This window comes from Schistocerca nitens, chromosome 9, assembly GCF_023898315.1.
Source record: "Schistocerca nitens isolate TAMUIC-IGC-003100 chromosome 9, iqSchNite1.1, whole genome shotgun sequence".
Lineage (NCBI taxonomy): Eukaryota > Metazoa > Arthropoda > Insecta > Orthoptera > Acrididae > Schistocerca > Schistocerca nitens.
The window spans coordinates 377,046,639-377,334,996 of record NC_064622.1 but is presented as its reverse complement, the minus strand read 5'-3'; positions in this window follow the sequence as shown (position 1 = coordinate 377,334,996).

Below are 288,358 nucleotides of genomic sequence, written 5' to 3'. Positions count from 1 at the left end.
TTTTCATAATTTGTAATAGCTTTCCAAATTTCACGTGTACATTATTGTACTTCGTAGATCTAAGTTCTCTAACGAAAACATAAATCAAGAATTTCACAGTTTATAACAGCTTCTTGAGCTATGTGTGCAAAATTCTTGCACTTTCTATGTCTAGGTTCTTCGACCATAACCTACGTGTTCGAATGTAAACACAGTGTACATCACGAGTTCACGACACAGTAGTGAAATATGCAGCTAAATTTAGAAAAAAATGAAACATGGACGTGAAAATGGTTACACATTGGCTATTGAGTGAAGAACTGTAACCACAGCATAATTATAATAATACTTCATCTCTTTGTAAGTACAGATATATTTTCGACAAATGCTGCCTTGCCATTTACAACTGCTCCACTCGTATCTATTCAGTCAGCAATAATTAAATTTATTTGTATTCGAACAGTGATCTCCATCAGTATAAACATCTACACGAATGTATTAATACCTGAGGATGGACACAAGCCCGAGACCGGTCGTGTAATGAACAAATAATCTTTCATTGTGGTGACTGGAGTTACACAGTATCCACTTCGGATAAAATGCACTGCATAATCTGTCTAATTTGTTCAAAAGCAGAAATTGGTGTAACTCTTGAGTTTCTTTCTCGGTGTGCTTCGAATTGAGGAACTCGAGACACTGGCTTACTGCAGCATTCTTGCCAAGAACCACATATATTGCACGACCTGATGCACTCCTTTTCGTTTTAAAATAAAAGTAATATTAAAGTTGTATAAAATTTATGTTCGAATTACCGAGTGCCGGCTATAAGCTTGAGCCTATTCCATCAGTCGTCTTTCCACAGCGGTGACTGTAATTTCATAAATGAAAAGAAGCAGTTGACTTTTCTGATTGCGCTGGAGTGTCCACTTAATCTGTACCAATAACATCTTATTGTGCCTTACAGTTGAACTCTATATCTTTAACAGATGGATAATAAGCTGCATTTATAAAAAGAAGGTGTTTCACAATTCCTACTAGGGGCTTATAAGGATTGTAGAGGGGACTTAGTGGATATATTTTTGATAAGGATATGAAGTCCGTAAATGTACCTTCGGTACGTAAACTGTTTGAAGGTCTGATTACTTTCACGTCTCCAACTTGCAGCAGGAACAACAAACTCTGAGATATGTTCTCTACGGGAGATACACTGTACGGTAGCCCTGATGTTCGTTGTACAAGGTGTACCTCGGACGCGTGCTTTTATACAGACGGTCTACAAACCCTGGTGTGTGCTGAACCATTTCTGCTGCCATCACGACTACTGCACTGGGATGTTCTTTCGACTCTACAAATGTCTCCTGCACATGACTCTTTATATCGTACACAAGAAAAAGTCAACAGGAGTTACACATTACGATCACGGTGGCCGCGGAGTAGATTCACCTTGACATATCCACCTTTTAGCCTATGTTCGAATGAGATATTCGCAGACGCCACGTTCACGAGGTGCGTGTGTTATGGACTGAAGTGATCCGGAAAAATTTCTCGACAGATACGTTATGGAATTCTATCACGAAGTTCAGCAATACAGTAAAGTTTCAACATCTCTGTGTACCCCTCACATATGTCTTCCACAATTATCTAACCTATCTGTCGTTCTTACTGCTCGACGATGGAGTGAGTAGAACGTTAATGCAGTGATTGTAAACAGAGGGTACGGTACGTCAGGGAACAGAAGGCGGCACAGACTTCTCGGCGTGCGTACTGCGAGAAAAAAAATTTAAATTGATCCAATCTTCAGACTTCTATTGTATCCAAACGGCACAGTTCCATGTGTGGGTTACTTATCTACTAAGTCCCCTTTACAACCCCTAGAAGCCGGCAACAGGAATTGTAAAAAGCCCACAGTAAGTGCAACCAAGAGCAGTTACTAGCGTCTTTCGTGTGAAGTTATTGCAACTGGAATCCACGTGCGCATTCGTTAAGTAGATGTGTAAGAATACTTATGAAAAGTTGTAAAGGAATTTAATTATTATTATTATGAAGTAGTAATTCTGTGTGTGAAACCTTACGTTCCTTTTAAAATTCTATTTGCTAAACTAGAGTGACTCAACAAGATACTAAATGCTTCTTGCACATATGACTGAATCAGAGCACCACCGCAGGTATTTCACAAGATTAGAGACAAGATTGAAGAATGTGTTTAAAATTTATTTTGTGGCTGTGCTTAGGTATCAGATCTTGTTTCCTGTAGCGGCTGCTAAATGTTCAAGTTTATGAACATGCTAGTATAGATTCATTAGAAAAATTTGATTCAAAAATACTTCCTCTGGAATCTCATCAGGCCATCCTTTTCATAAAGTAATAATCGCAAAGTTTGAGTTAGGTAATCCTAGTGGTATTAAAATTATCTGTCAGTATTTTAAGTATAAGGTATCTTTGTTGACTGTAGAATCGGATGTTATTGCAGAGAGACCGATTGACATAATCTGAATTGCAATTACGAATATGCAGAGAAGCTGAAGACAGTACTATAGAGGTGGGAGAGGATACAGGAGAAGATGAGGTGGGTTCGAGACGACGTTGACACGGCGCAGACCCAACTCGGAAGAGAGCCCGTGAAATATACAACATTCTCTCAGAATTGTTGACATCCTTGGAAAAATGTACCATGACAAAATTATTCTGTGTAGCATGCAACGTATAAGAGACAGCTGAAGTACTTCATGACTCGTGCCCGCCCGGCTATCCACGCGGTCTAACGCGCTGCTTCCCGAGCACGCTGCTTCCCGGCACGAATCCACCCGGCGGATTAGTGTCGAGATCCTGTGTGCCGACCAGCCTGTGGATGGTTTGTAAGGCGGTTTTCCATCTATCTCGGTGAATGTGGACTAGTTCCCCTTATTCCGCCTCAGTCACACTATGTCGGCGATTGATGCGGAAACACTGTCTCCGCGTTCGCGTACACCATCATTACTCTGCCACACAAACATTTGGGGTTATAATCGTCTGGTGTGAGACGATCCCCGTGGGGGTCCACTGGAGGCCGAACCGCACAATAACCCTGGGTTCAATGTGGGGCGGCGGTGGGGTGGGTGGACTGATGTGGCCTCTTGTGGGGTTGTGAAACACGGCTACGGTGAGGCGAAGCCTCTCCGTCGTTTCTAGGTCCTCGGTTTAATACACACACAATACACACACCACGTGACTCAAAGGACTATGTAGTAATTCCGAAAGGTAAGTGCCAACAGGTGCATGTATTATTGTTACAAAATGCTGTCACGAATTGTATACAGAATAATGAACAAGCTGGTCGAGCCCAAAATGGTGAGTGATCAGTTCCTCCCGTCAAGGGATGCAGGGCATTGGAGACGATACTGACTCTACAGCTTAAGGTAGATATTTGACTGAAGACCAAAAAAATAAGAAAAAAATAATGAAGGTAACTTTTACAGCAGTTACAGCATTAGAGCAAGCTTTTTACAGTACTCAGTGGAATACACTCTCAAATTCTGAAAGGAGCAGAGGCAAATTAAAAACAGCGAAAAATTGCCTAAAACTTGAACAGAAACCAGACTACAGTTGTAAGAATCGAAGGAAATGAAAGATAAGCAGTAGTTAAAGGGCGTAATAAAGGTTCGAAGCTTGTTCCCGATGTTACGTTGATCAAGTAGTAAGAGAAGCTAAGCAGAATTAGGAAAGGGAATTATAGTTTAGGGATTAGAAACGGCAGACTTTGACGTTTGCTGGTAAGACTGTAATTCTGCCACAGACGGCGAAGGACTTCCTGTATTACTAGAACATAATGAATAGCTTCTTCAAAAGAGATAACGAGATGAATACCAATAAAAGTAAAATAATCGGAATGGAATATAATTTAAATAGCTCAGACCGTGCTGATGAATTTACAGATGCAAATAAGACACTAAATGCGGCAGATTAGTTTTGCTGTTTGGATAAGAAAATAAATCGGTGAGGTCCGAAGTGGAGACGATATAAAATTCATACTAACTATGGTAAGAAAAGTATTTCTGAAACAAAGTTTTTAACATCGAGTATAAACTTCTCAGTGGGTGTTAATCTGGAGTGTAGGTTTGTATATAAATTAAATGTGGACGATATCCATTTCCAACAAGGGGAGAATAAAAACATTTGAAATTTATTGCTGTAGATGATAAGTGAGTATTGGAATTCTGGATCTTGTAACATAAGAGGAGACACATAATGTATTTTGAGAGAAATTTATGACCAAGTTTGATTAAAAGAGGGGTAAGTTTTATAGAACGCATCCATGCATGAATAATCAATTTGGTAATGGAGGGAAAATGTTGAGCTATCTTAGGAGTCGGCTGAATCTTCACTACAGTAAGCAAGTTAAAATAGCTGTAGATGGGAGTAGTTATGCAGAAGTGAAGACGCTTGCATACCATAGGCTTGAGTTTGAGCTGCACCGAAATAGTCTTTAGACAGAAGTCAATAGCAACAACAACGATAAGGGAAGCTGCAGGCACGCTGTAAGTGGCAAATTAAAGACTGAAGATGTATGCAGATAATTTCAATTAAGGAAATGCATCAGTGTACTTGTCAGAGCCGGCGAAAACAAAAAAAGGCAGGTACAGCAAGCGCTACGGCTTCGTGGTTTCCTTGCGATGCGCCCACACCGTCCCCGTGTTCTGCACTCCTGGCTCAGATCGTGGGCGGCTTTGTCCTTTGCTGGCTTTGCCGCAGCGTCTTGTGGATTGTGTACAGTTGCTTAAGCGCCTGGCGTGCTAAGCCGGGCTTTGTCGACGCAGCGGCGGACACGATTGCTTACACCGAGACGGCGTTCCACCCCCGCAGCGCCGAGCGGCCCCGCAGGAGATGTAAGGTTATCAACGGGAGACAGCTCAAACCACCAAGACGGGACGCTAAGCGCAGAAAGCTTACTTCTGCTTCCGAGAAAGCTGTAAGATGTTCAAGACTCACGTTGAGACGAGTACTTATATTTGAAAGCAGCTAAATGCAGTGAAGTTCATCAAGATGACATTCGAACATAAAAAAATTCCATTTCTATACCATAGGATGCTTCGTCTTGATATTGAAACTAGTTGCTTCAAAATTCTTTATTAAAACTCTTAGTTTTTCCTTTACCTGAACCGTTTTCTTCTGATGGCATTTCGTGTGTTATATCAGCTCGGTGGCATCGTTGCAGTGGTTAAATAGATAGTTCCTTACTTACGTACTACGTATTTCGTCATTTTATCCGTCATTCCATAGTTGCTTCAAAATTCATAGAACTGTATTCCATCTCTGCAACTAAATGAAATACAATAATTTTTTTACCATACACGTTCTCTTCTCGTATTTGCGTTCTACATTACTTACAGAAATATTACTACATTAAATTATCCCTTGTTATTCTTTTTTTTTTACAGTTTAGAAGCAACTTTTGCAACTCATAGAACTGTATTCCATCTCTGCAACTAAATGAAATACAATAATTTTTTTACCATACACGTTCTCTTCTCGTATTGGCGTTCTACATTACTTACAGAAATATTACTACATTAAATTATCCCTTGTTATTCTTTTTTTTTTTTTTTACAGTTTAGAAGCAACTTTTGCAACAAAGGTTTCGTGAGGTCAAATTTTCGTTGGGAGTTACTTACAATTAGTTACGTTGACATTTCACGCAATTACGGATTGGAAGTAGCGATATGTATTAGTTGAAATACTGAAACATGTCACCAGCAATAAGTAGTGCTGAATGCGATGTTGGGTATCAAAATTGTTTACTAATTTCTTTTGTTGTTAATCCATTCGTGTCGTCCTGCTGATATATTTACATACACCACACGGCCGGCTTTCGATATTTTTGCGACCACATTTACCTCTGCATTTCTTCTTGGTGTAGCAATTTAAATTGCCAGTAGTGTAGAATAACAAGAGAATAACTAGAAAAACGCAATGTAGTGACATATTTGTAGCTACTCTATAACGTATTTTTATGTACATGAAACAAACAGGTATTATAAGTCGCTGAAGGTCTTACAAATAGAAGAACTGAAACGTGTGTGGAAGAAAACTATCTTTCATTTAGTTGCAAAGACGGAATAAACCTCCATGAATTATGTGATTCCTGAAGTTGTAGGTGCAGAACATTGAAATGAACCATTAATATGAAGTACCTGTAAGCACCTACCATGAAATGAGCCTTCTGTGACTAGAAAGCTTGCTGGTTGAAAGGAAGCGTGATTTGGCTGAATGGGAACAAACTGAAGGAAACCATACCTGAAAGGGAAAGGAGCACAAAGGGTCACATGTACATAAGGTCCGAAACGTATTCCAAGGGAGGTACACCCCGTTCGAGACGGAGGCAAACGATATTTTTATAGTATACGTTTCAATGATTCAAAACATACATGACAACACACAGAGAAGTGGAAATGTTCTGCCTCTACTAGTGTTTAAGCTCCACACTCAAGAGGGCGGTGAGCTAGAGCACCATCCTGTAGTAGTCACATCACACTTAGTTCCACCACAACAAGGCACGTCTTCCAGCAGGGGAGGTAGAAAGTGCTGACATATTCCGCCTATAAGGCGTCATGGAAGGATTAGCGAACCCATGAGGCGATCGCTAACAATCTCTGCCCATACATTGAGGCTGAAACGCTGCTTATGGTTTGCTGTCACGGTAGCATAGGAATTCTCCGCAGCCCACAGGAGGTGTTTCGCAGATTGACGATACCGCCCTATGTGAAGTTAGCCTCGTGTGTACAAAACTCCCAGCACCGTGGTGGCCTGTCCGATGAACAAGGGGTAGAAACGACGTTGAGGAGGTAAGCCTGCGTTTTAAGTGATACTGACATTAGTAGTTGTCAGGGAGAACGCCGGCGGGTAACCTGCCTGGTACTGATCCCGGGACCAATTACGTCTCTAGAACTAGGTATACCTTCTTCGCAACGAATTCACATACATATGTCCAAAGAACGATTTTGCTCCTTACTCTCTCAGGAAACGTCTCCTGTGGTTTGTTCTCATTTAGCCAAATCACTATCTAATTGTAGGTTTAAATGTCAATACAACGCAAGCGATATGTTAACCTCTGACGTGGTTTCAAAGCTCATAATGGACGAGAGAAAATTCCTCCTCACTGTACACTTGTTGGTGAACGAAACGCCTCAATTGACACTTGCAAAACATTTAAGACATTTTCAAGATGAAGGTGATTTTAGAGTGTTATAGCGGGGAGTAAAGCGTTTCTGAATGTTAAGCAACGATACCTAGGAACGAGGCAAGTTTGCAAAGAGTGGGCAAAGCAAGGAATACATCAGAAACCCATTGTTACTGGCGAATAAAACTTTCTTAGTCCAAAGAACTCTTCTGGAAGATACTGATATTTCACGTCCGAAACAATAAGAAATGTGAAATGTGAGCTGGTTTGACACATGAAGTATGAATTGAGAAAGTGCTAAAAATGAACCAGTGGGATAACAAGTCTGCTGAATTACCAGACGATCCTGCCAGTTAGTGGGAGATGCCAGTGAGGAATAGCGAACTAGCGACTGAAGGATCACTGGAGGAGTCATCAACGAGGAAAACGTATTATGGAGGGTAGAGTACTTTGCACGTAATAATAGTCAACATTGATATTGAAAGATTCGCGGCAAGATCGGAAGAGGTGGAAACAATTTCGGAACATAGAATGAAGGCTTTCACGACCGGATGACATAGCTCCTGGGAAACCTTTCGGGCGTGAGTTCGTGGTCCAAGAAACTCTTCAGTTCCTACAGTATTTATTATTTTCCTCTCGGACGTGTGACCGGTCAGTCGGTAAGACTCAGCGGAGGAACGTCTCTGACGATGTCCAGTGCAGTCCTGGACGAAACGTCAGGAACAGAAGAGATTCTTGGACCACGGCCTCACATCCCGAAAGGTTTACCAGCAGCAATATCCAACCTGATGAAAGACAAAGAGGTAAAATATAAATATGAAGTAAGCTTTTCATACATGAAGAAAATACGGACAGTACTACGAAGAGAGATTATTCGATATCAAACAGTAAATTAACTACCTCTGCGGTGAAGATTTATCAAAAATTTGAAAGGACATTCCGATGTCTAGGAAGTAATTTAAACTGGAAAACAATACATCTAGGAATGTGTCAAAAAATTGCGGGTCGAGCTAGAGGCAGTTGGAGGCTGTGGTTTCTGACAAACCAGCCACACTGAAATACAGCAACGAATTAACATCATGCTTTCATACGAATTTGGGAACACAGTTGTGGGTATGCTTACAATATACGAATTTGGGAACACAGTTGTGGGTATGCTTACAATGTTCATTTATGTGCAAAAAGCGAAGTCGTGAATAGAAAACGACTCCAACGCCAAAAAGGTGGAAATGAAGTGAAGTCAGATTTCCAACACACAGGGAGCTCCTCAGTATGCGTAGCTTAAAAAAGAAAACAAGCGGAATTAACTATTAACGCCGTCGACCACCAGCTCATTAAAGACGAGCACATGCACATGCTGGAGGAGGTTAAGGAAGAAAATAGGCAGCGCCGTATTGAGGAACGATTCTCCTACATGTGGATCGCCGAGCTCTCCGAGACTTCGACTGAAGGAATGGTTGACTGCTAAGCGGTATATTAACGCAGTAATTCACAAATCCTTGGATAAACATGCTCCCCATTCGCAGTTTAAGCCAACGGATAGATTGGTAGGCACACGATAACGTGGATGGGATCGCCTGTGAACATGATACATCTACTCTCTAAGGCTTGTTACTAGTAATTAGGTCTGAAGTAGGGGTGGCAACCGTACCTCCGCAGTACGCCTGTTTCTTGTTGTGTGCAGTATTTTACGTACGTCGGAAGTTGTGCGACAGCAATAATTCTACATACACCAAAGAATTAATCCAAATCGTCCTTGAAGCTTCATAACAGTTGTCAGAAATGGTTTGCGGGCAATTCATACCACTATTCATGTAAACAAAGGTTTTCTGTTTGTATTCTTTCTTCATACTTTGTATGAAAGTATTTTACAATTTATTATCAGTAGTAAATTTAAGATATTGTGTACGATTGCCTTCAGTAGACTGAAGGATATCGGTTATTCTGAGTTCGTACACTTTTTTATGTTCTGTTTGATGTCAGCGAATACAGAACAAAAGTTACACAACTAGTTCATTCAGTTAGTCACTTCGACTTCATTACATAAAGTTTCATACTTGCAAGTTGTAGCAAATGGAATGTAATCTTTACATAGTAGTAATAGATACACAGCACCAAACTTCCGTCAGAATCTATTTTCAGTGCTCTTTCTTCGTGGAGGCAGAGAATACTCTTAGAATTCTTATCCGGAGAAAAGTGGCAAACAGTTTATTGGTGATAAGTTTTGACTACTGCTGACTACCATCACTCAATGCGTAACAAAAGAAGTAAAAAGAGAAATGGAAATGGCCTAGAGTGCTTGTAATTAAGGAAATAAAATATTCAGATGTAAGTTCCACGTCTATTTGAAAGCGAAAGCTTGAAGTCTTTCATTACTGCTGGTTTTAAGACATGAAACTGAGGCATGGATGTGGTAACTAATCAAACCTGAGCTACAGAGTGATGTATGTTGGGAATTACTGGGTCAAACAAAGAAAATTAATGGCTCAAATACAAGACGAGAGTGGAACGGGTAATCATAACTGCAATGTAGATGAAAATGATTTAGGTGGACGATTAGAAATGTGAATGAATGGTAGGTGTATCGTGAAAGATCATTGCTGAAATACAGGACACAGGGAAAGAGCAGGATGATGTAATAGAAGCTGGAAGATGACGTAAGACTTTAATACTTCACCCATACAGATGAATATCGTAATTGATGAAAAAGTCCTGAGGACAACTTTACGTAATACTGAATGCGATATAGTTGTGATGATTATGAGGATGACGCTCACTCCGTCTTCAGGCCACAAGTGGCCTACCGGGACCATTCGACCGCCGTGTCATTCTCAGTGGAGGATGCGGATAGGAGAGCCGTGGGGTCAGCATTCCGCTCTCCCGGTCGTTATGAAGGTATTCTTGACTGAAGCCGCTACTGTTGTGTCGAGTAGCTCCTCAATTGGCATCACGAGGCTGAGTGAACACCGAAAAATGGCAACAGCGCATGGTGGCCTGGATGGTCACTCATCCAAGTGCAGACCACGCCCGACAGCGCTTAACTTCGGTGATCTCACGGGAACCGGTGTATCCACTGCGCCATGGCCGTGATTATGAGGATGACGATATAATAAATTTCAGAGTAATAGATTAGTGAATATATCACTCTGTATATTAAAAAAATTTGACAAAGGAATTTTTTATTCCTTAGATTATCTAGTCTTCTGCTGCTTCCATGTGGCCCACCACGAATTTCTCTGTTGTGCCACTCCCTTCCTCTCAGAGAAGCACTTCAATCCTTTTTTCTTTATTATTAATTGAATGTATTCCCTGTAGTACAGTGGAGGATATTCCCAGATGTCTTAACACATGTCCTACCATCCTGGCCCTTCTCCTTGTTAGCGTGGTCTATATGCCTCTTTCTTCGCCGATTCTGAGGAGAACATCCTCATTCCTTATCTACCCACATTATTTTCAATATCCTATCACAGCACCACAAGACAAAGCCTTCAATTCTCTCCTTTCTTGGTTTTCCCATTGTGCATTATTCACTACAATAAAATGATGTGCTCAGAACGTACATTCTCTGAAATTTCTTTCGCAGGCTAAGGTGTATGTTGGACTCTAGCAGACTTCTCTTGCACAGAGCTCTCTGTCAGTGCTAATTGCCTTTTTAATTTCTCTTTACTACGTCGACATGTGTTATTTTGCTTTCAAGGAAGCAGAATAACTTAACTTCGCCGAGCTTGTGGTTCCCAGTTATGATGTTAGGTCTATCGCTAATCTCATTTCTCCTACTTCTCATACTTTCACGTTTTCTCGATTTACTGTCAATTCATATTTTGTAAATATTAGACGGATCATCACATTCTACTCGTCTTGTAATTCCTCTCCACTTTCACTGCTGATAACTATGTCTTCGGTGAATCTTATCATCGATATCCATCCACTCCGTATTGTAATCGCACTCTTGAGTAATTTTTTTTCCGTCGCGGCTTCTTCGATATACTGATCGAACAATAGGTGGGAAACACACCAATCCTGTCTTTTCCTCTTTTTAATTCGAGAATCACGGTCTTGATCTTCGACTATTATTGTTCTGTCTTGGTTCTGGCCGTAGTGGATATTACCTTTCTCTCCCTGTACCCTACTCCTATTTTTCTCAGAATTTCGGACAACTAGCTTCATCTTACGTTGTTTCACGTTTTTTACAGGTCCATGAATACTAAAAAAATGCCTTGAATTTCCTTTAGTCACTCGAAAAGTAAGAACTGCGTTTCGGGTGTCCTTAACTTTCCGAAAGCCAAATTGGTTGTCATTTATCATATCCTCAAATTTATTTTCCATCATATGCACAGGATGACGGTTAATGAACAATAAGAAAAAATTAGTAACAAACTACAGCGTACACACACTTTATTCAACATGTAAACCTCATTACAGGTATTCAGATTTAGGTTATGACATGTTCGATACGCCTGCCATCATATGGCGATGATGTGGCGCTGACGAGTAACTAAATTCAGCATGACCGTATGAAGTGTCTGAACATCGATACTGTCGACGATCTCCTGACTGGCTGTTTTCAGCTCCCCAATGGTTTTGGGGTATTGGTGTACACCTTGTCTTTAATATAGTCCCACAAAGGAGTTGCGAGTGTTGAGATCTGGAGAATATGGGGGCCAATTGAGACCCATGCTTGTGGCCACTGGGTACCCCATGGCCAGAATGCGGCCCCTAAAGGCTCTTCCAGGACCAGGACATCACTAATGCTTCGATGGAGTCGAGCTCCGTTTTGAATGAACCACACCTTGTCGAAATCAGCGTAACTTATGATAAGAGGGGCTGAAATCGTCTTCCAAAACATTCACTTACCATTTCGTAGTCACCGAGCCATCAACGAATATCGGACAGATTATTCGAGTGGACATTGGATACCACATAGTCACCCGTTGAGGGTGAAGAGACTTCTCGATCGCGGAATGCAGATTCTCTGTCCCCCAAATTAGCTGGTTTCTCTTGTTGACGAACCAATCCAAATGAAAGTGTCTTGGTTCTGGCCGTAGTGGATATTACGCCGTTGCTCTCAGTCGTTAAGTGCAGACCATCGGCCGCGGTGAGAGTTAAAACCTACAATTTGCTATTCTCGGCACACTCTTGACACGAGACCCGGAAAAGTGAACTTTCTAACGATTTCCAAAATGGAATGTTCCATGAGCCTACTTCCAACTGACATGCCACATTCAGAGTCTTAATAGCCGACGTTCGGCCATAATCATGTCGGAAATCTCTCAAAATGAATAACGGAGTACAAATAACGTATTCGCCAAACCAGTGCCCTTCTATGTCTTGTTTAGCCAATCCTGCCGCCATCAATGTGTGTGCATTCGCTATCCTATGACTTGTCACCTTACTGTCTCTTGAGGATGAATGCTTGACCGTCGAAACATGGAGATTCTAGTTTTTTTTTACACTGTAAACAAATGATTGGCCGCCGTTTTAACATTGTGCCAGTTTACTTCTACCCATGTGTGTACACCACAGAAAATGGCTGTATCCTCCCACCCCCTTACCCGTCCCCCGCCCCCAGCCAACCCACCACCCCCACAGAAAGTCTATTTCATTACTAATGAGAACAGAATTTGAAAAATTGTGCTCTTGGCTCCAATAGCTTAGAAATTTTCGTACCGTTAGTAGTTCCCAGAAACAAGGCTAGCACCTTCTGTACGCAACAATGGTCGGTATGTGTCTTTGCATAATTCATGCAATAGACATTTATAACATTCATGACGTGCTTGGAAATATAATGCATAGTTTTGAGGCTTTAGAAGCTCCGTCTTCTGCAAAACAAGGTCTTCTTGCTTTCTTCATTCTGTAGCTGCACATGTTTCGATGCCTATGTGGCATCTTGAATGGAGATCGTTTCCGTTTTTGTGAAATACAACAGAAAACTTTTGGATGGGTTTCTATTTGAGTTTAATAAGCTGCAACATGTGTAATTTTGAAATTTTTTTTTGTGTTTGCTCACTCGCAACTATTTTGGTTTTAAAGGTGGTTTTCTACGGATTGGTCTGCTTTAATGCATCTTAAGCTGCAATTTTGAGAAGTTAGTGCGAAATTTTGTGGTGCAGTAGGTGTAGGAAAACACGTATAACACGAATGATACTCTCCTCTCTCCTCTCTCTCTCTCTCTTTCTCTCTCTCTGTCTGTTTCCCTCTGTGTGTGTGTGTGTGTGTGTGTGTGTGTGTGTGTGCGCGCGCGCTTTTGTGCGTGTGTGCGTGTGTGCGTCAGGAGGAGGGAGGGAGGGAGGTAGGGAGAGAGGGAGACTGGACTCGGGGATACCATGAGCAAGGGAGAAACGACAGTAACATTAATACCTCTCAATGAAGATAACAGACACTCGCTGCGAGTAGACATTGATTTGAATAATTGGGGCAAGATGAAATTTTGAGCTGAGCCGGGACCTTAGGCCGGATATCCCGTTTATTTCGCGCATGCTCCCACCTCTAAGCTATCCAGGCACAGTCGCGATCACAACTGCACAGTCTATCGTGGCAAAATTCCCGCCAGAACCGAATTCTCAACTTATCCACACATTACTAATGTAGTGCTCGTTGCCCATTATCCTCACTGCTAGCGGCATTTCGCCGATTCCTGTAACAGTTCGAGCCTGCTCTGCATCCGCAGTGGCAAGAGCATTGGCTGTCGTAGCCTTGATAATACTAATATTATTAATGGGAAAGTAACTGTCGGTTACGCAGTCACAAATAAACCACTGAACGGAGTTACATAAAATTTGGTATGGAGATACCTTTAACGCTGAGAACAACGAAGGCTACTTTTTAATGTGTACAGAGCAACGTATTTATTGACTTGAATAATATAACATGAAATATGGGACAATAATAGCTCTTTGAAATACCAATTTACTCTTTGACTTTTGAACTTTATCATATTTGTATAAATGCTTTTATTGTTTGATGTGATCTTCATGACACGATGCACCATAATGAATACAATGTTAATATAATTCTCTAGGCGTTTAATCCATACGTCCATACTAATGTCAGTCAAAAACTCGTCACACTTCAGACGCTGAATGTCGTGCGTCTCTTGCCATTTCTTTGGTTCGTTACAACTTCCGTGAGCAGCTCGTAGTCGTGCGGTTAGTGGTGCCCATTCAGAATCAAGCATTCCCAAGATCGATGTCATCCTAGGTTGGTTCCTTTTCTGCTCGCATTTGATATGTGCGTTGTACTCACCTTCATGTTATTATTATCGACGAGCAGGTCATCGAAGTGGCGTCAGATAGAAAGACTTGCACCAAGCTCCCGAATATCTCAAGTGGAGCCTTCCGGCCAACCAAGCCGTAATTATGTCATTTCGTTTCATAGTACTGAAACGCGAGCACAACCAAGGATAACACCTTCAATACAATGCTTCCACAATCTTCATCGTGTTTAATTCATGCCAATCGATACTTGCATAGTAATATTGTAAATGAGGTAATAACCGTCTTATGTTTCCACGACTAAAGCGCTGAAGCTATATCCATGAAATCTGGTCTAACGTAGCTTGAACCCTGCTGAAGAACATAGGACAATTCCCAAAGTGGTTGGTACAGGATATTTATTGATTTGAGGAGTGCTATGCAAATTAAGGAAAAATATTGACTCCAGGAAAAAGATATTTACTCTTTCGGTTTTTAACTTCATCATGTTCGTGATTCGCTTTTATTTATTGATATATTCTACAAAATATGAGTCAACGTAAACAATTCAATACTTATTTTACTCTCAACTTGTTTGATCCATATTTCCATGCTAATACCAGATTATTAATTGCTAAATTAACTCTTATATTTTCACAGTTCTATCCCTGAACCGATTCTGACGATAAAGACAATAGACTGCTTTAGAAAACTGTAACTCTTTGATTATTATTAACATTTTTAAACATCGTATACGTGAGTGGCATGCAGATGACGCTGGCACGAGGTCGGCGACTCTTAGTGTTGATAGACTAGTGCATGAGGGTGCGAATCCTATGTTACTGTGTCCGTGGATTGTAATATTGAGTTTCCGAACCGCCCGGCAGAGCTGGAGAGTTTTGATGGAGATAAGAAATCAGACAATAATCCCGAGAAACCTATTTTATATATTACTAGAAGCGTCAAAATGTAAGTAGTTCTAACAGCGTTCAGCCTGTGGAAGTTACTTGAATCAAACAAACCTCAGATCAATCTCACGTCAACAGGAACTTCGATGCAGAACGTTAGGCGGCAGAGATATTACAACAGTCATAAGCCCGTCGCATTTAGACCCTAAGTGTGACGCGTCTTTTACTGTTTCCAAGACGCTTGAGGACTCTCAGCGATGGCGTCATCTAAAGGCCATACGGTAAACAGAGTCCTATTTGTACATGTGAAACGTGTGAGGTATATGGTTGGTTGGTTGAAGGGACCAAACAGCAAGGTCATCAGTCCCTTGTTTCAAATGTGCTCCATTCAGACAGTTTGATATCTCAAAAGTCAGAACGATAAAATGGAAATGGTAAAAAACGTAAAAGTGCAGTTGTGTCGTCAATGGTAAAAACAAGTTGAGGGAAGTCAGCAAGAAAGCAACCCCCAAGGCAATGCTAGAGGCAGGAAATATCCCACATCTGAAGCAGTAGAGGAAAGACCACCCGCTATTTAAAAATGTTCAACCACTAGAATGTAGAAGTGCGTATGGAAAGAGGAGACTAACCAGTTCAAAAAAGAGATAAAAACAGAGTAAAAGGGAAAGAAAAGAGGATTTTGGCCACAGAGGGGAGTCGGGAATCTCCAAACACAGCTTACAGTGGGAGACACCCCAACCCTCACCGACCTGTCTCAACACCAGAGTGAGATTGAAAACATTAAAACAGAGAATAAAAACCACTTTCCCCGAGGAAACTGAGAACCAGTTCTACTATCCGGGAATCGTCAGCCAACATAAAGGTAAAATGCGGGGAAGTCTGTACTTAGTACGCAGAGCCAAAAGAAGGGGGCATTCCACCAAAATGTTGGCTACTGACTGGAAGGCTCCACAAACACAAAGTCGGCGTGGCTCATTACGCAAAAGAAAACCATGGGTCAGCCTGGTATGGCCGATGCGGAGACGACATAGGGTGGTTGAGGCCTTTCGAGAGAGGCGGAAGGAAGAACTCCACGGGAATGGTGTCACTTTAATCGCACAAAATTTATTGGACAGGGAGGTAGCCACCCAAGAATTGGTCCTTGATTGTGCGAAGTGGAATTTGATGTGAAGCCGTAAATCCACTGCAGGAGGGGTTACAGAGAACGGGGGACAAGTGACCGCTCCCCCTACCAAACGATCAGCAAGCTCATTACCTGGGATACCCAAATGGCCAGGGACCCAAAGGAAGTCAACAGAAACAGCAGCACGCTGAAGATCAGCGAGATGGTCATGGATGGCCGAGACCAAGGGCTGGCGGGAAAAACACCGGTCAATAGCCAGAAGGCCACTCATTGTGTCCGTATATAAAAAACGCGATTGTGTTGGGACTGATGTATATGGTGACGCTGCATTTTACAGATCTATGAAATTTCCATGTTAATCATAGTTATCATAGGGGAACGTATCAAACATGAGGCACGATGTTGTTGTTGTTGTTGTTGTGGTCTTCAGTCCTGAGACTGGTTTGATGCAGCTCTCCATGCTACTCTATCCTGTGCAAGCTTCTTCATCTCCCAGTACCTACTGCAACCTACATCCTTCTGAATCTGCTTAGTGTATGCATCTCTTGGTCTCCCCCTACGATTTTTACCCTCCACGCTGCCCTCCAATACTAAATTGGTGATCCCTTGATGCCTCAGAACATGTCCTACCAACCGATCCCTTCTTCTGGTCAAGTTGTGCCACAAACTCCTCTTCTCCCCAATCCGATTCAGTACCTCCTCATTAGTTATGTGATCTACCCATCTAATCTTCAGCATTCTTCTGTAGCACCACATTTCGAAAGCTTCTATTCTCTTCTTGTCCAAACTATTTATCGTCCATGTTTCACTTCCATACATGGCTACACTCCATACAAATACTTTCAGAAAAGACTTCCTGACACTTAAATCTATACTCGATGTTAACAAATTTCTCTTCTTCAGAAACGCTTTCCTTGCCATTGCCAGTCTACATTTTATATCCTCTCTACTTCGACCATCATCGGTTATTTTGCTCCCCAAATAGCAAAACTCCTTTACTACTTTAAGTGTCTCATTTCCTAATCTAATACCCTCAACATCACCCGACTTACTTCGACTACATTCCATTATCCTCGTTTTGCTTTTGTTGATGTTCATCTTATATCCTCCCTTCAAGACACCATCCATTCCGTTCAACTGCTCTTCCAAGTCCTTTGCTGTCTCTGACAGAATTACAATGTCATCGGCGAACCTCAAAGTTTTTATTTCTTCTCCATGGATTTTAATACCTACTCCGAATTTTTCTTTTGTTTCCTTCACTGCTTGCTCAATATACAGATTGAATAACATCGGGGAGAGGCTACAACCCTGTCTTACTCCCTTCCCAACCACTGCTTCCCTTTCGTGTCCCTCGACTCTTATAACTGCCATCTGGTTTCTGTACAAATTGTAAATAGGCACGATAACGCATTACAATGGAAGGGAGAAACAACTGGTATGTCTTGCACTTGTGCCAGAACTTCATATCCAATAGCATGTGAGCGAGAGAAACCCCTAAAAGCTCTGCTTCTGCACGAATGTAATGTATCAAGGCATTTCTTAAAAATATAATTAGAAAATATGATGCATACTTTCACATTCGAAATACAAGAAAATAAACACTTTCATTATGTACCTACATACCAGCACTGTAAAAATATTTTATACATACGTCTCTAGACGATTATATACACAGATGTCTCGAAAAATTATTAGCCTACTTCCTCAGAATCACTCATCGGAACAAAACTACTGATATGTGAGGCAAGGAGTCGTTAACAGCCAGGTCTGTTCTTTCGGACACGTCCGGAAAAAGAGACACTAAGCCTGGAAACGGCAGTATTCCTGAATTGGTTTTCGAGTATGGATACTTGTTGATACCGGCTGAAATGCGAAAGGTGTAGGAATATGAGTGCAATTACAGCCAACGAGGAAACAACAAAATGTACAGTACAACCGAAAACTTAATTAAGATACATCTAATGCCGTAAACCCGTCGGGCTCATTTGCAGACGACATATAACGTACAGAATCAGGCCAAACACTCAAACACACTTTTTTAAAAAATTAACACAGTTGAGCAATCACAACAGATTAACAAGGATGCTAGAGTTATGCCGTTTAGGATTAATCTCGAAAAATCAGCCGGGTGTTTTGTATAGTAGTTTACAGAAATAGAGCGAGTCTCACTAAAGTATCTCTTCAGTATCGAAAAGTGATTGGATGAGAAACAAAGAAAAGGAAAAGCATTGTGTTTTTCAGAAAGCAGGGCTTTAGAAGCACAAATTTAAGTCGCAAACACTAGGAAGTGGGAACAGGAGCTTCTAGTCCGAGCAAGACGATCATAGTCCATTGCTATATATCGCCACACATTTTGGCAATGAAACTCTAGTAGTTATCGTCACCGTACCCCTACTGCTAAATAAACAAATGTATCGTACTCCGTAAAATATTTACGGTCCTCAATATGTTTTCCAGGTTGGAAACCATTCAGGTTACGTTTGTATTCCAACTTTTGGTCTTCCACCCGCAAAACCCCAAGTCAGAAGCACTGTCGTGTGTGCAGCATTTGTGTAACCTGCCATGGAATTAAGACTGCAAATTGTTCTGTTAGGAGTTAATGCCGTAAACTGAACATACGCCTCATCTTATGCCTTGAGGCATCCGCCGCTCATTCCGCTTATGACTCAAACGTAACGTGACTCACACGGAACAAGTCGACAGTGTCGGCAATCTGTATTCCCGAGGTTCTTGTTCAGCGTCACAGAATCCAAGACGAGATGAGTTTCTTCAAAGTACCGCAGCGTAGGCGCCAATCAGGATATTGCCATATTTCCTTAGGCCTAACGCGTCTCCTTAGTTACTTTTTATGTCCCCGTATTTGATTATTTCCTCTCTTTACTTCCTAAATAACACGTCCACGAGAAACAAAGCACTGAGAGACTCTAGTTCACTGTAAAAGTGGGCATAAAATAATTCTCATTCCCAGATTTCCTCATTTACGAAACACACTCAATTAGGTACACACTTAAATTTGGTATATTCAACACTATAATCTGCTTTAGTACATACACCGCTATACGTATCCTAGAAAACATGCTTTTATAAATTCGCACTGAATCCGAATGTAATTTTGTTTCGAAAGCAAACCTTACTTCTAATTTTTTTGTGCAGTTCCATTTCTGTTGAAATTCCTTTCTGTGATATGACATGAATAGAGATTAATAAAATTCCCCTTCGTTTGGCATGTAACATCAAATTTATTGCAATGTGTTGTACTATCATCAGATAATACTCACGGAATGTGTCGTAAATTGATCGTACGGTTGACATCGAGTAAACCGGAGTGATTTCACTGCAATCATCCGCGTGAGCTCTAGAGTTGAAGATCATACAAACTGCGCAAAAGGAATGGTCCTGCTAAGATCCATTGCGTGCACTGTTGCAATCACAAAGTGTAGCAGACAGTGGCTGAAGCTGAACTTCACATCCAATATGCATGTTTTCTTAACTGTAAATAATTCAGTCTGCGAGGAGTCTTTTTTCGCCCATTTAGTTATTCAGTCTACAGCTACTAACACTTTGGTATACGTTTTATCTAATGGCAGTGAAGAAATTTTTGTGATACTCAGGTAGAGCTGCCCTTTAGTTCAAACAACGTACTGTTAATATTAAATGAGAACAGTTCAGGAAAGTTATAGATATTCGGTGATGAAACGCCTTTTTTGGCGATCTCCAGGTGACAACGAATTTCGCAACAATATAGAAACGACATGCGACATAAACAAATGTTATTTGTATAGTAGATACAAAAATTAAGCGTAGTGTTTACAAATGCGAACATTACACTTTTGTCATTTGGAAGTAATTACATTAATTGAAACAGGGGGAAAATACGTTTAATAACTTATGAAAAGCAGGATGAATTATGTAAATCTAACATTTGTAACGAGAACGTAATTTAACGAAAAGGGTAAAAGAAGATAGTCTGATCGCTTAGTACCATGATGGCATTCTGTGTCGCGGGTTCGTTGATTTCCAGTGGTTCCACAGGATCATATTCCTGGTTTTCTTAACAGAATGTAAAACTTAACATCCTGCAGCATATGAACTGTTTTATGTTAAAAAAGTAATCAGTAAAAGACGAACCCTTAAATTAGTACGTTAAAGAAGCTTAAGAAGAAAATATTCTCAAAGAATGTCATCGCTGACAAATGAAATAGTTTAGTTTGTTCGAACAAAGGTGATTGCGGAATCAAAATTAACGAAGTCTTTGATGGTTCTGACTTTCAACATCAACAAAAACAGCTGACTAAAGGTTTCAATGAACTTTGGCTCAGAAGGTAAATTATGCTGCCACAAAAGTCTTTGGTCACTTACCTAATAGCACCAAAAGTCTGACATATAGCCATATAGCATTTAAAAGGAAATTAAAAGAATTTCTTAATAGCAACTCCTACTCATTAGATGAATTTTTGGATATAGTAAGTGGGTAATTTCCCCAACCCCAACAAAAAAATTAAAAATATTAAGTGTCATGTAATATTTTGTGTAATGTAATATCTTTTATGGTTACCTTTTATTAACCTGACACGTTCCACATCATTACGAAGCGTCTAATTCATGATCTATGGAACAAGTACTAATCTAATCTAATCATACAAAACCCAACCATCACATCATGTAGAAGTGTTATATCGGAACCCAACAGCTATTAGCTGATTAACATGAATCCAATGGCGTCTATATTATAAGGCTTACCTATATTAAATGTAGTATTCCAGTGTGCCTAACAGTATCGCAGTTTTAACCTTCTTATTAGCCACTAGCGAATAAGCTAAATTATATCGTTATTAAGAAAGAAACTTGTTTTAAACTTCAGTTTTGGATAAAAAATCTATGGTTCCTATTGATAAACTTAAAGATATGCCACTCCAACAAATTTCTGTATTAGTATCATTTGATGTCACTAGCGTATTTACAAATCTTTCTACTCATTACCCTATAAACGTGTTAAGTGATACGTTGCTAGCAGGTCTCAATGCTGCAGGAAGTAAAAGGACCAGAAAGACCAGGTCCACACAGGCTTACCACCAAAAAAATTATATACCAGGCTTTGAAACAACCAATACTCGTAACAGCACAGAGGTACAATGACATTACAACTTACTATTTGTTCCAACAACACAAAATAAAAAATTAAGAAAACTCTGGCAAAGTAACAATTGTAACGTTGAAGAATACTTATTTTAATTTAATACAGAAGGCAGTGACTTCCTTGAACAAAAGAATTTTTTTTTCTAAACTTGGAACTTATGCTTTGGCATGTGACAAAACTTAATTGCAAAATATTGTATTTAAAAAGCAACGAGAATTTTAAGAAACCGCTTTAGACGTATTCTACTTGTTCAATTAAAATATTTCAGACAAAATCATTTGACAGAGGACTACGAAGCCTGGCAACTGCGAAATTTTCTTTTGAATAGTTGAAGCACCAAAAACATTTAACAACTACAGTTTTAAGCCGGAAAAAAAATTATTGAAAGTAGAATACATTGATCAGTTACAGCAATCCTCAACACTGCAGTCTTTTGCAGTCGTAGACCCACTTTGTTCTACGGATCACAAGGCAACGCGTGAAGCGCAGCCCAGTTCCTTCTATCACACACCAAACCATCCATTAGAACATGTCCCATTTTACGCCAGCTGTGAAGCGAGCCAACTTTTGTGTACAAGATGCTAAATCGGATATTAACTTACAGTCTTGTAAACAGTGAATAAGCCCGAAGTTCTTAAAGTCAATTGCAGTACTTTAAACCACGTAAAACATTTTCATTGCAATTTCAACCATCAAATGATTTGTGTAGGACGCTTACTACAATACTCCAGCATAGCGCAAAGCAGTAAAAGCGTAACTCATTATAGGCTAAGATAAAATTGCACCTTTAAAATTACCGCTAAAACAACATTGTAAAATATGAGCTACTTGCTCACACCGTTGACCAGAGGTAACCAGGATGTGATCAAGTACTGCAAGAGCCGCCGTTACCAGTGATCATGCTGACTCACAACTAAGGCTACACACATGCTACTATTCAATGCAACCTACTTCAAACAACATAACTGCCTTTACCACAGTTGCGCTTATAGAACTTGCTACGGACTGGGCTTTAAACAAACAGGGATTACTCTAGCAAAATTTCCGGGACGCCAACTCTAACAGTTTGAACAATTTGTACCACTTTCGTATGTCAGACCCAGTAAATTGCACAATAGACATGGGTGGTACTTGTAGGCGAATTGGCACCTACAAGGCGAGGAAGTCCCACACACTAAACACAATAGCACATTTGAGGTACCACACCTCAAGGCGAAAATCGGGAAGGACCAACCCAACAAAATCGTGCAAGAGCGATGCTAGATGAGAAAACAGCCTACCCACCACAGTTAACAAAGCTGAATATGTCGCAATTCTACAGGATTTAGTTGGGATCTGTGTTAAAGTTTTGTTAATGAGCCGTGAATTATCTCTGGAGTGATTAGTGTATCGGTCCTTTCTTAAGCCCGCACTTTGCTACGGTGCGATTGGTCGCGAGCGCCTATTTATGCGCGCCTGGAAACTAGACCAACGACCACCTCTTGCGTCCTGCCTAGTTTGTATTTAAGCTGAAGGTGGCAGCGGCATATAGAATTCTTGGCGCGATAATAGTATGCAGACGGTTGTATTCACGCCTTTGCACGGCTCCACGGTCCTCCAGGTGTAGCAAGGTCCCGGTTCCGGCATTAGCGAGAAGTGTCACGCCCCGTCGTCCACTCGCGAGCGTTGGCTCAGGCAGGATCTGCTTTCATTGCTGAACACCATGGCGCTCCATTCTATCTTGAAGTGATCATGTGATAGCACCCTCAAACTGTGCTGCGGCGTGGGTGGAAGAAGGGTATGAGGTGTGCGTGCCCGCAGTCCCGCCCCTAATAACCGGTGTGCAACAGTTTGAGTTGACACTTCTGGATTCACAAGCCCTCTTTCCCGTGCTGATGTAGCGGTACGATCTACCGCTGTTGCACTTACAGTACGACGATCCTGGCGGGTGTCTGTGGTTCGTGGACGTATAAAAACTCGTCTATGTGTGTGAGAATGTTCACGTGACTGTTGATACCAGCATCGTCGCACAAGTGACGCAGCACATCCAACTTGTGAGATAATTCTCCGAACGAAGAGGCCACAATTTAACCCCTTAGAACTCGTTGAGCTAATTACAGGAAACACTATTTCCTCTCGGTGGCGTGGTCTTCTGTTTGTTTCACACGTGTGCAGCATCCCAAGCCTTCCGGCTGTTAGCTTTCCCTATTAAAGGGTAGACACAGAAGGCGCTCTGATAGCTGTGCCAATGCGATAACCGCTGGCAGGCGACGTTGAAACCACTATCAGTACATTTGTTAACCTCCATCTGTTATTCCCAAAATCGACGTCGACATTCCAGCTGTATTATTTTTTTCGGAGAATATAGATATTAGCACAAGAAGATATTTAATTAGCATAGATATAAGAAAAAAAGAGCTACAGATAACGTAATCCCCGCAAGCTTCCAGCATCCACACAGTCACAAATATGGCTCTCTTTGTTCAATTCTGCGTCACGTGATGGCTATTCTTTTACATGAATCATCCTCTCTGATACAACTACAGACCATCAGACATATCTTTTCCAGCAATGGCCGTAGCACTACCGTGACTGATTATATATCCAAAAAAAGAAAATGCGTAACATTACACCACTTTTGTTTTCTGGCCGACAGCAGTTCGTCAGCAGTTACAAAACCTGGTGCTATATCCCACATATTACCAACATTTCGGATGACCGTGTAAAAAGTTAAAATATCGCAACTGCAGGCTAGCATTTTATGATACCAATAGCATATTAAAATTTTTATTCATCAGTAAAGACAAACTGCAACCCAAGGGGCAGAGGGGAGTGTATAACATTATATATCAAAGGTGTAAAAAACCTATATATTCATCATTCAGCAGAGCTGTTGGGGTATCTTTATATAACGTACATTTTGTGACGTTTCAAATTCTGTTAGCTAAAGCGGAAAGATGGTCGTACTTAATGTATTGAAAATCAACAATTATAAGACAGACAATGTCAGATAATTGTTAAATGATGATACTCAGATTTCTTCATCCCTTTCGTTAAATTATGTTCTCGTTGCAAGCACTAGAATCAGATTGTGAAATCAACTTGTTCCCAGTCGTTTGTTAGATGTTAGTCAAACTTTTTATTTAATATATTTATTCGTGTGTAACAAAAGTGTAATGTTTTTGCTGTGTGGACACTGTACATCATTTTTGTGACTTCTGCGAAAACAATATTTGTTGCAATTCATTTTTATCCATATATGCAACATTCAGTTGTCATCTGAAGATAGCCTAAGAAGACGAAAGCGGTTTCGTGACCTGTTAAATGTAATTTTACAGATGATTCAAATGGCTCTGAGCACTATGGGACTTAACATCGGAGGTCATCAGTCCCCTACAACTTAGAACTACTTAAACCTAACTAAACTAAGGACGTCACACACATCTATGTCCGAGGCTGTATTTTACAGAACCATAGGGAGTGGTTTCCTATTTAATATTATAATCACCGACGGAAAATTCAGTTAATGTTAAGATACTCTTAGGTAAGAGTGTCCACAGCAATTTCATATAGCAGTAATACGATGATGTTGAACATACATGGCAGGAACCCAGAAAGAAGTGTTTCCATCTGCTCTCAACAAATCTTAGACATCGTAAAACGAAGTAAAATGGAATTGGTTCGTATTATATGTCGTTCATGATTGCCATTTCAGTGTCGAGAAATTCTTCATTCATTCACTTTGCTTGCTCCCACGACGTTCCATCATTAACTCCAATCCTTTTGTTATACTGATCTCCATCCATATTGTACATACCCCATACCTCATCACTGTACACTGCCAGCTTATGATGTCTCGAACCTACTGGACTCCACTTTCACAAATGTCATAGAAGACAGTTGTGTGTTATAAACCATTTTCTTTCTAAATCTGGCCTATATCACGTTCAGTGGTTCTTTTAGAGAATATTTTCAATACTAGACTCAACCTTGTGCGTTAGCCATGCGCTTCAGGTATTTTAGTCTCTATTTCTCTTTCGGAAGTGTTCTATTCATCCTAACTGTCTCAGTCCTTACCTGATTTTTCTATATATGACCACACACTCTTTTTTTTTTTTACTTTAGGACTCAGTGTCCCAAACTATCTCAAGTTTTACTTTTATATGTTTCCCTTCTTCAAACAACGGACATAAGCTGTTTATGCTGTGGTACAACCGTTATGCTTGCAGTCGACTACAATGTGCAAGTTATCAGTAGTTCAGATAATTTTTTCTTCGTAATATACTAAATGAATTCGAAATGGTGCTATTTTAACTAATCAGTACACTAAGTTTAATGGTACTTGCGTGCCTCAGCGATACAGATGGCCGTATCATAGGTGCTACCACAACGGAGGGGTACCTGTTGAGAGGCCAGACAAACGTGTGGTTCCTGAAGAGGGGCAGCAGCCTTTTCAGTAGTTGCAAGGGCGTCTGCATGATTGACAGATCTGGCCCTGTAACACTAACGGCCTTTGGTACTGCGAACGACTGAAAGCAAGGGGAAACTACAGCCGTAATTTTTCCTGAGGGCATGCAGCTTTACTATATGATTAAATGATGCTGGTGTCCTCTTGGGTACAATATTCCGGAGGTAAAATAGTCCCCCATTCGAATCTCCAGGCGGGGACTACTCAAGAGAAAACTGGCGTTCTACGGATCTGAGCGTGGAATATCCGATCCCTTAATCTGGCAGGTAGGCTAGAAAATTTAAAAAGGGAAATGGATAGGTTAAAATTAAATATAGTGGGAATTAGTGAAGTTCGGTGGCAGGAGGAGCAAGACTTTTGGTCAGGTGAAGACAGGGTTGTTGTTGTTGTGGTTGTTGTGGTCTTCAGTACAGAGACTGGTTTATATGCAGCTCTCAATGCTACCCTATCCTGTGCAAGTTTCTTCATCTCCCAGTACCTAGTGCAACCTACATCATTCCGAATCTGCTTAGTGTATTCATCCCTCTACGATTTTTACCCTCCACGCTGACCTCCAATGCTAAATTTGTGATCCCTTGATGCCTCGGAACATGTCCTACCAACCGGTCCCTTCTTCTTGTCAAGTTGTGCCACAAACTCCTCCACAATTCTATTCAATACCTCCTCATTAGTTATGTGATCTACCCATCTAATCTTCAGCATTCTTCTGTAGCACCACATTTCGGAAACTTCTATTCTCTTCCTGTCCTAACTATTTATCGTCCAAGTTTCACTTCCATACATGGCTACACTCCATACAAATACTTTCAGAAACGACTTACTGACATTTAAATCTATACTCGATGTTAACAAATTTCTCTTCTTCAGAAACGCTTTCCTTGCCATTGACAGTCTACATTTTATATCTTCTCTACTTTAAGTGTCTCATTTCCTCATATAATTCCCTCAGCATCACCCGACTTAATTAGAATACATTCCATTATCCTCGTTTTGCTTTTGTTGATGTTCATTTTATATCCTCCTTTCACGACACTGTCCATTCCTTTCAACTGCTCTTCCAAGTCCTTTGCTGTCTCTGACAGAATTACAATGCCATCCGCGAACCTCAAAGTTTCTATTTCTTCTCCATGGATTTTAGTACCTACTCCGAATTTTTCTTTTGTTTCCTTTACTGCTTGCTGAATATACAGATTGAATAACATTGGGAAGTAGCTACAACCTAGTCTCACTCACTTCCCAACCACTGCTTCCCTTTCATGCCCCTCGACTCTTATAACTGCCATCTGGCTTCTGTACAAATTGTAAATAGCCTTTCGCTCCCTGTATTTTACCACTGCCACCTTTAGAATTTGAAAGCGAGTGTTCCAGTCAACATTGTCAAATGCTTTCTCTAAGTCTACAAATGCTAGGAACGTAGGTTTTACTATACTTAATTTTTCTTCAAAGATAAGTCGTAAGGTCAGTATTGCCTCACGTGTTCCAGTATTTCTACGGAATCCAAACTGATCTTCCCCGATGTCGGCTTCTACCTGTTTTTCCATTCGTCTGTTAAGAATTCGAGTTAGTATTTTGCAGCTGTAACTTATTAAACTGATAGTTCAGTAATTTTCACATGTGTCAACACATGCTTTCTTTGGGATTGTAATTATATTCTTCTTGAAGTCTGAGGGTACTTCGTCTGTCTCATACATCTTGCTCACCAGATGGTAGAGTTTTGTCAGGACTGGCTCTCCCAAGGCCGTCAGTAGTTGTAATGGAATGTTGTCTAGTCCTGGGGCCTTGTTTCGGCTCAGGTCTTTCAGTGCTCTGTCACACTCTTCACGCAGTATCGTATCTCCCATTTCCGCTTCATCTACATTCTCTTCCATTTCTATAATATTGTCCTCAAGTACACCGCCCTTGTATAGACCCTCTATATACTCCTACCATCTTTCTGCTTTCGCTTCTTCGGTTAGAACTGGGTTTCCATCTGAGCTATTGATATTCATACAAGTGGTTCTCTTTTCTCCAAAGGTCTCTTTAATTTTCCTATAGGCAGTATCTATCTTACCCCTAGTGAGATAAGCCTCTACATCCTTACATTTCTCCTCTACCCATCCCTGCTTAGCCATTTTGCACTTCCTGTCGATCTCATTTTTGAGACGTTTGTATTCCTTCCTGCCCGCTTCATTTACTGAATGTTACACAAGGATTTCTACAAGTTCGTACTTGATCCTCTGCTGCCTTCACTACCTCATCCCTCAGAGCTACCTATTCTTCTTCTACTGTACTTCTTTCCCCCACTGCTGTCAATTGTTCCCTTATGCTCTGCCTGAAACTCTGTACAACCTCTGGTTTAGTCAGTTTATCCAGGTCCCATCTCCTTAAATTCCCACCTTTTTGCAGTTTCTTCGATTTTAATCTGCAGTTCATAACCAATTGATTGTGGTCAGAGTCCACATCTGACCCTGGAAATGTCTTACAGTTTAAAATCTGGTTCCTAAATGTCTGTCTTACCATTATATAATCTGTCTGATACCTTTTAGTATCTCCGGGATTCTTCCATGTATACAACCTTCTTTTATGATTCTTGAACCAAGTGTTAGCTATGATTAAGTTATGCTCTGTGCAAAATTCTACCAGACGGCTTCCTCTTTCATTTCATACCACCAATCCATATTCCCCTACTATATTTCCTTCTCTCCCTTTTCCTACACTCGAATTCTAGTCACCAATGACTATAAAATTTTCTTCTCCCTTTACTATCTGAATAATTTCTTTTATCTCATCATACATTTCATTAGTTTCTTCATCATCTGCAGAGCTAGTTGGCATATGAACTTGAACTACTGTAGTAGGCGTGGGCTTCGTGTCCGTCTTGGCCACAATAATGCGTTCACTATGCTGTTTGTAGTAGCTTACCCGCACGCCTATTTTGTTTATTCATTATTAAACCTACTCCTGCATTACCTCTATTTGATTTTCTATTTATAACCCTGTATTCACCTGACCAAAAGTCTTGTTCCGCCTGCCACCGAACATCACTAATTCCCACTATAACTTTAACATATCCATTTCCTTTTATAAATTTTCTAACCTACCTGCTCGATTAAGGGATGTGACATTCTACGCTCCGATCCGTAGAACGCCAGTTTTCTTTCTCCTGATAACAACGTCCTCTTGAGTACTCCCCGCCCGGAGATCCGAATGGGGGACTATTTTACCTCCCTAATGTCTTACCCAAGAGGACGCCATCATCATTTAACCATAGAGTAAAGCTGGATGCCCTCGGGAAAAATTACGGCTGTAGTTTCCCCTTGCATTCAGCCGTTCGCAGTACCAGCACAGTAAGGCCGTTTTGGTTATTGTTACAAGGCCAGATCGGTCAATCATGCAGACTGTTGCCCCTGCAACTACTGAAAAGGCTGCTGCCCCTCTTCAGGAACCACACGTTTGTCTGGCTCCTCAACAGATACCCTCCGTTGTGATTGCACCTACCGTACGGCATCTGTATCACTGAGGCACGCAAGCCTCCCCACCAACGGCAAGGTCCATGCTTTATTGGGGAGAAGGGGGGCGGGGGAATACAGGGTTATAAATACAAAATCAAATAGGGGTAACGCAGGAGTAGCTTTAATAAAGAATAAAAAAATAGGAATGCGGGTAAGCTGCTACAAACAGCATAGTGGAAGCATTATTGTGGCAAGGATAGACTCGAAGCCCACGCCTACTACAGAAGTTTATATGTCAACTAGCTCTGCAGATGATGAAGAAATTGACGAAATGTATGATGATATAAAAGAAATTATTCAGATAGTAAAGGGAGAAGAAAATTTTATAGTCATTGGTGACTGGAATTCGAGTGTAGTAAAAGGGAGAGAAGGAAACATGGATTGGGGTAAGAAATGAAAGAGGAAGCCGCCTAGTAGAATTTTGCACAGAGCATAACTTAATCATAGCTAACACTTGGTTTAAGAATCATGATAGAAGGTTGTATACATGGAAGAACCCTGGAGATACTAAAAGGTATCAGATAGATTATATAATGGTAAGACAGAGACTTAGGAACCAGGTTTTAAATTGCAAGACATTTCGAGGAGCAGATGTGGACTCTGACCTCAATCAATTGGTTGTGAACTGTAGATAAAATAATGAAGAAACTGCAAAGAGGTGGGATTTTAAGGAGATGGGACCTGGATAAACTGAAAGAACCAGAGGTTGTACAGAGTTTCAGGGAGAGCATAAGGGAACAATTGACAGGAATGGGGGAAAGAAATACAGTAGAAGAAGAATGGGTAGCTTTTAGGGATGAAGTAGTGAAGGCAGCAGAGGATCAAGTAGGTAAAAAGACGAGGTCTAGTAGAAATCCTTGGGTAACAGAAGAAATATTGAATTTAATTGATGAAAGGAGAAAATATAAAAATGCAGTAAATGAAGCAGGCAAAAAGGAATACAAACGTCTCAAAAATGAGATCGACAGGAAGTGCAAAATGGCTAAGCAGGGATGGCTAGAGGACAAATGTAAGGATGTAGAAGCTTATCTCACTAGGGGTAAGATAGATACGGCCTACAGGAAAATTAAAGTGAGCTTTGGAGAAAAGAGAACCACTTGTATGAATATCAAGAGCTCAGATGGAAACCCAGTTCAAAGCAAAGAAGAGAGAGCAAGAAGGTGGAAGGAGTATATAGAGGGTGTATACAAGGGCGATGTACTTGAGGTCAATATTGTGGAAATGGAAGAGAATGTAGATGAAGATGAAATGGGAGATACGATACTGCGTGAAGAGATTTGCAGAGCACTGAAAGACCGGAGTCGAAACAAGGGCCCGGGTGTAGACAACATTCCATTACAACTACTGACGGCCTTGGAAGAGCCGGTCCTGACTGCTATCTGGTTAGTAAGATGTATGAGACAGGCGAAATAACCTCAGACCTCAAGAAGAATATAATAATTCCAATCCCAAAGAAAGCAGGTAATGACAGATGTGAAAATTACCGAACTATCAGTTTAATACGTCACAGCTGCAAAATACTAACACAAATTCATTACAGACGAATGGAAAAGCTGGTTGAAGCCGACCCCTGGGACGATCAGTTTGGATTCCGTAGAAATATTGGAACACGTGAGGCAATACTGACCCTACGACTTATCTTTGAAGAAAGATTAAGGAAAGACTAACCTACGTTTCTAGCATCTGTAGACCCAGAGAAAGCTTTTACAGTGTTGATTGGAATACTCTCTTTCAAATTCTAAATGTGGCAGGGGTAAAATTCAGAGAGTGAAAGGCTGTTTACAATTTGTACAGGAACCATATGGCAGTTATAAGAGCCGAGGGGCATGAAAGGGAAGCAGTGGTTGGGAAGGAAGTGAGACAGGGTTGTAGCCACTCCCCGATGTTATTCAATCTGTATATTGAGCAAGCGGTAAAGGAAACAAAAGAAAAATTCGGAGTAGGTATTAAAATCCATGGCGAAGAAATAAAAACTTTGAGGTTCGCGGATGATATTGTAATTCTGTCACAGACAGCAAAGGACTTGGAAGAGCAGTTGAACGGAATGGACAGTGTCTTGAAAGGAGGATATAAGATGAACATCAACAAAAGCAAAACGAGGATAATGGAGTGTATTCGAATTAAGTCGGGTGATGCTGAGGGAATTATAGTAGGAAATGAGACACTTAAAGTAGTAAAGGAGTTTTGATACTTGGGTAGCAAAATAACTGATGATGGTCGAAGTAGAGAGGATATAAAATGTAGACTGGCAGTGGCAAGGAAAGCGCATCTGAAGAAGAGAAATTTGTTAACATCGAGTATAGATTTAAATGTTAGTAAGTCGTTTCTGAAAGCATTTGTATGGAGTGTAGCCATGTATGGAAGTGAAAAGTGGACGATAAATAGTTTGAACAAGAATAGAATAGAAGCCTTCGAAATGTGGTGCTACAGAAGAATGCTGAAGATTAGATGGGTAGGTCACATAACTAATGAGGAGGTATTGAATAGAATTCGGGAGAAGAGGAGTTTGTGGTATAACTTGACAAGAAGAAGGGACCGTTTGGTAGGACATGTTATGAGGCATCAAGGGATCACCGATTTAGTATTGTAGGGCAGCGTGGAGGGTAAAAATCGTATAGATGGAGACCAAGAGATGAATACACTAAGCAGATTCGGAATGATGTAGGTTGCAGTAAGTACTGGGAGATGAAGTAGCTTGCACAGGATAGGGTATCATGGAGAGCTGCATCAAACCAGTGTCAGGACTGAAGACCACAACAACAACAACAAGTTTAATGGTACAAAACTTGAACATCGTATTTTCAAAACGCATCTCTGTGATAAGCGTTGTCCCAAACCAGTATCAACCGTTTTGTTATTTTGAAGTAATAACATATGTTTTGTATTGATTACTACATAACAACTGAAATCTACTGAGACAGTAATTTTACTGCGCGACACTCTTGCGTTACCACGACTGTACAGACTATAACTCCGGAATAATAGTGCGGTAGGAGTTATCTTTTGATGAATAAACATAAATGACAACTAATTTATGGTAATAATTTACTTTTTGATTTACACATGTTCATCGAAATGACTATTTACAACTTTTCTTGTCTTCTGTATTCGGATTCTCCGGTATGTTCATAGGTCGTCACAGAGAAATGAAATTCAGATTCAAGGGTACATTTATTCTCAATATATCTGGTATTTTATCTTATATCTTGTAGGTATCGTTGGTAGCTTAGCTTTAACTTTACTCTCCTTCCTATAATATACGTTTTCATTAAATTTCATTATGATGTAGGTATTTATTATGGTGCAATCAACTACGCATTTTCCCACTTGGACTACGAATTGAAGAGCATAACTGGTTAGAAGATACGAAGACGTTAGGCTTGATGGGACGCAATCAATATAGAAGAAGATTCTAATTACTTCCGCTAATAATTTAGTGTTTTCCATTATACAAAGTGCTACGTTCCACTCTAAACAGAAAGCAAATATTTTGCTAACAGATAATAACGAAAGTCTACCACAATCATGTCTTTAGAAGTAAATGGGTCTCCTCTGTTAACAAACCAAATGTTCGTACTCACTGCAATAGAACAACGGCGGAAAGTACACAGATATTTCGCATGTGTCGTTGGTTTGCATTCTTAAGAAATCTGTGTATTAAAACCCTTTGAAACATTTCCTGGAATAGCTGAACTAAAGTAATACTGCGGCAGTTCAAACAGACACTTTCTGCAAATGGTAACCTAAAATGTGCCGTCAGCCATTAAAACTAAGCGACGAAGCTGTTATTTCAGTGAAAAGGAAAAGGGAGAAGACAAGACATTTATGAGCTCCACAGTTACTCATCGGATTGCTGTGTTGTAAGACAGAACTGCAACGAGGTGTGATTACATCAATTTATATTAAGTGAGCTGCTTCTTTTGTCCTACGTCCATTTATTAATTTTCGCTCTTGAATTTTCTGTAAATTCTTCACTTTTCTCTTTGCAAGGTGATCATGTCATTTTGATTTTTGTCTGTCATCGATATGCACGTCAGAGAGAGAGAGAGAGAGAGAGAGAGAGAGAGAGAGAGAGAGAGAGAGAGCATGTTACGTCAGTGTTAAACCACCTATGCTCATGTCGTGGTATAGTCTTCGGCTCGGCGGAGTCTGATTCATTGTTAGTTGAAATGTGGTAGGTAGGAGACGTATTCCGTAGTGCTGTGTTGACTTGTGATGGTATCTGTTAGACTGTTTGTAAGGGACAGCAAGAATAGGAAAAATGAAGACATTGGAAAGCGAAGAGAATGTATGCTTTGAATAATGTTATTAATTTTGAAGAGAAGAAGTTTGAGGAAAGACTGTAGTACTGCGTAGCTAGTATTAATTATTGTCAGCTGGTTAACTTGCTCAGAGTTGTAAGAAAGACCACGGCACTTCCCTGAGTCATGCATCAACATTTTAACTGATTAAGCTGTTTTATGTTACGAAATTATTTGTTTACACTGTACCCTTTTTCAATTACTGTGCCCTTTGTTAATCATAGTGTAGATCAGAGCCATGTTATGTGTGAAGATGACGTAAAGTTCAAGTCTATATTTACGAATGTGTAATTCGTTGTAAAAGCGTTGTCTTGGCACACCATTTCATAGGAATAATTTCTCTCCCCACTCCAGTGCTTGTCATTACGCATTACCACATGCAACAGCTCGAATATGTGTTTAGAAATAGAAATCTAGGTTATCCGCTGCCTGATTGCTGTTTGCTGTTGTACTTTAGAGAAATCTGCTACAATGTTGTCAGGACGATGTCAAATCACATTACGTTCCTCGGTGTAGCTCGATATTAGTTACAGCAAGGAGAACTAATGCAACACTATATTAACATAATTTTATCTTCGGGTCTTGGGTCGATTACGCATGCCGAAGCGTCAATTTTAAGTAAAAGATGTGAGTAAACTACTAACATTCTTTTATTTTCGTTTGTATCTGCGTGAATAATGGATTCCAATGACAACAATATAAAGGGTGGTTCATCGATAGTGACCGGGCCAAATATCTCACGAAATAAGCATCAAACGAAAAAACTACAAAGAACAAAACTCGTCTAGCTTGAAGGGGAAAACCAGATGGCGCTATGGTTGGCCCGCTAGATGGCGCTGCCATAGGTCAAACGCATATGGACTGCGTTTTTTTTGTTTTTTGTTTTTTTTAATGGGAACACCCATTATATTACATATTCGTGTAGTATGTAAAGCAATATGAATGTTTTAGTTGGACCACTTTTTTCGCTTTGTGATAGATAGCGCTATAATAGTCACAAACGTATAAGTACGTGGTATCACGTAACATTCCGCCAGTGCGGACGATATTTGCTTCGTGATACGTTACCCGTGTTAAAATGTACTGTTTACCAATTGCGGAAAAGGTCGATATCGTGTTGATGTATGGCTATTGTGATCAAAATGCCCAACGGGTGTGTGCTACGTATGCTGCTCGGTGTCCTGGACGACATCATCCAAGTGTCCGGACCGTTCACCGCATACTTACGTTATTTAAGGAAACAGAAAGTGTTCAGCCATATGTGAAACGTCAGACACGACCTACAACAAGTGATGATCCCCAAGTAGGTGTTTTAGCTGCCGTCGTGGCTAATCTGCACATCAGTAGCAGACAAATAGCGCGAGAATCAGGAATCTCAAAAACGTCGGTGTTGAGAATGCTACATCAACATCGATTGCACCCGTACCATATTTCTATGTACCAGGAATTGTATGGCGTCAACTTTGTACGTCGTGTACAGTTCTGCCACTGGGCACAAGAGAAATTACGGGATGTCGACAGATTTTTTGCACGCGTTCTATTTAGCGACGAAGCGTCTTTCACCAGCAGCGGTAACGTAAACCGGCATAACATGCGCTATTGGGGAACGGGAAATCCACGATGACTGCGAGAAGTGGAACATCAGCGACCTTGGCGGGTTAATGTATGGTGCGGCATTATGGGAGGAAGGATAATTGGTCCCCATTTTATCGATGGCAATCTAAATGGTGCAATGTATGCTGATTTCCTACGTAATATTCTACCGATGTTATTACAAGATGTTTCACCTCATGACAGAATGTCGATGTACTTCCAACATGATGGATGTCCGGCACATAGCTCGCGTGAGCTTGAAGCGGTATTGAATAGCATATTTCCTGACAGGTGGATTGGTCGTCGAAGCACCGTACCATGGCCCGCAGGTTCGCCGTATCTGACGTCCCTGGATTTCTTTCAGTGGGGAAAGTTGAAGGATATTTGCTATCGTCATCCACCGACAACGCCTGACAACATGCGTCAGCGCATTGTCAATGCATGTGCGAACATTACGGAAGGCGAACTACTCGCTGTTGAGAGGAATGTCGTTACACGTATTGCCAAATGCATTGACGTTGACGGACATAATTTTGAGCATTTATTGCATCAATGTGGTATTTACAGGCAATCACGCATTAACAGCATCCGTTCTCAGAAATGATAAGTGCACAAAGGTACATGCATCACATTGGAACAACCGAAATAAAATGATCAAACATACCTACGTTCTGTATTTTAATTTAAGAAACCTACCTGTCACCAACTGTTCGTCTAAAATTGTGAGTCATATTGTTTGTGACTATTACAGCGCCATCTATCACAAAGCGAAAAAAGTGGTCGAACTAAAACATTCATATTTCTTTAGGAACTACACGAATATGTAATAAAAAATGGGGGTTCGTAATTTAAAAAACGCAGTTGATATCCGTTTGACCTATGGCAGCGCCATCTAGCGGGCCAACCATAGCGCCATCTGTTTCTCCCCTTCAAGCTAGGCAAGTTTCGTTCTTTGTAGTTTTTTTCGTTTGACGGTTATTTCGTGAGATATTTGGCCCAGTCACGATCAACTGACCACCCTGAATATAAACATTTCCAGCATAGGCAGATGACTTTAAAAAAAACAGGTAAATAATACACATGGTCGTAGATTTGTAATCGTTAGTAGCCTTTAACGTCTTTGTATTTGTGATCTATTAATACAGTTCGCTCCGAAATTTCCAGTGCTGTCTTAGAACATAGAATGTAATCCAGGAACATGCTGTGGTCAAAACTTAGAGGATTCCATATTACAAGGACAACAAAAATATGAACCCACACAAAAATAGGACTGTATGAGGTTTCTCTCAGAGATGAATCTAATTTTACAAAACTATTTCTATTACATGAAGAGAAATAGATCTGGGATGATCTTTAACTCACGAATAATACAACAAATACTTCATTTACGAAATAATTATTATATTTTAGTAAATGTATCTTGTGCATGCTTGTACATACAATTTTGTGGAGCTGAATTCAATAACGTTTAGGGTCATAGTTGTCATTTACCATTCACAGACGTACAGTGTGCCCTCCAGTGGACGTACAATACACATTAAGGCGACTGAAAAATTTCTACCATGCCCCTGCGAGTTTGTCTAGTGTCACTGCTGTTGATACTGAAAGACAAAATTTACCCAAAGGTATAGAACAGGAAGGCACATTAACGAAGACTTGAACAAATTCCGCCGGCCGCAGTGGCCGTGCGGTTCTGGCGCTGCAGTCCGGAACCGCGGGACTGCTACGGTCGCAGGTTCGAATCCTGCCTCGGGCATGGATGTGTGTGATGTCCTTAGGTTAGTTAGGTTTAAGTAGTTCGAAGTTCTCGGGGACTTATGATCTAAGATGTTGAGTCCCATAGTGCTCAGAGCCATTTGAACCATTTGAACTTGAACAAATTCCGACGAAAACATCTTATAACGTGAATTCAGTAGACGTTAGAGACCCATGAAGCAATCCGTCGTTGAGGCAACTCTTTCTTAAGAAATAATGCAGCACAGTTTTAACCTAATTGCAGTTGTTGGACCGGAAAACATACCAATTACTTCTGTATTTTTTCCTCTCCACTTGACGCATTTTGTATGATGTATATCTGAGAGAGGAAGCAAGCAAGCTAGCGGCAGCAGCGGGACCTTTATCCACTGCCTCTTTAAACGACAACTTACAATTAGAATCAAAGTAACTGCTTTTCGATGTGAAAGTTTACCGAATGGCAATACATTCATTTAAGTAAAAGAAGATACAGTGTCATGAAATCTAGTAACTCCTGCTGAACCATCCTCTACTTTTTAGTAGCTTTGACCATCTGCATGATAAACTTCTGAGTAGAATGTCCATAGACAATGCTAGCCAACATACACTACTGGCCATTAAAATTGCTACACCACAAAGATGACGTGCTACAGACGAGAAATTTAACCGACAGAGAGAAGATGCTGTGATATGCAAATGTTTAGCTTTTCAGAGCGTTCACACAAGGTTGGCGCCCTTGGAGACACCTACAACGTGCTGATATGGGGAAAGTTTCCAACCGATTTCTCATACACAAACAGCAGCTGACCTGCGTTGCCTGGTGAAACGTTGTTGTGATGCCTCTTGTAAGGAAGAGAAATGCGTACCATCACGTTTCCCACTTTGATAAAGGTCGGATTGTAGCCTATCGCGATTGCGGTTTATCGTATCGCGACATTGCTGCTCGGGTTGGTCGAGATCCGTTGACTGTTAGCCGACTATGGAATCGATGGGTGCCGGAGGTTAATACGGAACGGCGTGCTGGATCCCAACGGCCTCGTTTCACTAACAGTCGAGATTACAGGCATCTTATCCGCATGGCTGTAACGGATAGTGCAGCCACGTCTCGATCCCTGAGTCAACAGATGGGGACGTTTGCAAGACAACAACCATCTGCACGAACAGTTCGACGACGTTTGCAGCAGCATGGACTATCAGTTCGGAGGCCATGGCTGCGGTTACCCTTGACGCTGCATCACAGACAGGAGCGCCTGCGATGGTGTACTGAACGACGAACCTGGGTGCATGAATGGCAAAACGTCATTTTTTCGGATAAATGCAGGTTCTGTTTACTGCATCATGATGGTCGCATCCGTGTTTGGCGACATCACGGTGAGCGCACATTGCAAGCGTGTGTTCGTCATCGCCATACTCGCGTATCTCCCGGCGTGATGGGTTGGGGTGCCATTGTTTACCCGTCTCGGTCACCTCTTGTTCGCATTGACGGCACTCTGAACAGTGGACGTTACATTTCAGATGTGTTATGACCCGTGGCTCTACCCTTCATTCGATCCCTGCGAAACCCTACATTTCAGCAGGATAATGCACGACCGCATGTTGCAGGTCCTGTAAGGGCCTTTCTGGATACAGAAAATGTTCGACTGCTGCCCTGCCCAGCACATTCTCCAGAACTCTCACCAACTGAAAATGTCTGGTCAATGGTGGCCGAGCAACTGGCTCGTCACAATACTCTTGTTGACACTACTCTTGTTGAACTGTGGTATCGTGTTGAAGGTGCATGAGCAGCTGTACCTGTACACGCCATCCAAGCTCTGTCCGTCTCAATGCCCAGGCGTATCAAGGCCTTTATTATGGCCAGAAGTGGATGTCCTGGGTACTGATTTCTCAGGTTCTATGCACCCTAATTGCGTGAAATTTAATAACATGTCAGTTCTAGTGTAATATATTTGTCCAATGAATAGCCGTTTATCATTAGCATTTCTTCTTGGTGTAGCAATTGTAATGGCCAGTAGTGCACATACATTTTATTAGATTTGTAGGGACCGGAGGTAAGTGGGCAGACCGGCTGGCCTATAGTACCCACTAGCATATTGTTGGGGAGGAATAATTTTTATTAATCTTCAATAAAACATTTCGTCGTTGTCAGTGCGAGGCCGACTCGCCCCAATATGGCGCTGCGAGCCAACGACAGTCAGAAGACAGCTGGCTTATGCCCCAGCGGAGTGAAACTCGAGTATATGCTCCGCGTTGCTGACACTAGGCAGGATAGTGGGGGCCAATCCATCAGCAGGCCAAGGCCCCGACATCAGTGCCACGTTGCTGCTTCTAGCGCCTTCTTCCCTCTGCTGTTGAACGCCTACACCCAGGTGACTCAGCCACAGCTCGTGTTCTCTGCGGTGACGAGTTTAGACTGCCGTGCATGGGACACGATCGGCTCTCCCCTGGCAGGAGTCTGGTGGTGGCAGACGCAGGCACCATGTCTGCTGCACTGAGGCACCAAGTCCCACACAGTGCACTTTGCACACGAGGCACTAGCCCCGCTCTTTTTTTGAACCCGTGCCTGCTGTTGGTGTCATCCATCCATCTTGTCATCTACAATAGCGCTGGCATCGCGATAGTGCTATTTGGATCCGAATGAGTCTGTCTCCAAATTTACAGTTATTTATACCGATATGGTGCAAATATTGTTGCTCTGTTATCGCCCACCCACTCATTTATCTAACAACATGGTTCTTGCAAACCCTGTGTGGTGATACAGTCCTTTCCACTCCACCTCTAACCGATATAGTGCAGATTTCACAGAGCATGTCTAGCCTGTCTTGTAGTCATTTGGTACATATTTCTATTACAAATATATCGCCACACTGTGGTAGCTAGCGCAGTGCGCCATGGTAGTTTTCTTGTGGATTCTTATAACTTTCACTTAAAACTAGCTACCGACTCTCCAGATCCGTTGCACTTCTGCTTTCGAAGAATATTGTTCTTGATAACACTGGGCCAAAAATTTTACATGTTGGTTAACTGTTTTTGTGCGTATGGGGTCCATTCTGATTTCCTTCGGTCAACAGAGACAGAGAATAGTACAGACTTCATTCACTTCCATTGTGATTTACTCGGCTGTCCTGGACTTCAACGTCGCAATCATATGATATATCACAGCTTAGATATCTAAGAGACACTGATTTTTCCGCCATTGACGATCTATACTTTTATACGATGTTTCCTACTAAATGCCTTTAACTTGATCTTCCTGAGGAGATCTTCAAATTCTGTTTAATGGATATTTGGACAGTTGGGACATGCAGTTTATCTTCTGTTTTCGCAAGGATTACTTAGTCGTCCACAAAAAGAACAGCACTTATACTTTTCTCATCTCTGACTTTAAGGCGACTTCACTGCACAATCTGTACTCGATGCAACAACAAATACCAGAAGGCCGGACAATAAGAAACGTAATTTCGTTTCCTAAAAAGGGAGGTACAACATTTTCGAACAACAGAAGTGTCTCTGTTTGAAAATAGACCATAAATTCTGTGTAGAATTGATAAATCAAAGAATGAAATTAATTACGGATACGTTACTGCTTGAAAAGTTATGTGTTTTTAGGTCAAGCTGCTCATATGCACTGATAATATATTATAATGATTCAAATAATTGAGAAGCGTTGATAATTCAGCATAGAAACGCATCTGGCATTTACATATTACAAAAAGAGTTTTGACCGTGGGAGGAGGAGGGATTTATGTATGATTCTGAATAAGGTTATCTACCTCAGGCAGGTAATTAATCTTCATTAAAGCCTGTGTTTACACGAAGAAAAATATTTCGCAATGTACAGTTCTTAGTCGAAAATCCAATCGATCGTCCATAAGTTACAATAAAACAATCCCACAAGAATCCGCTCACTAGCTTTTCACTACCCAGAAGGGGTATGACAAAATAAAGATTAACACAAAGATAAACAAACGCTGCGACATGGACTCGCAAAAGCGATACACCTTTTTCCTGACATCACCAGAAATAGAAACAATATATTCTTAAATGAGTAAGATACAATTTCTCAATAAATATTCCGTAAACATAAGGAGATTCAAATGGGTATTACAATAGGACGCGGCTCCAGACATACACCTTTCGGTGATAAGGTGAAGGAGATACAGTGTATAGAAATTCTTGCGCTTGTCAACATGTACGTACAGTAATTCAGTACATGATTGTTTATACCATTAAGACGATGAACGATACCGATGTATCATACACAGGCGCTAAACAACTGCTTAAAACACCATAAGATTTTGTAAGGAAGTAATTTCACATCAGCGTTTCCAAAAGTTTGAAGTAGAAGTATTCGCAGAAATATCTTCTTCATATCGGTATAGAATAGCGTTTTAAATCTCTGAAGTGCGTCGAAGGATCATGGTATCTTCCTGTTAGGTTAGTTTGGATTTTCTTCAGTGTTACTCCTAGACTCTATGACGACACGTGACTGACATATCTGTGACGAGTGCAGTACCTAAAACTAAAAGTTACTTCCTTTCCAACCTTCGAATTCTAGATATTGCCATGTTCGTTAAGGGCCATCAAATGTAAACATATTTGAACAAGACCGTATGAAAATGGATGCCAGTACGAAACTAGTCACGGCAACATCGAGGACAAAATGTGGATTGTCTTAGATGCTTCGGTCGATACTAGCTACTCGCCTGAACTTCAAATAGCCAGTGAGCTGGCCTTCCCCTCAATTTTAGTTATGGGAAGCGCACAGATTAATAGAAATGTGGTGACAATCGAAGAGTATCGCACTTATGGCTTCTTGGATAGTACTTTATAAGTGCCGGATTGTTAGTTGCTGAAAACGACCTTTCAGTCAGGGTGTGGTTGAGATATCTAGCATAGCTAACTGTAGTTATCAAAAATAAACCCGACCAATTTTGCTAACGATTGATGTAATGGTGACTAGCAGATAGTGGTACGTTTTGAGAGACAGTTAACAACTTTTTTTTCAGCTAATGCCTTCTTCTGTGTGAAATATGCGAGCACAATTACCTTGAATTTTATTTGTGGGTCAGCAGTGGTCTTCGGCACAAAAAAAGTTTAATTCTTAAATAGGCACAACGAGTTCAGCTGCATCGTAAATGCGTCTCGCCCATTTGCAGGTTACACATTACCTGTCACTATGCGGCACTGATTTAAGCGCAGAACATATGGTCTGCGCCTATTGTCAGTTAATTCCTAACTCAATGTTCCTATCGGTCAAGATGAATATACCTCTGTGGGTACAGCTAAATGTAAACATTTGCCTGTATGAATAGTATGACAGGTACCGAACTAGAGCAGAAATTAAATAATAAAGCGAGGAATTCATTGAGGGTCATTACTTTCTGGTTCACAGAAAATGAGTCAACGCATCTGCAGTAAACTTCATGGCATTCAGCTCCGTATCTCGTGAGATACAGACATTTACGACTCCCAACTGAGGTTCTGAGTGACTGCCGTAACATACAGAACTTTGTCCATTATTTGCACATGTGATGCAGGCAAGCACGCTCTTGCATTCGTGATGACCAGTTTAGATCGTATCTCAGACAAGAAGAATATTTCTTGTTTTTTGTTTGTAATCAGCTGTGTCTCTAAAACCAATAAGTAATAGACAAATGTTAGGTGGACTGTTTAATACGTGTTAGTAATATTACAGTGACGTATCCGTTCCCAGAAAATGGAATTAACAGAAAGTATTCGAATATTCGGATGAATTAAATCGGCCAGTTAGTGCAATGATATTCACATCTATTATCTTCTGGTGACTAAAAATCATTGAATTTAATACCTCCGAAATTTCGCTCTTAATTGACAGCTCCACTCAACCCTTCCTGAAGAGAGTTCCCTAACGGATCTTTCTGAAATAACGCGTAACACACAACCAAGAAAACATGATTGTATAAACCTATATTCTAAAACACGATGGTATTGAGACGACAGATTTGGAGGTAATGCGGTTTAACATATCCCTATCGTCTTGATCACCAAAGAGAGTATTTTTGGGCGAGATGGCACCATAAGTTGGAGTATAACTTGCTACTAAGGCCTACCCAGAAGCAACTGATGTCACTGATTGTCTACACCGACTTCTAAACTGTGTGTGGTGTAGCTTTCCACCTGACTGGTTTATGTGTGCATCAGGACCACTCAGTAGACCGGTGTAACTGACACTGCTCCATAAAATGTCGCTGGAGCTAACGGAAAGCGTAAACTTTTGTCATTCAACACATGTAGTCAAATAATTAGATTAGATTTAGCCATGGGCCGTTAGGCTTGGTCGACCACAAAAACTTGTGTTTCTTGAAGCATTTGAGTTAGCCTCTATGTGCACACTTGGTATCCCCTGTGGCGGAGCTGTTGACACTCTAGTATTATGAGTAAAGAAGATATATACAGTCAAACCTCAATATAACGAATTTCATGGGACCATGAAAATTAAATTCTTGAACGAAGTCATTGTTATAGTGAGGTTTTTCATCGTGACACAAAGCAGGAAGCCATGTTTTCGTGGCTGAGAAGTACATTACTGTAGTTCTTTTCTAGTTGGAAAATAACATTAAAAGACAAATAAAGAAACACATTTGGTTCACTTTATTTACTAATACTGTACCTTTAGAATATCTACCTTTTGTGTACAGAAAAGTTTACTTATTTTCCTCTCATTATTTTTTCTTACGGATTCTCTTGTGCATGTTGTCTTTATCTCCTCTACTGCAATCAACTGCTGCGCTGAAACAATTGGGACTGGAGATGCTACTTGCTGAATGGTTTCCAACTGCCCTGTTAGCTCCGTCAGAGGAGGGTGATTAGCACTTATCACATCACTGTCATCGTCAGAATCTTCAACAGGTGAATCACCGGATAACTCCTCGAGGATAGATACGTCGGTATCCCTTCAAACCCCAACGCCTCATCATCCACTGACAAGTACTCAGCTACTGAAGCGTCTATGGTTTTGTCCGCAGCTCGTGGTCGTGCGGTAGCGTTCTCGCTTCCCACGCCCGGGTTCCCGGGTTCGATTCCCGGCGGGGTCAGGGATTTTCTCTGCCTCGTGATGACTGGGTGTTGTGTGCTGTCCTTAGGTTAGTTAGGTTTAAGTAGTTCTAAGTTCTAGGGGACTGATGACCATAGATGTTAAGTCCCATAGTGCTCAGAGCCATTTTTTTCGTCTATGGTTTTACCAGTATCTGCTGAATAAATCTCCAGATTGCTTTGAATACCACCCTGCGTTATTTCATGCACCACAACATTCTCACCAACATCTTCATTTTCTTAACTTCTTGCATTTATCGAGCACTTCACAATCACATTCTGCTGTACACTGTTCCAAGAACTAACAATCATGTCTCAAGCCTGGTTCACATTGAGACTCTAGGGATTGCTCACCTTTCTTTCAGTGTATGCGATAACGTTTTGAACTAAACGTGAACGGTATTTTGTCTTAAAGTTCTTAATCATCCACATATCTAGTGGCTGAAGAATCGAAGTACAGTTCAGAGGTCAGTAGCATAGATAAACGTTCTTCAACACAGACATGTGGTTATGAGCACTACAATTATCCACCAGAAATGAAATTTTCTTATCCTTCATTGACATCTCTTTATCAAGCGACAGCAGCCACTCACTATAAATAGTAGACGTCACCCATGCGATTTTCCTCGTAATTGACTGCAATAAAAGAAATCACGTTTACAATACGACTGTAGCAAAGCATTACAGCTCAGGCTATACTGTACTGAACTAACTTATAAATTAAAGGAAGGTCAAATGAAAACATGTACCCTCTTACCTGGTATGTTTCTTACATTTTTGAAGCACCACGGGTTTGTTGATTGTCCAGTCACCAGTGCTGTCAATTTATGTGTCCCTGACGCGTTGCTGCAGAGAAGAGCAGTTAGGCTTACTTTAGACTGCTTCCCTCCTTTACACTTTTTTCCTCTAAAGGCCATATTCTTTTCTGGTATCAGTTGATAAAACAATCCTGTCTGCATTGTACAAGTTTCCAGTACGGTATTTTTCTAACAGTTTACAGATTGTGTTTTTCCTCCAAAATTCTGCATCACCTAAATGTGCTGATTTTTCTTACCCTGAAGTCACTTTAGAAATGATCCCATGCCTGTCCTGAAAAGTTTGCAGCCATCCGTTACTTGCCTTAAAATTAGAAACGCCAAGCCAGTTTGCGAAATCTAAGGCTTTTTGACAGCGGACCATTAATTGGTACGTTCCGGGCACGCATCTCATTAAACCACCACAGTGTAGCATTGTCCACATCATCAGCAGCAGCCGTCTTCATTATTTTCCTTGAAGGGCTAAATTTGCCACCTGCAAAACTTTCTTCAATTTCTTTTCGTTTATTTAGGAATGCAGCTAACGTTGATTGTGTAAGTCCATACTTCCTCGCCACGTCTACTTGTTTCATTCCGTTATCAATGTCTTCTAAAACCTCCATTTTTGTCTGTAACTTTATTTGTTTCCGAGTTCCAAATATTGTCCAAATTTTAGCGAAGTCCAAAGCGTTTACATCAACTAAATACATTCACAGATTGCAAAAATCACGGAGATAAGCTGCGTATGAGCCTAACAAAGCACTTCTGTTTGCTGCTGAAGCTCAGCAATGGACACACTAAGCACTCGTTCAAACAAAGAAACTCTATGATGTTTGCCGCTAAGCACAACTCGCTCGCGGCTGTACGCTATTCTGTTTACCTCTAGAACAAATACAGTACTGTAGTATGAAGCGAAGTTTCTGCAAACAAAGCGATGAAAGTCTAGTGGCTAAATAAACAGTACCTACCACTATAGTGAGCTTCCTAGAAGTAGGAAATACTAAATTCCTCGACGTTTTATCTTCGTTATAACAGAGTGTCGTCAAATTTACTTCAGCGTTATAATGAGGCGCAATTAACATGGCACATATAGGAAATCAGCCGGGGCTATATGAAATTATCGCTGTAGCCGGATTTATCGTTGTATTGGTAATCGTTATATGGAGATTTGACTGTATCATATTAGCGCCAAATAAAAGTCTCACCTCCTGTTCCCTTGCTAATAGGAGTGAAAAGCCTCTGGTCTGAGGCTAGCTTCCTATGTTGTAGTCATTTTTCGTAGCAGTCTTTTGAATCTATGCAGAGAGTAGTGTAAGCTTTGTAAATAATAAATAGAGGTGGCTACAGCCTGGCGTGACAACTGTCGTCGTAGGAAAGCTGGACAAAAGTAGCATTCATTATTGAACAAGACAGCAGCAACAATGATTAATGCACAAGTCACACAGCAAACAGAACTTGTATTTCTCGAAATGAATGAAGATTCACTAGAAATGATGCAACAGGAAAGACAATCCTGCTATCAACGTCACAAAGAAGATGCATGGACGGAGGTATGGTATAGTGGCTCCAAGTGCAAGAGGGTGAGTGGCTGCCCTCCACTGTCCTATACTGCAGTGATGTAAGGTGCTCGTAGTACAGAGCTGATCGAGGTGTGGCTCAGTGGACACACACCGTTGGATCCACCTGGTCGCGAGAGACCGCTATTGGCGTCAGATGTAAACTTGCCATTCCATTACAGACTTCGATACACCAAGGCTGGTGATGATATGTGATACCACACGAAGTATTCAAGGAGAAATAATACATATTTAAGAAGAAAATAATATAGATTTATTCCAGTGAAACATTGTGTATAACATACATGAGCCTGTCAAGTGATAAAGCTACTTCACACACAGTCTAAGGATCGGTGTAGACAATCAGTGAAATCAGTTACTTGTGGATAGGCGTTAGTCACAAATTTTACTACAACGTATTATGCCATGTCGCCCAAAAAAACTCTCTTTGGTGATCAAAACGGTAGGAATACGCTACACCGCACTATCTCCAACTCTGTTACAGAGATAACGGTTTTACAATGTAACCCAAACAAATAATAACAGAAGCTGATTTTCCATAAATCTCTGACTTTAGTGCACTTTCGGATTCTATTAACAACACCACATGTTACTCCTCTGTGGTCGTCTAGTCGTTCTTTTATGAGGATGACGCTATTTAGAATGCGAACAACAAATTTTTTACATATACTTCGCCTTTCAATCATCCCTTCTGGCAAAAATGCAAATATCTGTAGGGACAGGATCAGGTGAGCCTGGTGGCAAGAAATGTGATATTATTATCGCTGATACATCTTCCAGGAAATGCTAAGTTTGAAACATTAGGATTATGACATGGAGTGACCTGTCATGCTGGGAGAACATACCTATCCTCGTAACCTCTTACAACAATGGTGGAAGTTTGATTAAAAAAAAAGTCGACATAGCGCAGCCATGTAACACGGTACGGTAACACAACAGAAGCAATCTTCTAATCATTTATTACACCACATTCTCAGTCTTGGAAACATGCCCCCACAAAGACATGTAAGTTTTCGTTGGGTCCTGGTGTAAGTAACGTGTGGTATCGATACCGTCATGAATGAAAGTGGTTTAATTAGTTGAGAGTGTTAGTGGGATTACCTATCCTGTTTCAATTAGCCAACAACAAAATAGCAATCTTCTTCCCTCACGTCCTTCTAGAGAGTACAGAATCCACTGTAAATGTAAATGTTGTGTAATTAGGGACTCCTGTCGGGTAGACCTTTCGCCGGGTGGAAGTCCTTCGATTTGACGCCACTTTGGGAATGAAATGAAGAAGGTTAGGACAACACAAGTTCCTGAGCAGAGAAAATCTCCGACCCAGCCGGGAATCGAACCCGCGCTGACCACTCAGCTACCGGGGGCGCACAGAGTCAACTGTAAACAATAAGGATAGAGGAGGTGAATATTCTTCTACCTGGTTCACCGACACATGTATATTTTCTGCGTTTGTCTGTCGAAGGACTCCATTCTACCTACTTAATGCCTTATGTGTCACCCACACTCTGTTCATTTCCAGAGTCAGATAAAATATCATTGTTTGCAACAGTATCATTCAGTGTAGTGAAAACACGCAAACACTCTCTAATCCACACTCTATGGCTAGAAAATTGTCTAACGGATTCTCTACAAGCAACAGCAGCAGCGGTTCCATAAAAAGAACCGCACACTACTAGCAGGCCAACAAAATCAGAATTTGTGAAAACGTGCTGCATGCATAAGTAAGTCATTGGCAAAACTCATTAGATTACAATCACTATCGCAGCTTAGAATTCAACTGTGTAACTCAAGAATTCTCATAAAAAAAGGACACCCGATAGTTCGACAAATAAACCTACAGCAATAGGAGTACCAATGCGTGCAAGGAAAACTTCTCTCTATAGCCAATACAGAGTGACAGCATGTTACATGGAAAGCTTAATCGAATTAATCCGCATTGTCACCCTCCAAAAAACACTCGTAGAGAAAAAAAGAGGCGCACCACGACGGAATTACGCGAAGTGGACGTTCAAAAATGGTTCAAATGGCTCTGAGCACTATGGGACTCAACTGCTGAGGTCATTAGTCCCCTAGAACTTAGAACTAGTTAAACCTAACTAACCTAAGGACATCACAAACATCCATGTCCGAGGCAGGATTCGAACCTGCGACCGTAGCGGTCTTGCGGTTCCAGACTGCAGCGCCTTTAACCGCACGGCCACTTCGGCCGGCGAAGTGGACGTAAATCGGTACATTTGATATATATGTACAGACAAATAAATGAGTACAATTTCAGAATAAAATAGGAAATTTGTAGTAAGGTCTTGTGGGACGACACTGCTGAGGTCATCTGTCCCTAAGAATTCAACTGTGTAAACTCTAGAATTCTCATATTCTAACTTAAACTAACTTATGCTAAGGATAACTCACACACCCATGCCCAGGTAGGACTCTAGCCTCCGACGGGGTCAGCCACAAGGACCGTGACAAGGCGCCCCTGACCTCGCGGAACAGTTTCAGAAAAACTTAATGGTTTATTCAGTAGCTTCAGAAACTGAGCTGTAATGTGTAAGGGTAAGATTTTATATACAATAGTAACGGTATCGATACGTATCGTTACAAGATTTGGAGCACTAGCCTTAATAATAATTAGTTTGTCGGTTCTCCAAATCTAAATACACTGATGGTCTCAGAAGAAACTGCAAGATGAAAGCGTACAACTCTTTAGTCACTCTGGCCTACGAGTAACAAATTGAGTGCTTAGGTGGCAGAAAAAACTTCTGTTTAAATTGTGCAGCGATGTGAAATGAACTCACTAGTGCGTGTATTAGTGCTGCTGCCATATCCATACTGACTAGTACACATTTCACAGCACAAAGTTAGCAACGCTGCTGCGGTAGTTGTAGAGAAGAGTAGAGGAGGCATCCAGGTGTGAAGGAGTACAAGTTTCACCGTCGGCGGACAGCCCCGCGCACGGCCGCAGAACTGGGCCTGACAGCGCAGCGAGCGGCGAGTCGCGGTCGTCCGTTACGTGCGGCCACTTGTCGAGATTAACGCTCGTCAAACGGCCTGGCCGCGTCAGACAGGTGTGCGGTTGGAACATCAGCGCCAGGCTCCGCAATCCTCTCTGCTCAGCGTCCGCTGCCAGTGCTGCCCCTACCCCTGCTGTGTAGGCAACTCCGCGTAGCAAACAGATCGAGGGCAGCGTATTGCGTCATGCTACCTTTTCCTGTACTTTTCTCCATTACGTTTGTGTATCCCCATACCCCCGTGACCGTACACTATGAGAGATTTCACGAAGAAAACGTTCTGTGATATGGTGAATAACTTTTCTTCACTTTCAGGTTCACTACAGTTTGTCAGCTTCAACAGACACTTCTCGTTTTCATTTGTAAATCACCTTCAGTTGCTGTTCCGGTAACATGTTACAGGCAATTTCAGTATTCATTCGTAAAAACAGTTTTTATTTGTAAATTTGCCGTACAATATCCTTATGGTGTTTTTGCCCATAGTTTGTATGTTTACAAGCCCGGTGTTTAGCTTTCGCTGTTAGGGGAGTCTTTAGTGTACAACAACTCGTTAGCCCCTCCACCGTTCTCATTTTTTTCATCCTTTAAAAACACGCTTTTCCTTGTGTAGCGTTTGTGTTCTCTTTGTACGTTGCTTCACTTTGTCGAAATTCATGAAAGGAATAGTGCTACAATTTCAACTTCTTAATTTACCAACAGCCGTATGTATTGTAGAAATTTATTTTATTTTATGAACTTCTATGTGCTACCAGTTTCGTCATTATATTGATGCCATCTTCAGTCCCCACTCGTCATAGTTGTAAAATCGGTACACACAGAAGGAGCCATATAACTGGATCCGTGAATCAATCGTCCTGCAACAGCTCTTGGTGGTTCTACAATACATACGGCTGTTGGTAAATTATTGCATCAAGAATTTCATGCCAGACGTCGTCCCATGATCATAATAGCAAAGAAGATAATTTCAACTATTCCACAGTCAGCATTTTTTCTTTTAATTTTGCTGTTGCCCATGTAGGTTGTGAGTATTTTCGACCTTGTGAATTTCTTTTTGAAGTCGACAGAGGTAAACGGAACTACAAAATAAATACATAAATAAATATAAAAATAAGTAAATGCACAGCAAGAAAAAAGCGTGATCACAAAATCCTAAAGACTGTGAAACGTCAATGTGCAACCACATTTTCTTTTGTCTTCAACTTCCTCTAACAACATGCAGCAATGCGTCTCTCCAACCCGTCACACACGTGCTCGACGCGAATTAGTTGGTGCAGTCGGCAAGCCAGTCCTTCGCTGAATTTCCTATCGTTCCAAGAGCTCCATCTGCGTCATTTGATATGGTCGCTAATAGTCATCCATAAAAATGAAACCAGGCCTTAATGCACCCTAGAACAGACGCGCTTGGGAAAGGAGTACAGCGTCACAGGTTGACTGTGAAGTGTACCGTGTTCACAACTTTAGAGATCAGTACGCCCACTCAGTATTATACCTCTCCATGCCGTAACACCTGGACCACCGAAAGGATCATGTTCGGCAGTGTTCCCACCTCTCTCCATATGAGGGTACATAATGCATCCAGAAACAATATCTGACATGATCGACTTAGTAGTCTTGATGCTATGTTCAACCCGGTTCACACTCCAGTCAACATTATTTTAACACTGCATTCCTTCCCAAACTGCGTCTATTCTGGGGTGCATGCAACACTCTTACTTCATTTTGTGGATGTCTTTGTGGGACCGCATCGAAAGGCGTAGATGGAAGAGTTCTAGGATCTGTAGGATATTCGGAACATAAATCCCATCGAGCACGTGTGAGATGGGTTCGAGAGACGAAATGCAGCACGATTGCCTGCGCAAACGACCATTCAGCAGTTTTCCACCGCGTTGATCTAAGAATGGAACGTCCTAATGCGAGAACGCCCTACCAACCTTGTGGTCAGGATGGCAGCAAGTTGAAAAGCTTGTATTGCCGGCCTTGATGAAGAAACATCATATTAAGAAAAATTTACCATTATTTGTAATGTCTAGGGGACCACCTTTAATCACATGACTATTGTGTTATTACTCTATTTGAATGAAAGTGCCATTTCTGCTCCACTCATGGCATATTTCTTTCAGTTATCTTCTGTAGTACACTTTAGTACTTCTTTCTGTGTCTTATCAAAGTTTCATCGAGCTACACACATCAAAAAAGTATTGATCATCTCGGTTCCACAACCTGTACAGAAAATTGGAGTAAAGGTCAACATAAACATCACTTCCACCCATTTATTGCTCTTGAAAACCACGTATTGCATTTTGTACCACGATACAGAGAGACCTACAGAGGTGATGGTCCAGAATGTTGTACACACCGCTACCTCTTAATATCTAGTAGGACGTTTTCTTGCATTGATGCATGCCTGTATTCGTCTTGGCATACTATCCACAAGTTCATCATGGTACATTTGGTTCACATTGTACCACTCGTAATCGGCGATACGGCGTAGATCACTCAGAGTGGTTGGTGGGTCACGTCGTCCATAAACAGCTTTTTTCAAACTATCCCAGGCATTTTCGATAGGGTTCATGTCTGTAGAGCAAGCTGGCCACTCTAGTCGAGCGATGTCGTTGTCCTGAAGGAAGCCATTCACAAGATGTGGACGTTGGGGGCACAAATTGTCGTCCATGAAGACGAATGCCTCGCAAACATGTTGCCGATATGGTTGATCAATCGGAGGATGGCATTCACGTAGCGTACAGCCGTTATGGCGCCTTCCATGACCACCGGCGGCATACGTCGGCCCCACGTAATGCCACACCAAAACAGCAGTGAATCTCCAACTTGCTGCAGTCGCTGGACAGTGTGGCTAAGGTGTTCATCCTGACAGGGTTGCCTCCAAACACCTCTCCGACGATTGTCTGGTTGAAGGCATATACGACACTCATCGATGAAGAGAATGTGATGCCAATCCTGAGCGGTCCATTCGGCGTGTTGTTGGGCCCATCTGTACTGCTCTACATAGGGTCGTGGTTGCATAGATGGACCTCGCCATGTACGTCGGAAGAAAAGTTGCGCAGCATGCAGCCTATTGCGCATAGTTTGAGACGAAACACGACGTCCTGTGGCTGCACGAAAAGCATTATTCAACACGGTGGCGTTGCTGTCAAGCTTCCTCCGAGCCATAATCCGTAGGTAGCGGTCATCCACTGCAGTAGTAGCCCTTGGGCGCCCTTAGCGAGTCATGTCATCGACATTTTCTGTGTATCTCTTCCATGTCCACTTTGGTTCACTCCAAGACGCCTGGACACTTCCCTTGTTTAGAGCCCTTCCTGGCACAAAGTAACAATGCGGAGGCGATCGAACCGCGCTATTGACCGTCTGGGCATTTTGAATTACAGACAACACGAGCCGTGTACCTCCTTCGTGTTGAAATGACTGTAAGTGATCGGCTGTCGGACTCCCTCTGTCTAGTAGGAGCTGGTCATGAATGGTTGTTTATATCTTTGGGTGGATTTAGTGACATCACTTAATAGTCAAAGGCCCTGCGTCTGTGTTACAATATCCACAGTCAACGTCTATCTTCAGGAGCTCTGGGAGCCGGGGTGACGCAAAACTTTTTCCGATGTGTGTATGCTACTTGGCTCTGCTTTTGTCTTGATTTGCAACAAGCGTAAATCGTTAATCATCAGTTTCTCCAAAACGCTTGAGGATCGTGTCCTACTACTGCCGGATTAATTGCAGCTAAGAATGAATTACAGTCGTACGGTAGATAAACCCAATCAATAGCCCATTTCAATGCGCTTCCCTTAATAGGTGAAACTATTTTCTTGTGACCCTACTTAAGAAGACAGTTCTATAGGGTGAGCTACGATATTTATCCACAGGTACTTGACAGCAAGTTAAAGTCTAGGAAATATACACCAGCTTTCTATTCTAAGGAAACTTCAGAACAAAGTAGAATTTTTTGTGTTTCCAGGATTTTGTGTGACAAAGTACATGTAAATCGAACAGGTGGGGCTGTAACTACTAGACTTAACAAGAAAGGAGATAGAAATTGAAAAAGAAAGTTTCTTCTTTTGTCGAACATGCTCTAAGTGAATATCATTCTTATAGTATGAAATATAATTTCCACCATAGAACAACCCAATATTAGCAGAAATTCTGAGTACCGATATATATCAGGCACAAAATCGTAGCTCAATCCTTAATGAACAAATACGGCTGCTGAAGTAGCAGAAGCTACGTCTATTTTCTTCTGTGTAAGATAACATATTTGTTGTATATACTATTACTTTTTCCCACTCAGATTCCACTAACAGCTTCCACCCTCAGCTCCCATCACTCATCGATTGTTCATTAACTTCATCCGTTACTTTATCTATATAACGTAGCAGTTTGTATCAGTACTCATTTGTCCATTGTTTTACGAGGTGCATTCAAGTTCTACGGCCTCCGATTTTTTTTCTCCGGACTGGAAAGAGATAGAAACATGCGCATTGTTTCAAAATGAGGCCGCGTTCATTGTCAATACGTCCCAGAGATGGCAGCACCGTATGGCACATGGAATTTTATCGCCAGCGGCGAGAATGAGAACTGTTTTAAATACTTAAAATGGCGACGTTTTCCTTACTTGAACAGCGTGCAATCATTCGTTTTCTGAATTTGCGTGGTGAGAAACCAATTGAAATTCATCGACAGTTGAAGGAGACATATGGTGATGGAGTTATGGATGTGTCGAAAGTGCGTTCGTGGGTGTGACAGTTTAATGAAGGCAGAACATCGTGTGACAACAAACCGAAACAACCTTGGGCTCGCACAAGCCGGTCTGACGACATAATCGAGAAAGTGGAGAGAATTGTTTTGGGGGATCGCCGAATGACTGTTGAACAGATCGCCTCCAGAGTTGGCATTTCTGTGGGTTCTGTGCACACAATCCTGCATGACGACCTGAAAATGCGAAAAGTGTCATCCAGGTGGGTGCCACGAATGCTGACGGACGACCACACGGCTGCCCGTGTGGCATGTTGCCAAGCAATGTTGACGCGCAACGACAACATAAATGGGACTTTCTTTTCGTCGGTTGTGACAATGGATGAGACGTGGATGCCATTTTTCAATCCAGAAACAAAGCGCCAGTCAGCTAAATGGAAGCACACAGATTCACCGCCCCCAAAAACATTTCGGGTAACCGCCAGAGCTGAAAAAATGATGGTGTCCACGTTCTGGGACAGCGAGGGTGTAATCCTTAGCCATTGCGTTCCAAAGGACACTGCGGTAACAGGTGCATCCTACGAAAATGTTTTGAAGAACAAATTCCTTCCTGCACTGCAACAAAAACGTCCGGGAAGGGCTGCGCGTGTGCTGTTTCACCAAGACAACGCACCCGCACATCGAGCTAACGTTACGCAACAGTTTCTTCGTGATAACAACTTTGAAGTGATTCCTCATGCTCCCTACTCACCTGACCTGGCTCCTAGTGACTTTTGGCTTTTTCCAACAATGAAAGACACTCTCCGTGGCCGCACATTCACCAGCTGTGCTGCTATTGCCTCAGCGATTTTCCAGTGGTCAAAACAGACTCCTAAAGAAGCCTTCGCCGCTGCCATGGAATCATGGCGTCAGCGTTGTGAAAAATGTATACGTCTGCAGGGCGATTACGTCGAAAAGTAACGCCAGTTTCGTCGATTTCGGGTGAGTAGTTAATTAGAAAAAAAATCGGAGGCCTTAGAACTTGAATGCACCTCGTAGCTGTACATTGTTCTACTTTTAGTCTTTGAGTGGAGGGTAACATAATGTTTATTTATTCATAGACTACTTGCGATTTTCGTAAGGACCCTTAGCAGATCAATGTGACATATCTCTGGGAAAACAAAACTTCTACTGCTATTAACTGTTACTGGTATTGCGTGTGCTGTGTGTTCCGTCTTAAGTTTTCTGGGAATTATATAAAAAGTCGAAAGCCAGGTAACAACTACCTATAAAATAAATATTGCTGTGGAACATCAGTACCGTGTATTCATTTCCACTCTGCGTTTTTATTGTATGACATATACATTCTTGATGATCTCTCTTACTATGAACCTTTTGAATGGCGATTGTACCTGCCGGCAAAGATGGCATATTTCAAGTGAGGTCACTAACAGCCATTGAGGTTGCCTTGAAAGACGTGGCGCCACATCGTGTGATACAGAGGCCATTATAAGTTAAAAGCTTGTCTGAAACATTTCTACGCACACAGGAAGCGCCGCCCCGTAGGTCAGGAACACGTCAGAATCGGTTGTACCCCTTGTAGACCCAGCGGTGGGTAGCTACATAAATGGTTACGACACGTCCCACCACAAAGGCCTGCAGCGGACTGCTCGTTCAGATGTCCACAGTAGTGTATCCGTCTTGCGATCTGAACTTGAGTGCTCACCCGTTGGCTGAATATTAAACGTGACCATTACATATGACGCAGTCCAACGATACGAAAAACTCTTTCGAAGATATTTTTTTTTTCGAAATCTCGGACCTTCGCAGCCAATCGGTTTAAGGTAATAACCCTTACAAACAGTGACATGACCTACTTGTTTGTAAGTTTACTTCAAGCGAAGAAACATGCATTTGTCGATGTATTTCATAGAAATAACAATGGAAAAAATAGTAACACCAAGAATAAATGCTGCGATATTAACGAAGGTTGGTGCGCTTGTTTCCATATCTGAAAGATGTTATGTGTTCAGATTTCACGCCAGTCCCATAATAATTTCCCTCGTAGCGTCACTATGAGGATGCAAATCATATTTGCTTTAAATACACGCTGTATAGGTAATGAGACTGGACGTGGTGAGTCAAAGATAGTCAAGAATGGCTTAATACGACAAAGATGGCAATATCAACACCTCACTGAGTTTCCAAGAACTTGTGTAATAGGGCTACGAGAAGGCGGATGCTCCTTCTGCGATATTGCAGAAAGACTTGGGAAGAATGTAGCCACTGTACTTGATTTCTGGCAGCGGACCTCACCAGAATGCACGGTCGCAAGAAGACCGTTGTCCGGACGGCCACATGACCTTACTGTAAGGGAAGACCATCGTGTTCGGCGTCTGGCGTTGGATTATTGTACTACATATGTAATAGCAATTTACGCAGCAGTTGGCACCACAGTGACACAGCGAACTGTTACAAAAAGTTTACATCAAGCCAGACGCTCTGTAGCGTGCACTCCAGTGGCCCCAAACCACCGGCATTTGCGACTTCTGTGGTTTCAAGTGAGAGCTTAACGGAGAGCAGGGTGCAGTCGTGTTGTATTTTCTGACGAAAGCTGGTTCTACATCCGTGCCATTGATGTCAGTGCGTTGATTAGGAAGAGAGCAGTTGACGATCCTCAACCAACCTCTCTACATGCTAACATACTGTACCTACATCTGGAATTATGGTCTAGGTAGCGATGTCGTATGAAAGCAGGAGCACTCTCCTGGTTGTCCCATGCGCATTGACTCTAAAATTGTACGTCCATCTGATGATTCGACCTGTTGTGCTGCCATTCATGGACAGCATTCCGGGGTATGTTTCCAACAGGATAAAGCTCACCCACATACCGCTGTTGTAACACAACATACTCTACAGAGTGTCGAAATGCGGCCTTGGCCTTTTCGATCATCAGACACGTCTTCAACCGAAAACATAACCAACGAACGATAACTCAAGAGCCATAAATAGCTACCATTCAGAGTCCCAGTGTCGACCAACATGTGTAACAGGCATGAAGCTCCATCCCACAAACTGACATGTGACACCTGTACCACACAATGTACGCACGTTTGCATACTTGCATTCAACTCTCTGGTGGTCACACAAGCCGGCCGAAGTGGCCGTGCGGTTACAGGCGCTGCAGTCTGGAACCGCAAGACCGCTACGGTCGCAGGTTCGAATCCTGCCTCGGGCATGGATGTTTGTGGTGCCCTTAGGTTAGTTAGGTTTAACTAGTTCTAAGTTCTAGGGGACTAATGACCTCAGCAGTTGAGTCCCATAGTGCTCAGAGCCATTTGAACCATTTTTTGGTCACACAAGTTATTAATGTTCCAGCATTTCACAATTCCACGTTTCCAGTGGCATTTCATCCTTACATTAACCTGTGATCTTGCGCTGTCAGTAACTTAACTATGTTACCAAGACACCTGCATCTACATCTGCAGTGAGCCGTGGCAAAATAAATAAATAAAAAAAAAGAAGGAGTGCTGTTTTGAAGAGAGCGCCGCAGCGCGTTGTGTGAAGCAGTTGCCCTCCGTTTCTGGCGGTGGCGCCACTGTGGTAATCGCAACTTTGGTGTCTCCCTCTGGTGGGAAAGCGGGAAGGTAGCCTGTTCACGTGCATTTAAGTGGCACTATGAGCTCTGTAGAGGAGAGTCGGTCAGTCGAGGCGAGTCTAGTCAGTTGGTCAGCCGGTTCAGTGTGGGGCAGTCAGTGTCTGTATGTCGTCGGAGTGCGAGTATCTCTGTCGTTTCGATCAAACTTTAAGTCAGAAAATGAGAGTCTTGCCACTCCGCCAGTAGCAGAACTAGGCGCGTTAGGCCGCCAGTCTGCTCGAGTTGATCGGGCAACGGTCATTGGCGTTTGGATTAGTCTGTTGGTTGGTCGCGCACTGAGACACGAGTTGACTTGTCCGCCGTGAGCGTCGGCGCATGTGAGGTCCCCACGTGAGTCCAGTGGGCAGCCCCGTATGTAAAGGGGTAGTGGCTTCGCGGTTCACACGAGAGCAACAGGAGCGGAACCACGACATCGGGCTGGCCGTGGCTTCAACGACGTGCGACGGGAGATCTGCGCGCCTTCCTGCGTCCGCTGAAGCGGCTGGCAGCGGACGGTTCGGGACAGCGTTTCGGGTGCTGCGCCAGGTCTTCGCCAGCAATCGCAGTTTATTAGAAGTTAAGTGATCGGAGATATGTTGTTTCATTTACTTGTTAAATTCTACGTGTTTTCTTGGTGAGGTCACCAGCCGCTTTTGTTTTGGGGTCGTCCCACCATTCTTCTCCGTTTGCCCCCCGTTTTTCCCATACGTTTCTAGCTGCCTCTGTCATGTTTGTCGGATTCGGTGTTAACGAATTTATAGAATTAAGGTAAGGGCCGAATTCCTGAAATATGTTCTTATCTTGCCTATCATCTTGCGAGGCGGTGTATGTGTAATGTAGAGCATGTTGTACATTTTATGTAAGTCTGAATTTCATGGGTTTTATTTAAATAGTTATTTTTATAAATTTGCTACCCTTCCACCGTAAGAGTCCTTTTAAAAGCAAATTGCATTTTAGGTGAAAAATATGTTCTTAGTGTTTGTACCATTTCCATCCCTCTTACGGGGTGCTTAGTTAATGTGTTTATCTGAATTGTTAAAAATTTTAGTTTAAAGTAATCAAGTGTGTTGCAGATTTCACCAGTGTAGATTTCAGAGGTCGTTGTGAGCGGTCGTGACTACGGCCGTGTTGAAAGGGAGCGGAGGATTCTCTGAGCAAAGGCTCCGACTGGAAAAAAACAAAAAAATAAAAATAAATATATATATTCTGCCTCTGAATAATTGTAACTTGATATTTCGAGGGTGCTTTTCTGCCTATAATTTTAAAACTGTTTTTTTTTAAAGCTTTAGGAATAAAATTCACATTTCTTAAATTGTAACTTGATATTTCGAAGGGTGCTTTTCTGCTTATAAATTTTAAATCTGTTTTGAAAAGGCTTTTATGAATAAAATTTCCATTTGTTGAAATTTAATTTGTTTAAATCAGTTACTCCTTGGCAACTACTTCCACGCTCACATAGTGTGTTAATGTTCTTGATGAATCGCTAGTACGCCGGCTGCTGGTGGCCGAGCGGTTCTGGCGCTACAGTCTGGAACCGCGCGACCGCTACGGTCGCAGGTTCGAATACGGCCTGGGGCATGGATGTGTGTGTTGTCCTTAGGTTAGTTAGGTTTAAGTAGTTCTAAGTTCTAGGGGACTTATGACCTCAGCAGTTGAGTCCCATAGTGCTCAGAGCCATTTGAACCAATTTTTTTCAATCGCTAGTAAATAAAGTAAATTCTTTGAGAAAAGATTTTGAAAGTAAATTTTCACGTTTCATGCAGCAACATGATTACCCTGCAATGTTGGCATGCGTGTCCGGAGGAACATGGCGCAATAATCCCGAATAACACAGGCACTGCAGTATCGTATTTATCCGCCGACACCGGCAAGCGATTTTCAAGTAAATGTACCACCTGAACAGGAATATAGATAATGGATGTACGAGTACAGGTTGTAGACGCAGCGTTCACGACATATGGAAGTTTGCGTCGGCCCCTTAGTTGCGCATGTATAGACAAATGGTAACGCGACCGCTCACGAGAAGCCGGAGATCTGGTTTCGAATCCCGGTCCGGCACAAATTTTCATAGTCGTCATTCTGCAGCTAACGTTTCTCCATATTCGCAATTGCGAATAAGTTTATTTTATTTCACAACGGTTTTTGTCATCGTAGTGCCTGTTCCTTAGGACATGCATACATATCGAAAAGTTAAATGTCTAACCTTTACGGGAATATACGTAATGGATGGACGAATACAGGTTCTATACACATGATTGAGGACAAATGAAAGTTTGGGGCTGCCCGTAAGTCGCGCACGATAGCCAAATTCTAAGGCGACTGCTTGTGATAGGCGTAAATTCCGGGGTCGAGTGACAGTCCGGCACCAGTTTTCATACTCGTCCATCCATTCTAAAGCTGATGATCATGCATATTCGCAATTGCGAATACATTTAATGTGCTATACAATCAATATCATTCGCATACAAAATTTCCGTCAATCTGACTTTATAAGGCTCACCGGCCATTTGACCATCATCTTCTTCTATGTGGATGCACAAACTGTGCCCGAAATCTTACGGGAATCGGCAAAACGCCGCGAGTAATGAGTATAATGGGCAGGGGCACTATGAATATAGTGAGGGACAATAAGTTGGGAATGTGGTTCTCACGGGAGGAGTGCCAGAGATAAGCCCCTGCAATCACATTTATCTCTGTGTTCTCGGTGGCTCAGACGGATAGAGCGTGTGGCATGTAAGCATGACATCTTGGGTTCGAGTACCAGTCGGAACACACATTTTCAACTCTCGTCGTTATATCAACGCCTGTATGCAGCTAGAGGTATTCATTTTATTGTAATCTGACTTTAATTTGTTGTCTTTGAATATTTTATAACAAATTCTGTATCACAGTTCTTGCTATACTTTTGAATAATGTACTAGTACATACTGATAACAATGATACAGCTCCTAGTTGGTTCCGTATGGTCTTCATAAAATTTTTCAGTGTCTTTTGGATGATGAAAACTACATTTTCCCTACTCCTGATAGAAAAGAAATTTATGCAGGCAGGAACTTGACAGTGACGTTAATTGCTAGTTTTATCTAGACAGAACTGGGATGGAGTAAGAACTGGTCGTCGCCGTTGTTCCATATTTTGCTGCATACCAAGCATACTTGACCAAAATCGTCAACTGTGATGATACAAACTGACAATGCAGAAATGACTGAAGTTTGCCAATATTGTTCCGCTGATTCATCCGAAATGACAGACCGAATGGAAATTATATTCCCTGAGAAGTTTTGAAAAACGCTTTAGACCGTCGAAATTTTTTTATCAGTTTTTACTGTTAGTTCCAGGCGAAATCCTAATTATATTAAGGCTTTTCGTCATCCTAAGGACAGAGGTGTCGTTATGTGCAGACCAAGATTCCAACAAATGCAATTAGTTTCTGTAGATATAAGAAGGAGTTTTGGATGTAACATTGAAAAATATTTTGTTCCATTTTTCCAGATTTTGCTACATCGATTGCAAGAGTTTTTAAAGCAAACAGTTCTTTTTTTAATTTTCAGTCCTAATTTGCTTTGACGATCCTGAAGACAATTATAAAGTTGTGGAAATAGTAATCCAGTAACACTTACCACCGACATTGTTGTATACGAGTGTGTCATGGCAATCATCAACTGCACAAGCGACTCTGTGTTTCTTTCACTCCAAATAATAAATGCTATTTGCACTACAAATGATGATTAGTTGTATACGCAGCGTTTTAGTCGAGAGCAAGAAGCCTCGTCTTCACATTAGCTACAGATTTCTCTGTAGTATTACGTATTAATGGCAGCTCTTCACGTTTACACGACGTAAACTTCGTAATTTGGTGGCTTATTTTTCTGTATAATTTCTTGCATCTGTTCACCCAGATCGAAGAAGCGTTAAAATCGCTGATATTAATCTCCCATGCGCCACTCAGAACACCCATTCTTGTAAATCCTCCTTGGTGACGGTGCATTGACTGTCATGAGGAATTCCAAATCGTTCGAATAGATTTTCTTCACACATGAAATTTTCATTTTGGCGCATATTTCATACTTCATGTAAATCATTCTTCCATTTCTATGGCTCATGTTCAGATAATACGAAACAAAACCGGCTTTGCACACTGCTAATGTAAAAACATTTTCTCCCTCCTTCGATTAACAAAGAATCTTTAGCCTCTACTTTCTCACTGAAAACTATTACTGTGTATCTTTTCTTTAGGCTTCGAAATTACTCTGTTTTTGTCCTGTGCTTTAATACGTACAACGATCATTGTTTGAACCATAATTCACGGAATCGTCCGAATTGTTTCCATTTGCTATAAAGTTTCCACAGTTCCTAAAAAAAGGTTGGCGTCATTCGAATGAGTGTCCAAGAAATTAACTAATGAATAACACATATGTAGGTCTTCAGGAGAAGTAGGTAGTTTCGATTGTATACCACGTTTTTCATACTTGATCTCTGCAAGACTGAAAACATTGATTGCATTCTATATTATTGTGAAACTCTGGAACCAGAACGAAAACAGATGCTATTAGCATGCATACACGAAGAATTCACCAAAAAAATTTTATTCAATTTTGTCTCCATTGTCAACACTTAGGGGTCATCAAAGGCAGCTGGTACTCATTATCAATATTAAATGCGTTGCAAATTAGCGCGAACAGTAACTGTGAATAATTGTCAGACATACTCTCAACGGAACACAAAATTCGTTTTACAAATTACCATCGCGTTGAGAAGTGTTTTTTGTCAGCCAATATGCCATCAACCGAGGATATAGGCCTGCGGTGTTGAGCATATTCGGCCCGCTACAGTTCCGCAACGTATGGGTGTTCAGTTCTCCAGCCGTCTGGTGAGCTACGACTTTGACAAACTTGAACTAAAAAAAAAAAATAATTCTTGAAGTGAGCCTTTGCAGTTACAATTTTGACGTGTTTCTTTCAATGGATTTTCCGTATACTAAAAATTTCAGGGCAGGTTTCGACATGTCTCATTGGTCAGTTCCCTTGTCAGTCATCGTGACAACCGTCATAAATGTGACAATCATCGAGTAAGCTTTGTGATCAGAACTGATATTTTTCCCTGATTCTGTACAGAATGCTTTTGCCTTGTTTGTTGGTCATTTGATATATTTTCCAGACAAAGCCTAGGAATTTTTAGGCTATCTGTCGATGCGAGTTTGGAATCTGAAATCTCATTTACGTGCCAGATACGGACAGTCTGTGCACAGTTATGTCTGCGTGTGATTGTTGAGAATAGTCAAGAACAGAAAATAACGATGAAGAGTAAGCAACACTATCACCTGTTGAAACAAGATGTTCGTGAGATCATACGATGTTTTATTGAAATTAGGCTTGAAATATAGACTCTTTTGCTAGTAGAAAGGAGAGTGCAAAAGAGATAAAACATTTTTAGTGCAAATGTGTTTTTCCTGTATTTTCTGTATTAGAGAACGAAAATGTTACCTATTGCATCTCATGTCCAATTTATTACGCATAGAGTTCAATTAAAAGACATTGGCCAAATCACTTTCATTTGGAAATAATTTGAACAAGTCGTTATACAATTACCGTAAATATCATATCAATCCTGTATTATAATAAAACCGAAATTCTTATTTTCGGATAAAACTTATACTTTGAGCCAACTGCTGCAACTCTGCTGTTCCTGTGAGTTACTTCAAAACCGGCCCAAACAATATACCAACGTAGCATAGAGAAAATGTTCCGAATGAAGAACTGAGAATCGATGTACGTTGTTCGTCGCAATAGTCTGCCTTGCTATTATTATTATTATTACTATTATTATTATTATTACGTAAATTATAATTATAAATAAATTTTAAGGTGTCTGATAGTGGTTAAGATACGCATCAACTTTTCTAAACTATTGCAGTTCATGGTATTTCAGTAAAATGAGGTATGTAAAGCAAGATGGCACGTCTTGACCACAGCTGTGTTGTCAGTAATCATCACCAGAGTGATGGAGCACGAAAAGTCGAGGTTACAGAGCTGTATCTGGAATCTGACGCTCACGTACTGTAGGGGATGTGAGATACTGGCGCCGCCATGAGGTCTCTGACAAGGGAAGTTGCTGTGATGGTTGCTGTTTTCGAGTACTTACGGCAAGGTGACGCTCCTGCGGTAGGGCTGTACCATACGTTCAGTTTCGCCCCTACCTTCGTTGACATGGCGACATTCAGGCCCTGACCAATGGAAGATTCTAGCAGCCAGATACAGCTCAAAATGTTTGCCTAGAGTGGACATACTCGTTTCCTGCCTAGTGACAGCAATACCTGTTGGTTGATACGTCCTCTTAATACAGATATTTCACGAATGCTCAAAATCATGTGATGTGTAAGGACACTTGTTAATTTGTTTATGTATTTTGCAGAGGGGGTGACGTCTATCTGTCCTCCATTGTTCGAACTACTCACCGTCGTGTATGATAGTAGGGTCTAAGGAAAACAAGTCTTTAGAGAAACTCCAAATGAGAGGTGTATTTCCTACAAATAACGTACAAAAATGAAACCGATATATTTATGTTTTGGAAGAACTGCTTGACAGGAAAACGCCAGTTTAAGACGTCAGTCATGTCCGTAGGCACAGGTTGGAATTTATTTACTCACGCTAGAAGAAGTTACAACGTCTTGAACTGCCTTGAAATGAATTCCCATTTTTTTAAATTTTTTTCGACTGATGATTGAGTAAAACTTTTATATGTACCAGGTAATAGGTAAGAGCGCCTAGTAAGCCTTAAAAGGCAATTCCTGTAGTGGAGACGATTTAAAGCTGATGAAAAGCATCATTCCATTAAACGTCTCTAACACAGTATGAAATAAGCTTTGATAAGTGTCTCAATTCGGCGAGGAAGGGCCTCACAAGATTCTGCAGGTACTCCATATAGAGATCTGTGATCGGGTTATATAGCGGCCCATTCAAGATGTGTGTCAAACCAGGATCGTACGAATGCAGTCCTGTAATCATAGCAATTGTCTTGGGAGACTGTAGTAATCACGGCACACTCACAGCGAAGATGCAGAAGTTATGAAGAAATGGTAACCGAGATTACTGAAATAAACGTCATGGTCCATGTTCTTACCGGGAGATCATAAATAAAGTGCAGATGCTCCCGGAGATCCAGTGTGTTCTGTAACTATCGTATCGCAGGGAGACTTGGTACATACACTAATGTGATAATGCGACACAGATTTATGATGTAAATATTGAACACCTGGTAAAAATCTGCAACTGCACAGCATTTCTTCGACGTCTCCGGTACTCATATTGAACAGATTGTGTTATCTGCGGCTAATAGTAAAATCAACTTTATGATTTTCTCCTTGTTTGTCCTTTTTTATTCACGTCCCTTTCCCTAATCTGTTACATATCTTTTCACTCTCAGTGCCATATTTGCACCTGGCGGCTAAAACAGGAACTTTTTTTCAGGTTAAATCGTTTCCACTTTAACGCAAACTTTAACCCAAACTGGTACCCATAGGACCACATCACATGCCTCCAATCCACCACTGTCCAGTTTCTGTGTTGTTGCCCCATTAGCGACCTACACCTTCATGTCCTTTTGCGAGGTAGCCGACTCCATGCAGTTCCCTCCGTAAAGATCGATTGGAGATGTTTGAGATGGACCTTGAAATTCCTGACTGGTGCTATTCCTGTCGCGTTTGAAGTCCATTGTCACTGTAAAGGCATTATACTCCATCGCGGTACTTGATGGTTAGGATCGGTTTCCGACCACTGTAAATTCTCCGTGTGACACGCCAGCGGGTGGTATACGACATTGCCTACAGTCCCTTTGGAAATTCCGCGTCGACACAACGGAAGAGAAGGCAGCTTTAATCAAGGGATGTTGAGATCCTCTCTACCATTATGTTACGTCTACATGTTATCCATCTTACTGCGCTGATTCCGATCTGACTGGCACGTGCAGACCACTTCACGGGCATGGATTACGTCAGCAGTTGAGATACGTGGGGTGTGGAACTACTATCAACACTTAGTGCTCCGTCTACCACCGCCCTTCTGTAGGTGGGTTATAACGATAACATAAATATTCTCGCGGCAAATGAATAGAAAATATTGTCAGTTTTGACAATAACTAATAATTTCACTGGAAAAGACAACAAAAGAAATGAAAATAATTAGTGCCGTTTTCTGATTTACGTATTAGGCAATTTCGGTGTCTCTTTTGTCACAAGATGTCCATACAGTAAATAGCAGAAATTATTACTTTTAACATTACTTTACAGCTTAAAAGAAAAAAATCGTCCAGTAAAATTTATACATTAATGACCTCTACCAAACCACTTTTATTGTGAGGAAAATATTAAACCTATAGTAAAACTGAAACAGGAGATAATATAAAGAACATCCCTGAGGAGCCTTCCCTTTACAACTAAAGTATGTTATACGGCAGAAGTTACATGATTTGGTAACAAACGAGAACAACACTAGTGTAAGTGGTTTTGTGTTAATAGTTCAAAAGCGAAGCATTAATTTGTATGATAAATAAAATATTCAAGGACTTTCTTAAAGAATACACTCAATAATAGCATTTACCATGAAAGAAGCACATGTATGTTAGAGAATTATTTATTTTTTCCTTTTTACCCATAGATAACATTCGTAAATCATTAAGCTTTCTTTGCTCCTAGGAATAGTAACAGAGTACTGTCTCTCAAGAGGGCGAGTGATTTCATACCGCCTTAAGAACAGCTGACGTACGATTTAATATGATTTGTGTACAGTAGCTGCAGTGAGCTGTCATTATCATTATTACTTGTCACCAATTGAGAACACACAAAAAATTCTCTGTCAGCATGAGTGTGAATCTTAAACCCTCCTTGAAATGACTGGCGACGCGCATTTTAATATACGATTACACATTTTTGGTCTCGATAGCCAAGAATGGACATCGCTACAAAACCACAGTGTCGCATGGAATTACTGTGCTGTCCAATATGAAGCTCTGACTCGGAGGGCAGAAAGTATAGAAACTTGCTCATTAGCAAGTGCAGATTAACTTTCTTCTTGCAAAGTATGCGTAGTTAGCAGAGAAAGGACGTTTAATGCAGAATATTCTTTATCAACATTTAAAGTAGTGCGGGTGTGAGAGTGATTATTCCCGAGCAGTGTTCTTTTGCTATCGTTTCCTCAGCTATTCCTCTATATATAGTTCTAATAACAATCTGCACACCAGCGAATAAGTGCGCTTAGTTAATTTCATGTTCCATGGCTCATTCTCACGCTAGATTGTAATGGTGAGGAATGAGACATTTTACGAGGTGTTTGAGAAAAGTAATGAGCCTCATTTCTTACCTACCAATTTTTTTATTTCTTTCAGACAACAATGTTGTCCTTTTCGAAGTAGTTCCCTTCAATAGCTATAAGCCGGTCGAGTCGTTGTTCCCAGTTTTGGTAGCAGCATAGAAAGGCTTCACTGGAACGCCCCTTAACATGTCGGTCACATTCTATTAAATCTTTTCCAAATTCCCAAAATGACGTCATTTAAAGAAATTTTTCAATTTTGTGAAAAGAATAAAGTAAAAAAAAGACTCACACCAGGAGCATATGGGGACTCTGGCACAACAGGAATGCCTTTCGAGGTCAAAAATTTCGTGAAGAAAGAGGCCGTGTAACATCGGGCCTTGTCATGAGCAGCGTCCACTTGTCTGCAATGTCCAGTCTCACACAATTCTCCCTACCCCTGACCATTTCTAGGATACCTTTGTAGGCCACTTCGTTTGCAGTTTGTCCTAGAGGAACAATCTCCCAAAAGCATGCACACTTTCGATATGTTCGTCTCGCTGAGGAAAGTTCTTCTGCAACGTGTTGCCGGCCTTCCGAAAATGATGTACTAGCGAAAAACTTGTGCTTTTGATGAGGAATTTTCTCCATAGGCCTGTTTCAACTTTTCAGAGTTGACACTCACACATTCCCCAAGTTTAAGAAGAACCTTGACGGCATAACTGTGCTCTAAATTTGGCTGTGTCGTTTTCGTAACACGCTACAAAAATCTAGCTTCACTGGAGGCACTTTCAAAAATAACGTGATGGCGTACAGAACTGAAACTCTGACTGAGCACCCGGAATGGATAAACACGCTGGTCTACACAGGCAGGAAAATGCAGCTTTGCCACATCTCTCACAGTGTTTTCAGTCTCGTGATTTTTTCACACTTGTCGTACATTCAGATGTGAGTTAGTAATTCCTACATACCAACTTCCACACGTTACATAAAAACGTAATTCGTCTTCTAAATTGGAGTTCCAAGTGAAAACGTTTCCATTTTGTTTCCAAATTTTACTTTGTTGTCTTTCAGACATGTTACATCACTGAGTAACTTAACATTACTTTTACTTGCAGCACTTTGCACCCCTCTTTGTGCCAAAGCAGCTTTATGTGGAGCAACAAACGTTATTTAGTAACGAACGTTATTTTTCATTGTGGTGCTATAATTAGATGTATCAATATTCCTTTTTTAACTGCAGTGGCTTGTTTACAACAGATTTCATGAATTAATAAATATATACTTGAAGAAATAGTCACAAACAGCAACTCATCAGATATCTACAACATGATCCTGGGTGAGCATCACGTATTATTTTTACAACACGTCTCTGAACAATGAAGACTTTGTAATTAAGGACGGGTAGCCCAGAACATTATTCCATATGGTATTATTGAATGGAAATATGCAAACTACGTGAAACTTATTAATGTAGAGTAGGTTCGATCTTGATTCTTATTATCATTAATTTTGGTAATAAGTAACAGTATAATTTATGAAGAAGTCGTTAGTATGGCACTCTAGTTTGCTTTAATCCGTAGTATTCTTACAGGTTCATTCCTAATGTTCGGTGGCTTAGTTTTTTACAGTTCTTAGTGTTAGGTAGCGACACACAGGTAATATCCGAGGAAGTAAACCCAAAGTCTTCATCGGCACCATTCACGATACAGTTCATATCCTGTGTATTACGTCCCCTGATACAATGTTATAGTGAACTGTAAGAAACCACGAGGAGTCTTCAGTGGTTTTGTCCGGCAGGTCAGCGGAACTTCAGGCTTAGCATTGATTCCAGTTGACGAGACGCAGCGGAAATACCGTTATAGTCGCAGCTGCGAGAAATATAAATTTTTAACTCAAACGTATTACAAAGTACAAGAAGAAACATACGATAATGACAAGCATGAATTTGTTACACTACCTACTGATCAAATATTTCAGTAAGGCCATTAACTATCCATTTTCTTTGCAATTCACTGGCGGTATGCACTAGCAAACAAAGTGCTGATAATTGTTAATAATACTAATCAATCGTGACTCATACAGCAGGATATCTTTGATTAAGATTTACGATTGTCACAACACGGATTAACACGTAAAAATCTAAAATGTAGCGTGGAGCACGGAAAAATATCACACCATCTTCATTCGCTCCAGGCATGTTAACCGCAGTTAGAATAAACCCAAAACGAGCTGTTACTAAAACCGTAGTCTACATTCGAAACTGTCAACCTCATTCACACTTATATCACAGCATACATCTATCTCCGGCCAGCTGTCTCGCCCTTCTTATCTCCCATAGCCTGTCTGAAATGTTCCCCTATTAACTCACAGGCTAATAAATAATGGCTTAATGAAACGTTGCTACAACGAAGAAGTAAGGCAGATTATTTTCTTAACATACAGGCTTAATAAGCACATTTAGTTTTTGTTGCCATCCACCATTTCTGAATTATAGTACTCATTCATATCATAAAAATGTAATAGAGTGAAATGCACTTTAAATAACATTGTAATGCTGAAATACCCTTATCCTATCACAAGCTGACGCTTATTTAAATGATAAAGCAGTGGCTGCGAAGAGTGTGTGTGAGAAATTGTTTATATCAATTAGGTCTAGCGTTTCTCGAGACTGCTTGTTAACGTGCACAGCACAGGCACTGCAGTGAAATAGACATACACATCAAAGGCTTTCACTGAAGGCCATGTTGCTGTGGTACTTTTGTATAAAATGGTGTAAATTAACGATGAATCACAAATTTATCTACCTTATGTGCTCCTAGGGTTCAAAGTACAACCATTACAGAGGTCGCCTCTATGTAACATGGTTCGTCTTTAAAACCGTTTTAAGAGGAGTTTTTGCTTTTTTACTTCGACGAGTCCTTCTTGTGAAGACCTGTCAAACTCTGTCATTGGGTCTGCCAGAAGTTATTTTATCCGAGTATTAAATTACATTGTGAATTGCTAAGTCAGAAAAGCAGATGAGTGTGATTAAAGCAGATAATTAAAGACAAATTATAAAGTTTCTACACATGATGTCAGTATTCACTTTACCTAGAATACCAAAGATATAATTAGAGCTGGTGATTACATTTATTCTGAAATCGTAATTAAAATACTATTAAATGTTCTCAAAACATAACACAGGAAAGCGGCTTAACATTATTTTCTGAACCGTCGTTATATTGCCTCCAGAGAAATTACGTCATGGTACAAATATACGATAGAGGCTTCGTCTTTTGCTGCTGTTGGTCGTGCAGTATCAAATCGGATTTCTAGCAAACAGTTTCAATCCTTACGGAACAGTCATTGACAATGTCTTGCTTCATAATAATAATCATGATTGCATGGCACAGTTAAACGCGAACGATTCACTCTCCCTTGCTGGTGGCGGCAGTTGCAGCGGTTCGCGTAGGGAAAACGTATGAAGAATCATTTAACAAACTTCTTCCGAAAACATCGAGAAGAAAGCCAAACAATGGGCAGGAGAACCTCTGCTCCATCAAAAGCATATCTCGAGTTCATAATATTTGAGTAAAAATATGAAATAATTAACCGATAAATTCGAATATAATCTATTATTTATAATTTACAGTTAATATATGTGATAAGGAAAGTCGTTACATCATCAGAGTCAGTATTTCGATTCTTAAGTCGAGTTAAACATTCAAATTCCTTAGGCTTTCGTGCGGTCTTATTTTGTTAAAGTTATGTCACAAATAAACATTAGACCTAGTTACTTCACATGAAATTTGTAAATAACCAATAGAACAGTGAAAAAGAATCCAAAATTATGTGTCTAAGACCACAATCTGTTGATTAAGATATATCAAGATAGAAAATTCTTTGGACGAAAATATCACGGTACTTTGTACATATTTGTGATGTAGAATTTGCACTGGATCTCCTGTATGACTCTTCGGCACCTACCGGTGGTCAGACCCCTATTTCAGATGGCTTCGAAAGTAAAATCAACATAGCACAGGTGAGCGATTAAAGAATTATAGTTTAGTTGCTGCTAACATAAGTAACTAGAATACATCAAAAAGTTCGTTTAGGTAACAAACTTTCCTTAAAAACTGACGTCGGAAATCTTGTCGAAACAAATGTAGTTCGACTTCTACACTATGAGTATTTGATCACTGAAGAACCATAGTTTCATTTTTGGCGTCTGAGAACGATTTAGCTTCAGAGATTTCCATTATAGTACATAAAACGCGATAGCGGAATTTGTAAAGTAAATTGAAAACTGAAACCCATTTTATGGATCGCTAGTGTTATTCCACAAATATTTTAAAATAATGACGTCTGTGGTATGACTGTTGTCGGTTACGAAAGTGCAAAGACTCGACAGCTATCGTTACATTAATAAGATTGGATTTGGATTGTTTGGGGGAAGAGACCAACAGCGAGTTCATCGGTCTCATAGGATTAGGGAAGGATGGGGAAGGAAGTCAGCCGTGCCCTTTCAAAGGAACCATCCCAGCATTTGCCTGGAGCGATTTAGGGAAATCACGGAATACCTAAATCATGATGGCCGGACGCGGGATTGAACCGTCGTCCTCCCGAATGCGAATCCAGTGTGCTACCACTGCGCAACCTCGCTCGGTCGTTACATTTATAAGATATGAGCGCCAGTAACATACTTCACCGTAAAGTTCATAGCAGCAACACAATGCCACAGTTTTATTTACTGGTGTTTATAAGTGAATGGCTACCAAATAACTGAGGCGCATAATGACTACCTTATTAAACTCATTTATTGAGGTGGAAATGAAAATGAAGAGGTCTCCAAAGATAAATTCTGTTATTAGAATGTGCTAGTAGCGAGGAAGAGGCAATAAAATGAGTTTGTACTCAAAAAAAGTTTCTCTTTGACCATGCTGCTAAATAGTACGGTTTGTGTCCCCCTCATTCATTCATACTATGAACATAATATCTGTTATATTGCAAAAATGTTAAGGCTTTCGTTACCACTTGTTGTCAAATTGCCTGTTGCTGCGGCTGACATTTATTTGATGCTTGTCCTGAAGTTTCACCAGCACGAGTGGCTGGTAGTGTCGAATCTTCGCCCTCCGCCAGCAATGGAGGGTGAAGTTTTGACGCTGCCAGACACTGGTGCTGGTGAAACGTCAGAAAAAGCATGAAACTAACATCGACAGAAGTACCCGAGGCAGACGCCCAAAAACACTTTCCCAACTGTTACATTGTCTTCATAAACGTAAGTCACCGTAAGTGGCAGACGAGCCTGAAAAAATGACTTACGAGATGCGGTCCCTGCACAACGGTGACGCCAGAGCCCCATGCTGGAGGGACGACTGGAGGCGGCTGCGGCTGCTCTGGAGGCGGTAGAGTCTGCTGCGGGTTCGGCATGGGTCCGGAGCTGTCGGCTTGCACGTGCACCATGGTTCAGACCACACTCACTGTAGGCTCAATGTGTGTGTTGCTCGTGGAGTCACGAAGCTACTGTTCCAATGGTAGTGGAAAGGGCCAGGAACACTGGGTTAGGATAATTTCAGCACACGCCAATAAGCTAACTGTTTATCACGTCCTATCTGCAGACTGTAAGTTACTGCAGCTACTTAGTGCTTATCTTCTAAATGAGTACGCTATACTATTGGCCGTAAGTACCAGTAACTACTTTGACTACCCCTTACAATAAACGAACAATTAGGTTCTCCTATCTTAAATTTTTAATCGATTTTATATTAGTTATAGCTATTAGTGTCCGACTTTTGCTATCTACAACTAAGACGCTACACCTCTAATAAATTGTCTGACCTAACCTATCAACACCAACAGTGCTCTGTCTATGCTACTGTGCTATTGAAACTACGAATATACCACTTTACTTACATTTCTGACACATACAAGCACTCAAAGATATAAAAAATCTATGGGAAACCTATTAAATAAGGAATAACGTTTTCAAGATCTATGGCAGAAACGTAGAGTGCCTGATGACTACAGGAATGAGAGTGCCGAAGACAGAACCAGTAAGGTACTGATAAATAGTATTAAGTAAGAGAAAATGACCACCAAAAATACCGCGAAGTAGAATACGTCAGGTGGTGAGTACAAAGTGCAGGTGTAGGATTCCCCGCAAGCGTAGGGAAGTGGCAGCGTGCCGATGGGTGAGTCTGGGAATGGAAATGCGTGGAAAAAGTATCTGTGAGCAGAGGCAAGGGGTTGGCGAGGAAGCGACGGATTCAAAGTGCAGACGATTAGAAGCGCGCTGCGAGCGAACCCACGCGGACCGCGGCGACCAACACGGGAAGACTCCGGCGGTCGCGGCTGCGTGGAGAGCGAGCGGCGAGTGAGGGCCAGAGCCGCGTGCGCCGGGCGCGCGCCTCGCTCGGCAAAAGCCGGTCGCGGTCGGATGCAGTCGGCAAGTCTCGAGCCGCGCCACGCCGCGCCGTCTCGCGCCTGAATTGTGCCGGGCTACAGCCACCCACGCAAAACCCTCCGGAAGCGCGACGTGACCGCTTCCGTATTTCGCGCCTGCCTTTTGTCTGCCTGCTTCTTTCTCTTCTCCAGGATACCAGTTCTCGCCACGGGTGTCAACGATCGGCTCAAGCGTATAGGCGAACTAGCCAGATGCCTACGACGCCGCAAATCTGAGGGACCGGAACTCTGGGAGGAAATCGAAATTTTTATGGATCAGTTATACATATATATTCATGTTGACAGTAGTTTTGCCTCTTGGTAGCTATATATGTGAACCTTTATGCTCGTCACACATAGCCGCAGTGATCCGACGATGACGAAACAAACGCAGTAACACAAGAAGGAGGCGGTGTAGATTAGTGTTGAAGGACACGTCGACAGCGAGATCATTAGAGATGGATTACACGCTCGGAGTAGGCACGTATTGGCAGGGAAATCGGCCGTGACTCTTCGAAGGAACCATCCTGGTGTTTACTTAAAACAGTTCATGGAAATAGCGGAAAACTTCAATGTGGATGATCGGACGCGGGTTTGAACCGTAGTCCATCTCCTCGAATGCTTAGAACGGCACACAAATGTGCTTAGAAAATAAATCACTGGGCTCGAAAACAGTTATACTAGCCATTCGCATGCATAATTGTGCACCTTACCACAAGAGACTTAGGAATGATCACCTATTCAGAGTCTAAGAAGAGAGTTTTCGTTGCACGAAGATACAAAATATCGATTATAATATGACCAAAGTCACATCGAACGCTCCAAGTAGTGCCAACATCTTAAATTTTCCTTCTTCGCAAAAATCGTTTTGTTTTTAAGACTGCAGTGCAAAAATTCACGAGTAAAATTAAATCACTAAATAGCATTATGGACTTGCATTCGGGATACCACTGTTCGAACCCGCTAATTTATGTTTTCTGCGATTTCCCCAATCACTTCAGGCAAATGCCAGGATCGTTCCTTAGAAAGGGCATGTCCGACTTTTTTTATTCCCCATCCTTGCCTAATCCGATGGGAACGATGACATCGCTGTTTGGTCCCCTCCCCAAAATCAACCAACCAATCAATTGTCAGCAGATTACACTTTGTTTCGTACGGACAACTTCACCAAAGAACAATCATGTGTTTTGACATTGGCATACCAATACCTTTGTTTCAAAATGTAATCAGCATGGTGTTTGATATCTTCCATCTACATACATATCCCACAAGTAAGCGTGTGGTGCATGATGGAGAGAGCCTTTTACCACTACTTATCTTTTCCTTTTCTGTTCTATTCGTTAACAGAGCGAGAGAGACTTTTGCCTATATTCCTCTTTACGAGCTCTCATTTCTCTTATCGTATCTTCGTTTACCTTATAGAAATGTACGTTCCCGGCAGTATAACTGTTGCGCTGTCAGCTTCAAATGCCGATTCCCTAAATTTTCTTAATAGTCTGCTAAATGAACGTCGTCAAACATCCACGGATTCCCAAATATCTTCACAAATCTTTTCTGTAATGTAACTTCCTGGCAGATTAAATCTATGCGTCAGACCGACACTCGAACTCGAGACCTCTGTCTCCCATGGGCAAATACCCTCCACTGGCAAGTGATGCCTCGAGTCTAGGTCTGGCACATAGTTTTCAAAATGGCTCTGAGCACTATGGGACGTAACATCTGTGGTCATCAGTCCCCTAGAACTTAGAACTACTTAAACCTAACTAACCTAAGGACATCACACACATCCATGCCTGAGGCAGGATTCGAACCTGCGACCGCAGCGGTCACGCGGTTCCAGACTGAAGCGCCTAGAACCGGCACATTGTTTTAATATGCCAGGAAGTTTCATAACACCACACACTCCTCTCATTCATTTTCCTAATACTCGCATGTTGATGGGACCTGTCGGCAACAAACCTAACACCCGCCTCTGAAATGCTTCGATAACCTTCGTTAATCCGACACAGTGTGGCTCCCAAACATGCAAGCAATAATCACGAACGGGTTGCACTAGTGTTCTATACGCGCTCTTCACTGCAGATAAAGCACACCTTCCTAAAAATCCTCCAATTTAAGCGAATTCCACAATTCCACCTCCCTACTGCAATCTTTAGACGCTTGCTCCATTTCATTTCGCTCTACAACTTTACACCTAGATGCTTAAGAGACATTATTGTGTCAAACACCACACTAACAATGCTGTATTCGAACATTACGGGATTGTTTTCGTTGTATTCAGATGAAGCTATTTTCGTCTGGCTACACTGTGAATTCTTTGATTGCTTTGGGAGAAGGCTCATCGAGCTAGAACACATGTGGTATCTGGTCACTTTATTACGTAAATGAATACAAGACTTACTTAACTTCCACACACTTCTTTGGCACAGGATTCTTGTATAACTGGTATCTTTCTTGCATTACTTGATGCACTAAGTAGTTAACATTTACAATAGCAGAAGTTCATCTGAAACTTTAAGGACTCGTTGGTCCTAGACTACGATGCTGACTCCTTCAGATGAGGTCACAAATTGGGGTGAGCTCTTCCTCTTATACTGACCCCAGCATGAGGGCGCTGCTACAGTGAGAGGAAGACGTGGTCTTCTGGAGTACCTCCCACGGTTTTTGCAGATTACAGGGAGCTCACCCGTGGTATCCGTCAGCGGTGCGACTTTGGTGTGGCACCGCTGTATGTTTGTGATACTACAGTTTTCCCTGCTAATCTGCATTAATTTAAATTTTCCTTCTTTGTAACTGCCTGCCAACCCTGCCACTGACGGAACCAACTACAAATTTTATCTAAGTCATCTTGTAGCCTCCTACAGTCACTCAACGACGACATCTTCCTGTACATCGTAACATCATCAGCAAACAGCCTCGGATTGACGCTCACTCTGACCGTCAGTTTATTTATGCATATGGAGAATAGCAGCTGTCTTATCTCACTTCCCTGGGGCGATCCTGACGATATCATTGCCTGTGATGCACACTTGCCGTGGAGCACAACGTTTTGGGGTATACTACTTACAACGTCTTCAAGGCACTCACATGTCAGCGAACCTATTCCATATGATCGTAACTCCGTTAACAGTCTGCAGGAGGGACCTTGTCAAACGATCCCGGAAATATGCAATCTGCCTATGGCCCTTTACCCATGGCTCTCATAGTATCTAGTGACAGAAGAGCAAGCTGAGATTCGTACTAGTGATGCTTCCTAAATCTGTGGTAATTTGTGTACAGAAACTCTTCCCTATCAAGGAGGTTTATTATATTTTTGAACTGATAATACGTTCAAGAATTTTTCAGCCGACCGATGTTAAAGATATTGGTCCGTAATTTTGCGGGTATGTGCATTTACCATTCGTTATATAGGAGACACCTACGGGTTTTGATGTCGCTTGTGTTAAATGCAGCCTAATTTATGAGCCAATACTGTAGTGTAAAAAGCAATTGTGATTCAATCCGGACATTGAGCCTTATTAGTTTTCATTAAACTGCTTCTGTACGTAGTGATTCTCGTTGCCGTGTCCTCCAAGCGGGAGTCTCTCAGAGGGTCAAAGGACAGTACGTTCGTACATCCTTCAGCCTGATTGATTTTGCTCGAATGAAGATTCTCCTGCTGCGTTTTCTATGGTAAGTGTTTCATCACACACCACGCAGCCCGGACGTGATTCCCTGTGATGTTCACGTCAGCTCACATGAAGTATTGATTATTATGACGGCATTTTGGCATAGATAAGAAGCTGAAGACGACTGCAGAGAATTGGCAGAAAACACTGGTGGCTGCCTTCTATGATGACAGTATTGGAAAGTTGGTGCAACGGTACGACAAATGAGGAAGTCTGAGCGGTGACTATGTGCAGAAATAGCTGGAAGTAGTAGCCAGCTGTCGTAAATAACACTATCATGATTTTTCGCTTGGTTTCCATTTACTGAGCGAACGGAACTTACTTTCTGGACAGTCTTCGTAGCCCCATTGTTTTATCTAACTTCACATTTCTATTCAGTAAAATATCGGAATGAAAATCTTCATTTAATACGAAGTATGTGTAGATAAAGACTAACGAAAATTTACCTCACAAGGACTCATAAGTACTCTTTCATAAAAAGCGCATTATAATATTGCCAAAAATTAATTTCGTTTATTTCTAGTTCAGTTACAGTTAAAACACGGAACGTTTGTTGTGACATTCCTAGAATTCCGGAAAGGCACTTCGGAGCTGTAAATGTAACTAGTAAAAGTACCTGTAATGTGGATGTTCTGTGTTCAAACGTGTATTCCATGTATACTCTTCTCTCTCCTTGCCAACAACCACAACTTTGTAGCCAACTAGCAGCTGCGACTGACGTCAGACGCTGCAGAGAGCATGGTTTTCGTTTTACACCGCTGCCAGTAATGCACTGAGCTAGCGATGTGCTCAGCTGTTAGGTAAACTCTCGCACCAAGCAGAATCACACCAGCAGTGCACAGTGATGTATCAATAGAGCGGGTGCAGTGTAAATACACGCTGAACTACACCGGCCACCCACAAAGAGATCTAACATGCCGGAGACTCACTGCAATCACTTCTTTATTTTGTATCGGACTGTTAACGCTATGCCCATGTCCTGAATTCTATTTATGGTACTGGAAACCTCACGTCCTTCGCTGCTTTTTGATACCAGCTCTTAGAGTGATTTACATCTCGTCATAGCAGTGTTCCGTCCAACGTGAGTTTATTTATACTGGACGTCTCGGAATGGAGCCGAACGGGACCGCAAACATTCAGCAGTGCATTTAAAATCATGGTATTCAGACAGACAGTCAACGGAAAATGATTGAACAGGACGTTAAAGCCAAAATTTTCGGAAAAGAAAACTCACATTGGATATGTAGAGGCGGCAATTGCGTCATCTGCAAACATCGGAAGTTCTCCTACTCGCGCCGTGCTCACTCGTGTTAAAATTGTGGATTTTGTTTCGTCTTAAACTCTATTTCATTAATTCGTTTGATTTCGTTATTTTTGCGATGATTTCATGCAGAATTCTATGTTTATCCTGTGAGATTTCTTCTTCAAAAGAGACAAATATCTGAAAGATTAAAATTTCATAGGTTTTACAAATCATGAGCTAAAGGAAAACCTGCATCCAGCCCTCATAAGATGAACAAATAAAATACCTTACAAAATCTTCCATAACGGGGAAAATTTAGTTACGTTACAGGAGAAAAATTCGACAACATCCTTGGTGCCACCCACTCGATTTTGTTGAGCACGTTAGAAATGTACCTGTCAGAAACTTAAAGGTTGAACAGTAAATGGTAAATGCCAAACCCTAAAAGCTAAATGTTAAACATCTAATGGTAAATGCTAAATGCTCGACGGTGAATGGTAAATGGTACATGCTAAACGCTTAATGGTAAAAGCCAAACGGTTAAGACTAAGCGCGTAACAGTAAACACTAAATGGTGAAAGTTAAACGGTAAAATCTAAAAGTCAAATGGTAAACGTTAAATGCTAAATACTAAACGGTACACCCTAAACGGTAAATGCTAAATGGTAAACGCTAAACACTTAACACTACACAATAATCTGAATGTAGACTGCTTAATGTAAACGCTAATACGTAGCCGGTATTGAGTAGTTAGGTGGCTAAAACTAGGTTGTTGAGAGCACGGCATACTCCATTTCATATCTATGATCACTAGACAACGCAGGTGTGTACAGTATACTTAGTGTAAGAAATACCAAGTTACCTGTGCACATAAATGATACATATCTTTGAACTTCGAATCAGTTCTTAATATTATGCTAGAAGTATGTCGACACACACAATTATCTTTGAGTCTGACAGAAGTAATTTATCTTGACACCCATTTTTATACGTCACAAATATTTGTAGATACGTGTAACTATTTTTGCATATTGCAACGGCATTTAGCGTTCAATATTTACCATATTCCATGTAGTGTTCAGAGCAGAGCTTATCATCTACCGTTTACCATTTAGCATTTACCATTTAAGGTTTAGTGTTTACCATACAGCATTTATCGATTAGTAGTTACTATTTAGCATTTACTTTTTTGCATTTAACTTTTACCGTCTAACATTTACTAGAAGAAGGGTGTGGTGTATCAAACATACAGTTGGCTTATTTCCATCAACTTGGATTTTTAATACTGTGCTGGAAAGAGGAGTCGACTGGGATTAAAATGCACGCAATAGGATTTTACAAAAATAATACAACCTGACACCATTAGTACACTACAGTATGATTGGTTCGAAAAACAGAGAAGCGATATTGCGTACAAAGCACACAGCTGATCTACTTCCATCAGCTCTAACTTATAATACTGCACCATGTGACTGGTTGCAACGAATAGATGACGGTGGTTATATAGCACAAAAATCGTTTATATGTAAGTACTATGACTTGACATTGTGGTTGCCTGGTATGACTACGCGAGACGGTATGAAGCACACAAAACAATGAGGCAACAAAAATCATGGGAAGGCGATACACACACACACACACACACACACACACACACACACACACACACACACACACAAAGATCGTGGTAGTATTGCTTCCCAAGGTATTTCAGTGCATTGTTTGTGCAATCTTTTGTACTCAAGTGGTTCACGTGATAATATTCCCAACATAATTATGACCCCACGAAGGAAATTGGCAGACTTAGAACTTGGAATGGTAGTTGAAGCTAAAGGCACAGGATATTCCGTTATGGAATTCAGTATTCCACAGTGCCAAGAGCGTGCAGAGGATACCAGCTTTCAAGCAACAGCTTTCACCATGGATAAGGCAGTGGCCGACAGCCTTCACCTAACGACCGAGATCAGTGGCGTTTGCGTAAAGTTGTCAGTCCTAACAAACCAGCACCACTGTATGAACAAACTTCAGAAATCAATGTCAAACGTATGACGAACTTATCGATTCGCACAGTACGTCAAAATTTGACATTAATGATTCGTGTCTGTAACGGTTGGACCATAGACGACTGGAAAACCGTGGCCTGGTCAGATGACTCCCAATTCCAGTTGTAAGCCCTAATGGTAGCTTCGAGTGTGGAGCAGACCTCTCGAAGCCATGGACACAAGTTGTCCCACAAGGTGCTGCGCAAACTGGTGGTGGCTCCATAATGGCGTGAGCTATGTTTACGTGGAATGGCCTGGGTGTCCTGGTTCAAATGAGCCTACCATTGATTGGAAATGGTTATGTTTTCTACTTGGATATTACTTGCAGCCAGTCATCGACATCATGTTACCAAACAACGATGTTATTTTTAAGGATGACAACGAGCCGCATCAGAACATCTTGGACAATTCGAGCGAATGGTGTGGTCATCGAGATCAGCTGACTTTAATCCCGTAGAGCATTTATGGGATATCATCAAGAGATCAGTTTGTGCACAAAATCCTGCATCAGAAACACTTTCGCGGTTATGGACAACTATAGCGACAGCATTACTGATTATTTCGGCCGGGGACTTCCAATAGCTTGTTGAGTCCCTGCCACGTCGAGCTGCTGCACTACGCTAAGCAAAAGGAGTTCCGACACGATATTGGGTTGTATCCCATGAGTTTGGTCACTTGAGCGTCAGTCTGTAAGTAAGTAATGTACCTTCACACAATCTTTGCTCTACGCTCTGATGAACTGAAGACAGAGCCGGTGTGCGTGGTATAAAGTACACAAATGGTCTGTTTACATCATCTTGGGCTTCTAATAATGTGCTACCGTTGGTTGGAGATGTGGAGTGGGAAGGGTGAATAGTACAGATGCTTTTAAATTTCTAGTTAACACGATTGGGATTCTTCTGCCACGGTGGATATTTGATAAAACACTATGGTAAGCTGGAGTTCAGGAAGGGTTGGCTTCCAAGTGATATGAATGATGGCATCATTCATGATGTCATGAATTAAAGGTCACATGACAGTTATGCAATCTTAAGGTTAATTAGAGGACTCTAATGATTCTACTTCAATGCTATTTGTCCGCAGCTCGTGGTCGTGCGGTAGCGTTCTTGCTTCCCACGCCCGGGTTCTCGGGTTCGATTCCCGGCGGGGTCAGGGATTTTCTCTGCCTCGTCATGACTGGGTGTTGTGTGATGTCCTTAGGTTGGTTAGGTTTAAGTAGTTCTAAGTTCTAGGGGACTGATGACCATAGATGTTAATTCACATAGTGCTCAGAGCCATTTGAACCATCCATGCTATTTCTGATACAGAACGAATATGTACTCCTTCTGGCGTGGAATAATTTTCTGGGCAGGGATACTTAATTAATTTATCGTATAAGAAAACAATTTTGCTCCTGGTACATATGAAACTATTTTATCATGTCAGTCTTGTGGTATTTACAAAGTTCCAGTTCACGTACATATATACAAAGATTAACCTATTTACTCCCCAGTCTATAACCTAATGTAACGAAATGAATTAATCTACATGTTTTTGGGGTGAAATCTTTCTCCCTTATGGAAAGATGAATTAAACTAACTACCCAGTTTTCCACCACAGATGTAATTGAGCTAACAGTAATTCCGTTTTGTCAGTTGAATTTAGTAGAGATTGCGTCTCCAAACACGAATGGGACAATGTGACTTCTGTACACTTTCTAGTATTTGAAGACACTTCGAAACGTCGTTTCAAGCTTAGTTCGTGTGAACATTTCCGTGCTATGACATGAACTGCTGTTGTTAGCGCGGGCATTCGTCATCTAAACTGACGTAAACCGTGGCTAAGTCGTTTGAGGATCCAGGTGCTATTGCGAGACACCATCTACTGAAGGTCTGGCTCATGCTGGTTACCTTCAGTCAATAAAATCTGATAACCATATCCAACAAGTTATGGCTATAGGCGCCCTAAGGACAACCTTACAGCACTGGCATTGCTTTATTTGAACGCAAGTGTGAGGTCTGCGTCGTCCCTCACAATACGTGATATTCTTCACAAAACTTATTTCGATTTGAAGTCTCGATTACGAACAGCAGTGTAAAATCCCCAATATCTTGGTCCGGGAAGAAGTTGGGCTACGGAGCACCTATAATGTAATGAGGGTTAGTGGCGTTAGTTTCTGTTCTCCGATGACTGCAGAATGTTTCTGACGTGTCATGTTTGTCTCCCAAGAGCAAGGATGCGGAAGAGTACCATGACACGTCTCAGTCATAAATTCATGCTCTGAAGGACAAATTTTCTAATTTCTTTCCCTTCATCCACGTATCACGTTTGCACTACCTAGTTTAGGGCCCATTGCTTCTATCACGTTGACTGCAAAGATACTTTTGTTTTTCTTGAATAGAATTTTTACGTTCTTCATAAATTGCAACGTCTCCTAAATTTTAACGCTAATTAAGACCATTGAGGCATAGCCTTTTTCGAATGCGCTTCTCACCAAAAACAATTCTTCTTCCATTACTTTCAGTGCTTCCAGTATTTCTTCATTCTTTCACTGTGTGCTATCCGCTTTTCATCTTTGCATGTAGTGGCGTGCTTTCTGAGCGCTCCCTTAAGACCCCCAATTTCATAAAGTTTTTTTTTTAAAAGATGACCTGTCTACAATTTCTGCCTTGTAAGTTAATTTCGTCTTAGTCCTTTTCCACTTCCCAGAACCAACAGATTCTCGTTTCTAAATATTTGTCGAAATGGGAACATATTTCTTAGGCAGTCTTTATGTCACCTATAAATAAAATTCTCATTTTACTGAGAGCATTAGATAATTTTTTTCAGTTTGGATGTAGATTTCTTCTTTACTTCTTTTCAACCACGTACACCCAACTTTTCTCGGGCAAAGTATTTTCTGTAGTATCTTCTTTTCCCTTTGCTTCACTTCTTCAATTCTTCCGCTTTTGTTGACGATTAAACATGCTGCTGCGGAAGTGCATTCTTTTATGACAGTGTTTTAGTGTGGGACTGTTTGGTTTCACTGAGAGAGATTCGCTATTGAAAATGTCCTTTCATAAATGACTTCCATTTTCTGTCCTTAGTTTTTGTTTGTTTCCTTATATAGACCGATTTACTCTTTTATTTTCTAGAAGGACTAAAAATAATTAACACTGTTGATTCTACAGTATCTTGTGCTTAGGAATTAACGAGCATTTTAATCTCCGTAGTGGAACATGGTGAAAAGGAATTTATAATCCTGCCTATTCCATGGTTTCTTCCAACAGGTGGATTTACTTACTTGCTGTATCAGTATTACAGTATTGTTTTTTGTGTCTCACAGTTAAGTTATTTATTTAAGTTGTCTCATTCCTTGCTGCATTTGATTCTAAATGTCTATTACTGCCGGAATTTGTGAGGTTTGTTTTGTATCCCACCTGGAAGGCGAAGCGTGGCTTTGCTCCTGAGATCTGTAAAATAGGCCGAATGAAGGAAACGAATAGGAGCAGGTGAGGTAGAGCAATTCGGTACTGCAAGTAAAGTTAAAGCACCTTTACTGGTGTATAAACATATACACTCCTGGAAATTGAAATAAGAACACCGTGAATTCATTGTCCCAGGAAGGGGAAACTTTATTGACACATTCCTGGGGTCAGAGACATCACATGATCACACTGACAGAACCACAGGCACATAGACACAGGCAACAGAGCATGCACAATGTCGGCACTAGTACAGTGTATATCCACCTTTCGCAGCAATGCAGGCTGCTATTCTCCCATGGAGACGATCGTAGAGATTCTGGATGTAGTCCTGTGGAACGGCTTGCCATGCCATTTCCACCTGGCGCCTCAGTTGGACCAGCGTTCGTGCTGGACGTGCAGACCGCGTGAGACGACGCTTCATCCAGTCCCAAACATGCTCAATGGGGGACAGATCCGGAGATCTTGCTGGCCAGGGTAGTTGACTTACACCTTCTAGAGCACGTTGGGTGGCACAGGATACATGCGGACGTGCATTGTCCTGTTGGAACAGCAAGTTCCCTTGCCGGTCTAGGAATGGTAGAACGATGGGTTCGATGACGGTTTGGATGTACCGTGCACTATTCAGTGTCCCCTCGACGATCACCAGTGGTGTACGGCCAGTGTAGGAGATCGCTCCCCACACCATGATGCCGGGTGTTGGCCCTGTGTGCCTCGGTCGTATGCAGTCCTGATTGTGGCGCTCACCTGCACGGCACCAAACATGCATACGACCATCATTGGCACCAAGGCAGAAGCGACTCTCATCGCTGAAGATGACACGTCTCCATTCGTCCCTCCATTCACGCCTGTCGCGACATCACTGGAGGCGGGCTGCACAATGTTGGGGCGTGAGCGGAAGACGGCCTAACGGTGTGCGGGACCGTAGCCCAGCTTCATGGAGACGGTTGCGAATGGTCCTCGCCGATACCCCAGGAGCAACAGTGTCCCTAATTTGCTGGGAAGTGGCGGTGCGGTCCCCTACGGCACTGCGTAGGATCCTACGGTCTTGGCGTGCATCCGTGCGTCGCTGCGGTCCGGTCCCAGGTCGACGGGCACGTGCACCTTCCGCCGACCACTGGCGACAACATCGATGTACTGTGGAAACCTCACGCCCCACGTGTTGAGCAATTCGGCGGTACGTCCACCCGGCCTCCCGCATGCCCACTATACGCCCTCGCTCAAAGTCCGTCAACTGCACATACGGTTCACGTCCACGCTGTCGCGGCATGCTACCAGTGTTAAAGACTGCGATGGAGCTCCGTATGCCACGGCAAACTGGCTGACACTGACGGCGGCGGTGCACAAATGCTGCGCAGCTAGCGCCATTCGACGGCCAACACCGCGGTTCCTGGTGTGTCCGCTGTGCCGTGCGTGTGATCAATGCTTGTACAGCCCTCTCGCAGTGTCCGGAGCAAGTATGGTGGGTCTGACACACCGGTGTCAATGTGTTCTTTTTTACATTTCCAGGAGTGTAGAAACACATTAGTTAACTTTTGGTACAGATGAGCACATAGGTGCGAAGCCGTTCATGTATCAAAGCTAACAGTTACTAGAAGTTACAAAGTCTATAATGACTAGCCCTCCTGCAAGTAGAAGCTAACGTGCTTGGTCGTGTGCTCTTGATAAACTCTGCCGAAAGCATAGCGGCGTTCGTTGAGCTCCACAGCGTCGGCTAGAGGGCGCTGTGATAGTAGTAGTTTGTCCGCTCTCGTAGTCCCAACCTACGAGCGTGCAACTACACTGTGGCATCGGAACTATCGATTGGGGGCCAGCAGCTAACGCTGAGACAAATAATGAAAATATATAGAGAAATGACGCGTGTGTGGTGCGTGTGAGTTTGCGTGTGCGCGAGTGTGTGTGTGTGTGTGTGTGTGTGTGTGTGGAGGGGGGGGAGTGTGTGAGAGGGGGGGGAGAGGGGGAGAGAGAGAGGGGGGGGAGGGAGAGAGAGGGAGAGAGGGAGAGAGGATGAGGGAGAGAGATGGGTAAGATGCGAGCACGTGCGGGGAAGGGATTTGTATTCTGCTCAGATGACAGAATTTGAATTGGCGTATCAGCCAGCATACGGATAATCTGTGCGCTGCAGAACTTCACCAGACATCGAGATTTCTGTATTCCCCATGTTCAGCAGAACTCAGCACCTTTCATGCGTTGAAAAAGACGGTCAAAGACGTTAGTGTATGGGAACGGACAACTACTGAAAGAGACTGCCAATAATATATTTCTATTTGCTTTTTAATATACAGGGCGAGACTCATATGGCGATCATTACTGTCTGATGTTTCATTTGGTAGCACGATCCCCTATTTTACGAAAGGCTGTCTACACAGATTATGGATTAATTTGTTTAGTTTCAATTTTTTCGCTGTTACGTTTGCGGCGCTGCTGAACGATATTATCTGCAAAAATGTAATAAGTAGTTCGTGGTGTCACGTTTGTACAGAAATAGTTACAAATGTCTAATTGTGTTGACATCTGTATTAAATGCTCTGTTGTCTATTTACCTCTCCACTCCTCTACCATCCCGCCCCCTAGCCTCCATCTCGAACCGCGATGACGATACACCACCACGTAGAAAGTAATATGATAACTACTAATGATGAACAAAAAATGATACACTGCAGTACAATAAAAGACAGTAGAAAACGTTTATTCTTTGTACGGACCACCAGAAGCATCTAACCACGAGAAATGATACACAACACGACCTAGGTGCGTGTTAATGGCTCAAAAATCCCAGAATATTGGCGTTCACTGTCTTTCCTACCAACGGGTCCATGCATACGACCTTCGAGGTGATCAGTTGCCTTCGTCTGTTTACCGTGATGGCCAGAGAACGGGATCACTACGTTGAGTCCATTGCTTTCAAAGTCTTACATCGCTTAGGATTGTAGCATCGAGTGCATAATGTGCAGGTACATCGTCACTTTGAATTCACATAAGTAGACGTATGGCCACTGGCTCTACTCCTAATGTCTACGGGAAGAAATGCGATTAGCAATATCTGACAGGCAAATCCTCTCGGTCAGCCGAGAAATCCACCAAATAACTGTTATAAATAACTGCTCGCTTATTCACAGACTAGACTCACTCTACTTTTTACCTCTATATGATATTATGATGACTGCACCACCGATATTCAGCTGGGTGGGATGGCAGAGCCTGATTTTCGTAACTAATAATGCGATGAACTGCTCTTTAAGCTTTCTACATTAATCAAAGCAACAGCTGAGCACTAATTAATGGAAAATTTGGGGACTTATCATCGAATTTAGAATTTGCTATGATAACAGTAAATGATTTGTTTGAAATTAAGGCGTAGTTCCTATTTATGTATACATTGTTGACTTTCACTGTAGCCCATACCATTATGCCCACCAGTTTAATAACATGGTGATCCACCTTTGGTACGCAATACACCTTAAGTGTGGTAGGTTTTGCGGAAATGTCAGCTCATAGTTCACAAATTTCCTCTAAATTACATGCTGTGGTTTGTGGCGCGGAGCCGACGTCCAATTGCGGTCCAGATTTGTTCCCACGCGTTCAGATCGGGCGAATTTGGTGGTCAAAATATCCTGGTCCTCTGACGTCGGTATTTATCGTGCTGGAAGATTCCAAAGCAATCGAGGAAGACATCATTTATGATGTGATGCAGTGGTCATCAATAATTTTCAAGTACTCCACAGCGGCCATTGTGCCTTCGATTACTATTACAGGTTCAATGGGATCTGAGGGAATGTCCTCCGTAGCAGAATACTACCCTGCCAGAATGCGTCCGTGGTGCGAAGCATCTACCGAACAGGCATTAACTGACCATGCAACGCATTTCCATTGGATCTAATCCCATGTCGATGATCCAGGGCCCATAGTTGTCATTGTTGACGATGTGGTTGGATCATCTTGAGAACACGAAAGGGCTTTCCACTGTGGAGCCACATGTTCAACAATGTGCACCTGACTTTGTTCCCCGAAACACTCTTTCGTTATATTTGCTACAGATAGGCAAGTATCCAGCCTAACAAAACAGGCAAGACTTCTACCTCCATGCTATGTGATAAGACATGGAAGTACGTCTACTTGTTATCAATGCATGTATTTATCGTCGATTAACCATTTTCCACAGGCGCTAACGACAGTAGGATGCGAACGGGTGACCACCTTCACCGGTTCTGGGATGTTAGATCCGAAGTAACAGGCGATAAGCAACTTCCTCATCGTCAAATTAAAATGATTCGTGTTTTTGTAATATTAGTATTTACTACGTAATAATATCAATCGCAGCCGGCCGGGGTGGCCGAGCGGGTCTAGGCGCTACAGTTTGGAACCGCACGACCGTTACAGTCGCAGGTTAAAATCCTGCCTCGGTATGGATGTGTGTGGTGTCCTTAGATTAGTTAGGTTTAAGTTGTTCTAAGTTGTAGGGGACTGTTGAGTTCATAAGTTAAGTCCCATAGTGTTCAGAGCCATTTGAACCAATATCAATCGCAAACTAACCTGGACTGTCAAATAGCTCTTCTCATTTTTTTCAGGTAATAGTGTCGTTTTTTCTTCAAATGAACAACGTGAAAAACCACATCATTGTCTTAAATCTAAATTTTAGCACAACAACATCACCTCATAAAAGTAGACAATATTACCTGTGCATGTCACTATACCTCTAGACGCGAACTCTTAGGCCCGTGGGTATTACATGGTATGGTATCCTTCCATCCCCATCCTTGAAGAATTTTTTTTTTTTTTTTTTTTTTTTGTGGAACTGAAGGGGCTGAGTTCGAAACTTCAAGTGTCAAAAGTGGGCGTCACACTAACGAACTTCTAATGGGAAGTCGGTAAAGCAGCTGAAACTTTTGTGCTGAAGTGTTTGAGACCAGCCAGAATGTTTCTTCTGAAATTTAGAGGATGTTTCAGAAGCTTACAATACTTTCCAGGATGTCTGAGAACTTTCTAGAAATTTCTAGAATGTTCTTGAATGTTACAGGTAGTTGGAGAATGCTCTTAAACATTTCATTATCCGTCTGCGTTGCAGATACGTGCCAACCCATAAGAGTATATACAGGGTGTTACAAAAAGGTACGGCTAAACTTTCAGGAAACATTCCTCACACACAAATAAAGGAAAGATGTTAGGTGTACAAGTGTTTGGAAACGCTTAATTTCCATATTAGAGCTCATTTTAGTTGCGTCGGTATGTACTGTACTTCCTCGATTCACCGCCATGATTTCATACGGGATACTCTACCTGTGCTGCTAGAACATGGGCCTTTACAAGTACGACACAACATGTGGTTCATACACGATGGAGCTCCTGCACATTTCAGTCGAAGTGTTCGTACGCTTCTCAACAACAGATTAGGTGACCGATGGATTGGTAGAGGCGGACCAATTCCATGGCTTCTACGCTCTCCTGACCTCAACCCTCTAGACTTTCATTTATGAGGGCATTTGAAAGCTCTTGTCTACGTAACCCCGGTACGAAATGTAGAGACTCTTCGTGCTCGTATTGTGGACGGCTGTGATACAATACGCCACTCTCCAGGGCTGCATCAGCGCATCAGGGATTCCATGCGACGGAGGGTGTATGCATGTATCCTCGCTAACGGAGGACATTTTGAACATTTCCTGTAACAAAGTGTTTGAAGTCACGCTGGTACGTTCTGTTGCTGTGCTTTTCCATTCCATGATTAATGTGATTTGAAGAGAAGTAATAAAATGAGCTCTAACATGGAAAGTAAGCGTTTCCGGACACATGTCCACATAACATATTTTCTTTCTTTGTGTGTGAGGTATGTTTCCTGAAAGTTTGGCCGTACGTTTTCGTAACACCCTGTATTGGCGATGCCTAGACATATTATCAGTATACTTTTGGAAATCATTTAAAGCGCGCAAACAAAGAGTGAAAGTGATATAAAATAAACAATATGTAAGTGAAAGTTGATTGCGTAAGACAGTGGAACACTGTATTAAGTGGAATTTTAATGTGCCAAGTATCATGAACATTCAACTGGATGCCGAAGCGTAAAAGCAGTGGGTATTTTTTTTATATACGATTACCGGTTTCGGTCTGTTTTAGACCATCTTCAGACCAAAACCATGTTGTAGATGGTGGCTGCGAACGGAGCAGGCGCTACGCCTCTACGAAAGCTAAAACTAAAAAAAAAGTTTAATGCGGCTGTGAACGTTCATATTCAATATTAAATGATAAATACATCGCTGTTCTCCAGACAGTCATGTTCTCAAAAATTACTGAGAGCTAGGGAAACCGCTGAAGGCACAAAATTACGATATGAACTTAATAGAGCTACAAAGAGTGAAATTCGTGAAAGATAACGATCACAAGCGAATGAATAAAACATTAGTGTACGAAAAGTGCACAGCAGAAGTCGAGTTTACAGTTTGGCACATGAAGAGTTCCGTTATGATCCCACTGATGAGTTTTGCAAAATGGATTAGGCGTATCAGTTCTTCGGTACAAAGAAATGCAGTAAGGAACAAACTAGGAATGCGTTGCATGAGTTGAAAAATTCACGTGACTGTAGAAACTCCGAAATCAAAACATTTTCTACAAAATAGGAAAGGTTACAATGCTCACTTTCAAACAGCATCATTTAGTACTACATTCATTGGCATACGGACCAAGCGAAGTAGGCTTTTTCACCTACTATGTGAACAAAATTATATGTTCATACGAACCAAATCATAGTGTAACACTCGGTCACCATATATTGTCGTACTTTAAAGAATTTTATTCGTCCACAATTAGTGAATGTGGTCTTTTGCTTTCAGTAGTTAACAAATGGTGGTCTAAATCGAAGAATTCTAAGGATATCTTGAACATGATCCATGTGAACAATGATTAACGCTGCTAATAAATATGGCTCTGAGCACTATGGGACTCAACTGCTGAGGTCATAAGTCCCCTAGAACTTAGAACTACTTAAACCTAACTAACCTAAGGACAACACACACATCCATGCCCGAGGCAGGATTCGAACCTGCGACCGTAGCAGTCGCGCGGTTCCAGACTGTAGCGCCAGAACCGCTCGGCCACCAGCGGCCGGCGCTGCTAATAAATATTGGAATCTCGAGATACTGCACAGTACACTCAACTTTGGAAAATAAAATTATAATAAATATCTGAGGGCACTTACACTTCACAAGAAAGAGCACAGTATATCTTTTATAGAGACTTGACGATGAGAAAGTTCTGTTCACAATGGTCACCACGTTTATTGTGTAATGACTGAAAACGAAGTTGCTGTTAGTGTTTCAGAATTAATCCAACAGATTTCTTGAGCCCATAGCACAATTCTCCCGGTGCATAAAACTATTTGAAACCGTAGAATATCATCAAAGTAGTAGGGTAACGTCGGCGAAGCTCTGCTAATAAACGTGATGTCGATTTGATTGGTTTTCGGAAGTGTTAAACGGATTATTCTTACTGATTGCTTTGGAAGGATAAAATAATAACTGTAGAATACTACGCAAATCTTCTTCATACGTACGTGGAAAAGAAGTTTAAGAATATACCTCATTTTGAAAAGAAATTAATCATCTTTGAATGGGAAACAACGGGTCTACTTAAGGACTTGTATTTGGAAAAGGTTCTGAGTCTAACGAAGTGGTTACGGTAGTTGCACGTGACTGTTCTGCACGTCTTACAGATAACATTTCAGGATAGAGTATGCTAACAGCAACAACACGTTTACCGAAGTACGTAGACCGTATAGGAATACTGCACGTCTTTCGGAATGAGCCTCAGGGTGGAATCAACCAAAAAAGGAGAAATACATTGATTAAAGTACCTTGGCCTGGCTGAGTGTTAATTCTTACCCCATAAATCTCATAGTCAAGAGCAGTTATTCTTATTTTTCATTCGTACATTCTGCACTCGTTGTCGAGGCTGCAGTGGCCGAGCGTTTCTAGGCGTTTCAGTCCTAAGTCCGAATCCTGCCTCGGGCATGGATGTGTGTGATGTCCTTAGGTTAGTTAGGTTTAAGTCGTTCTAAGTTCTAGGGGACTGATGACCTCAGATGTTAAGTCCCATAGTGCTCAGAGCTATTTGAACCATTTGTACCGTCCTCACATTTTTGCTATCTGTTTTTCGACTGAATAGAGCGTCTTTTGTAAACAATTATCGGTTTGCTAATGCACTCCATTCGCTTGCCTAGTTAAACCAGACAATCCCTCTTTGTCTGTAAAATAAAAGGTGAAATCCATTCACAAATGGCAACGATTATCTGCAATGCGTTAAACGCAGAATTAAATAATAATAGCACCTAGCTGACGTAACGCCGTCCCATTGAAAACCGGTGACCGTTTGACCTTTTTCAGAGAGAATTAACATTTTAGTTTTAAACACGGCATGTCCAATAATTTCCTGCTGTCATTACTTGAGGCTGTAGAAGATATTTCAGCACCATTAATACTTTCATTGTCATTAACAAACAGATGACGAGGTAACTAAGACAGGACTCCTGAATCAGGAAATACATGGAGGTGCGGTCTTCAGTTAGTTGTAGTGGACAGTATTGGAAGCTTTATGAAACTACCCAGGTAATTTTCATAGCCTATAGTTGGCGAACTATAATAGTATTTTTCAAAAACGTGGAACTACATACTTCCCACTGTGGCATTAGTATAAGTCTCTGAATAGGGCTTATGTGCAAAATGTAAGCAAAGGCCGGCCGAAGTGGCCGTGCGGTTAAAGGCGCTGCAGTCTGGAACCGCAAGACCGCTACGGTCGCAGGTTCGAATCCTGCCTCGGGCATGGATGTTTGTGATGTGCTTAGGTTAGTTAGGTTTAACTAGTTCTAAGTTCTAGGGGACTAATGACCTCAGCAGTTGAGTCCCATAGTGCTCAGAGCCATTTGCACCACTTTTTTTTGTAAGCAAAGATGTTATTAAATAAATGGGATTACTAGGGAACACTGGCGCCTTTTCTTATTTTTCTCCGTCCATGGTGGCCGAGCGGTTCTAGGCGCTTCAGTCCGGAACAGCGCGACTGCTACGGTTGCAGGTTCGAATCCTGCCTCGGGCATGGATGTGAGTGATGTCCTTAGGTTAGTTAGGTTTAAGTAGTTCTAAGTTCTAGGGGACTGATGACCTCAGATGTTAAGTCCCATAGTGCTCAGAGCCATTTGAACCATTTTCTTATTTTTCGCTTGACATTTAAATAGTTATATGTACGTACTGTTTCCAACGAATGGTTGTTAACTGCTTCACAATTTTTGTCGAGCAGTTTGTTTTGCAAGTCCGTTACCATAAGCAGAACTCATCCATATTGAAGCTTTATTATAACTGATTCATTTTATTTTATTTTTCATACATTATATTCATGCAACATGAAGTGCATGACTAAACATTCAACTACAAAAAGAAAGAGTATTAAATTGATGGTACAATGTACGATGCATGTCGTGTGCGTAAGAAAAAATTGTTGGAAATATTATATATGACATCAATTTAATATGACCAATAACGGCAGAGGAAACGGTAAGTGTGTACAACTTCCTTCCGCTACACTCGTACCAGCATTCTCTTTGCAGTGATTTGGAAAACAATTGGGAAATCATGACGCCTGTACGAAGCATCAATCGCGCGTTTTTATTAAAAATAGTAATTCCTAAATTTAAAATATTTTTCAGCTTTTGACTGTCAAGTTCCTCGATCTCCAAACCACAATAAATGCGCAGTGCTATAACGACATTTTGCAGAAATTGAGACGCGCAACATATTGAAAAGCCCAAGGATGTTGTGGGACGGAATCATTCTACTGACGATATCGCCTGTTCCCACACTGTCACGCTTCAGTGATTTCGTTGGAAAACACTGCACTGCCCAGAGATTTTCTTTAGTAACCTGAAGGAAGTCATGCTAGGACGTCTCTTTCAGTGGAACGAGGAAGTGCAAGAGTTTGTGCTGTTGTGGATCCGTCAGTGGCCAACCGCATTCTACACAACAGGAATTGATTGTCTCCTCTGCTAGTGATAGAAATGACTTAACCCGTGTAGTGACTAAAGAGACCGCTTACACCACGCTTGTTCGCCCTATTCTGCAGTATTGCTGTGCGGTGTGGGATCCACATCAGGTTAGACTGACGGATGACATCGAAAAAGTACGAAGAAGGGCAGCTGGTTTTGTATTATCGCGAAACGGACATAATACGTGAATTGGAGTGGCAATCATTAAAAGAAAGGCGTTTTTCGTTGCGACGAGATCTTCTCATGAAATTTCAGTCACCAGTTTTCTCCTCAGACTGCGAAAACATTCTGTTAGCACCCGCCTACATAGGGATAAATGATCATCGCGATAAAATAAGACAAATCAGGGCTTTATCCCGCGCACCGTTCGAGAGTGGAACGGCAGAGAGATAGCTTGAACGTGTTTCAATGAACCCTCTACCAGGCAATTTATTGTGAATAGCACAGTAATCGAGTAGATGTAGATATAGATCGAATGGTACCATTCCTACGTTCCACTGTGGCGGGTGTTTCGCTTTTTATTTGACTTCAGATTATTTTATCAAAATGATTTCATTACATCTAGGCACCAAACGTGAAGCCATTTTCTTAACCATCAATAAATAAATTTCAGTATTCTATGCTTTGGCTTTCAACAAGAATCGACATTATTTGTATATCTATTCCCAAATCAAATACAGTTAACTACAACCTACTTTCTGAAGGAGGAAAAACAAGGAACTAACTGTAGTTAAATTGTCGTGAGCAATACTTCAACAATTTTCACAGCAACACATTGTACATTGTTATAATGAAATGCGGATCCCGCGTGTCCTAAACAAACTTTTTGACTTCCAGAATGTTCCCAGTGCGAGATTTTAACTCTGCAGCGGAGTGTGCGCTGATACGAATCTTCTTGGCACACTAAAACTGTGTGCCAGTAAGAGACTGACAGGGAGTTTAAAGATACTGAATGTTGTTATTACTGTTATGAACAAGGGCTGGCAATATACAGCTCAAGCTGTATCTTTGGGCCCACACTCGTGTGCTGTGACTGCAAATCAACGGAAAAATAATGTAGTGACGGAAGAAATACTTGTTTCATACACAAATGTTTCGCTCAGCCCTTAACGTCAAGGTGGTACATGGTTGGTTCGCACCAAGAACCTCACTCGCGTTTCTGCGATCTTGTTGTACCTGTGAAGCAGAATAATCGATAGTTTTATCGACGCCTGTTACAGTGAGTACTCAGTTGGTTAAGTCGAACAGCTTAATGACGTAAGTTGTCCAACGACAGAAACTACTTCCTTGCGGTAATTAATATCCCACTTCAAAAATCTAATACCATTACTCTCTGGGTTATGAAAGTATATAGTTGAAACTTTAAAAATTTTCGAGAGTGGAATTATCAGTTTAAAATTAAACTTTGTAATTGTAAATATATTCATCTCGGAGCATTACACCAGTGCTACTTAATAAATTCTAGAATACTGACCATCTGATAGTAAATGATTCATGGTCACATCTCAGCACCCAGTATAGCTATGCTTAATAAAAGCCTTTAGTAAATATAACAGTTTCTTAACTATCATGAGTACTGTGCAAAAGTGCTAATATCAGTGCCCATGTGATTGTAATTCAATTTCACATACTCTGTTTCTTGTTCATGATTGCATTAATTTATGGGGAATTTTGCTTTGCAGTTAGTGATAAAAGACTGAGGAGCCAAAGAAATTGGTAAACCTGCCTAACATCTTGTAGAGCCTCCGCGAGCTCGCAGAAATGTCGCAACACGACGTGGCATGGAGTCGAGTAATGTCTGAAGTATTGCTAGAGGAAACTAATACCATGAATCCTACAGGGCTGTCCGTAAATCAGTAAGACTACGAGGGGAGGAGATCTCTTCTGAACAGTACATTGCAAACCATCCCAGATATGTTGAATAATGTTCATGTCTCGGAGGTCCTGGTGGCTACTGGAAGTGTTTAAACTCAGAAGAATCTTCCTGAGGCCACTCTGTAGCAATTCTGGACGTGTGGGGTGTCGCACAGTCTTGCTGGAACTGCCCAAGTCTGTCGGACACTGGACATGAATGGGTACAGGTAATCAGACAGGATGCTTACGTGCATGTTACCTGTCAGGGTCATATCTAGACGTAAAATCACTTCAACTGCAGACACCCCACACCATTACAGAGATTCCACCAGCTTGAACAGTCCCATGATGACATGCAGGGTCCACGGATTCATGAGGCTGTCTCCATATCCGTACACGTCCATCAGCTCGGTACAATTTAATAGGAGAATCGTCCAACCAGGCAACAGGTTTCCAGTAATCAATAGTCCAATGTAGGTGTTGACGGGACCAGGCGAGGTGTGAAGCTTTGTGTCGCGCAGTCATCAAGTTTACATGAGTGGGCCTTCGGCTCCTAAAACCCATATCGATGATGTTTCGTTGAATGGTTCACACACTGACACTTGTTGATGGCCCAGCACTGAAATCTGCAGCAATTTTACGGAAGGGTAGCACTTCTGTCACTTTGAACGATTCTCATCAGTCGTCGTTGATCTCGTTCTTGCAGTATCTTTTTCGAGCCGCAGCTATGCCGGAGATATGATGTTTCTTTGGATTCCTGATAATCACGGTACACTCGTGAAATTGTCGGAGATTCTTATCCATCGCTCGTGCGCCGACTATAACACCACGTGCAGACCCATAAATCTTGATAATCTTCCATTGTAGCAACAGAAAGCAATCTAGCGACTGCGCCAGACATTTGTTATCTTATATAGTCGTTGTCGACAGAAAACGCCGTCTTCTGCCTGTTTACGTATCACTGTATTTGAATACGCATGCCGATAGCAGTTTCTTTGGTGCTTCAGTGTATATTTCGTGCTATAAACTGTGTTATGTATCTGAGTAAAAAATACACAAAATAAAAATTTAACTCACGTCAGCACATGTGGTTTACTACGCGCAAAGTCACTGAATACTCTTCCATACTGAATATTCGCTTTGTAACGGAGTGTTCGCTGGTCTTAAACTTCCTGGCAGAGTAAAACTTTCAGCCAGACCGAAAATGGATCTCTGAACGCTTACTTGCCATACGAAAATTTTCTATGCATTAAGCTATACAAGAACAACTCATAGCCCGTCCTCACATCTGTATTTACGCCAGCATTTCTATTCCTACCTTTCAGCGTAACAGAACTGCTCAGGTACGCAACAATGTATTTACTGACTATTCTGGAAGGAATCGAAGTTGAAAGATGCATACACAAACACTGCCGCAAAAATCCTAGTCCGTCGAATAGCCTGCCTATCTTAGTGTAGTGCGTTGGAAAACTTCGTGAAAGTTTTGGTCAACTCAGGGAAGCCGGCCGCGGTGGTCTAGCGGTTCTGGCGCTGCAGTCTGGAACCGCGGGACTGCTACGGTCGCAGGTTCGAATCCTGCCTCGGGCATGGGTGTGTGTGATGTCCTTAGGTTAGTTAGGTTTAAGTAGTTCTAAGTTCTAGGGGACTTATGACCTAAGATGTTGAGTCCCATAGTGCTCAGAGCCATTTGAACCATTCAACTCAGGGAACACGAAGCTCTTGTTCTTCAGGCAACTGCTTTGTGGTTAAGTAACATAGCATGAACCCAGGTAACTGCCATTCACTACAGGCCGATAAAACTATTCAAGGCGTCAATAAGCTGTGTTCATAGGTTCCTAATTGCATGTGCCGTTTCAGCCCTGTAATTCTGGTCCATTACAAAAAAATGGTTCAAATGGCTCTGAGCACTATGCGACTTAACTTCTGAGGCCATCAGTCGCCTAGAACTTAGAACTAATTAAACCTAACTAACCTAAGGACATCACACACATCCATGCCCGAGGCAAGATTCGAACCTGCGACCCTAGCGGTCACGCGGTTCCAGACTGAAGCGCCTAGAACCGCATGGCCACACCGGCCGGCGGTCCATTACATTCTATCAGCACTGTCCTAAGTGAATCTCTGATTTGTCACATAGTCTTTCAGTGAAATTATAATCACTCTTCTCCAGTACCGTAATTCAGAGGCCTGATACACTGGTCACTCTTGTTCCCCACTGTTCACGTCTTCAAATCATGAGTTCAAAGCTCCCAAATGTTAGTTTTTTCTGAAGTGCAATGTAATCTTGTTGGACATCCCTGGGTTCTGTGGTTTTTGATTTCAGTTCGAGTGTTTGGAGTTCTTGAGGCAGCGTCTGTCATCACCAAGTATCAGCCGCGTTGGTACGTGGTACAGGGACTTTTCTGCTGTTCTTTTTCACACACATTTTTGTTTGTTTCTGTAGCCACTTTACAGAACAAACTTCTCTTTGGTTATCCTCTGTACAGAACTTATTCGTGCATATCGTACCCATTACAATATGTCATACGTAGTATTAAAAAAGTCGACGTAAGAACCTTCCAAAAAATGTCAAAGAAAATGAACATCCAGTTACATATTCACTAAATATTTATTGTAATCGTTGCTGACTATTACCAAGGCCTACAGCTTAAAAAGCCAGATATTAGTTAGTTGATAGTTTCATTTGTAGTCATTCGTTGCCTTTGGAACAGCATATTCTCACAAAACCTATTCACACCACGACCAAGAAACCCCCCAGTCTGTGTATTCGTGTTCCACTACAATACATGGAATGCCTCAGTGCCAGCACACCTTCAGACCGAGCCACCCGTGTGAATTACGTTCTCTCTCCTGACACGTTATGAGCTTCCAGACTAGCTGTCCCATTTATCTTCCTTAACTGCCCCTGCATCGCCCTCTCACTCTCGTCCCCCCTTACTTTCGCTCCTGTCCCATAACGCTTTCATTGTCACCACTGCGTCCACGAGATCCAGCTTCCCGTGATTTCTTTTCCTATACCTTTTTAGCGTGACTTCTGTCTGACCCAGAAGGCTCTTTGGTTGCCTCCATTATTATTAATGCTAGTAGTAGTAGTACTAGTACTAGTTGTAGTTGTAGCAATTGCCATTGTTGTTGTAGTAGTAGTTTTATTCATCCGTGGATTTCCTTTACAAGGATTTTGAACATGTCATGCTATTACGGTTCAAGAACAAAAGAAGTACACAATTCATAAGTACAGATATAAACATAATTTACAGGTCTAGTTTGACGAGGGTATGACAGGTAGTCGGTAGGACGTGCCCTTACGATAACAAACATACAGGTCTTAACTAATTTAGGCTAACGACATTAAATGTATATCAGGATAGCGGAATGAAGATCACCGTCTCCTACATTCAGAACACGATGTCAGTCTATTTAAAACAATGCTACATCATTCGGATTATCCGTATTATACGGCACTGTTTTGCAAAGAAGGTGTTTATTAATAGAAGAGCACTATAAACGCATTGTTTGCAGTGCAAATGTATGCAAAGTATCATATGAAATCAGGAGCTAGATGAATATATCTGGTTTCCATTTGATGCACCGCAGGTCCCTTAGAAGCTGTTATTAATAGAAAAGCACTATAAACGCATTATTTGCAATGCAAATGTATGCAAAGTATCATATGAAATCAGGAGCTAGATGAATATATCTGGTTTCCATTTGATGCACTGCAGGTCCCTTAGAAGCTGAGGCAGCATTCCTCTATAATGAGTGGTATGTTGAACTGAGGAAGAGGTTCTTTGATAGTATTATGTACCGCAGAGGTTTGATGTAGCTTTTCCAGAAAAGAAACAGACAATAATAGCGTAAACCATTGTGTGAAATGACAGGGCTCATTTCTAGTAATTATTATTTACTACGTCTTACAAATTCTCATTTTTTTATCTCTTCATTTAACAGGAAATTCTCCATGCCTTTTTAAACATGATTGTTTTAGTAATATAATCTTTTATGACAATTTTTGTTATTTGGTAGAGAATCTGTTTACAGTTATGTTTATTGTTTCTTGGTAAATGCAAACTTTGGTCTAGATGTAGCTAATTTTGCAGTAATTATGAAAGATTTTCCGATTTGTATAAATGTTACTCAATCTAATAAATGGGTCAGTTAAAATCCCCAACGTGTCGAACAGGTCTTCACACTGAACCAGATTACCAGTTTTGTTGTCATTTTTGTTGCCCTCTTCTGTAATTTTAAAATTATGTACATAACTTTTCTGATTGTCTCCTACAAAATACTGAGTGTACATATTAAAGAGTATGTTTCACGTCTTACTGCAATTGATTCTAAATTATTTAGAAGAATGCTATTGACAACAGTACCGAAAACTGTTACAGAGGAATAAGAATTAGTCTGTGACAGTTTTGTCATTGCGAAAAGCATCAACTACTCCTTTGCTGAATTCTAGTATCTAATTCTGCACCTCTAGCGCATCGAAGCTTTAACTTTGATTTACCTACGAAGTTGTAGTCATTCAGGTGATTCAGTAGCTGATGCTATTTGTGTTAATTTAGAAATTTATAAGAGCAGGGAATGGGCCGGCAGTTTTCTATGTCGTCTGCATTAAATTTATTTACAAGTACCTGTTTTGAATACGTTGGAAAGTTAACAAATGGTTCAAATGGCTCAGAGCATTATGGGACTTAACATCTGAGATCATCAGTCCTCTAGAAAGAAGAACTAATTAAACCCAACTAACTGTAGTTTGCAGTAAGGCCCCTTCTTAATTTACATATGTTTGTTTTTGTGAATCTTAGTTTTAATTGCTTCACATCAGATGTACTCCTTCGCAAAGTTTGATAGCTGTCCCTTGTCTTTCTGTTAATCACTTATTCTTGTCTCTTCCCAATTTCTTAACTAACGACATGCTACACTGCTTGGGTTTCATTCTCTGTATTGTATATTATTTTGTCATCAAAAACCATTCTTGAAACAATCAGTACCATCCTGTAAATCTTTTTATTGAGATTAATGAACTGTGACTCATTATTATTTTTTCGAAACTCATGTTCTTGACGCTTCTGCCTCTTTTGGATCGTATTTGGAGCATTCATGTACCTAAGGCTGCGTAAAATTACTGAAGCCTGTCATTAAATGACAGCATTTAACAGAAACGTCTGTAATACGAACGCTGACCAGCTCATCTGATTCTGTGACTGCGGGGAGCTTAACATAGAACGATCTGGTTCGCACTGTAATCACAAGCATTTTCTTTCTTCCAAGAATGGTAATGCAATTGTAGACGTACTCGATAAACTATGTATGCATAACACGCAAAATTTCTTGTTTATATAGCGTATACACTACTGGCCATTAAAATTGCTACACCAAGAAGAAATGCTGATGTTAAACGGGTATTCATTGGACAAATATATTACACTAGAGCTCACATGTGATTACACTTTCACGCAATTTGGGTGCATAGATCCTGAGAAATCAGTACCCAGAACAACCACCTCTGCCCGTAATTACGGCCTTGATACGCCTGGGCATTGAGTCAAACTGAGCTTGGATAGCTTTTACAGGTACAGCTGCCCATGCAGCTTCAACACGATATCACAGTTCATCAAGAATAGTGACTGGCGTATTGTGACGAGCCAGTTGCTCGGCCACCATTGTCCAAATGTTTTCAATTGGTGAGAGATCTGGAGAATGTGCTAGCCAGGACAGCAGTCGAACATTTTCTGTATCCAGAAAGGGCCGTACAGGACCTACAACATGCGGTCGTGCATTATCCTGTTGAAATGTAGGGTTTCGCAGGCATCAAATGAAAGGTAGAGCCACGGGTCGTAACACATCTGAAATGTAACGTCCACTGTTCAAAGTGCCGTCAATGCGAACAAGAGGTGACCGAGACGTGTAACCAATGGCACACCATACCATCACGCCGGGTGATACGCCAGTATGTCGACGACGAATACACGCTTCCAATGTGCGTTCACCGGGATGTCGCCAAACACGGATGCGACCATCATGATGCTGTAAACAGTACCTGGATTTCATCCGTAAAAATAACGTTTTCCCATTCGTGCACACAGGTTCGTCGTTGAGTACACCATCGCAGGCGCTCCTGTCTGTGATGCAGCGTCAAGGGAAACCGCAGCCATGGTATCCGAGATGATAGTCCATGCTGCTGCAAACGTCGTCTAACTGTTCGAGCAAATTGTTGTTGTGGTGTGCGTACTGTAAGACCTTCGATACACACACCATCAGATTATTTGACTTGTCGCTCTAACGAAGTAGGCGAGTGTCAGCAATATGTCTCGTGGTTATATCGTGACGTGTTTATCTTCTGCCGTTAGGTCAGACGATAGAAATGCCACTTGCACGCTTAGAGTAGCAGATTGACGGTGACCAATTTTAAACAGAACTTGATTACTTTTCACACACATTTATTAAAATAATAACAATCCTAAAAACTATATAACTTGGATCTGGATGCTATTTACAATTGACAATCTGAAGTTCCTTTGGTCTTCGTACGCTAATCTTATTCTCACATATCTCTGATACTTGACAAAGTGTCTATACATTTATCTTCATGGCTATGTTCAGGAATGTAGGCGCAGACTGAAACTTGACTGTAGACTAATGCAGACTGGTACAGACAAATGCAGACTGTACACTCGTCTGCAGGTCTGTACACTCGTTATAATACCTCGCGCATTCAGGTATCACTGCGCGAGTGTGATCCGCGAGGAGAAAAGATTCTACGTTAGCAGCAATCCCATTGGCTGCGTTACATATTAATACGCGGATCGGCGGAAGCAGAATTTGGTCCGTCTCTAAGACAGCGCCATGTCGTAGTAAGGAGACGGACGAGCGCTGCGCCTGCGCTGTTGTGCTTAGTGCTCTAGTGGGAAAGTAGTGTACGCGCTGACTACACGGAACTATGTACACAACAGTTGTTGTCTTGCAAACGTCACCATCTGTTGATTCAGGGATCGGGACGTTTCTGCGCGATCCGTTACAGCCTTGCGGATAAGATGCCTGTCATCTCGAATGCTAGTGATACGAGGCCGTTGGGATCCAGTATGTCGTTCCTTATTACCCTCCTGAACCACCAAGTCCATATCCTGCGAACAGTCATTGGATCTCGACCAACGTGAGCAGCAATATCGTGATACGATAAACCGCAATCGCGATAGGCTACAATCCGATCTTTATCGAAGTCGGAAACGTGATGGTACGCATTTCTCCTCCTTACACGAGGCATCACAACAACGTTTCACCAGGTAACGCCGGTCAACTGCTGTTTGTGTATGAGTAATCGGTTGGAAACTTTCCTCATGTCAGCACGTTGTAGGTGTCGCCACCGGCGCCAACATTGTGTGAATGCTCTGAAAAGCTAATCATTTGCATATCAGAGCATCTTCTTCCTGCCGGTTAAATTTCGCATCTGTAGCACATCATCTTCGTTGTGTAGCCATTTTAATAACCAGTAGTGTAGAAAACTGTCAGTCCACTATTCGCCAGTGTAATACCCCGCATAAGTTGTAGTGATATTAATAACGATATTGGTTGTCGGGAAAATGGTTCATATCGTTAACATTACGGTAAGCTAAATTACCGGTGAAGTAGTATTGCATAACCTAACGGCGGAAGAGTTGTGGTGCATTCAGTGACTGAAGCAAGTGGACGAATTCTTCACAATATTATTGTATTATTTATTTGATTCCCTTAAAGATATATTTAAAATGTGTACCGTTGTAAATCCTAGGAATACCAACGTATTTTCCATGACCCGTAGGACCAGGGGTGGGGAGAGGGAGTTACTATGTACCCACCACCATAAAAACCTAATAAAATCATCAAATGCGTTTATCTTTTATTAACAACATCCTTTTTAAATTGGAACTTACAGAAAAGCGAGGAAAATTAACTGAAAATGTGCTTTAACAATCTCCGCAACATGACTGCATGTTTACTATGAAAGTAGGGGTACAGTATGACCACTATAAAAATTTAAAAAAATAAAGATTTCCATTCTAATTAACAATATGCCATTTAAAAATTGTGTAGGTAGGTAAGAATTGTCCTGAACTTGAAAATACTAGTAAGGCATCCGTTGCGAAAGTTACATTTACTATTAAAACTTAAATTCTATGGTTCTGTTTTACTGAACAGCTTAGATCAGTTACGGAATCTAACATAAGAAATCGTAAAAACAGGTAAATATTTTTGTTTCAAAATTTTAAAATAAAAATGCCAGACTAGATTACGATATTTTCAGAAGTTGGGCACAAAATCCCTTTCCCTCTTCATATCAAGACGGCTAGTAGGTGTGTTGGTGCGTTTGTATTCTGCTAATGCAGACGACATAGCTGTAAGAAAATGATAATGCCTGATCAAACTATAATTTATTACGAGAGGGTGCAGTATGGCTTAACTAAATGTAATTGAAAGGGAAACAAAATGCGTGACCATACCACCAACAGCACAGGGAACCGTAAAGGCGACCTATAAATTCGTAATAAGGAACTACAGTATGTTAAAACATGTACGGTACATACACTAATGTCCAAAATTAAAGCAACAAATGGTAACTTAGCAAGGTTGCGTTTATTTTGCTAATAAACAGCGTAAACAGGTGACAGTAAAGTAGAAACGATATAAATAACACAGAACGTAAACAGCTCCTACGTGCATAATGATAGACAAAAATGTCCTTCGTTCTTTCCAACTTAACGCATTTGCACACACATTCCTTCAACTGGTTAATGGGCTCAACGTGGGGTGTGACCAGCTGTGCTAGCAATACAGGACTGACAACGATGGGACAGGCCGTGAGTGATGTCATCAGTCTCATGTTGAGGTAATAACGCCCATCCTTCCTGCAGATCTGTTCGCAGTCTTGGAGAATGGTAGTTGGATGCCAACGTGATGCAAACTGTCTCCCTACTGCATCCCAGGTGTTCTTTATGGGGTTCAAATCTGAAGAGCGAGCAGACCACGCCATTCATGCTGTATCTTCATTTTCCAAGCAAACATCAATCACCCGTGATCTATGAGGTCCATCAATACGAAGTGTGGGCCCACACTAACTCACAACGACCGCACATAAGGTCCCAAAATCTCGTCGCGATAAGTGACAGCATTTAAACCTTGCCGATTCACCTGTACAATTTCACGAACAGGTGTTTGTTTGGTCAACATAATCCCTGCCAACACCATTACGGTTCTTCTTCGATATCGACCTCTTTCCACAATATTTGCATTCCGAAATCGTGTTCCACGTTCCCTATAGACGTGAATGCATCGAGAATCACTCTCCAGACCAAATATGGACTCATCTACTAAAATAACGTTGGCCCACGGTTCGACTGTCCAGTTCGCATGTTGATGACTCCACTCTAGACGTTCGCTTCTGTGAAGACCCATCAGAGATACACATAAAGAAGGAGGTCTCCGACAGTAAAGACTACTCTGCCGAAGCCTTCTGTACACCTTTTTTCTCCATTTAACACGTCCAGAGGATGCTGCGAGCTCTGTTGTCAGTTGCCGTGCAGTACTGTGTGGTACCGTCGTGCCCTTACGGCCAAATAATGGTCCTCTCTTTTTGATATCGCACGTGGTCGGCCATACCCTCGTCTTCGGTCTCTATAAACTGTCGCCACATCCGAGAAACAACAAACCGATTCACATTAAGCCGTCGGAGTACGTCAGTTTGCGACTTCCCTGCTTCCATTCACCGCTTCCATACGCCGCAGAGAGTCTGGTAGGCGTCTTCTTTCTACCATACTGCAGCGTCTGTGACTGTGTACACAGCGACTGTGGTTGTGAAGCTATCCGGCAAGCACTACCCCGTTTGGTAGGTGCCCTGACATCATTGTTGACGTGGTTGTCCGTTAACTGGAATGTCATCTTCCGTGCAGAACACGATTGAACGGACATTTGCTAAGATTTTGTATGATGAGACCGCGAATTAGACACAAGACGGGAAAAGAGCTGTTTGTTGCTTCAGTTTTTGACATCAGTGTATTTTGATGAAAAACAGATAGTTAGGATAATTCTACAAAAACAAAACATTTAAATGCCTTTAACAACAAAGACAATTAAGGTAATACGACAGATTAACAGAGAATCCTAGCTCCGAACTGATCACCAATTTTTAACTTACAAAAGACGAAAGAATGAGTTGGAGCGTGAAAATGAGTATCTATAAAAAAACTCAATAGAAAAGTTAGTTATCGTCAGGGATTTGAAGCTAACAAATGCTAATAAATGCAGATTACTCGTTTTGTAAAGGCAATGAGGAAAATATATGACGATATCAATAAAACGATAAAAGGCTGCAGCTGACAAATATTACGGCAGCAGTTATTTCATAATACAATAATTGGTAGAATCAGAGATAAAAATTAAAAAAAGAAATTAAAGCTATCGTTGTGTGTGGTGGAAAGGAATCTCTTTGAGAATGAAGAAAAGTGGAGATAAGTGATGAAGGGTGCCCGAGTCTTACAATGTAATCGGCGAACCTCAAAGTTTTTATTTCTTCTCCATGAATTTTAATACCTACTCCGAATTTTTCTTTTGTTTCCTTTACTGCTTGCTCAATATACAGATTGAACAACATCGGGGAGAGGCTACAACCCTGTCTTACTCCCTTCCCAAGCACTGCTTCCCTTTCATGTCCCTCAACTCTTATAACTGCCATCTGGTTTCTGTACAAACTGTAAATAGCCTTTCGCTCCCTGTATTTTACCCCTGCCACCTTTAGAATTTGAAAGAGAGTATTCCAGTCAACATTGTCAAAAGCTTTCTCTAAGTCTACAAATGCTAGAAACGTAGGTTTGCCTTTCCTTAATCTTTCTTCTAAGATAAGTCGTAAGGTCAGTATTGCCTCACGTGTTCCAGTGTTTCTACGGAATCCAAACTGATCTTCCCCGAGGTTGGCTTCTACTAGTTTTTCCATTCGTCTGTAAAGAATTCGTGTTAGTATTTTGCAGCTGTGACTTATTAAACTGATAGTTCGGTAATTTTCACATCTGTCAACACCTGCTTTCTTTGGGATTGGAATTATTATATTCTTCTTGAAGTCTTAGGGTATTTCGCCTGTCTCATACATCTTGCTCACCAGATGCTAGAGTTTTGTCATTACTGGCTCTCCCAAGGCCGTCAGTAGTTCCAATGGAATGTTGTCTACTCCGGGGGCCTTGTCTCGACTCAGGTCTTTCAGTGCTCTGTCAAACTCTTCACGCAGTACCGTATCTCCCATTTCATCTTCATCTACATCCTCTTCCATTTCCATAAAATTGTCCTCAAGTACATCGCCCTTGCTGTATAGAAATTAATATTTCACTCTGCCTTGCCTTGCCGCTGGAGTGCTTACCTTAAACTGGTACATATTTTTCGGTGGTTTTACTCTGCCGCTTACACAGTGCAGACGCTTGTTTGTTCTTAGTGGGGAACATGTTAGAGTTATATCATTACACTGCAGTTAGTGTGCCTTGAAATTTTCAGTGTATTTGAACTGATGTATAGTTCAAAAAATGATTCAAATGGATCTGAGCACTATGGGACTTAACTGCTGTGGTCATCAGTCCCCTAGACCTTAGAACTACCAAAACCTAACTAACCTAAAGACATCACACACATCCATGCCCGAGGCAGGATTCAAACCTGCGACCGTAGCGGTAGCGCGGTTCCAGACTGTAGCAACTAGAACCGCTCGGCCATCCGGCCGGCGATGTATAGTTCCTGGTTTGTGTTCTTAACGTTGTTGTTTTATGCCTGATCTTACTGTTAGATAGTAGTAGTTGTTGTTGTTGTGGTCCTCAGTCCAGAGACTGGTTTGATGCAGCTCTCCATGCTACTCTATCCTGTGCAAGCTTCTTCATCTCCTAGTACCTACTGCAACTTACATCCTTCTGAATCTGCTTAGTGTATTCATCTCTTGGTCTCCCTCTACGATTTTTACCCTCCACGCTGCCCTCCAATGCTAAATTTGTGATCCCTTGATGCCTCAAAACATGTCCTACCAACCGATCCCTTCTTCTAGACAAGTTGTGCCACAAACTTCTCTTCTCCCCAATCCTATTCAATACCTCCTCATTAGTTACGTGATCTACCCACCTTATCTTCAGCATTCTTCTGTAGCACCACATTTCGAAAGCTTCTATTCTCTTCTTGTCCAAACTGGTCATCGTCCATGTTTCACTTCCATACGTGGCTACACTCCATACAAATACTTTCAGAAACGAATTCCTGACACTTAAATCTATACTCGATGTTAACAAATTTCTCTTCTTCAGAAAAGATTTCCTTGCCATTGCCAGTCTACATTTTATATCCTCTCTACTTCGACCATCATCATTTATTTTACTCCCTAAATAGCAAAACTCCTTTACGACTTTAAGTGTCGCATTTCCTAATCTAATCCCCTCAGCATCACCCGATTTAATTTGACTACATTCCATTATCCTCGTTTTGCTTTTGTTGATGTTCATCTTATATCCTCCTATCAAGACACTGTCCATTCCGTTCAACTGCTCTTCCAAGTCCTTTGCTGTCTCTGACAGAATTACAATGTCATCGGCGAACCTCAAAGTTTTAATTTCTTCTCCATGAATTTTAATACCTACTCAGAATTTTTCTTTTGTTTCCTTTACTGCTTGCTCAATATACAGATTGAATAACATCGGGGAGAGCCTACAACCCTGTCTTACTCCCTTCCCAACAACTGCTTCCCTTTCATGTCAATCGACTCTTATAACTGCCATCTGGTTTCTGTACAAATTGTAAATACCCTTTCGCTCCTTGTATTTTACCCCTGCCACCTTCAGAATTTGAAAGAGAGTATTCCAGTTAACGTTGTCAAAAGCTTTCTCCAAGTCAACAAATGCTAGAAACGTAGGTTTCCCTTTTCTTAATCTTTCTTCTAAGATAAGTCGTAAGGTTAGTATTGCTAGATAGTAGTATGGTCGCAAAATTATTTCACCATCTTCTTGTTTCTCAACGCCTGGCTTACGTGACGGTGCAAAAGACACTTTACGCCTATAACAAAGAGCAGTTTCTTATAAGCACCTAGGCGAATCTAAACTCAACCATGTATTTTGTTATCTTGAGGCTTATGGTGGTCAGTTAATTATTTTACAAGTTGTCTTACTTGAAAATCTGGCTACGCGCTCCGGAGCCAACATCAGATATAGGAAGATGTAACTTTAACTTGTAATAAGTTATACTGTCACCAGTCTGACCTAAATCATTTTGTACTGTGTGTTGGTTATATTTAAACTTGTTTCTTTGTGTTTCAGATTCGGATTACTTCGGACTTCGATTAGCCGTCTTCGAGCCCGGACAAGGCGTCATTCTTTTTCATTGTACTTCCTGTGTTAATTATTTTACTTTGGTTGTGTTGTTTGATCATTGTGTCTGAGTATGGGCAGTCGTTCATTACTGTAGTGCAGCTCCACCATTTAAATTTTTCTATTTCAAACAATTTACTAAAAACTTTGTGAAATATGGACATTTGGTAAAGTTGAACGAAGGTTTGCTTTGACTGTCGTTTCTTTATTGGGTGAAATATTTGTAGTATGAAATTTGTGGACCTTTCGCACTCTGAAACTAATAATAAATTTATTGTTAGCCTTAGACTGTGTGTATTTCGGTACCAGTACTTTACTGCTCCAAACGTAGCTCTCTACAGACACTAGGCTGTAAATCGGAGTATTAAGGAGAGGAATTTAAAGTAAGACAGACCGCCAATCGTTAACTAATACTTTCCGTACTGTTAAACGACTGGACATTACCTTCGTAGGCACAGAAACGATAGGTAGAGAAAGCAATATTGGATCCTCCGATAACCGGAGACGCAAAGTTCTGCAGAAAATGTGTAAGTAAGGCTACAGCAGATACTACGCGGTGCTTGAAAGGGAAGTTAGGTGGCTTCAGCCAGACTGTCAAATGGCTCTGAGCACTATGGGACTCAACATCTTAGGTCATAAGTCCCCTAGAACTTAGAACTACTTAAACCTAACTAACCTAAGGACATCACACACACCCATGCCCGAGGCAGGATTCGAACCTGCGACCGTAGCAGCCCCGCGGTTCCGGACTGCAGCGCCAGAACCGCACGGCCACCGCGGCCGGCGCCAGACTGTCACTCGCATGTTGAATCAGTACTTTTATCCATCATTTTGCACAAACTATTGCTTGTTATGGGAAGTGCTCTCAGTAATTTCAAAATCTTACAAAGATTCTTACTTTAGTTCTTAAAATTTCGCCACAAATATTGGAGTAATGGATAGTTCTGATGATATGGGATTTTCACATAATAGGTAGGCAGTCAGGGGCTCTTATTGTTAGCCAATAAACAAATTGCAATAATACTTAGAAGTGTATTTCAACGTAAACGAACACTTTTTTGAAAGCAACAATTCCTATCGCCATTATCAAACTAAAAGCTGGGTATTATTATAATGTCAGTGATGCTTGTGGCAGGTTCCTAGTGCTAGTCGATTACGAGTTACCGTATTTTGAAAAATTTCCAAGCCAACACTTGTTTGTGCCATTCGAGCCTGCGTAGTCCCCGAGCACGATATTTTTATGGTGAGTGGACGATGAGCTTTACCAAAGCGGAAACAGCTGACGGGATCAAGGTGTATGGAGAGCGCAGGAAGGTGGAGGAAACGCGTGTTTAATGTCTCATCAGCAACGAGGCCATTAGAGTCGGAGGACAAGCTCGGGTTAGGAAAGAATGATGAGGGAAATCGACCGTGCACTTAGTCAAAGGACTCATCCCGACACTTGCCTGAAGCGATTTCGGGAAATCAAGGAAGCCTAAAATAGAATGGCTGGACAAGGGTTTGAACCGTCGTCCTCCAGAATGTGAGTCCAGTGAGCTAACGACTCACCAATCCGCTCGGTCAGTGTAGCTGCTTGTAGTAAGATATCCCAAAAGACGACAACCATCTTGGTAATTATTTATCAAACTTTTCAACCAGTTACGTCAAAATGGTAGTGTAACTACGCAACAGAACGTAATATATGGAAACAAATGACGAAAGACGACGGTAAATGTTATTGCTGCTGTTGCAGTTGAACCGCACGTTAGTTCAGGCAGAATCGCACGAGGATGTGGTATGAGTCAGGCAAGTGTATTACGCAACCTCCATTGACTAGTTTCCGTCCCCTTCACATCAACGGCTGCATGGAAACGATATAATTGTGTTAATTTCTGTGCAGGCTACTCCAGAAGTGTAGTAATGAAGCCCCATCTGCTAAACATGGCTAGATAAACCGCCGTCACGTGCAATATTGGTCTGTTGACAGTCCCCATTGGCTTCGTCAGGTGGAACGTCAACGTCCGCGGACTGTACACGTGGGATGTGGCACAGTGAACCATAACGTAGTAGACCCGTTTTTCATAGATGGAATACTGAACGCGCACGAATATCGCGACCTCCTATCAAACTATCTTCCACTGATGCTATAAGACGTTCCTCTGCAGCCTGTGAGGAAATTGTGGTACCAACATGATGGCTGTCTACTCCATAATGCACAACGTACTAGAGCATTCCATCAAGAATTGTTTCCAGATCGTTGGACTGTACGCAGAGGAGCTGTATATTGGTCTGCCCGTTCTCCGGATCTGAGACCTGCAGACCTTTCTCTATGGAGAAAGCTGTTTATAAGGACATACCATCTACAACTGATGGTACGCAGCTACGTCTTACCAGGACATCTCCGCTGAAATTCTAGCACGTATGCAGCAGTCGTCCCATATCAGAGCTGGAATAATATGTTGCCACTGCCGGAGGTTGCCACTGAACACATCTAGTGACGGTAAGTTGTCTCGTTACTGGTCAGAATCTACGTAACTAGTGTATGCAAGTGTATCGTTCTCTGGTGTATGCTACCACAGGTGTTATGCAAGTGTCAGTATGGGAACTTTTCAAAATTCAATATCTTGTAAACGACTCGCACTAGAGTCCAGCAACAAACACCAGTAACATAGCAGTTTATCCTGCTTTTAGTTTGTTAATTTCAACATACATTGTGCCATTTAAAAAGTATATATTCGCACAAAAAAGTACACTTTCTAAGAATTGTTATAATCTTTTGATTGGCTAACAACGTGAGCCCCCGACTACCAAACCATTCCGTGAAAAACTCACATTAATAGCACTTTCCATTACCGCAATATTTACGGTGCAAGTTTTAGGCGATTCACCCTGTATACGGCACACAGATACCTTAAGGTCTCTCTGATGCCGCTAGACATACCTTTACGTTAACAGAGGCTTTCCAGACGAGTTAACTGTTAGTGTGTTCAGCTGACAGGTACCTATATATGCAGCATCTAACACAGTGCGACGGCAAGAACAATTTGGTGAAACTGAGTTCTGTTGGTGACATTATTAATTTTTGATTGTCTTGTTTGTTTATATAACGTGATGTGAACTCTAACATTGAACTCTAACATCAGACCGGGTTTTTTATATTTTGTAAGATATGGAGCGGTGCTGGAGTTATGTGCTCAGCGCAATTTACAGTTTCATCTATGATTACCTCTACTCTCTTTACTGAAGAAAGGAAGTTCTTATTAGTCTAGAATGACCAAACAATACCGCTTGGATTGGCTGAATTTTAACTCTGTATCTTTGCGCCCATTTTGATGGTGCAAACAGGTCGGTACTGAGAGTCTCGATAGCTGTCTTCAGGTTGCCTGGTTTTGCACTTCGATATAACTGCAGGTCATCAGCGAAATTACGGTATTTTCAGCAGAACAAAACTGTTGACCCAACATTTATGTGGAGTGAAGAGAGTGTACGACCTATTGCCGGAGTCTTGGTAATGCCTTATACTGCCTTAACATCAGGTTATATATATATATATATATATATATATATATATATATATATATATATATATATATATATTTCACTTAAGGTCACTCTGAATAGTTAATTATAGATCCTTTACCATTTATACTGTTTCCAGCAATTTGTCATCAATAGTCTACTTTTAAAGTAGTCAATTTCTTTTCCTACGTATGCGAAATATCTTACAGGTACATATATTTAGGGTCAACTAACTGAGCTTCTACCTCTCATAAATTCTCTCTTGGTCATTCTGCAAATCGATACTGTCTTTTGGCGTTGCGACCTTCTTATAGAAAACTGCATCCACTGTGACCGGTCTTAAAGAGCTTCCGGTGTTTTTGCTACCAGATCGTATCATTTACACTGACCGGGAAATATCTCAACAATAAAAAATTATTAATAGAGGGTAAGAAATTTCGGGAACATATTTGTCTAACTAAAGGAAGTAAGAGATTAACATTGCAAGATCACAGTTTAATGCAAGCATGGGATAAGCCGTTCCAAATGTGAAATGCTAGTACAATAATTACCAGTGTAATAGCCAGAAAGTTGAATGCAAGCACGCAAACGGGTAAGCACTGTGTTACTCTGGTTCAAAATGGTTCAAATGGCTCTGAGCACTATGGGACTTAACATCTTAGGTCATCAGTCCCCTAGAACTTAGAACTAGTTAAACCTAACTAACCTAAGGACATCACACACATCCATGCCCGAGGCAGGATTCGAACCTGCGACCGTAGCAGTCGCGCGTGTTACTCTGGTGCCGGGTGTCAGTTTGTGGTACGGAGTTCCGTGTCTGTCGCACCTTGTCCGTCAATATGAGGACGGTTACTGCTGTTATGGATAAAGCAGAACTTGTCATCCGATGACGTCCCATACGTGCTCGATTTGACAAAGATTTCATGATTGAGCAGGCTAAGGCAAAATTAAAGAGACCTTTCGAGAAAAGAGAATCACTTGTATGAATATCAAGAGCTCAGATGGAAACCCAGTTCTAACCAAAGAAGGGAAAGCAGAAAGGTGGAAGGAGTATACAGAGGGTCTATAAAAGGGCGATGTACTTGAGGACAATATTATGGAAATGGAAGAGGATGTAGATGAAGATGAAATGGGAGATATGATACTGCGTGAAGAGTTTGACAGAGCACTGAAAGACCTGAGTCGAAACAAAGCTCCGGGAGTAGACTACATTCCATTAGAACTACTGGCGGCCTTGGGAGAGCCAGTCCTGAATAAAGTCTACCATGTGGTGAGCAAGATATATGAGACAAGTGAAATACCCTCAGACTTCAAGAAGAATATAATAATTCCAATCCCAAAGAAAGCAGGTGTTTACAGATGTGAAAATTACCGAACTGTCACTTTAATACGTTACGGCTGCAAAATACTAACGCTAATTCTTTACAGACGAATGGAAAAACTAGTAGAAGCCGACCTCGGGGAAGATCAGTTTGGATTCCGTAGAAATGTCGGAAAACATGAGGCAATACTGACCCTACAACTTAGCTTAGAAGCTAGATTAAGGAAAGGCAAACCTACGTTTCTAGCATTTGTTGACTTTGAGAAAGCTTTTGACAATGTTGACTGGAATACTCTCTTTCAAATTCTGAAGGCGGCAGGGCTAAAATACAGGGAGCGAAAGGCTATTTACAATTTGTACAGAAACCAGATGACAGTTATAAGAGTCGAGAGGCACGAAAGGGAAGCAGTGGTTGGGAAGGGAGTGAGACAGGGTTGTAGCTTCTCCCCGATGTTATTCAATCTGTATATTGAGCAACCAGTGAAGGAAACTAAAGAAATATTCGGAGTATGTATTAAAATCCATGGAGAAGAAATAAGAACTTTGAGGTTCGCCGATGACATTGTTATTCTGTCAGGGACAGCAAAGGACTTAGAAGAGCAATTGAGCGGAATGGACAGTGTCTTGAAAGGAGGATATTAGATGAACATCAACAAAAGCAAAACGAGGATCATGGTATGTAGTCGAATTAAGTCGGGCGATGATGAGGGAATTAGATTAGGAAATGAGACACTTAAAGTAGTAAGGGAGTTTTGCTATTTGAGGAGCAAAATAACTGATGATGGTCGAAGTAGAGAGGATATAAAATGTAGACCGACAACGGCAAGGAAAGTGTTTCTGAAGATGAGAAATTTGTTAACATCGAGTATAGGTTTAAGTGTCTGGAAGTCGTTTCTGAAAGTATTTGTATGGAGTGTAGCCATGTATGGAAGTGAAACATGGACGATAAGTAGTTTGGACAAGAAGAGAATAGAAGCTTTCGGAATGTGGTGCCACAGAAGAATGCTGAAAATTAGATGTGTAGATCACATAACTAATTAGGAGGTATTGATTAGGATTGGGGAGAAGTTTGTGGCACAACTTGACTAGAAGAAGGGATCGGTTGGTAGGACATGTTCTGAGGCATCAAGGGATCACCAGTTTAGTATTGGAGGGCAGCGTGGAAGGTAAAAATCGTAGAGGGAAACCAAGAGATGAATACACTAAGCAGATTCAGAAGGGTGTAGGTTGCAGTAAGTGCTGGGAGTTGAAGAAGCTTGCAGAGGATAGAATAGCACGGAGAGCTACATTAAACCAGTCTCAGGACTGAAGGCAACAACAACAATAAGGCAAAATGTCGACACACTGTACTGCAGAACATGGTGGTTACAGCAGCGGTATGTGGGTGAGTGTTGTCCTTTTGGGCTTGTTGGAAATAAAAACCCCGGGATGATTTTCCTGAATGGCAACGCGACAGGTCAAACCACCAGTTAAACGTACAAACTGGCAGTCAGTGTGCGTGGGATAACGACGAGAGTGCTCCTGCTGTCGCACGAAATCGCATCCCACACCAGTATTCTAGGGGTCCATTGTGTCTAGCAAGCAGACACGTTGGTTGCAGGCCCTCAGCTGGTCTCCTTCTAACCAACACGCGTCCATCACTGCCACTCAGGCAGAACCAGGTTTAATCCGAAAACATAACAGACCTCCACCCTGCTCTCTAATGAGGTCTCGCTTGACATAACTGAAGTCGCAAATGGTAGTAGTTTGGAGACGCTATAGGGCATATACCTCGGAAACCTATTTCTGACGGTTATGCCACTGTACTGCTGCTGCACATGCAGTGCTATGCGCCAGAGCCATACGCCGACCACGATGGTCTTCTCTTTCGGTAATACCAGGTAGCCGTTCGGAACACGGTCTTCTCGTACCCACTGCTGCCAGCAATCCTGTAGATTGTCTATATTCCTGCCTATTCTTTGGGCCATACCGCAGAAGGAACATCGAGCTTCTCTTAGCCCCGTTAAACGACCTCGTTCAGAGTCAGGTTTTAACAATAGCGCTTTTCACCTTAAAGGCTTTTTTATCTGAAATCAGCTCACCACTTCCAATCTCAGAGACAACTAGCGCTCATCGCCGTTACAACATGTGTGCATTTGCGTCCTCAAAGTGGTACTACTGCACACCCCTATGCGACTGACGCAAAGTTCGAGTAGCGATCATCTTTCAGATGTAGAAACACGCCTACCAACTTCCTTTATGTCGTACACCTCGTTCTTGATGTTGTGACTTTTTTCTCCGTCAGTATATAGCGTAAAACAGTAATGATCCTATTACAACTCCTTAGGTATTGTTCGGTAAAGAGTGACATGTTGAGTTTTATATGCAAAGACATCATGTCCGATACATGGTAAACGGTATATTTTCGGTAACGGCAGTGCGGGACGGTGGGAATTGCCTTTCTGAAGGCACAGAGCAAGCTCAATTTCTCAGGGTCTCCGTTTGGCGAATCCATGGTGATTTTTAAAGAGCGGATTTTACTCTACAAAAACTTCATAATTCCTGAGCATAAAACATGATCCATAATTCAACAACCGACTGACGTCAACGATACAGGTGTGTAACTATGTGCATCTGTTCTGCGACCCTCCTTGCAACGGGTTGACCTGCGGTTTTTCCAGTTGCTAGGTATCCTTCGTTGCTCCAGCGAACTGTGATATAATGCTACTTGAAGTTCCGACAAGTTCTCTCGCACAATCTTCGTTTGGCGTCATTGGCCGTGAGGCTCCTTCTGGGGCAGGTCTTATTACATTCGACGCCTCATTGGTCGACTTTCGTGTCGGATGGGGATGAAATGATGATGAAGACAACACAATACGAAGTCCATGAGCGGAGAAAATCCCAGACCCAGCCGGGAATCGAACACGGGCCCCTTAGGACGGCAGTCCGTCTGGCTGACCATTTTTTTTTCTTTTTTTCGATATAGTTCGTTTCGTATGGTCTGGGCGGACGTCACAAGAAATCCGTTCAAGTTGATCGTCGATTCCTCTACTCAGTTTTCTTTTATTAGTTTTCTTTTATTACAGAGAGTACGCAGCCCTCTGACCGAACACGCTGAACTACCATGCCTGCAATCCATTCAGCTACCGGGGCGGACAGTTCTCTCAGGTGATCCTGCAGCTTTCCGTTACTAAGCGATTGTAGATGCATTTCTATTCCGTTATCCATTATCTCTGTATCTGCCATTTCGACGTACAAACAATGATTGAAAGAAGTGACAGCACTACGATCTTCAGCGGTGAAATAATTTCGGAACACTGAAATCAGCACTTCGGCCGCCTCTCTGTTATCTACCACTTCTGTGCCAGAGGGGTATGGTCACGGAATGACTGAATAAATGATTTCGAACCGTTTACTAGTGTTACGTAGCACCAAAGATCTCTGACTTTTAGTCGGATCCATTGACATTTCTTTCATTACTCTCCTTACGCTCAGTTTCAGTTCGTTAGGCTTCTGTTTGTCCTCTAGATTTTGAATTGTCTTCAATCTGTGAAGCCGCTCTCTCTGTTTACATGGCAGTATTCTAAGCAGACTATTAAACCACTGATGATTTTCGCATCCTTTAAGACATTATTCGGAACATACTTCTCTAAGGCATATTGAACGATGCTGTAATTGCCCTGTAGTGGCAAATGACGAATTGACAAGAAACGATAACAAATTAATTGTTTTTTTTGTTGTTGACACAAGTGCCTTCAGGCTCATGCTGAAAATTTCCATCAAAGTGAGGTTAGATCGCTTACAGCTACATGAAAGTATAGTTGTTTAAGGGCTAATTGATATAATCTTCTTCGTTATTTTTCCACTTCATTCCTCAGAGTGGTGTGCTGCGGTCCGCAGTCAGTTCCTCCACTGTACCAAACTCTTCACCCAGAAATGCTCTTACATCCAACATTTTCTAAAACTTATCACTCTCGGTCTTTGATTACAAATCTCTCTAGAGTTTCACCTTGTGTTATGGAAGACATTCGCTAATGTCTTCGTACATACTATCATCTAGTTCTCCTTCTTGTTTGTGTTCTCTATAAATTCCTATCCTGATCGAATCTGCGGAGAGTTATCTCTTTCCTTTTCTAATCCATCCATTAAATTTTTAATATCGTTTTATAACACTACATCTCAAACGCTCTGAATCCCTTGAGAGGGACCCACATGCCTTGCTCATACTGTGGCATCAAGCAGTCAGGCCTGCAAGATGAGTGGTCTGCCAAGCGAGTGGATTCATTCTTATTTATCGAGTAACATGAACTCTCGTACTCACAATTAAGTTACAAATTATCCTCCTGTATGAATAATACGTAACGGAAACGTACATCTGACTATCAGTAATTTACAGAACTCTGACTGTTCACTACGCACTGGCAATACCACATTTTTTTTTTTTATTTAACGGCTTTTATCAACACGTGGCCATCGCACTGTGAGTGGCGCACACATTATAAATTCTGGATATCATGACAACATACAATTCGAAGGAAAGGGCCACCAATCTTTTTCTTTTCACTATCTTATTTATTCCGATAAATTCTATAACCTAAACACACAAATTCTATAACCTACAACAATAACACATGAGAAATTCTGCCCAGTGGGCATGGCTTTCCATTGGTGAATCTGTATCTTACGGTCTCGTAATTATTCAACGCTACAGTGCACTTTCTGGATAGGATGGTGGATCTTTTATTATTTCTCACACTTCGACTCTCACAATCATCATCACGAATCTTTCCTCCAGACCGAGCGGTTCAAAAGGAACACGCATAACCCACTACCTCTGAAACTACCTTGCTACTCTCCCATGCAAACGCACATACTTAAATTACATGACATACACCACACTACAACATGAAATACAACACAGGGAATAGTCACAACATTATCACTTTCAGCTTTCCCACTTCAATTAATATTTATCCCAGTTTCACACGACACTGCCCCACTTTGTAATTCTACTTTCCTACTATGAACTCTGGAGATATATGCACGTCTTCCTGTGCAATGCAAGCCAAGTGGCGTTGCTGGATAGACGGCTGACTCACCTTGCTTCTCTCTCAGAGTATTATAGTTTGAATCAAGCGTCACACGGAAACAAATCACGCAAAGTAATATTAAGAACATATTCATTACACACACGAGTCCTCAACTGATACCATGGACGAGTATTTCTCTTTATACTTTGTCTCATACACAGATTGAGACTCACACAGTACTCACCACGTGGAAGTACTTGCCTCTAATTTCAAGTCCTGCACACGCTATTTCTTAAATATTTCAACTTATAGTACACACGCTAGTAATTCAGCTAAACTGAAGCACACAGAAGTATTTCAACTTATTGCTACACATGGTTTCATTGTGACCGTTGGTCTCTTCCAAAGATTACTACGATCCCATTAATATTACCTGCCTGACATTTAATTCTCCCCACAAAAGATCCTGAAAGAGAGAAATTATTATTTCAAACTACTCTTAAATATTCCACATGCATACCATGTCTCCACTCTTTTGTCTTTACGGAGCACACCTAAGACAGCTCTTAACAGCACAAGATCCAGCGGCAGAGTGCTGAAACGTGGCCGATCTTCAGGTCCTCTCGCACCTCTGCTGAAGTGGGGGAGCACCTTGCTACCGTATTGGTCAACCACATTTCAGGCGCTCAAAGCTCAGGTAAATTTCATCTCTTTGGTCCCACCAAAGGTGGCGAAAGGATCGTCTCAAAGATGATAATCTATTCACATTCACTATCTGCGGTTAGCAGACAACCATACATTCATTCATTTCACAGATCTCACCAAACCGGATGTAGGGATTTATTTTGTGGGAGTGCACCTGTGATCAATTAAATAAATAAATTGTCATTCTTTCCCACACTGGTATCCGGCTTCGCTGTATTAATTGAAATTGAGTTATTTTACAAAAAAAATGTGTTGTTCGGACAAAAATAATGAAGTATGTTGTACCTATTTTCAACGTCGGGCAGTACTGCACCCTTTCACCCTTATTCTTCGTTTTTCCTGTCATCTAACATTCACTGCTGCACGATGCCATGCTCCATACATACATTCACATAAGAATTTTTTCCCAAACTACAGCATGGGTCTGATACCTGCAGCATTCTTGTGGGAGGAACGCTCCCTTTTTCTGTGCTCACCTCCTTCCTATATCCTACCTGCTTCGTCCGTCATGCTTATTTTGCTTCCAACGCAGCGCATCGTTATGAAGTTTACAGTTTCCTTCACTTTTAATACACACCAGGTCTCGGATTACATTCAGTTCATCTTCTATTCTCAGCAAACTCTTTATTCCAATCAATAGGTACTGTAATATTTCTTCTGTTTCTCAGTGGATAGCGAAACCACTAGTGAATGTTGTTATTGATATCCCTTCACGTAGGTTTTGTTTCAGTTGTGGCAGGTCAATGCACCGTGCTGAGTCTCCAACTGTCAAGCCTATTTTCTCCTTCTTTACAGCGAGGTTAAGCTAGACAATGCATCCCACTACAATAGAGAAGGGGAAAGCACTTATAAATAACCCCGTCGCTACCAGAAATTTTGGTAACTGTGTATTTCTGCTAAATCTGCACAACAGCTTAAACTGACGCGCTCTGTCCGAATAATCCGATGTACGAATACCAACAGCAGCAGCATAAAATGGTATAACAGGTGTAGGATTCCTTATGAATAGGAAGGTAGGGCAGAGGGTGTGTTACTGTGAACAGTTCAGTGACCAGGTTGCTCTAATCAGAATCGACAGCAGACCAACACCGACAACGAGAGTTCAGGTATACATGCCGACGTCGCAAGCTGAAGATGAACAGATAAAGTGTATGAGGATATTGAAAGGGTAATGCAGTATGTAAAGGGGGACGAAAATCTGATAGTCATGGACGACTGGAATGCAGTTGTAGGGGAAGGAGTAGAAGAAAAGAATACAGGAGAATATGGGCTTGGGACAAGGAATGAAAGAGGACAAAGACTAATTGAGTTCTGTAACAAGTTTCAGCTAGTAATAGCGAATACCCTGTTCAACAATCACAAGAGGAGGAGGTATACTTGGAAAAGGCCGGGAGATATGGGAAGATTTCAATTAGATTACATCATGGTCAGACAGAGATTCCGAAATAAGATTCTGGATTGTAAGGCGTACGCAGGAGCAGATATAGACTCAGATCACAATATAGTAGTGATGAAGAGTAGGCTGAAGTTCAAGACATTAGTCAGGAAGAATCAATACGCAAAGAATTGGGATACGGAAGTACTAAGGAATGACGAGGTACGTTTGAAGTTCTCTAACGCTATAGATACAGCAATAAGGAATAGCGCAGTAGGCAGTACAGTTGAAGAGGAATGGACATCTCTAAAAAGGGCCTTCACAGAAATTGGGAAGGAAAACATAGGTACAAAGAAGGTAGCTGCGAAGAAACCATGGGTAACAGAAGAAATACTTCAGTATATTGATGAAAGGAGGAAGTACAAACATGTTCCGGGAAAATCAGGAATACAGAAATACAAGTCGCTGAGGAATGAAATAAATAGGAAGTGCAGGGAAGCTAAGACGAAATGGCTGCAGGAAAAATGTGAAGACATCGAAAAAGATATGATTGTCGGAAGCACAGACCCAGCATACAGGAAAGTCAAAACAACCTTTGGTGACATTAACAACAACGGTGGTAACATTAAGAGTGCAACGGGAGTTCCACTGTTAAATGCAGAGGAGGGAGCAGATAGGTGGAAAGAATACATTGAAAGCCTCTATGAGGGTGAAGATTTGTCTGATGTGATAGAAGAAGAAACAGGAGTCGATTTAGAAGAGATAGGGGATCCAGTATTAGAATCGGAATTTAAAAGAGCTTTGGAGGACTTACGGTCAAATAAGGCAGAAGGGATAGATAACATTCCATCAGAATTTCTAAAATCATTGGGGGAAGTGGCAACAAAACGACTATTCACATTGGTGTGTAGAATATATGAGTCTGGCGACATACCATCTGACTTTCGGAAAAGCATCATCCACACAATACCGAAGACGGCAAGAGCTGACAAGTGCGAGAATTGTCGCACAATCAGCTTAACAGTTCATGCATCGAAGCTGTTTACAAGAATAATATACTGAAGAATGGAAAAGAAAATTGGGAATGCGCTAGGTGACAATCAGTTTGGCTTTAGGAAGAGTAAAGGGACGAGAGAGGCAATTCTGACGTTACGGCTAATAATGGAAGCAAGGCTAAAGAAAAATCAAGACACTTTCATAGGATTTGTCGACCTGGAAAAAGCGTTCGACAATATAAAATGGTGCAAGCTGTTCGAGATTCTGAAAAAAGTAGGGGTAAGCTATACGGAGAGACGGGTCATATACAATATGTACAACAACCAAGAGGGAATAATAAGAGCGGACGATCAACAACGAAGTGCTCGTATTAAGAAGGGTGTAAGACATGGCTGTAGCCTTTCGCCCCTACTCTTCAATCTGTACATCGAGGAAGCAATGATGGAAATAAAAGAAAGGTTCAGGATTGGAATTAAAATACAAGGTGAAAGGATATCAATGATACGATTCGCTGATGACATTGCTATCCTGAGTGAAAGTGAAGAAGAATTAAATGATCTGCTGAACGGAATGAACAGTCTAATGAGTACACAGTATGGTTTGAGAGTAAATCGGAGAAAGACGAAGGTAATGAGAAGTAGTAGAAATGAGAACAGCGAGAAACTTAACATCAGGATTGATGGTCACGAAGTCAATGAAGTTAAGGAATTCTGCTACCTAGGCAGTAAAATAACCAATGACGGACGGAGCAAGGAGGACATCAAAAGCAGACTCGCTATGGCAAAAAAGGCATTTCTGGCCAAGAGAAGTCTACTAACATCAAATACCGGCCTTAATTTGAGGAAGAAATTTCTGAGGATGTACGTATGGAGTGCAGCATTGTATGGTAGTGAAACATGGACTGTGGGAAAACCGGAACAGAAGAGAATCGAAGCATTTGAGATGTGGTGCCATAGACGAATGTTGAAAATTAGGTGGACTGATAAGGTAAGGAATGAGGAGGTTCTACGCAGAATCGGAGAGGAAAGGGATATGTGGAAAACACTGATAAGGAGAAGGGACAGGATGATAGGACATCTGCTAAGACATGAGGGAATGACTTCCATGGTACTAGAGGGAGCTGTAGAGGGCAAAAACTGTAGAGGAAGACAGAGATTGGAGTACGTCAAGCAAATAATTGAGCACGTAGGTAGCAAGTGCTACTCTGAGATGAAGAGGATAGCACAGGAAAGGAATTCGTGGCGGGCCGCATCAAACCAATCAGCAGACTGATGGAAAAAAAAAAAAACGAATACCACGTTCCAGCTTGAGAGACGTCCGGCTGCAAAGTTTGAATGGACATTCACTGAAGACTGAAAGCGACAAACGGATTTACGACCTGAGGAGTGTGTTCCTAGGTAATCAGGCTTAGTACGGAAACCCAGTGCCAATTAGCGTCAATTCCCAATTAACGCAGCTGCCGACTGTGGTTCTGTGGTAATCGCAGTGTGTTCAGCACAGCTAAGAGGCTAACCCCCACGCTTCCCCTTACTGTGATTAACACTCCTTTTGTAGAAAATGAAGTTCACATTGCAACAGTTTGTTCGTATCAGGAATGTAAGACTGATCATGCTTCTTTTGTGACTGAAGCCTAGATATTTCTACAAATCGGCAGTTTTTGTTCGATGACATCGTTCATCGGATTGTACAACCATTAAAGGACCAATCCACGAAAACAGATCTCAGCACAACATAATCAGAAAACTCCTTAGTTGCTCTCCAGAGTAAGAAGTGCACAAATACGAAGAAGCAATGCAGCAGAAACTGCGTCGCTGGTTGGAAATTACAAAACTTTAAGATAATTCGATTTCAACTTCGACTACACTACACATGGAAGAAACTTACTCAGGACTTGAAATATCTGTGTCTTGTGTTTCCACACAGGATCACATTCAAAAGGCTAATCACTAATAGGTAAGCATCATTTTCTCCGATGCACTGTACTGTGAAGTACGTTTATTTCCAGTAATGTACGTAGCCACTTCTGTTTTCTAAATATATTAGCACTTTAAAGTAGATTTTTAAGATATACTTCTATATTAAGATTCAGCATCTCAGTCTGTCACTAAATGATACTAGCGTAACTAAGACCTTCAAATCTTTCAACTAGTCATCATTTCTAATCACTATGCTACGCTGATTAGTTTGTTCATCTGTATGTCGAGGGGAAACCAGTAACTTGATGCTAAAAGCAAAAAGCAAAAACAAAAGAAAAATGTTCTGCTGTGTAAGATAATAACTGGCTCAGCAGGACAACTTTAGACGCAATGCCTAACCTATACTGCGAAATAACTAAATATCAATTGGGAAATTTTTCACGTACTATGGTGACCTTAAAATAACAAATTACTTTTGTTCAAATTATTGTATAGCTTTGCTGCTGTTTATGCCAGTTCAGTTTGATAACGGTCATTGGCCGAAACTAGTAGCGAATTGTGTCAAATGACCGTTGAAGGTTTCAGCATCTACAATACTGTGAAACATCCTCTTAGAAAATTTTTATGAATGACAGTGCTGGAAAACAGAATGAGATTTTCACTCTGCAGCGGAGTGTGCGCTGATATGAAACTTCCTGGCAGATTAAAACTGTGTGCCCGACCGAGACTCGAACTCGGGACCTTTGCCTTTCGCGGGCAAGTGCTCTACCAACTGAGCTACCGAAGCACGACTCACGCCCGGTACTCACAGCTTTACTTCTGCCAGTACCTCGTCTCCTACCTTCCAAACTTTACAGAAGCTCTCCTGCGAACCTTGCAGAACTAGCACTTCTGAAAGAAAGGATATTGCGGAGACATGGCTTAGCCACAGCCTGGGGGACGTTTCCAGAATGAGATTTTCACTTTGCAGCGGAGTGTGCGCTGATATGAAACTTCCTGGCAGATTAAAACTGTGTGCCCGACCGAGACTCGAACTCGGGACCTTTGCCTTTCGCGGGCAAGTGCTCTACCAACTGAGCTACCGAAGCACGACTCACGCCCGCTACTGACAGCTTTACTTCTGCAGGAGAGCTTCTGTAAAGTTTGGAAGGTAGGAGACGAGGTACTGGCAGAAGTAAAGCTGTGAGTACCGGGCGTGAGTCGTGCTTCGGTAGCTCAGTTGGTAGAGCACTTGCCCGCGAAAGGCAAAGGTCCCGAGTTCGAGTCTCGGTCGGGCACACAGTTTTAATCTGCCAGGAAGTTTCAGTGCTGGAAAACTTCTACGTTATTTGATTTTCAAGCAGCTGAGCAAAACTGAACGTAGTCAGGCACTTCTCTCTGTACTTATTCTGATCATCACTAAACTGACGCACAATATTTTTTTAGCGCAACGCAATCTGACTTTCAATAATCTCTACAAAAGAATGGCCCTGACTAACAATAACCTATACCTTTCATGAATCACTTACCTCACAAAAATCTTCGTTACTCAAACTACTGCAATACATCGTGCGCCAATACTGCCAGCTAAATAAAGGATTCTAACTACTGAAGGCACTAACTACTAATACGCATAGTTAGCAAATGAAAGATTTTGATAGAGAAGAAACAATATATTTACCTTAATATTGTTCAAAAGTCATGATGTCCACTATTACAAATTTACTCTTTCTGATGGACACACGTCTAGATCGTCCGCTCTCAAAATTCTGCCATCTCTCTCCCTACATCCACCACTGCTGGCGGCTCACCTCCAACTGCGCAACGCTATGCGTCGTTCACATCCAACTTCCCAACACTACAATAGCAAATATTTAAACAATGCAAACCAGCCACAGACTTCACATAGCACATTTAGTGATTTCCTTATAGAGCGCTATGTAGCGTTACCAACATAAAAACCTTAACGGCCTACTTACAACTGTAAGACACATGACGAATGAAGTACTGGAGCTGGTCGCTTTGCCTCTTTCAAAATAGCAAAGTTTGCTACTGGCGTGTTACCTCCTCATTTTTTACCATGCGCCTACACAGCACATGAAATGTATCTACGTCAGCTTGAAAGATCCTACAGAAATGAAACTGTCTAATAAAAATATAAAGAAAATGTCAGTTCATAATGGCCTAGCAATTCCTATACAGCAAATTTAACCCTCTGTCTGCCAACAAAGTGACGAAAAATATAATTTTAAAATTTTTCACAAAACTAACGTTTATTACGATTGTAAAAATAAATTTTCTAAATGTAAACGTATATTTATTTTTAGGAGGTGTTTCTACTTTGGAACATAATTTTAAAATTGTTAACAAAATGAACATTAAACTTATTGGTAGTAAGGAAAGAATACAAGAAGAAATTGGGGTAACGTAAATAATCAACTGCTTGAAAGAAGTAGTTTCACTTTTAAATCGTTTGGACATACATCATTTACCCACCCATCATTTCATGTGATACATTTGAAAGCAACGTTTCATTCCTACTGGACACAATCACACATTTGCAAACTTCCTGGAACTCATTACGCCTTAAACAAATTAATACCCCAAACGAGAAGCAAAAAAGGGCCTAAAATTTGATAAACTTTGTATGAGAGCTCCATACCACCCTTATGGGGTCATTTCCAAATCACTCGTAAAAGCAGTTGAATAAATTCAAATTTAATTCATAGTAACTCTACATGTACTTATTTTCACTGTCCATGATCACCTCAATAGGCCCACTACAACAACAAAAATTCCGTGTCACGATCTCCTACAATCACGTAGTACAAAAAAGTTCAAATGTGTGTGAAATCGTATGGGACTTAACTGCTAAGGTCATCAGTCCCTAAGCTTACGCACTAGTTAACCTAAATTATCTTAAGGACTAACATACACACACATGCCCGAGGCAGGACTCGAACCTCCGCCGGTACCAGCCGCACAGTCCATGACTCTAGCGCCCCAGACCGCTCGGCTAATCCCGCGCGGCTCACGTAGCACAATCTTCACGCCGACCATCTCTTTCAATGCTCTAAGTGATTGCTACAATGCACTGCAGGAGTATAATTACCTCAGTGTGACACTATATGTATCTACCTTGCTGCAGCATTGGTGTGTCCATACTAACGGCATTGGTACTTGAAAAAAGTTAATAAATGGTGGTTTTAAGCAAAAATCTATGTTACTGTAAGTGTTCAATATCTATAGCAGTATCTCTGAGAAAAATACTTCGTAATAAGTAAATAAAGTCGAAGCAAAGTGTGCAATGCGCCGCCACATGCTGAAGTATTTTCAATCCTTACATTGTAATTAAGGGACATGTTCACGTGAAAAGAGGTATGGTGTTCACTCATAACTCCCTCACATTTCGATCTGCTATTTCTACCATTTACACTGCAGGCCGCCGTGGCCGAGCGGTTCTAGGCGCTCAGATGTTAAGTCCCATAGCGCTTAGAGCCATTTGAACCATATATACTACTGTTCTCCTTGCCACGCTCCTCTCAATTTCCCCTGCTTCTCTGCAGCTTTCCCTCATTCCCTTTTCTTTCTGACTGCTGAAGCCATAGTCAATGGAACGACGCTGCAAAGGCATAAGAGCACGCATTTGCATTGTTTTGTTTGGTGAGGAATAATTATGATTCTGTTTCTACGATACGGTGAGCAGACTTAAATGGTCATATATCTGGCCTAACGATGAAGACACTGAGTTCAAGGTGGTAAGTGGGATTGGTGCAGTCGCCCAATTTGAATATAGCTTTCAGGAACCACTCACGGTAATGTGGTCACCGCCTATGTCCGACGTGAACGTGCGATAACCACACAGAGGCAGCAGGTGGCAGCACAAGCAGTGGCGCGTACATAAAGCGTGCTGCAGAGACGTGGGAAACAGTGCAGTCGTTGTGGTAATGCTGAAACGCAGCGGTTTATCTGACGTGCATCTTCATCTACACGGATACTCTGCAAATCACATTTAAGTGCCTGGCAGAGGGTTCATCGAACCACCTTCACAATTCTCTATTATTCCAATCTCCTACAGCGCGCGGAAAGAATGAACTCCTATATCTACCGGCCCGGGTGGCCGAGCGGTTCTAGGCGCTACAGTCTGGAACCGCGCGACCGATAAGGTCGCAGGTTCGAATCCTGCCTCGGTCATGGTTGTGTGTGATGTCCTTGGGTTAGTTAGGTTTAAGTAGTTCTAAGTTCTATGGGACTGAAGACCTCAGGAGCTAGGTCAGATAGCTCTCAGAGCCATTTGAACCATTTTTGAACTCCTATATCTTTCCGTACGAGCTCTGATTTTTCTTATTTTTCGTGGTGATCGTTCCTCCGTATCTAGGTCGATGTAAAACAAATATTTTCGTATTCGGAGCAGAGAGTTGGTGATTTGAATTTCGTGAGAAGATTCCGTCGCAACGAAAAACGCCTTTCTTTTAATGATGTCCATCCAAAATCCTGTATTATTTCTGTGACACTCTCTCCCACATTTCGCGATAATATGAAACTTGCTGCCCTTCTTTGAACTTTTTCGATGTGCTCCGTCAGTCCTATCTGGTAAGGATCCCACACCGACTAGCAGTATTCTAAAAGAGGACGGACAAGTGTAGTGTAGGCAGTCTCCTTAGTAGGTCTATTACATTTTCTACGCGTCCTGCCAATAAAACGCAGTCTTTAGTTAGCCTTTCTAACAACATTTTCTATGTGTTCCTTCCAACTGTAATACCTAGGTATTTTGTTGAATTTACTGCTTTTAGGTTAGACTGATTTATCGTGTAACCGAAATTTAACGAGTTCTGTTTAGCACTTATGTGGATGACCTCACATTTTTATTTATTTACGTTCAACTGCCACTTTTCACATAATTCTAAATCGTTTTGCAGCTTGATCTTCTGATAACTTTCTTAGTCGATAAACGACAGCATCATTTGCAAACAACGAAACACGGCTGCTCAGATTGTCATCCGAAATCGTTTAAATAGATAAGAAACAGCAAAGGGTCTATAACACTACCTTGGAGAACGCCAGACATCACTTCTGTTTTACTCGATAACTTTCCGTCAGTTACTATGAACTGTGACCTCTCTGACAGGAAATCACAAATACACATAACTCAGACGGTATGCCATAAGAACGCAATTTCACTACGAGCCACTTGTGTGGTACATTGTCAAAAGACTTCTGGAAATCCAGAAATACAGAATCGATCTGAAATCCCTTGTCAACAGCATTCAATACTTCATTTGAAAAAGAGCTAGTTGTGTTTGACAGGAGCTATGTTTTCGAAACCTATGTTGACTGTGTGCCAATAGACAATTTTCTTCGCAGTACAAAAGGGCACTATCATTGGCTATCATGGGCACTGAGGCTTTTTGCAGATGATGCTGTGGTGTATCGAGAGGTTGTAACAATGGAAAATTGTACTGAAATGCAGGAGGATCTGCAGCGAATTGACGCATGGTGCAGGGAATGGCAATTGAATCTCAATGTAGACAAGTGTAATGTGCTGCGAATACATAGAAAGATAGATCCCTTATCATTTAGCTACAAGCAACTGGAAGCAGTTAATTCCATAAATTATCTGGGGTACGCATTAGGAGTGATTTAAAATGGAATGATCATATAAAGTTGATCGTCGGTAAAGCAGATGCCAGACTGAGATTCATTGGAAGAATCCTAAGGAAATGCAATCCGAAAACAAAGGAAGTAGGTTATAGTACGCTTGTTCGCTCACTGCTTGAATACTGCTCAGCAGTGTGGGATCCGTACCAGATAGGGTTGATAGAAGAGATAGAGAAGATCAAACGGAGAGCAGCGCGCTTCTTTACAGGATCATTTAGTAATCGCGAAAGCGTTACGGAGATGATAGATAAACTCCAGTGGAAGACTCTGCGGGAGAGACGCTCAGTATCTCGGTACGGGCCTTTGTTGAAGTTTCGAGAAGATGCCTTCACCGAGGAGTCAAGCAGTATATTGCTCCCTCCTACGTATATCTCGCGAACAGACCATGAGGATAAAATCAGAGACATTAGAGCCCACACAGAAGCATACCGACAATCCTTCTTTCCACGAACGATACGAGACTGGAATATTAGGGAGAACCGATAGAGGTACTCAGAGTACCCTCCGCGACACACCGTCAGGTGGCTTGCGGAGTATGGATGTAGATGTAGATGTAAAAGGATGGAAGCGTCTCAGAAACGCAAAAATTCGTAAACCTTTCGCGTGCCGCCGTGGTTAAAGTATATATGGAATGGAAAAATGGCACTATCGAAAACTGATGCCGAGCGAACGAGGGGTCGTAGTTGACAGGATGAAGAATGGCTGCAGAGATGTATACGGGTGGATAGCCGTGCAAATTCTGAGCAACAGACCACTTAGATGAAGCAAGGGGCTACCAACAGTGTCTCCTCAACGACCGACCAACGAAGAACGCTGCTGCGTGTGGGCGGGCCTCCGCAGCAGGCGCCTGGATCATGCAACCATGCTTACTGCAGTTAGTCGGCAACGAAGTATGGAGTTTTCATGCCAGTGCCGCTAACTGGGCGTACACTGACTGGTATCAGTGGCCTTTTCAGATGAATCACGTTTTATGCTCCATCAGATAATCTGTCGCCATCAAGTAGGGCATGAAACACCAGAAAGCGAACAGCCTGCAACGCGGCTCGAGTATCATGTCGTTTTTGTAAACCCAGAATCTACTATGTAGGAATCAACATGGATTCCGGAAATAGCGATCGTGTGAGACCCAACTCGCTTTATTTGGTCATGAAACCCAGAAAATATTAGATACAGGCTCCCAGGTAGATGCTATTTTTCTTGACTTCCGGAAGGCGTTCGATACAGTTCCGCACTGTCGCCTGATAAACAAAGTAAGAGCCTACGGAATATCAGACCAGCTGTGTGGCTGGATTGAAGAGTTTTTAGCAAACAGAACACAGCATGTTGTTATCAATGGAGATACGTCTACAGACGTTAAAGTAGCCTCTGGCGTGCCACAGGGGAGTGTTATGGGACCATTGCTTTTCACAATACATATAAATGACCTAGTAGATAGTGTCGGAAGTTCCATGCGGCTTTTCGCGGATGATGCTGTAGTATACAGAGAAGTTGCAGCATTAGAAAATTGTAGCGAAATGCAGGAAGATCTGCAGCGGATAGGCACTTGGTGCAGGGAGTGGCAACTGTCCCTTAACATAGACAAATGTAATTTATTGCGAATACATAGAAGGAAGGATCCTTTATTGTATGATTATATGATAGCGGAACAAACACTGGTAGCAGTTGCTTCTGTAAAATATCTGGGAGTATGCGTGCGGAACGATTTGAAGTGGAATGATCATATAAAATTAATTGTTGGTAAGGCGGGTACCAGGTTGAGATTCATTGGGAGAGTGCTTAGAAAATGTAGTCCATCAACAAAGGAGGTGGCTTACAAAACACTCGTTCGACCTATACTTGAGTATTGCTCATCAGTGTGGGATCCGTACCAGACCGGGTTGACGGAGGAGATAGAGAAGATCCAAAGAAGAGCGGCGCGTTTCATCACAGGGTTATTTGGTAACCGTGATAGCGTTACGGAGATGTTTAGCAAACTCAAGTGGCAGACTCTGCAAGAGATCGCTCTGCATCGCGGTGTAGCTTGCTCGCCGGGTTTCGAGAGGGTGCGTTTCTGGATGAGGTATCGAATATATTGCTTCCCCCTACTTATACCTCCCGAGGAGATCACGAATGTAAAATTAGAGAGATTAGAGCGCGCTCGGAGGCTTTCAGATAGTCGTTCTTCCCGCGAACCATACGCGACTGGAACAGGAAAGGGAGGTAATGACAGTGGCACGTAAAGTGCCCTCCGCCACACACCGTTGGGTGGCTTGCGGAGTATAAATGTAGATATAGATGTAGGAGTGAGCGTTATGGCCTGGGGAATGTGTTCATAGCATTCCCTTGGTGATGTCATCATTCCGGATGGCACACTGGATCAACATAATTGAGCATCTATCAGTTTGTTTCTTCCGGCAAAAAATGGTTCAAATGGCTCTGAGCACTATGCGACTTAACTTCTGAGGTCATCAGTCCCCTAGAACTTAGAACTACTTAAACCTAACTAACCTAAGGACATCACACACATCCATGCCTGAGGCAGGATTCGAACCTGCGACCGTAGTGGTCGCGCGGTTCCAGACTGTAGCGCCTAGAACCGCTCGGCCACTCCTGCCGGCTTCCTTCCGGCAGAACGGCATCTAACATGAGGGTAATGCAACATGTCACACAACTCACAGTGTACGTGTGTGGTTCTGAGAGTACTGGAATAAGTATACCATACTGTCCTGACCGCAAAGTTCCCCGGATTTAAACAGAATCTAGAATATGAGGGACCACCTCGATCGGACTGTTTGTGCCATCGATTCTCAACCGTGAAACCTACAGGAGCTGGCCACGGCAATGGAGTGAGCATAGCTCCACATCCACGCCGGTGCTTTCCCTGACTCTTTTCCTGCACGTCTCAGTGCAGTCCGTGCTGGAAAAGATGGTTATTCAGGCTTTTGACTGGTGGTCAGTTTAATGCGATTGCACCATGTAGGAAATGTCTGTGATGTAATGGTTGACATAAGCGAAGACGAAAATGTGGACAGAATGGTTACACCTAAGGCTGGCAGTTTGGCAAACCTTATCCGTCTATGTACGTTCCTTTTTTCAGTGGTGACGCGGTAAGATGTATTATCAGCAAAATCACCTAAAATATTACCACAGGTGTGTGGAAGGATACTGACTTACCCGAAAGGGAAACAGACATTTCACAATCTACGGAGAGGACCTCAGATTCCAAGATTACCCATGACACACTGCGTAAATGGTAATTCAACTCGATATATGACTGTAGCTGACACAACGCAGATACGAATGACAGGGAAGAAGAAAAAGATACCGTATGAGAGAGAAGACGAGGAAACTGAAGATCCAGAAATGCAGTACAAAACAGAATTATGCTTTGAAGTACGGCATGTTTCACTGTGTGCTCTCAGTGAGGCATTTAAATAGCTTAACACTGTAAGTGCCAAATCCATCAAATGTACGTCTCTTGGGTCCCGCGAAACCACCAGGGCTTTAAATTTTACGTGCCACTATATTTCATTCAGTGGAATCTCTACAACATTACTTTAACGGGTTTGGCCAATGTTCAATGTTTTGTAGACGCTCGGTAACAAAATGCGTCCATAGATGGCAATGCAGTTCCTTTACAGCTTCGTAACTCGTGTTAAAACTTAACTCTGCGTTCTCAGTCTCTCTTAAATCTCTCTTTTCTTTGTAATCATGTTTCGTCTAGGCTCGTCAGAAGCAGAAATCGCCGATTTTGCTGAGGATAGCGACACCCCGGATAATTTAGGTCCGATTCAGAGATTTCAGAATACAGTGATGTGTTTGCAGGTACGTATTCACTAATTTGCAACAGTATATCACTGTTCGTAATTGTGCAGTACACACATTTGCGTTTCTTGTGTGCAGTTCCATTAGCAAGAAAGAGAGTGACATAGCTTCTCTCCAAGACACACCCTACTGTGCGGTGTGATGTTGCACTACACTTTGAACATGGTTTAAAATCTCTTCTAATTAAAATACAATACGATTCTGAGTGAAATTTGTGCGCAACAAATGTAGACAAGCAGTGAGATATAATTCAGTACCATACAATTAGTTAAAAATAAATCAAAGTTCGAGTTTTTTTCGTATCACATTTCTAAGTAGTTGAAAACGCGCTAAGTGATATCTATAACTGTTACTCGAGGCCGTGGGTACCAACGAATCTCCTTTCGCACAATCTTAACTCTGGAAATCGCAGCTTTAACATGGTACTAAGTTTTGCCGCAATCCAGTCAGGAAGATTGATGGAGTGACTTTTTAAACATTAGTAAAATTACCAGGTTTGTATTTACAGACACAAAAAATAGTCCTGGTACTGAGCGTGTTAAAAGTCACAGTCAGCTATTTCACTTTAGGTGCATCATTAGCAAAATTAAAGACATGTCGCCTGGCGTTATGAGGAACAGCTATATGACAGTAGCGGACAGGCTAAGGACATCAGCGTTGTCAGTTTTAAATACAAACTTCCATAATCATTGGTCTCAACGCTGCTAAGGCCTGAGAGTACACGAAGTGAAACTGTGAAAGTCATACGAAGAGTATGGCTTTACGTGGAACGTAAGTACAGCCTTACGAATTTTGCAAACGGAATTGGTGACACGGACATAAGTAGAACGATTCGAAGCTTAAACAGATTAAAACGGTCCTGAGATCAACAATGGGTTAGGCGAAACTCTGTGGGATGGCAATGGTGTCTACTGAAAATGAGCTACCTGAATGGTACAGAAGTTCACTGATGCTAAGGCAAGAAAGATATCTCTAATACAACTTTTAATTTTTATTTACACATCATGTTCCGTAGGGCCAATCTGAGGAGCAAATCTCCAATGCCATGGAAAATGTCAGTACATGAAATTACAGCATAAAATTACAGCATAAAAGTAATAACAGATTAAAATAAAATGTTTATAAACGCGAGAAAAGTCAGTCAGCACGTTTAAGTAAACGCAAACAACAATATTGCAAGAATCAGATTAATTTTTCAAGGAACTCCTCGATAGAAGAAAAAGAGTGACTCATGAGGAAACTCTTCAGTTCCGATTTGAAAACGCGTGGATTACTACTAAGATTTTTGAGTTCGTGTGGTAGCTTATTGAAAATGGATGCAGCTGTATACTATACACCTTTCTGCACAATATGTAAGGAAGTCCGATCCTAAAACAGGTTTGATTTCTGCCGAGTATTAACGAAGTGTAAGCTGCTTATTCTTGGGAATAAGCTAATATTGTTAACAAGAAATGACAGTAAAGAATATGTATATATTGAGAGTCCAATGTCAAAATACCCAGACTCCCTTAATGTACTGCAATTTAAAATTAAGAGTTTCATGTTTGTTACTAATGTTGATTTGGTGTGTTCAAATCCAGTAGCATATCTTATAGGATCAACAGATTCATGCTGGACATTATATTTTGTTCCAAGATGTTTACAGAGACCTCCTACCCCATCATATATACTTTATGTATTACTCTTGTTGAAAATATCCATTTTTGTCTAATTCCTGTACTACAGTGTTAACCAAGCTCAAAGCGTTGAAAGCGGTTTTTAAAATAATAATCTGCACTAAGAGACACACAGACATGCTTCGGAAATGCATGGCTTATAATGCTATGTTATTAATTATCATGCTGGTAGGATAGCATGCAAGTGTACTCTCATGGATATCATCATTGGCATGATTTATTTATAATTTTATAGAAGAACAGTGTTATGTTCCAAGGAAATGAGCAACAAATGTGAATATTGTAAAGTATGCCAGTGGTAACTATGAATTTCGTTCTGAAAAGCAACACAAAAGTTCTCATCAAAGTCGAAACGAAGACCTAAGGTGTCAGTATTCTGGGATGTGGATGATTTTATTTCTGCTATGACCTGTCTCGGAATCCTTTCATGACCCAATGCCTAACTTCTGTAACAAACTTCTGTGGCTCTACTGTCTTCTTCACCAACTCTCCTCTCTCCCACAATGCATAGGTTACGTCATTGTCAGGATGCAGAAAGTGTAACGCTTCAACACTCATCAGTTCAGCACCAGGACGCATTGCGCACTCCCACAACAAACATGTATCTTTCGTCTGTTGACATATACACAAAAGCATCAGGTCCGTCGCTATGTACTTCATTGCTTGTGGAGAAACAAACAAGTTTCAAATTAGTGCAGTAAATACATGTGCATCCTTCCTTCACTGGCTGGGATTTTCCTTATTTTGGTCATGAGGAGACAAATTTTGTGAGGCCAATTTTTAAATTGTGGTTCTTCTTTCTCATTAGGAAATAGGCTTCTCTTATTGATCTTGTCATATATCTTTTTACCTTTTCAAATTTTTCACCATTTTTTCTAACTGAGATAACATCAGCCTGCTTAGGACTTTGCTGCTGCAATCTTTGTCATCACTTAGGTCATATTGCAGAGCAACAGTATCATCAGGCAATGCATACCCACAGTAAGAATCTGGGCATGCCCAAATACCTTTCTCATTCTTTATTTTATAAGTTTTTTAATCAAATAATGTGGGAAGTGGGTAAGAATTTCTGTAACTGCTGCTTAGAGTAGCTACCTGGTATCAGTGTCAGTAACAGCTACTGAAATACCCTTGACAGATTTTTAACAACTGTGAACTGTTTTTAACTTTTCTTAAGCACCACCTTCTTCTGTCTTCCTTCACAGTCCAAACACCTCACTCTTTCTCTGCTGTGTTTCCTCAGACTTTGTAGCTAAGAAAAAGCTCAAACTAAACATAAAACTCGATGCAGAATGGTTTGTTATAAATAGAAGAATGCTGAAAGCAATGTTGCCAATATGCATATTTTACACTAGAAACTCAGTGTCGCGAAATAAGCAGAATTTTGAAAAATTGTTAACACTTTACACAGATAAATATTGCCCAATGTGTTTGCACTGACTATTAGCATATTAACAGAACAATATTTTGTGTAATTCTCAAAAGTTTTGGGGTTGGGGTTTCCGAGTACATAATTCGTAAAACCGCATATATTTGCAAAATAGAGATGGCTGGATGCAGATGATACTGTTTATAATTACATCAGTAGTATCTGATAATATGACAGAAAAGATAGCGTTCTGTGACTTCCCAAATTATAAAAAAAAATGTTTTAAGTGGAAAACTAACTTCAATTTCGTATTTTCGTCTTAAATTTGTAAGTTAAATACCTGCCAGGTCTCCAGTTCTTTTGGTTCATTAGTTATATTTTTTGGTCTCTACTGTTTAAGAGTTTTTTACAAAATTTAATATGAAACGAAAAACCTTTATTTCTGGCACTTTGATATAGAGGTCTAATGTATATTTTATCCAGAGAATTCATGACCAAGAGTTGACTTGAGGTGTATATATGATTTGAGACGAAATCACCCTCCAGTGACGTCTTGATACAGGCTGGGTACGCGCTGGATACTTGATATTGCTACTGCTACTTCATAATGATACAACCTAGTACTTACTCAATACTACTCTTGGCTGATCCTTTATATATCTCTTACGCGGCTCTCGCTCGGATCTGGTTGCACACGACCCTCTTCTATGTCATCCTAGAACTCTCCATTTACACGTGATCGCCTTACTGGTTTTAAGGATTCCATATATAGGCCTGTTTCTTTCCTGTTCGAGTCACTAGCCTTTTCCTCGACCCTCGACAATTTGGGCGAGGTGGCAAGGTTTATCCTCATGCTGGATCGTTGACTCACGTCCAGGAGACAACTATTCGCTAACTGAATCCGAACACATTAACTTTTACAAATATCCTGTTTGCCTGTCCGTATGGTGATGTACGTGGTTTGGCTTGACTTTGAAACCCCACCAAATATTTTATTTTCATTTTTTCCTTTGTGTTATAAGATATAACTAAATTATTGGAAACATTCTCAATTTGAGAGAGACCGGGAAAACTTGCTGTCTCAAGGCAGTGTCTGACAAGGACGAAAACAAACAGCAAAACTCTCGCCAGGTGGGAGAGGGCATTATCATAATGAAATGTAGGCCCAGAACAGCTTGCCTTGAAGGGCCACAAAACGGATCGTAAAACGTTGTCGACGCGGATAGAAACCAAAGGGTCATGCAATAAAAAAAAGGTGCATCCCAGACCAGAGCTTCAAGTTGTCCGACCGTTTGGCGGACTACAGTCTGGTTGGTAACCACCCTCTTGGGCGTCTCCGGAACCATAATACCTGGTCATCGGGGCTCGTTTCAAAGCAATATTCTTGAAATGAAGACAATTCAACATTAGTCAAAAAAATTTGAAGCTGAGGACCTGTCTGGTGGTGGTGGTGGTTAGTGTTTAACGTCCCGTCGACAACGAGGTCATTAGAGACGGAGCGCAAGCTCGGGTTAGGGAAGGAAATCGGCCGTGCCCTTTCAAAGGAACCATCCCGGCATTTGCCTGAAACGATTTAGGGAAATCACGGAAAACCTAAATCAGGATGGCCGGAGACGGGATTGAACCGTCGTCCTCCCGAATGCGAGTCCAGTATGCTAACCACTGCGCCACCTCGCTCGGTAACCTGTCTGGGAATGAATCGGATAGCTGTGAGATACCAAACTGATTATCGTCCGCTATACTGCCCGACAACCAGCTGTGATGTCTCAGGTGCCATTTCATTTCAAATCAGGATCCCTTACAGCCGAGTGGCACGTCGACGATAATCTAGGCTCCGTTTTCTTACCCTTCTTTGCAAGACATCCAGGACTTAATTTCAGTAAAATAATTCTAGCCCGCACACAGGGAGAGTTTCTACTGCGTGTCTTCGTGCTTTCCAAACGCTACCTTGGTTAGCAAAGGCGTCGGATATCTCCCAAGCTGAGCATGTTGGAGAATTATATAGGGCCCTGTAAACAGCTCGAGGTTACATCGATCTGGCGCGCAAACGGGACACAATTTAGGACGATATCGCTCAAGAGATCATCCTCTGTCAACCAGTACCAAGCCGACTAACGACTTGCATAAGGCCAGAGATGGACCAATGCATTGTTGTCTTGCTCAATTTGTAAAGGTCTTTCCCCTGAATAAATCATCCAGTTTTCCTGAAATTGCAATCAGTTTTCTGTCTGTACATATACGGTATATCTAACGCCTTCCGTCCCACTCGGGTACGGTAATACCTTCGTGGCGCATCCGGCTTTTTTTTTAGTGTACTATGAAGCCACTACAGCACTACAAAACGATCATTATGTTCTTTGAAATAGGTAACTAATATTTTGTCCGGTCAGTTTACGTGAAACATTTCAGTGGTCTATCATCCCTGTGTTTATAATTCAGAGCGCAAATGCTTAGGAAGCACTTTTCGGTGCCGTACAGTATGAAAGCAATCAATGCTTAACAAAAGCTCCATGCGGTATAGGAACGAAGGTCCCACCCGGTACTGCACTTTCACGGTTCTGGTTTTGCCGAGATCGATTCGGTTCGGTGCCTCGCCGCGCCGCACAGCGGCGGCTGGTAAGAGCTGCGTCAGACGGACGATCCCCTGGGGAGGCATTAAGCGCAGGCGGCAGGCCCCCCATCCGCCCCCGCACGCTCCTACCAGATCGCGGAGGCGTTCTACATCACACTTTTCGGTGGAACCGCTGTGGCGCTGCCTACGTTAGGCAAATAACGAGGCGAGCCAAATACTACCGCGGGAATCCTTTGCGGCTTCTTAAGGGCCCTACCACCGTTTTTCTGCTTAAGTGCTTTCTACTTCCACTGGGGTGTCCTAAAGTCAGAGCTGTACCGAGGTGAGCCTGCGGTCTTACCAGAACTGTCAAGTTTCAACCCCCCGCACCCCCACCCCCAAGAACTACCTTTCTGCAATTTATTCCACATAGATTTAGGAAAATTTATAATTTCTGGGGTAGGTTTAATAAATATAATCCTTTATTGAAAAAACTGCTTAAATAAGCTGTGTAATTGAAATAATACATGTAGCTGTGCTGTAGGTGCAAGTGCAGCAAAAGAATATCTGTGTAGAGGGCGGAGTAACCTGTGGTTCCTGAAAAGAAGCAGCAGGGTTTCCAGTAGTTTCAGCAGCAACTGTCTGCATGATTGAATGATTTGATGTTTTAACCGATATGGCTGATACTGAAAATGGCTAAAAGTGAAATAGAAACAGCAGCCGCGAATACTTCCTCCTGAGGGCATACTGCTGTACAGTCCGGTTAAAACTTGATGGCATCCTCTTGCGGAAAGTATTGCTGGGTTAAAGTAGTTCTAAACTCCGGACGAGGTCTGTCCAGGAGGATGAGGTCATTTGGAACGAGAAAACTTGGTTCAGAGCGCTGATTGCTACATCCCTTAGGGTCGTAGATGGGTTAGAGAGTTTAAGAAAAGGAATGTAAATGTTTAATTGAGATATGGTAGGATTTACTTAAGCGCATTAGTAGGAAAAATATGAGTATTCATCAGTTCAGTACAAGGTTATCGACCCAAAACCAGACGTACGTAATGTAGATGTGAGTCTGTTAATCAGTAAGAAAAAAGTAATGCGGGTAAGCTACTAAGAAAGCTTAATGAGCGCATTTCCTTATCCGAGACAGATTCAAACTCCAACAACCGCCACAGCAGAACAACTTTGTATACGTACTAGTTCCTCACATGATGGAGACACTAACTGAATATATGAGGGGGTAAAGGGACATGCAAATAGTTAAATAGATTTAATTGTGATGAAAAAGTGTACTTTTGTAGTAGAAAACGTTTAAAATATTGATTGAAGAAAAGGATTCCATCTAACATAGATTTTAATTCAGCCTCGGATAATACCTCTCACTGCGAGTACATATTCTTATTTAAGATAAAACTCGTACTACAAATTTACCACACATGAGACGTTAATATTAATTGCCTCACACCACGGCTGCGTATTCTAGTACTGGTCTTACCAGTGCCACATAGAGGGTGATGCCGTGGTGTGGGAGTCGATGCTGTTTATGAAAATCTCTTCAACGCCTTTCGAAACTAGTAGTGACAAACAATTGTAAATCAATAAACCGGTTCCAATCAGTAATGTGTCTGTGCTGCAGTATCATACAAAATTTCAGGTGGAAATTACGGGTTTCAGTTTTCATCGTCCATACCCAGACACTAAAAAGGAATAGTGATTCACTCACAAGCACATAGTAAAAAATCACAGAGACAGTGCAAGGTTCCCGATACGGGGAAATCTCAACAGCGCGGCGAGTAACTGAATACTCGTCCACGTGTTCAAGTGTTCAAGTAGTATCAGTAGTGAGATTGTTCTGTTGTTTGCTTGTTAGTTTCATCACTGACGCAATCAATCTTTTGTTATCTAGGAACCACATTTATGAATTTTGAAACACAGCGCATTACTACACGTCTCGTTAATTTGCGGGCACAGTGAAAGCTGCTGTTAAATGTTCAAAGGAAATAGACGAAAGAAATTATAGTAAAGTTAAATTTATGGATACAGCAGCCCAACCAGTACTGGCTTGCTATGGAATCACAATGTGACGCATAGACGAAACTTTTAAGATAATATCTTGGAGCAGCTTCATCATCCACTTGATTCTGCCTCCGTAGATGTCAAAACACTGTTGTGGGAGGAATTAACGGAATCATCATGATTAGGACGTACGCATGCATGTGAAGAAGTACTTACCTGAACATAGTATTTATACCGTGTGTTAACCACACTAATGAATAAGAAGCGCTTTATTTCACTAAACTTAGTCATCAGGTTGTCTTGCTGCACTCATTTACTGAATGAAGTGTGGTATCTTACTTACCTACTGAACAGGCGAAATCAGCAGAGACAAATCGTGGAATGGAGTGCTGATAGTAGTTCACACAGCGAACTCAGGACATGATGGGCAGCAATCTGAAACAGAATGATTAAAATGCACGAGAAATTACTAAAAAGTGTCAGGTAATACAATTAAAAATAACAACACTAGAGGCACAGCGCATTAATGGGCCTTACCCTCATGCCCCATTTTTTCTTTAAATGTTCACATAAAACACACTACCTCAACGATGTGACTCTCTTAAATATTTTGTTACTCTCCATTACAAACTATTGATATCTTCCAATTAGGCGCTCTTTAAACTTGATTCGACATTAGCACTATGTTGGAACGTATGTTCAAAACACTTTCTTGTACAGCTGTGATACACACTTCTGTAACTGTAGCAATTAGAGAAGTGGTCACTCGCATGTATTAGCTGACACCACCTCTGTAAATGAGTGCCAAAAGACGCTTCAGAGAAGCAAGCCTAAATAATTATTCGAACTTTATTAACGACCATCTGGTACCATGTATCAAGATTCCACTTGCGCTACATTACTAGTTACTTATTTGTGAATCATTCGTTATTTGTAATTATTGTGGACGATCTGAATGTGACATAATTTGCATAAAATTTCTTTGTTTAAATATTGTTATAATACATTGGTGTAGTGCGGGAGCCGGCCGCTGTGACCGAGCGGCTCTAGGCGCTTCAGACCGAAATCGCGCTGCTGCTACTGTTGCAGGTTCGAATCCTGCCGCGGGCATGGATATGTGTGTGATGTCCTTAGGTTGTTTAGGTTTACGTAGTTCTAAGTCTAGGGGACTGATGACCTCACACGTTAGGTCCCATAGTGCTTAGAGCCGTTTAAACGATTTGTAGTGCGGGAGGTGGCCAAATTGACTCAGATCATACCTGCCGAATATAGAAACGATGTATTTTTGGTGGAGACGACCTTCAGCCAATGGAAAATCAGCCAGTAGCGGACCCCTACAAGAGTCAAGTGGATACTGAGACATTTTCGAATGAAGAGCTTAAGGACGCGATTCTGGGCACTTTTACGTTCATTCTTGAAGAACCCATACTTACCTTTGAGACATTGTTCTGTTTGATCATGTGACTGATAAATCCTTAGCTGCGAACTGCCCTTATAAGACTTTTAACTTCTACGTTACATCACGAAGAAGGATAATTGGGTGTTCGTTATTGAAGGAGGTAGACTGCCATGTGATATAGTGTGGATTCTGGTGTAGTAGTGACAGATTCTGGGCTATCAACGACCACTACAACACTTGAATTTTTCAAGGGATTTTTCAGAGGTTTGAATGTGCTCTACTTGTACTACATAACTGAGGATAGACAGAGTTTAAGTTATTATTCTTTGTATCACTTGTGGCAATTTATTAATCATTATGTTGAGCCCTGAACAGTTTTGACCTGATAAATATTTTGTGTCTTACCTGCAGAGGAACGTCCGGCTGAAGCACCCTCTACCTTTTGCTTAGAGTTGACAGAAGGGTGCTGGTTTGAAAAACATTTTACCTCGGCCGGGCGCCACTGTATAGTGGAAGATTGCTGGATGGTTGGAAGTGGGTGGAGGAGGCCATTAATGAGAGAATGTTGTAGACTGATCTTTTGGAGCAAACGATGGAAAGGTCATAAAACTCAGTATATTCTGATGTTAGAAGCTAGGGTGACATGAGTAGTCTAGTGAGTCTAGTGGAAGTAGGACTGTAACCACCCCCGATCCCCTCACCCCCTCCCCTCCCCCTCACAAAACGAGGAAATGGCCAGGCTCTTTTAGCGAGCGGAAAAAACATGTATTTAATGGACACGACTGTCTGGGAAGCTTAACAACCTTCTTTCAGAAATTGGAAATGCTCAGCCCTTAAAGCTTAGGTCACTCCATAAATGAGGACTTGGGTCGTGTCAAGATAGATGCTTTCTGCCAAAATATGGCCATGGGCTACCGTGAGAACATGGCTAGCCTCAAATCTTCTTTTTTCAGAAGAGAGAGATTTAGAGTTGCTGATTGGCTCCCCTCAGGATATGCAAAGTAGAGGCTTGCTCCTCCAGCTTGGGAACCCCAGTGCTGTGTCTGCACTGGCTGTCATGCCAACAGAGCAATGAAGAAGGGAGGTTCAATGAGTGGAGGGTTGTTCAATTGGAATTACGCAATGTAGGGCTGGTTTTTTTTTTTTTTTTTTTCATTCTGCTCCCATACCGAGGCTTGATGGAAGTGGTTGTGATTTGAGCCAATGGCCTTACCCCTTTGGTAACATTGGTTCCTATTAAGTCATCGAAGTTAAGAAGTGTTGGGCTTAGCTAGAACTTGGATGTGTCACTGTCTGGTCTGCTGGGCGCTGTTGGCAAGTGGGTTATGCTTAACCCTCGTGAAGCAAATTGAGGAGCTTGTAAGGCGTCCGCATTTTTCAGACCTTACATGAGCTTCATAATTACGATACAGAATAAAATCCTCGGAAAATAACTTTATATTGTAAACAGGAAGCAATTGTAATAATTTCATGTACCGGGGAACAGAACAATATTTACCCTTATAAAGACAGGGGCATGCGTAAATAAGTTAGTCAACACAGTTTGGAGACGGACTGTGCACGTGGCTAATGGCGTTGGGAAACCCCAATTAACATTAAGAAAAGAAGGCCCAGGTGCAGCGTAGGAAGAAATAAGGTGAGAACAATATAGTACCTTTTAAATAAACACAGCCGAGACCGTGGGTAAGTAGCTAGACTGCATTAACAAGGCTAGCGGCGACCCGGAAAGGAAAATAAAAATTCACCTATAACGAGGAAGCGGTTGGCTGAAGCCATACTGTGTAACGTACAAGAGACGCGATGGGGACAGTCACGTCATACAAATGCATTTTCCGGAACTAAATTAACAGAGATCTCTTGTCTCGCAGTGGGCCACACCTATGTGTGGAAAAACAGAGAAGACGGTGAGACCTTTACGTCTGCGAAGTTAGGGTGGTACGCCTCACGTATCGTGGCGACAGATGGAAAGTGGTATTTCATATTCCTGCGGGAATTTTTGCGGGAAGAGCATTGGGCACGTCGCTCCATCCCTGAACGAGTGTGTAATAGCCATTATTTCGACTAGGGAAAATTTAACGTTCTACAGAACGCAGGAAAGTTGAGACTGCGTGGATCAGTCAAGGCCAGAGTAGGGAATTAGCGTTTCAGATCCAGCACGGAGACAACGCCGCCGCAGTTCCCGATTGGTAATGTACCAAAGCGCATTAGGCGACATTAAATGTTGAGTCGAGAGCTTGCTCACTCGTACCTGCGTAGGCTTTGAATATAGGATTTCAAGAGCTGTATACTAACATACCTTCCATTGGGTACATGAGAGTTTGATTAGTTTAAAAGATAAAATGTCATTCTCTACCACCTTAGTGTATTGAACAGCTACGACAACGTAGATGTAAATTTCACTGATGAAGATTTAGTTGTTTATCTATGAGAATGTTATAACTAGCAAGAGATAAGGATTTAATAATCACATATTCAATGTCTAAATGTTGATTATTAGCCGGCCAGAGTGGCCGAGCGGTTCTAGGCGCTACAGTCTGGAACCGCGAGACCGCTACGGCCGCAGGTTAGAATCCTGCCTCGGGGATGGATGTGTGTGATATCCTTAGGTTAGTTAGGTTTAAGTAGTTCTAAGTTATAGGGGACTGATGACCTCAGAAGTTAAGTCTCATAGTGCTCAGAGACATTTCTTTTGTTAATTATTTTGTTGAGAGTTGAAAGTAAATGAACTTGTTACGTATCACTTGAACCCTGAAAGCAGTGATAAATGTAGAATGAAAAAGGCAGAGTCTGTGTTGTCATTTTAGAGAAAATCCCAAACTCTCATTTTTTGTCAATTTCTGCATTCTTGTTATGTTATAGCAGATTTTCTAATTAATTTGAAGGGATCCGCACCTAACATTAACGATATTACAGGTCCAAAATTAATAGCTATGTAGAATGTCTGTTTACCACCCTGGGCTTGAGAAGATACGTTATCCACTTGCGTGCGATCACAAAATGGCTTTATCCACCAGCAATTTACACAAAATAACAAAATTTTACAAGCTACTTAATTGAAAAGCGCCTCTGGTCACAAAAACTAACAATGGGCGGAAAAGCTGTGTGCTGACCACACGACCCTCCATATCCGCATCCAATGGCGCCAATGGGCTAAGGATGACATGGTTGGTGGTCAGCACCGTTGGACTTTCTGTGGCCTGTTAGGACAGAGTTAAGTGTTTTCAGTTTAATCCTCCTCTGGTGGAGAATTTCTGGTGTTTCCGTAGATTGTAAAACTTGTGGTCTGTATTTTGTGGTGGACTAAGAGGCAGTGGAAGTTGCCAACTGTACCGACAGTGGAACTGTTTATTGCATCGGACATGACACTTGTCACTTTGATTCAGGCAGCAGCATCTTTACTGCATTTGGAAAGGGACTTTCTGTCTATACCTTAAATCAATGTTGTAGCAACACTTCCCGTTTATTAGTAACACTTTCCATTTATTTTTGATGTCCTTTCTTAAATAAACATTATCCAACAATATTCTCTGCCGTCTACATCAGTTACAGACCTTAGAAACGAACAATCATTATTAAACTATTCATTCAACTTTTATTTTGTATTTCCACTTATTTTATTAACACGCAATTGTAGCCAACGCATAGACTATTTGACTGCAGAATCACTGCTAAAGTCTAGCATTTGCATCGAATTAGCTACAGAGCATGAGAGCTGATGTGCGCACCTCGACACAATGACCACATCGAGCTATTGTTTTTAAACACAGACATGCATAACCTAACAATCTGAAGTACGAGTAACTGCAAGTAAAGCCGCAACTCGTTTGCTAGTATGGACAGCTGTTAAGGAGAACAGCTTCTTCGCGGTAACCGTTAGGTGCTGTCACACATTTTCTAAGAAACATTCAGCACCTGGTAAGATCAGAGGATAGGGCATTAAAGAATCCAGGTGGGTGTGTCACGAGCTCTTCGCAGCATTTTACAGACAATATTAAATCTTTATGCTTATGCACCCACTATATTTAATTTATTCACCCTAAGACACACCTACAGATTCCTTCTGTATTACACTTACACTGATAGGCGACTTCCAAACTGAAAGAACCATTTACTCGCAATACAAATCAGACGGAGTGGGTGCCATTCAGACAACTCCAGTCACTGCAAAATGTCACGTCGGTGTAGTACGTTTCTGGTCGATGGCTTCCGTTATTATAATTAGATATTCTATCCTCCCGACAACATACCTTCATAAGGAAATTTCCATGACATGTATGCAATGTTTGATAAACCCGGTCTTCTATGACTGTCATATATTATGCATCACCTGCGACCACTTATACAGCACTCGGAACAAATGAGTCGTACCCTGACACTGTAAATCTGTTTTCTGTTATCAGTAATATTGGCAGGTGGCAAGGAGTTACTGGATGTCAGAATCATAGATGATGTCTTTCTATAAACGTTAAAGCTTTAGCAGTATCCCCCTTAATAAGGTCATTTGACATTGCTGAAGAAGGTAGCCTAAGCATATCAGATGTTACTTTTACAATAGGCTTAGTCTGCATGTATCTGTGTCTCTCCTTTCTACAGTACAGTATTCGATTTGACTAACCTTTGTTGTTGTTATCGTTGTTGCTGTGGTTAGCCCAAAATGCCTCGAAGCAGCTCTACATGGTACTCGACTCTGTGCAAAACTTTTTATCTCCGAATATCTACTGCAACCTATTCCTTTTGTGCTCATCACTAGGTCTAACCCCCCCCCCCCACACGCACACACACACACACGCTTTCCTTCAGTAATCTGTGATTTGATTCCTTGATGTCTCAGAACGTGTCCTGTCAACAGATCACTTCTTTTAGTAAAGCTATGCCACAAATTTCTTTTGTCTCAAATTCTTTTCGATACTTGCTCATTAGTTACTCGATATACGAGTGTAATCTTGAGCATTTTAAGAGGTTCTATTCCCTTCTCGTATTGACTGTTCATCATCCACTTTCGACTTTCATACGAGGCTACATAAACAAATATCCTCAGAAAAGACTTAATTAAATCTATATTCGACGTTAATAAATTTCTTCTTCAGTAACTCTTTATTGTCATTCTCAATCTACATTTTACATCGTCTCTACTTTCGTGATTATAAATTATTGTATGGCCACCGCAGCTTCATTTAACTCGAAAACCACCCATTAAGCTTCTTTCACTTATGTGGATGTTCACCTTAATCATCCTCATTTCAAGACACTGTCCACTCAATTCAGTTCTCTGCCTCGTGATGACTGGGTGTTGTGTAATGTCCTTAGGTTAGTTAGATTTAAGTAGTTCTAAGTTCTAGGGGACTGATGACCTCAGATGTTAAGTCCCATAGTGCTCAGAGCCATTTGAACCATTTTGAACTCAATTCAGCTGTTCTTCAAAGTCTTTTGCTGTCTCTGACGGAATTAGAATGTCTTCGGCTAACCTCCGTGAACTTTAACTCCTTCTACAACTTTTTCTTTGATATATTTAACGGCCTGCTCAATGTACAGACATAATAACGCCTGGGATAGGCTACCACCTTATCTCACTCTCTTGTTATCCACTGCTTCTCTTTCATGCCCCTAGAATTTTACAACTATCGTCTGATTTCTCTACATGTTGCACATAATGTTTCCCTCCTGTATCTTACCACTTCTGGCTTCAGAATTTCATAGAATGTATTCCAGTCGACACTGTCAAAAGCTTTCTCCATTTACTTACTACCATGCACTATCTTACTTGTAAGGAAGGAGGATATTTTGGGAGCATATGAGGAATGTGTAGCATGCATGTAAAGGAATCAGTGCACCAGATTCTACTGTGAAGTAGGAGGCCTTATGAAGTACAATGCAAGAGCAATACGGAAGTGCTGACATTGGAATGGATATAACATTCAATCTATAGATAAATTAAGTAATGACGGATAGAGAAAAAATGGTCATTAGTGGGATTAAAATTCAGGTTGGAAGATTTCAATGATAATTTTCGCTGATGATACTGCAATTGTAAGTATAAATTACTGAGAACCGCTTGACTTGTAGAACCGAATGGTTGCATAGTACGTACTTTGAATTTGGAATAAACCGTAGACGAAAATAATGAGAAGTAGCAAATTCGAAGCAAACGATTAGTTAAAGATCAAAATTGGGATACACGAAGTAGACGAAGTGAATGGATTATGTTGCCCTGGAAGACAAATAACAGAAAATGGCTAAAACAATAAGGATATAAAAAGCAGATCAGTACAAAGAAAGACGGAATTTTTGTCTAATTTAAGGAAAAACTTTCTGGGACCTTTTGGGATGTTGAACGTCAGGTGAAATATCAGAGCTCTTCGAACGAGAGGATATTCGGCAAATGTACTGGCCTGTCCGTTTCGCCAACTTAAATTCCAACGAGGACGTGTGGGATGCATCGGGCGTAAGTATTGCAGTACGAGCACGTGCACCAACGATCATCCATCAGCTGTCAACCGTACCGGTGCGGGAATGGGACGCGCTACCACAGTGACGTCTTACCAACCTTGTAGTCAGCATGGAAGCACGATGCAGAGCTCGCAATGCCGTCCGTGGTGATCACACAAACAACTAAAAACCGTGTCCCGCCTATTGTAATATCCAAGGGAACATCATGAGTGTCAGAGTCTTCATTGTAGCTACTGTCTTTGAGTAAGGCTTTTCTGCTCGTTTCTTTGTGTATATGTTTCAATTACATTGCTTACTACACTGCTTTACTTCTTCCTACGTACGTTCCAAGTTTAGTTGAGGTATGTATTTTGACAGTAATACAGCATACGAAATCTACTTTCGTCTTTATGTTTCGAACACTCGTGTAGTTAAGAACGTAGGGAGCAAGTGTGACTCTGGAACGAATAGATTGGCGCAGGAAGTAATGAAGGAATTTTATTACATCTACAGCGTTCATAGACATACAAGAAGCCTTAGACAAAACTAAATCGGACGAAATATTTGAAGTCTTGAAAAGAAAATGTAATACATGATAAAGATCGAAGATTAATATGAAATATTTACAGAAAGAGTAACGGGTTATTGATGGAAGGACAAATTAAGAAGTGTAGACACGAAAAGATGTCCAAAGAGGTTAGGCATTATCTGCCATATCTTTCACCCGTAACGTGAAAGACACTTAAAAGGTCAAGAAGGCTTCTCTGATAAGAATACTAATACACGACCATATGATATATATGCTAAGATAAGCTGGTGATGTAGCTATCCTAGCTGGTAGTGCAGAAAATCTTAAACTATTGAAGCCATGTGGTTTCAAATTGGATCAAGGTTATCGAGTAGGATATAATATGAAAGTAATTGTCCAAGCCAAAAGTGATGGGAAGTAATAAAGAAGAGCGAGCTGGACTCCAAATTTACGCATGTAACGAGCAATGTCTGCAAGTTGTCTAAATTATTTATATTTGTAATCTGGCCAGTAGGGAGTTATAGAACAAGGCAGAAGTGAGAAGCGCAAATACTCAAATCCTGACACAATGAACAGTTGGTGAGGAGGAAGTGAGAACATCGAACGCTTTTGTATTTTAAAAGACGTCTGTTTATTTGATCATATATTATAATGTAGCCTAACAACTATATACGGTATTTCATCATTTTCATATGCCATCCTTATCATTTCCTATTTGAACATGCCTATGAGAAGTGATCTCTAGGGTAGATGTTTTATTTTAGTCCTGACTTTCCCTTTGTGATCAACGGCCTCAATTTGACAAAAAGTCCCTGTGTTGCATGAAATCCGATCTGTTAATTTTGCTGTGGGCTAAGGAGAATTTTCTGCTATCTCCTAGCTTCGAAGTGGAGCTATTGTAATGCAGAGGACAACAGCATTGGGGATGGAGGGAAATCGAAGAACAAGGAGAGGGATGGTGCCAGAAGACATCAGTCCCCTTTGTCTCTGCGCAGGTGACATGAAACACGATCCTTCCCGGCGAATTCGTGGGCACGTGATTCAATTGGTTGCTGGAAATTCACGGTAGAAGTTTCGAGATCTTCCAAGATTGTCATCCCTTGACTGACATGTTCTCTTTATTTACATATGAGTTTTCTAAGATGGGTATTAAACCACGGTGGTTCTCTCCCATCCTTTGAGACCTTCCTCGAAAGTACTTGTCTAGGGCATATTGCGTGATTCCTTTCAATTATTTCCATTTGTTCTCCACATCTTCGTTCTCATCACCGAGTATTTAGCCTGGCTCGTCAGATACTTTCAAGCTTTTATTCAGTCACTCTTGCTAAGCAAAAGTATCTTCCCACATTTCTCAACATTCTTCGTACACCCGTTCCCAAAAATGCTATCACAGCCTTTTGCTCACTGATATTTTTCTCTGGGTCAACTGATTCGATAAGTTCAGATCCCATTGTTAGCAGGAGGTCTAAGACGTTGCTCTCACGAGTTCACTAACCTTCGGCCAAAAGTAATTTTCGGACGAGACATCGAGAACAGCATTACAGGAATACCTGTCTAAGGCAACACCTTTGTTAGCATGACACTCCCAGTCTATACTTGGGAAGTTTAGGTCACACGCTTCTGCAACGGCACGATCAGGAAAATTACTAACGATATTCTGCACGTTCTGTTTGAAGCGTTCTGTCGTGTTCCTGATCCAGGCGGACTATAGAAGCATCCCTTTACAGTTTTTGACCAATCTTTGATATTTAACTTCACCCACATTAATTCAGTATCGGAATCCGTGGCAACCTAGCTAGGTTTTATCGAATGCTTTACTTCAATAACGACGCAGTAATCAATGGCAACTGACCTTGTAACACCATAACTCTAATGCTGTACTGATTTATTTTTTCCTTTTCTTTTGTGTAATGTTATAACAATGAGTTTCTGTAAATGTTGTTGGATTGAATCGATACCATGGGAGTGTGTATTCTTTTCTCTGTTAAGAACTTTGATGTATTTTAGAGTGTACGGAGTGTAATCTCTGCAATATGTGCAATATGAGCAAATTATATGTTTTGTCTTTCTTACATAATCTCTTTGGTTATCTTTGAGGTTGAAAAATTTTGTTTAAATAAATTATTTTAGAAATGTCAATATGTGCAAATGTTCTGTTTTATTTAATGTGTTTGGTTGCTGTTATGTAAACTTCTGACCATCACTTAGGGTTCTTAGTTATTTCATATGTAAAAGGTGTTGTGGTTCCACTCGGGAACGGAATCATGGAGCACGCGCAAATTGTGGCTGGCATGGATAGAAAGGCGGAACAAAGAGTCAGTCGTGGACGAGCTACCAAACTACGAACTACTCATGTAAAAGTTGTGTATTGGCTTTTTCTGATACTTTCTAGTGCCTTGGATGGATTGATAAAGAGCTGGAACTATTCTGAAATTGTTGTCTATCATCGCCACCAAGAAATGATAGCGTCCAGCAATTCCACCTGCAAATCCACCTACCAACATACAATCTCCACCACATTGCGCAGTCACTATAATGGAACACTGTAGTAACGAACAATGAAGGATCGGCTAATAGGATGTTATAGTGTACCCAAATATAAGGTAAAATTTGACTGTTGTATCTACCGTGATTTATCTTCAGTCACATATCCACTTAGGGTCCCTCCAATGCTAAAGTGATTACCGAGTGTCCTTTATTGAAGGCATATTAAAACTAATATGGCATTAGAGTGTGCTAAAATTAATAATGTTTGTTGAAAGAATCTTACAAATATCTCAAATTTGTGTTTCACTGCAGTAAAAGTTCAGAACTGCAACTGTTGAGAGTTATATGTTCATGGTTACTAAGTACTTGTTTCTCTAGTGTATTGAAAGTGTGTTTATTTTGCTCTGCTACAGTGGTCAAGATTAAGGGCCACCCTCCATTGAAAGTAGTTCAAATGCACAAAGTTACTTAATTATAGCAAGTTTTAATTACTCTTGCTATTCAAGTCAAATTCAGTGCAATATTAGGTTCCTCTTGTGTATTAAAAGTGCGTATTAATAACGTAATAGGAGCCACGGTTTATCCTTTATGCTCATAATAAATAACAATTAATAGAAAGACCACTATCTATGAAAACTAACTTCTTTTATTCAAAATTCAGTGAGAAATTGTTTGTTAGTGAACTACATTTAACTTTCATTCTGAATAGAAAGGTATTTAGCTGAGAGAGACTCAACACATGACTAGTTCATAATTTTGCAGTGAACTACATTTACAATTTTTTGTGATAGGAAAATGTTTGAAAAGTATTTTTGAACCTATGCCTAATTTATGATTCTACACTGAATATTGATAGTAATATTATTGATACCATTCAGTTTGACCAAGCCTTGAAGGTAAAAGTATATGTCACTTTCTGTTACCATTATGCAAATAGCCATGTTCTCTTATAACTGTTAGCACTTTCTTTAACGTGAGCATATGCAGGTGCCAAAGTTCATTGCACTCCTGTGTGGCAAAATATAGGTTGTGTTTGTCCATTAAAGTTACTCATACTTATTTTCTTGAACAAGAATGTCAACCATTCTTTTGCCTAATTAGGCTGGCGACCGTTTTCTTTACTCTTTGAACAGTGTAGATAGGTAAAATATTGTTTGTTACTGTTTAAATATTTACGTAATTCTGACTTTCACTTCAGATAAGGTTGGGGGTTGGGCTGTTAAGGGAAGGAGACCAGACAGCGAGGTAATCGGTCTCATCGGATTAGGGAAGGATGGGGAAGGAAGTCGGCCGAGCCATTTCAGAGGAAAAATGGTTCAAATGGCTCTGAGCACTATGGGACTCAACATCTTCGGTCATAAGTCCCCTAGAACTTAGAACTACTTAAACCTAACTAACCTAAGGACATCACACACATTCATGCCCGAGGCAGGATTCGAACCTGCGACCGTAGCAGTCCCGCGGTTCCGGACTGCAGCGCCAGAACCGCTAGACCACCGCGGCCGGATTTCAGAGGAACCATCACGGCAATTGCCTGGAGTGATTTAGGGAAATCACGGAAAACGTAAATCAGGATGGGCGGACGCGGGATTGAAACGTCGTCCTGTCGAATGCGAGTACCACCGTTAGGTATTTCACGGTCAACACAACTAAAATTCCTCTCAGAGGGTAACACTGCTCTGTTGCTTGATACCATAATTGCTAGAATAAAAATAATTTCACTATACGAACTGCCTCCAGCTTGGAGGTTAGTATGACGGTAGCAGGCGGTAGTGTTATAACCTATACTTACGATAAATATGTCAATCTGAACTTATGATTTCGTTGTCATTAACGTCGGTTTTCAATCAGCTTTATGTGCATTATAGCTTTCAGTAAGCGATGCTAATTCTTGAAAGCTTTCCTTGGATGCTCCTGTATTTTACTAAACCCATATTAATCTTTCATCTGTTGTACGACAACGAACACTGTCTGAGAACATTGTGGATAATTTATCAGCAAATCGTTTGGGATCCGAAGGGACGGTTCCTCTAACCTAAAAAAGGCCCATGATCACGCTACACGTACTCCGCTACGCTAGTAACCAGTTCCCGCGTGTAGTGGACACCTGACCTATTAAGGAGAACCCTACAATTTAGCACCCCATAGAGGAAGTCAAGAAATTCGCATCCGATGCCGCGACAGAGTCGTCTGAGCCTCTGCTTTAGACCTTCTACTCTGTTCTAAACCAGAGGACCGCGATCAAACCTGGGTACGACTGCTCAGCCTCCACTCCTCGTGCGATGCTAGTTGTCTTCATCAAATCAGCTTTGCATCGAATGAAGCCGAGGATGCCCTCAGAATCCAAGTGCCAGGCATCATTAATGCCGACATATACCAGTGTATCTAGTCGGTTGCACCCAGTCCACTCGATAACCGCCGGCAGGGCCCCCTAAACATCACGGCCGAGACCCCCTGGCAAACATACCTAAGTAACATTTGGATTTCATACTTCAAACTGTTGGACCACTCGAACCGAAGTAAAACACAGAATGATGGGACAATGTATCAGTAGCGAAAAGGTTAGCTCTGACTCTTCGAATTATTGCCACTTCGGACTGTCATCCTAGTTTGATGTCAGTTTCAAGGTATTTACTGCATAGAAATCTACAATTATCCTCGAATTTTTCCGCGTTCTGGTAAAATCTTTTGAAAACTGCTGTAAGGTAAGTTGATGAGCAGTAAACGTACCTTTAGATGGAAAACTAAACGCTTATTTTATGCTTAAAAGAGTAGAGTCAACTGTCCAGCAATAAGCGAATACGTGTTTATAACTGAGTATGCAATACTTTAGAGGTTAGTCGAATGATGGCAGTGTTGAAATGGTAACAAACTTCGTTTTACATATGACTTGAATTAAACTCCCGTCAGTGTTGCTGTTAAATTAACTGGAATTTTCTCCACTTTTAAGTGGCTTTAGACGGTGAAAAGGCGGTTCTGCAGTACGCACACAATAGTGGAAACTGCTATTTCTATTATAAGCATTTTATCACTGTCTCAATTGATCTCGCCGACGCACACCATTTAAGAATCGAACTGGCTTTTCAAACTACGCACACGGTGTCGACCCACCAGAGGCTCCCGAATCACTCAATTTCTTCAACACATTTTTGTCGTAAGTAGTAACGAAAGATTTACTTTTAGTTCAGGCATTCCTTTTTTGTTACCAGGTTGTTCTTATTCGTGAGGACGGTAGCCAATCATTTTCTTTCACCCTGCCTTTATTATTCACGGAAATAATTAGCCAAAAACAAGGATATACACGAAACACTCTTCATATTCCTTGTGCGTCTCCTTGTACCACCAGGCCATAGCCCTAACGCCAAAGAAAATTTGAATGAGTGCCAAAAACCATACTATTTTAACAATGTGACGTACTAAAACAATGCACCAAACGAACAGAAATGCTGAAAGTCGCACGACTGTCGCAGCGTGTCTCCCTGTCTGTGATATGGACGCTCCTACGCCTACGTACGTTGGGCCATGAACACATCTGAGCCATGTGTGAGTGTGTCGTTGCGTGCGCCCTCCTGCCTCATCGTGCAACAGCTGCATTCACACGGTCCACACTAGAAATTGCGCAGGAATGACTTACCCTAACAGTGCTGTGTTTAGTGCGTGAAGTTTACCTAGAACTCTAAATCTTGTCATGACACTCTCTGAAGACAGCCACGATGCCGCTAGATGGCTACTGTACATTGCAGTGGATGCATCGTCAACAGTTTATGCTGAAGCTGAGACTTTACGGTTGACCAATACATTACGATTCCTACGTTACTTATAGAACAGAGAGATATGTTACTGCATTAGAGATGTATACAGCAAAGAAGCTCTGTAAAACAGAAAATTCTCTATCGGCTTCATAGCTGCTGTCTCCACTGACGATACTTGAAACATAGTTATGTGGAGAACGCTTCTGCGAAATGTCAACACTATGTATTTATTATTGCATAAATAATTAACTAGTGAAAGACGTGACAAAAATTGTGTTTCTTTTCATATGATTTATTGGTGATAAATAGTGTACCATCTGCTGCTGTTTGGTGGGTGTGACCTGTACCCACTTGCTCTGACCGCTCCCTGTTAGAACACACTACATCAGTGGAAGCAAGTAGGGTCCGTCGAACAGTCGCCGGTTTCCACACACTGTTGGGCTGCTTCGTAAGCAGGTCAGTCGTCCAATTGGACTTTCCCAATAGACTGTAAAAGACATCGACAGGTACTGGAATTACGTTTACCTGCATTATGCTGCGAAGCCTGTCCAACAAGTTTTCTAACGGCGGAATAAGTACGGGGCCAGGTAAGATGCTGCTTAATACATAATTGTTTTCAGCCTCCCTATGTGGTCATCATAAGGGAAAGAATGGATATGACGGAAAACGGCGGAGTCTAGGTACAGAGGCAGACATATATTAAGCTCCGCATCATATTTAGCAAGATAGCGTACTATACCATTATTCAAGCATTGCCCTTGAACAGACTCACCCCGGCGGAACTGGTTTTTAATATCACTGATCCTCTGATCTCGGTCTTGTCCCACTTCTTTTGACAACAGCTCATCCACCTCCAGCTTGTAATTAGAAACGCTACTCATTGCGTCTGCAATTTGGTTGGCACTTGTGACCTTACCTAACGGTTATCTGCTCAGTAGTTGCTCTCTAACCTGCAGTCCATACGAGAAAACCTATTGTTACAGATTATTATTTTCAGCGAATTAGCTGCTGGGCAAGAAAGCTATGATTTTTAAACAGAGCCTTCCACAGCCGAGTTACGTGAAGTACGAGCAACATCAACTAAATTCACAGTTGTTGAATAATAAAGACTAGATGAAACAAAAGGATGGTCTAACGTCCTCACGAATAAGAACAACCTGGTAACAAAAAAGGTAAGCCTGAACAAAATGTAAATATTTCTTAAGTACTTACGCAAAAAAGTGTTGCAGAAATTGAGTGATTCGGGAGCCACGGTGTGTCGACACCGTCCATGTAGTTAGAAAAGCCAGTTCGATTCTCAAATAGCGTGCGTCAACGAGATCAATTAAAACAGCGATAACATGCTTATAATGGAAATAGCATTTTCCACTGTTGCGTGCGTAGTGCAGAACCATCTTTTCACCCACTAAAGCCACTCAACAGTGCAGAAAATTCCAGTTCCTTTAACAGCACCACTGACGGGAGTTTCATTGAAGTAATATGCAAAAGGAAGTGTGTTAGCCTTTCAACACTGCTGTCTTTCCACTAACCTCTAAAGTATTGCATATTCCGGTATAAACATTTATTCGCTTATTGTTCGACAGTTGACTCCACTCCCTTAAGCACGAAGGAAGCATTTCGTTTTCCAGCTAAAGGTACTTTTACTGCTCATCAACTTATCTCACAGCAGTTTTTCAGAGATTTTACCAGAACACGGAAAAATTCTGGGATAATTGAAGATTTCTATGCAGTAAATACCTTGAACGGGACAGCAAACTAGGATGACTGGCCGCAGTGGCAATAATTCGAAGAGTCAGAGCTAACATTTTCGCTACTGATGCAGTGACCCATGAGTTTGTGTTTTCCTTCAGTACGAGTGGTCCAACAGTTTGAAGTCTAAAATTCAAATGTTACATCGGTATGTTTGACAGCTTGCCTCGGCTGTGATGTGTAGGGATCCCTGCGGGTGGCTATGGAGTGCACTGGGTGCAACCGACTACATATACTGGTATATGTCGGCATTAATTATGCCTGGCGCTTGGATTCTGAGAGCATCCTCGGCTTCATTCGGTGCACAGCTGATATGATGAAGACAACTAGCATAGGACGAAGAGTGCATCCGGAATCATCTATCTGTAGCATCGTACTCAGGTTTGATCGCGGTCCTCTGGTTTAGAACAGAGTAGAAGGTCTAAACCAGAGGCTCAGACGACTCTGTGGCGGCATCGGATGCGAGTTTCTCGACTTCCCCTATCGGGTGCAAAATTGTATGGTTCCCCTTTATAATTCAGAGGTGCACTACACGCAGAAACTAGTTACTAGGGTAGCGAAGCACGTATAGCGTGCTCATGGGGCTTTTTTATGTTAGAGGAAATGTCCCTTGGGATCAAAGACGATTTCCTCAAATTATCCACAATGTTCTCAGAGGATGTTTGTCGTCGCACGTCAGATGAAAGGTTAGCGTGGTTTTAGTAAAATACAGGAGGATCGAAGGAAAGCTTTCAGAAATAGCATCGCTTACTGAAGGCTATAATGCACAGATAGTATTAGGAACAGAAATTTGATTGAAACCCGACATTAGTGACAACGAAATCTTAAGTTCAGATTGACATATTTGTTGTAAGGATAGATCAGTCGCCAATGATGACTGCGTGGTTATTAAAGTAAAGAATTCGATAAAACCTAGCTAGGTTATTACGGATTCTGATTGTGTATTAATCTGGGTGAAGTTAAATATCAAAAATCAGTCGAAAATTGTAAACGGATATTTTTATAGACCCTCTGGATCGGGAACTCTTGCGATAATGCGCTTCAGACAGAAGTTGCAGAATATCGTTAGTAATTTTCCTGATCTTGCCGTTGTAGTTGCGAGTACGTTCAACATCCCAGGTATAGAGTTGGAGTGTCATGCTCTCAAAACTGGTGCCACTGACAGATATTCGTGTAATGCTGTTCTCGATGTCTTGTCCGAAAATTACTTTGGGCACAAGGTTAGTCAACTCGTGAGGGTAGCGTCTCAGACCTCCTGCTAACAATGAGACCTGAACTCAGTTGACGCAGGGAATAGTATCAGCGAACAAAAGTCTGTGATAGCATTTTTGACAGCAGCCTTACGAAGAATGCTGAGAAAGGTAGGAAGATATTTTTGCTAAGTAAGAGTGACAGGATATAAACTTCAGAGTATCTGACCAGCCAGCATCAAATATTCTGTGATGAGAACGAAGATACGGAGAACAAATGGAATAATTAAAAGGAATCGTGCAATATGCTCAAGACAAGTACTTCCGAATAAGGTCTTAAAGGACTGAAAGACCCACCATGATTTAATACCCGTCTTAGAAAACTAATACGTAAATAAAGAGAACATCTCAGAGTCAAGAGAAGTAAAATCCTAGCTGACAAGCAGAAGCTAACTGAAGCGAAAATGAGCGTAAGGAGAGCGATATGAGAAGCTTTCAACGACGTTGAAAGTACAGCTTTTTCTACCGATGTTAGTAACAACCCTAAGAGGTTTAGGTCGTATGTAAAATCAGTAAATGGTTCAAAATCATCTATTCATCCAATGAGTGTCCATTCTGGCACAGAAACGGAAAATAACAGGAAGAAGGCCGAAATACTGGATTCGGTCTTCCGAAATTGTTTCATAGCGCAATACTGTAGCACGGTTCCTCCTCTCAATCGTCATACGAAACTCGAAATGGCCGATATTGAGATAATCGATCGAAGAATAGGAAAACAACTACAGTCGCTTAGTAGTGAATAGGCGTCACGACCAGATGAGATACTTCTAAAACCATACAAAGATTATCCGAAAAAACTTGCTTCCCTTCTAGCAGTAATTTATCGTAGATCGTTTAAGCAGCGAAGTGCACTTAACGACTGGAAGCAAGGGCACTTCATACCCGTTTTTAAAAAGGACCCTACGCCAGATGCACACAATCATAGACCTATAGCGGTGATGTCAATCTGCTGTAGAGCTACGGAATATATTTTATACTCAAAGCTCGTATATAAAAATCAACATGGATTCCGCTAACAAAGATGCCGAGAAGCTCTGGTAGATCTGTTTCTCTCTGCGATCCACATCGCCATTGACGACGGCGCTTAGGTTGAAGCCGTGTTCCTTCACTTCATAAAGGCATTTTCCCCGTCACGCGTTTCCATTTCGTGAAAAAAAAATTAACTTACCGAATATCAGAGCAGATAGAACTCAACACGTCACTCCTAACGGAACAAAATCGACAGACGTAAAGGTAATTCCTGAAAGTACCAAAAGCAAGTGTGATAGTAAATGGCTCTGAGCAGTATGGGACTTAAAATCTGAGGTCATCAGTCCCCTAGAACTTAAAACTACTTAAACCTAACTAACCTAAGGACATCACACACATCCATGCCCGAGGCAGGATTCGAACCTGCGACCGCAGCGGTAGCGCGGTTCCAGTCTGAAGCGCCTAGAACCAATCGGCCACAGCGGCTGGCTGAAGTTTGCTAATTCATGTTTATTGTTTGTTTTATATATATATATATATATATATATATATATATATATATATATATATATATATATATATATATGGCTGCTCGCAAATGATGCTGTTGTCGATGACAAGGTATCAACGCCCAAAGATAAAAGCTATTTGCAGAATGATCTTCAGAGAATTGGTGAATGCTGCATGCTCTTGCAGTGTACACTGAAAATAAATAAATGTGACACATTGAGCATACATAGGAAAGGAAATCCACTACCGTACAGATACAGTATTGATGACAAACCGCTGGAAACAGTGTCTACCGTAAAATATCTGATAGTAATTGTCCAGAGTGACCTTAACCCTTTGTTTCCTGACATAAGAAAAAATTTACTTTTTAACATTTTCTTTGCAGAATTTATGCTATTGTGACCTCAAATGACGGTAGGATTTTTTGTAAAATTTAATTTTATTTTTTACAACTTTTTTCACTCCTGGTACTCAGAAGTACCGTCAGACTCCATGGACAGAATCACAACATGCCCAGAAAAATGCTCCAGTTTTTATAACTTGTACTTTATTCCACATAAATATTGAATATTTTTACATTAGAAAATTAATTAACAAAAATATGATATTTCTGAATTTTTTTTAAATACGCGTAAATTTGCCTTACTATGTGTTTGTCTCTCCTCACTCTGTGTGTCCGGTACTCACATTGAGGTGAAGGTGTAAACGGCAAAGAACACTCTGAAACATCATTATCCGAACAAGTGGAGTTTGTTTCACAATCTGCCTCTTGCAAATTGCACAAAAATGCTTTGTCAAAATTATTAACATTTTCGTCATCATCTTCGATGTCAATATCCTCTGTAATATCAGAAGGAATGTACTCATACAAAATTGCTTCAATCTCTGCATCACTCAAAGGTCGAAAGTAGCCACCAGTTTTACGATTTTCGTCCATCTGTGTGTGAAAAATAGAGTGTTCGCACAACCTGACGGTACCAGTAAGTCCGCTTTATATTTTCCATTTTATCTCATTCACTTGTAACGTAATGCTTCGAACTATTATAAAAAAACAAAGAAGGTAAGTACTTACAATGGAAAACTCAGCGGAAGTTTCAATAAATTACGCACAAATTCAGGCAACACCATGGAAACAAGCACATACAATCTTCTGTTTTCACAGCAGCGTGCGAAAAACAATTTCAAGCTCTCACAGCCAGAGAGGTCTATGTATTGCATAATAACATCTGTGAAACAGTAGAGCAGAGTTACTGTTACGTACCGACAGGCTCTCAGATCACGAAACTGCACCACGAGAAAATAATGAGAGTCAAAACTTACTGGTACTTTTAAGTACCATCAGGCAACAAAGGGTTAAGTGGAATAACCACATAAAACAAATAGAGGGAAAAGCAGATGCTAGACTCATCCACGAAGGAAGTGGCTTATAAGGCCCTTGGTCGATCGATTCTTCATCATTGTTGATATATCTGGGATTCCTACCGAGTAGGGCTGATAGAAGAGATAGAGAAGATTTACCGAAGAGCAGTGCGTCTTGACAGTGTTACGGAAATGCTCAAGAAATACCATTGGCAGACGTTACAAGAGAGGCGTTGTACATCACGGATGGATTTACTATTAAAAATTCGAGAGAGCTGTTGCCGTAAGAGTCGGACAACATATTACTTCCTCCCAAATACGTCTCGCATAATGACCACGAGGGGAAAATTCGAGAAATTATGGCCAATACAGAGGCTTACCGATAGTCATTCTTCTCACGCGCTAATCGCGAGTGGAACAGGGTTGGAGGGCTCAGTTAGTGCTACGAAAAGAACCCTCCGTCACATACGATTAGGTGGCTTGTGGAGTGTGTCGTGGACGTACACGTAGAAATCACGAGGATAGTGATTAAACACAGTGATTGAACTCTTGCCTGTTCCACCACATTCACACTTGTATTACGTAAAAGGTATTATTTATCCCAGGGCCGGCCGGGGTGACTGAGCTGTTCTAGGCGCTACAGTCTGGAACCGCGAGACCGCTGCGGTCGCAGGTTGGAATCCTGACTCGGGCATGGATGTGTGTGATGTCCTTAGGTTAGTTAGGTTTAAGTAGTTCTAAGTTCCAGGCGACTGATGACCTTAGAATTTAAGTCCCATAGTGCTCAGACCCATTTGACCCATTTTTTTCCTTATTTATCCCAGTACTTGGGAATCATTATATTATTGCAACTTTATCTCATAATGTACCTGTTGTGACGACAATGACTGGTAGCAAAGCGGACATCTTGATCATTGGAACAGCGTACTTGGTTCTGACTTGGTGTGAACGGAATGACGTATGCGCACATCTCAAGAACCAACATGCATTTTTGTTCCTGCATGTGAGGCAAACACAGGCGCACGACAAGTCACTCATGTGCAAATGCACCTTTAGGAAAACTAAACAGGTGGCACTGTAGCATATAATCTAACAGGAAGAGGGCAGATAAGCTTAGTAAGCGTCTAGGAAATGTCTCAGGCCGAAACGTGTTCGACAGGCATCGTAGGTGTTGATAATTAGATTAAATGTGAGAAATAATGCCATCGTTGAAAGTCCTTATGCTAACGTACGATATGATGTCAGGAGCCTTCATTAAACCACTCACTTCATTTACATGTGGGAGACGTCAGGCAAACATACATTGCGGATTTCAACTGTGAAGTATTGCGAAGTGTTTGCAACACCTGACATTGTGATTTCAGGGACGCCTATCATCGAAGTGAAAGAAAACTGCTAAGTAAACTTTATAAACTCATTTTACATAACCGTTCATTGACGCAACGGTAGCTCCAGGAGAGACTCGCATTTACGTTATGTGTTAAGACTTGTGCTTCATTTGTCACAGGATTGTTCCCTAGCGTGATTTGAGAAGCATAACAATAATGACAATAATAACAGCAACACAACATGCCTTCCCTTGCCGTTCCAGTTGATGCGTGACAGATTTAAATGTGCGAGGCATTTTCGTCTGTATTTGTGAATTATTAAAAAAAACTGGTGAGTAATTCCACTTCATATATCATGGAACTGAAAGTGCTACGTTGAGAAGAACGGTGTAACAATCATACATAGCATGAAGAGAGCTTGGGCTGTTTTAGATACCAAAGGTAGTAATCCAACTAATTAAGGGGGTTAATATGGTTTTTCTTAGTTATGAAGAACTTACAACGCAACGTTGACGACATAACCATGGTGCTATATCCCGTAGAACACATCACAGCTCAAGAAACTGAGTGTAATTCACACTAAACGCAAAAATGATAAGAACATACAACTGAAAGTGAAAAAAACACACACACCAAAAAATAAGTAAACAGACCAGCCATAAAATTTCTGCAAATCACCTGTCACCGCGATAAATTTAATTTAGGAAGACGTCTGGTGCCCTAAACTGTTCTCGCTCAGTTGAGTAAAAAGACAACAGATTAAACATCTCATCATATAAGCGTTGTTAACATTTCAAGAAAAATTACAGCAGGTCACAATAAAACAATGGATGTATCCCACAAATCAGCAAAAACAAAATTTGAATTATTGTATGTCCCCATAGTCGTTGATATTGTAACTACTATGAAAATTGCTATATTGTGATATACAGGATGTAACGCACATATGTGCTGATAATTATCTCTGTGGCACTGTAATATATACACACAACAGTGTTTTGGTTCATTTTTCTGTGCGTCGAACAGTCTTCTCACAAACACGACACATAATTTACCTCCTGATGTTTTCTGCACGGTCATACCTGCAGCACTAAATAGGCAGCGGCAGTCCGTAATAGACCAAACGTTTTGCATCTTCGCATCCATAGTTCACCACCTGGCCTGCTGCCCAGAGTAAAATAAACATTAATCTCGCTCGTACCACAGCTACCTGGATGTTCTGACCAACCTAAAAACATGTTACTACTGGTAGCTATAATTATTAGTCTGAAACTCTAGTAAATACTGCTGTCATATAGTTCAGTACACTGTCCTCAGTCCCCAACAGAAATATCTGCACTTATACCCATTACACTCAGTGTTCCGACGATTCTAACTAAGCGAAACTGTTTTCATTAAGTAAGAACTGAACCACTTCCTACCCGTGGTCTAGGCTTAGTCTGCCTTCGGCAGTGACACAGTGCGGACCGTGTTGCCAGCCGGCCGCGCTGTGGTGCGCGCGCCTGTTTGTTTACGCCGGAGCAGCTTCGCGTGTGCGGTGTTGTGAGTCTAGAACGAGATGGCACACTCGTACAGAAAAACGACTTTGAAGTTCAGTTTTGCGAACGACTATACACGACCAAAGGCACACGAGATTGAACGTTTCTTCAGAGAAGAGGTAAAAATCGATCCACAGGAAATCGTGGGAATCAATTTATCGCTCGTTTCAAGCGTCGTCTATGTCAAGCTTGTTGACGAGGCTGCTTGCGACAGACTTCTACAACGATCACCGAACGGGTATCGTTTCTGTCATGCCGACGGGAATGTTGGTGCGGTTACAGTCGATCACGCGGGAATGGGGATCCGCACTATACGAGTCTTCGAACTTCCGTTTGAGGTCCCGTCTGAACTTGTTACCGACGCCTTTCGACCGTACGGTACAGTTCTATCCCATGTGGCCGAAAAATGGACGAGTTTTACCACGTATCCCGTTTTAAATGGGGTGAGACAAATACGGATAGAACTGCGAAAGCACGTCCCCTCTTATTTGTACATAGGAGGTTGTCGAGCGATTATAATCTATGATGGGCAACCTCGCACTTGCTCGGGGTGCGGGAAAGAAGGTCACGTCCGCTCGGAATGCCTCCAGCGACGTTTAGTGCAAACTCCACGGGATGACGTTCAGGCGCCACAACAGACGACTGTCTTACCGTTGACCTTTGTGGAAGCCCTGAGAGGCGACGTGAGGGAGATTTCCGATGGGCACCAGCAGCTGCCCCCTATAGAGAACATGGACACCAACGGACTGGAACTCCGACCATCGGTTCCACCACAACAGACACAGGACACCACACAAGAGATGCAGCTGACAGCCGCTCCAGGCTCATCCGTGGTGGCTGCCAGTGCTTCCACAGAGAGCGTGATAGGCCAGGCCCAAGACGGAGGATACGCAACCCAGACAGCCGATGCGGAAGCAAGGCAACGGAAACAGCGTTCGCCGAAGAGAAGAAAGAAGCGTCGACTGACTTCTGCTGACGATAGCCATAGTCCCGAGGGGACAGTGGACGACAACGACAGTATCGACCTGAGACCGGTGGATTCAACAGATACCGAGATGACGATGCAGGAACTACACAGCGACGATAACTGGAACTCTCCTTCTGGTGACCGGAAGACGGAAGTGGAGATGACAACTGTCCAAAATCAGAGCGATGACAACGTTACCTCCCATCCTTCGACCTGTTCCGGAAATATGCTGGGGGACTGGGCGCAAGAAATGGACCAACAGGAACAGGATGAAAATACGAACGCGACGATTGAGGATAGTCCTGGCCACAGGCCGGGAGGGGTCGGGAAATGTTGACCAACTTAATGTGTTGAGGAGCGCCGGGGGTGCAGATGGCCGCTTAATGACACCGTCCTACAACTGATGAACAAAAGCCAGGCGTACCGCATTGCCACGATAAACATTAATGGCATACGGACACCGCTTAAAATTCAAATGCTGAAAGATATGTTACGCGCTGCGGACGTGGACATTGTACTCCTACAAGAAGTGCGTTTCACATCGCCGCCAGAGTTCTACGGTTACGAGGCACATTATTCAGTGCACGATGAAAGTGGATGCGGTGTGGCGATTCTCACCAGGGAAGGAATAGGAGTGGAGGACGTCAGGTCTCTCCCTTCGGCACGCGGCATAGCGATCACTGTCGACGGCGTTCGTTTCATCAATTTATACGCACCATCTGGCTCCACAAAACGAAGGGAAAGGGCGACTTTTTACACCGAAGAGATAGCACCGTTGTTCGCTGGACGCTTTGATAACTATATAGTGGGCGGCGACTTTAATTGTGTCGTCGACAAAAAGGACCAAGTACCTCATTATGTGCCATGCATGGAACTGCGTGCGTTGATTACCGAAATGGCGCTTCTGGATACCTGGGAACTGCAGCATGGTGACAGACCGGGTTATACGTTTGTCACGGGACACTCGGCGAGTAGACTTGATAGGGTGTATGTGACACGAGCACTACGGACGGCGATACTGGATGCCGAAATCTGGCCAGCGGCTTTTACGGATCATATGGCGTACGTTTGTACGATTTCACTAACGCGTCAGAAGATATGGCGGAGTAAAGGTCACTGGAAAATGAATTGTGCACTTCTACGTGACACTGAATGTCACCGGTCGATAGAGGCGGCCTGGGAGACCTGCGTTCGCCGACAACGAGCCTACACCTCGGTTCCCCAGTGGTGGATTAAATGCGCAAAACCAACGTTACGGAGAACGTTGATACGATACGGGCAGGACAAATCGCAGTGGAACCGCACGACGGCTGATTTTTATTTTACAGCCCTGAGGGAGCTGATGACCCAACAACCATCGCCGGAAAGGCACACGGCCATGCGCAGGATAAAAGCCAAGTTATTACAGCTGACGAGACTAAGAATGGAAGGTATAATGGTCCGGGCGAGATTGGCGGACACAGTTGCCGCCGAAACCCCCTCCATGCACCACGTGGTACGTGAACGCCAACGACGACGCAGGACATTGATCAGGGAACTAATCTCTGAAACTGGCCAGCAAGTTGTGCACCAGCGTGATATTGCGCATGTGTTTACCGACTATTTCCGCCAGCTATATGGACCTGTACATGTGAACCACGAGACACTACATGAGATCATCTCGGAAATGCCAGATAGAGGACCACCACTGGAGGCAGAGACTTTCATCACAGCGATAACAGAGGACGAGCTGACAGACGCAATTGCCAGGGGGGCACCGAACAAGTCCCCAGGACAGGACGGCTTCCCAATTGAATTTTACCGCGCCTTTGCATACCTCATGGGACGGACCTGGATTCAGATGTACAACGAACTCCTGTTACCGCAGACTGAGATACCTGTCGAATTCACGGAGGGTATCATCATCCCAATACCCAAACCACGCGGTGGCAGAAATCCAGGAGATTATAGACCACTCACTCTCTTGAACTGCGACTATAAGATTTTCGCGCGCATCCTTGGGGCTCGCCTGCGGTCTACACTTTCTGATAGACTCCTCAGAGATCAAACTTGCCTCGGCGGCAAGAGTAACGTACATACGGCGCTCGGTGACTACCGAGATATCATCGCATTAGCAGCGGCATGCCGAGTGCGTGGGGCACTCGTCGCTATTGACTTCGATCATGCGTTCGACAGAGTGGATCATACCTTTTTGCATGCGGTGATGGGCAGATTGGGAATCCCGCAGGCCTTCATCCTAGTGATCATGCGACTGTTACACGGCGTACGATCAAAGGTCTCGGTGAATGGGCGGGGCACTGACTACATTGTTATTTCAAGGTCAGTTCGTCAAGGTTGCCCCCTTTCGATATTTTTGTATGCAATGGCATTGGAACCCTGTCTATATGGTCTCCGAAGTCGGTTGGAGGGAGTGCCGTTGCCACAACTGACCTTTCATTGCCGCGCTTATGCTGACGATGTGATGCTGGTGGCACGGACAGGCGAAGAAGTACGTACGGCGTTGGCATGGATACAGCGATATGGGATGGCGGCAGGAAGCGTGCTTAATCTACAAAAATCACGCTGCATGAACGTCGGTCGAGGATTACAACCGGGGGAGGAAGGCCCGCTCATCTTAGTTCCGACCATCAAATGCCTAGGTATTACGTTCCACACGGATGTGCAGCGGACAGCAGCGGATAACTGCCTACGCATATTGAAGCTGATGCGGACAATGGTGCTGTTACAGAAATTAAGAGTGTTGGATATGATTCAGAGGGTGACCTATGTTAACGTATACCTAGCACCGAGACTCACTCACGTAGCGCATGTCCTGCCTTTAACGCGCACAATGGCATCACGGATACAAGCAACTTTCGGAACCTACGTGAGTGTGGGACACCTGTTTAAGATCCGATACACAACGCTTACGCTACCACCTGGAGAGGGTGGACTTGGTCTAGTGAACGTGTATGAAAAGGCACGGGCGATATTCGTAAGTACGATTTTCCGACAGTGGCGCGGTCAATTTCGCAATATCTCGGGTGCGTTGGCCGATGTACTAGCGCCCACTTCAATGCTGCCCCCAGCCAATGTGGGCCATATTTCACCGAAGCTGTCACATTTCAAGTCCTTTTTTTTGGAGCTTAGCTATGTCAGAGATTCCTTCCCAACAACACGACTACCGACGACGCGAGACGTATACCAACTCTTACTGCGCCGGTGCCCCAGGAATACCCTGGAAAAGAAGTACCCAGACAAGAACTGGCGACAGATATGGCGCGTTATACGGAACGTTTACCTCCCAACATCGGTACGCTCAACATGGTATGTGGTGATAAATAGGAAGTACGCAACGAATCAACGGCGGCACGCGATTCATTTGGCCGACACTCCACTATGTTTAGGCTGCGCAACAGTGGACACTGATGAACATCGTTTAGTATGTAGTGGGACGGCTCCAGTGTGGCACTTGGCACAACAGATATTGGCGTTCCTGTTACGCTCCGCCCCTCACACAATTTCATCAGACACACTTTTTTTTTCCCCCAAGAATCTTATTTCCCGGTCCAAAAAACCAATACGGTGACATGGGTGCGGGGAATGGTGGTGGGCTACGTATATAACGAATCGGAAAAGGACAAACTTGATTTTTGGCATTTTCTCCTGGATGGACACACGAAGCTGCAACAGCATACGAAATATAGGCAAGACTTCGCTAATTACTTGCGACTTACATTTACCGACCCGCCGGCCAGATGGGGTGTGACGGGTGAGAGATGAGATAGACGAAGCAGCCGAGATAGACATCGATCACACTTACGGACCCTTAGTTAACTTCGAGAAGACGACCCAGTCTTACATCAACGTCTGGAGAACGAGTCGATAGATGGCTCTCTTGCTTTATCGAACGTCGGGTCGTGAGCAGATGTCGCCCCCGACACGAATTTCATTTCATTGCTACAGGAGCATGTTTCTTTTGTATTTGTACTATCCGCAATGTCTTCATGTCTTTCATTTGGACATTTTCAGATTTATTCATTTCGTTGATTAATTAATTTTCTCATTAGCCACTATTTGTCAACATAGGGACTTTGTAGACACTATTTATGCGATAGTACCACAAAATGTATGTCAGCAAAGGTGGTAAGCCTGACATTCGATTTAAAAAAAAAAAAAAAATGGTAGAGCACTTGCCCGCGAAAGGCAAAGATCCCGAGATCGAGTCTCGCAAAAAAAAAAAAAAAAAAAAAAAAAAAAAAAAAAAAAAAAAAAAAAGGGGTAGCGTCTTTGATTCATAATCAAAACGTCTCCGGTCCCGGGTTCGATCCCCGCCACTACCTACATTTTGATAAATAATCAGCATTGGCGGCCGAAGACTTCCGGCATAAGAAGTCAGCCTCATTCTGCCAACGGCCTAGTCAAAGAGGGCGGAGGAGCGGATAGAGGTTCAGGGCACTCTCTTGCCCTAGGGGTGGGAAATTGCCCCTAAAGGCGGAAGAATCAGCAATGATCAACGACATGATGATGCAGAAGGCAATGGAAACCACGGCATTAAAGACACGTAACGTGTATCCACAGGACATGTGGCCTGTAATTGAAGTAAGTGTCATGATGATCTCTCCATTGGCAAAAGATTCCGGAATAGTCCCCCATTCGGATCTCCGGGAGGGGACTGCCAAGGGGGAGGTTACCATGAGAAAAAGATTGAATAATCAACGAAAGGATAACGTTCTACGAGTCGGGGCGTGGAATGTCAGAAGCTTGAACGTGGTAGGGAAACTAGAAAATCTGAAAAGGGAAATGCAATGGCTCAATCTAGATATAGTAGGGGTCAGTGAAGTGAAGTGGAAGGAAGACAAGGATTTCTGGTCAGATGAGTATCGGGTAATATCAACAGCAGCAGAAAATGGTATAACAGGTGTAGGATTCGTTATGAATAGGAAGGTAGGGCAGAGGGTGTGTTACTGTGAACAGTTCAGTGACCGGGTTGTTCTAATCAGAATCGACAGCAGACCAACACCGACAACGATAGTTCAGGTATACATGCGGACGTCGCAAGCTGAAGATGAACAGATAGAGAAAGTGTATGAGGATATTGAAAGGGTAATGCAGTATGTAAAGGGGGACGAAAATCTAATAGTCATGGGCGACTGGAATGCAGTTGTAGGGGAAGGAGTAGAAGAAAAGGTTACAGGAGAATATGGGCTTGGGACAAGGAATGAAAGAGGAGAAAGACTAATTGAGTTCTGTAACACGTTTCGGCTAGTAATAGCGAATACCCTGTTCAAGAATCACAAGAGGAGGAGGTATACTTGGAAAAGGCCGGGAGATACGGGAAGATTTCAATTAGATTACATCATGGTCAGACAGAGATTCCGAAATCAGATCCTGGATTGTAAGGCGTACCCAGGAGCAGATATAGACTCATATCACAATATAGTAGTGATGAAGAGTAGGCTGAATTTCAAGACATTAGTCAGGAAGAATCAAAACGCAAAGAAGTGGGATACGGAAGTACTAAGGAATGACGAGATACGTTTGAAGTTCTCTAACGCTATAGATACAGCAATAAGGAATAGCGCAGTAGGCAGTAGAGTTAAAGAGGAATGGACATCTCTAAAAAGGACCATCACAGAAGTTGGGAAGGAAAACATAGGTACAAAGAAGGTAGCTGCGAAGAAACCATGGGTAACAGAAGAAATACTTCAGTTGATTGATGAAAGGAGGAAGTACAAACATGTTCCGGGAAAATCAGGAATACAGAAATACAAGTCGCTGAGGAATGAAATAAATAGGAAATGTAGGGAAGCTAAGACGAAATGGCTGCAGGAAAAATGTGAAGACATCGAAAAAGATATGATTGTCGGAAGGACAGACTCAGCATACAGGAAAGTCAAAACAACCTTTGGTGACATTAAAAGGAACGGTGGTAACATTAAGAGTGCAACGGGAATTCCACTGTTAAATGCAGAGGAGAGAGCAGATAGGTGGAAAGAATACATTGAAAGCCTCTATGAGGGTGAAGATTTGTCTCATGTGATAGAAGAAGAATCAGGAGTCGATTTAGAAGAGATAGGGCATCCAGTATTAGAATCGGAATTTAAAAGAGCTTTGGAGGACTTACGGTCAAATAAGGCAGAAGGGATAGATAACATTCCATCAGAATTTCTAAAATCATTGGGGGAAGTGGCAACTAAACGACTATTCACGTTGGTGTGTAGAATATATGAGTCTGGCGATATACCTTCTGACTTTCGGAAAAGCATCATCCACACAATTCCGAAGACGGCAAGAGCTGACAAGTACGAGAATTATCGGACAATCAGCTTAACAGCTCATGCATCGAAGCTGCTTACAAGAATAATATACAGAAGAACGGAAAAGAAAATTGAGAATGCGCTAGGTGACGATCAGTTTGGCTTTAGGAAAAGTAAAGGGACGAGAGAGACCATTCTGACGTTACGGCTAATAATTGAAGCAAGGCTAAAGAAAAATCAAGACACTTTCATAGGATTTGTCGACCTGGAAAAAGCGTTCGACAATATAAAATGGTGCAAGCTGTTCGAGATTATGAAAAAAGTAGGGGTAAGCTATAGGGAGAGACGGGTCATATACAATATGTACAACAACCAACAGGGAATAATAAGAGTGGACGATCAACAACGAAGTGCTCGTATTAAGAAGGGGGTAAGACAAGGCTGTAGCCTTTCGCCCCTACTCTTCAATCTGTACATCGAGGAAGCAATGATGGAAATAAAAGAAAGGTTCAGGAGTGGAATTAAAATACAAGGTGAAAGGATATCAATGATACGATTCGCTGATGACATTGCTATCCTGAGTGAAAGTGAAGAAGAATTAAATGATCTGCTGAACGGAATGAACAGTCTAATGAGTACACAGTATGGTTTGAGAGTAAATCGGAGAAAGACGAAGGTAATGAGAAGTAGTAGAAATGAGAACAGCGAGAAACTTAACATCAGGATTGATGGTCACGAAGTCAATGAAGTTAAGGAATTCTGCTACCTAGGCAGTAAAATAACTAATGACGGACGGAGCAAGGAAGACATCAAAAGCAGACTCGCTACGGCAAAAAAGGCATTTCTGGGCAAGAGAAGTCTACTAATATCAAATACCGACCTTAATTTGAGGAAGAAATTTCTGAGGATGTACGTCTGGAGTACAGCATTGTATGGTAGTGAAACATGGACTGTGGGAAAACCGGAACAGAAGAGAATCGAAGCATTTGAGATGTGGTGCTATAGACGAATGTTGAAAATTAGGTGGACTGATAAGGTAAGGAATGAGGAGGTTCTACGCAGAATCGGAGAGGAAAGGAATATGTGGAAAACACTGATAAGGAGAAGGGACAGGATGATAGGACATCTGCTACGACATGAGGGAATGACTTCCATGGTACTAGAGGGAGCTGTAGAGGGCAAAAACTGTAGAGGAAGACAGAGATTGGAATACGTCAAGCAAATAATTGAGGACTTAGGTTGCAAGTGCTACTCTGAGATGAAGAGATTAGCACAGGAAAGGAATTTGTGGCGGGCTGCATCAAACCAGTCAGTAGACTGATGACAAAAAAAAAAAAAAAATAAAGAACTGAACGTCATTGTGTATTATTGCGCCACTGTTTTCTAGCTAGGTCTGTACCCTTACACTGTGACATACACTGGCGAGTAAAAATGGTTACGACGAGGTGATTGTTGAAGTGGTCACTGTAACAAATATCTTCTAATACCTATATGGCTGGCACATGTTTTGATCAGAGCAGAGGTAGATTATTCCTACACGTCTGTTCAAATGGTTCAAATGGCTCTGAGCACTATGGGAGATGCGATGCGACATGTTATATATGAAACCATGATACTGTAACAGTTCCCATGTTATGATATTCCGAAGTGGTAGTAACATTTTGTGGACATACTGTATTGCCTCTTCACACTTCGCTTTCAGTGTTCCAGATGTGCACTTTAGGAACTTCATTCTCATATTCGTAGAAACATCTACTTCAAACAAAGCCTGAAATCTTACAACTAGCTTCTAACCAGGGACAACACGTTCCTCTACACAAAAAAGGTTCAAATGGCTCTAAGCACAATGGGAGTTAACATCTGAGGTCATCAGTCCCCTAGAACTTAGAACTACTTAAACCTAACTATGGACATCAAACACATCCATGCCCGAGGAAAGATTCGAACCTGCGATCGTAGTGGTCCCGTGGTTCCAGACTGAAGCGCCTAGACCCGATCGGCCACAGCGGCCGGCCTACACGTCTGTCAGGGACCTGAAGATGGCGTAGTAAAACGCTGAAACTGGTTGCCCCATAAAATAAGGTTATTAACGGCTGTATGGTGTTTAATTTGACATCCTCTACCGAACAGCCGAGTCCCGCAACCATCGTTAAAAAGATGGACATACAGAGTTACGACCTCTGTTTGTCGTAAAGATTAAATGTCGCCTGGTGCCGTTGTGTTAATGTATATGGGTTTTAAAAAAGCTACGTATACAAAACCTTTGATTTCAGAAAAAAATGAAGAGAAATATTTTTTGTGAGAAAAATATCACACGTACTTCACCTTCCTGATATGCTCGACGAAGTTTAAAACGATAGTTGTTCGGGGACGATGTTTACCGTTAGACGAATGTTGTTTAAGAGATGTTGCTGACCTCATTCGGATGATATATCTAAAGTAGCTGCAGCGGAACACTGCGTGGAATTAGCGGCGACAAGAGAAAATGTGTACCTTATCGGGATTCGAAAGCGGGTGTTTTTTGGTGGTAGATAACGCGCTTGATGTGCGAGACACGAGACACTGGTAGGCAGCCTAAAAGAAGTGGTTGCAAGTTTGGTTGAAGCTGCAGCGTGTATTTGAGAAGCACCTGGTTGTTTTTAACGTGTTGGACACTCAATAGCACGCATAAACCAGTTGTGTATTAATGTAAAAGGAAGTACATTCTCAGCAACATCTGTAAGAGAATATTCATCACCACAATTTTAACACTGTCCCCAAACATCACTAGCATCAAAATCTTCATAGCCCCCTAGTGGGGAAAGGTTGTACCCAAGATGTTTTGTCACATAAATAAAGATTTGCTTAATGTTTGATTAATAATCATCATTGGCGGCCGAAGACTTCCGTGAAAGGAAAGTGCTAAGTCAACGGCCTTGTCAAAGAGGGCGGAGGAGCGGACAGTGATTCAGGGCACCGTCTTGTCCTAGGGGTGGGAAACTGCCCCTAAAGGCACAATAATCAGCAATGATCAACGACATGAAGATGCAGAAGGAAATGGAGACCACTGCATTAAAGACACGTAACGTGTATCAACAGGACATGTGGCCCGTAATTGAAGAAGTGTCATGTTGATCTCTCCATTGGCAAAAGTTTCCTGCATAGTCCCCCATTCGGATCTCCGGGAGGGGACTACCAAGGGGGAGGTTACCATGAGAAAAAGATTGAATAATCAACGAAAGGATAACTTTCTACGAGTCGGGTCGTGGAATGTCAGAATCTTGAACGTGGTAGGGAAACTAGAAAACCTTAAAAGGGACATCCGAAGGCTGAATCTAGATACAGTAGGGGTCCGTGCAGTGAAGTCGAAGTAAGACAAGGATTTCTGGTCAGATGAGTATAGGGTAATATCAACAGCAGCTGGAAATGATGTAACAGGAGTAGAATTCGTTATGAATAGGAAGGTAGGGCAGAGGGTGTATTTCTGTGAACAGTACTGTGATAGGGTCGTTCATATCAGAACCGACAGCAAACCAACACTGACAACGATAGTTCAGGTATACATGCCGACGTCGCAAGCTGAAGATAAAGAGACAGAGAAGGTTTATGAGGATATTGAAAGGGTAATACAGTATATAAAGGACGATGAAAATCTAATAGTCATGGGGGACTGGAATGCAGTTGTAGGAGAAGGAGTAGAAGAAAATGTTACAGGATAATGTGGACTTGGGAAAAGGAATGATAGAGGAGAAAGACTAATTGAGTTCTGTAACAAGTTTCAGCTAGTAATAGCCAATACTCTGTTCAAGAGTCACAAGACGAGGAGGTATACTTGGAAAAAGCCGGGTGATACGGGAAGATTTCAGTTAGATGGTCAGATGGTCAGAATCCGATATGAGATACTGGATTGTAAGGCGTAACCAGGAGCAGATATAGACCCAGATCACAATATAGTAGTAATGAAGAGTAGTGTGAAGTTTAAGACATTAGCCAGGAAGAATCAATACTCAAAGAAATGGGTTACGGAAGTGCTGAGAAATGACGAAATACGCTTGAAGTTCTATAAGCCTATAGATACAGCAATAAGGGAATAGCTCAGTAGGCAGTACAGTTGAAGAGAATAGAAATCTCTAAAAGGAGCCGTCACATATGTTGGGAGGGAAAACATAGATACAAAGAAGGTAACTACTTAGAAACCTTGGGTAACAGAAGAAATACACTACTTCAATTGATTGATCAAAGGAGAGAGTAAAAAACTGTTCCTGGAAACTCAGGAATACAGAAATACAAGTCACTGAGGAATGAAATAAATAGGAAGTGCACGGAAGAAAAGGCGAAAAGGCTGTAGGAAAAATGTGAAGACATAAAAAAAATCCATTATCGGAAGGACAGACTCAGCATACAGTAAAGTCAAAACAAACTTTAATGACAGTAAAAGCAAAGGTGGTAACTTTAAGAGTGCGTCGGGAATTCCACTGTTTAATGCCGTAGAGCGAGCGGGTAGGTGAAAATAATAAATTTAAAGCCTCTGAAGAAGAAACAAGAGTTGATTTATAACAGATGGGGGATCCAGTATTAGAATCAGAATTTGTAAGAGTTTTGGAGAACATAAGGTCAAATAAGGCAGAAGGGATAGATAACACTCCATCAGAATTTCTAAAATCATTGGGCTAAGTGGCAACAAAACGACTATTCACATTGATGTGTAGAATATATGAGTCTGGTGACGTACCATCTGACTTTCGGGAAAGCATCATCCATACAATTCTGAAGACGTCAAGAGCTGATAAGTGCGAGACTTATCGCACAATCAGCTTAACAGCTAATGTATGCAAGTTACTTACAAGAATAATAAACAAAAGAATAGAAAAGGAAATTGGGAATGTGCTAGATGACGATCGGTTTGGCTTTAGGAGAAGTAAAGGCACGAGAGAGGCAATTCTGACGTTGCGGTTAATGATGGAAGCAAAACTAAAGAAAAATCAAGACATGTTCATAGGATTTGTCGACCTGGAAAAAGCGTTCGACAATGTGTTTTCGATTTATATTCTTCGATTCGACAAGTGTTTCGTGGGAAGCTTTGTGAGGTCCTATTTCAAGTGATTGGTGCTTAGGCCAAACTTTCTTTTCATAATGAAGTGCTTTGGTCCGGCTCTCCCAGAGGTACAGGAAGGAACAGAAATTGGTATAGACGTGTTGTAGTCCAAGTAATATGAATATGACTTTCAGATCCCCAGAAATCTTCCATTTAAAATTGTCATAGTTCAACAAAAATAACAGCAGTTTCATGTTGTATGTTTCTTTCCTATAATATGTATACCCAACTGGAATCAATCGTAACACGTTCCATTTATGCAGCAGCACAGACTTGAGACTTAATTTGGAGGATTCAGTAAACAACCTCCACTGACCATTTTCACATTCAACGCCCATGGTTGCCATTTGTTCCCGTACATCAGTGACAAGTTATAAATTTCGTATCAAGACAGTTCCACTGACACCAATCATTCAGCTTCACCTTTCGCCAATTCCAGATCTCTCACTAGGTCATTAATGTCACATTGTGGCAATTTGTGAATATCTGTAAGCTTAGCGTTACACACAAAGTCAGCAACTTTCAAAGAATCGGGTTATGAACGTGAGCCGGCCGCGTTGGTCTAGCGGTTCTGGTGCTGCGGTCCGGAACCGCGGGACTGCTACGGTCGCAGGTTCGAATCCTGCCTCGGGCATGGATGTGTGTGATGTCCTTAGGTTAGTTAGGTTTAAGTAGTTCTAAGTTCTAGGGGACTTATGACCTAAGGTGTTGAGTCCCATAGTGCTCAGAGCCATTTGAACCATTTTTTATGAACGTGATTCTGTAGGACTAGATTCACTACCACCCCCGGCACTATTTCACTTAGGTGGTGGAGGAACAGGGAGTCGTACCCGTGAGGCACTTATCGCATGCTACGTTAGGATATGCCAAGGAAAACTTTTTCTTCTTGGCAGTAGCACGTGTGACTGTGACTGTCATACGAAATTCACGATCATTCACTGGGCTTGAGGGTTTCCGCCGTATCACGTGTATAGGAAAACCCAGGGAAGACCTTTCACGATTCACCTGCGAATGAAGACTCGAGATACAATTTATGCAAAATACATGAGGAGCCGAGGGTTTGTCCGGGGCCTCGATTTCACAGCAAAATTACAGTCAGTATGCCTTGCTAATACATGGAGTTAATGGTCTCTTTTGCGATCTGATGACAGCCTGTCAGCTAATGTAGCAAATATTGTCAGCGTTGCCTGCGCATTTGCGAGTCATATTGAAACGCGGGAAGTAAACTGACAACACGCACTAACTACATTTCAGTAACACTTTCTTTCGGGACACGAACAGAACACAACCTGTAACAGCCTGAAACTACACTTCAATGATACATTCTCCGCATCTTCCTCCCTCTTCTCCTTCCCCTTGTTACTACAAGCCCTGGCTAGAAATAGCAACAAAATTCCCAGAGCTATTGATGCCTGAAACTTCATCTCATTTACGTTAGGCGTGTGGTCGATAGGGTTTGCAAGCATTTATTTCATTCCAGTTAAATTTTCGTTACTGGGTAGTGCAATTAGTGATAAATTAAGGAGACGTGAAGTCCATGGCAGCTACTAACTTCGACTGTGTGGAGCTGTTTCTGCTTTCGCGCCAGTACGAATACGCTTCACGACGACTAACACAGGAAGTTCGAGCTGAGACTAACTAAATTCGTAATCAGCGCGAGACTGGGTGGCTTTGCGAGCGCCCGCACTCTCTTGTTTGCAGAAGGGACACAACACAGATGGCGCGGACTAACACCGCCGCCCACAGCATGGCGCTCAGGGATTAACAAACCACTACCACCGTCGTTACCAGTTGTCCTGCCAGTAAATCTTCTTGATCGCATGTCTAGGATTGCTAACAATCATGTGCGTCGTGGATTCTGTTCTTACACTAACTGCGAGAATCGTGGTTTCGGCAGAAACACAAACACGGTACCACGAAAATGTTCAAATGTACAAATGTACTTATTTTGGGACGATGTGCTCTCCCCATACATAACAGAGAAGTTTCCACATGCATAGCTGCCTGGCAATCTGTTAAACCTGAAAAGAAGTTAGCTCTTTTCCCACATACGACTATTTTGGGTTGCGAAGTGAAGGGAATTATGTTCAAAGTTTCATTAGGTTGATAACTTCAGCATACAGCAGAATTGCATTTTCAAAAATGTACCAGTGAATGTACTCGATCTCACGACGCCTTACCAACGCTGTGCAATAATTACCGTTAAGTTACTAGCTGACACATAGCTACAGCAGCTCCAGAAGTAAGCACAGTTTAAAAAAAAATGGTTCAATTGGCTCTGAGCACTATGGGGCTTAATATCTGAGGTCATCAGTCCTCTAGAGCTTAGAATTACTTAAACCTAACTGACCTAAGGACATCACACACATCCATGCCCGAGGCAGGATTCGAACCTGCGACCATAGCGGTCGCGCAGTTCCAGACTGTAGCGCCCAGAACCGCTCGGTCACTCAGGCCGGCCAGCAACAGTTTCTCCAGAACTTCCGCATTCCACAGTGCTATGGCCGGATCTAGACTTGTGAGAGACAGACAGTTACATATTTTCTTTTGCACTGCACGATATTTTCAACAAAAAGAAAGCACAATAGAATAGCTCAAGTGGAAAGGACATTTCCTTTTTAAATTTCTGCGTCCTACACTGTTGGCAGTTCTGTGTAGGTGGCAGTTACGTGATTTTGTTTTGGTGAACACAAAATGGAGCTCCTGGCGATTCAGTCAACCAAGTAAATGAATGTACTGAACATGCTGCAAACCACTACAGGGAGCCTGTGTGTCAGAATTCTGATCCAGTGTGACGCAACGGCGTTACGATAGAAAAATGAGTCCCACAGAAGATGATTTGGTGGTTTGTTGGATTGATGATAGGTTCATATACTTGTGGTGTGGGTTCGATTCCAACTTCTACCGATGATTTTTGATAGGGAGAGACAGATTCTATTCTGGCTACGAGAAGTAAAGAAGGTATAATGGCACTGCTGTCTGAAATTCACATTAAACATGATATTCCTTCTCTACCAAGTAGACGTTAGTTTGAACCACAATAAAGTCAGGAGCGGTGACATGTAGAATCTCTATCACCAGTAAGCTTTCTTATACCAGTTATTTATTTCTACTGACGAAACAAACGCTATATAGGGTCACAGGACACTTATTCCATCTTATATTTGAGCTTCTATATGTCGATAAAATTGGTTCTAAACTGGGAATGCAACTCAGACCGCTCTTAACGCGGAATTTGATCTCTTCGTGACAATACAGCTCGACTACAATTTGTTGTTTGTTCAAAACTGCAGATTCCTCAACATCTCCACATATTGCGCGTGAATGGGTTCAAATCCTGATCCGGAATTAAAGTTTACATTACGTATTATCAAGCTCTAGCATGGGAGCACCTGTCTTCAGGTGGATAATAATTTGGATTTTTAATGTATTTTCATACGTTGTCAACACTAACGATATCTGACGTTTTTGACTCCCAGTGAGACACAGAACTGCCGGCCGGGGTGACCGAGCGGTTCTAGGCCTTACAGTCGGAATAAGCGCGACCGCTATGGTCGCAGGTTCGAATCCTGCCTCGGGCATGGATGTGGGTGACGTCCTTAGGTTAGTTAGGTTTAAGTAGTTCTAAGTTCTAGGGGACTGATGACCACATCATTTAAGTCCCATAGTGCACAGAGCCATTTTTTTAGACACAGAACTATTTTCGAGATCACTGTAAGTTCAAGGATGTTATTCCGAGCTGCTGGTGGAGAAAAATTCGGTAGCTGACGTCTGTTTGTGTATAGTCAACAACGATATGTCTGGGGTTCGATTCCCAGTCAGCACTGAACCCTTCGTCATATTATATCTAGTTCAAACATTCTCACATGTCACTGCTGGTGTGCCAAACCCATATTTAACGTTCGTTTTCTCTAGAATATAACAACGATAGGTGACGGGTTGGAGTCCTGGGAAGGAAAATATTAATGTATCGTCTCATCATTTCAGTTAAAACATCTAGCTACTGCCGAGAAAATCCGATATGTCACAGTTGATTGTGCTTCGGTATCAATCCGAATACGTTCTGGGATCGAATCCCTGTACCTCACGGCACTTCAAGTAAGTTACTTGTGAAGAAGCAATATTTAACATCTCTCATAGATTGATAAGAATGACAATAGAAGCTGGATAGGAATTCCCATCCATTAATAATATTTACGTTATGTAATTTAAAATTGATATTTGCTAACTGATACAGATTAAAATCGAGGTATATCACTCTCTGTATATATAGCCAGGAATGACTGTTAGTTTCCCTCAGTCACGAAATCTTTGCTTAGTCTGCGTGACAAGGGTTTGAACCCATATGCAGAACGGGACGTTTCGTCGTGTCATTTGAAGTTCATACATATTGTCAACTAGCTGCTCGTGAATAACTTGAATTTTTAATGTCATTTTGTGTTAAATAATAACGACTGTACCGAAGAGCGATTAAAGGACCTGCGAGACAGTTGCGTTATGCGGGTTGCAGGCGAATCAGGCGAAATGCAATTATGGTCCTTCGGATACTTCTGAGCATGACTGTACGTATGAACTTCGTATATAAATTTTGCTGTTGATGATATACATGTACCGGGTTAATACTCATCGTAAAAACAGGTGAAGCAATAACATTCTTAGCATCAGTGATATTTTATAAACGCCCTATTTATGCAATTACATAATTTGTTCCTTCTATAAAAAAGCCAATCTTGTTCACATTCATAAAACCTTCTTTCTTATCACACAGTTTGGCAGCAGACCATGCATAACACAGCATTTCGACAAATACTGGTGAGGTCTGCTTGTGACATACAATGTGTGCAGCGTACTTTGATTCAGTGTGCTCGTGATCGGATATCTTCTTCTCTCTCGACACGATGTGAGCAGTTTTGATGTCGATCACATTCTTTACATGAGCATTAAAGTGGACGACGCGTGGTTGCACTGTCGGTGTACATTCTGAAGGAATCACTTTAATACTGCATGACGGCACTCCTCCATTTTATTGAAAATCTCGTCTTACCGTTTTAGACATATTTTTCTCCTCCACGAGTTTATCAGCAAAAGACATTTTCTCTACTAGACATAGGGTTACATATCTTGGTTTATTTGTAGTCTAAGTCACGTACGAGTTAAATATGAAATAAATAGTTGCCACGCAGTGACTAGATCCGACAATCGCTTGCGGTACCTATGCTCTTCCCGCTGCGCCGTTACACTACCTGCAAACTACGGTAACATAATGTATGTGCCTCATGCCTCCTTCAACTCGCGCCAGAAATGGTATTATTTCATAACACTTGGCGACCTGGATCTCCCACTTGTCATTTTTGTTTCGGGCCAGTCCCTGCATATACGACAAATCTGGTGATTTACAAGTAGGAGCGATCCCGTTGTGAGTAGCAATGCGAGCCTCACCACTTGCTTTCACAAGACGTCGACGCTGGATGTACGAACACTGCTCGATGTCACCTCACCGGCGACAGTGTCCTGTTGTGGAGCAATGCGTGATTCATCGTTAATAACAAACCGTGAAGTCTTTGTGACACACTCTGTACGTCATGTTGTTCACATAAAGTCATATTTGTTGTCTGAGTGCATTTTATGCGGTTTACAGCACTGCAGCAAGAGAGCTTCTGATATTGTTTCTTCCCACCTGAGCAGACAGTTCAGTTTCAGTTAACTACAAACGTCAGCATGGGGTGAGGAAGGCGAGGGCGGAGGGGTATGAAGGACAGGGAGAGGGCAGACAATGGCGTTTGCCTCTCCTGGAATCTGTGATATATTCTTATACTCGTTGCTTATGTAGGACTGACTTAGGGAGGCGCGACTGGGAACATTATGAATTTAAGAATCGCTTTCTTACGTTTGTTTGTCTGGCTGGCTGTTCAGGATACATTGTGGTATTTGTTGCCATCAGGGCGGCAGTAATTATTGCAACACCTGCTTCAAACCTTTTATTAAATCAGGTACAACATCTGCTAATGGAGGCACACACACGTGATCCTTTATGAACCCATCATATGGCGTCTGAGCCGCTGAACTGAAGGCCATGCGAAACAAGCTCTATCATCTGGCCCCTTGTGGTCAGTCCAGTGTTCGGTACGCCTTTAATCAATCGCATTCTGAGTTGTGTCACCGGCCGCTGTGGCAGAGCGGTTCTAGGGGCTTGTCCGAAACCGCAAGACTTCTACGGTCGCAGGTTCGAAACCTGCCGCGGGCACCGATTTGTGTGATGTCCTTAGGTTAGTTAGGTTTGTTCTAAGTTCTAGAGGACTGATGACCGCACATGTTAAGTCCCATAGTGCTCAGACCCATTTGAACCATCTGTGTTCTGCCAGTGAGCCTGTGCAGCATCTTGCTACGAAGTAAGGTTTTATGGTTCAGCTTCTTCCAATGGAGAAAAGAGCCATAGGTCTAATGCAATACATAAGAAACATCAGGTACAGCTGATTCACTAAAAAGAAAGGCCCATACATTTTCAGATAGGTATGGCATAAAATACATGCAGTTTGGGGGACTGTCTTTGCAAATTTACCATCTCGTGTTTATTTGCTGACCCCCAATATGCGCATTTACATTTCCATTCAGGCGAAATGTCGATTCAACACTGAAGACGAAACGACCTAGGAAATATTAATCGTCATGCAGTAATATTTAGTTTCCAAAGATGACACTTAAAGCGTAGTCTGCAGGCCTTAGAGCTGTAACGACCGCAAACTATGAAAACGTTTTATAAGCGTTATTTTAAATGTGTCCATACAGACATGTCTGGAATTACTGGTTGACAACTAGCCTTTTTTGGGGCTACGCGTGAAACACTCTTTCACTCGTTCACTCTCGTGCCGTGCGACGAATGGTGCTCAAACTGAACCCTTGTAAGAAAAACTGTTTTAGTTGCTCTTTCGTTATTAATAATTTTAGATTGAATGTAATAAATACTACGAAATCCTAAGACTCAAATATTTTTTTTTAAAACGCAGTAGGTACAAGAAAGATAACTGCGAAGAAACTTGTGTAATATGAGAAATAGTTCAACTGAAAGACGAAAGAAGCAAATAGAAAAATGTTCAGGGAAAGACAGTAATTGTGCAATGTAAGTTACTTACAAATGAGATGAAAATTTAGGGAGTCTAAGGCGAAAAGGCTGCGGGAAGAATCTGCAACAGATAAAATACATATTGTAGGAAAGAGTGATTGAACTCTCTTAAAAGCAAATACATTAACGTGAAGCGCACAGGTGAGAGCACATACACGGAAAGAGTGCACTGATGTGCTTTACGACAGAGTAGAACTGTCTGATGACGTGATAGGAGAATGCAGAGGTGCTGTGGAAGACATAGCTTTGGAAGACTTGCAGTGAAATAACACAGAAGAATAGATAAATTTTCTTCGGGCTTTCTCTAATTATTGAAGGAGGTGACAACTGCACGACCATCGAAGTTGGTCTGTAGAATGTATGAGTCTAGTGACATATCGTCAGACTTCTAGAGAAAAGTTATCCATACAAGCCCGAAGATACCAACGGCACATTAGTGGGAAAACTATCCACAATAAGCTTAGCGACTTATGCATCCAAGATTCTGACAAGAATTATATACAAAAGCATGAGACAGAAAAATGAGACCCTTTCAGATCACGATCGATGTGCCTGTAGGAAAGATAAAGTCACCAGGGAAGCTTTTCTTACGCTTGATAATGGAAGCTAGACTTAAGAACAATTAAGTAACGTTCATAGGATTTGCCACCTAGGAAAAGTGTTCGAAGTTGTACAATGGTGCCAAAATTCTAAGGAAAACAGAAGTAAGCCACAGATAAATACGGATATAATGCAACGAAGGAGAAGAAAGGAATGGAAGACCAAGAAAGATGAGTTCGCTGTAAAAAGATGTCAGAAGGGGGTGCTAACTAACGTCTTCACAATTCGATCTACACATCAGGCAGCAACGATCGAAAGGAAAGTAGTTTTCAGGAATGGAATTGGAATTCAGGATGTAAGTATGTCATTGGTAGGATTCGTCGATTATATTGCTGTTCTGAGTGAAGGTAAGGAAGAATTATAGTACCTGTTGAACGGAATGAAGACTAATCAGCACACGCTGTGGTGTGGAAGTAACCTGCAGAAAGACGAAGCTAATGAGAGGTGCCAGAGACGATACTGACATTAACCTTAACATCAGTGATCGTAACCACTACGTAGACGAAGTGAAGAAATTCTGCTAACTTGGAACCAAAGCAACGATATAGCGTTGTCTGATATTTTCTACGACCTATCTAAGGCATTTGACAGTGTAAATCACGATATTCTCTCAGATAAGTTGAAGTTTTATTGGACTGAAGTACAGCCAGCCAGTGAGTAGTGTTATATCTAACTAACGGAATGCACGTAGTTGTACATAATAGTTCAACCAATATACTCTGGGAACATTATTCCGAGTGGTGTTAAATCAGGTATAGTGTTCTCTGTGGCTCAATCTTATGTTCTCTATTATTCCTAACATATGTAATCGATCTTCCGTCTAATGTGCAAAAAACATAATTTGTTCTTTTTGCACATGGCACTAGTATTGTAATCAGTCCAAGCACACAAGTAGCAATTAAAGAGTGGTAAAGAATCTTCTTAAAAGTATTATTGACTGGTTTCCTGAAAAAGGACTCACACTCAGTTTTAAAGAAACACAACATATTTAGTTCTTCAGAACTATGCTTATGATCCCAATGATAATGGCTACACATGGTGACGAAATAATAAATGGTACTGAAACCTCAAAATTCTTAGGTGTTCATATAGATGAGATTTTAAACTGGGAAAAGCACATTTTGGAACTCCTAAAACAATTTAGTTTATCCACATTTGCACTTCGTATCGTTGCAAATTATGGGTAGAGACAAATCAGTAAGGTGACATGTTTTGGATATTTTCATTCAATAATATCATAATGAATAATGTTATGGGGTAACTTATACTGAAGAAAGAAAGTCTTCCTTATTCAAAAGCGTGCTGTAAGAATAATATGTGGGGCTCACCAACGATCATCTTCTAGACATCTATTTAAGGAGATAAGCATGTTGACTACTGCTCCACAGTATATGTATGTCCTCATGAATATTATGTATAAATAATCCAGTTTAGTTCGAAAGGAACGTAGTTACAATACCAAAAAGAAAGGTGATATTACTCCATATTAATGCAGACTGCAACACAAAAAACTTGCACAACGCTGCAACGAAAATAATTTATAACTGACCCACTGATATAAACTGTCTGACAGACAAAAAAGTAAAACTTAGAAACAAACTGAAAAGCTTACCCTCGACAACTCATTGTTTTAAATAGAACAATTTTCATTATTGCAACGTGTAAAAGAAGGTAATTAGGAATTTCTAACACACAACTATATATAAAAACATAAAATGAAAAGGAAATAAAAAAACTTAAAAGTCTTCAGTATGTATCTATAATTACAAATTAATTTGCAATGTGAAATTGTGAATTTCAAATTACTCGCATTTCATCATTAAGATTTTACGTGTTAATGATCCATGTAACAAGAAACCAACTAATACATGACAAAAGGCACAACGAAGGACATAATATGGTAGCATTAGGCAGTGGCCTTAACTTGAAGAAGAAATTTCTGAGAACGTAAGTTAATCCTTGGATGTGAGAATACCAGAAAACAGTTTGAGATGTTGTGCTATAGGTGGCTGTTGGAAATTATGTGGGCTGATAAGCAAGAAAGAGGAGGTCCTTCACAGAATATCGAGGAAAGGAATCTACAGAAAACACGGACAAGAAGAAGGGACAGAATGATACCTACCCACTGAAATGATAGGTACAATCATTAACATCACTCTCAGCAGATGTAATTGCTTCTGTAAGTATATGAGCTGACTAATGGAACAGAAGATACATGGATGACTGTGATAGTTAATTTAAGAGCGTTTGATGAAAGTCTCTAGTGATCAGAGTTATGGATCACGAGATATTTTAATTTTAAATAAGCACTGAAATTAGAATTTGTGGCAGTGCACGAGAGAAGAACATAATCACTGTCGTGAGTTGGGGAGACAGATCACCCAACGACGCCTGGTCATCAAGGTGGGGAGTAGTGTACGGTGACGTAAGGCTTTTGCAAAGGAACAGGAAGACGCAATTTGCTACTCAGAGACCCCTTAGCGATAAGCAATTGAACGAGACCAAAGCAAGATCGACGGAGGGAAGAAAAATAGCCCGGTCAAAAACTGTATTTTATGAGAGAAAGAATAAAGAAGGAATTAATTGAAATAGTGTGCCGGAGGAGTTCCAATGTAGAAATCGTCTAGATTACTGCGATTTTGACAAGAAAATTATTGACAAAGTGGGTTGCCCGACGTCACAGAAGAATGGTTCAAATGGCTCTGAGCACTGTAGCACTTAACTTCCAAGGTTATAAGTCCCCCAGAACTTAGAACTACTTAAACCTAACCTAAGAACATCACACACATCCATGCCCGAGGCAGGATTCGAACCTGCGACCGTAGTGGTCGCGCGTTTCCAGACTGTAGCGCCTAGAACAGCTCGGCCACCCGGCCAAAATCTTATAAGTAGGAGTGAGAGACTATTATGTAGAGGAGAAAATATTGGGAGTTGATTCAGGCCTACGTTTACATCTACATCTACACTCCGTAAACTGCCGTGAAGTGCATGCCAAACGTTACGTTCTATTGTACCAAGATTATTAGGATTATTAGGATTTCTTCCCGTTCCATTCATGTAAGAAGAGCGGGAAGAATTATTCTGCATACTGTAGTTAACCCAATATTATCCTCATGATCTCTATGTGACCGATTCGTAGGAGTTGTATGTTCCTAGAGGCATCACTTGAAACATTATAGGTATGCTTTCTCGAGATACATTACGTCTGTCTTCCAGAGTCTGGCAGTTCAGTTTCATCAGTGTTTCTATGACGCTTTCCCTCGAGCCAAACAAACCTGCTACCATTCGTGTTGCCCTTCTCTGTACACGTTCAATATTCCGTGTTAGGCTTAACTGGTACATGTCCCACGCATTTAGGCAATATTCTATAATGGATGGTAAGAGCGGTATGTAAGCAATCTCCTTTTAGACTATTCTAACTTTAAACCGAAGCCTACCACCTGATTCACCCACAACTGAGCCTATGTCATCATTCCATTTGATATTTTTGTACGAGTTGGCCGATTCCAGCTGTGACTCATTTCATTTCATATCCCTACAAAGTGCTATATCCATGTTTCTGTATGAGTTGGCCGATTCCAACTGTGAATAATTGATACTGTAGTCATAGGATACTATGTTTCTTCGTTTTGTTCAGAACACACTTCTACATTTCTGAACATTTCAAGCAATTTGACTATCTTTTTCATCAGTCTGAAATATTACGAAGATCTGACAGAATATTTAAGAAGCTACTTTCAGAGAGTACCTCGTTATAGGGAACTAGATCTTTCACGAAAATTCGGATGTTACTGTTAATACCAGCCGCAAGGGTATTAAAATACAACATGATCAGTAAGGGCCCCAACAAACTTCCGTGGGTCACACTCGAAGTTACGTCTAAATCTCGCGAAGACTCTACAGCCTAGGTAACATGCTGAGTCCTCACTACCAAAAATTCTTTAATCCAATCACAAATTTCGCTTGATACGAAATGTGATAGTTATTTGGCAGTAATCGTAGATGTGGTACTGAGTCAAACTCTTATCGGAAATGAAGAAAGTATCAGTTGGGTTTCGCATGATCTGTTTCCGAAATCCATGCTAGATGGCATGGAGGAGATTACTATATTTGAGCTTAGAATATGATGTAAAATTCTACAACAAATCGACGTAAAGCATATTGGACGGAAGTTCTGCCGATCACTTCTATACTCTTCTCCTATAAACGCGTGTGACCTGCGCTTTCTTCCAACTACTGGGCACGGTTTTTCATCCGTGGGTTCTGTGATACGTTATAGTTAGAAGACATATTTCATCTGTTTCTCAACACCATTGACTCCAATCCGTATGTCCCTCATCGTTTGAGTGGTATGTGGATTAAATTAGGGCAGTTCCCCTAGATTTTTCTTTGTGAAGGGTATTTGAAAATGGAGTTAAGTATTTCTTTGTTTGCTTCACTACCCACAATCTGAGCTCCTGTCTCATTTGCGAGTGGCTGGATACTAGCTTTAGTGCCACGAACAGCATTTGCATACGACCAGAATTTGTTTTTGTTTCGTGAAAGATCATTTAACAATACCCCGCTACCGAGAGGTGGAAACTCCGGCAAGTAGGCGGCGAAGGACGAGAGGTGCATCCGCCTCTCCGGAGTGCGGGGAGCACTTGCCGAGGAGCGTCGCGTGAAATCGTCGATGACGGGGCCACCGAGGGGGACCAGTGCGGTGGCAACGGCGCGTTGAACCCAGCAGCTCGGGAGTGCCCTTGACCTAGGGGCGAGGTCGGTGGGCGAGCTGCAGCAGTCCCCCCCCCCCCCCCCCATGCCAGAGGAGCCGGTCCGGGGCAAAAGACGGGCTCCCACATCTTTTTATCACTCGTTACCTATGATGGCTGAAACCGAAGCGAGTGATTCGAGTGCGCCTTTACGGGCTTCTATGATGTCTGCTCCCTCTCCACAGGACGGGATGGGACAGGCAGATGATGAGAGTGTCGTGCAGAGGCATGCAAGAATTACTATGCTCTTAGAGCAAAATGTGAAAAACGGAAAAATTAGTCAAGCGGCTCCTAACACAATCAAGAACGAGCTATCGGCCTGGGCCATAGCTCATGCAAGACTGGAAGGCCGCGTTATGGAATTAGAAAAGGAAAATGAAAGGCTAAGGAAACAACCCACTAAGACTTGGGCGGCTGTGGCTGCACAGGCGCCTACTAAACAAATCTCAACCAAAGACACCATTGAAAAAGTTGTAAAACGGTCAGACACGGCAGTCTTCTTGAGGACCCTGCCTGGCCAAGACACTAGCGTTAAAAGGATACAAGAGCTGTTAACAACAACAATAGATCCAGTCAAGGATAAAATTAAAATTAAAAAAGTTAAACCCAGCAGAAAATCTGTAATTGTGGAAGTTGCTAGTGAGGAGGATAAAGAAAAGCTTCTAAATAATCAAAAACTAAACTCAGTTGTGAAGTGTGAACCACCTAGAAAGAGAAACCCACTAATAATATTATATGATGTACCCACGGTAATGACGAATGAGGAGCTACATGAGACAATTAGATCACAAAATTTCGATGACGTGGATGAACAGGAATTCAGAAACTCTTTCAAGTTGAAATTCAAAACAGGGCCTCGAGATCGTGATGTGGTACATCACGTGGCCGAGGTCTCTGCGCAGTTGTGGAAAAGAATAAGATCAATGGGCAGACTATATGTAGGCTTTCACACCATTAACACCAAAGACTATATCGTGGTACCTCGCTGCCATAACTGTGGCGACCTGGACCACATTCTGAGGCACTGCACCAGGGGGTCGGCTTGCTCCAGGTGCGGCGAGAGTGGGCCCAACCGCAAGGAATGTAAAGCAACAGGGGTCTGCATTCCGTGTAAATATCGTGGGAAGAAATCCTGTGGTGCCACGGGACGGAACTGCCCCACTTACCGGATGCTAGAACAACGACTCATTTCCAGAATTGACTATGGCTGAGCAGGGCTCAGTTAACAGGATGCTTAAACACAAGTCCCCGAGTAAAAGAAGGAGGGATGCTGTGAGGGCTAACAGATTTAGGGAATTTTTAAGGTCGCTTTCGGGCACCGTAAAAATTACGACAGTAGAGAAAGAAATTCAAACAGATCCCTTTATGGTGGACAGATGCATGCAAACTGATTTTCCGGAAAAGAACACAGCTCCCCTCCCCCAAACCGGGGAGAATGGCCGAATAAAGATCTACAACGGCAGAAGCATCCTGTGGTGGTGGCGGCCTCCCTGGCCCCTACTCACGAACCTAAACATATTAAACAACAACCACTCCAAGAAAGTACAGTTACTAGCACCAGTGCAAACCCAACCGTGGCAGATACCCCAGTCATCAGGCTATCGCCTGTAGACCCGGTTAGGGTGTATCCCAACATTGAATTTACAATGCAACTGGCGAGATTGGAGCAGCCGGCTATCCTGACCACTGCCTTACGACATGTGGTCCGGGTAGGACATGAGGATGGAAGAAAGGTCACCTTCTCGGTAATGGAGGCTGTGGATAGAATACACTTAAAGTCAGTGAACCTTCCCACCGACTTCGGAGCCCTGCGAGACTTACACAAGAAAGTGTTTGAGAGACGTGGGGAGAAATTTGACCTAGACGACATTTACATTCAATCAGTCCTAGCTCATGGTCGAATCGCCTTTGATTGGAGCAAGACTTGGCCTGACGATAGAATGCACACTTACTTCCCATAATGACTAAAATAACTGTTGGACAACTAAACACGCATAACAGCAGACTTGTGATAAAGGAGCTCCGATGGGAGGTGGAGGAGAAGAGGCTTGACGTACTCTGCTTACAGGAGCCGTACTCTCAAGCTGGGAAACTTTCATTTGCAGCCGCTACATGGCAAATAGCTAGTAGTGGGGAAGCCCCAAGGCGGCAATTGTCATTACAAACCAGTCTCTAAGTGTAACAACACTCACACAATTTTCCACCAGTCACTGCAATGTCGTGGAGGTACAGGCTCCCATGGGAATTTTAACCTTCATAAATATGTATTTTCAATATGGAGACAATATCGAACAACATCTGGATCACCTAACAAGAGTAGCCACGGCATTGCGGGGACGCAAACTGGTTATAACAGCCGATATAAATGCAAAATCCCCCCTATGGTACAGTGGCACAAGAGATGAAAATGGTGAAAAAGTGGAGGATATGATTATGGCTTTACAACTTGTGGTTGCAAATAGACCTGGCAACCCTCCCACCTATGCAGCGGGTGGGGACCACGGCACCAATATAGATGTAACGTTAGTTACACCAAATTCTGCCAACATCATTCAGAATTGGGAAGTTAGAGAGAACGCTACAACAAGTGACCATAATCTTATTATGTTTAGCCTAGGAAATAGAGGCTGTCACTGGGCCACGGGGTGGGAGTTGCAACTGAACTTCAAGAGAGCTGACTGGGAGAGACTAGCGAGAGAGTGCGACATTCCTCCATTGCCAGAAGGTGACGCACAACAGGACCTGGACATAGACAAGCGGGCCGAAGAACTGGTTGGCGCAGTTACCAGAGCGGTTAAGGCAGCTGTTCCAACCAGAAGGAGGGCCATGGCGGCCTCCCCGTCACCATGGTCAGCTGAACTTGAGGAAATGCGTCAGTCTGTCAGAAGGCTGAGGAGGCAATACCAGCGCAGTGTCGTCTGGTGGGAAAAGCAAAGATGGTTACTGCAATACTGGGAGGCAAAAGAGAAATTTCAAAAAGAACTGAAAGAAGTCAGAATACGCAGTTGGGAAAGATTTGTGCTGGACCAGTTGGCCTTGGATCCATGGGGAGTACCCTACAAACTAGTAAGGGAAAATATCCGATCCCCAATGATGCTATCAACGGTCAGGCACGGGGATGGGATGACGGAGTCCTGGCAGGAGACTGCCGTGGTCCTTCTCCGATCCCTGCTGCCTGATGACGATGAGGCCAGCGACACGGAAGGCCAGTCCCAGCTACGAAATCAAGATCTGGACAGAATAGCTAACAACAGGGCAGTCTACCCCTTCTCTGAATTGGAGGTGGCTGGCCACATCAAAGAACTAAAAACAGGGAAAGCCCCCGGCCCAGACGGCATTGTGGCGGAGGTGGTGCAGTTCCTGGCACCTCAACTGGTGGCGCCACTAACCCAGTTATACAATTCCTAAGACAGGAAAAATTCCCGAAAATCTGGAAAGAGGCAAACGTTGTGATAATCAAGAAGGGACCCGACAAGGACCCAGGGGATGTCAAGTCCTATAGACCGATCTGCCTACTGGACATCCTTGGGAAATTATCTGAGAAACTGCTAGCTGACAGACTGACTGCACACCGAGTGCCGTGCGGGATGAGTGGCAGGCAGTTCGGCTTCAGGCCGGGGCGATCGGCAACTGATGCGATCGCACTGGCGGCTGAGGTCTGCGACTCTACCCCATACAAGTACGTTGTTGGCATCATGGTTGACATCAGTGGCGCCTTTGACAACCTGTGGTGGCCTTCGCTGTTCTCCTGCCTGCGGGAGAAGGAGTGTCCAGGGTCGCTATATGGTTGCCTGAGGAGCTATTGTGAAGGGCGGGAGGTCTGGCTATCATCCCCTAGCGGTAGAGTAGGAAAAACTATAACTAAGGGATGTCCCCAGGGTTCCGTCTTAGGTCCCCTGTTCTGGGACATCCATATGGAGCCGCTTTTAGATAGTTTGCAGCAGAGTGAAGAAGTGCTTGAGGTGATAGCCTACGCAGATGACCTCCCTCTGTTGGTCGGCGGCCGGAGCCGTGAGGACATTGAGCCAAAAATAGACAGAGCAATGACCAAATTACAACTGTGGTGTACGAATACTAAGATGACGATCTCACCAACAAAGTCGACGTACCTATTACTGAAGGGACAGCTGGTAAGGAACCCCACAGTCAGAATCGGAGGCTCACCAGTTATAAGACGACATGAGACTCGCTACTTGGGCGTCATCATCGATGAAAGGTGGAACTTTGGAAGGCACATTGAGTCCGTAACCCAAAAAGCATTATAATTACTAAACAACCTTACTTCCATAGGTCATAAACGATTTCACCTTCCACCACACCTAATCAAGCTGTACCATAATAGTATATTAACGTCAGTAGTGGGTTACGGATCGGGAGTCTGGGCACATAGGCTCACGAGGGTGGTGCCTGCCATGGCAGTGAGAAGAATACAAAGAAACATGCTATTAAGATCCATAGGGGCGTACAGAACATCTCCAGGAAGTGCATTATTAATAATAATGGGGTTCTGTCCTTTAGATATAAAAATACGAGAGCAAGCAGCATGGTATTGGGTTAAGAAGGGGAACAACACGAAAATAGAGAATATCCTGGGAGCACTGGTGAGGGACAAGGGAGAAATACGCCGAAGGGGTGAGGACTTATGGCAGCAGTCTTGGAAGAAACTGGCAGAAGAACCTTTGGGTTCTTGCCAAATGTAAAAGAAAGGCTAGGGATGAAGTACTTCGAGCCAACGCGGGGTCTAATACACTTTCTCACTGGTCATGGGCCCTACCCGACATACTTGTGTCGGTTTGGGAAAAAGGCTACACCCGAGTGTGACTGTGGTGCTTCGGAGGGAACTCCCGACCATGTGGTTTACGAGTGCCCCCTTTTCGATGATGTAGCAGTGACACTAAGACAACAGCTTCCACATAACAACACATATGACCTTTGAAGACATGAAGAAACATTTGAAACTCTGAACAGACTGGCAAATGAGGTATCACGGAAAGTACTGACAGCATACTTGAGGGACTTTCACGACTAACGACAAATATCGAACGTGTCCAATTACCCTGATCCTATACCGCCTGTGCGTGGACAGGTCGACTTTTCAGTTGCAATCCGCCACGTGCAGGACTAGGGGGACCAGGGTATACTGATCTAGACTAAAGCACCGGAATTGACGTAGGTTAGTACAGTAGTTGTAGCTTTAGATATAGATATTAAGTTAGGAACCTGCAGCGACAAACAATCTTGGCCTGCCCAGTGTCAGGGGCACGCTCATCGGGGTTAGCTCGATGAGCAAGGCCTAAAGTAGTAGGTTTATATCTACGCTGACACTCCTGTAACGCTGCAGGCAGTTAGGAATCAACAAGTAGGAAGGAAACTAATAATTAGCAAGTAGAATAGATTAATAGCTGTAGTCTGCCTCATTATCCTGTAGTATCCTGTCTGTAGCTCACAATACGAGTAATATAAAATAGTACCAATATAATAATAATAATGAAAATAGCTGCTGAATATATAACATTGTAGAATTGTTATGACCCACTAATCACTAAGGTGGTGGGTTCCTTTTGTATAAATATTATTATTGATGTTGAAATAAAGATTTAAAAAAAATACCCCGCTACGGTTGTTGTTGAAAAATTCCCCCAGTGCTCCGTTGGCAACGAAACGAGTTTCTTGTAGTATCCTTTTATCTAGGTCAGATTATGGCAGATGTCAATCCACCTCAGTAACGTCACAAGCTCTGTATTTCTTAGTTTGATGTGAACTACGTGTGGTTACTGACGGTCGTGTAGATAGTGTTTTTAATCTGTGCTTAAAGGTATATTTTTGACGATGATAATATCTACATACTTAAACGTGGGTAGGTTAATCGAACATAGCTTATGGGGCGTAATACGTTATCATTCAATCAAATGTCGGTAAGCTCAACAGTTTTGACTATCTAGTTGTATAGTAGTTCAGTGCTGCCATAGACTGTGGCACGAATCTACGATAGCACGTGTACTGGTCATGGCTAATTAATGCCATGGCCAACCACGTGTCTGGAGTTGAATTCGTTATATTTTTTACGTGGGAATGTTTCAAAGCTTTGGTGTGCTACAGGACTGTTGGTGCTCTCTATGAAATTCAGAAACGCATCTGGACGGTTGCCAATGCATTCAGAACACGTATAGGACGTGGAACACCTCTTGCAATGTGTTCGTCCTCCAATGTACGTACGGCTTCTGGATACTCGGGGAATATGTTATAAATCGTTATTGTACACAGTCGTAATTCGTTGTATCTGGAGAAACCATTGCTTTCTGGACCTATGTTTATTATTCTGGACTCAAGTTTATTAGAATTATCCGCTTGTTTCATTGGATTCTACTCACCTCTACGGTTTGTACGTGTAACAGAAAACAGTCTGTGTTTTAGCTAAGACGAGGAGAGGTAAAAAGTCAGTTATACGAAAAGCGGGACTAATTAATGTAACTGACTCAGAGCAACTCATTCTTCGCTTAATGTTACACAGAAATGTTTTCTTAAGTATAAAGGATTATTTGCATCCTCTTGAGAAGTGTTTTCGTTAGCGGCAGTACTTTGTAGAGCGGTCAACGGTAAGTGGAAAGAAAGAAGCCGGGCAACGAGGAAAGTAAAAAAAAAGTTCAGAGCGGAAGTGCAAAGCATGACAGCAGGCAGCTGGGAAATAGAATCTCTCTGGCAGCGCACTCTGCGAGTTCTCATACAACATGTATGAATTCAAATCGAGAGCAGCAGCACTGCCACCAGCGAAAGCAAATGTCCTCTCTCTCTCTCTCTCTCTCTCTCTCTCTCTCTCTCTCTCTCTGATTGTGTGTGTGTGTGTGAGTTTGTGTGTGTGAGTGGTACGAACGCTGGGTAAAGTCAGGCAACACCCACGCTACATTTGACGGCACAGAAACAATGAAAGACCGCTGGTGTATAAAGACATGTCAGCCACAACCGTTCTACAGAAAGCCAGGTGCACGCTATATAAGCGAACCATGCATCTGAAATTTTCTTCTGTTGCTCTAAATTATTTTTCACAGAAAGAAAGTGTGGTGTTGGACGAAAAAACACTGGAGAATTCTCATCGGACATCGGTGCTGCAGTTGGTCTCAGAAAACCTAGATTTACTTCTGGAGGAGGCAGAGTAGATACTATGACACAAACAAAATGTTTGATTACTTGAAAGTCTCTTCGGGTTTGCTGCCGGATCCTAAAATCAACTTGATATTTCGGCGATCCAACTGGTCGCCATCTTCAGGAAAATGCTGCTTCTGCTGATGAGTCCCGCTGAGAACTGACGCCAGGCTGCAAATCGACGTCCTATCTACGCCACATTTAAGTACACGGCGCATGCGACGCCTTGTCCGCAGCTCGTGGTCGTGCGGTAGCGTTCTCGCTTCCCACGCCCGGGTTTCCAGGTTCGATTCCCGGCGGGGTCAGGGATTTTCTCTGCCTCGTGATGACTGGGTGTTGTGTGATGTCCTTAGGTTAGTTAGGTTTAAGAAGTTCTAAGTTCTAGGGGACTGATGACCATAGCTGTTAAGTCCCATAGTGCTCAGAGCCATTTGAACCATTTGACCCATGCGACGCCCATCACGGTTTCTGCCTTCTAAGACAGGGAGGTGGCGCCACCCTTAGTGAAACACTGCTAGCAACGATATATCGCAATCAAGGCCGCACCGAAGAACGTTCAGTTTTGATGCGAGATAATACACAGTGTTCACCGAAAGCCGCCACACACAATGCAGGATTCCACGTCTTGCTAAGAGGAAACCCATTGTCTCTGTTGATTAAATTATCAGCCAACCTAATTTCAATCGCCTCTTTATAGACACTGTTCCAAAAACCGGAAATGTTGGCAACTACCACAGTTTCATCAAATTTCATACTGTGTCCCTCATTTAGGCAGTGTTCTGCTACTGCCGATATTTCCGGCTGTTGTAGCCTCGTATGACGGCGATGTTCCACACACCAGTCATGCACTGTGCGAATCGAACAGCCAATGTAAGCTTTCCCACATTGACATGGAATTTTGAACTCACCGGGTTTCCTAAGCCCCAAAACATCTTTCACAGAGCCGAACGGAGCCCTAATCTTAGAAGGTGGATGGAACACAATGTTAAAATTTCTTAAAATTCGTCCATCTTAAACGATAAGCCTCCAGCGTAAGGAAGAAAGGCCACAGATCTATGTTCCTCTTCAAACACCTCCGGAGATGGCCCAAACTTCATAGCCCGACGAATCTGCTTCTCGGTTTATCCATTTTCCTTAAAAACAGCCATCAAATGCTCAAGTTCTTGGGTTAAGCTGTCTGCGTCCTAAGGACGCCACTGCGTTGGTGTGGTGGATGACAAATTTAGGATGCAGATACCAATCTGTGCGTGTCGGCTTTCGGTGAACACTGTGTATTATCTCGCATCAAAACTGAACGTTCTTCGGTGCAGCCTTGATTGCGATATATCATTGCCAGCAGTGTTTCACTAAGGGTGGCGCCACCTCCCTGTCTTGGAAGGCAGAAACCGTGGGCGGCGCATGCGCCGTGTACTGAACGGTGGCCTATATAGGACGACGACTTGCCACCTGGAGTCACTTCTCAACGGGACTCATCAGCAGAAGCAGCATTTTCATGAAGATCGCGACCAGGTGGATCGCCGAAATGTCGAGTCAAGTTGATTTTAGGATCCGGCAGAAAAACCCGAAGAGACTTTCAAGACTTATTACGCCGGGAAAGCCTACGTAATGTTTGATTACTTTGTTAAAACTATAACAATCTGAAGCTTTTAGCGCTGAAACAAACTATGTCTACAAAAAATTCGCCGATGTTTCTTCCTGTCACTGAATACATCACCTATCACTTGATACAATACAGACGATAGCCTCATCTCTCAATCATAATACATCTCGCACTGCTGTATCTGAGGAAGGTCGTTCCTACCGTCTTAGGCGATGATTAGAGAGTAGGCTAAACCACATTGGGTTCCGATGTAAGTACTGTCCTGGTAGCAGTCGCGTTTGGAATTCCTCAAAGGCATATCTACGCCTGTGTCTCTCATTCGTTGCTGCGTTTGTCCTTAATTTTGGTTCTGTCATCAAGTACCAACTTTAACATGGGATCTCGTTCTCTGGACGATACCACAGAAGGCAAATCCGGAAACTGTACGTTGAAGACGCAGCATTTTGGATTGATAATCCCCAACGGCATTATTTTCATCATTATCAACGTCCATAGTTAAATCGTCTGCGTTTTGTACGCAATCAAGTACTTCGCTCCGCCCGTGTTTTCTTTGATTGACTTCGCTTTGTTATTTCTCATCAGTGAATTGGAGTTCTGGTTTCCTGCTTTCTCGGAACATGTTCTTCCCATGTTGTTCTTCTACTATACTGTTTCTCCAATTAGATTAATTACTGTTAATTCTAACTGCAAATTTTCCTTTCTCTTGCTGTAAAGTAACGCGTAGACAGTGACAACGCTCATAAATTTCACCACTGTTCTATCCCTTCGATCTCTCGATTAACAAACATAAAAAAAATCACAGCTGTACAATAATATTGACGCTAAAATGACTCACTTCCACTTGCTAAGAACTAGAAAAGAAACCACGAATTCCGGTATACAAATAAAACATACACCGATACTGCCGAAGCATTGTTTCTAGGGCGATACGAATAAGATCTCGTTTTTCCCGCTAAATGTTTGCTATTTACAAGCGTATTATTTGATTTTAGGATTATTTTTAACACTTGTATTTGTGCTGCATGATGAAACATGAGAGGGACGCAAATCGTAAGTCGCTTGAAAAGCAGGAACATTGTCCACAGCCGGCCGTTGTGGCCGAGCGGTTCTAAGCGCTACAGTCTGGAACCGCGCGACTGCTACGGTCGCAGGTTCGAATCCTGCCTCGGGCATGGATGTGTGTGATGTCCTTGGGTTAATTAGGTTTAAGTAGTTCTAAGTCCTAGGGGACTGATGACCTCAGAAGTCTAATAGTGCTCAGAGCCATTGGAGCCATTCTCCTCAATTTCGACGCAATACAATATTGTACCAGCTATACCCAGGTTGCAGCACAAGTTTTGGTGAGTGATGTGTGAATTAGACGTCTTTAATTTGACTTCGAACGAACGGCAACATTTGTATTCACGCTTTCGGTGTCGTTTGACCGTATTCATGCGACATTGTTATACACGTAATAATGTGAGGCACAGAAAGAAGAATACTCGAATAATGTTATAAAGCGTGGCTTTATATATCCAAAGGCAGCGATAGTGTCGCGCACACACAAGCTACGCTATTAAAAATGAAAGCAAAAGTGCAACACTGAGGATAACAGACTTAGGAAATAGTTTCTTTGATGTAATTACTAATTATATTCATCCATAATTAGCATAAGAATTTGTACAATTAATTCAGGCCATAGTTAATATAACCAATTGCAATATGTGGTGACAGGAAGGTCATCTGTCCATTCTCTGTAACTAACACTGACACATCAATAAATAGTAACACTCAGACCCGGCAGTAGCTGGAGCGGGATTCGAATACAACAACAAATAATAATATCACTATTTCTAACAGAACAATTGTAATTATTAATAACAGTTAACTGAAATTTACAAGTAACTTATTGGAATGCAGCCAGGTGACCTTATAGACAACCGCCGATATTTCGACAGGGGCACACACTGATATTTTCTACATAAAACTATACCAAGTAAGCGCATATGTCTTCTTGCGTTATCTTTCCGGAATTTCTATGCGAATTGAGGTCTTAAAATTTTCTTTCCCAGCCCTTACTTGTTGCTTTTTTTACCTTGAAAATGTCCGGATGTGCTCCTGTCGAAATATCTTTGGTTTTCGACGACTTCTTTCAGTTGCATTCCAGTAACTTATTTGAACATTGTATACTCCAGGAGAAAGACAGGTCTCACATAACTCATTTTCCCAGCGAGGAAATTTATCGTTGATTGCGGAAGTTGGATGAACTTCGCAAAAGTAGATTAAAGCTACAATCTAAGTTGTCAACTTCGCTGACATGTCGTGATCAAGATATTGTTCCAACATTTGTGAAAGCTATTTATCATGTTATTCTCCTTCGGCTAATCTTATCTAGCAACGCACAGGCCTAAATATTGTCCATGAAAGGAGCCATTACACACGTCGACAGTTCGATTTTCTTTCCGCGGAATTGTTTCAGCTCCATTTAATGATGGCTTGAAAATTTCGGCTTTTCTTTTTTAGGGACTGGCAAGGAATTTCACTCTGCAATATCCCGGAATTTCGCAACGTTTTACGGTTCCGTTAGCTCAGAGTTACACAGTACCAGAATTGCCGCCTACGAGTGTCAACGTATCTATCCCTGATGAAATATTCAGGCGTCACTCCAATCCAGTACAAGAGAAAATCGAGAAAAACGTAAATAAATATAGATACGACAAATTGCTGATAATTCGTGAACACGCGCAATAGATTTCAATCTAATGTCTCAGACGATAACACTCTATGTGCAGTTCTGAAAACAAACAGCACTCGTGTACCTGCTCGAATAGGTAAATAAGCTTTCCAACGCTTTGATAATATTACGATCCCACCCCTGTTTTTGAGTTAAGCTCATAAATAAATATAGAGGTCATCAACAAAACAATGGTTCAAATGGCTCTGAGCACTATGGGACTCAACTGCTGAGGTCATTAGTCCCCTAGAACTTAGAACTAGTTAAACCTAACTAACCTAAGGACATCACAAACATCCATGCCCGAGGCAGGATTCGAACCTGCGACCGTAGCGGTCTTGCGATTCCAGACTGCAGCGCCTTTAACCGCACAGCCACTTCGGCCGGCAGGTCATCAACACATCACATAAAAGTGTACCATACAAATTACTACTAACGAAAATTATACTTGACAGTCTTAAGGTACCTCGTAATATTGACACCTCTTAACTCGTTACTCACGTAATAACAACGTTGCACCTGGTATTAAATTATTTCAGTTAATTAATCCCAATTCTTCATTGCAGAATTTACACATTAGAAATTGTATAGAAAGGTTCTACATTTAATTATCTTTATAAAGCACTTTATGTCCCAGGCCAAGGGTGTATTTGTTACCATGGAAGTAAACATCAGTTATTTACATCCTCTGATTAGCGATACCTCTGCTAATAAAGTTTAAATATAGTCCTCTTGACTAAATCAGAATACTTTCGAAAGTAAACGTTTGCGTACTGGTTTATAATTGTGAACTAAAATATTTTTAACTGTAATTCCTATATTACCCCTCAACAAATTACGTAAATAGTAAACTTTGCGTCGGTAAACTTTGATAAAATACTTCTCTTCTTTCTTTCTAAGTACTCGTTATTCATTTATCTATATTAGGTCACAGACTTCAGAGTGCTTGCTCTACTTTTTACAAGTCAAATCACTAAATTCTTGACCTTCTTTTATTTTCCTCAGGTTCCTTCTCAGAGTTCCAAATCGGATTATTCTCTTCCACTTTATTTACAGTAGTTGTTAAAATGATTATACCAGGACTTGGTTTTAATTTTAACTAATCAAGGTTTATTTTAGCTCCTTAAATGAATCAGATCTTTACATAGGCAAACGTTACTGTGAGCGAGTGACCACAAATCTAATCACCACACTGAACGAGATACAAATTAAAGAAAAAGCACAACATAAAACCTACGCACCACAAACACTTCCAAGCCCAACTTAACAATAGATTTTCAGAAACTCAACCACCGCCAGTATTGGCTTCTCGGGAGCCCACTACAAATCTAATTGAATGTCACTCGTCACGACCCACTAGGACAATGGCAGCAGTTCGATTTTCCATTTTCAAATGGTTCATAAAAGGCAAGGAAAACTATAAAATTGCGCCACTAATAATGTGTACGGGCTAAATATAATGGTAACCACAATTCACTTTCGGCTCGTTTGTTCCTGTACTTGATACTACGATCAAGAAAAATTGGAGCTCGATGCTTGATTATTAAATACTCCACAGTATGTGACAAGCTACTACTTCGTAGTGACACTACCCTCTACATGTTTACACAAACAGCTGACAGTCAACAATCTTACAGTGTGATTATCCCAAAATTTCCAAACTATACGCAGCATCCAAATCGTTTGGTGTCTGCGAAAAACTATCACAGACAACAAAACCGGACCACGCAAGACCAATTGTTGACATTAAAACAGTCTTCATGCTAACTCAGCGTATCAGCAACGCTACACTAAGCCAGCCACTCAAAGGTCGCTTGATCACAGGTGAAGGACAAAACGAAATTACGAGGACATACTTTCAAATAAAATTCATGAAACAGTTCCACTTGTTCTACCCGGGTATTGTTACCGCATTATCTAACCTTGCATTTAAAATATAAATACACTCATTACAATATTCCGAAACCTTTCCAACAGCCGGCCGAAGTGGCCGTGCGGTTAAAGGCGCTGCAGTCTGGAACCGCAAGACCGCTACGGTCGCAGGTTCGAATCCTGCCTCGGGCATGGATGTTTGTGATGTCCTTAGGTTAGTTAGGTTTAACTAGTTCTAAGTTCTAGGGGACTAATGACCTCAGCAGTTGAGTCCCATAGTGCTCAGAGCCAATTCCAACAGAATCCACGGAAAATCTCCAGTTGTCGTGATAATCGATAGCGAACTGTCCTAGAAACGTATCGACAGCGACACACATAAACGTGTCTCGACTCACATGCATTAACACAAGTCATCTTACAAACTGAAACTCACGTGCTCTTCGCCTCCTCGATAGTGACTAATTGCTTCTTTCCACAAAACCTTAGCCAAACGGTAAATGTAGACAAACGTAGGGCGCCACTATGATTCTTTGACAATATTCTGGGTTAACAAATGTACGGCTGGTTACAATACTGGCTTTTCTAAACCATTTACACACACACACACTGACTTTACCATTTACACACACACACACTGACTTTAGTTACAAGAAATGAAGCATTTATACTCCTTTTATCTGCTTTACTACACTTTTCTGCTATAATAATAGATTTAAACAACATTATTTAAGTAACAACACGAAGCTGTTAAAAATTAATTTTGACACATTATAGAACCTATTACTATAGCTCGAGGTTCTATGATAAATCTCACAGAGAATTGTTTCAACGACGCAGCTTTACGTGTGTTCGGGAAGGGTTTGAATTTTGCACTGGCACTTTCTCAGTGGTTGATTTTATTAAAAATGGTTCAAATGGCTCTAAGCACTATGGGACTTATCATCTGAGGTCATCAGGCCCCTAGACTTAGAACTACTTAAACCTAACTAACCTAAGGACATCACGCACATCCATGCCCGAGGCAGGATTCGAACCTGCGACCGTAGCAGCCGCGTTGTTCCGGACTGAAGCTCCTAGAACTGCTCGGCCAAAGCGTTGATTTTATTAGTTCCGTTAAATAGACTATTGTTAAAGACCCTCCTGATGTTGCAGAGAGCGCTGGAAGAGAGGCATGTTGTGAGCAGACTGGGGTACGTCCACCCAAGGGTAATATCAAAGCAGCCGATAGGGCTGCTTTACGTTTTCTTAGAGTTGATCCCAATATTGTAATTTTTTCTGAGGACGAGGGGGATACTACCAATGTTTTGGAAAAGCAGGACTATGTTCAAAGGGTACAGTGCTAACTGTCTCACTCATCGCATCGAAGATTCGCTGCTGACCATACAAAAAGTGTTGAAAGAAAGGCTATCAGCCTCCTCAAGAAAACTTTCTTGTCACAGGATTCTTAATTCTTACTGTGATTACCCCCCTCCCCCTAGGTTATAAGGCCTTCCTAAGGCCCACAAGGAAGGTGTTACTTCTCGTCTGATTGTGAGTAACAGTGATGCTCAGACATATGGTGTGGCAAAACATTTGCTATTGTGTTGAGCACTGTAGTTGGTCGGTGTGGGCACTACACTGAGAGCTCGGCGGATTTCTTACGTTGATTAGAGGGAATGAGTTTTAATGACTCTGATAATTCCCGTAAGGTTCGATCTGGTCTGTATCTTCCCTCATGTTCCTATACCTCATTCGTTAAGGTTAATCGAGGTTAGGTTTGGTGTTGAATTATCGATCCTGTTTCGAGATGTTTGGTCTTCCACTTACCTTCTCTTCAGTGACAAGTACTATGAGCAGCACTACGAGCAGACGTATGGATCTGTGATGGGAAGAATGTTATCATCTATTACTGCCAATACGTGTATGGAATTCGAGGAACCTGCTTTGACTCCTGCAAATTTTTTGAAATATGTACATGATAAATTAGCTATTTTGCCTCATGGCTGTGAGAATTTGAAAGATTTCTTAGAGCACTTGAATTAATCAACCCCAATATTTCTTTCACGTTGGAGGTGGAAGAGTATGGCTACCTTCCATTCCTTGAAGTGCTGGTCAGGAAGAACGTTGTCGGTAAGTTCGGGCAATGACATTTATAGGGAGACTACTCACATTCAGTTGTATCTGCAGGCTGGTAGTTGTTTCCATTCGACTCAACGTGAAAGTTTACTCTGTAACTTGGTTCACATGGCCTATGTCATCTCAGATCCTGAGAGCTCGTCATCAGAGTTAACCCATCCCGACGTCACATTTCGTCTGAATGCTTAACAGCGAAAGTCTGATCAGACGATCGTTGTGCTATCGGCCAACTGAGCATCGAATGAGTGACGATAACAGCAACGTGGCACAAAAGTCTACGGCATTTTTTTCTTATGTAAGGAGCATCTAGAACAGGATCTGTCATGTTTTGTGAAAATATGATGTGAAATACGTTTTTATATCAACATGCAAGATCAGCTTCCCTTTAGGTTCAGTGAAGGACGATTTTAGTTTCCATAAAACGGGTGTCTATCGTATTTCTGGGAGTCGGGGCATGACACGTATTTGTCAAACTATCAGGATTGTGAGGGGCCTGAGTACTGACCATAAACGCCACGAAAACAACAGGCAAGCAAATCGCCATTGCAGAACACGGGAATTCTGACATGCACTTCCAGATATTGGATAGTATGATTAACAACTAGCCCTATAAAGAGAGATAGTGGTTTCTCATTAAATTCTGTTTAGAATTCTGTTCTCTTGCTTACAAAGAACAAGAGGAGACAATGTTACCTCACCCCTTGATCATTAGTTTCACTATTGATAACTTCTGACGTCAGTCATTTTTGGTTTCTGATGGTACTAGTGTTTGCAGTGTGTGTGTGTGTGTGTGTGTGTGTGTGTGCGTGTGTCTTTGTTTGTGTGTCTGTCTTATCTTTCCGAAATTTCTCTGTGAACTGAGGTTTTAAATTTCCTTGCAGTGCACTCAGTTATGCAGTTTAGCCTTGACAATGACAGGGTGCATTGCTGTTGAAGATACTGGCGGTTTTCGACGTCACCCGACTGCATTCCCATGACTTATTTTAACATCCTATATGCCCGGAGAGACTCAGGTCTCAAATTAAAATGTGGGCGATAGTTGAACTGTCGTAGCGACCCCTTATGGTAAGAGGGCCCGCACAAACGAAACGCAAGCTGGGTTGCCGACCCATTTTCAGAAGCGTAGAGAGAAACATCGCTAACAGACAGAAACAGTAACAGAGTTTCCAAATAAGCAGCGAACTAATTCGTGACACAATATGTGACAGTGTTCCACCAATCAGAACTCATACGACTCATGTAGCACTCCGCTGACCTGACTGTATAAGCACGCCTAGACCGTCCTATTGGCAGTGTTCACCAACGGCTAGCAACAGCTACAGCCAGTACTAACGGCCATTCTAGCATTGTATTCACTCGCTATAGCGTTTGTAGTAGCACGTTGTATTTTGTATTGCATAGGGTAGATTTTGGTCAGTATTTTTCTTCCATTATCTTATTTTCTTATTTGGTTTGTCACCACAAGAGTTGTGGGTTTTCTTGTTGTTCTTGCTTTTAAAACTTAGTGTATAACAAGAAGGCGTTTTTCTTAAATTGTAATAAAGTGTGTTCAGACAGATCCTACTGTTAATGGGAATCATGAATCAGACTCACCACAGACCACACACAGGCAGAATCATCCTAGAAAACCAGTCACATATATGTTTTCTCATTGTACTTACAATTAAATGTTACGATCGTGGTCTCAATTGAACGACAATGAGCGAGGTATCGAAAATACGCCCTGCTGTCCTTCGAATGGACAAAACATGGTCTTGTTGCACTAACTCAGATCGATTTGTTTCCACGTAGGTTGCAAAAGGTGCACGGTACGACTTTCTCTGACTTCTGCTCAGTTCCTACTTAACTTGGAGCAATCACATGCGCAAAGCAGTTGCAGAATGTGTAGGCACTGACTAAAACTACGTTGGAATTTTAAAGTGGCAGACAGGTTCTAGGAAGGGTTTCTCGTTTCTAGATATGAGAGTGCCAGAAATTTGAATCACTAGTGATTGTAATTATTAGAGGATTTCTAAAAATGGTTCAAAAGGCTCTGATCACTGTGGTACTCAACTGCTGCGGTCATAAGTTCCCTAGAACTTAGAACTACTTAAACCTAACTAACCTGACATCACACACATCCATGCCCGAGGCAGGATTCGAACCTGCGACCGTAGCAGTCGCACGGTTCCGGACTGCGCACCTAGAACCGCGAGACCACCGCGGCCGGCTTAGAGGACTTCTCCATAGGATCTAACACAGGTATGTTGTTGAATGAGAGATTTTATTCCAAATCATAGACATCATTTCTAGCAGATAGCGTAACACTAGAGATATTAAAATCTAGTGTACATTTCTTAGGACATCAATCAGCACACCATCTACTACTGTTTGTGATCCCTCTCAACCAGTCACCGCCTATAACTCAGTGGATGTAGCACTGATATGGCATGGTATCGAGATAGAATACGTTACACACACAGGAGAAATATCTAGTGGCAAGAGGGACTTTGCAGATAGCTGTTTCATACCACATTCCTTAGCCGAAACACTTTCAAAATTGAGTGATTTTATGATGAGGTTCCATCGTGGGTTACATATAACATGACTGCTGGTCTGATAATATACGCTCCTACGATCACCGTCTCGGTATTTGTCCGGAAAAACCATGAGATTCGTAGGTAATGCCGTACCTCCATTTATAAAGCCAGTATAGCTTTTAACATGGATACATGTGTGCACCTGTAGAACGAAGACTGCTTGTGACAGTACATAAGTAGTTGTTGCAAATAGGTTTTTACATCTTGCCGATTATACCTCTCTTTCTAAGACACAATGGTAACACTCTCAAGAAAAACATATCAGACATGTCCACCCATCGCTGATTTTCTCTCAGCATTATTTTGTATCGTGTGAAATCATATACTGGTCTATTGTTACACTTAGTAGTAGTAGCGGATGTTTGATAGGTTCACATTGAGCATCAGGCTCATAAAGTATGTGTTTGTGTTTCGAGATGCGCAGAGGAGATGACTGTGGAGTACTGTGATAGCAGTGGGGGGAGTATGTCAAGTATGGTACATATATTTCTATTTCCAGACACACAGCCATCTGCAGGGTGTATTTCCCATTACCATGCTCATTGGCAAATGTCGTTCAATTAAGACCACAATTGTAACATTTAATTGTAAGTACAATGAGGAAACATATGTGTGACCGGTTTTCTAGGATGATAATGCCTATGAGTGACCTATGGTGGGCCTGATTCACGTTTCTCGTTAACAGAGGGATATGTCTGAATGTAGAGGTCTGTTAGATCGTAGGAATGCAGCTGAGTTAACGTTTTCGTCCTCTAGAAGGCAGAATAGCGAACTACTACTTTGTGTTCAAATGGTTCAAATCGCTCTGAGCACTATGGGACTTAACAGCTGTGGTCATCAGTTCCCTAGAACTTAGAACTACTTAAACCTAACTAACCTAAGGACATCACACACATCCATGCCCTAGGCAGGATTCGTACCTGCGACTGTAGCAGTCGCACGGTTCCGGACTGCGCGCCTAGAACAGCGAGACCACCACAGCCGGCTACTTTGTGTTCGATAGTTCTCGTGATTATGTGGAAATTTGAGAAGATTCAATATAGATGTGTCTTTGTGCTGGGCCATTGTCTCGCCCATGTATTTTGTTCAGTTCATTGCTTCTGCACATTTTGCACTTTTATTTAGTTGAGAGAATATTGATTGTGGTGTGTGCATCTAGCAGGTGAAGAACATGTATGCTGGTTCTCTATACATAAGAAACCCATTAGTTGACTTTGTAAATTATAAGGATGATTTGGAATCTGTTTCATCACTCACATCAGTATTAGTGAGTGGACATCTTTTCTTTTTTTTTTCATGTAAAAGTCCTCTCACACAGGATAAGTTTCTAGTTACTCAGTGGTCTAAGGCACGCTCCACCTGCTGAGAAATAATTTCCAGTCTATATTTGTGAATTATGTTGCTCAAGCGATCGGTAGGATGCTTCCATATGCATGATATCGAGAAGTACTACGAAAATGTTATAATATTATCGCAAACCATGCAAAAATACATGTTTTCTTGTATTCCTAGGCACTAGAGATGGGTTTAAAAAAGCATCTAAGTAATCAGGTCCAGACAAGAAACATTAACATGTTTGTGCCGATGTGAAACGAACCCCAATTTGTACAACAGTTCAAAGAGTGATTTTGGTCCACTGAGAGCATTCTGGTCACCCATTGGGCGTGAATAACCAGCGACCTATCAGGGTAAAATCTAGGACTGCGAGCGATATATATGGCTCTGCCTGTCTTCGTGGTATGTGTATAGTGATGTAAAAGGGATGATTTTGTATGACGCAGGATACGAACTGTATGTATACTACATCGAGACGGTAAGTGGTGATATAATGCTGGATTGGAGATCGGTTTCACACTCTATTATTCAAGCTCCTATCCTCAGTGGGAGAGCACTGTAATTGAGTAAGACTCTTTTCATATTTGACGATATGTAGTGGCAATTTGCAGGGTTTAATTGTCGATGCACCATGGCGATCTGTGTAAAATAGCTTCTTCCTCTGAAAGTCCCATATGCAGTAAGAAAGAAAATGCAGACGGTGCTTCCACATCGGCGGCATCCGTAATTCGGAGTGTAAATTCGATAAGAGCCAATCATAATGCTCGATTCATTCACAAGACATCCTTTGTGCTGGGATATAGAAGTGTCTACATAGTGAGAATGTTTTGTTGAGAGTGAGAAAGGTAACATGTGACAGATGGGGTACCACATTAAGACCACGAGGAAGAATGCATTCAGTGTTCAGAATGAGATTTTCACTCTGCAGCGGAGTGTGCGCTGATATGAAACTTCCTGGCAGATTAAAACTGTGTGCCCGACCGAGACTCGAACTCGGGACCTTTGCCTTTCGCGGGCAAGTGCTCTACCAACTGAGCTACCGAAGCACGACTTACGCCCGGTACCCACGAGATACTGGCAGAAGTAAAGCTGTGGGTACCGGGCGTAAGTCGTGCTTCGGTAGCTCAGTTGGTAGAGCACTTGCCCGCGAAAGGCAAAGGTCCCGAGTTCGAGTCTCGGTCGGGCACACAGTTTTAATCTGCCAGTAAGTTTCGCATTCAGTGTTATTATGCGCTATTTCATAAACAGGTTCTGTTAGGACAAGAATTTCCGTGCAGACAAGCTGAGACATCAGGAAAGCAGATGTTAAGCATTTCTGGGTCACTATACAATTTCCAGGAGTTCGACTTGGTCCTTATCTTAGATATCGATGTTGTTTAAGTATAACATTGAGGATGTTGCTAGATGGGTTTGCGATGGTATGTAGCTATGCGCTGTGATATGTGAGCCACACGTGACATATGTCCTGTTAGAATCATGAGTGGTTGAACAGATTTCTATTGGACGATCAGTGACGTCAGTATGCTTGTCACCACAGACATGTTGCAAGCAGTGGACAGTTTTCTATACAGTCTACAAGGCTGAGTCGTTCTGAAAAAAGGTCTTCTCTGGACTACAGGTAGAGAGAGGGGTGACATCAGCACCAGTGATCACACACACACAGGTCCAGAGAATGGTTTGGAGCTTATTTAAATGGACGTGTGATGTCAGTATTACATTAGAAGAACTTTCACATGCCATCGGCAATGGAGTGACGGCGATTGCTCGTGCTGACATGCGTCCGGCAATGGCTCGTGGTGGGGCGATGTGCTCTGTAAATAGATCTTCACTCTTGTCTAGTCGCATCAGCAATGGTGTCTACGTGATCAGGTATTTTGAGAGGAATTTCTCAGGAGTCAAGTATGAATGGGGTGTCGCTGCCTCATGCTTGCAGTCTCCTGTGCTTGGTTAGACAGCTGTTGGTGCATCTTGACTTCTGGGAGCGTGTGCAGTAGCCTGTGTGTGTTCCATTATTTTGCCGGCAGGTCAGTAGGTTGTGCTATACATTATTTGGACAGTTTACAGGTATTGAGCATGTCTACACATCAGTGTACTACATTAATTAGGAAGAGTTTACATGTCAGCACTCAAACTATCTTGGTAATTTAGGAGTTTTTTGCATGTTTGCAGAGCATTGTTTCAGAGTAGTTTACAAGTTTGTTGGCTGTGTAGCGTTACCCCAAGCATATCAGTGTGTTTTGTATCAGTGTGATAAATATACTATCTTTCCAAATCTGTCCCTAAATAAACTGTTCCAAAATAAATAATGTACACTCCTTCCTCACTGTATCCTGCAGCCCAGCGCAGGTTGAGGCATTTTCAGACCATTTCCCCTGCCATACAACCATTTTGGATTACATCACAGGAGAGATGACAGCACCCTCTGATGGCAGTAATGTGTATTATGTCAGTTGTACTCTACATCTCATGATGGAGACGCTACCTGCAACATAAAGACTTATTTCCAGCACAGGAAAAGTCCTTTTCCCACCATTTCCTCCACCCCAGACCGTCATCTTTGATTACATCATGGAATGGATGACAGTCATCTCTGGTGGTGGTACTGTGCACTAGACCCTAGCCTCATGGCTAACACATCGTTTCCTGCCATTTTGGATAACGATACTTGCCTCATCAGCTGATGTCATGGTGGCCATCTTCGATTACATCATAGATGGTGGCACACTCTGGCGGTGGTACTGTGTACTAGGTCAGTAGGAATCTTGACCCCAGGGCGACTACACTGTTTCTCGCCATTTCCCCCACCATATTGGATTACATCACAGGAGGGATGACAGTACTGTGTACTAGGTCAGTTGGAGTCCAGACCTCTTGTCGACCACACTGGATGGTGGTAGTGCCTCCAATGGTTTAAATTAAATAGTGCAAGCATGCATAGTCAAGCACAGGTCGAGTCCTCTCTCCACCAATTCCTAGGAGAAGGTGGCATTCGGATGACTTAGGTTAGTTGAGGTAGCCCAACTGCCCTTCCTTTCCTGCTATTTTCTTAGGTTAGTAGAGGTAACGATTGTGTGATGCATTATCCTGATGAAAATTGAACTTCCCGCTATTTTCTGGGGGAGGGTAAGGGACAGGTGATTAGGTTAGTGGAGGTACCCCAATTGATCTATCTTCACACCAAAATTCAGACCTCCCACCAAAATTCAAACTTCCCTCCAAAATCCTCATCTTAGATGATGTCACAGTCGTCATCTTGGATGACGTCATCGCCGCCATATTGGATAATGGTACTATGGCGCGGGAGCTGCCTTGCCCCATACTAACATTGAGTCAATGGACAGGGACTGCGGATAGTTGGTGTTCGATCAGAAGGTGAATCAGCCGTTATGTGTGACGAGATAGACCACGCACCTGCGATAACACTGTGTCCCATGTAGCCTAGTGGTTAACGCACCTGCCGAGTTAGCAGGAGCTCCAGGGTTCGAATACCGGACTGGTACACATTTTCGCTCGTCACCTCTGGTTCCACATAATGGCCCACTGCAGGTGACTGCAGTGACACCTGCAATTCAAGTCTAAAATAATAGTCGGGTCACCTGTCAAACTTAGGCATAAGCAACAGCAAGTTACCCCAAGCTTTGGTTTCCTCCTCCTGTCCACCATAAGCTCTGCTCACTCCCCATAGAGAAGGCCGTACTTCGCGCATGCTCTGCACTGCTTAACGCTTCAGAGGAGGGTCGCTTAGAAGAATATCACACCTAGAAAACTCGCCATTTATCCAGCTATTTAAAATGTTACTGGTATATATGTAATTTAGGAGACCAAGAGATGAATACACCAAGCAGATTCAGAAGGATGTAGGTTGCAGTAGGTACTGGGAGATGAAGAAGCTTGCGCAGGATAGAGTAGCATGGAGGGCTGCATCAAACCAGTCTCAGGACTGAAGACCACAACAACAACTACATGTAATTTATGTACTTTTAAGAGTAATAAATACTAAAAGAAGACCAAACTTCAAGACATATTTTTGATATTTACTTTAGTCTTTTGATTGGTCGCAGATTTTAAGATACTGCCAAAAGTCTAATTATCCTTGCAAAAAAGAAGTGCAATATGAGATTTTGACCAATTTATTCCCCTTAAGCTTCCGAAATTTCATGCTTACTCAGAAAATGGGACGTACTAGTGGGAAATTTACAGTGAAATCTAAGCAGCACGTGCATGAAGCTGCGTCAGTGCTATCCTCCTGACTCAGCCACTGTTTTCGAACTATAGATGACTCGCACGTCGAAAAAGTCGCGGCCCGACCTGCACTCGGGAGCGTTCTTTTTAACAAAAGTTTGTAGCCCGAGCTAAGCTCTGGATTGATCTACATTTGTTTTAAATCTCTCCTCAGACCGCTACGTGAGACAAGTTGCCACGAGGGTGACTAGGGACCTCTTATGCCAGTGAAATCGAGCAAGGAAAGAATCGATACAGGCGTATCGAAAATTGGCAAGCCGAGTTCTGGTTCTCTCTGTATATGTACTACCTGACAAACAGAGTGAAGCATCCGGTAAACATGGTAGGATGTAAAGGTAACTTTGCAGATATAGGCTACACAACGTCGCTGGAAATGTGAATGGTTAGAGATGAAAGTCTCTCTGATAGATAGAACGGCTATCGGAGGGTATTAGTCCTGTTCAAATTAACGTTGTTAGTAGGTGTGACAGATTATACAGGAGGCCTCAACAGAGGTAGATGTTGAGTGATCACTGCTAAGTACAAAAAGATGCTGGTTACTCAAATGAGACCACGTTATCAGCATGTAAAGTTGGTTCGACTGCCACAGAATGGACTGAATCTAACAGGTTGGCTGTGGGCTGCCATGGTTGTTGAGGCGGTCCTATCTCAGATGGGCGGTGAGAGGCGAGCACATCGCAGGTAAAAGCGATTAGCAAGCCACGAGACCCAGCGGTCATCTGCGTTTTCCCAGGCGGAAAGAGCTAAGATGGAGGAGCCTATGACTTGGACTGTCCTCACTAACATAATTTTAATGAAACACACGTAAAATTAGTTGCAAGCAGGCTAGAGAAAAACCACTGGGACGAGCTCACTGAACATGAGACCATGTCTGAAGCTTTGTTACTTAAAAAGTTGTTAACATTGTTAAAATTATTGTTTGTAATAAACTGTAACAACTGAACCCATCACCAAAGTCATAGATGTGATGCCAGATGAAAGAGTGTAATACCTGCAATGTGATGAACAGATTATTTTTCTACCTTAACAAAATAAATGAAAATGTTGTAAACAATTTAGTTTATTACGTAACAGGTATATAAAGGACCTTATCATCATATGCATCCTTTCATATTCCAATAACTTTTGAAGTGTTTCACAAAATAGGTCAAGCTAGTGAACTGACTCAAGTGCTGGACGTGTTGACTCATATGTCTGACACTTATTTAAAACTGTTGGAATGATATATGTGAGTTTATTAAGAATTTACGAAACTAATGCAAAGATTTCTATATTTTTCTATCATAAGTATTTATGTGAAATTATTTTCAAAGTTGTGAATAGTCGTCAGGATGGAAGTATCAGCACTAGGCAGAGTGTAAGCAGCAGTGTTAATTTTGTGTACCAAAACTTGTACATTATTATTTAGCGCATGGTTCTGAGTGTAAATGTTGTGTACGCACTTATCAGCTCCAAATTTGCACTCTTCATACGTATTGAACAGCTATTGAAACAGTTGTTGGTATGCGGCCACCATTCGCATACTTTGTGCTCCATTTAAAAAAATAATAAAAGGGACTTACATCAAAGCTAAAATAAAGCTATTTCGAAGAATGTAACTTCATTACATCTTTTATAAAATAATTCGGTAATGCCTCATCCCTACTATAAGATTTTGGTATAAACATTATTTTGTCGCGTAGCTGGGCTAAAGTGTGACGGTGTATTGCCACCTGCTTTTGATGACAGCGAGCCACAGCCGTCCGCTGCCCTTTCTCTGGCGAACCTACTACTGCGTGGTAGATTTTCGTTTCAAAAGGGATAAATAGCGTGAGGATTTGGAGCAAGAACACCGAGAAGAAAAGTCGTAAGAATCTTAGGGAGATTGAAAAGAGCCACATTAGTGACCTCCATTTTGGTGGCTGCTCGAATCGTACAGTACCCATATGTGTGGGCCATTCGAACGTGTTAGCGGCCTGATGCTGGACGGCGTGGGTACGAGAGGCCAGGCGTACGCGTTGTTAACGTTGCAGCAGACCACGTCTATCACAAAGCCGGATCGCCGTATTGTGCACCGAGCACATTGTAATCGCTTTGCATCAGTGCCTGCCATCCGGGAACCAGTAACGAGCCCCCTGTAACAATCTCTGTTATCCTGCATCAATGGCCGAATAGTAGGAAGAGCCAGTGCATACGATTATTGTCCAAAGCACAGGTTGCCACTAACACAACACAGAAGACTGTGCTTGTAGTGGTACTGTGAAAGGAAGCATGAACCGCTGATGAATGGTACTGCACTGCATCTGTACTACTCCGAATAAATGGGTCTGCAGGTATGGCGGCGACCTTGGGAGAGGTCAGTTGTGGCTATGTACAGAAGAAGCATAGCGGCTTTACTCTTGGCGTGGTAGTGTGGGGAGCATCAGACATTGTTTTACGTGACGGTTAGTTGTTATTGGTGTCACTCTTACGGAACAACGGTAAATTATAGACATCCTGGCTCCTCATGTCTTCAATCCACGTCATGTCATTTATAAACAGGACCATACTCAGCTACGTGTGAAGTGTCTCGGCGATACGAGGTTTTCTCGTGGCCAGCAAGTTCTCCAGATCTGTCACCGATAAAGCATGTGGAGGACCAGCTTGGTCGTCAACTCTGCCCCAGCGACGGTAGGCAGGGTACGAAGGACCAGTTACAACAGCTGCGGCCAGCCTCCTATCAAATGGCTATATGACACTCTCACCAGCGGAATCAGTGCTACCAGGCCAGAGAGGAACCAACGTCATACTAACGACAGGGCTCATACTACCAAGTCCTTTGTGAAGTTGACCAGACACTGAAATCACTAGGATAATACCATATAGCATCTCAACCCAGTTTTATCTCATTTCCTCGTCCTCGTCCTCGCACTTCAGGATTTTTGTTACGTGGTGTATACAGGGAGCTTCTTTCCACCGAGTAAAAACTGCAGGGATTGACGGATGAGACGATACAAAACAAAAAATTTCTAATGGACTTGTGTCTGGAAGTGCATGTCTTACATGCTAGAGACGATTTATTCAATCACACTTTATTACAGAGACTGCAGTCTAATACGATCTGTACGGTGAACCACGGATACTGTATGCATAGTTACCTCCTAGAGGATAGTACAATTGCTGATATGTCATGTCTTAGCGACCTCTCCTGCCATATTAAATGATAATGTTGTGTCTCATTCACCTCTCTTGCTGACTCATTGTGTAGTGGTTTTGATGCAGCATTCTACACAATGGTTACGCATTCGAATCGAGAGTGACGACGTGGTGTTTACTTACGGAAAGGCAAATGGCAACGGGCGGCATCAACAAGATTGTACCAGGAGACCTACCCCTGCCGATAATAATTGCAGCATTCTTGTGTTTGCAGCAGTGTTTCGCCGTTTGTCTGAGACACGGTCATTTCAGGAGGCAAGAAATCATGAAGGACGAACCTCCAAAACAGAGGAGAATGTGAGTAACCCTGTGGAAGGCGACCGGCGTGTCAGTACCAGGCAGTGAGCTCGCCAGTATAGGGTAACCATACGACCGTATGGAACACTCTCCTTGATAGTTGTTACTACCCTTATCACTTACAGCGTTGCAAGGCTTACTTTCCACATCGGGAGAAGTTTTATCATTGATTTCTTCACCAGGTAACCACTGTTCCGGGATTTGTGCTACCCACCCTGTTCACAGTTGAGGCCCTCTTTACGCGGAGTGGTATCTTCAACATCGATAAAAGTCATTTGTAGGACAGTATGGAGAATCCCCATTCTATGGCGACAGCGAAACATCAGTATCGATGTGACAGGAATGTGTGGGCCGGGATAATTGGCCATCGTATTTTGGGACCACTCTTCCTTCCAAGTCGCCTATCATCGATTCGTTTGCGTGACTTTATGTTCTCTGCTGGAAGAGGTGCCACTGACGAACCGAAGGGTTATGTGGCTTGGCTGCTAACTGATGGTGGTCCAGCCCACTCCCCCGTTAACGTCCGGAACGGTCTTCCCTGATCGATGGATCAGACGAGGGGGCCCAGTTGCATGGGGCGCTTGTGCACTGGATATCAACCTGTATGAATTTTGGTTATGGGGCAATCTCAAAAGTATCGTGTATGCAGGGTCCATTCCAGATGTCAGGACAATGGAACAGCGTACTCATGCTGCCTTTGACACTGTTCGGAAGCAGCCTGGGCACTATGAGCGTATGAGACAGAAAATGCTACTGCGCGTACACGCATCCGTTTAGGCACTTTGAAATAATTTCAACACATACTGCAACCGTGGCGGCATGGTACAGCGCCTATCAGACGGCAGTCTCTGTAATGATGTATGATTGAATAAATGGTCTCTAGCATGGGAACCATGTGTTTCTCGATATAAGTTCATCAGACTTTTCGTTTCGCATTCTCTCATCGATCAATTCCTGGAGTTTGTACATGGTGGAAAAAATCATCCTGTATATTGAACAGCATGTCCCACACAATTTATTTGTTGAATTGATGTCTAGGGTTGCTACAGTTATGAAAGCAGCACGGTAATGCCTATAGAGATGGTGTCTGAAACGACAAAGACACCTTCACAGGACGTAGGCAACCGTGTATCTCTCGGCACTGTTATTCGCTTCACAAGTAACATAATATGTGTTATGTCAGCTTGGAATTCAGATATTAAAGTTATCAGCCAGTCAAACTGATAAACTATGAATCGGACTAACGAAAACTCTCAGCAGCAGCACAGGAACTTGTACTGATATTCTTAGGGTTATTGATTCGAAATAAGGATGTAAACTATGCTACCTGTTCGACTGTCGCAAGGTACTGGTTTTGTGGGAGAAATCAGACGGTGTTCGTTCTAGCCTTTATTAGTTTATGGTATCAATACAAAACATCTGATTCATAAAATTCATAGTGCTGCCTCAGTTTTTGCGTTTCTGTGACCACAGATACATTTGATTTTCATTCAATGGAACACTCATGATTACATAATATTCCCCTTACAGTTTAAGACGTCTCCCGATTCAAAAACAGTTGTTTCGACTGCTGTCCTTAGGGTATAGCTTCAGATGTTTCAAGTTTAGCTGTTATTCTTATTATATTTTGTGGATGTAAAGATAACAAGTGTTTAAGCCTAACGACACTTGCTTGCATAACGAAACGTTACCTCTTCCATTATATGCATTTTTAAAACTATCAAGAATATCAGATTACATAGTATAACACCCCAAGAAACCCGAAAACCCAAATAAGAATGTCATGATAATTTAAAGTAGGGAAAAGTTTTATTCTGACAGGTACGACAACTTTGACAATAATATAACACCTTAAAGTTTTGATAAACACCAATTACAATAATTACTGAGTATGTCATGATATAAAGCTAGAAAGAAAGAGAGGTTATTTTTAATTAGCTATCAAATATCTTAGTAATAACTGCAAATCAGTACGACGAAAGTTAAGTCCAAAGTAATATGTCGGTCAGAGATAACATTTATTGTGAAAGAGAGTTGAAAACGCGGCGAAAAGAAATTCAATGCGTCTACAATGCTCGATCATGGAAAAGTCAGTCGCTTGCTAGTTTGCTTGTATCAAGTCGAGAGACAGCACCGTTTGTTATAGTGCTACAAACGGAACGCTACGAGATTGTTTCTTTTTTTTTTAAAAAAAAAGTAATATTGGGTGATAGAGATGCGCGGACTTTGTTCTTAGTTATTCTGATTTGAGTACTTGAACTACTACTGCAAATCGATTTTTCCTCGCTTCAGTGGTGTGAAAACGACGCCGGTGATGAATGATTCACTCAATACTGCAATAACTAACTAACCGGGTATAGCGAATCATCATAAACCATAACAGACAATTAAAATCAGCAGTTCGCATCGCTGAGAAGACTGTGCGGACTCGCAAACGGACTTCCATGCATTACGCGAGGAACAAGTTTCTTCAGAGATTTTCATGTGCTGTTCCGCGTTATGCGATGGGGACAACCATCACTGCGCGTCGCGTCTCCATTCACCGACTGAGCTGTAGCAGTAGCGGCTCAACATAAACAGCGGCAACTTAAGGGGAGAGGGGACGTCACAATAGGAAGGTGGCATCTGCCCACACAGTCTTTTATTAAAGAAATTTCTGGCGATTAGATTCACTCACACCCAAGCATCAAGAACTATGTGTCTGAAGCGCACTCAATTCCATTATAACAGGTAGTTTGCACAAACACAAGCAATAAAACTACCTTTCCGCGTATCTGGTTTATCTCGTTGTTGATGACAGGACATAGTATTCGTCTACCGAACAGCTTACCGATGTAACCAGGAGTTTGTTAAATTTACCTAACACTAGTTGGTTTATTTTTTACTGACATAAGCGTAGTTTTATTTTTCCCTTTGTTTTCTCATAAATCAACCTGCATTGTAGGGCAGCCTACATGTTATGGGGAAGATAATTCCAGGCCACGATATGTAGGCTGCACTGCAAGACATGTACGTTTATGGACCTGCTTTGCATGGAGTCCTGTGTGTCAGGGGTAAATAAATCATTATCAAGTCCCTGATGTGTAGCATTCCCCGTATTAGAGGCGTGTTGTGAGAGTAGTAATGGCCTGTTTTATTGAGCTATGTAGCAGAATCTGCATATACCAGTTTGGAGAAAGATTGAGATTGATAGATGAGGACATCGACAGAGCAAGTGGAAGAAGGAAATGGACAGAGGGAAGGAAGGAGAGCGAGATGCATGCAGAGGGTGGAAGATGTAGAAAGCTTGTGGACAGTAAGGAAAGGTGGAGAGGCAACATGAAAAGAGAGATTGGGGGGAGGGGGGGGGGCGGAATTGATCAGTGAGGGATGTGGTGGAAATCGACAGAGAGAAGGTGAGGAGGAGATGAAGAGACATAGAGAGTGGTGAATAGGAGATAAACACATAGAGGTGGGAGGATGAGGTGGACAGATGGAGGAAAATGTGGGGACAGAACGGGGAAGGAAGAGGTAAGCTCGGTATATGTGTTGAGTGCATATGCAGGTGAAGCCCTGGGAAAAAGGCTAGTATTCAGTAATAAGAGAAGGTTCTTAACTATGAGTTACAGTGGAGTGCATGCGCAGCAGGCGGGAAGAATATTCAGTCTTAATATTCCATCGACAACCGGGCCATCAGAGGCGGAGCAGAAGTTTTCTAGGAACAAGATAGGGGGTATAATAAACCAGCCGTCTCCTTTAGATATGAATCATCATTCCCCTTAATCGGCTCAGAGAAACTCTGAGAATCTTAAATGTGGATAGCTAGACAATGAAATGAGCCCCGATCGTCCCGAAAGTGATTCCATCTTGTTCACTGACGCACTAATAGCAACTCAGCATCCGGATATTCGACGAAATGCACTTGAACAAGTACTGATAAGATATTGTGACCCCGCCTCTGATGTATGTGTATGTTTTCATTTCGCTCCAGTGTTGATAGCCACATGTACAACTGCGTTGATGTAGAGTATGGTGAGGTACAACCAGAATACATTTTATGTGAGTGTCAATGGTATATTATGTCTTTAGGGTCAAAGTCGAGTGACAGATAAAGAACAGTTAAAATTTAGTGTGCGCTAAATTTTGGGCTCAACATCGACGAACAACTTACTCGGTTTTGAGGACAGTGGATGAAAGTATAGGATACAGGTCAGTATTCACCACAATTCCTTTATCGGGAATGACAAATGAAAAACAAAACTCATCTTCCGCTGGGGATATTCCAAATGAAAAAAAAAAAAAACAATAAAAGGAAGTTAAAGATGGGGACAAACAAAAGAAGTTAATGTGATGATTAAAATATGTCAGTTAGTTGAATAAAAATAATGATAGCGATAATTTCGATACAGATGCAAAATGAATAGTGGACCACACCTGATAGGATACGAACCCTCACCCTTCGACACACAAGTGAAGTAATTTAACCGCAAGGCTGCAGCCAGATTTACCAACCAAGTGCTATTTTAGACTGCTTCAGCGTGTCACAAGATACTCTGCAGCAGCTTTCCGTCACTCACTTCAGTCTACGGCCCACTAATGGGAATAACTTCAAGGCGTGGTACCTGGGACAGCGACCGACACCACAGTAAGGATGGTTTCAGAAAGTCTTTTCCACACCAGGGGATCTCGCCTTGTCAGTAGTTTACTTCAGTTAGTGGATAAAGCTCATGACCACCACTTGCATAACAATAGCAAAGCTATAATTATGAGATAGTATTCCTAATCTGTTAATAAATTAGTCATCCGACGCGGTTTTCTGTATGTATGTAAATGCCAGTCTCGGGATGTACTACGAGAATTTGATAAGGTTTTCACTAACAGGTGGGTTAATTCACGAGGGAGGTTTGTCTATACAAGCTATAACCACTACACCAGACAAGTCATCTGGCCATAGATACTTAGAGCTGCCAAGGCGAAGACGGACAAGTCACTACTAATTACTAGTACTACATGCTGTTAATTTACGTGTACATCTCTGAATGCAGTCTGAATATCCTCACGTGCTTCTCTCCCTACGTTGCTTTCTGTATACAGAATTTGTTAATTTACGCATATTGTATGGGTTTGATAGAGCTTAGAACTTATTGGACAGAGAAATAATTTAAAAAATCGGCGTTTGTTTCCTGATTTCCACATACTCCTGTGTAGGATGACCTTTTTTATGTATATAATACCAACATTTTGTTGGACAACGACAAGGACCGTTGATTTGATAACCTTTACTTAAATTTCTGTCACAGTTGCTTGTAACTTATACTGTTGTATGGTTTCGAACGTAGTCGTTGATTTCCAAACCAGACCTTTGCTAAAAGTGCCTGTCAAAACAAACTCCTACTGAAATAGTTGGTTAAAGTCCACACAATACATTGGATGCCGCCGAAGAATGTCGTTGTACTTTTGATATCATAAGAACTTGTGCAGGTCAGGTTTTAAAAAGAACGGCTACATTAGAAACTAGTCACCAGTTTAAATTATAGGCAACTTGACAGAAATTCAAATAAAGAATTAACTTTTATATTTTTGATAACATAATGGACTGAAAATAGCCTGTTAATAATAAAAATTTCTTTCGTGTTGAGATGTTAGTCATGAAAGAATATGAGATGTATAATTGTACAGGCCATTACCAGATTCCTATGACATTATGATAGTTGTTACAAAACGGTGACCATTCTCATTTTATAGTAAATGTATTCCCAATTACGGATATGGACAACCAACAGTTGTAGAATGGAATGACAACAGTAAAAATTTGTCGCGGTCCAGGACTAGAAACAGTATTTCTCACTTATCGTGACGGTTCGCCTTACCATTTGGCTATACGCGAGGCACTCATGGCCACACCCAAACGTCCATAAGTCGTCATCTATGCGTCTACAGCCTGTACTCGTCCATCCACTATCTACGCATGTCCAAAGAAACGTTGCATCGCAAATCGGAATAACATCGGCAATGTAATATCGTATTTATCCGCCGACAATGGGCTAGCAACTTTCAAGTAAAATGTCTCTGCTGTACATCTACATCTACATCTACATACATACACGGCAATCCACCATACGGTGCGTGGCAGAGGGTACCTCGTACCACAACTAGCATCTTCTCTCCCTGTTCCACACCCAAACAGAACGAGGGAAAAACCACTGCCTATATGCCTCTGTACGAGCCCTAATCTCTCTTATCTTTGTAATCTTTCCGTTAAATGTAAATTGGCGGCAGTAAAATTGAACTGCAGTCAGCCTCAAATGCTGGTTCTCTAAATTTCCTAGAGATTCCCACCCGAGTTCCCGAAGCAATTCCGTAACACTCGCACGATGATCAAACCTACCAGTAACAAATCTAGCAGCCCGCCTCTGAATTGCTTCTATGTCCTCCCTTAATCCGACCTGATAGGGATGCCAAACGCTGTAGCAGTACTCAAGAATAGGTCGTATTAGTGTTTTATAAGCGGTCTCCTTCACAGATGAACCACATCTTCCCAAAATTCTCCCAATGAACCGAAGATGACTATCCGCCTTCCCCACAACTGTCATTACATGCTTGTCCCACTTCATATCGCTCTGCAATGTCACGCCCAAATATTTAATCGACGTGACTGTGCCAAGCGCTACACTAGTAATGGAGTATTCAAATATTACAGGATTCTTTTTCCTATTCATCTGCATTAATTAACATTTATCTATATTTAGAGTTAGCTGCTATTCTTTACAACAATCACAAATCCTGTCCAAGTCATCTTGTATACTCCTACAGTCACTCAACAACGACACCTTCCCATACAACACAGAATCATCAGCAAACAGCCGCACATTGCAATCCACCCTACCTGAAAGATCATTTATGTAGATAGAAAACAACAGAGGACCTACCACAAATAGTGCATAGAGCATGAGCGGGTAGAACTTGTAGACAAGTGGGTAATCCGGGTTCTAGTCCTTCTCCGGCATAAACTTTCAGGGTCGCCATTCCATTATACAGGTGATAGTTGTCCATGTTCGCAATTGCAAATATATTTAATCTATTTCATAGCTGCTGTAATCGCTGCATGCATGTCCAACGAAAATATGCCTGGTAAATCGGGATAATACAGGCACTGTAATATCGGACATTCTCATTCTGCCTTTTATGCGAGATATCAGCAATAAGCTCAGTGTGGAAGGGATATGAGAGTGGGTGCTACCTGTACAGATTTTGCAAGGCAACCAGGAAGTTCGATGAAATACTTGACAAACCATCTCTAAAACTCCTGGAGTGTTGTGAATGATTTTCATGGCTTCAAGTGTGAGTGAGATCAGCTGATAAAGGCTGTTGACATACAAGCACTCGTTGTTAGTGGCTTCATTAGTGACTCTAGCTCCGCTTCAAAATGTTTCCGATCCATGTTTATCTGCCCAATTTTGCTCGATTCGAAGTCCACTATCTGGATTTGACCTTGTTATTACATTTTCTCAATATCCTACATACGTACTGGACGTGTGGTCTGGAAATAATCGAAAAACTGATCGTCAGGTTAGTGATATGTGTATAGAAAGGAATTTTACAGAACTTTCTTCATTTGGATATTGCTAAGGACGTTTGTGACCCTTGGGTCGCAGTGAAGGGTCTCCTTGATATTATGAAAACTATAGATCTTAGTGAGATCTAGTCCTAAGTGAATCAACGGAATACTTGCCTCATAACTCTCGAAACCCGCAGAGGCATTAGCTACGGAAAGCTTGGAGTCTCCCTTTCTTACTAATTAAAAGAGCTTCCCTCCCTGCGAGGGTAACCTCTTTGAGAGAGGAAGTTACAAAAGGCTGTCCGTTTCTTTTTCTTCCGTGAGGCACCTGCTCGGCAGAGAGAGTGGGAGACGGCTGGGAAAACGGTGGAGGGAGAGAGGAAGGGCGCAGGAATCCGCAGACAATGGCGAAGCCCGGCCTCGCTCTCAGGCGGCGCGAACAAAGGACACTTGGGCGCGGTGAGGGCTGCTGGATGCGCCCACCACCTGCTGGGCGCTAGCGGCTGTGGCGGGCGCGACCTGGGGCAGGTCACAACCCACCCACGGCTGACCTCGGTACCCCCTTCCTTGCTAACGGACACTACAGTCGCACGTAGATTCAGAGGCCGTCGGAGAACATTTTCCCTCAAGCGAAGAATAGTTTGGCACGATCTATATTCCCTCCCCATCTCTGTCCTACCACAGACTATAATAAAACCTTTAACTTTATCCCAACAGCAGCCCGATCTCAAGGATATAGTAAACTGCATAGGTGTTTCCCTCTGACTATTTTGTTTTCGATTTATTTTAAAAAGGACAAATGCTGATGTTTCATCACTTGCACAATTTTTTTGAAATCAGGAGTCACACTGTTAGTTGATATTCTCATCACAGCCTGCAAATTACTGTCTGTTAGACAGCTTCGGTATTTGCTCTTGTTGATTTTCAAGCAAGAAAAACTTTGTTCACAAATATACGTCGATCCAAATATGGAGAACATTTTGCCTGCAAATTTCTTGATACTTGGAAATTTTTCAGCTGACAAAGATTTATAAAAGTCAACTAAAGTTACAGTACTAAACATTTCTTTCTCTGCGTGATCTGCCTGCATGTCAATCAGTTCAAGTTGCAGCTCCTGTGGTGCAGTGTCAATATGAGCAGTGATGAGATACGATAAAACATTAAATTGAGGCTCAATTTTCTTAAAATCCTCAAATATTGTAGTAAAGTCAGCCTCTAGACTCTGCAGATAATCCCTAATCTTAGCTGAAACACTTCCAGGTAGTTTCTGTTTCCCTTGTAAAGGGAAATGACAAAATTTGCCTTCATTTGCTTGCCTTGCAAACAGACATAGTTTTGTTTTAAATGCTTTGACGTGTGTCCACATTTCATGAGCAAACAACCCCCTTCGCTGCAATGTCACATTCAGCTCATTCAGTTTTTCTAAAATATCAGCTGCAAACATTATATCTCCACTCTTCACATCCTATTGTTGCAACATAATCATGAGATATCTCTTAGTGTCCAGAAATAAAATAATTTCATCCTGTAATGCCCAGACTCTTTTAAATACTTTGCTCAAGCTCAACCACCTCACACAGTTATTGTAAATTACATCTTCATGTTCTGCCCCCACCTCCTCAAAGAGAGATTTGAACTGTCTGTGATGGAGTGCCCTTGCTCTGATTGTGTTCACAGCACCAACAACAGGATCTACCACATGCTTTAAGTCTAGTGCAGTCTTGCAGAGGCTTTCCAGATGTAAAATACAATGAAAATCCAAAATATCACTGCCTGTGTCTTCGGCTTGTAACTTGTTTTTTAAAAGTTTCACCATACCTATATTTTTCCCACAGAAAACTCTGGCCCCATCTGTTGTAATGCTTACTATTTTGTCCCAGTATAAGACTCTTGTTTCCACACAATTAACAACACATTCTAAAAAATCCTGACCAGTGGTTCTATCTCTCATGGATACTATACCAAGTAATTCCTCGGTGATGACGAAATGTTCATTAATTCCACGGATAAAGATGATTACCTGTGCAGTGTCTTCAATATCTGTGCTTTCGTCCATTACCAGTGAAAACCAAACAAAATCTTCGATCACAGTCTTTAGCTGGTCTGCAAGTTCGTCACTAATTAAATCAATGCGCCGCGCTATAGTCCTCATTGACAACGAAATGCTATCAAATTTGGTTTTCACCTCAGGGCACAATACACTTGCACACTCTACCATGCACTGTTTAATAAACTCGCCACCCGAAAAAGGTTTGTTTCGTTTAGCAAGGTTATAGGCGACCATGAAACTTGCTTCTGTAGCACTATTTTGAAGCGGTGTTTGCTTCGTAAATAGCGCTTGTTGCTTCTTCAAGCGTTTCACGAACTCCGCTGATTTTATTTTTCGTTCTTCATCTGAAAGTTTGCAGCCAAAGTCACTGTGTTTTGTTTCATGATGTCGTTTCAGATTGTACTTGAATACGGTGCGCATTTATCCATTCCGTTTTGAGTGCCTAAGTCTTTCCCACTCCGTATTGTGTTTGTAGGGCTTCCATATTTCAGTTCATCCACTGTACGTGAGATGCTCATTCGTCTCCCTCTCACTAATCTCCTGGCTAGTGACCGAAGTTCGGACGAGAGACGTGGGGACAGGGCTGGGTTTACACACAGGCCAGCTAGACTGGTGCCTAAGACGCCTAAGGAAAAAGAGCGCCGAGAGATTGTGAACGGAACTTGGGTTATCGAAGGCCAGTAGAAAAAGTAAGGTTGATTGGTAGTCGTTCTGTATTGATAGTAGCTGACTGTGACGTTACTAAGGAAGACATTCATTCTTCGGAACAACGCTATTACAAAAGGCTCGCTCATTTAAGCGACGTATTCGGGCATGCTGTAGATCCTACTGAAACATTATGTGTAAGTTGCTGCACTGCTACTGCTAGAACGTTATTGTCACATCCTTTAACTTCCCTTGACTTTTCAACATAATCATGTGACTTAAAAAATTGAAGCAACAATCACATTAAATCATGTACACAAATCAAAAACCGGAAATTAGAGTCCATTTTTGAAAATTTCTGTCAGAGTGAATGTTCAAAATGATCACACGGTTTTCTACGGTTGCTGTTGTATGAGTTTTAATGAGAAAGTTAGATAAAAATAATTTAATTTTCATTTTGATTACCTCAGAAGTTTAAAAAATTTCAAATGATGCTTAAAATGATGATAGTGCCTTAGTTCTAGAAATGTATTTGAAATGTTTTGTGTAACTTCAATACGCACTTTGATACTTTTAGTCTCACCCAACCTATTGTATTTTTATCAGTCTGGTTAGTAAATGTTGAGCCTGCTTGGTCAAATTGACTCATATAAAGGGAAATCAGTTCGAGAAAAATATAGCGATACAGAAAGTACAGGAAACGCAAACGAGTTCACTTACAGCGCTTCTGTTCAGCAAAGCTGGGATATGGCTTGGGAAAGAAGTCAGACCCTATCACAACTGGACATGTTCGTCATTGGGAAGTGCCCGCGATCTGTAATTGCACAAAAATTTCCAATTTCAGTCTACAGGTCGCTTTTATTTATTTTGATATAGACTGTTCCGGGCCAGACGGCCATGTTCAGATATGTTTAACAAAATTAAATGACCACTGTTCGTGTCTTATGCTCACAAAGCTTAAGAAATTCAAGAAATTAAATACAGCGCAAAACATGCCATTACTTACAGTTACAGTTATAGAATACGAGGTGCGGCTAGAAAAAAACCGGACTGATGCTGGAAAAAACATTTGTTTACAATTATTTACAATTTCATGTTATCTCCTTCAATGTACTCTCCTCCTCGGTCTCTACACCGCTCCATACGAATTTTCCACTGTTCATAGCAATGCTGCAGATCATTTTCGGTAAGTCCATACATTACTTCCGTCGCTTTTTCTTTTACTGCTTCAACAGTCTCAAATCTAGTTCCTTTCAAAGCTGACTTGACTTTAGGGAAAAGAAAAAAGTCACAGGGGGCCAAATCAGGTGAGTAGGGTGGATGATCTAAGATGGGAATGTTGTGTTTTGACAAAAACGTCTTCACTGACAACGCACTGTGAGCTGGGGCATTGTATTGGTGAAGGATCCATGACTTTTTTCTCCACAAATCGTTCCGTTTTCTCCGTACGCGCTCACGTAGGGTAGCCAGGACGCTAATGTAGTAATGCTGATTCACTGTTTGTCCCTCTGGTACCCAATCAATGTGCACAATCCCTTTGATGTCAAAAAAAAAACAATCATCATTGCCTTGAATTTCGATTTTGACATTCGTGCTTTTTTTTGTCGTGGAGAACCAGGAGTTTTCCAATGCATCGAATGGCGTTTAGTTTCGGGATCGTAAGTAAAAAACCACGATTCATCGCAAGTAATAACATTTTGTAAGAAGGTGGGATCACTTTCAATGTTTTCCAGGATGTCAGAACAAATCATTCTTCGGCGTTCCTTCTGTTCAATTGTGAGACACTTTGGAACCATTTTTGAACACACTTTGTTCATGTTGAAACTTTCATGAAGAATCTGCCTAACACTTTCCTTGTCAACTCCTGTTAACTCAGACACTGCTCTGATTGTTAAACGGCGATCTTGTCGAACAAGTTTACCGACTTTTTCAATGTTTGCATCAGTTTTTGCTGACAATGGTCTGCCAGTGCGAGTGTCATCACTGGTGTCTTCGCGGCCATCTTTAAATCGTGTAAACCACTCAAACACTTGTGTTCGCGATAAACAATCATCGCCGTACACTTGTTGTAACATTACAAACGTTTCACTTGCAGATTTTCCTAGTTTGAAACAAAATTTGATGTTAACACGCTGTTCTTCCTGTACACTCAACATTTTCCGACGCACAGACAAAACGTCAACTACTTAAAACAGACGCCACGGGCAGACTGAGTGCAGGAGGCAGATGAAACTCGAGCAGTAGGCGGAGCGAGAGTCACGTGACAGGCCACGCGACTTTCAGCCTTATTGCGTTCGTTTTATTGTTTCACCAGTTCTAGTCCGGTTTTTTTCTAGCCACACCTCGTAACCTGTCGATACAGGGCTGCTAGTTCGGTGCAGTAACTGAAAATAAACTGCTCTGCTAAGACTTCAACCTTATTCGAAGAACTCTTTGAACGCTGTACAATTCCCTGTAACTTGCGATGCCCCACCGTGTTCCTTTCTTATATGGATCAGTATTCGCCTATAAATTATCGTGGTTGGCGATCGGGCTCGTAACTATAATGGGCGGACATAGGCGTGCAGTAAGATCTCAGTCTTGATTTCAATAATCACTATAAGCACTGCAGCGCTAAGCTCTTACGACACTTCATTTAGGATAAAGGGAACCGATATAGTAACCTGACAAGTAAACAAGCGGCAGGAGAGCACACCATATGTCATAACCATTTTGAAATACTAACATACACTGCATATGTACAATATGGATACTACATATGTATTACTTTCGTTACCGTTGCAAAAGATACTTTCATCAGTACAGAACTAATCTGTTTTAAACTTCAGGCACTTTTACGTAAAATAACACTGAAATGTTGAGTGAAAAGATCCTGCTAAGCACTGAAGATGTGGTGGTGTTATTTGCAGTTTTTGTAACTAATAAACATCTTTCTTTAACATTATCTTTCCACAGAATTGACCACTGAGTAAAAATGAATTTTTACACAGATATTTCCTCATAATTTTCAACGTGAAGAATTATTTAACTGACAATACTTCAGTGAAATATAACAAAAACACTTCCCTCCATATTTGTTGAAACATCAATTTAGTTTGTCACATACCGTGAATAAGTCAAATCGTGTGTTCTGAACAAGACAGTAATAATCTTTTCTGTATTAATGAAAATTTATAATACCTTTTGTTGTCTTCTTCTCCAATGTAATAAAATAGCTGGTACTTTGAACACTATCTGGTGCTTTGCTAGATATGGTAATAATAAATGAAATTACAAAAATGCAGACCATTAGCAGCTTACAGGCGTTGATAAATATCAACGGGGACATACCCGGAAGAACAGATACCATCTTCTTATGATAATAATAATTTAAAGCACTTTGTATATTCCCACGTGTATCCAGCTTATGATCTGAAAATTATGCTGATTAAATATCACCGTTTGTGAAAAGGACACAGTAAGCGTGTACTGAAATAACAACACCGTGGTAAAGCTTATTGCTTTTAAACACTTAACTTGTATTCAGTTGTACAAGAGGAAGACGAATCATGACTTTTAAAATATTTCCGTCACAAAAAAATAGAATATACTAAACATCATCACAGAAATAAATGTTTTTGTCCTTTTGTGGCGTTGAGCACCATATTTCAGCTTCTGGCGAGATTTTGCTACCGAAGAATGGTTTAACAGCTTTTACACAGTGGCTTCCAAGTTATAATTCACATCGGGGTAATGCTGGAACTTTATGTCTGCCTCCTTCAAGGCAAACAACGACTTCCCACTTCCCTCGTGATAACATTGCTACTTCTTGCTTGATTGACAAACAGCTGCTTAATACTATAGAATTATGTGTATCAACAATTCCCCGTCCATCCGAGGCCGTTTAACAACAACTATACTCAATCACCGCATAATATGGTACAGTACGTGCGCATTACACCATACGCTACTTCACATTTTCGATTCACTGAGTGAACTATTTTCGAACTTTTGTCGCGACGTTTCTCTCGAATTATCGTTCCGCGGGGGTAGACCTTTTAGATTTTAACTTAATCCTAAAGTCATGAGTCTTTACAGCTTTGATTACAAAAGTTCATAATACTTTTAAAACTAGGCTCTACTTAAGCAAATGTAGGCATTAATACCAAAAACATTATTTACCACTGTGCATTTGAAACACAGTTGCAGATTATTGTTTGCATACTTCGCAGGCTGGTGGCAGCACCTCAGCGGCGAGCTGCCTTACTTCACCCTGCTGCCGTTAGATAGCACATCCCCCTCAATGCTATCACATCTCACTGCTTGCTTCATACAGGATTTCACAACTTCCCTGCTACTTATCATATTTTTTAAGTTGTGACAGAGAATAACGAAATAATTCCTACGAAATGCAATGGAAAAATTGCTACAGTGTGTCACATACTTGTGTCTTTACCATCTGTAGAAAATTTATTGACATACAGAAAATTTTTCTCAGTATAATATATAAACCATGGTGATGTATATAACATAATGTATTTTTTTGCTTTTGACACAATCACTTTTTCATGGTACAATCGTAACCGGTTTCGGTCTGCAAAGATCGTCTGCAGACGCTGCAATAGAGAACATAGAACGTAAATTAAAACATGAAACAAATGCAAACATTTTCACTAGGTCCACTTACGAGCCTAGTAAAGCGCTATTCACATGCATACGGCTCATACATATTAGTGGCATTTGATGAACAAGTGTTCGTACTGTTGTCAACTCAGCACAACATCAAAAATCACAGAATTATATTTCGTCGCCTACTCTTTGCGCCAGATGCGCTTGTAACTCTATAACACAATGTTCAATCTTAAAAAGTAAAAAATATGACAGTTTTTAATTATATTTCAACCAGTTATTCATCAAATATGAAAATATATACAAGCCGTTGAAACAGTAAAAAGGGACACAGAAGCTATTCTTACGGAGTATATTTCGTTGCCCGATGGCGCTGCACGTCATGCTGCTAGACGTTTACACCACTGGACATAAGACCTGTCATATTTCATTCATGTCTTTTACGATTGAAGATGATCTGGTGCAAAGAGTAGGGAAGGTAAAGTACACTTGGATGTGTGTATGTAGTTCCTTGGTTCGTCACTTTATGTTTAGTTGACAACGCATGAAGACTTGTTCATCAAATGCCGCTCACAGCTACGAAGAACCATATACATATTAATAGCAATTTACTAAGCGCAAAAGCAGACCTAATGAAAATAATTGTTTAAGTTTCTCTGTTATCTATTGCAGCATCCGAAACTGGCCTTTGAAAGCTGAAACCATTTATTGCTGTATCATAAACTAAGGTTGTGGCAAAAATTTAAAAAAATTAAAAACCTACGACAAGTAAATAACCCTCACTTCAGCAGAATGTTGCTTCTTTCCAAGATGATACATATAATTTAAAAGAATTACACTAAAAAATAAAATGACCTTAAAAACATTTCGATAGACGTTTAAAAAACTATTTTTAGAGAACTGTGCCTTCTCTTATTTCTACTCGATTTGCCCTGCACCAGGCCACACACAGTGGCACGACGAAGTCTTAATCTGACCTGTCGCATTTTATGGTAAAGTCACCTAAGGTTCCGCTCTATCACAATTCAGCCATTCCTACTATGTCATGGAGCAGCATGTAGTTAACCTAGCGTTCGGTACCTGTCTATGATTCGTCGTTCGATTCCTGTACCGTTTCATTACATTTCCTCTTGTACAAACGAGCCATCAGTATACTGATCACACTTCAGTGAGTGGAGAGAAGGGGAAATGTAATGAAACGGTACAGGATTCTAACGACGAATCATAGGCAGGTGCCGAAGGCTAGGTTGACTACATGGTTTTCCATCACATCGGAGGAATTGCTGAATTGTGACAGACCGGAACCCCAGGTGAATTTAGCATAAAATGAGACAGGTCAGATTAAGAGTTTGCAGGTGTGCAGTGTTGCGGAAAGACGCAGTTCCCTTGTTTGTCCGGTTAGTAATTTGAGTCTGTTGTGGGGTTTTCGTCGTACGCTTAGTAAGGGCAGTCTGTAAGTTTGTTTACGCTTAACAGATTTTCGAGTTATAAGGTGTAGCCGTATGGATAGGAGGCTAATGCTATATCCAAACAAATTATAGTAACAATATTATAATTTCAGTTCGCGTGGAATAGTTCTACTATACTTAATTGCCATTGACATTGCTACACCGTACCCATTGCGTAAGAAGAGAGCGGTTGGCTTTAGTGTAAAAACACCTGAGTTACTGACAGATCCAGCTATCCTCTGTATTCTGCACCAAAAAATGTTCAAATGTGTGTGAAATCTTATGGGACTTAACTGCTAAGGTCATCAGTCCCTAAGCTAACACAGTACTTAACCTAAATCATCCTAAGGACAAACACACACACCCATGCCCGAGGGAGGATTCGAACCTCCTCCGGGACCAGCCACACAGTCCATAACTGCTGCGCCTAAGAGCGCTCGGCTAATCCCGCGCGGCCCTGCACTTCCTTATCACAGATGAACCTCTGATGTTACAGAGTCTTTTATGGGTCTGAAGAATGCCAGTCACGTGAGTAGATGTCAGAGTGTAAGTAGAATGTTACGGGACCTCCTATCAAAATTGTGAAGAAGCTCGAGGGTCTTTTTGACCACACATAGCCTAGCATTGTTCTGGAGAACCACTGCCTCGTTCGAAAGCTTGCACCTGCGATTGATCTTGATGGTATTTTTAAGTCTGAACAAAGTGTTGTTCTTAAGCACATACTCTTGAAACTCCTGTCGATGATTAGAGGTCCTTCTTCATAAGAAACAAAACTAAGCATCACTTTTGAGCTTTTTCTGGACGAGGGAGCCGGGATATCAACATTCCACGCTAATCCGCTTGGAGAGATAGTCGAAGTGTTGACACCACGTTTCATCTCACGCCACAACCTGAAGAGTGAAATCTCTTCCTTGCTGCGCGTATCTCAACAGACAGGGCAGGCAAACAGCCATTCTTGCTGTGTCCTGCACCTCTAGAAGATGTATGGGCATCCACTATCCACAAACGTTGGTGTAACGGTTCTTCTGGTGGATTATGTGATCTAAAGTTCCTTTTCTTATCGACAATTCAACAGCAGTGTCACGTTCGATGATCCGACAATTCGTTCGTATGAACTCCTGCACAGTATAAATCGTGGCGCTGGCGGTGACAATGTTCGCCTGCCCAGTTCGTTGCATGTCCTGGATATTTAAACGTCCTGGCTGGTAACGCGGAAACCATGGGAATGTTGTGAATCATGCGAGGCACCTCTATCGTACACCTTGAATTGTTTACATATATAATGAGAGCTGGTGGTTTTGTTTGGTATTTTTGCAGTTACGAGTGTCAGTGGATGCCTGAACACTAGAGTTACATATTACTCTTTGGCTACCAGACGTTGTATTTGTAGTGGGTGAAAACAGAGAGAGAGAGAGAGAGAGAGAGAGAGAGAGAGAGAGAGAGAGAGAGAGTCTCCTCCGGGATACAGTGGATCTCCTGAACAGAAAATGAATTTTATCTCATATGGTACCTAGTGTGACTGATCATAGAGCATGTTCTTGAGATTATTTCAGAGAGTGACGGCTCATTTGGAAAATCGTAACGTATACAGCGTTCTCGTTTGCTTCAAGCGCTAGACATGCGTTATTCTAGTGTAAAGGCTCCACTTTTGTTCAATAATTGGTATCAAGGACGAATTATCGTTCATGTCTCCAGAATATAAATTATTACTATTGGTCACCCTGCACTTTGCGTTAAAATTACTTCGTAAGAAAATGAAAGAGTAAATTCCGCAACTCAAGTACGGCTTGTCTGAATCAGTGTTATTTTTTATAATTATGATAAAGAGAGAACACAATCTTCAAGATACTGATTTTGGCGTTATTAAGGAATTGTAATTGAACTTCAGTTTGAAAGAGGCTATGGCTTAATTTTGAAATATTTCACTAACTCTGTCATCACATTTTGAATGCAAATTTTAACCATATGGACTGTCACGCCTTGCTCTGTGGAGTGGACGGCGAACTGCGTTCTTGGAAAGATAACAAAATCTCATTGATCAAAGCAACTTAAAATAAATGATAAGCGCGCAGCGATTTCTTTCAGGTGCATATAGCACAATATTTCCAGTATTTCATAATACTCGGTTAAGCAGACAGAACAGATCTGAGTTGTCTATTCCACGTGTAAGAATCAATTGTAGGACCAAACAAACTATTTGAGATGAACTTAGGAGCTGTACTCAATAGTAAAACTTTCATATAAACCTTTAGATGCATCTTTTACAGGGTACTTGGGTGAATAAGTGACAATCAGGCAGCCTGTTGTCATTGATGAGGAATCCATTCCGTGTGCGATTGATAAACATTATTTGTATTCACTTTCATTTATAGATAGATTTAGTTTAGGCACAACACACGTCGGAAGTAACTTGCACAGTTAAGGTTCGCATTGAAAAGTAGGGTAGTAAAGGCTATTCTACACTACAGTTTGTGGAAATTGCAACACCAGAAAGGAAACTCATGAATTCAATTAATTTAATACCACAGGTTATTTACATAGATAGTAACAAATGATTACTGCATGTCCTCTGAGCCCTACAATTTAGTATGTCGCGTGGCCACTGTAATATCTCTTTATATTCGATGAGTAATTCAGATACAATTCTACGCTTGGATGACGTTTACTAATTTTCTATCTTCACACTCGCAGAATCCATGCGAAAAGTAGTTCATACAATAGCTATGCCACGAGCGCATAAGTATTCTTTGTAGTACTCTCTCTGGTGGTTGTTAAAAAAAAAAAAAAAGGAAAGGGAGCTTCCGAGATTGTCTTCGTGCCGATTAGCCTGAGCTTGGTTTGGATGAACTGTAATCTGATTATTGAGATTTATCACAGAAGATAACTGATACGAACTGTACGATTAAAAGGAAATATATATAGATTGCTCCTTCATATAAAAAATGTGTGTATTTGAAATTTGAGAATTAATGATATTTATCGATATATTGCGTAGTTGTTAATCAGAAGGGAACTTCCGAAAGACTGGATACGAACCTGCATTTAATAATCCAAGAGCTCCATTACTTCTTCGGAAGGTTAAACTTCATCAAAGCCAAATATCCGCTTGATATGAGGTTTTCCGACTGATTATACAACGCTCCCAAAATTACGAGGCATTTTATTTGTACAGATTAGCAGACTGCCGCAAAGCACAAGCCTGCAGAGAAGAAGAATCATCGCCTGATTTCATTCTAACAAGTAAAATTTCAGAATCATTTTGAGTGACTGAGCTATGACTGTGTTTCCTATCATTAATGATTGATTACTCGAACGAATTGAGAGCTACAGAATTACGTAGATAGGAGAAAAAATTATACCACCATGCGCTGCAATTAGAGCTGCTATACGCCGTGGCATTGAATCAATAACATTCTGATTACGTTCCCGAGGGATTTCTCTCCCCGTATTTTATATCCGAGCCCACAGATCCGTGGGAACAGTTACTGGAGGGCCGTGACGCACCAGGGGCCGACCAACCCTACCTCAGACATATTCAATGGGCGACATGTGTGACGAACGTGAGGGCCAGGGAAGCAATGGCACCTGTCGCTCTTCGAAGAAGGCCTTTACATTCCTCGCAATATGTGGCCGGGCATTGTCCTGTTGAAACGTGGCCTGTGGAGATTCCTGAAGCAGGTGGAGTACCTCAGGCTCCACAACGTCCATTAGGTACCGGTTGCTGTTCAAAGTGCCCGCAATACGAACGAGATCGGTTGTTGTAACCAATGGCGCCCCAAATAATCACACCTGGTGTTTGTGCGCTATGCCGTTCCACAATGCAGCCCTCCGGATTGCGATGACCACTGTACCGCCGGACACATATGCGGTCATTACTGTAGGACACTTTGAAGCGGGACTTATCCGAAAAGATTAGATGTTGCCACTCAGCACACCAGTGACGGTGTTCACGTTCCCATTGCAGTCTGAGGAGCTTGTGGTTTTTGGACAATGGAAGCCGACGTAATGACATGCGTGCAACCAGTCCAACCTGCAGCAGACGGTGACGAACCGTCGATGCAGACAAGTTCACACCTGTTGCAGTGCTCCGGCGACGAGCCGACACTGTGGATGAAGCTGTATGGTACGTAAAGGCCATGCGGATAAGATGACGGTCATACCGTGCTGTGGTCATGTTCCGTGCTCCAGTTCCCGCTGCTCACTGCGTACGACCTTCCTCTATCCACTGGTTCCACACACGCATCACTGTTGTAGCTGCATGCCCTGCGCGAGCCGAAATGCTACAATATGACAACCCTGTTTCCCGGAGACCGATCATTCTGCCCCGTTCGAACGATCACATGCCGATATGTCTCCCTTCGACGTCGAAGAGGCATACTGGCACTCACTGTGTTGTTTCCACCTTGTGTGACAGCTCTGCACCAACTACACTAGGCGCAACACCGACCCTGTCCGACAGACATGAGATGGCTCTGCTCGGCGTGTACCCCACGCACGTGTACCCCACCTCTCTGCAAAACGTATCAGGTACTGCTATTCGGGTAATTCTTTCTCGGTGTCGCAAGAGACGCCCGCTAAACCCGCTGGGCAGAACAGGTGATTAGGATTGTGGAAAGGGCCAAATAAGGTGTCGCTTCAAAATTGTAATTTATTGTAATTTAATAACACCTTTAAACCAAAACGGCACATAGCCGAATCTTTACAACCGACAACCAAAAGACAGTCACAGAATGACCGACCAAACGACTTGCTTTACCACTAATCGGTACATAAAAACTCAAAGACCAAGCTGCTACAGACGTGATTAACCACAATGAAATATGTATTAAGGTGTCAAAACAACACACCATGTTCGACAGCGAGAACAGGCGAAGAAAGGACGCTGCCTGAAATTACGTTAGTGACCAGGCAGGTAACCATAACACTAACAGCCACAAGGCAGAAAATTCTGCTGATACACTTGAATTTGAAATAAGGTAATGTAGTTAACTTCACCAAAAAGGAACACTATCTGAATTTACGTCAGTGGCCAGGGCAGGTAACCAGAACACTAACGGCCACAAGGCAGAAAATTCCACTTGACTTGTAGAGAACCAACGTAGTCAATTCCAATGCACAGCGGCTCGATTACACCACTACAAACACTCGGTGTTGCTCACAGGAAAAGCTCCCCATCAGCGAACCACCGAAACGAACGACACAACATGAACGGACGTGGCTTGGGTACTTAACATACCACTCAATTCTGACGTCCTGAGTCAGTGAGCTACGAAGCTCGCAGCCATTGGACAGCTCCTCACAAGCTCCGACACTACGCAGGGATCGCCAGCGGACCCAGCCGACTGCACCGCACAGGGAAAACTTCCCTGGTCAGCACCAACCGACCGACTGCCTGCAGACCCCCTAGCCGGAAACTATAGCACAAGACCAAAGATGGTACACGGTGCAAATATTGATACACATCGCTGCTGCCACACGTGTAAGGAGGAAGAACCACGGCATAATCGCAACAACGACAGGAAACCAAACACAGATAGGCAGCCGAGTTCGGAGTGAGCACGGTTCATCGCACTTTTCACAAGCGGCAGTGTAGATCAGAATACGTGGGCGGCACTGTAATCGCAATTTGGAGGACTTGCTTTCACGCTGATATTAATACATTGAGATCCTGTATTCCTGTGGAAACATAAAAATAAATGTTCGTACTACTGCTGAAATGAATACTTTACAGTAATCGTAATACGAAACAGCCTTAAGTAACAGCTACTGTCACATACAGTTTCCAAGCTACAGAACATAACTTTCAATCTCTTTCATACTGCGATCAATTTGTGAAGCATGACCCCCTTCTGGGTCAAGATATAAGTGCCCTTTATGCCGATCATGATAAATCCACCATGCAACAAACCGCGGCAATAACTAACCAGGAATAAGGGCTTTGTTGAAGTCAGCTTGTGCTACGGGGAATACCACCGTGCCATCTCTTGGCCAACACATTCATCCTCTGAGACTACATACAACACCGCTGTAGCGAAAGTCTTCTTTTCAAACGGGCATCCCATCCCTTATATTTTAGTGTTGAACTGGTACCTTAAAGTCGCAAATAAGAATACCGGAGGAGTGATATAACACGAGAGATAGTCACTAAAGACTGCCGTAAAGCTACTTTCCTCTCCGGCGGGTAGCGGCTCCAGTAAGAGAGGCCTTGATTGGAAACCTTCTCTCCGTTCCGCGAAACCGCCGTGGAACTAATTTTCCGGTCGTCCCGTCTGCTTCCCTCGCGCCTGCGGCCAGTGTTTGCTGCTGACCCGCCGCACGCGTCCTCGGTAGGAGAGTGCAGTTGGTGACGAGAAAGTGCTCTCCAGGGCAGCGGGAGAGCGGCTTCCGCCGGCGGTTGCCCAGTGTTTACTTAGCTCTACTAGCACCGCGCGCCGCGCCAGGAGGGGACCAGTGCCCAACTGGCCTGTACTCTGGCTTTTTTTTATGCAGTACAAATACTCATCATCAATAAGTGAAACTCGAAACTAGAAGTTCGGAACTGATATATTAAGTTATTGATATTGCTTGTTTTGCGGACAGTCAACGTCGAAATGGCGGCGTCCATGGGGGAGTGGATCTAAAACGTGCAAAACCTTTGATGTGAGCATGTCATAACGACCTGACAGTCTTAAGACTGGACAGTTCATCACACAAACCAATAAAATATGGAAATATGGGAAAGTGCTATTGAAAAGTTTATGGATGCACTACCATTGACATATATACAAAATTCCATAAAATATTTGGATTCGTATTTGTTAGTGTACACACACACACACACACACACACACACACACGCTTTAAATCCTGATTGATCAAATTCCGTAAAAATATATGTGCATCTGGAACACAGCACTTTATAGCAGCAAACATGGACAGTGGGAAAATCGTAACAGAGACGAAGTGTTTGAGGTGCGGTGCTAGAGAAGTATTTTGAATATTAGGTGGACTGATAAATCTGCCGGCCGGAGTGGCCGAGCGGTTCTAGGGGCTGCAGTCTGGAACCGCGCGACCGCTACGTTCGCAGGTTCGAATCCTGCTTCGGGCATGGATATGTGTGATGTCCTTAGGTTAATTTGGTTTAAGTAGTTCTAAGTTCTATGGGACTGATAACCTCAGAAGTTGAGTCCCGTAGTACTTAGAGCCATTGGGACTGATAAATCAGGGAGTGAAGAGATTCTCCGAAGAACCAGCGAAAAAAGGAATATGTGGAAAACAATTACAACAAAAAGGGACAAGATAATAATATACGTGTTACGACATCACCAAGTACCTCCATGGTACAAGCTGGAGCTGTAAAGCGTTAAAGCTGCAGGAAAGGCAGGGATTATAATAATTCTACAAATAATTCAGGAAACAACTTTCTGTGAACAGCAACCACAGCTCAGAGCCATTGTGAATAACAATAAAAACTCTTAACGCTCAATAAACTTTGAAATTATTGTACAAATTATAATAATTAAAAAGTCAACAGCGATGAGGTGTTCCCAAGTTGGCTGTGAGCACTATGTGACTTAACGTCTGAGGTCATCAGTCTCCTAGAACTTAGAACTACTTAAACTAACCTAACGACATCACACATATCCATGCCCGAAGCAGGATTCGAACCTGCGACCGTAGCGGTCGCGCGGTTCCAGACTGTAGCGCCTAGAACCATTCGGCCACTCCGGCCGGCTGAGGTGTTCCCAAAAGCCACACAACTCTATGCATCGTCAGTATACAGGTATCTTTATGTGTATCTCCCACGAATACAAACCACTGTGTGAAATTTTATGAAATGATAGAAATGCTGAAACACAGACTGTGTTAGCATGAAACAAAAAGCAATGAGAAGAATTAACAATGGTTATACTTTCATGATGAAGATAGACAATTGCGGGTTCCCATTATTTGGGAACTTACCAGTCTTAAGAGTCATACCACACTGGCAGATTGTCATAATAAAATCAAGTACAACCAAAATATGTTTGTCAATAGTATGCAAAGCATGACTACTGTATGAAATGAAAATTTACAATAATTTGAGAAGTAGAGTGCAAGTGTTACTCTCACATGAGGTTGGCGCAAGAGAGTAATTCGTGGCGGGTAGCATCGATCCAGTCAAAAGCCTGCTTACTCAGAAGAACAGCAAAGTGTTCTTTAATTCAGAAACTTTCGCATCAAGAGTTAGAGTAAACTGAAGTATGCGAACCAATGTGGATCACGTAACGTAGGATGAACCAGCTACTCGGCGATGCTTTAGCAATCCTGTGAACTGCTTTAGAGAGTGACCTCGTTATTATCAAATTTTTTATAATTAGGTCGAGTGAGGTAAGGTTTAGCAGACTCTTACAAGGGAACCTCCCCATCGCACCTCCCTCAGATTTAGTTATAAGTTGGCACAGTGGATGGGCCTTGAAAAACTGAACACAGATCAATCGAGAAAACAGGAAGAAGTTGTGTGGAACTATGAAAAAAAATAAGCAAAATATACAAACTTAGTAGTCCACGCGCAAGATATGCAACTTCTAGGACACTGTGAGCTCAGGAGCGCCGTGGTCCCGTGGTTAGCGCGGCAGCTGCAGAGCGAGAGGTCCTTGGTTCAAGTCTTCCCTCGAATGAAAAATTTTAATTTTTTATTTTCAGACAATTATTATCTGTTCGTCCGTCCGTCCGATGCGAGGTAACTGCGCCGTAGTATGGGGAAGCTACACCTAAACAAACATCGAAACACACAACGTCAGTCGACTACAGCGCGCGGAAGAGAGAGTATTCTTGCTAACGAGACTCCCTGGCTGGCAGTCGACTGTTCGCTACTTTGGACGAGAGTGCATTGAATACGTGAGGTGTATTCCGTGGACAATATGAATCCAGTAAATATAGCTCGCGACTTCAATAACAAGGTTAATGAACTGCAAGTTTGCGGTGCGGTCGCAAAACACAGACACTAAACTTATTACAGTGAACAGAGACGTATATGAACGAACGGACGTATAATAATTGTCTGAAAATAAAAAATTAAATTTTTCACTCGAGAGAAGACTTGAACCAAGGACCTCTCGTTGTGCAGCTGCTCACGCTAACCACGGGACCACGGCGCTGCTGAGCTCACAATGTCCTAGAAGTTACCTATCTTGCGCATGGACTACTAAGTTTGTATATTTTGCTTATTTTTTTTCAGAGTTCCACACAACTTCTTCCTGTTTTCTCGATTGATCTGTGTTCAGTTTTTCAAAGCCTATCCACTGAGCCAACTTATAACTAAATCTGAGGGGGGTGCGATGGGGAGGTTCCCTTGTTAGTACAGACTGCTACATTCTTATTACAGTGTAAGTAAGATAAAATACAGCATGCACGTGAGTCCTGTTACATATGTAATGAATCAGGTACTCACAAGGGTATTATACGTTCCAGTCACATTTATATGACCACCGCCGATTTCAACGTATACGTGCAGAAACCACTCACACACGGCAAGTGGCAGAACTACCAGTGTAAGGTATATAAAGCGTGTCGGGGGACGCAGACAATCAATGCAATTGTCGTGTAATACGAACATAGAGCGATTTACCTAGTGTCCAAAAACGTCACGATTGACTTTCGAGCCAAGGATGGAAGCATTTCCGCTACGACTAAGTTTGTAAACTGTTCGCGTGCCGCCGTGGTTAAAGTACGCCGTACGTGGCAAAACTGCTATCGAAAACTGGCACCGAGGCAACTGTGGTGCAACACAGGCCATAGACGACTGGAGTGATCTACGGCAGTGGAGATGTGTACGGCTGAACAGACGTGCAACTGTTCAGCAGCTGATCGTCCACATGAACCAATGTTAAGCAACAGTGTCACCTCAACAACTGTTCAGCGTTCGTTGCTGGGCATGGGCCTCTACAGCAAGCACTCAGTTCGTGCACCCATGTTAAATGCTGTTTATTAGTCTCGACGGCTGGAAATTGCACGCCAGATCCGGAACTGATCGTCCACTGAATGGCGCCACGTCTCATTTTCAGATGAATCACAATTTATGCTACATCGGACAGGTTGACTTTGACATGTGCGGCTTAAACGCATGAAAGCAAACACCCCGCAGACAGAGTGTAACGTTATGGTCTAGAGAATGATTTCGTGGTATTCCCTGTGAGATCTCGTTATTCCGGAAGGCACTATAGGCTAACGCACTGTTGGGGACCATGTCCACACCTGTGTGCAGTTTATTTTACCTCGGAACGTAGGCATCTACCAGGAGAACAATGTAACGTGTCACACAGCTCGGAGAGTGCGTGCGTGCTGCGAAGATCACCAGAATGATTTTACCGTACTCCCGTTGCCACGGTACTCCCTGGATTAAACCTAATCGAGAATCTGTAGAAACAGCACAATCGGGCTGTTGGCGCCATAGATCCTCAACCGAGAAATCTAGTGCAGTTGGCCGTGGCATGGCTTCGCATCGCCATCGATACCTTTCAGAACCTCACTGTTTCTTTTACTGCACGTCTCGCAAAAGTTGGTAATTCACACTTCTGACAGGTGGTCACATCAATGAGACAGGACAGTGTAGTTACTAGCTCACTCGAACAGAGCATCAGCAAACTTGCTTTCCCTTGAGTGCATTAGTGTGCCACTATAAATTTTTGTGCATGAGAGTAAAAAGGGATTGAAATAGTTTTGGGAGACGAAATACGATTTCCAAAGCTATGTTTCTGGTGTAGGTGAAAGTGAGAGTTTACTATCACCGAGATCAGTTTAGATTCATTGCAGTGGGACATCACTGGGGGTGAATATGAGAGACAAAGGGATAAAGAAACGTGGAGGGCACAGACCTCAGTGGAACATGTAATCTTATTGGAATGAAAATGATGTATGGGTTGGCGGGAAATGTGCTTATGAAGTTCTTGGCTGGATTTATGAGAGATTAGAACTGGGATGCGATTACACAAGGGATGGTTTTGGGATGACATTAAAAAGCGTACAGGAACGACATAGATAGATGTAGATTTAACCTGCACTGCACGTGAAATACGTAGTTGATAGTATTGAGCCGGCCACTGTGGCCGACCGGTTCTAGGCGCTTCAGTCTGGAGCCGCGCGACTGCTACGGTCGTTGGTTCGAATCCTGCTTCGGGCATGGATGTGTCTGATGTCCTTAGGTTAGTTAGGTTTAAGTAGTTCTAAGTTCTAGGGGACTGATGACCTCAAATGATACGTCCCATTGTGCTCAGAGTGTAGCGCCTAGAACCGCTCGGCCATCCCGGCCGGCCCTCCGGCATGCTCTGATCCGAGTACTGTAACTTTACATGAGGGTGAGCTAGAACAGCTGCCGCTTTTAGTGTTCAGTTGAATGCAACACAAAATGGAGCTCACGATAAAACAGCTTGGTGTCATCACTGATTGTTACGCGAAGCACAGTTCGTGAAAAACATGTTCGGAACTTTCGGCACAGTGGTTTAACATTGGAAGCGCTTAGGCAAAACCTCCAGTAAAGTCTGCAATGCAAAGCTTATTGGTAAAACAGCATGAACTGGGCACAAAGTGAATGTAGACCGTAACAGGCACCATTGCCGCGCCATTATTACCGTAAGTAATTTTCGTAGAAGTTTTTTTTTTTCCACAAACCTGTACAAGGCCAGCAGGTTTTGTAAGAAATAACTCTTACAAGTGATAACTCTCCAGTAACAGCCAAAGACACAGCCGCAGTGACGAATTCACATTGCTGTCTGATGGACACCGAATAAAATTTAATTAAAGGATACCAAAAAATAAATGAAATCAAACGACTTCACGTCCCATGACATTCAAACCATTTATAATTGGTTTGAGTTTCTTTTGCCGAAATTAATGAGTTACATTTATTAATAAAAAGTTCTATCGTTTCCACTGCACGAACGGAGTAATTAATTGGAGGAAAACTGAAACTGCCATCTGACTACAGACTGCTGGTCGTTGTTACGTCCGAGAAGGCTACGGGAGAACTTTATAAGCTCATCTGCTGCTGAGTGAAGCGATGTAACAACGAAAAAGGTGTTCTACTTCCTATACATACACATCGTCTCCACGCCATATTGTCGACAATGGTGTCTCCAATTTTATCGGGTAAAATGCTTTTGCCGAAAATTTCTTAATATAGGGTGAGTGTCGAGTAGTACAAACTAGGGAAACGAAAGGATGATGCAAAATTAATGTCGTTAGACACGGCTATCTGATATGCATAGGTTGCCTTTTTTATTCATGGGAAGATCTTAGATATTCTTGAAACGTGGTTGCTGGTATGAGTAGAGATAGGTTGGGTACACAAAATACATGAACAGACCATGACTGTATAAATAAGTAGAAATTATTTTTAACATCTGGTACTGAAAATAGAAAATGGGTGAATGTGGTCCTCGAATGTGATTTTATTTTTAATAAACAACGCTTCAACGCTGCTGGTACTTTAAATACTAAAAAATTTTTACCTTGAAACGGTAAAAAGTTTTATTGAATAAAACGAAGAAAAAGTTTTATTCTTCGGTACAGAGTTACAAGGCTATTCTTAAGCAAATTCAGTTCACTTCTTAAAGGGTTGATCTCAGTCAGTAGTCCTAGATCTCAATAGATCTCTAGGAAAGTCAGGTTCATCACTCGCAGCTATGGTAAGTTCTATATGGACTTCAACTGAAGTAGCTTGTTGCAGCATGTTGCAAAATGTTTTCAGCATTGCAGATAAAGCTGTCCTAGTACACCTTGTCGCACTGTTAATTGTATATGCAGATTGAATGAAGCAACAAGTTTACAGTTACCTGCCACCGTTTTATTTATCTCCACGATGCGTTTCAAAGGTTTAAATCTCCATCATCAGGTGGATTTAAATTAGTTAGTATGACATTTGTGTGTGTTGTGTTACGATGTTTTTTGGAAGAACTTGTGCCACTGTCTAGTGGAGACACAAGACACTATTTCAGAGCATCGTTTTGGGTTCCTTCTGACAAAAAATTAAACTTACATCTAACGGTAAACATAAAATAAGTAGATCAAAGTACCTCCAGTGGTCACAGGTTCATTTCGCTGTCATAACACATCGCATCTATACTGTCATATTTGCAAACAAATATTGCGTCTGGAAACTGCTGGGTGCATGGTTCGTATAGCAGAAGAGAAGCCACTATCGCAAAGTACAAGAAATATACATCGTAACAGCATTATTACAGAACAATTTTTTTAAGGATTTGGAGGTGTTTGTTTGAGGTGTCGAATACATGTGTTGGAATAAATACTTCAGGTGGCATATAAATCTGGTTTTGACAAGATAAAACAGCTTAAACTTCATACTCGTTTATACAATCAGGTGAAATGTTAAAATGGCTTGAACAATCAGGTGAAATATTACATATTAGCTACAGCGGTAAAATTATACATGAATAACAATTTTAATTGGGATTAATAGATAGATATGAAAGGCTGGAGGGAGAATGGAATCGTATCGGAGACGATAACAAACGAAATAGTGTTTGCGAATCATGGCATTTGTACCTCTTGCGTGCCAAGAGTGAGGCGTATTTGTGTCGCATCAGTGTTGGTGGGTGTCCAGTGGCCAATAGGCATTGGATGGCATTTTTTTCTCATCGTCATTTACAGGTAACTGTCGCTTCGATTGCAACGGCTTTTTACGTCAAAGTACTGAATAAAATTGTTGGCTGATAACAAATTTTATGAAAACGGCAGTTGAATTAACAACTAGTCATTGCTCACATTCAAGTGAAGCGTCTTTTCTCCCCGTGAAACGTTTGCCCGATATAACTACCTTTACAACCATACAAGTTTTTTTCCTTTCAAGCCTCTGAAATTGTCTCTAGTACCATGGAAGCTATTCCCTTAGATCTTAACACATGTTCAAGCATTCTACTCCTTCTTACTATCATCGTTTTTCCACATGCTCCTTCTTTCGCAGTTCTGAAGAGAACCTTCCCGTTCGTTACTGTATCAGTCCACCTAATTTTCAAAAACCTTGTATAAAACGCTTTATTTCTCTTCTTTTTCAATTTTCCCACAGTAATGTTTCATTACCATAAAATGCTGCGCTCCTGAAATTTCTCAGAATTTTTTTCTCAGGTTCAAGCCCTGGTTCGATGCTGTCAAACTTCTATTGGATAGGAATGCTCTCTTCACCTGAGCTATTCCGCTATTTATGTCCTCCTACCTTCGTCTGTCATACGTTATTTTGCTTCCAAGGTAGCAGAATCTTGTAACTTTGTGTACTTCTTTATCTCCAATGTTGATGTTAAGGTTATCCGTAATTCCATTCTGTTATTCATCATTACCCTCGTATGACTTCGGTTTACTCTCAGTCCCCATTATTTCTTCATTAGACTGTTCATTGCTTTGAATACGTCATGTAATATCTCTTCCCTTTCTCTGAGGATTACAACTTCATCACGACTCTTATTGTTGCATCATATTTGCTGTCAAAGACAAATGTAGCAGAAAAAGAAGTTGGATGCTGTGCAAAACGGCTGAGCGACTGAATGGCTGCTCGTCTAAGATCATTCCACGCTATTACTGTCTCCGTCGGTGCAATATGAGCAACTGTGGGGAGCACAAAAGATTTACGATCAAGACGTTGCACGGTAATTTAGGGAAACAAAAGAAAATTAGCATAAAAATTAATTGAATTCACTCTATGCTATACATGAAGATGAACTGAATTAAATACAGTGACATAAAGTGATAAGAGCGAAATGCACCCAGAGAGTAATGTACAGTTTGTGACTAACGAAAAGCTTGGCCAGATCTGGAAACGATTTCGGACTTACTAATTTTCGCCTTCAGCATTAGACAGTTTAAGATTACCTCCACTTTAATTTTCAGCGTCACTCTTACCTTTTGCTGTTACTTTCGGAAACTACGGACACAATTTGTCCCATTGGTTATGTGGGATTAGAACCATACTGGAAGACATTAGTCGGAGACGACTGGATTAGTCTATCGACCCAAATTTTCTTTTTTCACGAAATTTTCATTGCTCAGAATTTATAAATCTTTGGAGAGGATCGCAGTGACATATTTCATCTCACTGCCATTCGTGCACTTCACTCTCAAAGATTCCAATCATTTCATGTCAGTGAATTCAGTTAAGCTAGTGATCAACTGTCCCCCGTTGTTTCCGTCCCTCTGGTTGTTTCTTGGACACAATTCTGTTGAGTGCTGTGTGCGATCTTGAAAGTTGTGTATTTAAAACTTTAAGACGTTGAGAAGTGGAGCTTTTTCACTCAGAGCTGTCTAAAAATGTTTGAATAATATATATACATATAATAACGTACAGTAGTCATGCAAGGTCGTTGTTATTTCATTGACTTCATCAAGATGCGTTGTGATACTTCAAATAACGGTTCCACCTCATACTTGGGCGATTTCTGTTTCAGAATAACAGCAGAATTTCTATGATTAGTGAGACAAGATTTTTCACCTGTCATGTTGGTTATGTAAATATTTGGACAACGCCCTTCTTAAACCAGCATATACGACGTTAAGATTTTAATTTTATGTATATTTAAAGGCTTCACAGCGATCAATTGCATTGATGTTTCTGCTTCGCCATTGCTGCATAACGAAGTTGAATTTAATATGATAAATTGACAATATTGCTTCCTATGACAAAAGTGTTGCTGTTAGATGTTACTTATATTTCATGTTTTCATAATTAATGGCAGACTTATTTCATACTTGTTACATTTGGTAATGGTGACAGAGCTTCAAAAAACTAGTCATGTAAACTTTCTGTAGTTTACTGCAACTATGGCTTGACTGCTGTACTGAAGTCAAATAAATTTGAGAAAAAAAAAGTTCGTATATTTCTTTTGAAATAATTGATGGAAACGTGACTGACAAAATTTTCATTTGTGTCGAAGCCGTGATAGGGCAGTCTAATTGTTATATGTAGAGTGATTCAGCTGCGCCTACCAGTGTCGGTTTATGCAACCTGAAATACTATAACTGGTATTCATAAAGCATTCGCAAGATTTGGGCATACCCTCTCGCTCGCTCCTACAGAAAACAATGAACACGATGCTTTTTGTAGGAAATATATTGTAGTTAACTTTTGTACTCGAATACGTTTTCTCTAGAGGTCGTAATTTACGACTTATTCAAGAAAAACGTACAAAAGCATCTTCAACAGCACGCCCACTTCCAGACTCAGCCCCAACAGGTCACGAATTCAAGTATGTTGTTTATGGCACTCCCTCCTATCACTGTACAAAATATATGCGATTGCACGAATTTTTTCCCAAACTCGACATTTTCTGGTCTTCATCGACTGGCCTTATTACGCCATCGGCCTAGTCGAGCTCTTAAAAATTGTAAAACAACGTTTGTGTAAAGGTTACCTAATAATGTTGTGAATTTCAACAGCATAAAATAAACAATTACATCGTTGTAATCGTCAGGCCTTCTGATACGGAACTATTGTGCTTCTAGGGGTTAAGTGTGAATCGAATTGTCGGCGTAACAAGTTTTAGCGTAATGTATACAAACTTATTTTTTCGTTCATCACACTCACAGGCACGTTTAAATCAACAATGTCAATGAAGTCACACACTACGCTGCTGATGTAGTAGCCCAGTCAATAGAGACCAAAAGAGGTTGAATATCTGGAATAGTTCATATAGTAGGAAATTTTTGTACAGTGACAGGAGTGAGTGTATGTAGAAGGGAATTTGTACCGTTGGTAGTCATTCTCGATATTGTTCCACTCGCAAATACAGCGACGGAAGAATGATTATCTACGTCCGTTATACTAACAGTACTCTCCCTTGTTTTCCCTTAAGGGTCCTTGAGCGAAACGTACGTTACAGCCATCAAAAGTGTTCTATAGTTTCTTAGATACGCTGTTGAAGCTATTTGCTAGAGAAAAACTGGGATATCCGGGTTCGTGTTCTGTGTAGGATGACACTACCACTAGTCACAATGTACACTATATGGTAAGTAGTGTCTGGAAACCAGTTAGTGGAGTTTATTATTACGAGCGTCCGTCGTTCGGCTTTATGAACTCCCTTGGGAATAGTTCCAGCGAGGTGTATGACTGTATGTTGGGAAATGACAGCCCATCTTTCCTCAAGAGCCGAAACCAGAGAAGTTACTGGTAGCGGGTCTGGAGCGAAGTCTTTTTTCTAATTCTCCACAACGGTCATCACTTGAAACTTCTTTGCTATTAGGCCGTGGACGATACATAAAACTATCTTCTAATGTTTCCTCTCCGACAGCGGGAGACATCTACAGAGGTAAAATAGAAACTGCAACTAGAACACAAGGGAACGCCAATAACATAGCCAGTGTAGAGGGCACCACAGTCTATCTCGTGACATTGGCTACGAGATTATTGCTGATATTGCCAAAAGTTTCGATTGAAAGAAACGATCGTCATTCTTACGTCGCATTATTGACATCCAAATATGGTCTAACTTATACCTTCCTCTTTTCTATTAAAATTATTGCTGCGTTTATAAATCTCAATAGTCCCTCTATGCATAAGCGCATGGTAATACGATGTTTTCATTATGAAACCTGTCTCGGTGAATTTTATTTCATGATCAACCTCTCGGTAAAGATGTTCCGCTACTACCGATTTATTCGTATGACCTGGACGGCAATTCCTCTTGTGTTCAACGAGACGGGTGTTAATAATTTTTTTCTGTGGTACCAATGTAAACCAGTCCTCAACTACAAGGAATTTTACATACAACCGGTGCAGTCAAATGATGCCGTACATATTTTGCCGATATTATTCTTTTCCTGGTGGGTCTGAGGGTAGCTTACACACTGTACTTGCTCAACACTTTCCCAATACGATCTGTAATCGTACTGATGAACGGAAGGAAAACTTTCCCTTCGCGCAGTGGTCGTTCGTCGCCGATCCTGATTCTTTCCGCCGGCCGGAGTGGGCCAGCGTTTCTAGGTGCTACAGTCTGGAACCGTGTGACCGCAGCAGTCGCAGGTTCGAATCCTGCCTCGGGCGTGGATGTGTGTGATGTACTTAGGTTAGTTAGGTTTAAGTAGTTCTAAGTTCTAGGGGACTGATGACCTCAGAAGTTAAGTCCCATAGTGCTCAGAGCCGTTTTTTGATTCTCTCCCTTGGGTGAAGGACTCTGTCTCCTTGTTAGAATAACCGTTCTTCTTAATTTCAAACGCAGATGATCAAGTTCATCTTTTAAAGAAGTCGGTTCACAAATTTTGTGCGCCCTATGTACAAAGGTTTTAATCGCTACTTTTTTTTGTCTATGATGGCGGTTAGAATCCGAGAAATTCATCTGCCTATATAATCTGCACCCTCTCGAGTTATGATAGCAGTTCACCTGAAGATGTCTTCGGCAGTCGGAGAGGAAACATTAGGAGAAAGTTTTATACATCGATTACGTTCTAATAGCCCGGAAATTTTAAGTAATGTCAGTACCAGCCGTGAAAGCGTACACTGCATGATCTCCGCAACGGCGTTCTGTTCGGTTTAGGTCGGCCTCCGGGTGCGCCAGACTATTTCAGTAACGTTAATGTTCGCAGATCTTTGCTTTACGACAGGTTGCTTTTTTACGCTGATAAAAAGAGTTATTGTCTATGAAATGTTTCTCAACTGTATGCAGTACACAATGCTGAAAATACAGGGTGTTTCAAAAATGACTGGTATATTTGAAACGGCAATAAAAACTAAACGAGCAGCGATAGAAATACACCGTTTGTTGCAATATGCTTGGGACAACAGTACATTTTCAGGCAGACAAACTTTCGAAATTACAGTAGTTACAAGTTTCAACAACAGATGGCGCTGCGGTCTGGGAAACTCTATAGTACGATATTTTCCACATATCCACTATGCGTAGCAATAATATGGCGTAGTCTCTGAATGAAATTACCCGAAACCTTTGACAACGTGTCTGGCGGAATGGCTTCACATGCAGATGAGATGTACTGCTTCAGCTGTTCAATTGTTTCTGGATTCTGGCGGTACACCTGGTCTTTCAAGTGTCCCCACAGAAATAATTCACAGGGGTTCATGTCTGGCGAATAGGGAGGACAATCCGCGCCGCCTCCTGTATGTTTCGGATAGCCCAAAGCAATCACACGATCATCGAAATATTCATTCAGGAAATTAAAGACGTCGGCCGTGCGATGTGGCCGGGCACCATCTTGCATAAACCACGAGGTGTTCGCAGTGTCGTCTAAGGCAGTTTGTACCGCCACAAATTCACGAAGAATGTCCAGATAGCGTGATGTAGTAATCGTTTCGGATCTCAAAAATGGGCCAATGATTCCTTTGGAAGAAATGGCGGCCCAGACCAGTACTTTTTGAGGATGCGGGGACGATGGGACTGCAACATGGGGCTTTTCGGTTCCCCATATACGCCAGTTCTGTTTATTGACGAAGCCGTCCAGGTAAAAATAAGCTTCGTCAGTAAACCAAATGCTGCCTACATGCATATCGCCGTCATCAATCCTGTGCACTATATCGTTAGCGAATGTCTCTCGTGCAGCAATGGTAGCGGCGCTGAGGGGTTGCCGCGTTTGAATTTTGTATGGATAGAGGTGTAAACTCTGGCGCATGAGATGATACGTGGACGTTGGCGTCATTTGGACCGCAGCTGCAACATGGCGAACGGAAACCCGAGGCCGCTGTTGGATCACCAGCTGCACTAGCTGCGCGTTGCCCTCTGTGGTTGCCGTACGCGGTCGCCCTACCTTTCCAGCACGTTCATCCGTCATGTTCCCAGTCCGTTGAAATTTTTCAAACAGATCCGTTATTGTATCGCTTTTCGGTCCTTTGGTTACATTAAACCTCCGTTGAAAAGTTCGTCTTGTTGCAACAACACTGTGTTCTAGGCGGTGGAATTCCAACACCAGAAAAATCCTCTGTTCTAAGGAATAAACCATGTTGTCTACAGCACACTTGCACGTTGTGAACAGCACACGCTTACAGCAGAAAGACGACGTACAGATTGGCGCACCCACAGACTGCGTGGTCTTCTATATCTTTCACATCACTAGCAGCGCCATCTGTTGTTGAAAATTGTAACTACTGTAATTTCGAAAGTTTGTCCGCCTGAAAATGTACTGTTGTCCCAAGCATATTGCAACATACGGTGTATTTCTATCGCTGCTCGTTTAGTTTTTATTGCCGTTTGAAATATACGGGTCATTTTTGAAACACCCTGTATGTATACATATATCTTAGCTTTTGCCGTTCACTGAATCGTAATAATGTGATCACACCCTACCCCCGAAAAACAACCCAATACCTTAACACCGCATCCGATATACTTCAATGTTGGCTCTACACAGAACGCAAGGGAAGGTTGTAAGTGGGCTGCTTCTGTGTTGGCAGCACTCTGCAGCGCTTTGTATTGCATCTCTGACTGCGCTTTCTTTGTAAGAAACTCTGTGGCTGGTCGGACTTGTTGCTGGAAATTAATCGCCAGTAGTGTTGGGCAGTTGGAAGTTAGCCGCCAGCAGCGATGGAAATACCGTTGGGCAGTTAGAGGTGAACAGCCAGCAGTCATGGATGTTCAATGTGAGAAGTTAGCTTTCATGGAGGGTAGAAGTCTGAAGTATTAGCGTAGGCCAACGATCTGGAAGTATCCGACTTGGAGACTGAATATTATTCATGATTATATAGCTTTGTACTACATGTCAATGACGATTTATACTCGTGTATGAACTGGATGTCACATTATTAAAGTAAAAAAATACATTATTTGGTTTTGCAACAAAATCTTTCCTTTGCTAACCACATGCCTATTAGTAGCTAGTGGCTTTAGTAGAATCTTTCATTTAGCTGGCAGTACTGAATCTAGCTGTATTGCAGTAGTTCGCGTGATGAAGATTTTTGTGAGGAAAGTGCTTCATGACATGTATAGGTTATTGTTAGGATTTCTTGTTAGTTAGGGCCATTCTTTTCAATTAATTATTTGAAGTCAGATTGTAATTTTTTTCAGCAGTCATATTGCTTTGCGCTAGAATATTGTGGGTCAGTGTTGACATGATAAGAATAAGTAAAGCGAAAGTTGGCTCAGTACGTTCAGTTTTACTCAGCTGTTTCAGAATTAAATAACGTAGAAGTTTCAACTTCCCATTTCATTTAACAATAGAAGCAGAAAAGAATTTTAATAAAGAAGTTTCAAGGTTACCCAAGTATTTCCAAAATCGGAACGCTTCCATCACATTGTCACGGGATACAACGTAATTCATCACTTCATATCATTCGTTTCCAGCCATCCACTCTTCAGTGGCGTCGCCGTCTACCCCAAACGTCGCTAGCGCTGGCTACAGACGCGCTTATGACGAATTATTCGACCGTTATGACCCATTACATTTAGCTGCTTACGCACAGTCATTGTGGTGGTTGACCAGCTGGTAGTACTATGGAAGTGACGACTGATACGACTACATTCTGCTGATATCATGAAATGTTTCACAACCACCCTCCCCTCCGCATTTATAGACGATCCCTGTTCGTCAGTATACGACATATGCGTGGGTTTTGTTTAACTGTCGTTGTTCCTTCGGGTTTCCACTTGACAGCTACATCGTTTACAGGCAACTTGGCCAGCTCTGGAAGGACTCAGATGTACCCGAGGGATTTGTTAATTAGGTAACATCCCATGACTGGTCAGCGTTCGTAGTAACTTACCTCCCCAGCCAACCCATGCTCCTCAACTCACAACACAGTCCTTCTTCTCTTCTCTCATACTATCAAGTCCGCGTTGCATTCAATTTCGTATTACATACTTCCAGTCGCCAATGACTTTGACGTCTCAGGTGAAGATTTCCTTCCATTGTAATCTGCGTTTTACAAAACACATCCGCCCGCATCTCGTGGTCGTGCGGTAGAGTTCTCGCTTCCCACGCCCGGGTTCCCTGGTTCGATTCCCGGCGGGGTCTGGGATTTTCTCTGCCTCGTGATGGCTGGGTGTTGTGTGCTGTCCTTAGGTTAGTTAGGTTTAAGTAGTTCTAAGTTCTAGGGGACTGATGACCATAGATGTTAAGTCCCATAGTGCTCAGAGCCATTTGAACCAGTTTTAGAACAAAACACATCCACAGTGGCCACCCAATGCGCAGGGCTTCTCATTGAAGCGCTGACTTTTGTACGAGTTTTCAGTCATTTCGAGGAACTAACCGCGATTAGTTCGTCCAGCAGCAGCGCTCATTCACCGCACGTCCTGTTATAATGACCCGCGGGTGGACTGTGGCGCAAGCGTTCCGTTCATTACTGATGCTGGTGGTTTCTGTTTTGTGCGTAGCGGCGCTATATGGATTTGCATTCGGTGCGGTCTTCTGTAAAATCAACGCTTCGCTTGCGTTTTTCGCGTCCCGCCGTCTGGCAGCCACGGAGGGGGAAAAATGGATTTTTAATCACGCAGCCTGCACGGTTAATTTCGTGCAAGATTTGCTCCGCAGCACTGACGAGAATTTTTTTTCATACGCACTCGGCATTCCCTTTCAGTTCGCGTTGATTACTATTAAGCAGACAAAACGTTTCGTATCTGATGTGGGATAAAAATAGTCAGTCATGTATGAGTAAACAACAGCTACTAATTTCTGCTGTTAATACAGTGTGACCAAAAGGTATTTTTGAATCTAACATATAATTCAAAACTGAAAGGCTGATTTAAAATGATAGCTAGGAGCATGTATGTGGAAATATGACAGTGATAATTTTAAGCAGGATATTGTCAAAAAGTTTTATTAGTTTAGACCTCTACCCAACTAACAAACACAGAATTTCTTGAAAAACGTCCCAATATTCCATTATAGATTTAATAATTAAACAATGTTTTCGAGACTGAAAACGAGAAAAGTTTTCACCAACCGAGCTAATTAAAAAGATTTTGCTTGGCGCCACTAATGATATATGCCTCTGGTTCACTGGTGTTGACGTAAGAAGTCCTCTGAAGCCTTTGGAATAATAATGACAATTATGATAACAATAATGCAGAGCTATTACGGAGAGAAAGAAACATAGCTAAAAAGGATTCAGATCGTTAAAACATAAGTTTCAACAAGTAACAGCTTTATGATATGGGAACAAAAACACGTGAGATGCCATTTACATAAGAAACTTAAGAAAAGCAATCGAACGTTGCCACAGAATCCTCAGTTTGGATGAAAAACATGAAGAATCTAATAGAGTATTCAACCATTATCACTCGACATAGAGGGAGAGCCCCATGAACCATGGACCTTGCCGTTGGTGGGGAGGCTTGCGTGCCTCAGCGATACAGATGGCCGTACCGTAGGTGCAACCACAACGGAGGGGTATCTGTTGAGAGGCCAGACAAACATGTGGTTCCTGAAGAGGGGCAGCAGCCTTTTCAGTAGTTGCAGGGGCAACAGTCTGGATGATTGACTGATCTGGCCTTGTAACATTAACCAAAACGGCCTTGCTGTGCTGGTACTGTGAACGGCTGAAAGCAAGGGGAAACTACAGCCGTAATTTTTCCCGAGGACATGCAGCTCTACTGTATGATTAAATGATGATGGCGTCCTCTTGGGTAAAATATTCCGGAGGTAAAATAGTCCCCCATTCGGATCTCCGGGCGGGGACTACTCAAGAGGACGTCGTTATCAGGAGAAAGAAAACTGGCGTTCTACGGATCGGAGCGTGGAATGTCAGATCACTTAATCGGGCAGGTAGGTTAGAAAATTTAAAAAGGGAAATGGATAGGTTAAAGTTAGATATAGTGGGAATTAGTGAAGTTCGGTGGCAGGAGGAACAAGACTTTTGGTCAGGTGATTACAGGGTTATAAATACGAAATCAAATAGGGGTAATGCAGGAGTAGGTTTAATAATGAATAAAAAAATAGGAGTGCGGGTTAGCTACTACAAACAGCATAGTGAACGCATTATTGTGGCCAAGATAGACACAAAGCCCATGCCTACTACAGTAGTACAAGTTTATATGCCAACTAGCTCTGCAGATGATGAAGAAATAGATGAAATGTATGACGAGATAAAAGAAATTATTCAGGTAGTGAAGGGAGACGAAAATGTAATAGTCATGGGTGACTGGAATTCTTCAGTAGGAAAAGGGAGAGAAGGAAACATAGTAGGTGAATATGGATTGGGGGGAAGGAATGAAAGAGGAAGCCGCCTTGTAGAATTTTGCACAGAGCATAACTTAATCATAGCTAACAGTTGGTTCAAGAATCATGAAAGGAGGCTGTATACATGGAAGAAGCCAGGAGATACTGACAGGTTTCAGATAGATTATATAATGGTAAGACAGAGATTTAGGAACCAGGTTTTAAATTGTAAGACATTTCCTGGGGCAGATGTGGATTCTGACCACAATCTATTGGTTATGAACTGCAGATTGAAACTGAAGAAACTGCAAAAAGGTGGGAATTTAAGGAGATGGGAACTGGATAAACTGACTAAACCAGAGGTTGTACAGAGTTTCAGGGAGAGCATAAGGGAACAATTGACAGGAATGGGGGAAAGAAATACAGTAGAAGAAGAATGGGTAGCTCTGAGGGATGAAGTAGTGAAGGCAGCAGAGGATCAAGTAGGTAAAAAGACGAGGGCTAATAGAAATCCTTGGGTAACAGAAGAAATATTGAATTTAATTGATGAAAGGAGAAAATATAAAAATGCAGTAAATGAAGCAGGCAAAAAGGAATACAAACGTCTCAAAAATGAGATCGACAGGAAGTGCAAAATGGCTAAGCAGGGATGGCTAGAGGACAAATGTAAGGATGTAGAGGCTTGTCTCACTAGGGGTAAGATAGATACTGCCTACAGGAAAATTAAAGAGACCTTTGGAGAGAAGAGAACCACTTGTATGAATATCAAGAGCTCAGATGGAAACCCAGTTCTAAGCAAAGAAGGGAAGGTAGAAAGGTGGAAGGAGTATATAGAGGGTTTATACAAGGGAGATGTACTTGAGGACAATATTATGGAAATGGAAGAGGATGTAGATGAAGACGAAATGGGAGATAAGATACTGCGTGAAGAGTTTGACAGAGCACTGAAAGACCTGAGTCGAAACAAGGCCCCGGGAGTAGACACCATTCCACTAGAACTACTGATGGCCTCGGGAGAGCCAGTCATGACAAAACTCTACCATCTGGTGAGCAAGATGTATGTGACAGGCGAAATACCCTCAGACTTCAAGAAGAATATAATAATTCCAATCCCAATGAAATCAGGTGTTGACAGATGTGAAAATTACCGAACTATCAGTTTAATAAGTCACAGCTGCAAAATACTAACGCGAATTCTTTACAGACGAATGGAAAAACTGGTAGAAGCTGACCTCGGGGAAGATCAGTTTGGATTCCGTAGGAATGTTGGAACACGTGAGGCAATACTGACCTTACGACTTATCTTGGAAGAAAGATTAAGAAAAGGCAAACCTACGTTTCTAGCATTTGTAGACTTAGAGAAAGCTTTTGACAATGTTGACTGGAATACTCTCTTTCAAATTCTGAAGGTGGCAGGGGTAAAATGCAGGGAGCGAAAGGCTATTTACAATTTGTACAGAAACCAGATGGCAGTTATAAGAGTCGAGGGGCATGAAAGGGAAGCAGTGGTTGGGAAAGGAGTGAGACAGGGTTGTAGCCTCTCCCCAATGTTATTCAATCTGTATATTGAGCAAGCAGTAAAGGAAACAAAAGAAAAATTCGGAGTAGGTATTAAAATTCATGGAGAAGAAGTAAAAACTTTGAGGTTCGCCGATGACATTGTAATTCTGTCAGAGACAGCAAAGGACTTGGAAGAGCAGTTGAACGGAATGGACAGTGTCTTGAAAGGAGGATATAAGATGAACATCAACAAAAGCAAAACGAGGATAATGGAATGTAGTCAAATTAAGTCGGGTGATGCTGAGGGAATTAGATTAGGAAATGAGACACTTAAAGTAGTAAAGGAGTTTTGCTATTTAGGGAGTAAAATAACCGATGATGGTCGAAGTAGAGAGGATATAAAATGTAGACTGGCAATGGCAAGGAAAGCGTTTCTCAAGAAGAGAAATTTGTTAACATCGAGTATAGATTTAGGTGTCAGGAAGTCGTTTCTGAAAGTATTTGTATGGAGTGTAGCCATGTATGGAAGTGAGACATGGACGATAACTAGTTTGGACAAGAAGAGAATAGAAGCTTTCGAAATGTGGTGCTACAGAAGAATGCTGAAGATAAGGTGGGTAGATCACGTAACTAATGAGGAGGTATTGAGTAGGATTGGAGAGAAGAGAAGTTTGTGGCACAACTTGACTAGAAGAAGGGATCGGTTGGTAGGACATGTTTTGAGGCATCAAGGGATCACAAATTTAGCATTGGAGGACAGCGTGGAGGGTAAAAATCGTAGAGGGAGACCAAGAGATCAATACACTAAGCAGATTCAGAAGGATGTAGGTTGCAGTAGGTACTGGGAGATGAAGAAGCTTGCACAGGATAGAGTAGCATGGAGAGCTGCATCAAACCAGTCTCAGGACTGAAGACCACAACAACAACAGAGGGAGAGAAGATAAATGTCTTCACACACAATATACCATACAGACAAACACACAGGAACCAAGCCATAAGTCGAAGGCGCCAAGCCGGCCTGGGTGTCCGAGCGGTTCTAGGCGCTACAGTCTGGAACCGTGCGACCGCTACGGTCGCGGTTTCGAATCCTGCCTCGGGCTTGGATGTGTGTGATGTCTTTAGGTTAGTTAGGTTTAAGTAGTTCTAAGTTCTAGGGGACTGATGATCACAGAAGTTAAGTCCTATAGTGCTCAGAGCCATTTTTGAAGGCGCCAAGTAAAACTTTCCCACTCGGCCATAGCATGGCATCACATGGCAATATAGAGGCTCTAAACCAGTCACCGGTGAAAATATAACAGCTAACTCTAGCACACGACTAACTCCGTGAACGAGACTTGATCCGCTGAAGTCGGCGTAGCGCATGCTGCAGTTTCGCGTGCTGTGATGTAAACGCCGCGGCTTCTCTTTCTCTAGGGCCTCGGATAGATGCTGGATGATGTAGAGATCTGACATTTGCGCGTTTACGTGTGAATAGTTCGGCATTAACAGCTCACATAGGTGGTTTCAATTCGGAAGTTATTTTACGAAATTTTATAGCCTCTTAGTATATCTCCAACATCGGGAAATTGAACGCTCGCGGTTGGCACACGGACTGTGAGCGTCATCGTTAAGATTGCGAGTTCAACGTTCTGGTGAACGGTAAGAAACGATTTGACTTGTGCAAATGGCACATGTGCCTCGATGAAGTATACGCGATCGCAGCGTGCTCGAGCGGCAGTTATCGTCTGTATCTGGCTCGCAAATCAAACTGTTTAAGAAATGCATATGCCTAAAATTCCTACTTTAGCTCTTTTAAAACACGCATTTCCTCCCTTGACCATTTGCGGGTCACGTTGTTCTGTCTGTAGTAGCCACAAAGAAGGATGTCAATCTCCAATAACACGTTATAGAGGAAACAGGAAAATACCTCCTCCAATCAGTAAGGACACCGGTTACGAAGGCTTTCCCGGCTAATAATTGATAATTTTCTTGTCGGGTATGCAGCCGGATCATAACGTCTTCATGAAACAATATTTCCGCTGTCCAACTGGCCGCCATCTTCAGGTGAGAGTGCTAGTGCACTAGGTCAGTTCTGGCGAGATCGTGCACCAGCACTCTCACCTGAAGATGGCGGCCAGTTGCACCGCGGAAATATTGTGTCATGAAGACGTTATGATCCGGCTGCATACCCGAGAAGAATATTATCAGTAAGGACACCGGCTTATAAAAGTTCATTACGAATAGTGCAATAACAATCTGCAATAATTCTCGGCACATGATAAGATTATTTCATCATTTTCGCTTTATAGTAAATTCATAAGGTCATCCTCACTTGATCACCGTTACCATTCAGTAGCAGGATGTTTACAACACTTGAAACGCAAACCGTGAGAAATGAAAGTGCAAAATATTTTCCTACAAGTAGTGCAAGCAGTCCTGTGAGTAAAGGTAATAGAAGAATTCACTGCTCATAAATAGTGACCTTAAACTTACATATCATCGAATGTTATAGGATATACTTGTATTACACTAATTACAAAGCGCCAGAATCTATTAGAAAACGTGAAGATTGATAAAAAGGTATTTGGACTAAGCGAGACGCGGACCAGCATTACATCACCTGCTACCATACAATTCCTCATTTCTAGTCTACCGACAATGATTAACTTGCAAGTACGTTTTGCACCTTACCGTCTACTGAAGTCTTAATCGTAGATATGTTATCAAGTGACAATTATAACCAGTTGTAACAAGAATAATGTGTTTTTAATGTATCCTCTCGTGCCGTTACCTTGGAATGGCGTACTTTTATAATACACTCGTTAAATAATTGTTTAGCCACAAAAATGACGCATCCTATCATTTTATTATTCAAATTTGTTCGAATAAGAATGAGTTTTCGAGAGATTCTCAATCTTTTGGTGCTTTGATTTCTCGTGGCTTTTCCTATCCGGTTTGAGTATAAGGAGGAACAAGCAAATAATAATAATTAATGAGAACAGTATGTGATCAAATTATACAGACTTTGCGTGCTTGATAATGTCTTTTTGCGTTAGGTTCGCTCATTGTAAATTGACCGTGATTTTTCTAAAAATATCGGACTTCGTAGTTTGAATACTTCCTAAGCTTTCGTTCTTGCTGGACCTATGATATAATTTGTAACACGGAACCTTTAACCTTGCCAAGACACCGCTCAATTAGAACAATAGCTTGTAACACAAAATTGAACAATAGCACTCTAATCACAAAACGATATACTAAGTTAAACCATGAAGACACTTACATAAATTCTGTTGATGTGTGCAACTATGAGTGCACCTAGTGAGATTGCATATCGATATATATATATATATATATATATATATATATATATATATATATATATATATATATATATATATATATCAATGGCGGTGTGCCAGATAATTATCTGCAGCGATGGCAGATATGCGTCTGGTCATGACGGCTTCCAGAACTAATAAACTGGCGTCTTCTCGGCAAGACACATGAACTGCATAATTATTCTAATGTTTCAGGGATTGCATGCTACAATCGATCCAACCGCTTATACTAACTAATATCTTATGTAATTCTTTATTTATTTTCTTAACTTATATGTACGTTTTTGCTATATACTCACGCCCATCCTGAAAATGCCTTTAAATTACGCCCTGTATTGCGAGGCGAAAGGACGCACCTGCAGGAGAGCAATTCACCGTAAATCACATTCAGTAAAATATTTACATACATATTCAAATACAGTTCATGGTACACGATTTAAGAATGAAGCTCATGCGCCTGGTAGATTCAATGTTGGTATTGCGGCTGCCGTGCATGCGCAGTCGCGTGTAGTTGAACTTTCGACACGGTGATCACAGTTTGTATATAGTTCGTGTGTGCGCGTGCGCAAGACATCTCTGTGACAGGACATGCGAAGCAGTTTTCACAAAAAATATGCACTTACATCTAAAACAGATACAAGACTGTTAAAACTAATACATATGTTGAAGCAAAATACATTTCATTATTGGTCATTGTCTCTCATGGAAAGTACTGCATTTAAACTGTCTTTCGGTTTTAGATTAGCTGTCCTTGTATGACGTGTCGTCCTTTGCGGTTCATTTACATAGTACATGCTATAATAACGCAATGGTGATCATTGTTTTGGTAGTTTGCCGAACGTAAATGTTATTGCATATCTACGTCACTGTTCACAGATTTAACAACCGATATGTGTGAATGTTCACTCGTTGCACTGTTTATTTTCATTGATAAAACTTTTATACCTAGGCAATGCGTCGCGTGATTGAAGACCAGTGGATCTCCATTCCACAACATCAGTTTCGTGAAGGTATGGATGCAAGACCTCGGACGGCTAACTGCTGGCATCGATTCTCGATTTGTCCAGGTAACAGTGATCGTCGTATTCGGAGAGCATTACATTCCCTGAAGTCCCATCCAAAATTCCTCCACCTGTGCAGTTGTCTTGAATGCTTTTGAGCGTCACGACCGTAGGTCCAGTGGTTTACCAGTTCCTTATTTTGGACAGCTGCATCGCGGTAAATGTCATTAGGCGATGCGCTACAAATGTTATGGGACTTTACATGCACAGTTCCACTGCGATCTTATCTGACGGCGTACAAACCATGTTTCTTGTCAAGTTTTTACACAAATATTTCATAGCGATCGTTCTCATAGTGGTATATAAAGAGATGTAACTAGAATGACTTTAAAGCAGTCTCTTTCATATAAATCTCGTGGTTTTACACTGATACATATTACAAAAAAATGGCTCTGAGCACTATGGGACTCAACTGCTGAGGTTATTAGTCACCTAGAACTTAGAACTAGTTAAACCTAACTAACCTAAGGACATCACAAACATCCATGCCCGAGGCAGGATTCGAACCTGCGACCGTAGCGGTCTTGCGGTTCCAGACTGCAGCGCCTTTAACCGCACGGCCATTTCGGCCGGCGATACATATTACAAATTCTGGTCACATTTACATACCAATATATTACATTTTGCTTTACATCAGTACAGGTAATTACACATAAATTCATAAATTACACTCTAGATTTATATAGAGTAAAAGGGTTTACATAATTTTACACGCATCACAGATTTTGGAACCAAATTTGGCATTCGCTCAGTGATGTCACCAGAAATTGGAAAGATTAGTCACAACATCCGGATACGTCAGCAAACAAGCCCAAGCGTGCATTTACTGATAGACAAAAGTTTAAAGCAACTAGAATAAAACGTACAGAATTCTCGCGTTACGAGTGTGTGTAGAGTGTGTACACGGATGGGCTTCACATGAATATGTGTTATGTAGTACGAAGTGCATCTAATCCGTTCCTAGGTGATAGTGTATGGTTGTCGGGTGGTTTGATGTATACATCAATTAGTCATGAATAGTTCTTGACCGACGTTATTGTTGGTTAATTGTTGTTGTTGAGGCCTTCAATCCAGAGACTGGTTTGATGCAGCTCTCCATGAAACTCTATCCTGTGCAAGCTTCATCATCTCCCAGTATCTACTGCAACCTACATGCTTCTGTATATGTTTAGCGTATTAATATCTTGGTCCCCCTCTACGATTTTTACCCTCCACGCTGCGATCCAATGGTAAATTTGTGATCCCTTGATGCCTCAGAATATATCCTACCAACCGGTCCCTTCTTCTTGTCAAGTTGTGCCACAGACTCCTCTTCTCCCCAATTCTATTCAATACCTCCTCATTAGTTATGTGATCTACCCATCTAATCTTCAGCATTCTCCTGTAGCACCACAATTCGAAAGCTTCTATTCTCTTCTTGTCGAAACTATTTATCGTCCACGTTTCACCTCCATACATGGCTACACTCCATACAAATACTTTCAGAAACGACTTCCTGACACTTAAATCTATACTTGATGTTACCGAATTTCTCTTATTCAGAAATGTTCCTAATCTAATTCCCTCAGCATCACCCGATTTAATTCGACTATATTCTATTATCCTCGTTTTGCTTTTGTTGATGTTCCTCCTTTCAAGACACTGTTCATTCCGTTCAGCTGCTCTTCCATGTCCTTTGCTGTCTCTGACAGAATTACATTGTTGTCGGCGAACCACAAAGTTTCTTTGTCTTCTCCATGATTTCAATTCCTATTTCGAATTTTTCTTCTTTTTCCCCTCACTGCCTGCTCAATATACCGCATGCATAACGTCGGCGATAGGCTGCAGCCCTGTCTTACTCCCTTGCCAACGGCTGCTTCCCTTTCATTACACTCGACACTTATAACTGCCATCTGGTTTCTGTACAAATTGTAAATAGCCTTTCACTCCATGTATTTGACCTCTGCCACCTTCATAATTTGAAAGAGAATATTCAAGTCAGCACTGTCAAAAGCTTTCTCGAAGTCTACAAGTGCTATATACATAGGTTTGCCTTTCCTTAATCTATCTCCTAAGATAAGTCGTAGAGTCAATATCGCCTCATGTGTTCTTCCCCGATGTCGGCTTCAACCAATTTTTCCGTTCATCTGTAAAGGATTCGTGTTAGTATCTTGCAGCCGTGACTTATTAAACTGATAGTTCGGTAATCTTCAAGTCTGTCAACCCCTGCTTTCTTTGGGATTGGAATTATTATATTATTCTTGAAGTCTGAGGTTATTTCGACTGTCTCATACCTCTTGCTCACAAGATGGTAGAGTTTTGTCAGGGTTGGCTCTCCCAATGCTACCAGTAGTTCTAATGGAATGTTGTCTACTCCTAGGGCCCTGTTTCGACTTAGGTCTTTCAGCGCTCTTTCAAACTCTTCACGCAGTAACGTATCTTCCATTTCATGTTCATCTACGTCCTCTTCCATTTCCGTCATATCGTCATCAAGTACATCGCCTTTGTATAGACCCTCTATATTCTCCTTCCACTTTTCTGTTTTCACTTCTTTGCTTAGAACTGAGTTTCCATCTGAGCTCTTGATATTCATACAAGTGGTTCTCTTTTCGTCAATGGTCTCTTTAAGTTTTCTGTGGGCAGTATCTGTCTTACCGCTAGTGATATATGCCTCTACATCCTTACATTTGTCCTCTAGTGATCGCTGCTTAGCCACTTAGCACTTTCTGTCTACGCCATTTATATTCCTTTCTTGCCTGCTTCATTTGCTTTCATCAATTACATTCAATTTTCCTTCAGTTACCTAAAGATTTCTACTGGCCCTCGTCTTTTTACCTACTTGATCCTCTGTTGCCTTCACTATTTCATCCCTAAAAGCAACTCATTCTTCTTCTACTGAATTTCTTTCCCCCATTCCTGTCAATTGTTCCCTTATGCTCTCCCTGAAACTCTGTACAACCTCTGGTTCTTTCAGTTTATCCAGGTCCCATCTCCTTAAGTTCCCACCTTTTTGCAGTTTCTTCAGTTTTAAACTACAGGTCATTGCCAATAGATTGTGGTCAGAGTCCACATCTGCTCTCTGGCAATGTCTTACAGTTTAAAACCTAGTTCCTAAGTTTCTGTCTTTCCATTATATAATCTATCTGATACCTTCTAGTGTCTACAGGTCTCTTCCAAGTATACAGCCTTCTTTAACGATTCTTGAACCAAGTATTAGGTATGACTAATTTATGCTTTGTGCAAAATTGTACCAGGCGGCTTCTTCTTTCATTCCTTATTCCCATTCCATATTCACCTACTACTTTTCCTTCTCTTCTTTTTCCCACTACCGAATTCCAGTCACCCATGACTATTAAATTTTCGTCTCCCTTCACTATCTGAGTAATTTCTTTTATCTCATAATACATTTCTTCGATCTCATCGTCATCTGCGGAGCTAGTTGGCATATAAACTTGTAACTCCCATTTTATCTAGATTTAACCTATCCATTTCCCTTTTTAAATTTTCTAACCTACCCGCTCGCTTAAGGGATCTGACGCTCCACGCTGCAATCCGTAGAACGCCAGTTTACATTCTCCTGATAATGGCTTCCTTCTGAATAGTCTCCGCACGGAGATCCGAATGGGGGACTATTTTACCTCCAGAATATTTTACCCAAGAGGACGCCATCATCGTTTAACCATACAGTAAAGCTGTCTTGCCCTCGGGAAACATTACGGCTGTAGTTTCCCCTTCCTTTCAGCCGTTCGTAGTACCAGCACAGCAAGGCCGATTTTGTTAATGTTACAAAGCCAGATCAGTCAATTATCCAGACTGTAGCCCCTGCTGCTACTGAAAAGGCCGCTGCCCTCTTCAGGAGCCACTCGTTTTGCCTCTGAACAGATACCTCTCCGTTATGGTTGCGCCTACGGTACGGCTATCTGTATCGCTGAGGCACGCAAGCCTCCCCAACGGCAAGGTCCATGGTTCATGGTCAATTGTTGTCTCAAAAAATTTTCATCGGATTTGCCTAACTGTTGTCTTAAAATTTAAGTCAACAGTTAAACTGTTAAACAGTTACACTGTTGCGTTAAAATTTAGGCTAATGTTGATTATGTACGTTTGGGGAAGTCGAAATCTCTTCTTTCTTTTTCTGCTGCTGGTTGGATCAGCTGAAATAAAATTTTTTATGCTACCGTATTTCCTTGCAGTTGTACCAAGAGGTACATGTGTTTCATAAATATACGGTTTACTTACTCATTACTAACAGATGTACATTTACTGCTTACAACGAAATACTCTTAATTCTCTATGATAGTAAAGCCCAATGATTCTATTTATTTTTGTGTTCTGCAACAGATATGCACCAGGATGCAGTATGTTGACATTTACATATGCACTGTCATATAGCAGACGCCACTTCGCCTTCCGCCGTTTCTGTGCAGAAGATTTATGGTGATTACGCAATAATACTTGCATGCCTACCTTGAATATGTGCTTTCGCTTAATAACAGTACAGTAGTATTTTTTCTTGTATGATGCGTCAGAGAAGTTAGTACTGCTTTTATTTCTCATCGTGCGACTGCTGCTGAGGTGAAAGCTTTGGCAGCGGATCGCTCCACTCATTTGATTCTTCACGGTTGAACATATATTCGTTAAGTGTATAGGTTGTGTCATATATATTCAGATTGTTGCGAACTTCTTCAAATAGTGACAAATAACTTACACCATTAGAATGCTGTGTAGGTATGTATGTCCTCAAGAATCTTTTCAATTCTCTAAAAATTCTATCAGTAGGCATAGATTATGGGCTAAACTTCGAGATAAAGATGCTCTTAATGCAATTGTTATTCAAGAATTTACGCCAATTGTACCCACTCTATGTAGTACGTGGTATACGTTGTGTTGTGAGATAAAATTGCCTTGGGTTTTTCCACGTGAGGAATTTAGTCACGTGAGAATCGTCTGATGATTGCATTAGGAGTTGCAAATTTTACGGCGTACAGCTTAACATGTTTAGAAAATATGTCATAAAATGCTAAAATATACTTCACACCACCGCTACTTACTGGATGTGGACCACTTATGTCCGTACAGTCGCCAGAGGTTTGCCGGGTAGTATGGAATGTACGAGGGCCGTTCAGAAAGTAACCTCCGGTTGATTTAAAAAAATACACCAAGTTAAATAAACATATTTTAATATATACATCTTACAACTACATCTTTGCACTATTTTTCTACATATTCTCCATAGCGATTCAGGCACTTATCGTATCTCTTCACAAGCTTTGAAATTCCTTCTGCATAAAAATCACCCGCTTGTGCCTGGAGCCAGCCTGTGACCGCATCTTTGAGCTCATCGTCGTCATCAAACCGCTGTGACCCGAGCCATTTCTTCAAATGCATGAAGAGGTGATAATCACTTGGCGCCAGGTCTGGGCTGTAAGGTGGATGGTTGATAACGTCCCACTTGAAGGACTCAAGAAGGGCCGTTGTTCTGCGAGCAGAGTGAGGACGGGCGTTATCGTGCAAAAAAACGATACCGGAAGTCAGCATACCACGGCGTTTGTTCTGTATAGCCCGTCGTAACTTTTTTATTGTTTCACAGTACACGTCTTGATTAATGGTCGTACCACGTTCCATGAATTCAACCAACAACACCCCTTTGGCATCCCAAAACACCGTTGCCATCAGTTTTCTGGCAGAAAAATCTTGCGAGGCTTTTCTTGGTTTGGTAGGCGAATTTGAATGTGCCCACATCTTTGATTGTTCTTTTGTCTCAGGGTTCACGTACTTAATCCAGGTTTCGTCACCGGTCACGATTCTGTTTAACAATGGTTCTCCTTCGTCCTCATAACGTGACAGAAAGTCTAATGCAGAGGCCATTCTTTGAGTTTTGTAGTGGTCGGTAAGAATTTTGGGCACCCATCGTGCACAGAACTTACGGTAACCCAATCTTGCTGTCACTATCTCGTACAAGAGAGTCTTAGAAATCTGTGGAAAACCAGTAGACAACTCCGACATTGAGAAACGTCGATTTTCACGAACTTTTGCATCAACTGTCTGAACGAGTTCGTCAGTCACCAATGATGGTCTACCACTCCTCTCTTCATCATGAACGTTTTCTCGTCCACTTTTAAATAAACGTACCCATTCACGGACAACTCCTTCACTCATAACTCTTGGTGTGTACACGGCTCAAAGCTCACGATGAATAGCTGCTGCAGAATATCCTTTGGCTGTAAAAAACCTTATGACAGCACGCACTTCACATTTGGCGGGGTTTTCTATTGCAGCACACATTTCAAACTGCCACAAAACTAAACTAGCGCAGGTACGACGTTCACTCGACCACGGCTTGATGCCGACTGACCTGTTGAGTGCGTGAACGCACAGATGGCGTCGCTACTCCCCCCAAAACCCGAACGGTGACCAATCGGAGGTTACTTTCTGAACCGCCCTCGTAGATCTGTCTTTGAAAACCGGTTCTGAGTTTTAGATTTCTGATAAGATATGCACGTTTTAAGTACATTGTGAATTTGTTAAGTCGATCGTGGAAAAGTATTCAGCATCTAAAAATTTCTGTAATTGTTCCTTTAAATTTTCTGGTTTAGTGCGTGCAGGTAATATAACTTTATTTATGGCACATGCGTCCTACGCCACTCTAATATTTCCGTTAGTTTTTCTTGGCAACAAGTAATTGACTACAGTAGGGAGATGTGGAATGTTCTATGATCTTCCACGCTAATATCTGTTTAAGTTGTTGCCATACTGCAGGTCGTTGAGATAGTGGTACATTAAAGGTTTTGTGATCGAAAATTTGGTGAGGCTTGACTTCAATTTTACAGCTATATGTCTTAATGACACCTGGTCGTTTGGTAAAGACCTGTATATACTTAGGTAGTACTTGATAAAGCTTATTGCTTTCATCACCAGTAATAGCAGTGGTTTCACTTCACTTACGGAAAATCAGTTTTTTCAAGTCATCATACTCCGTATCAGGCGCGAGTGTCTCTATGTTTGTTTCGTTGTTCTCTTGAAAAATTTGAATTCTGTACCTTGTATAATACTTGTCATGTTTGAGAGTCCTCGTATCCAAGTCAATCATGATTTCACAGCCGTTATGTCTAAGGAAACATTTACATTTCGTGTAGTCAATAATACAGTCCTTCTCACATATCTAAACCTATAATACAGTTAGTCACTAGATTCTGGACCACGAGGAATGGCCATTGTTCTGTTCCATTACCTATCTTAATGGTCACAAGAACCTGTTACGTAACACTTATTACCTACGGCAGTTAAAATCTTACACTTTTGAATGGGGAACTCTGGTACAGGTTCAAATTCAATCATTTTCTTATAGAAATTAGACGAAAAAACACTCACAGCCGCTCCTGTGACCAAAACAATACTGGTTGGAATTCATCCTACTATACCAGTAGTTGTAGCTAAAATTATTTCATTGCTAGATGAACGGCATTGTGTATTTTCCTGCAATAGTTCATCAGATAAGCTCTCATCGTGATTGTAGCGTATAAATAACAGTAGTTGCTGCTTAAAACTATCTGCTACATAATCATTGTGTTTTTCATCAGTGGGTGTATCAAACAATGATTTGATATTGAAGTCAATCCCGCTTCCCCCCACCACACACCAATCCTTCTTCAGCCACGACCTGGGGCACAGTAGTAACAGTCTTTAGTTTGACAGGCGGAGGTGGAGTTTCACTTCACACTTCTATTATGTTTACGTTAGGATTGTGTATTCCAGTCTCCAATCTGTTTTGGCTTTTGCGATTGAGCTCCTTGACTTACCTGCTGACTGGTGGGAGAAACCCAATTTTGCCTTTGTACAGGCTGCGGCGGTATTTGCCACGGGCCTGTTTTGATGATGTACTGAGGTGGTGGATCAGTATTTTGGCACGTATCACCGTAGTTACTGTTCCAGATTTCCTGTTGTTTCTGTTTTTGTTGTTTCCATTTCAGTTACTTCCATTACTATTGTTGCGGTGCCTCTTGTGTGGGTTGTCGCTTGTTGTGTATGATGCTGTGATTATTGCTCATATTAGGGTGTGTCCGCTGATGTTGGTACTTGTATTGGATTGCGGAAGGAAGCTGTTGATCCTGATGCGCTACGTATCCGACAGCGGCCGGCTCGACAGGATTAAGTTGGCTAGCCTGCGCGTTTTGCGTGCCGCTGACGTTGACATTGTGGCAGCTGTTTTGCCGTGCGGAACGTTGATCCTCATGTAACGTACCCACAGAATCAAGCTCATTCAGAAAATATTGTGCATCATTGTCTGGAATGTGCAGTAACTTATGTTTAGTGTTAAAAGCTTTCAGTGCGCGGAGTATGTGGCGGGTAGCTACAAGTTTATCAAACAAGTGGCGCAAATTCAAATATTTCTCAAAATGTCGGCACAAATTGCCATGTTTTTGCATTGAAAGGCTCTGGTTCCACAGTCTGTTTCCTTAGACGTTCCTGTGCCGACTACGACCAAAATTGCTCATATGTCACGCATGTGTCGGCTTCATTATATGCCCAGACAGCTGTATCACCTTGGATGTAACCTACAACGAAATAAATTATCTTTCTGTCACTGCATGCTCTTGGGAATGTATTTCTAAATACTTTCAGAAAAATTACAGGATGTACAGTACGTTTTTCTGGGATGAAAGATTCAAATTGCTAATGTTTGACCAGACATTCTTCTTCTTTGGTATTATAATGTCGATTGCTTTCACCGTAAGTATCGCAGTGATCGACTGGTGAATGGAAAGCAATGTACTGCCCATAAATATCGCGATTGTAATTAGGTATCATGTGTACAGGTGAGTGAAGTTGTTGCTGTTAGGTGTGTGTTGTGTACGGAGGAGACGTGTCATTCATATATCTGTTTTCAGTATCAAAGCGAACACTTTGATTATTAATATTAATACGCTCCCCACATATGTCATCGTTTAGCTGTTTCCGTAGTGGTGCGTTTGACGGAGCTACCTCAGCTATGACATGTTTATTATTTTTAACAAATTCGACTACGGTGTAGTGCACAACAATAGGTAATTTTTCCTGTATACATTGGTCGAAATATTTATTTTTCTGCTCAACCCAGCCATATTCTTTATTTATGTTGGCAAAATGGTAGTCAGTGTGTAATTGTTTATCCATCGTGTTAACTTTGCCTTCAATTACGGTAATGCGTGTTTTTATTGGGTCATGAACTGACGGATAAGATTTCACTTAAGTGGCACCAGCTTCACTTGTAGCGTTTAAATATTTGACATCAGTTTGAATATCTTTTACGTATTTTGTGGTTTTTTCCTGCTGTAAGTTCTACTCGGAGAGTTTTGACTCAAGTTCGGACACTTTTCCGCTCATCTCGTGTTAATCTCTCCTAATCTTTTACACAAAATATCATTACAAGCTTTTAGTGCTCTTAATTCAGCCTCAATCTCGTCATGTCGCGTTTTCAAAACTGTCCTGTGTTCGTCAATGTCTTTTTTTCGGTTTCCAGAATTTTGTTTTCACTTATCTGATTATGTATTGATAACATATGTGCGTTGGTGTCTTGCTTGTTTTTAGTGATTTGCTTGATAATAGTGTCAAACATGCTGCCAATATTTGTCAACTGAAACTGTTCTGCACTTGCCACGTCGTTTGACGTGACATCACCGTCAAGAATGGGTTCTGAACTGCATTTAGCTATTTCGCTAGGGGTCAGCCTATTTACGAAATTTCCGTCACATGGCATGTTAACTGCTGATTGATCGTTACTATTTGTGTCAACTCTGGAATCATTGTCAATGTGTTGTCCAATGTCCAAGTTCTATTCAGTTGGCGTCTGTTGTCTGTCGTGTTCCATTTTTGATAAGCTGGCCGTTGTGGCCAAGCGGTTCTAGGCACTACAATCTGGAACCGCGCGACCGCTACGGTCGCAGGTTCGAATCCTGCCTCGAGCATGGATGTGTGTGATGTCCTTAGGTTAGTTAGGTTTAAGTAGTTCTAAGTCTAGGGGACTGATGTCCTCAGATGTTAAGTCACATAGTGTTCAGAGCCAATTGAACCCTTTCTTTTTCTTTGGATAATTGTTTACGCGTTACCACCATACAACGCATTATGAATATTGCAAGAAAAATCTTTGAGCACGTTTGAGAATGAATTCATGAAATTAATTTTATATAGCAACAATGTTGGTATGTCTGTATTATTACGAAGTCCGATATATTTAGAAAAATCTCCGTTAATTAACAATGAACGAACCTTACGCAAAAGACCATTGTCAAGCGCGCAAAGTTTGTATAAACTGATCACATTGTGTAGTCAGTTATTATTATTATTATTATTTGCTTGTTCTTCGATATACTCAAACCAGCGAGCACGCAGAAGTGCCGCAACACGACGTGGCATGGAATCGACTAATGTCTGAAGTAGTGCATGAGGGAAGTAACACCATGAATCCGTAGGTATACGAGGGTTCGGAGATCTCTTCTGAACAGCACGTTCCAAGGCATTCCCGATATGCTCAATAATGTTAAAGGCTGGGGAGTGTTTTTGCCCAACGGAAGTGTTTAAACTGAGAAGAGTGTTCCTGGTGTCACTCTGTAGTAATTCTGGACGTGTAGGAGGGTGGCACGGTCTTGCTGCAATTGACCCAGTCTGTCAGAATGCACATTGGACATGAATGGATGCAGGTGATCAGACAGGATGCTTACGTACGTGTCACCTGTAAGAGTCGTATCTAGACGTATCAGGGGTCTCATATCACTCAAACTGCACACACTCCACACCATTACAGTCTCCACCAGCTTGAACAGTCCCCTGCTGACATGCAGGGTCCATGGATTCATGAGGTTTTCTCCATACCCGTACACATCCATCCGCTCGCTAGAATTTTAAACGAGACTCGTCCGACCAGACAACATGTTTCTAGTCATCAAATGTGCAGTGTCAGTGTTGGCGGGCCCAGGCGAGGCGTAAACCCTTGTGTCGTACTGTCATCAAGGGTATACGAGCTAGCCTTCGTCTCCGGAAAGACATATCGATGACGTTTCGTTGAATGGTTCTCATGCTGACTCTTGTTGATGGCCCAACATTGAAATCTGCAGCAGTCTTCGAAATGGTTGGACCTCCATCACGTTTAACGATTCTTCTGAGTCGTCGTTGGTTCTGCAGGATCTTTTTTCCTGTCGCAGCGATGTTGGAGTTTTGATATTTTACCGGATTCCCGATATTCACGGCACACTCGTGAAATGGTCGTGAGAGAAAATCCCCACTTCATCGTTACCTCCGAGATGCCGTGTCCCGTGGCTCTTGCACAGACTATGACACCACATTCAGACTCACTTAAATGTTGATAACCTGCCATTGTAGCAGCAGTAGCTGATTTAATAACTGGGTCTCTTCAGTGTAAAAGCTTTATGAGATATAGTTCAGAGGTATTGACAGCCCCAAAAATGGAAAGACTGATGGGAACTGAGATCGACTGTGGGAGACTGTCTGTCGATGTATAAAGGAGGAAAGGAGTTAGGAATGGAGGCATCACGAAGAACGTGGATGTTACAAGTTCTATTACCGATTTTGAAACAGATCAGAGATCATATAAATGAATGCATAGATTACGTCGCTACAATGAACGAATCCGTTCTTCTGGTTACTGCCGAGCACAGTTCCGCTCAGCCCAGTAGATGGTCATCGCCTAAGATGACAGCATCGTCTTCTAGCAGGTCAGATCTGGGATCAGTGTCTAAGGCAGAAGTGACTGAGGATTATTGTTAGAAGTACGCTTAGACACAGGCTTGAATGTTGTTTGTGTCAAGCAAAGACTTTGTAAAAATACTTGACTCCTTGCGGGTGTTGAAGTAGCGGAATATTTTGAATACTGTCTCGGACGCTGTTTTGGTGATAAGAGTATCATAAATAAAAGTGCATTGTAGCTTGTAAGGACACAGATCGAACATAATACATTTATCTGGGCACATACACGGATGATCCAAAACATAATGACCACTGCCCACGGTGACCATGGGTACCGACTGGGGACGTTGCGGGTACGTGACGCGCAAAGAAAAGAACGTAGACGCAGCGGAGGGGGAACCACCCTAGAAAAAAGATATGGAAAGCAATTGGAGAAATCCATTGAGGTAAGGGGCATTGTCAAAAGACAGATTACTATTACATGAAGTCTGTGAACGAGTACCCCTAAAACGGCCTTCACGTGCTAATATCGTGAGAATCCACTGAAAGAGGGAGAAGAACAATGAAACTACCACTAGCATCTAAGTGGTTGAATGTCCACTACTCTTCACAGAACGTGGGCTTCGGAGGCTTGTCTGCTCTGTAAGGTAGGGTAGATGGGAATCTGTGACATCTCTGTCGAAAGAGCACAATGCTGGTGCACCCACAACATGAAGCTCGCAGCATACCACCTCAACGAGTTCACATGTTGAACCAACGATATCGTCTATCACGATTGTGGTGGGGACGAGAAAATCGAGATTTGACATTCGATCTGCGGAAACGTATCAGCTCTTCGGGTGAATAACATTTTTGCTACACAAGGTCGATGCTCGTCCCCACAAACGCTGCCGCCGAGGTCAACGGCGGATCGAAAGGTGCAGCGTGGTACGAATGCAAACTGCTGGGAGCAGTATTACGATATGGGAGACATTCTCCTGAGCTTGAAAAGGAGCTGTGGACAAGTAATCGGAGATACGCTAACAGCTGCGAAGCATGTGCGCCGCTTACTGTCGTCCCCGATTGTGATTGCGTTTCTCAGTAGTATAAGTAACTAGGCGACCAAATTCGCCTGATGTACATCGTGTTGAACCCATCTGGGTCGCTATCGGGGACCACCACCGCTTACGCAAATCAACGGCCCGTTATTTAAGTGAATTACATGGTCTGTACGTAGACAACTAATGCCACATACCCCTACAAACCTGCCAACAAATTGCTGGATCCGGGATACGCGGAAGCAGTGATGTTTGCTGTTCCAGACAAACAAGCTTTTAAGCAGGTGGTCATATCGTTTTAGCTCATCAGTGTATACATTATTTGTTGTTCGCAATTCCAGTTTACGAGAAGAAAAGCGGTTAATAGTTACGTTGCGTATAATTGCACAAATACATTTGTGAAAGGATTCACTATTACATATCACAGGTAAATGGATATTTTTAGACGTTTTATATGTTAATGTAGTTGCCGGATAAATGTGTCGACAACGTGATACTAATATATTGTACGTGATTTATTTGCATGTTTCCTGTTTAAGAACCACAACTTCTAGAAACATAGTTACATGCTGTCCGAGGACATGGTTTCGAACCTACAGAAAACCATTTTTTATGTTCGGGACATTTCGAGAGAAGTTGTTTCTTTACGAACTATGTAAATCGCAGAAGGCTGAAAGGTGGATGTGTTAACTCTACCTATAGTTTTCCGGATCACGTGCAGCAGAAGGTAAATTATTTTTGTAAACCATAGGACCTATGATATTTTATTTTAACTACAGAATTTTAAGGACACTGAGATGCAAGGAACAGGGGATTTCACGCATACGTACGTCCACAAATTGTGCGCAGGTCACTGTGCATCACTTACGGAATAATGGGGCCTTGGTTTCAAGAGACGGTTGAAAATACTCGTGATACTCCTGTGGAAACAATTTGTACGAAGTTAAGTAATTCCTCTTCTCTATGTTGTAATAAAGTGAACTAATATGTTATAGTACCCACTGTGTTTCCTCGTGGAGCAAAGCAGACAGCCCACCGTTGTACCGATGAGCATATTTTCGTCCAGTACAATATCACGCCCTGAACGAGAGGAGGTAACAAATAAGTCCCAGCACCCGAAGAGAAAAGAAATTATTATTGTCGGTCCTGCTGCAAAGAAACCAGTGGCTTTGTTACGTAATGTGTATACCCAATATTCCTGAGAGATTAAAACTGTGTGTCGGTCCGGAACTTGAGAGCATATCCTCGTAAATTGCCCAGACTGTTTTTCCTACCCGGAAGTAAACTATAAACTTTCAGAAACTGCAACGTTTCAAGAGGTCATTGTCAGGTGCCCTGCAAAGGTAGCGTGAAATTATGAATAACAGAACTAATGAAACTGTGTCGGGTTTTAATAAATAAATGGCAAAACGACGTGAAGTGTAGATAAACCACATAATACTAAGTTCGCACGAAAATCGATCTTGTTAATCGAGAGGCTCATTGCCTCATTCCCTGAAATACTAATTTCTTACTTGGAGGGCGAGGGTTTAAATCCTTGATCATGTCACCTGTTTAATGTTCCCTACGCCTTCCTTAAATACTAGACGAGCTTTTTCAAGAAGGCAACAACTGATACACTCTATCCAGCTCCCATTGGGACGGTACCGCGTCGATTCTGATTTCACATTTAAATCTCACCTTTCTGCTCATGGACACATCGAAGTTCAATTCGTAAGCCAGGTGCTACACACAATTTCCGCCCAGAGATTTTTCGACTTATTTTTTGTCGGTATATAAATTAATAACTGTAAAAGCAAATGATTTAGAAAGCATAGTAAACAAAGCTCTCTTGAAATAATTGTTAAAATCAGGTATTCGAAACTGTCACTGCTAGAACTCTTCAACGATCGCCTATCAACCGGCCGTCTTCCTAACACCTGGAGGGAAGTGAAGTGCACTATCATTCTAAAACCGTACAAGTCACCTAACGATCCCACAACCGTCTTCCTCAAAGCTCCCTTATCTCATTGCTGTAAAGTATATCAGATAACGGTACAATATAGCCTTCCCAGTGCAGTAAAATCGCATTCTCAGCGTTTCCGACCAAGCACAATACTACATCTGAAACAATTCACAGACAAATCTTAGAAAATGGCAAGAACATGGGTGTGGCGATCATATGTCACTCCGATGTTTACGATACGGATAACAGATTCCACCTACAAAATGGACTACAACCAAACATTATACACTGACCATGTCTCTCAGATTCCTTGTCAACAATTACATTATTTTCATGTAATTGTAGGATGGAGAAGGCAAATGGTGGAGACGGCAAAATGGTCCACATATGAATAGCGTATCGGAATTTTTTAATGTGTGAATCAACGTACAGTCACTAGCAATACATACCATGGACCTCATAAACGCAGATAAACGAGATGTGACCGTCAAGAGCCAGTGCATTTTAGGAGCTACGATACGCCGTCTAAAGTCGTAGAGAAGCTCGAAAAGTACTAAACCAACAAATTCCACGATTTACCTTTTCGTCTTTCCAGCACTGTCCCTGCTCTGAATAAACTCACCGAACAATAAATTATTCACATCCTCGATGTAGCGCAATGGTCGCTTTGGACTGCTGTAGACGGACTCTCCACCGCTTACGTAACTATTGGCAGTCGAGTGATCTGTACGAGCCAGTTGGTTACATATACGGTGAACATTACTAAAACGGACAAACTGCAGGAACAGATTCCTGACTGGAAACAGAGGTAAGAATGTCCTATGAACACATATCCGGAAATCGACGGTGTGACTGCAACGACAACAAATCGTCCAGAACACAGTGCAGAACTGCGTTGCATCCACGTCACAGCAGATGTTCGAAACGTCCCCCAGGGATTCAACGCATGCGTTCACACATAATTGTCATGCAGGACAAAATGCTCGAAGGCAACTCGCCTGGAACTTGTACTACGGTTCGTCTCAGTATCCTTAGAACCTGGTCCTCCAAACACGGTGTACGCAGTATCCGCCACCTTCCTGCCCGTGTTCGAGACGAAACACGATTACACAATCGCCCAAAAAGGGCTTGAAATGTTTTCTGATGTGGTTTGTGAATGTGAGAGTGTTCGTTATATAAATAGTATAGCTGTGCTGGCTCTCAACTGTTTCCATCTGCTTGGCGAAACGCTGCCAGCACCTCGGCCTGTTCCGGACGTGAATACCGATCCATTCTGCTCCTTATAGTACGCTGAGTCAGTCACACAACGTGCAAAACGTAAAAAACACACGGCACGTGGTCAAAGGAAACTTTATTCGTCAGCGCCATCTACCGTAACAACAATGGATTTCTTGTCACATGTTCATAGGACCTTTTTACCTTCATTTACAGCCAGGAATCAGTCTCTGCAATTTACCGATTTTATTAATGTTCACCCTGTAATATTCAGCACAGAAAGACGGGTCGACGGGAGCCATCGTATTTGGACGTGCTCACGACCAAACCGTGACTGAAGTTACCCCATTTGTTGGTGTATTGCCGCGGACAGTCTCGGACTGTATTGTAACATAGCCCACATTAATCTTAGATAATTTATGGGTGATTGCTAATTGTTTTGTGACGGAGTACATTACAGGACCGGCAGCCGGAGTGGAAATAACTCGGATTAATTTCGAATTTAAATATGTTTTTAATAAAATCTACACTGTATCTGAATCTGCGCTTGTTACTGGTATATTGTCCCGTTCTGATACCGAGCGAGGTGGCGCAGTGGTTACACACTGGACTCGCATTCGGGAGGACGTCGGTTCAATCCCGCGTCCGGCCATCCTGATTTACGTTTTCCGTGATTTCCCTAAATCGCTCAAGGTAAATGCCGGGATGGTTCCTTTCAAAGGGCACGGCCGACTTCCTTCCCCGTCCTTCCCTAATCCAATGAGATAGATGACCTCGCTGTCTCGTCTCCTTCCCCAAAACAACCAACCAACCTGTTCTGATAAGGTCAGACGCGGATATCGCTGTTGGAATGCAATGTGTTGCGTGATGCGTGACTATGTGAAAATGCAGTACATTGTGACGAAATATGTCGCAATGCACAGCAAGAATAATCGCACTTCGTATCTGAAACCAATAATAATACAGGTTCTAAAATTAATTTTGTAATTAAGCATTTACGTAGTAATGTGCAGATAGCGCGCAGTCATCACATACCTAGCTTATGCTTCACAGCTTAATAAATAGCTGCAAACATAAAATGAACCTATATAGAACGTATACACGGTGGCTATATACAATGAATATTAACTCAGTGTATTGTCACCAATTACCTTAACAAATGTGGATGTCTTACAGATGAGAGAAAGGCGAGTCGGAATGGCTCTAACGAAGCTCGTTATTTTTATAGAAAAGGCGAACGAGAATATGGCAGTGGAGTTGCTACATCGAAATCAGAGTTGATTCTTTATAGCTCAGCTCAACCGATGAAAATTAAGATGCTGCAGTGTTCCGGGATGAATGGTCAGTATTCAGGAATACGACAGGAACGTTCATCTAAAGCACAAAAATTTAGGTGGGCTGTTCACATTTCCGAATTGTTTCTTAGACAGAACACATTTAATATAAATTTGTTATTGGGGTAATGGCGAGTACGTACGTACGTACGTATCTTCCTCATCCAGCCTCTGTAATGTTTTATTGTAGCCCAACCCGCCTCGTTGCTTTCAACACTTTTGCTCGGGATCTCCACTTTCCAATAAACTAGACCCTCGAACGCTCAGTGGTCTATTGTGTGTTGTGGGTGAAGTAGAGGTCCCGAGAGTGTATCAGAGAGGAGATTCGATTAATTGTATTTGTAAACGCGCTGGCTAAAATGCCACACATCTGGAGTAATGAAGAATATGCAGATATGGTGTACGTTTACGGTTTCTTTGATGGTAATCCATCTCCTGCTGTCGATACCATCGGCACTTTTCAACACGTTCAGTTTGATATGGTAGAGTCTTTGAAGAGTTTTCAGTTTATTGCGTGAAAGAGATAATCTTCCTATTTCTGCTCTGAACGTGTAGTTCAATATACTGTGTTGAAACAGCACCACGTTGCTTAACTGCTGCAGCGTAGTCTACTAGCAGTATACGGAAAATTTCTGCTCTCATAAATGACGTACGAGACCGTATAGGGCGAATATTAGATGCGGAAAACTTGTATCAATTTCATATACACCGTGTCCAAACATTAGGTTGGTTGGTTTTGGGGAAGGAGACCAGACAGCGTGGTCATCGGTCTCCAAACATTAGCATTAGCGACAATGCCACACAGCTTTAATTTTGTCGCTACTTAAATGATGATCACCAGTCGTTTCCATTAATTCTATTCATTGATGAAACCACGTATACGGGAGACCAAGATCGCCAAATCTTATGACATCATAGGTTTTGATGAAGTCTGAGATGTACAAACGTGAAACGAACTGCTTGCTCGCATCACGAAAGCTGCTGCTCTCATTAGGGAACGCGAAGAAGCACTCAGACACGTTTTCCTAACGGCGCATAAAAGCATGGAAGTTCACGGTGAGATATTCAAAATTTTATTGTGAATTGTGCAACAGCTGTAGTGTGGTGTGTCAGGTAATCCTTAAACGAAAATGTGTTAAAAAGACGTATTTCTCAACAAATGGTTTGTAAATCACATATTGTAATGTTTACTAACTGTTGAGTAAATCTGACAGTGAACTGGATAAAACAGAGAGCAAATAACAATCTGGGTTAATAAGCCCTATCTGAGTAACCATTCGGTATCTTTTGCTTCAGATGATAGTTCCTGTCATATTCCTGAATACTGATATCCATCCCTACCCCTGGAACATCCTGCATACGGAATCTTATACTTCACGCAGCCATGTAACACGGCGTAAGAACGCTAGTCTCATAAGAAACGCAACCGAGATGTACCACACGAGTACATTGTAAGGAAAAAAGTTATCACAATGGGACGGAAATCTGTAGCTATGAAATACATAAATGCAGACAAAAAAGTATTACTATTTCAGCAAAAATTGGATGATTTATTCGAGAGAAAGAGTTTCGCAAACTGAGCAAGTTAATATCCCTTCCACCTGTGGTCCTTCTGCAAGCAGTTATTCGGCTTGGCACTGATTGATAGAGTTGATATATGTCCTCCTGAACGGCATGGACCAAAATTCTGCCCGTTTGGTGCTTTCGGTCATCAAAACATCTAGCTGGTTCGAGGACCATGCCAATGATGGTCCAAATCTTCTCAACTGGGGAGAGATGCGGCGATCTTGCTGGCCAAAGTCGGGTTCGGCAAACACGAAAGGCGCAGTAGAAACTTTCGCCGAATGCAGGCGGACATAATGTTTATGACATGTAAGTCCAGGATGACTTGCCAGCCGGCCGGTGTGGCCGTGGAGTTCTAAGCGCTACAGTTTGGAACCGCGTGACCGCTACGGTCGCAGGTTCGAATCCTGCCTCGGGCATGGATGTGTGTGATGTCCTTAGGTTAGTTAGGTTTAAGTAGTTCTAAGTTCTAGGGGGCTGATGACCTCAGATGTTAAGTCCCATAGTGCTCAGAGCCATTTGAACCATGACTTGCCATGAAGGGCAACAAAATGGATCATAGTATATCATCGACGTACCGCCGTCTGTATGGGTCCCATGGATGACGTCCAAAGGGGTTCTGCTACTAAAACAAATGACACGCCGACCATCGCTACTGGCTGTCAGGCCATTTGGCGGGCGGCAGTTCGGCCTGAAATCTTATTCGTTGAAGTCGAATTGCCTTCACTGATAAGTCCTGTTTCGAAATGAGCCCCAATCACCAGCGAAGACGCCCCAGACAACGATGAGACAGTAACCTGACTGTCGCTGCCATACGACCCCAAAAACCAGGAGTGATGGTCGGGGGTGCCACTTCCTTTCGTACCAGGCAGACGTACAGCACTGCGGTACGTCGTCGAAATTCTGCAAACCCTTTTATCGCCCTTCATGACCAGCGATCCCGGGCTACATGTTAGCGAGAAAATGGCCACCCGCAAACAAGGAGTTTCTATCGCTTATCTTCGCCCTTGCCAAACCCTCAATGACTAGCAAGGTCGCTGGATCTGTCGCCAGTTGAGATAGTTTGGAGCATTATGTACCAGGCCCTAGAACCTGCTAGGGATTCTGACGATATAGCGGGCCAGCTGCATAGAACTGGGCATGATATCCTTCAGGATCATTGTCAAGCAGAATAGCTACTTGTATAACAGCCACTGGTGGAACAGCTCGCTTCTAACTCGCTCACTGTGAAGTTCTTTGTCCTGAATAAATGAATCAATTTTTGCCGAAAATGTAATCATTTGTTTGTCTCTTCATGCACATCACATGTACAGACTTCTGTCCCGTTCTGATAATTCCTTCGTAATACATCCGTTTGCCCTTTTCTTTTTTTTGTCTTAGAGTGTATCATCTATTGTCACAAAGCTTACTGAGACGTCCATTTTTGTCCGAATGGTCGTTATTTTACCATTTTCCAAACGATGGAAGGTGTCGATATCAACAACTTAGGCAGTTCTTGTGCTGCGACTTCTCCTCGCTCACTGAAGTTAGTCTGAATGTGAACGACGGAGCTTAGTTCAACTTCTCGGAGGCTGAGTGATGCCCTTGTTTCTACAATGCCATGATGAGTATGCTGTTAGCACCTCCGAGATATCAAAGCCGTGTTCATAGGCGACGAGGATATGTTCCTAGTTTCGCGAATAATCGAGCATCTCAATCACAGAAGAATCTAAGTCCTGGACACAAGCGCCCGTAAATAAGGCCCTAACCAAATCCTCTATTCTGCGAGCACACGGTAATGTCCAATCTCTCCAACTGTGGTTTAGTGCAGAAAACACAGCACTTTCGTATCTGCCCTGTTAGCCCGAGTGAATGAAGGCTATTATGTCGATTTTTTTTTACATCTGCCATTTAATTTCACGTGTTCCTTTCTGCCATGATAATCCCTGAACTGTGTTCAACTTTACAACAACAGTTAGTATGTGAGTATTGCCCTTTGTCTGTCCAGTATTCTCCCTGTTCTGCAGAATTAAAGTAGTGATCCATAGGTGGAAACACGGTATTGTTCTGACGTCATAATTATTTTGGCGTGCCGTGACGCCGCGGCACTGTCAAAGTTCCACGTTTCAGCAGTTCATGTGAAACAATGGAGCCGCGCGCGCTGCGTCGGTGACGCTGTAAACTCGCCGCGGTTTCGTGGCGAGAGAATTGAGCTCGCCGGCCACTGCCGCATCGCAGCCATCTCGTCGACCGCCGCGAAGCAGCAGTCGTTGTGGGTGAATGAGGCTCAGCACGCACGTTCGCAATCCCAGAAACAGCTGCCGCCTGCCTGCCATGAATGCAGCCGGTACGGACGTGTAGTTGTTCATTGAAGTTGTGCCAAAAATACTCTGAATTATGTGGTAGAGGTAACAAGAGAGATACATGGTTTCATGTTTGTGTAAAGTTCGGTAAGTGTTTTGCTGCGAAATAGAATCAAGAGAGCTATTATAAAAATAAATATCACTGTTAATTATTTTTTGTTTGAGTTCTAGAGGTAGCCCTTTCGCTTGAATGTGGCCATTTAAAACTTGATATAGCGCTAAACTTTCATCTGAGTGAACTAACATACATTTAATACTAAGAATTTAAAATAATTTCTGTTGCCTCGTAACTGCCCATCTTTCAATATTGATATAAACCGAATGGTATTACATGTTTAAGAATAAATTGTTTCAGCGTTCACTACGATTGTTACCGACCCGATATGCATGTATTTGTCTTTACATGATACTTTGCCAGCATTTTTCATAAAGTAATCGGCGCAAACATTTCTTCTCCATTTAAAAGAACTTCCTTTTCGGATTCATGCAATTTCACTGCCCATATCGTGTAGCATGCTTCTCAAAACACTTCGAATTGTTCTGCCTGCTTCCTTTCGTCAATTTCGATACGAAAACGTTGTAGAAGACTTCCCACAAAGCTTTACAGTCTTTCCTTACTATTTTAAACAGAGTGGTGCTGCTTTTTGATTATGTACTGATATCAACATATACACACATCAAAAAGAGTTATGCATCACTCCATTTCCCAGAACTGGTTAAGGTAGATGTAGACTATAAATATTCTATCACAGACACAGTCCCTTTGACTGTTCAGAGATCTCACTAAACCCGCCCAAAGATGTAAACAACCATGCATGAGCAGCGCCTATGAGACGGAGTAGGTCCGGCAGATGATCAATTCCAGTCATTCCACCAGGAAGGAGGTACACGGCTCGTGTTGTCTGTTGTTCAACAATGCCTAGACGGTCAATACCGCGATTCGATCGCGTCCACCTTGTTACTTTGTGCTAGGAAGGACTCTTAACAAGGGAAGTGTCCAGGCGTCTCGGAGTAAACCAATGCGATGTTGTTCGGACACGGAGGAGACACAGAGAAACAGGAACTGTCGGTGATATGCCTCGCTCAGGCCGCCCGAGGGCTACTTTGTGGTGGATGACCGCTACCTACGGGTTATGGCTCGGAGGAACCCTGAAATCAACGCCACCATGTTGATTAATGCTTTTCGTGCAGCCACAGGACGTCGTGTTACGACTCAAACTATGCCCAATAGCCTGCATGATGCCCAACTTCACTCCCGACGCCCAAGGCGAGGAGTGCGGACTCTAATTTCCCTTATTTAATTATTTTGATCGTTTCTCTCTCTCTCGGGAGACTCGCTTTGACTTAGCGTCAAAAAATATTTTCGCCTTCGGAGAACAAAGTTGGTGATTGAAATTTAGTGAAAAGGTCTCGCCGCAACGAGAAACGCATTTATTTTAATTATGCCCACCCACAATCCTCTATAATGTCCGTGACACAGTCTTCCCCGTTTCTCTATAATGCATAATGTGCTGCCCTTCTTTGAACTTTCTCGATGTACTCTGTTAACCATATCTGGTAGGTATCCCACACTGTGCAATAGTGCTCTGATGTGGGACGGACAAGCGTAGTGTAGGCCGCCTCTTCAGTAAATCTCTTTACAACTTCTGTCCGACAATAATTCCTATGTATTCACTTGAATTTACCACCTTTATATTTGACTGATTGCCTGCCGGAGTGGCCGAGTGGTTCTAGGCGCTACAGTCTGGAACCGGGCGCCCGCTACGGTCGCAGGTTTGAATCCTGCCTCGGGCATGGGTGTCTGTGATGTCCTTAGGTTAGTTAGGTTTAAGTAGTTCTAAGTTCTAGGGGACTGATGATCTCAGAAGTTAAGTCCCATAGTGCTCAGAGCCATTTGAAATTTGAACCATTTGACTGATTTATAGTCACCGAATTTGAAGGATTCCTTTTAGCACTCGTGTGGATGACCTCACACTTTTCGTTGTTTAGAGTCAATTGCCAATTTTCTCACTATACAGATATATTTTCTAAATCATTTTGCAAATTGTTTTGATCTGGTGATTGTACTAGGCGGTAAGTGACAGCGTCATCTGCAAATAACACTGCTGCTCAGATTGTCTTCTAAATCGTTTGTATAGATAAGGAACAGGAGAGGGCCTATAACACTACCACGGGGAACGCCGAAAATCACTTCTCCTTTACTCGAGGACTTTCCGTCACTTACTACGAACTGTGACCTCACAGTGGAAATGACGAATCCAGGTGCATCGCTGAGACAATACTCCACAAGGAAGCAATTTAATTACAAGCCGCTTGTGAGGTACAATGCCGAAAGTCTTCTGGAAATCTATAAATATGGAATCAACTTGAAATCTCTTGTTGATAGCAGCCAACACTTGGAATGAGTAAACAGTTATGTTTATAATAACGATTATTTCTAAATCCGTGTTGACTGTGTGTCAACCCGCTTCCAACCAATCTGACTTAGGTTTTACGAGATTTTCCTAAATCGCTTTAGGCTAATGCCCATGAAAGGGCACGGCCGACTTAGCTCCCCATTCTTCCCTAATCCGTAGGGGCCGATGACCTCACTGCTTCGTCCCCCACCACAAATCGACCAACCAACCAATCAAGAGACCATTCGCTTCGATGTAATTCATAACGATCGAACACAGTCTATGTTCGAAAATTTTGCTGCATATCGACGTTAATGATATGGGCCTGTAATTCAGTGAATTACTCCTATCACTTTTCTTGAATACTGGTGTGACCTGCGTTACTCTCCAGTATTTGGGTGCGGATCATTCGTCGAGCGATCGTTTGATGTGATCTGAATCATCATATTCTGAAAGGAACCTAATTGGTACACACTCTGGACCGAAAGACTCGCGTTTCTTAGATGATTTAAGTTGCTTCATTACTCCGAGGTCATCTACTTCAAGTTACTCATGTTCGCAGCTATTCTTGATTCAAATTCTCTAATATTTAATTCGTCTTTTTTGCTCAAGTAATGTCGAAAGGCTGTGTTTAGTACAAATACGTATCAAGTAGACTGCAGCCACTACCTAAACATCTGGAAAAGACGAACAGTTGACGTTACTGTTGTTGTTATGCAGCTTCTTCATAAAATGTCCGTCAATTCATTCCAAAATATAGAACTGAGTTTCATCTTCTCTTAAACCTATAAAGAGTTCCCGATCGCTCCTTTCGGCAGCTGTGGGATCCAAAACCTCCTGTTGCGTTCATTAATGTTTTCATAGATGAAATAAACAAACACTGGCTGCTTTCTTCTGCCCACGTCCATACTGGTTGGCTTCCAGTGTTGTACTGTTATGCGATTAGCACTGCGCTGCTGTCGTGTGTGCGCCGAAACGACCTCTGCCGACACGATGTCTCTGCGAGCACGTGCGGCTGTTACTCGCTCGTGTGCATCGAACCTAGAGACTTTTGCGGCGAACAGCGGAACAGTCGGCAGGTGGAGAGAGGTATTTGGAAGACGATTGGTGGCGCCAAATGTATGGTGTCCTGATGCCTCGGAAATCTGTTCCTTGAGCGCACAGACGTAAATCTGCAAAATGCTGGCTGCCCAGTACACAGGATTGCCGAAGAATCCTAATTTCCAATGTGCTATAACATTTTTAATGCCAGTCACGGATTTCTGTGGCACGTAACTGTTCTTTCCTTTAAACCTGTTCGAGTTGTATTCTTGACACTGTGCGCCGTATTGCTGACTATGTACTCACAGACTATAACACGGGCACTACTTCCAGCAAAGAATTATGTTGTTTACACTGACTATTGTAGTTGCAATTTGTGTTATAGAAAACTTTGTGGCAGATTAATTTTGGCACTGTTAAAACACTATTTCCTAAAATTTCAAATTCTGGGCGTTGAGGAATCCTCTCCGTTTCTTGATAAGGGATTTAGCTGTTTTAGGTTCTTGTAATGAGCTTCTTCCTGCATGGTAGTGATCTATAAAGTGAGTTAATAAATGTAGGTGCAATGAAAAAATATTCAGCTCTTCTAATTATTCAGTCTAATTCAAATCTTTACTGTGAAGACGATGGTGTGCGTGTTAGGTCATGGTTACAGCTTTGTGAGTTTTGGTTTGTTTTCTAGCTGAGAATTTTGAGAACTTCAATTCATACTCAGTTACGAATTATGAAATTTTGTGGAGTAGCTACGTTTGAAATAAAATTTAATTCTGCTGTTTTCTGAACTATAGTTTGACATTTCGCTCACATTATTAGTGAGAACGCACTAAGGTATCTGTAATTACTGCACTTATATCAATTAATCTAATTGTGAAGTATTTTTTCTTCAGATGTTTGGTAATTGTAGCTATGAGAAATGTTATTAATAGCTCACACCAATACTAAAACGTATTGGCGGCCCCATAACTCCGAGGCGCTGTCACTTCACAGCGCATATTGCTGCTACACCAGCGTAATAGTGTGGAAAGACATTTAGTTTGATTTGATAATATTTTTTGAATCACTGTGTTCGTATATGGAAGATATTCTAGTTTATTTTAGGAAGTTCTTGAACCGTATCCTCCTCACACGAGATGTTACCTAAAACTGTAAGGGGGAAATATCACACTTACAATAATGTTATTTTGCCCGGTACAGTTGATGCCTAGTGTGTGAAATGTCTGTCAGCAAATGTGATTTTGCTGCTACGAATTTTCCCTTCCCTCCCCAACCAGTTACGTTGTGAACGTAAGTCCAGAACGAGGCGAACTGTCTCAGATCATCGGAATCCGTCAGACAATCTACACGAGTAAATTTATTCTTCAGTTCGTGTTTCTTTTTTTTCCTTCCGTCGCCAGTCGTCGTGAAAATCTACTAAAATGTATTATTTTGTATTACCTCCTGTGGAATGTTTTGCATGTCCCTAAGATGCTGATCTCAGTTGAGCTA